The 288,358-nt window shown below is 38.9% G+C and overlaps 3 protein-coding genes and 2 pseudogenes across 15 annotated transcripts; 2 read left to right on the top strand and 3 right to left on the bottom strand.

Annotated features, from left to right (window-relative positions):
- Positions 1-88,383: 88,383 nt before the first annotated feature.
- On the bottom strand, positions 88,384-89,472 carry LOC111756876 (selection and upkeep of intraepithelial T-cells protein 8-like; annotated as a pseudogene).
- A 7,210-nt stretch (positions 89,473-96,682) lies between these two features.
- On the bottom strand, positions 96,683-242,537 carry LOC100713782 (sodium/glucose cotransporter 4). Of its 13 annotated transcripts, none has more exons than XR_010043169.1 (24): positions 242,056-242,532; positions 198,392-198,466; positions 182,679-182,766; positions 181,293-181,439; positions 179,631-179,728; positions 172,571-172,777; positions 170,646-170,717; positions 167,304-167,444; positions 166,912-167,076; positions 166,388-166,493; positions 165,465-165,545; positions 164,962-165,167; positions 164,615-164,750; positions 164,039-164,146; positions 161,646-161,796; positions 159,872-160,040; positions 158,176-158,391; positions 155,710-155,887; positions 137,437-137,635; positions 136,001-136,149; positions 120,754-120,858; positions 119,581-119,694; positions 116,441-116,639; positions 96,683-98,396 (listed from the first exon to the last, which is right to left on the bottom strand). XR_010043169.1 is itself a non-coding variant. In XM_063236436.1 (19 exons), the coding sequence occupies exons 6-19, from the start codon at positions 172,685-172,687 to the stop codon at positions 137,607-137,609; spliced, it is 1,875 nt and encodes a 624-aa protein (XP_063092506.1). In that variant the 5' UTR covers positions 172,688-172,777; positions 179,631-179,728; positions 181,293-181,439; positions 182,679-182,766; positions 198,392-198,466; positions 242,056-242,532; the 3' UTR covers positions 136,721-137,606. The 13 variants fall into 13 exon arrangements, 8 of the variants coding, with proteins under 8 accessions (XP_063092506.1, XP_063092508.1, XP_063092509.1 ...); XR_010043170.1 differs by having other exon boundaries at positions 116,429-116,639; XR_010043171.1 differs by lacking the exons at positions 116,441-116,639; positions 119,581-119,694; positions 120,754-120,858 and having other exon boundaries at positions 125,842-136,149.
- LOC134473066 (ral guanine nucleotide dissociation stimulator-like) lies at positions 145,513-148,001 on the top strand. Its single transcript, XM_063236440.1, has 4 exons — positions 145,513-146,150; positions 146,711-146,758; positions 147,270-147,458; positions 147,868-148,001. Exons 1-4 carry the CDS (start codon positions 146,008-146,010, stop codon positions 147,872-147,874), a joined length of 387 nt encoding a protein of 128 aa, XP_063092510.1. The 5' UTR covers positions 145,513-146,007; the 3' UTR covers positions 147,875-148,001.
- On the top strand, positions 212,160-212,885 carry LOC100735500 (RNA transcription, translation and transport factor protein-like; annotated as a pseudogene).
- A 29,927-nt stretch (positions 242,538-272,464) lies between the features above and the next one.
- On the bottom strand, positions 272,465-273,196 carry LOC134472842 (ral guanine nucleotide dissociation stimulator-like). The gene is made up of 2 exons (XM_063235218.1): positions 273,002-273,196; positions 272,465-272,810 (listed from the first exon to the last, which is right to left on the bottom strand). Exons 1-2 carry the CDS (start codon positions 273,146-273,148, stop codon positions 272,490-272,492), a joined length of 468 nt encoding a protein of 155 aa, XP_063091288.1. The 5' UTR covers positions 273,149-273,196; the 3' UTR covers positions 272,465-272,489.
- Between the last annotated feature and the right edge of the window lie 15,162 nt (positions 273,197-288,358).

The raw sequence follows: 288,358 nt of genomic DNA on the forward strand, positions 1-288,358 counted from the left end.
TGAAAAAGCAAGCTCAGAGTATAAAGTCTAATCAATGCTCAGCAGCTCATTCTGCATGGGGATGGATCATTAATCCAAATACTCTGACCTAGAGCACTGGGCCCAGGAAGTCCTGAAACATTCCTGGGACCACTCACATCTCATACCAGCAACCCCACCAAAAGCCAGCAGAGCTGCCAAGTCGCAGAACTTTACAGTCTAGGATTTGGATGAGTCTCAGAGACCCACTGGTCCAGACTCGTACCCAGGGGAAAAATCCAGGCTTCATTTATGCACTGGATGTTGAGACAGACCTCAGTATCTGGAGGAGCAGCCACAGCCTTAGAGGGACACATCCATGTGACTGGTGCATTGCTTGCCCTTTTTTGTAAAAGTGGAATAAGTTTACCTAATTCAGAGGGCGGATGTTAAGAATAAATTAATTTGCTCGCTAGCTTTTTATTTTGAGATTTGTTAAAAACAACATGTCAAATGAGTGATTATTATCATTCTTAACGTTGTAAATTTCTAATCTTGGAATACATTAATTTCTTTATCCCTAGACTCATCTTGTTTTTGTTCATTTTTATTTTGTAGTAGTGCATGTTTATTGTACGCAGTGATGGGGAGATATTATACACGCATAACACATAATTTTTTCATTCCCTTTCCGTCTCCTCCCTCTTCTTTCCTTGCATGTCCTGGGCTCCTTCCCATTTGCAAAAGATCTATCTCCCTACTTCTATTATCTATCTTTTATTTTTCTCCTTAGTAATATTTTGAGTTTCTTATATAAGAGAAACCACATGGTATTTAAGTGTGTGCATCTGATTTATTTCATTTATTATAGTATTATGGTCTCAAGGTACAACTATTTCACTACAAATGACTCAAGATTAACCATCTTTGTGGCAGAGTAGTTCTCCTTTTGACCTGTAAGATGTTGCGTCTCTGGTTGGAAAACTTTATGACCCCTGGGCCTTGACACAAGGTAGGAAGTTGCTCTGTAACTTCCTTCTTTAGCTATATCCCCTGCTTCTCCTCAACCATCAACTGTCCTCCAAACACAGCAAATAAACCTTTTATGTGGCCTGTCAGCTTGGCTTCTCAGAGTGCCTCTTCTCTTTTCTCTGGGTAGATTTCCCTGTCTTCTAGGGCCTGATCACATGTCCTTCCTTGTAAGAATGCTTCCTTATTTCCTGTTCCAAGCCTTGGTGAAATTAGTTGTTACATCTCCTGGCTTCCGATGGCATTGTCATACCACAGTTCTTGCTACTACAGTCCCGTGGCACATTGTTTGGGTTATAGCTGTTTTTTCTTCTTGAATGAATAAAGAATATTAAATTGTAACTTCCATGAGGGAACTGACTTTCTTATCATGGCTAATCACAATAACAACAATGAGTCATTTGTTCTTTGGCTTGATTTTTAAAAATAGCTTGAGTACCTGGGTTTTTTTGGCAAAATATTCTAGAATCAAAATACTCTGATTGTACTTGATCGTTTCAAAGCCATGAGAATTTGGATGTTATTTTAGTCTTTCTCAGCTTTCTTCCTTATTTGAACAGTAGGGAGTTTAACAAAGTTGATCTCTTGAGGTTCTCAAAAGGACTTTAAGAAGGACCTATCCTTGTAGGATTTGTTGCTCTGAGGCTCAGGACTGTTACTCTCTGTGACTTTTCAGCTGTCTGTACCCTTACCTGTAAGATAGCATGATTTTCCTTTCAGAGTTTCCTAGCTGTGGCACTTGGCCCTGTGGCTTTACCATACTGGGCATGGCCTTCCCTTCCAGGTAGAGGCCTACAGGTTGAGTTCGTAATTTATCTGCATGTGCAGTTCATACTTATCTACATCTACTCATTTCATACCTTGTCTGTTTCTAAGGTCTCTCCTGGCTCTTATCTCTTATGAAGTGATGCTTTCATGATGAGGCAGGTGACTAGAAGAGAGCTGTGATGAAGGACCAAGCTGGAAGATGCTGAGAGCCTGGCCTGACCATGTTCTAGGCTGCAGTCTCAGGATCCCAGCACCCGAGGGAGGCGGAGAGGGCTGGGCTTTGGGCATCTTTGAACACTTCCTCTCTGGTGGTTTTCTGGTTAGCATAGAACATAATAGCTACTCTATTCTATTCTAGAATAGAGTATATATTGAGTGAAGGAAAGTGTAACCACAGAATTGTTCTTCAGTCCAGATAAATGTATATGCAGCCTCAACCCAGCCTGTCCCACTTACTTTCTTAGAGAAACACAGTGAGCACACCTATCCTGCTGAGAAGACTCCCACATTCCAGTTTCTCAGTAGCCACAGCAGTCACCCGGTCACACCTTCAGATTGTGATATGGAAACTTCCTAGAGAAGTGTAGATCTGAGGAGAGGAAGGCTGGGGGAGTTCCCTGCTCAGGGAAACTGAGGTAGGTGGAAGTTCTGAGGTGGCAGTGAGAATTTCAGAGAAGACTTGAGCTCCAGAGCAGAGAAATGTTAAAGAGAACTGGGATATTCCATTGGTCCTGTGCCTGTGTCTGCTGAGGCAAATCCTCAAGGGACTAGCTGTTAACTCCTGTGAGGTCAGGTCGCTGCTGGGGTTTAGGAAGCTGGGGAGACTGAAAGGAGAGAATGGGATGATTACTGACAAGGACAGAATTCCAGACCCAAGGAATGGTGGTAGGCAGAGCTCCTAGGTTTACAAGAAGTAAGAAACATGAGAAGCGATTTGAGAATAAGATTGTCCTTGTGGACCATTCCAGCCCCAGTCTTGGTGTGGGCTTTTAGAAGACAGCACAGGGCCTCACTGTGGCTTAGATGTCAGGACATGGGCACCCTACTCCCCACCCCAGGGTTAACATCAAGCTTTGCAAACATTGACTGTACAATAAACACTGCTTCGACTCAATTTTTCCTCTTTTCTTTTGCCCTTTTACTTTAAGCCTTTCTCTTACAGATGGAGTTCTCCCATCTGGTTATAGAAACTGGATCAGTGGAAAGAGAAATCCTATGATGCTGGAATTTTAGGAACGTTTTCAGGATGCCAAAAAAAATAGCTCTGTGATGAACCAATGGCATCATGATGGCAGATCTGTAAAATACATTCGACTCTGAGTCACAGTCTCACAGGATCACAGAGACCCTAAAGTCATGTAGTCAGTTTCATGGTGGTACAAATGCAGGAACTGAGATCTTAGGAGAGGCTTTACCAGCTGGTAGCGGAGGCAAAACTGAATAGAACCCTGCAACACACAGCCCACTCTGACCAAATGCCAGATCTTGGCCACAGCGCTTTTCTAAGAGCTGTCAGACATTTGTAGCATTACCTTATCAGCAGGAAGAAAAGATGACAGTGGGCAGTCTTTCCTGGCCAAGCATCCATCAGGACCCACATAAATATTTTCCCAGCGTCTGCATGGCCAGCATCTGCTGGCTAGCTTCCATGGGACAGTAAATAATTCAGATGATTGGTTGCTTCCTGACCACTTTCTTGGGTGTGTTTTCTGATGGCTGTGTTTTTTGGAGTGGAGTTTGGGGGAGACCTTGATGAGGGCAGTAAGCCAAGCCCTTACTGGACTCTCTGATGGCAATTTCTGGTCAGGAAGGAAGTACCCATGGGGTCTTGATGTCAGTGCACTTGGGGAAGAAGATTACTTTTACTCAGTCTGAAAGACCTTTTAAGTGGGGCCAGGAATTAGTTTCAGGGATTAGGGTGGAGTGAGGTTAGAGACTCTGGGACCAAAAACTCAGATGAAATCAGCTCAAGTGTGGTAAATTCAGTAAGCTTGACCAAAGGCATGTTGAGGTCTTGGCAGATAAGCTTGTAGGCGAGAAAAGCAGCTGGCATGGCCTCAGGCAATCACAGTTACCAATTTTAGACCTCAGAGTTCAGGAAGGGATGGAGTGTTCAGGTCCTGTCCATTATATTGCTTCATTCAGAGCCTCTGACTGTGTGAAAATGTGAGGGATGTATAAAGCAAAAGTCCAGGCTTTTGAGAGCCTGCTTGGATTTAATCCCCAGCATGAACCTGTCACTCAGGTATTTTACGAAACTTTTTTTTTTAACTAGCCTATAATCTAAGCCTTGTACACTCTCTAGGGGTGGGAGTATTTAAATTCACTTAATCCTCAACTGTTGTGATCATGTTTCTTTTGATTTTGGAAGGAAATCACTGAAATCAGATTCATTAACAAGTTGAACTAGTTGTGTATCCTTGACTCAGTTACTTAGCCTCTCAGAATCGCATTTTCCTCATCTGAGAAACGAAGAAATGGCCCTTGAAAGTCTGACACAAACTAATGTACACGAAATACTAAGTAGAGTTCTTCACAAAAGCTAGCTGCCAAGGGATCATTGATTCCTTTAATCTTAAGTTTGGAGCAAAGGAGGCCTGCATCTAGTCTCAGATCCACCAGTCCGGCCATAGGTAATAGGTGTTTGGGCACTTGCCTCCCACGCTGAGCCACAGGTCAGCCATCAGTCATCTTGGGGAACTAATGCCCACTTTCCCGAGGACTGGTGTCAAGTTCTAGTGAGATGCTCTAAGAGCTCTCAGCTTTCTATAGTTCCCAGGTTTTGGGAAAACTGCCTCATTGTGTAAAAGATTACAAAATTGTGGGAGTTTTTTTGTATGTTTGTTTGACTGCCTTTTGATTTTTCTGTGCTTTTTTGCCCTTAAAAAAAAATTGTGGGCTCACCTTCCCTTTCCTCATGGATGTATGATGCTAAAGCATGATTCTAAGCATTGTCTGGTCCATTCTCTTCTTTCTTCGCTCCTCCCTAATTTGGGCCTCATCCTTTCTCCCCTGGATTCGTATCTGTTGCCCTACAGATCCCTCCTCTGCAGTTTCTCTTGTAACTGGTTTTTCCCACAGCAGGATATATGGAAAATGGGAAACTGACCACCCTGTTCTCTAGCTCCTGTCCCCCTGTTACCCTGTCTCTCAGAACTCTCCATATTTCAGCCACGAGCACCTTTCCACTCTATCTCCCACATTCTTTTCTACAGCCCCTTAATTTACATTTGTATTTTCACATGTGTTCATTCAGAAAAGGCATTCAGGCTATCTACATAATCCTGCCCCTTGTTTGTTTGTTTGTTTCATCTGTGGCTTTTTCTCTAAGCCTCACTTTCCCTGTCTGGGATGTTAAGAGTTGGAATATATGATTTTTCAGGGCCAGCTGTTGCTTGAATAATGGTGTCCCTTCCAAAATTCATATTGGACTTATTCCCCGCTGCTATTCTACTGAAAGGCTTGACAAAAGAGAAAGACAGTGATTAAGTAACAAGGGTGCTGCTGTGCCGTCCTTATGAATGGAATTAGCAACTTTAGAAATGGCTCGAGGCTGAAGGGAGCACTGTCTTCTCCATGTGAGGATGTAGCAACAAGGTGCCATTTCATAAGCAGAGCAATATTGGTGCCATGCTGCTTGACTCCCCAGCTTCAAGAACTGTGAGAAATACACTTCTTTTCTTTATAAATGACTCAGTCCTTGCACAAATGAATGGACTAAGTAGAACTTTCCAGCTCTAAGGCATTTTAACAGCTTCTTTTTTTATTAAAAAAATTTAAAAAAAGGAGATTAAGATAAAAGAGGACATAGCAACATAACAACACAGGTCAGAACAAAACAATTTAAGAAACAGAGTGGTTCACCACAAGATAACCTGACATAACAGTAGTTACTATAGTGTCTTTTTCCTTGAAATATTTGAGTGTAACTTCATATACTATAGCATCAAACATATCAAGACAGTGTAAAACCATTCAAGAGAATGAAAATATTACAACAGGGTATTTAGAACCAACTAACAGAAAATGAATAATGGTTTCTATATTATCTCCTTGTCTATAAAAACTTTGTTTATACTAACACATATGGTAAAATTCAATAAGATACAACATGATAAAACCTGATGGACACAGAAGAACAAAAGCTTGGTGGGACTTCAAAACAAGATGATATTAAATCATCAATAGCTATTATAATGTCTTGTTTTCTTCAAAATAACTGTTCATACCATCACAGACAATAAAATCAAACAACCCAGAATAAATCCATTCCAATTAACGAATGAAAACATTATAAGGCCTCAAAGCAATAAAATGGGGAATCATGATTACCACATACTTTTATGTATTCTTACCATTTCTTACACTAGAGAAACTATTTGGTATTTATACATGTGAGTTTGATTTATTTTGCTTCTGAGTATGGTCTCAAGGTGCGCCCATTTATTTATAAATATCTCAATGTGATCCTTCTTTATAGCTGAGTAGCACTCCATTGTATAAAAATACCACAGCTTTTTTACCCAGTCCTCACTTGATGGGCACTTAGGTTGTTTCCAAGATCTGGCTATTACAAATTGTGCTGCTATATATCACTGTGGTATGATGTTTTTAGTTCTTCTGGGAATATGCCTAGAAGTGGAATAGCTGGAACAAATGGGACTTCCAATCCCAGCTTTTTGAGAAATCTCCAGACTGACCTCCACAATGGTTGCACCAGTCTACACTCCCACCAAAGGTTAGGAGAGTTCCTTTTTTCCCACAGCTCTCCAGCATTTGTTGTTGGTAGTTTTCTTGATCCTGGTTATTCTTTCAGGAGTAAGATGGAATCTCAGTGTGGTTTTAATTTGCATTTCTCTAATGAGTAATGATGCTGAATATTTTTTCATATATTTATTTGCCATTTGTATTTCTTCATCTGAGAATTGTGTATTTATCTCAGATGCCCATTATTGGATTGGATCTTTGAATTTTGGGGGTCAAAATTTTTTTAATTCTTTATTTGTTTTTTTTTAATTTCTTTTTTTAAAGCCAGTCAAATTTAGCAGTGTGTGGGGGGGGGCTCTGTATCTCAACTTTAGTGACACTAATGCTAGTAAGTTCTTATAACCCACTGCCATCGGACTAGCCAATTCTTTATATGTTTTAGGCAGAAGTCCTTTGTCTGAGGGACAGTTCACTAATATTTTTTTCCCAGTTTATGGGTTTTCTTTTCACTATGCTGGAGATTTCTTTTGACATGCAGAAACTTTTTTTTTTCCCCGCGAAACTTTTTAATAAGACGTGATCCCAGTTACTGATTCTGGGAAGTATTTCCCATGCGGTTTGAATCCTGTTCATGAATTTTCTAGGAGTCCCTTCTTATCTCCTTCCCTCCTCTCTTTCTTTCATTCTCTCTCTCTCTTTTACTGCATATATGTATACTCATAAACACAGGGCACTCACATGCACCTTTTATACAACTACATGTTTTCTCGTATATGTGGATGTGAATTTTTATACAAATATCCTGATGTGCATGTAAATAAATACTGCTTCATACACTTAGAGACTCATGCGTTCTAATAAATGCTTTTATATCTGCAAATAATTTACTTTATTCACTACTGAATATTGGGCATCTGGGACTCAGGCTAAGTCCTCAAAACTCATGTGTGGAATGAGTGAATAAATGAACACTCCCCATGACACAAGCATTCTCAGGTGTTGTACCTGTCTACACAGCTAAAGGTATGCACCCCTGAGGTGGGAATGCGTACTGACACACATTAGATGTGTCCAGCACATTCATTCTCAGATGCAGTCCCACATTTCAGATCGCCTTCCTAGAGCTGAGAGCAAAGGCAAGTCCTTTTCTCAATGTCATTCTGAAGGCTCCCTTATTTTCAAGTTTGGCTCTTGAAAACCCAAGAACTTTGTGTAGGTGACAGGGATAATTCTACAGCCTTGTATTGGAACAGTGTTCTGTAAAAATCAAGTCACTGTCAGATGATGTTCTGCTTGCTCCTCTCAATGGGCCGGAGTGTAGCCTCTGAGAAGTCATTTTCCTTTCCATGTTGCAGCCAAAAAAAAAAAAAAAAAAAAAAAAAAAAAAAGATCTGGAGAGCTGAGGCCGTCTGCCTAGGTTAGAAAGCCAGGAAAGAGTCACGCAACCAGAAAACACCCTCCCCCATCCATCCGCCCCACTGTCTGTATTGCTTCTCCCAGTGACTGTTTTAAGAGGATTATTTATTCTTCAGTTGTTTTCTTCACTTAATTTATTTCTTTCTTTATCTTATTTTTTTATCCCCTGTTTCCGCCTGCAAAGAGTAGGGTTTCAGGAAGGAGTGAAGGAGGCCAAGTTCACCATCAGAAGGAAAATCTAACAGTAACTTCTTCTTGTAAACCCCAGCCAAGATTCCTTCCAAATGAAATGAGAACTTACCACACTCTCACCCGTCCACCTTCACAAAGAACTAACTTAACTTGCAAAAGGAAAGCAAAAGTTAATAAAGTTAATATCTACTTCAGAGAACAGAGTAAGGTCCCTCTGGCCATAGAAGTTACAAACTAATTAAAAATTATTCACACTGTTTTATGATCTTTAAGAGTTCTGTCACTTTTTGCTCCTTGGAAGGAACTGGTAACATGCAAGCCCATTCCGGTTGTCTTGACTTTACAATGACTAGTGAGAGTGGGGGTCACTCTGGGTTGGTTCTTTTCCATAAAGGTGGCAGTGTAGAAGGTTGGAGACTCCCTTCTGAGATTTGAGAATTTCATGGCAACTCTCTTATCTGACTCCTGTAGCTCTTGGAAGAGGTAGCTCAGTAGAGTTGCAAGACATTGCCTTTGGACTCAGACTTGAGTGGTTCAAATCCCATCTCTGCCCCATAGTGGTCCTATGACTATAGACAAGTCATTTAACCTCATAGGTCTCAGTTTTCTACCTGATAAAAAGCTGTTGCTATTCCAGCTGTGGCAAGTTATCATTAGAATTAGGAATAGCATACCTAAGGAGCCTGACATACCTAAGCGTACCTTAGCATACCTAAGGAACTCAATCAATGATAGATGTCATCAGAATAGCTGCTTCTACCCTGCCTTAGATTTCTAGCAGGAAGTGTGGAGGGTGATGAGATAGGTACAGGAGAGGGAAAGGAGAGAGCCAGTTTTCCTATATGGGTCTACAAGGATTTGGAAATTCTTTCCCTCTGTCCATCATTGGAAAGATCTAAGGGGCTTTCCAATCTCATGAACTGTGTGTTGGCCAAGGTTTGTCTTCTCCTCCTATCTGTGCCTCTGCACTGGAGCATAGTCAGATACATAGTAGATACTCAAAGATATCGTAGGTGATGGGCCTTTCCCACTGTTGGTCAACCAGGCCCACAGAAATGGTGAAAGCTAAATCAGATGAACTAAAGATGAGGGCTATGCAAGGAACGACATGAGATTTCACATAACTGTTCCACTGAATGAACAAGACACATCAGAGTGTAGTCAAGAAATAACTTCCTGGGGCTGGAGGTTTAGCTCAGCGGCATAAGAGCCCGCCTTGCAAGCAGGCAGTCGTGAGTTCGATCCCCGGTACCGATAAAAAGGAAAAAGACAAAAAAAGAAAAAGAAAAAGAAATAACTTCCATCAATCATTCTTCAGGGTGCAGTCTCTTTTGTTCTCTTTGATAAATCTGGGACTTGTTCCACAATTCTTCTGTTTTCTTTTAGGTGATAAAATTCCCTACTCACTTAAAATCATAAAGCATTTCTGCTCAGTAATTAGTAGGCCTTGTTCAGGATACCATCCTGAATAGTAATACTATTACTATTTATCCTAGTTTCCTCTTGATAAGCAACATCTGACATTATGTAATTTATAAAGGCAAAAATTTATTGCTTATAGATATAGGGGCTAGGAAGTCCAAGATTGAAGGAACAGTTCTGGTGAGGGTCTTCTTTTCACATCCTCCTCTGGCAGGACAAAGACTAAACTCACAGCATCCAGCTGTGGGTCCCTTATGACCTAATTAACACCTACTTGCTGGTTGCACTGCAAATTAAGTTTCCAATATTTGCTTTTTGGGGATGCAGTCAAAGCATATCGTTACTGTTAGCCATAATGGTAACAGTAGACTTTAAATGACATAAAGTCTTTAAATGACTTTATATGACATAAAGACTTTAAATGACATAAATAGTAGACTTTAAATGACAATGACATAATTGCCATTGTTACTTTCTGGTTGCTGAAACAAAATATCTAACATCCAAAGTTAAAAGTTGTATGATTGCTCTTATATGAGAAACTCAAAATATAAACTAAACTTCATTTAATAGCAGCATTTTTTTTGTACCTGCTTGGATCTCCTTTACTTGGAATTGCCATGGGCTGGTCTCCTGCAGTGAGAAAAGGGATCAGCTTTTTTTCTACCCACAGCACCTACTTCCCTTAGATTTGCTAGGCTTTGTGGACTTTGGAAAAAAAAAATTCTCTCCATTGTCAGAGATGGGAAGAGAGAGAAGGAAAGAAGTGCAGGAGATTTTTTTTTTTTTGCTAGAATAGTGCAGATCCAGGGTCCTTCTGAGTCTGGCAGTCATTTAGCCTTAATTGTTCTTTTTTCTTTCTCTCTCTTTCAGAATTGGCTTCAGATTCCTTCCCAGCCTGTCGGCATCTCCCAGCACCACCAGCCTCTTTCTATTGAGTGCTGAGGAATTTCATTCCTGATGGTCCTCTGACAGGATCTAGCACTACTTAAACCATCTCCCTCTCTGTGTGGTCCAGATCTAGTTTGGAGAAAACGCATCTGCATTGTCTGCTTTGATAAACCCTGAGAGCCGGGTTTCCTGGTGCAGCAAACTTCCTTTACTCTCCTTCAGAACAGCTGGCCAGTTGCCCTCTAATCCTTTATGTTTAGCAGTAGGAGTCAGATTCCAGTCCACTGTATCTCTGAAGTATAGGGAAAATTGCAAGCTCTCCAGCAATCCCATTACTTCCACTTTTCCCAAGGTTAAATTAAGGGAAGGACTGGACAGAGGCGCACAATGTACTTACAGCTCTTTCCAGCAAGCTTCTATCTAAGTTTTTGACCTCTCCTACCTCTTTCATATGTCAGAGGTGGGTGGCCAGCAAAGAACCACAAAGGCAGAATCACCTTTTCCAGTCCTTGCTTGGTGGTCTAGCATTGCCGTTGGAGATGTGTTATCCATTATCTTGGGGCCTCACATAAAATCTGGACTAACGTAATTAAAACTTAAGATCTTTTTATGCTGTGTTTCAAAGCAAAACTTTGAGGTATATATTGCTATCTTCATTTAATGGATGAGAAAATAGGTTCAGGGAGGCTAAAAAATACAACTAGCTGGATTTGAAAACTAAATTAATTACATTCCATAACCCAAATTCTTTTCATCCAACAGGAAGACTGAGACTTTAGCTCTGTAGTTGGTGAATCACATAACAGTTAGGGGCCTGTCAGACAGAGAGCGTGAGTATCAACATCAAACTCCGGTGTGACTGTCAGCTACATATTAATCTTAGTGCATATTTTTGTTGACAAACCCTTGCATCATCGAGGACAAGAGCCTTCCTAATGCCCAGTGAATTGCTTTGGAAGCACCTGACCAGCAGTTTCTCTCGTGCTTACCCTCAACATTGGCTCCTTCTCTCAGCTGCTCCCCCAAGCTTTTATGTAATATTTTTTTTTCCTTTTTAAAAGTTCTGCTAGTTCTGGATAGAGATATCAATTAACATGACTTTTATTGTCATCAACAACACATATTCACTTGATTTTAGCATTTATCTTTACCTTGTTCATCTCTGTTTTCGAAACAGTTCTTAGCAAATATTGCTCCTCAGTAGAGGATAGTAGAATTAATTCATTTGCTCAACAAAGTTAATGCAAGGGTGGATTAGGAATTGCAGGAGGAGAAGGAGAAAGGGAATGCAAATCTACAGGCACTGTAATGTCAGGCAACAATGCCTCACACTTCCCAGTTCTCTGGTGATCCTGGATGAATCACCCATTGCCAGCTTCAATTACTCATCTGGTCAGTGAAGACAAGGGTCCCTGTCCTGCCAGCCTCTTGGGGAGTGTAAGATGAACCTCCAAGAAGATTCGAGATGTGGAAGAAATGAAGTATCACATATGTGGGTTTGGTCTGGGAAAACAGTTTGTGACTCAGCCTGGTATTGTTAGACAATAGCAGGGCTGGGAAGACCTAGAAAATCACCCCAGCCCCTGTGTGAGTTGAAAACAGAGGCCTCTACTTTCTGGGATAAATTATCCAACAAAGCAGAGGCGTCAGGGCTGTTACTCTTTGTCTGGCCTCTGTGGCCATCTCATTTCAAGAAACATAAATCCCCAAGACTCCCTAGTCATTTCTAATCTTCATCAGTGTTTACTTTTTAGTTTTGAACCCCATTTCTTTCCTGCCTGCTATTTTACAGGGCTGTGGGTCAGGAGGGCAGAACTTGGCTACAAATCTTAGAGCTCTCCCTACTGGGACTGTAAGACAGAAGGAATGAGCTGCAGTGGCTTGAAGCGTAGATAGATGCCCCAAGAAGCCTCAGCCAGGGCCAGAGAGATTCCTAGGAGCACCTTCCTGAGAAGGTAGGGCCTGGCACTTGCTTCCCTGGTGTGCTTAGATCTGTGAGTTCAGGATCAACGAAGATCAAGACGTAGGACATCAGGATTTGTATTAGACTTATTTCTGTCACATCTAGTGGGGTGACACTGATTAGGCTGCCAAATAGCATTAGGCTTCATTTTGTTCTTAATGAGAGCAATAGCTACTTCATAGAGTGATTTTGAAGATCAACAAAGATAATCTAGACCAATATGGTCAGCACACTGCCTCACTCCTGTGTGGCTTTGCATGATTGGGAAATCACAAATAGTTCATTAATATTCCTTAAAATGCTCTCGATGTGAGCACCTTCAGAGCAGGGACTTCGGCTTATTCATGCCGGGACCCTCAGCACTAGTACAGCATCTGACATGTGATCTGTGGTCAGTGAATATTGGTTGGGGGATGAATGAGACCAAGTTCTTTGCATACAGAAAAGCTTTCACTTTAGCAAGTATTGTCGTAGAGACACACAGATGTTCAGAATTGGGCTGTAGAGCAAAGCGTAGGCTGATGTCTTCATTGCTCCTTTTCCTTTCATTATAATTATCAGTGCATGTTAACTATACACGTTAATGGGGTTCACTGTCCTGCCCTTCTTACCCTCCCCTTTCTCCCCACGCTTGCCAGCACCCTCACGTTTCCCTAATAGCCCTTCTATTATTTTTCAGGTCATTTTTTAAGATTCCAGTTTCTACATCTGGGAGAAAACATGCCATACTTGGATATCTGTGTCTGGCTTATTTCACTAGCATGGTAACTTCTAATTCCATTCATTTTCCTGTAAACAACTTGATTTTGTTTTATTTGTGGCTTATTAATATCCCAGTGTGCATTTATGCCGTATTTCCTTATCCATTCATCTGTTGATAGAAACCTCGGGTGATTCGGTACTTTGGCTATTGTGAATAGTGCCATGATTAACATGCTTTGTGGGTGTCTCTGAAGCATGCTGATTTTAATTCCTTTGGGTGTATACCAAAGAGTGGAATACCTGTGTCATATGTTAAGTTCTATTTTTAGTTTTTTGAGGAGCATCTATGCTATTTTCTGTAATGCTGTACTAATTTGCATTCCTATCAATATTTTATAAAGATTCTTCTCCTCCACAATCTTTTTGGGTTCCAATTTTTAAAAATTTTATTTAAAAAGGAAAAAAAGCAAAATAGAAAAAAAGTGTAGAAATAATACAGAATTTCAAAAAAACACTAAGAAACACTAGTTGATAAATTACATATTGTCATCTTAGAAATAGTTATTCAAGTTACAAAATTAAAACATAAAAAGTGGGCATTCAAACAGTGAGACTGCAAACAGTTCTGTTCAATGATTCAAAAAACCTTAGTAATATGGTTATCTATCTTATACACTTAATCGTACATGCAGTTATATCCTTTAGAGCATTTTCTCTTTCTTTTTTACAATAGCTATTACACAGTTTGAGTTTTATTACTCCTACAGTTATTACTTTTTACACTAGAGACACAATGTGATATTTATAAATATGATTCTTACTTATTTCACTAGTGAGGATAGTCTCAAGTTGCCTCCATTTATCTATGAAGACCTCAAGATCATCCTTTTTATAGCTGAGTAATATTCCATTATATAAAAATATCACATCTTTTTCATCCATTCTGTGATTAATAGGCATTTTGGTTGTTTCCAAGATTTAGCTATTACAAATGGTGCTTCTATGAACATGGGTGCACATATGTCACTGTGACATAAACTTTTTAGTTTTCCTGGGAAAATATCTAGGAGGGCAATAGCTGGATGGAATGGTACTTCCAATCCTAGTCTTCTGACAAATCTCCATAGTGATTTCCATGGTGGCTGCGCCAGTCTACACTCCCACCAACAGTGGAGCAGTGTTCCTTTTTCATCCACAGCCTCGCCAACATTTGCTATCAGTTGATTTCTTTCCTCCACAATCTTGATAGCATTTGTTTGTATATATATATATATATATATATATATATATATATATATATATTTTTTTTTTTTTTTAGTCATAGCCATTTACACTGAAGTGAGATGGAATGGATTGGATTACTTCTTCTGTAATTGAAATACTTGAGTCTTTTGTATAATTGGGAAATCATTGCTGTGACAGCATCTGTGTTTTCCTCTAGTACTTCCAAAGTTCACATTGTAAGCTTGTTTTTACATAAGGTGTGGATAGGGTCATAGATTCTTTTTATGTGCAGATATTTATTTTCCCAGCATCATTTGTTGGAGAGGCTGTCGTTTTTCCAGTGTATGTCCTGAGCACTTTTGTTAAGAATCAGTGGGCTGAAGAGGTATGGGTTTACTTCTGGGCTCTATATTCTATTCTATTGGTCTATATGTTTATTTTTAGGCCAATAACCATACTGTCTTTCTCACTATAGCTCTATAATACCTTTTAAATTCAGGCTTTGTCCTGGTTCCAGCATTGTTCTTTTTGCTCAAAATTACATTGCGTTTTCAGGGACTTCTTAGGTTCTATATGAATTTTAGATTTTTTTTTCTGGGTCTGTGAAGAGTGTCACTGGTATTTTGATGGAACTGCATTGAATCTGTAAATCATTTTTGATAGAATAAACAGTTTAACTATATTGATTCTCCTTATCCTGCAGGATTTTCTAAGTATAGAATCATCATCCCCACCAACAAAGGCTTAAGTGTTATTTTCTCTCCAGACTGTCACTCGCATTTGTTGGTTTTTTAATCCTGGGTCATGGCCATTCTCATTGGAGTAAAGTGGAATCCCATTAATTTTTTTTAATATTTTTTCCTTTTTTTATTGGTACTGGGGATCGAACTCACGACTGCCTGCTTGCAAGGCAGGCACTTTACACCGCTGAGCTAAATCCCCAGCGACACCCCCCCACTGATGTTTTGATTTACATTTCTCTAATGTTCAAAGATGCTGAGCAACTTTTCATTTATTTATTGATCATTTGTATTTTTTTCTTTTATGAAACATCTGTTCATTTTGATTGCCTATTTTTGACTGGTGCTTTTGCTTTTGGTAAAAGGTTTATATCTATGTGTCTGTATGTATGTCAATATGTCTTTATACATATATATATATATATATTTTCTAGGTATTAGTCCTTTGAGAAGTAACTGGTAAAATGTTTTCCCATTCTGTGAGTTGTCTCTTCACTCTATTGGTTGTTTTCTTTGCTGTGTGGAATTGTTTTAGTTTGATATAATCCCAATTGTTTATTATTGGTATTGTTTGCTGTGGAATTGTGATCCCATTTAGGAAGTCTGTGTCTATGCTTATGTCTTCAACAGTTTCACTAATATTTCATCCAGTAGGTTCAGTATTTCTGTTTTTATATATGGGTCTTTCATCTATTTTGATTTGATTTTAGTATAGAGAGTGATATGGATCAATATTTATTCTTCTGCAGGTGGATACTCAGGTTTCTAAGCCCCAGAGTTAAAGAGGCTACCTTTTCTTCAGTATGTATAATTGGCCCCTTGTATAAAGTTAGATAGCTGAAGGTGGTTGGGGTTGTTTCTGCATCCTCCATTCTTTTCCATTGGTCAGTATGTCTAATTTCACGCCACTACAAAGCTGTTTTTACCAATGTGGCTTTGTAGTATGACTTGTATTCTGAGGCTGTGATGCCTCTTGCTCTGCTCTCATTGCCCAGGATTACTTTAGCTATTTTATGTCTCTTCTGGTGCCATAGAAATTTTTCAATATCTTTTCTAGTTCTGTGAAAAAAACCTGATATATTCTGATAAGAACTGTATTAAATCTATTTATAACTTCTGGTAATATAGGAGATTCTGATAATATTCTGCTTATGCAAGAACAAAGGATATCTTTACATTTTCTAATGTTCATTTGAGTTTATTCAGAGAAATATAATTTTTGTTATAGAGATTTTTCACAACTTTGGTTAGATTAATTGCAATGTATTTAATTTAAATTTTTGAAGCTATTTTGAATTGATTTGTTTTCCTAATTTCTTTCTCAGAGGGTTCATCCTTAGTATATACAAATCATATTGATTTTTGTATGTTTATTTTGTATTTTGCTACTTTGATGAATTTATTAGTTCTAAGATTCTTCTGGTGTTTTGTTTTTCTTTTTTACATCCTCTATGTAAAGGATCATATCACCTGGAAATAAGAATGTTTTGACTTCCTCCTTTCCTATTTGAATCCTTTTTATTTTTCTTGCCTAATTATTCTAACTAAAATTTTAGGTACTGTGTTGAGCAGGAATGGTTACAGTGGACATCCTTGCCTTGTTCCTCATGTTAGAGGAAATGTTTTAAACTTTTTCCCGTGTAGTATGATGTTGGCAGTGAGTTTGTCACAAATGTCTTATATCATTTCAAGATAAATTCCATCTATAAGAATTTTGTCATTTTTTAAAATCATGAATGGATGTTGTATTTTGTCAAAGTCTGCATGTATTGATACAATCATTTGGTCTTATCCTTGTTTTTGTTTATATTTTGTATTACATTTATCAATATACACGTGTTGAGCCACCCTTGCATCCTTCAGATGAAATCAACTTCGTTATGATGTGTGATCTTTCTAATGATTTGCTGTATTGCATTTACAAGTATCTTGTTGCATATTCATTAAGGAAAGTGATCTGTAGTTTCTCTCTCTCTCTCTCTCTCTCTCTCTCTCTCTCTCTCTCTCTCTCTCTTTCTCTCTCTCTTCTCTTCTCTTCCTTTCTTTTTATTATTGCATCCTTGTCCACTTTGATATCAGGGTAATACTGTTTTCCAGAAATGAGTTTGATAGTGTTCCTTCCCTTTTGATTTTGTGCAAGCTTGTGGAGTACTGGCAGTAATTCCTCCTTGACATTCTTGTAAAATTCAGTGAGCCCCGAGCTTTTCTTAGGTGCCACAGTTTTTTTTTTTTTTTTAATTATTGCCTCAGTTTCATTGACTTTTATTGGTTTCATTTTTTTGTATTTTCTTAGTTCAATTTGGATAATTCTTATGTGTATATGAATCTATCAATTTCTTCTAGAGGCTTCAACTTATTGGAATACAGGTTATCAAAGTAGTTACTTATAATCCTCTCAATTCTAGTGAAGGCTGTTGTGATTTAACCTTTTCATTTCTATTTACATTAGATCTTTTCTTTCCTTCTTGTGTTAAGTTTGGCTAAGAGTTTTTTCTGTTTTGTTTGTACTTTCAAAGAAGCAACTTTTTTTTTTGTCTGTTTCATTTTTATCAGTACCAGGGATCGAACTCACAATCACCTGCTTGCAAGGCAGGTGCTTATGCCGCTGAGCTAAATCCCTAGCCCCTAAGAACTAACTTTTTATCCATTGATTTTTTGTATTGTTTTCTAAGTCTTAATTTCATTAATTTCTGCTTTTTTGGTGTTACCAGGAATCGAACTCAGGACCTCACACTTGTTAGGCAAATGCTGTGCCACTGAGCCAAATCCCTGACTCTTTGCTCTGATCTTTATATCTGTTTTGAGTTTGGATTATTCTTGTTTTTGAGGTGCATCATTAGGCTATTTATGTGGGATCACTGTGTTTTTCTATAAACTCCCTTCTCAGACTGCTTTCATTGTGTCCCATAGGTTCTGATACGTAGTACTTAGAGTATCATTCAATTCTAGAACATTTAAAATTTTTATTGATTTCTTCTGTGACCTGCTGATTATTCAAGCATGCATTAATTAACATTTATTTATTAAATTTATGTGGCTTTTGACATAAATTTCTAGTTTCATTGTACTATGATATGATAATATGTATGAGATTGTTTTGACTTTTGTGTTTATTTAAGCATTCTGTATGGCCTAATATGCGGTCTATTTTATAAAGAATACTGTGTGCTGTTGAGAAAAATATGGGTGGAAAATGATGTGGATGTCTGTTAAGCCCATTTGTTCAAAGGTAGGGCTTAACTGTTATTTCTTTTTCATTTTTTTTGTCTTGTTTACCTGTATATTTATAGTAGTATGATATTAAAGTCCCCTCTATGATTGTGCTGGTATTTATCTAAATTTTTATGTTCAGTTTTATTTATTTTATTAAATTGGGGTGCCAGTATTTGGGGCATATTTACAGTTATTATCTCTTCCTGTTGAATTGTTATGTTTACTGGTATGTAGTGAACTTCTTTATTTCTCCTATTCAGTTTTGGTTTGAAGTCCATTTTGTCTGAAAATAAAATACTTACTACTGCTTACTCTTGAGTTTCTGTTGCATGGTATATTGTATTATAGCTGATTTTAGTCTGAGTTTATTTATGAATTATGTTTGTTTCTTATATGTAACATACAATTGGATTTTGATTTTTAGTCCAAGCTTACAATCTATGTCTTTTAACTGGGGAGTTAATACCATTTATATTGAGTTATTATTGAAAAGTATTGATTGGTTCCTTTTATTCCATTATGTTTATGTTGCTGATTTATTTATTCTTTCCTTTTGATTAACTATTTACCCTGATTGATGTGTTCAATCCTTTAGGGTCTTTGGTTTTTTGAGTTCATTGTCACTATTTGGGATTTTCTTCAGTACTTTTCATAGTGCTGATTTTTGGTGGTCATAACTTTCTTTGAGTGCTGTTTTTCCTTATGTGCGGCAATAATAACAAATATAAGAGAGTGAAAAAAAAACAAAAGGTAGAACTGATGCAAGAGGCCATGTACTGCATGCCTCCCACTCAGCCTTCCGACCCTTGACCTCCAGCCCTGAGGGCAGGCTACTTCTGCACCTGCGCTCCCACCCAGCTTTCAGGACCCCCCACCTCCTGGACCTAGTACTGCTGTCTATCGTTAGCTGCCACTCCTCCCCCCAGAACGTCGGACTGTAATGGATTAACCTTGTTGGGCTGATGGGAGACTTAGCAACCCCTCATCCAAACAGAAGATCTCAGGAAGATTCTGTCAGTTTGATGAGTTTGTTTCTAAAATAGAGGTCTTCAGTGGATAAACAAGAGCAGTAGCAAAATTCCCTCCAGCTGTAGGGGTATGTTGAGCTTGGCAGGAGTGTGGGCAAGACCTTCCTCCACACAAAGAACATCAGGTGGGTTGAGGGGTGTGCCAATAAGGCCTCCTCCAACTGGAGAAAATTAAAAGGGCTTATGAGACACCCAGTGACACAGTAAGGGCTCAGCCGAGACAAACACTATAAGCAGGGAGATCTGATGGCCTAGAACAACCTGAAGAAATAGTAACTGTGGGGACTAAGGGTTGACTTACATCAATACTCCAAGGCTATTCAGCCTAGGAAGAATACAGACTCACCCAACAGACCCTGAAGGGGAAATTCAGGTGACTGGCCCTCTCTTCATTGTGGTACCCAGTAACTGGACAAACATCAGTAGGACTCTAAAATACACACCAATGACAGTTGAGACTAGTGGGATTGAAGGACCAAATATTAGACCAAAAGGTGAAAATGACCAAAAAATAAAAAAGCAAAATGCAACCTCAAACATCTAGTTCATCAGGAGCAAGTACAGGAGACAGTGCAATAGAGGGCTGTAAAAGTCATACACCAGGAATCTCTGAAAAGATAGCGAGTGAAATCAAGGAACAAATCCAAGAGGCTATAGAGGAAATCAAATTAGAAATAGTTTCTCATGTAAAGACAGAGATGACAACCTTAGTAAAGGAGTTGCTCAGCATAGCTAGAGAAGAAATAGATAAAAAACAGCACAGAAGCATGAGATACTGATTGAAACCTTGAATTAACAATTTAGAAAACAAGCAGAATGCATGAAATGAATTCAAAGAGATATCCAAGAAATAAAAATTTATATTGAAAGCTGGAAAAACCATTTAAAAGAAGCTGAGGATAGAATTTCAGAACTTGAGGACAGGATCACAGTTAGTAATCATGAAAGAATACAACTTTTAAAAATAATAAATCAACATGAAATGACAATTTAGCAGCTTCAAAGTGATGCCAAGAGAAATAAGACTAATAGGCATCAATAATGATGCAGGAGACAACGCAAATGACATCAGTAAGCTATTTACAGAAGTAAAAGCAGAATATTTCCCAAAGGTGGAGAAGGAATCTGATATGCAGACAAGTGAGACATATGTAATGCCAAACAGTCAAAACCAATATAAATCTACACTCAGACATATAATAAGATCCAAGGCATAGAGCATAAAAACAGAATATTAAAAACTTTTAGAGAAAAGACACAACTCACCTATCAAGGAAAGCCCATTAGGATCATGGCAGACTTTTCAGCACAAAACCTCAAGTCGAGATGGGCTTTGAGTGGGGTGTTTCAAGCCCTGAAGGAAAACAATTTTCAACCCATATTGATGTACCCTGAAAATTTTTCTTTGAAATTTAATGATAAAAAAGATACTTCTATGACAAGGAAGAAATTGATGAAAAAACTGAAGAAATTGATGATCACCAAACCAGCTCTAGAAAGATTACTGAAAGATATATTAGATAGAGATAAAAATCACTACAATTCCCAAAACAACAACAGAAAGAAACCACCAGACAGGGAAAGCAACTGAACAAGAGGGAAAAGCAGAAAACCAACAGCAGGAAAATCATATGACAAAGATGAGCCAGTACGTATCAGTTATGTCCATTAATGTAAATGGCCTTAATTCACCTATTAAAACAATAACATAGACAAAATAGATCAATAAACAGAATCTCACAATATGCTGTATACAAGAAACACATCTAACTCATAAAGAAACTCATTGACTAAATGTCAAAGGATGGAAAACAATATTCCATGTCACAGGAACCCATGAAAAGGTAAGGGTAGTTATTCTATTTGCAGACAATGTGAACTTCAAACCAAAAATGATCATACTTGTTAGTGGAAAAATTCAAGAGGAAGAACTAACAATTATAAATATATATGCACCAAATACAGAAGCACCCAACTATATAAGACAAATACTAATGGACATGAAAAACCAAATACACAAGAACATAATTATAACAGGGGACCTTAATACCCCATTGTCATAAAGAGATAGATCAATTAGACAAAAAGTCAGCAAGGAAATAACAGAACTGAATCAAACCTGTGAGCAAATGAACTTAGTAGATGTTTACAGAATGTCCCACTCAATCACATCAGAATATACATTCTTCTCAGCTGCACATGGGGCATTTTAAAAAATAGACCATATATTAGCCCATAAAACATTCTTAAGTAAATGTAAAGGGACTGAAATTATCCCATGCGTATTATCTGACTATAGTGCACTGAAATTGAAATTAATGGCAAAATAAATTACAAAATCAGCATAAATACATGGAAATTAAATAACAGCCTCCTGAACAATCAATGCATTACAGGTGAAATTAAAGGAGAAATTTAACAATACCTACAATTCAATGAAAATTCAGATACAGCATACTGAAACTTGTTGGATGCAATGAAAGTGGTCTTAAGAGGGAGATATATAGCAATAAAGTATCATACCAAGAAAACAGAATGAGGGGCTGGGGATTTAGCTCAGTGGCATAAGCACCTGCCTGGCAAGTGTGAGGTCGTGACTTCCATCCCTGGTACAAACAAAACAAAACAGAATGAGCACAAATAAATAACGTCATGCTACATCTCAAGCTTCTAGAAAAAGAAGAGTAAGTAAAATTGAAAGCTCACAGAAGAGAGGAAGTTATAAAGATCAGAGCAGAAATTAATGCAATGGAGACAAAAAATACAAAGGATTAATGAATCAAAGAGCTGATTTTTTGAGAGAATAAATAAGAAAGAAAAAACTCAAATTCATGTAATAAGAAATGAAAAGAAAGAAATTACTACAGATCCCATGAAAATTCAAAAGATCATGAATTCCTACTTTGAAAATCTTTACTCATATAGGGTGGAAAACACAGAGAAAATGGACAGATTTCTAGAAGCATATGAACTATCAAAGAAGATATAATAATTTTGAATAACCCAGTATCAGCTATTGAAATTGAAAGAGTCATTAAAAACTTACCAACACAAACAAGCCCAGGTCCTGATGGATTCACAGCTGAATTCTACAAGAAATTTAGAGAGGTTTAATGCTAATACTCTTCAACCTCTTCATTGAAATTGAAAGTGAAGTGATCTTCCTTAACTCATTCCTGGAGGCAAGCATTACTGTGAAACCCAGAGAAAGACCTCACCAAAAAGGAGAACTGTAGGCCAATCTCACTAATGAACATTAATGCAAAGATTTTCATTAAATACTGGCAAATAGAATGCAACAAATCATCAAGAAGATTATACATCAAAACCAAGTGGGATTTATCCCAAGAATTCAGGGATGGTTTAACATATGCAAATCAATAAATGCAATACACCACATAAACAGAGTCAAAAACGAAAATCACACGATCATCTCAATAGACACAGAAAAAGCTTCGGATAAAGTTCAACCATCATTTATCAGAAAAACCCTGCAGAAAATATGAATAGATGGTCTATGTCTCAATCTGATAAAAGCCATGTATCACAGTTCATATCATACTAAATAGACACAAACTGAAAGCTTTCACTCTAAAAAAAAAAAAAAAAAAAGACAAGGATGTCCTCTACCACCATTCCTATTCAATATAGTTCTGGAAGTGTTAGCCAGAGTAATCAGACAAGAGAGAGAAATAAAGATAGGAATTCAAGAATTTAAATTTAAATTTTCACTATTTGCAGATGACATTTGCAGAAGACTCCAAAAACTCCATCAAAAGACTACTGGAGTTAATAAACAAACTCAGTAGTGTAGCTGGATACAAAGTCAGCACTCAAAAATTAATAGCATTTCTGTTCACAAACAAAACACTCACTGAGAGAGAAATTATGGAAATATCCCCTTTTGCAATAGCCTCTAAAAAAATGAAATACTTAGGAATCAACCTAACCAAGAATGTAAAAGACCTATATCCTGAAAATTATACCACTCTTAAAGATGAGACTGAAGAGGATATTAGAAAACGGAAGGAAAATGGTTAGGAAGAGCAAACATGGTGAAAATGGCCAAAGTCCCAAAGCTGTTATACATATTTAATGCAATACCAATCAAAATATCATTAACATACCTTAAAGATCTGGAGAAAACATTACTAAAATTCATTTAGAAACAAAAGAAACCTAGAATAGCAAAGGCAACTTTGGGTAACAAAGGAAAGGTAGATGGCATCTCAACTCTTGACTTGAAATTATACTACAAAGCTACAGTAATAAAATCAGCATGGTACTGGGAAAGATATAGACCTAAAGATCAATGGAACAGATTAGAAAATGCAAACACAACTACAAAGACACTTAGACACTTTATATTTGACAAAGGGCCAAACATGTTCACTGGAAAAAAGATAACCTCTTTAATAAGTGATGTTGGAAAAATTGGCTCTCCACATGAGGAAGACTGAAACTAGACCCATGTCTATCACCATGCACTAAACTAAAGTCAAAGTGGATCAAAGATCTAAACATTAAAACAAAAACACTAAATCTACAGGAAGACAAGGTAGGTAGAAATCTTGGAGACATGGGTGTAGGCAAAGAATTGATGAACAAAACTCAAACCACATGGGAAATACTTCAAAGAATGAACAACTGGGATTTCATCTTATTAAAAAGTTTTTGTAATTCAAAAGAAATCACCAACAAAGTGAAACAAAACCCCACAGAATGGCAAAGAATTTTAGCCAGCAGTCCCTCAGACAGAGGACTTATATCCAGAACATACAAAGAACTGAAAAACATCAAACCCCCAAATTCAAAAACCCTCTTCAAAAATGGGCATCTGACATGAACACACAGTTTTTCAATGAAGATGTACAAACGGCAAATAGGTACATAAAGAAATGTTCGCCATCACTGGTCATTCAGGAAATGCAAATTAAAACAGCATTGGATTCTTTCTTCCAGAAAGAATGGCTGCAATCAAGAAATCAACCGATAAAAAATGTTGGCGAGGTTGTGGAGAAAAAGGACTATTTCTCCACTGTTGGTGGAAGTGTAGACTGGTGCAGCCACTGTGGAAATCAGTGTGGAGATTCCTAAAAAAATTAGGATTGGAAGCCCCATTCAATCCAGCTATTCTTCTCCTAGATATTTTTCCAGAAAAATTGAAAAGATCATGTCTCAGTGATATATGTTTATAGCTGTGCATACTGTAGTAGGTAAATTTTGGAAACAACCAAAATGCCCATCAACCACAGAATGGATGAAAAAGACGTGATATTTTTATCCAATGGAATATTACTCAGGTATAAAAAAGGATGATCTTGAGGCTTTTATAGGTAAATGGATTCAATTGGAGACTAGCCTCATCAATGAAATAAATCAGACTCACATTTGTAAATACTGTATTGTCTCTCTAGTATAAAAATAATAAAAAGCTGAAAGAGTAATAAGACCCAAAATGTACAATAGATATTGTGATAATGAAAGGGAAAGAAAGTGCTTTAAAGGATATAACTGTATGTGTGTTTAAGTGTGCAAGATAGATAATCATACTACTAAGTTTTTGTTAGTTCATCAAACAGAATATTTTGTACTGTCATTGTTTGATTGTCCACTTTTTATGCTTTGATTTTGTGACTCGAGAAACTATTTCTAAGATAACAATATGTAATGTATCAAATAGTGATTTCTTAATGTTTTTTGAAATTCTGTATTATTTTTACCCTTTTTCTGTTTTGCTTTTTTTCTCTAAAAAAAGAGAGACCATATACTCACTAATACCTTAAAAATAATAAGATATGATGAAAACTGGATCCAACAGCTGCTAAATAACTCAAAGAAAACTAACGTATAAATAATGAGAGTTAAAGAGAAATAAGATAGTACAAAATGTATTTAAAAATCAATTTATGAAACTTATAGAAGAAAATAATTCAGTAGAATTGTTACACCCTGAATTTATATGTGATACCTTTTCATGGACTCTAATTCTTTAGTAGAATGGTCATTTGTGCTTTGCATCATTGGTTCATTAACCCAGCTTCAGATTTGTGTCTTCTTTAAGATTACCAATGACTTATCAGTTAAGACCTTCATCTGTTTAGTTACAGATTTTTGAATTCACTCACCATCTTATTTCTCTGCTTGTCTGACTGTTACTTCTATTCCTCCATACATCTTAGCCATTTGATATTTACATTCTTCTCAACAGTGCACATGGATCAGCTTTGGGGGGAGTTAGAATTTTTGGAGGCATATTTCTGCCTTGTTTCTCATGCTTCCATAGTTGTTGTTATTATTTTTGTGCAGAGGGTAAAGGATGCATTAGAGTGATAAGAGTCTTCTGCTAGTATGGAGATCTCTTTAGTGTCTGATTCCTAGTTATGTGATCTTGGCTTTGTTTGTGTTTTAGTGTGTCCAAATCACTCAGCTTACTAGGATGAGACCTGGTTGCTGTGCTGTAAGTAGAGAATTTCTTTCTTTTATATATGTATATATATATATATATATATATATATATATATCTTTTTCCTTTTTATCGGTACTGGGGATCCAACTCACAACTGCCTGCTTGCAAGGCAGGCGCTTATGCCACTGAGCTAAATCCCCAGCCCCTTGTAAGTAGAGAATTTCTACTGTTCATAGAAACACCAATAGGTCCAAACATATATCAATCATGTACATTAAAACTTGTTTTAACAATTAAACCCTTTTTAAAATGATCCATAAAGACTGGAATTCTGTTACTGACAGGTGTGCTGGGATGTGGTGGATGACAGAAGAGAAAAGGAATAGAAAAAGGAAGGGTTATATCAGAAACAAGAGAAGGAGAAGCAAGGTAACATGAAATAGAGAATATAAACTTTGTGGATAATTATTTTATAGGTGGAGTAGAGGAGGTAGAGAGGATATTTGAGTGAATATTTTTGGGGGTGGGAGTAGAGATGCAAAGAGAATGATGTGTATTGGAGATTGAAAAAGCTGTGACAAGATTGGAACCTGTTAGTAAACTGATAGTTAGATTGTATTTGAATTTTCTAGATACAGTGTTGGACAAGGTTATCTTGACTTGAAAGGCATTATTTAGATGAAAGCACTGATTAAATCCTATTTCTCCTTTTCACACATTCCACATATATGTTCGATGAAAGAAAGAAAAGAATATAAAGGCCAACCCCAAACCCTAACAGATACAAGAACACAAAACTAATGTGTGCTTACAGTCCTATTTATACTGCGCTCTGAATTCAATCAGCGAGCTTTCCCCCCTTTGTTAACAAATGGACAAGCTTTGGTTTTTAGGGGATACCTGGATGGATTTCCACAGCTTTCCTGTGCTTCTCCTCTACACTCAGAGTCACACTGGAACAAGTACTTTTGCTCTTCTCCCTTTTCGTGAAGCCCCCTCTTGCATGTCTTTGAGTCGGCCCTCTCCTGGGCTTTGCTTAGTTGCCTGCCTGTGAAGGAGTTTTTGGATCTGGACCTTAACTGCTTAATTCCACTTTCACTTTGTAGGTGCGGCTACCCAGAGATTTTTGCCTTTGTTTGTGATCAGACACACCTGTTAAGTCTGAGGGGAGAAGGTGCACTGTTGTTGGGGGAGTACCAGTCTTGCTGATTTCTGTAAGGGTCTTAGTCTCCGCATCCTTCCTTCATGAATTTGCAGCTGCATTTGTTCCTTTTCCATGAAGCCCAGGATAAGTGTTCCGTTGCTCTCCAGCTCCTTGCCTTTTTACTTTTTACAAAGCATTGCTATCCTGCCCAAAAACTCAGTGATGACTTAGGGCTCTCAACGCTTGGCAGATTTTGAGCTGAGATGGGAGGTGGGTTTCCACATGGGCACTGAAGAGACATTGAAGCGCATTGATGGGCACTGAAGGGACAAGGTATCCCATAGGGGCAGTAATCCCTCCAGTGTTTGGAGGAACAGCATGTCAGAGCCTATTTGGAGAGTATGATTATTTTTCTCCTCAAGGCATTAGTATTTGCAGCTGCTGCTTGTGCCTGTAATTTCCTGAGCTGCAACTTTCTCTGCTCAAATTCAGGTCCCTAATCAGGACTGTGCTCTCGTTTTAAGCTTACCATAGCTATTTCAGCCACTACTTGGAGGTTTTTAATGCTCTGATCTGTGAATACACCATTTGGGGTTCCTCTTCCCAGCAGGGAGTGAGGAAATGTTAGGAACCTGTCTCTGTGCCCTACCTGCTGATATATTGCTGGATCCTTCCTCAGGGCTTTATATCCTCCTCCAAGATGGCATTTGTCAGACCTAGAGTGTAAATGATGCCATGATTCAGGGCAGCCCAGATTCCATTTCTAAATCCTTCTGATACTGGATTCTATCTCTTGGCCTCTCTTTGAGGTCGCTTTCCCGTGTTTGGCTTCCTTTGCCTCCCCTGTTTCTGAGTGCTTGCATTTCCCATGCTTCCCTCACATATTCTTCCTTCAATGAAAATCCACGTGCTCACGAAAAGATTCTTCAGATGTTTTATGGAATATTCTGCAGATGTCTGTTAAGTCCACATGTAATTGAATTGTGCAATTTCTTTGTTGATGTTTGTCCCTATGATCTATCTATTGGTAAAAATAAAATGGGAAGGTTGAAGCCACCTACTATTATTACATTGGGATTTATTTTTCCTTTTATGTCCTGTAATGTTTGTTTCATAAAAAGTATTGTGCTGATATTATATAGATATATGTATTTATAAGTATTATATCTTCTTTTTAGATTGTTACATTTTCTTGATAGATTGTTGCCTTTATCACAATGTGGTGATCGTTTTTCTTCTGGTTTTGGCTTGAAGTCCCTTTTGTTGGTTATAAATATAGATTCTCCTGCTTGCTTTCAGATTCATTTATTTCGAATGTCATTTTCCATTCTTTCGCTTTCAGTCTGTATATCTTGTTTGCTGATAAAGTGAATTTCTTACAAGCAGCAAACTGTTGGGTTTTTTTAATAATTCAATCAGGTAGTTTGCATCTTTAATTAGAGAATTAAGACCATTTATAATCAGGGTTATTATTGAAAGGTATGTACCAGTTCCTGTCATTCGTTTTACTGATGGTTATTTTTTTAAAAAGCAGAATGTATTTGTTGAAAGAAAGCTTCTGTCAGAGAGAGACAGAAGGGATCTTGAGTGGGTTGCCAAAGACTCTGTCTTTTCTAGGGATTTTTCTAGAGCAAAACCACAAGGTGAGATGGGTCCAGAATGAAAACTCACAAGGTGGGCATAGGCGGAAAAGAACCAATGAGGTTCACTGCTCAGGTAAAATTGATTAAATCAGGAACAAATGGGGAAGTGAGTCATGTAGCAAGCTTAAAGAGTAGTGGCTTTTCCTGTAGGGGGTTGGGATAGCTACTTCTGGCTTTCTCAGGATGATAGCAACCTACTTAGAATATCAGTTCCTGACAGTTATCCTTAGGAAGTATGTGTACACATTAGATTTATCTTTTAGCTTGAGATCTGGCCCACAGCAGAGGTGTCTGTCTGCCCCACAGTTGCAAAGTATCTGGCCTTTTGCACAGACCCCTTCAAGGATCTAGACCTGTCTGACTGCCTATAATATTTCTGTCTAACTCAGTTATCTGTAACAATCCCTCCTCTGAAATAGTACCCCAAAGTTCTGTGAGAGAGTAATGTGTGATAACCGATCTGGCTTCTTCAGGCTGAAGGGGGTCATAGTTGTTGATCAGCAGTCAGGGATACTCTGCATGGTTCTATCTAATGGCCCTCAAAAGATGTCAGGTGTTTTAATCTTGGGTATAGGCATACAGCTTTAAGTTTGGAGGAGGCAAAGGCAAAGAAACAATTAAGTATGCGTGGGTCAAATAACAGAGTCAACAGGATAATTGTAAGTACAGTTAATAAAGATTTTTGTTAAGAGGAGCTAGTAATAAGGCTTTCTATAAGGAGGATAAGGATAAAGTATCTTCTGTGTTGCTTTAGAGTGTCTAATGCTATCCAATTTTGGAGGATTGTATGTTTTATTAGTTTTATGTTTTAGAGATAGAGATCAGCTGCAGTGTCATTTAAGGTCCACTGAGTACAGTTAGTTAAGGCCTCAATATGTATCACATAACCTTTTCTCTGAATAAAATCTGGAGGATCCCAATGAAAGGAATCTAAAAGGAGTCTAGCAGATGTTATTGGTTTCATCTGTATGATTACTTGGGTTTTGGCACCTTCTAGAAAAGAACAAACCTTAATCAAATCATGTATCATCAAAGTATATGTACAAAGACATCTATAATCAAAGCATGAACATTAGAGCTGACAGATAAGTTTAGAAACTTTTCCTAAGGGATAGAATTGTAACCCATGATACTTAGGTTACCTTGTTAATGGAATCTGACATTTTGTCAGCTAAAGCTTCTAGCTTTAGTTGTAATTATCTCTAAATTTGATAACTTATGAGAACCAGATCAATATATTATTTTAACAAATGAAAACTCTTAAGTTTTATGCATGAACAACAATATGTACTTTTTTTCTCTCTTTTTTTTTTTTTATGGGTACCAGGAATTGTGAACTCAGGACCGTGCACTTGCAAAGCAGGCACTTATGCCGCTGAGCTAAATCCCCAGCCTCTATATACTGTGTTTTAAAAAACCAGTCTTAGCATCATTTTTGTTAGTTGGCACCTTGGATGTATATTACAGCATTTACATGAGATAAAATCTCTCTAGGATGGGAGTTGGGCTTTTAGGCATAACTAAAAGGAAAGAGTGAAGAGAAGGTTTTCTTAGTTACAGTTTAAGTAATTTATATTTTGTTGACTTTATTGAGGTACAATATCTGAAGGAAGACCAGAGTTGAGGAGGGCAAAGAGACATGTGCCAGTGTCCAGCACCTGGCTGGTTTTTAACCTCTTGTCATGATTACTCAAAGTCCTCTGCAGAGGTGACAGGTAGAGATGATGGTCTGGCCAGAAGGAGGAGATGACTGCCGTGATGCCCTGTAGTCCTGCTGGACCACCTGGGGAGACAAATCTGAGCTCTGGGGTCTCTGCCTCAGAGTGCAGTTTTGCTTTCAGGGGCAGCCTTTACAGTCAGGACATGGCTTGGGAGGCTCTTGAGGCGGTCCCTCTTAAGGTGTCCTGTTTGGTTCTTTATCTTTAAAAATGTTTTTTCTGTTTTTAAAATTTTATTGATATATATGTGTGTGTGTGTGTAACATTCATCATAGGGAATTTGTATCTGTGCATGACATATTTATTTTACTTCCTAATTTTTCCATTCCTATCCTCTCCCTTCAACCCTATTTGTCCCCTTATTTACAAAAGTTTTGTTTCTGCTTATTTCTTCTATCTCTTTTTTCTTATTCCCTCTTGCCCTCCCCTTTCCCTTCTCATTTGAACATTTTCTTCCCATTTATCAGTGTCTCTTACACATTTTGGTCCTTATTTCCACATTCAGTTTCTAACACCAGAGAAACAACGTGTGTCCGAATTATTTCACTTGAGAGTATGGTCTCAATATGGTAACTACTTTTATGTCAGGATTATCTTGTGGTGAAATACTATTCTGCTTAAATGGTTATGTTTTGATCTGCGCTGTTTTGCTGTTATGCCCTCTTTTATCTCAATCTCCACTCCATTATTTACTTTTTTATTTTTATCCTTTTAATTAAGGGAAAATAAATAAAAATAGCAGGATATATTATAGTAACCCACTTTGACTTTCCATTATCTTGATTTAAAGCCGTGTATTACTCTCACCATCTTGTTTTTGACTGATGTTCCCCTATTCTGTTTTGCTGGATAGTACCAGGTTTGAAAGTTTAGGCAACAGCTGTGAAGATAGTGAGATTCATTATGACGCCCATTCTCGATGACTTTTATCTACTTTTGAAGACCTACAATGTCTCCAATGTTTTGGTTTTGTTGGTTTTGTTCTTTACTGTTTTGTTCAATTTTATTATAACTGATGATATAGGCAATTCTATTAGAGATAGCGGGAGGCATTATGGTAACCATTGATGATCACCTTGTATTATGTTTTTACATTATCTATTATGTCTACCCTTTTGATTTGACCGACTCTGTTCTGTTATGTCACATTTGGTTTTACTCTCTTCCAGAAAAGTAAGAAGAACTGTGGGAGCAATAAAACCCAAAATGTGTAATAGTCATTGTACAAAAGAGAGGAAAAGAAAGTGCTCTAAATGATATAACTGTGTAAGATATAAAATGATATCACTGAGTTTTATTGGGTCATTGAACAGAACTGTTTGCAGTATCATTGTTGGAATGTCTGCTTTTCAAGCTTTAATTTTGTGACTTGAACAATTATCTCTAAGATGACAATGTGTAATCCATTAACTAGTGATTTCCTACTGTTTATTTTTTCTGTAAATCTGTATAACTTGTACCCTTTCTCTGCTTTTTTTCTCCTTAAATAAAATTAAAAAAAAAGAGAGTATGGTCTCAAGGTGAGTTTATTTACCTAGAAATGTCAAAGGTTGTCCTTCTTTGTGGCAGAGTAGCATTCCATTATATACATTTAAAAAACACCAAATCTTCTTCTTCTTTTTTTTATCGATACCAGGGATCAAACTCACAACTGCCTGCTTGCAAAGCAGGCACTTATGCCGCTGAGCTAAATCCCCAGCCCACACCAAATGTTCTTTATCCATTCACTAGCATTTGTGTTGTTTCCAAGATTGAGCTTTACAAACTTTGCTGCTACAAACAAGGGTGTGTATATAACACTGTAGTGTGTGCGTTTAATCCTTTTGGAATGACACCAAGAAGGGGAAAAGTGGACTAAAATGGAACATCTAGTTATAGTTTTGCAACAGTCTATGCTCTCACCAACAGTGGAGAAGAGTTCCTTCTCCACAGGCCCACCAGCACCTGCATGTGGTGGTTTCTTGATGATAGCTATTCTTTCTGGAGTGAGCAGGAATCTCAGCATTGTTTTACTGCATCTCTGAAGTAAGTGATGATGTTGAACATTTTTTCCTATTTTTATTTGCTGTTTGTATTTCTTAGTATGAGAAATGTCTATTAATTTCAGATGCCCATTTTTGGGCTGGTCTGATATTTTTGAGTTCTTCTTTTTTTTGCACTAGGGATCAGACTCACAACCTTGTACTTGCCAGGCAGGCACTTACACAGCTGAGCTAAACTCCTGGCTTGAGTTCTTTATATATTCTACGTATTTTTTGTTATTGGTACCAGGAATCGAACTCACGACTGCCTGCTTGCAAGGCAGGTGCTTATGCTGCTGAGCTAAATCCCCATACCCCTAGGTATTAATCTTTTGAGGAACAGCTGGAAAATACATTTTTCCACACCACGGGTTGTCTCTTTACTCTGTTGGTAGTTTCTTTTGCTGTGAAAAACCTTTTTTTTCCCCAAAAAGATGAGATCTTAGTTGTTGACTCTTTTGTGATATTTCCTATCAATCAGTGTTTTGTTCAAAAAGTCCTTACCTACATTACTGTCTTCAAGCATTCTACCTATTCTATATTCTAGTATTTCTGTTTTAATATTTAGGTTTTTGGTCCATTTCAATTTTGTTTTAATGCATGGTGAAAGATATGGGACTAGTTTTGATCTTCAGCACGTAGCAAATAAGTTTTTCTGGCATCATTTAATAAAAATGGGTTTTCCCCAGTGATGGTGTTTGGGTCTTTCTCAGAGGTATCTACTTAAGCATGTTCTATGAGTTAGTACGTGGTCTATTTTGGAGAACAACCCATGGGGAACTGAGAAGAATATTTATTCTGATGTTGTTGGGTGGAATACTCTGTAGACATCTAGTAAGTCCATTTGTTGAAAAGTTTGGCTCACTTTTGATATTTCACTGATTTGTTTTTCTAGTCAGTCTATCTATTTGTGACAGTGGGTTATTAAGGTTTCCCCTTGTATTAGTACTTATTTGATTTTTCATGTCCATTAATATGAGTTTTATATAGTTGGGTTTGTGGCACATATATATTATGATTGTCATCTCTTCCTCTTGGATTATTCCATTTACAAAGATGTAGTGACCTTGTTTGTCTCTCTTAATTGGTCTTGGCTTGAAATTTATTTTGTACGCAAGTAGAATAGTTACCACTGCTTTTTTCAGAGTTCCTGTCCTGTGGAGCATTGTTTTTCATCCTTAGACTTTCAGTCTATGGATTTTTTTAATTAAATGTGTTTTTGTATGCAGAATATTTTTGAATGTGTCAGTCTATTTTGATTGGAGAACCAAGAACATTTACATTATGTTTATAACTGACATATATATATATATATATATATATATATATATATATATATATATATAGAGAGAGAGAGAGAGAGAGAGAGAGAGAGAGTCTTTTTGAGATGGGGTTTCTCTATGCAGTTTAGCCTGGCCTTGAATTTACTGTGTAGCTCATGCTGGCCTTGAATTCACAGCTATCCTCCTGCCACAGCCTCCGAACTGCTGGCATTATAGGTGGGCAGCACCATATCTGGCAATAATGGATATATATTGACATACTCTTGCCATGTTATTTTCCGGTTGCTGCTGTTTAATTACTTGCTTTGCCTGATGAATTTGTTCTGTTGGGGTTCATGGAGTTTTAGTCTTTGTCATTTCTTTCTACAATGTCCTTCAGAAACTTTTAAAGTGCTTGTTTGGTAGTCGTGAATTGCTTCCAATATTCTTTGTCATAGAAATACATATTAGAATAGAAATTCCCCATCAGTTTTAAAAGATATTTTTCTGGGGTACGACAATCTGATTTGGAGATTGTTTTCTTTTAGGGCTTGAGCTATTTCATAGCAAGATCTCCTTTTCTTGAGTATTTGTGTTGAGAAGTCTGCTGTGATTTTGATTGGCTTTCTTTTTGAAAATTAATTAATTAATTAGGTCTTTCCTTTATAGATGATTTGTTTCTTTTCTCTAACAGCTTTGAACACTTTATTCTTGTGTTGAGTTTCTGGAAACTTGACTATTACATGCCTTGGTATAGATTTTTAAAAATCATGGTTATTTAAAATTCAACATGCCCCAATTATCTGTATATCACATTCTTTTTCCATGCTTGGGAACTTTTTGCCATTAATCTGGGGAGTAGGTTTTTTTTTTTTATGTCATTTGTGTTATCTCCTGCTTTTTCGTTTACTCTGATCAATTTTATGTTATTTTTCTTTGCATCACCTAGAAGCTTTTGCATTGATTTTTCATGATCCATTGCAATTTTTAAGAACTCTTTCTTTCCATGATCACTAACCACAATTCATCTTCTACATGTTATAGTCTGCCCTCACATGGCTCATTCTGTTGCACATACTTCCAATGAAAATTTTAATCTCTTCAGTATCTGTTTGAATCTGTTGGATTGAATCCATTTCTTTGCTGTGTTGTGTGTTCATGGTTTCCATTATTTTCCTAAGCTCCTTTATTTTATTTTTTATCTGTATCTGCTTTAGATTCGCTAAGCATGCATTTCATTATGGTTGCCATCTCTACAGTTATCTGAGAGCCTCATTCTATGCTTTGTTATTTCTACTGTCATTACTTCAGTAAGTCCAGGGAGGTGGATTTTGAATCATTCCACCACATTGCCCCTTGGGTTTGCCTTTGGTGAGCTGGGAATCTGAGGTTGCATCTAGCTTAAGTGTCTTCTCATTTTCTATTTGTTTTTAGTTTAATAACTGGGTTGATGCTTGTAAATTCTTGTGGTGGGCAACTTTATTGCTTAATTTAGAACCTTTAGGATATGATTACTTCTCAGTGATGCCTTCCATTTGGGTTTTGAGTCTATTGCAAGATACTATCTCTTCAATTTATTGAGCATGAGAAGTTTCTGCCTATTTGACCTAGCCCCTGATTTTTTGGCATTGGGCTATAGTATTTTTTTATGACCCTGCAGGCAATATCAGTCTTGGCATGCCAGAAAGAACAACTGATGAGAACAATTTTCTCACTTTTTCTAAAGTAGTACAATCAGCAATATCCATAGCATCCAACACAGCCTAGAAATTGATAAACTGTGGTAACTATTAATTTGCATCTTTAATCATATGAACTAGACTTGTGGTTGTATCACAAAACCTAAAACAATCCAGAATATTGTATGCAGTAAATATGCTCTCAATATGGCAATTTTACTCTCAGGGAAGAAAATTTAACAGGAGTTAGGGGGAAAAGTCGAGAAATACAAGAAGAGGAAGAGATCAGAAGCAAGGCTGGAGGACAAAAGAGGATTGTGTGAACTGTGGGAAAGAGGTGAAGAAGACAGGCAGGAAACAGAGGAAGAGACACTAGCAGGAGCAAAACAGGGCAACCACAACAAAAACTAGAAAAGTGTTCATGCTGACATAAAAAACAAGAACAAATAATCAAGAGAAAAAGAAAGAACAAAGCTGAAAGAAAAAGATGGGGAAAAGTTGTCCAGTTCTGTGTATATCTCTGCTGTCATTGCTAGACAGAGTGGACAGACAGAGCCAGACCCATGGGGATCAACCCCAGCAAGCTAGCTGTAGATTTGTGGCAGGGTAGTTGATAATCCCAGCAAGGCTGCACCCTTAATTCCACCTAACTTCCAGTTGATTTTTAGCCATGGTGTGGGAATCCCATTTGTTCAAGCCTTCAAACTCTGTATGCCCCTTCTGCCTTGAATGCAGCTCCTTGACTTTCTGCCACCTTGAACTCAGTTCTACCTCACCCTGACACGGAGTCACTAGATGGAGCCAGGCCACAGGTGCTCTGAGTTATGAACTCAGCCTCTCTCCAAGATGGCTACCGCTCGATTGGCCTTTACTGGGGGACATCTGAACCCAAATTACTCACCAGCTACTGCAGCCTGGAGTGCTCACCACCCCACTTCACTGGTGTGTCTCTCCCTGGAGGCTCAGGCACTGTGCATCTGCAGGTTCAAGCTGCCCTTCACATGCAGCAAGCCAGGGATCAGGGAGAAAATGCTGCTTGCCACCTCATTCTCCCTGAGGACTCTCCTTTCATTCTCACTATGGGCTTCAGTTCTTCAGATTCTGGCTGTATCCTGAGGACCAACTTACCTCCTTTTATCCTTCCTCATAAGTTTCAGCATCTGAACAGCGAATCTTACAAAGACTGTTTCTCGGTGTTCATCACTCTTCAGTCTTCCTGGAGGTCCTTAGTTCTTTTTCAAATCTTTCAAATCTCTTTTTATTGAATTATTCTGTTGTGTCATGTATTGTCTTTCTTAATTCATGGAACTGTTCATTTGTACCCTCTGCATTCACTGGTCATTTAAAGAAATCAGTCTTTTGAATACCTTGTCTGGCATTATATTCTCTTTGATATATTTGCATTAAAGAGATTTATGAATTTTTTGAAAATTGTATTGCCTTATTTTTAATATTTCTTACATTTCTATTGAGATAAGTAAATCTGTTAGAATAGAAATCTTTTCTACTTTTACTAAGGATCTTCTTTGTGAGTAGCCTTCTCTTAAAGGCTCAATTCCCAGTTATTCATAGATGAGAAACAGATTACAGATACAATTCCTTGAAATCTGCTATAAATATACAGTGACAATCAGTTAAGAACAACTATACCATCAATCACAATAGAAAAGAAAGGAGAATAATATTGAATACACTAAAAAGTTTGGAAAACTTTAAAAATAAAATTAATGATATTAAAAAAGGGATGGAGAAAGACAAAAAGGTGGAAGACTGCAAAAGAAGAAAAGAGAAAGAGAGGTAAAAGTTTAATTAGAAAACAAAAAGTGAACAAATTAGATAAAATTAAGAAAAAAATTAAAAGAGTAAAATAGTTTTCCTTTTCTTTTTGTGGTACTGTGGATCGAACTCACAACCTCAAGCTTGCCAGGCAGTTGCTTATGCCACTGAGCTAAATCCCCAACTAGTTTTTCCAAGTTGATATATGTAGATTGTTCTGGGTCCTCTAATACTGGTACTTGTCAATTACAGTGAGGCGAATGGGTCACAGCTGAGATCTATTATAATTCCTTCTGGTTTCTACTGAATTGGTTGGCTGAGCTCTACCTGCATTTCTTACTAGGGCAGGTATGCTGCCCTAGATGTGCTGGTTTAGATCTAAAATGTTTCCTAAAAATATCATGTCTGGAGGTGGGAGCAGCTCAGAAGGGAAGTGTCAGCGGGGAGTGACTTGAAGGGTGTATTCTCATTCCCAACTCATTCCATTCCTTCTTTTCTGGCTTCTTGACAGCCAAGTAATGAAGAACATTTCTCTGCCATGTTGTTCTGCTATGCTGTGTCTACCTTGGCCGTCTAATCATGGACTCAACTCATGCAAATTGTGAGCCAAAATAAACCTCTCCTCCTGTAAGTTGCTGTGTGATGTATTGTGTTCAGCAATGAGGAAGTGACAAATAGTGTAGTTGGGGTAGTGTAGTTGTCCACAACATAGCTGTGTCCACTCCAGGGCTTTTTGTATGTGTACTTGGAGCTGCTAACCCTAAAGAGCTTTAATAGGATGGAGGCCAAATAGACATTCAGTTTTAGCAGAAATCTGTTTGTACACATGTGGGGAGCACGATAGATAGCAAAGTTGTTGTATATCCCAAATGTCTCAGAGAGTAGTGGAAGAAAACAGACCATACTGAGCTCTGCAGTGGAGGGGGAGAGCTTCAGGAACCAACTGATCCACTGGTATTGGTTGACCCTATCAGATTCAGCCCCTGCACTAAATCACATGTTACCTGTTTGGGTCTTTACCAGAGAGGGTGGGGCTATTGACTAATGTACTGTTCTCAGCCTGTGCTTTCTGCTGCTTAAACTTCTCAACAGGTTTGTAACTGAACATCTCTCTGCTCAACTGTCTCTCATGTCTGTCTCCTCTGGCCAGTCACTGTGGCATGGTATCCCATGGGATGTTACATATTTTCTGATCCTCAGGGTGTGTTCTCCATCCCTAGAGCAGTCCACAGTGGTTTTCAAGAGAGCTCCTGATGTCATTTCTAGGTAGCACTCTGAGAGATGGTGGTCAGTATAATGATTTTTTTTTCTCCAAATCTGACTTATTGTGAAACATGAATTGCTTTCAAGCCAGATCCTCATATTGGATTTAAGATTGTAAGAATCTTGGGTTATTCTTGTGGCCAGGACTGTGCTGCTGTTAGCACGGGGGTGGCTGTATTCTCTGGCTTGTCTTTGTTTGCAGTGTGAGTTTCCACTACCCAACTGGAGACCTGGGGGGTTGTGTGCTTTTCTGTGTTACCTTTATGCTTCTTCATGCTTTTTAACTTTCCTGCCACCGCATTCTTGATTCTCAGAGCTCTTTCTCCATTTATTTCCTCAGAATGTAGTTTCTCTTTCACTGCTGTATTTTCACAAGAAAATCACTCAAAAAGGTACTTCTATTCCCACGTTTTTCTGAATGTCTTCATTGCTGAGAGTGGGATGCTTAGATTCACAGAGAGAAAGCAATGGGTCTGAGATTACACCAGAGGTAACAAGCAGAGTCAGGGCTTGTAGCAGGCTTTCTGATGCTCCTTTGCAAGTCTATAGACAAGACCATGCTGTTATTGATGTCTTTCAGGCAGAAGAGAGAAACAGAGAATTAAGACAAAGGCAAACATAAGAGGAGGAAAGCTCAGGGAATTCCTGACCAAGTCTAGAGATTAAAAAAAGAGGAGTCAGATAGGCAGACAGACAGACATGGAGACAGAATCTTGGATCTAGAACCTGAAGGCATTAAATCCAAACCAGACCCAGCATTCTAAGAACACTAGCCTCACCCTGGAGCTCAGCAGGGTAACATCAGGAGGAATGAACAAGCCTTGAGTTCCACTAAAAGCCAACATGTGTTGCATATCTCAGTCTGGATAGCAAAACTTTGCTTTCTTGACATCTCTGTGTACTATAAGATTTACTACCCCCAGCATACGTGAAATGTGCCAGGCTAAGTTTTTCACATGTATGAACACAGCCTGCATTTCAAAGGTATGGAAATGAGGTCAATTAATTTGCCTGTGGCCATCCCATCCATCCCACAAGTCATTGGAAGAACCATCAGTACAAAGCCAAAATACCTTGTGAGCTTGTGAGGCTGGAGCCCCACCTCATCCACTGTCTTTTCTACTGTTGTTTGTTTGTTTGCTCATTGTGCTGGGGATTGAATTCAAAGCTTCACATGAAGCTACATCCGCTAGCACTTTTATTTTAATCAGAGACAGAGTCTTTGCAAGTTGTTAAGTGCCTCCTAGACTGCTGGGATTAGAGGTATACACCACTACTGCCATTCTTTAAAATTTTTTTAACATTAATGATGTATTTGTATTAGTGTATGTTTGCAGTATAATGATTTGGGGTCAAGTTGTAAAATATTTGAAGATCAGGCTGATGGTCAACTTTACCTTGAGGCCCTATCCTAGATCAGGTATTCATGGTAGAGAGATGTTGATGCCCTCTACATTGAATGACACACAGGAGGTGCTTAGTAAAATCATCTGATTGGCTGACAAAGGGCTTGATTAAAACTTCTCTGTAGTACCAGGGAATTGACTGCAATTCTTTTCATTGAAGGCACAGTACTGCTTAATGGAGAAAATTCTCTTTCTGCCACCAATTTCTTCCAAGTTGGAACTTCATTGCTTCTAGCTGCAGATGGTGCTCCTGGCTCTGGAATGTGTTGTGCCCAGAATTTCTGTCAATCCCCTGGGCATTTTATGCAATCTGAAAGTTGGGCCATGCCCCAGTTTTCTTACACATGCCTAAGTCATTTTCACTGCTCTGGAGCCTGCTCTGCCTTCCTACCACTAGACATAGCCCAAGTGCTCTGGAGCCAAGTAGAGAAGAATCAAATCTAAAGTCCCAAATTGGGAAGATGTAGGGCTAGGACTGGCCTGGAAGTGGAAGTTTCTCTTAGATCTCAGTCCTAAGAAAAACCACTCACATATGTAGCAATTGAACAGCTTAAATAATGCTAAGGCCTCTTCATGGATATAAACTTTCAGTTTTATTTTGCTACTTATAGTCATTTACAAAATAAATAGCACATTTGATTGGAAGCTGTTAAAGTGGTCTTCACTACTTGCCAAAGACCTGGGAAGCCTCCTGGGCGTACTGCTCTGGGCATACTATGAAGAAGCCTGAATCATCCTCTTTGCATCCTGAACCAACAACATTCTTTCCATGTAGTTTTAGTCACCAAATACCTGCAACTCTGTACTGTGACTTTTTTCCTAATTTGCTTTCCTGCCTGCCTTCATCCCAGAGCCTCTAAGAAGGGTAGCAGATACTATGGCATCTTCCACTGACTGATAATCATTGTGTTTCAGAATGTAAGTATCTTACTAGCCTAAACTATAGAGGAATTTATAACACTAAACCACCTAAAATTTATCAGTAAGGACTATTAAAATATTGCATGATAAGGATATTCGGAAATGAGGAGCACAGTGGGAATCTAGGCTCCATCTGTCACTGAGGTTCAAACATGGCTGCACATATCTAGCTGATTGGTGTGAAGGTAGGAAATGCTAAATGATGCCTGCTAAGCCAATGTTGACCCAAGCTGAGCCCTATGTTGGTGCCAGGAGAACTCAAAAAAGCATGTGCCCTACCCAAGCCACCACCTGCCAGAGGCCTGTGCCGCATTCAGAAAGACCCAAGAGAAGTGTACCCCTCTAGTCCCTGAGTTCTCTACATCACAGGGAAACTAAACTGAAAGTCAATAGGCTGACCTGATCAAAGAAGAGACTGATGCCCAGGAGGAAAGTTTTGCTTCAGGACTGAAGTCAGACCCTTCCACAGAGACGTCATGGTGAGATGTAGCTTTAAGACAAAGGCTTGGAGAGGGAGCAACTTAAATAGGGATCTTCCGGGATGCCCTCAGACAGCCAAGCTCAGACCAGGAACATCAAGGGCCCTGTGGGAGTAATCATATGAGACAGTGGTCCTGGAGTAGCAGGCATATAGTCCGTGATGTGTTTGAGCTCTACATGGCTGCCAGCACCTAGCAGAATCAGTGCTCTGAAATACTACTGATAGGTCAATACAAGGGGTGCTTAGTAGTCATTAATAAAATCAAGATCATCTTCATCTTGCTAAGGCCTGTTCATAAGTGATTCCTAGGGTCTGTCAATATCCAGTTGACATTTGATGCCGCTGGTGTCACCGAATTTACTATCATAGATAAGGCAAGAGTAGTGGCCAGCAATTGGTTTTCTCGCTATGCTCATACCTTGATTGCCTCCGGGGTCATAAACAATACTGTAGCTCACTGCCAAAGAACAGGGCACTGGGTCAAGGGACTTTGCAAACCCCAACACAAGATGCCTACAAAAAAATCCTACCTCCCCAAAAATCATTACAACAGATATTGAGGAGGAAGAAATCATAAGCTACTGCAGATAGGTCTAAAAGGGTCACTGTTTTATCAGTGGAGGCAAAGCAGTTCTATAAGATCTTGGCCTGGTACATTTACAAACATTCTAACTAATCACATAATGACCATAATGAGACATAAGCGATTAGCAAGTCTAGAGAGACTAATAAATAGCTAATGGAGCTAAAGAGAGAGACACAAAGCGTGAGTGACTAGCATAGAAAAGAACGGGATTAAGTTTTCAACACACGAACTTTGGAGACACATCGAAGTCATAGTGATGCTTATTATGTTGAGGAAAAAGAAATCTGCAGAAGGAGAGTGACTTGTGCAGTTTGGAAAAAGCAATTGGTGACAGATCAGATCTGATCTGGACCTGGATACACATTCTTTGACTTCCAACTAGTTATTTCCATTGCTCTGGTTTCCCTCTCCTAAACTGAGGCCTTTCATTTCATTCTTGGCATCTTTATGGGAAGCGTTAGTATGTCGCTTAAGTGGGAATATAAAAGACCATGAAAAAAAGAAATGGATTGTGCAGTGTTTCATACAAAATTCACGATGAGCTGTGAGTTTGAAATATTTACAGCCCAATTTTTTTTTTTTTTTTCCTGTCTGAACCGGGACCTTGGTCACAAAGCAAGACCTCAGTGTAGTACAGACCAACCCTTGATCTTGGCTAACCTGAGACTTCAATAATAAAAAAAGATAAAGCATCCAATGAGAAGAATATAGAAGAAGATAGGCCATGCTTTGCATTGAGCAGAACACAGGGTATTTTCTGTACTGAACCAAGTCTTCTGGTGTCAGAAAAAGACAATGAGCTGTGGAGACCTCCGGTGTAGAGCCTCCTGGTTCCACGAGGAGGCAATTTCCAAGAAGCTGTTTATTTAAGGTGTTTCTGCCACTTTAGATCAGGAGTATCTCATCCGATTGGTAAATTTGGGTGGCTGTTTTGGAATATAGAGCTCAGCGGTATTACACTGTTCTTCCTTCCCCCCTCCCTCCCTCCCTACCTCCCTCCTTCCCTCCTTCCTTCTTTCTGTTTCTCCTCTTCCTTCTCCTCTTCCTTTCTCTTCTTTAAGTAATGAGGGTTGAGCCCAAAGTCTTCACACTGAGCTTTGTCTCCAGCCCTTGTTTATTTTTCATTATGGGGTATGGCCTCACTAAGGCACTGATTTGCTCAGATCGGACTCCAGCTGTGATCTTTCTGCCTCAGCCTCCCAGAGTGCTGGGATTACAGGCAGGCATCACCACATCCAGCTTCTACCTTAATCTTAAGAGCTGTCTGTCCACAGGAAACAAACTTTCCATCATCTCTCCTGGGTTTTGTCCTTTTAGGCAGGAATGACTATGGGGATAGAACTGTTACCTGTTGTACAAGTCTGCCTAAGTGTCAGGATGGCTTAGCCATGCTGTGTCAGGCAGCATAGACTAACTTTTGAACAAACATAACCAGAAAAAAGTTGCAGTACAAGTGAAATTTCAGTAACGTTAATTTTACTGGGTTGAGATCATTCACATTGCTGGCAAATGTGAGATGGATGCTATGTGCTACACCATCACTTGGGACCTGAGTTCCTGCCATTGTGTGTCTCTTGATTTTTTTTTCTCTTCATTTTAAACAGTTTTTCACAGGGATAACTTTGTCTCCCTGAGGATGTTTTGAAATTTCTGGAGACATTTTGGTTGTCACTGCTGTCAGAAGTGAGGATGCTTTTGGTACAGACCAGAGATGCTTCTCCTCCAGCACACAGGACGTCTTCCCAAATGAAGTGTCTGTCCTCTAGCACCAACTGTGTTGAAATTGAAAAATTGTGTTCTGGGAACTTTTGCCGCCATTCAACAAGCCAAGAAAGAAAAAGAGGGGAAATAAAGAATTGTATGTGAGAGAAAATCATGGGTCTTCAGAGGTAATGTGTGTACTTGGTCCATATTCCACTAGCTAGAAACTGAATCAGGGTCTGAGGCTGGGTACTCTAGAGGAAGCAGGTTTGTTGAATATCTAGTTTCTGCCCTAAGACCCATTTGCCTCCAACTCTATCTTGCAAAGAAACCATTTGAATTTCTGTAAATTCTCTTTGGTTTCTCAAATCCTTCAGATTTAATCAGTCATGGACGCAAATTTAAAATATGGCGAACTACTTTAACTTTTTTTCCCTTTGCTGTTGCACAATACAGAGTTAATCATGTTGACCTCACAGGAGCTGGAAAGATTTCTCTACCTTTACCTACATTCCAAAAAGTGACCTCTCCTCTTCCAACCAGAAAAGAAAAAGGAAATTTCATACTGATCATAAACTCAGTTCTCCAGAAAAGGAAAAGGAAGATGTTTGTATCCAGGCTTACCAAAAGCAGGGCTCTGAGGACCCTCCCAATGACTCAGAAATTTCCTCTGAAAATGAAAATAGTTTCAGAAGTGGACTCTTGATTGAGAGGTGGGGCCCTTAACATCAAGTTTTAGTTCTGCCTCTCGGAAGTTTCATGCAGCCTTAGAAACATTCCCTCTCTGGATCTTAGAGTCCTTGCTACAAAGTGGGCAAGGTGACTTATCTTCTAGCTCTAAAAGTCTATGCAAGCTTGTCTGTTGCTTTATTTCCCTCTCTTGGTCCTTCATCTGCTCCAAGGTAACCTCTTCTTCTGGAATTAATATTAACTTAAAGAATGGGATCTTGTGTGTAAAGAAAGGGCACAGAGGAGGTGGTTGGTTTAATGACCATCTCCCATCCTGGGAACCCAGTGGGCAGAGCACAGCCCTCAGGAGGCTGCTACATATATGCAAGCCCCTTTTTTCCTTCCTCAGAAGGAAGTCTGGGCCATGATTGATGTGACCCATTTGGGCAGCGATGCTCTGACCCATTTGGGCAGCGATGCTCTGACCCATTTGGGCAGAAGAATGCTCACTGGCAGGTCTGCTTGTAAAGATTCACATCAACCCCAGCCTGGCTGGGAGCCAGAGTTTCAGGTATCCTTTAGGGGCTTGCTCAAGAGTTTCTAAGCCAAAGTTGAGAGTTTCCCCCCAGGTGAGAAGTGAGAGGTCAATCTGTGGGGATAGAAAGTAATGAAGGTGCTCTGGATGGTTCAGAGAGGGGATCTTTTAGTGTTTCCTGTGGAATCCTTACAGAGATCACTCCTTTCTTCCATTTCTGTGAGAACATCCAGAATTGAACTCAATATATGGCAGGAATCATTAAAATATGATTGAAATGGCATGTCATGTACATGAGTTAAGTATTTAAATTGGCTTTAGTCAAGGATAAACAATCGTGTGCTAAAAAATATGTTCAGAGTGGAAAAATATTTGACATAACTAAGTTGTACCAACACCAAATGCAGAAAGGAGGAACAAGAGAGGAGGAAGAATGGGGAGAGCCTGAGACAAAACTCTGATGACTTCAAGATCTGGCTGACTCGACTCTTCATTCTCCCAGGACAGAAGTCATTAAACATTTGTTGGCTTAGAAAAATATGAAGCTTTCAGCTTCCTGGGTCCATGGCTGCTTCTACCCACTCCCCACGTATGAAGCCTCCTCCTCCCTTCAAGTTCTATGTCAGTCAACAAAACTCCCTTCCCTGGTCCTCTTGACTCTTCTCTCTGAGCTAGAAGTTACCTTACAACTTTTGATAATTGGGGTCAAATTCTTCCTTTGGAAGGAAGCAAACACCATACCTGTAGCTAATCTTCACTGCAGCTCTCAAACTCCCAGCCCCTCAGTCTGCACAAGAAGACAGACCAAGAGAAGGGGGATGAACCATAGTCCTGGGGGAAGTGCAGTGTTCTTACAGAGGACCCTCACCCCCTGGTCTCTCCTCCTGTAATCTAAGTGAGAGAGGAAATTCCCAAAGAGAGACCTTTAGACATTAATAACATGAAGAAGAAGAGGGATAGGAGAGGTTCATGCCTTTCCAGGTCCTGCTGATGTACCGAATCTGCTGGTCCATCGCAGATATGCTGTAGGACTCCAGCACATGTTTCCAAACGATGATAAGTTCTAGGAAGAGCCTGGTCTCTGTTCCCTGGAATTTGAGGACACACCTGAGCCAGAGATTGGCACTTTTGTTGATTAAAAAAAAAAACCACATCAACTTTGTTGATGTATGTATGACTCTATATTACATACATTAAAGTGTATAAGTATTGACAGTTTTGTAAATATTAACATTTGTATGCCCCCTAGAAGCCATCACCATAGTGAGGAGAATGAGTAGAGCCTTCATCTTGAGTTTCTTTTGTAGAAATTTTCCCCTTGTGCTATCTCCTGCAACCTGTCCCATACTCACTTTTCCTAGGCAAGCATTTATCTGCTTTCTGTTATAATAGATTGGTTTGCATTTATAGAATCGTGCACTAAATACTATTTTTGTGTGACTTTTTTCACTCAGCATAAATATTCTCCCATCTAAGTACTAGCCAAGCCTGACCCTGCTTAACTTCTGAAATCGGATGAGATCGGGTGTGTTCAGGGTGGTATAGCTGTAGACCAGCATAAATATCCTAAATATCCTAAGATCCATTTTAGTCATTATTAAGTAAAATGTCAGTTGTATACTTTTTTCATGTATACTTCTTTTCAAGTTGAAAAAGTTCTATTCTATGCCTTGTTTGGTACTTTATTCTCTCCAATTCCTTTTTTTTTTTTTTTTTTTTTTTTTTTTGCAAAATTGGATTTTTAAGGCTGTTAAATTTTGTTAAGTGCCTTACTGGCCTCTATTGAGATGATCATGTAGCTCTTAATTTTTGGCTTGTTAATATGAATTGTATTGATTTCTTTTAAAAAATGATTATAGTAATAAAATAAGTAAGATTTGCTATTTGAACAAATTTGAAGTGTACAGTTCAAAAATGTTAAGTATATTCACATTATTCTGCAGCAGAGCTCCAGAACTTGCATTGAGTTTTGAATATTAAACTCACTCTGTATTCCTTGGAAACACACCACTTGCCTTGATATACTATCTTTTTTACGTACTAGATGTGTTTTGCTAAATTTTAATATGAATTTGATTTGCTAAAATTTTGTTTCATATTTTCCATCTGTCTTTGAAAGATATTAGTTTGTAATTTTCTGGTAATGTTTTTCTAGTTCAGCATCAGGGTAATGCTTAGATTGAATAGTGAGTTGGGAAGGCTTTCTCCCTCAACTTTCAGAAAGAATTTGTGGAGAAAGAGTAACGTTTCTTCCTTGAATATTTGATATAATTCAGCAAAGAAGCTGTGGAGTTTTCTTTGTAGCAGTTGTAATATATATTATATGTAATTATAATTATGTATATTATAAATTATAAATATGCATATTATAGTTTATAAATACATATAATTATATATATTATATATACTTTATTTCCTTGATAGAGGCCCATGCACAGAATATAAAGTCATTTCCTTTTGTGAACTTTGATAGCTTATGTCTTTTTAGGAATTGGCCTGTTTCAGTTACACCATCAAATTCATGGGTACAAAGATGCTCATAATGATTTCCAATGATTTTTAATCTCTGTGGAATTCATGGTTACCTGTTTTATTCTTAATTTTGTAACTTGTGTCTTCCTTTTTTTGTTCCTAATCAATCTTCTTAGGAATCAACTCTTGTTTTTATTGTTTTCTTTTGAATTGTCTTCTGTTGTACTGATTTTTTTTAAATTTTTTTTTTAATTTTTATCGGTACCAGGGATCGAACTCGGGACTGCTTGCTTGCAAGGCAGGTGCTTATGCCGCTGAGCTAAATCCCCAGCCCCTGTATTGATTTTTTTAAAAAAAATTATGATATAAAATAAATAAGATTTATTTGAATGATTTTTCAGTGTACATGTCCAAAATTTTTAAGTGTGTAGGCAAAAAAACTTCAAGGATCATAACACATTTTTGTCACAAAGCAGCATAATCATGGGTGTGTCATATCCATGTTTATTCTTTAGAATATTTATATTGATGATTATTAATTTTAATGAGTTTTATTATATTAAACAATGAGTGCTTAACAGGAATAATCCCAAAAATGAAGTATTGCATTTTTAATATTTATTGAGTTTATAAAAAAGCATCAACATTTTCAACTTAAACTGGTTTTTGGTGTATAAAGTCAAAAAAAGAACAACAGAAATAAACCTCCTATATGAACTATAATGAAAATATTAATAGCAGTCTACAAAATAATCTTTACTTCAATTATCATACCTAAGGCAGTCTTCACACATGATAATAACACATATGTATTGCTTGTACTGACAGCACATGTATTTTGTTTTCCTGGCCTTTTTATAGGACATACTTGACATATGGTTGTTTTTAACAGAAATTTCTTATTATATTATGCAATGTGTAGTTAACAGGAACAGAAAATACCAATTAAATAAAGTAGTGAAAATACCAGTAGCCCTCACCAAAAATATGTTTACTTCAATTATCACACCTAAATAATCCAAAAATAAGATGTTAATAAAATAAAATATCGGATGTATAAGTGTTTAGAATAGAGATTAACATTTTCACATTAGTTGTTTACTTGCTTATGAAACCAAAGAGATAACATCAGAAATACAAGTCTCTGTGAAATGCAGTGAAAATACCAATAATATTGTACAACAAAAATAAAACCTTTGCTTGTTCTGTCACACCCAAGGCAGTCTTCACATATCAAAATTGTATGCCCCACCGCCAGCTATCATTTACACTGATAGCACATATGCTTTGCTTTCCTATTCTTTCTTGTACCGCATAGTTCACGTTTGTTTGATTTTCCTGTTGTTGTAATAGGTCTTTGGGATGCTGCATCTGCTTGTTATCCTGTCAGATTGTCAATGTCCACAATTGTGTGTGTGTAGTTTTTTCTCCGCTGTAAATTATCTCTTATGAGTTTCAGCCCCAATCCTCCAAGAAGATTTCTCTGTGGTATTTGGCATTTGTTTTTTTTTTCTTTGTAAACTATCAAACAATTTATGTCACACATATTTAGAGTGGAGTAAAGCACAACCAGCAGCCAATGCTTCGAATTTCAAGTGACATCATAGTTGCTGCATAACTCGTCAACAGCATGTGCTCCACCTTTGGTTTTGTTGTAGAAAGTTTCCATCTCAGGTTACTGTTTTGGTGAGGTTTCCATCATGGTGCAAGAATGACATCAGTAGTGCCAGTTTCATTTTCTTTACCAAATACAAAGCCAAAGTAAATCTTTCTGCAGTCCAAAGATTTAACTGTATAATTTTTTGTTTTTAAATTGTAGCATTTTATTTGGAATTTCTGCTTTGTTCCTACATACAGTCTCCATGCTGGTCAACTTGCATTGTTAACAAATGTCACATGGATTGGAAACTGGTAAACCAGTTATCAAATGTCATAGTCCAATTAGATTGGAGGACGGAAGCAACAAATCTGTTTACATCATTTGGTTTATTATTATATGAATAAGGATCTAATGGCTCAGTTCCAAAGTTGAAAACATAAGTCTTTGCATCTACAAGAGCATAAACTTTTATGCCATGTTTTGATCCATTGCTTTTCCACAAATCGTTTACATTCCTGGGATTACCATGAAAAAATCCCTGAAAAGTATAGCAAACCTATGAATGTTTTCAGCTCAGCTAGCGAGGTGTCATAATAAATAAATTTTGAATATGGCTATTGGTGCATATAGAACATTTTATTTGCATCTTAGCCTTTATGTATTTCACAGCATCATGCAACATTTTGTCTTTTATAATTTCTAACATTGAAGGGCAGTGTTGGCATTCTGTCCAATATGTTTCATCCCTGTCAAAACCTTAATTATGTTTTTGTATCTAGTTCTAACATTGGATTTTTTCCATTTGTTTGCATGACCATTTTGCAACATTTTAACAGGCTAAATATGTACTCACATTACTCTCTTCTTTGTCATCAGAAACAAGCAGGTCTGCATTCCTTATGTCTATATCAGTTGATTTTTTTCTCCATTTCATTGTCACAAGAACTTTGGCTCACATGGCCAACAATGAAGACATCATCATCATCATCATCATCATTCACCCACACCAGTTTTCTATTAAAAATATATTTTACCATAATAGATTATTTTCATCATCCATGAAAGAGTAATCTGATGATTCACTTTTGAGCTCCTCCAAACTGGCAAATCTGGTTTTTCATGTGTCATTTTCCTGAGTTGATCTACTTCTACCAAAAAAAGTAAAAAGAAAACAAATCCTAGATGGTGTGGGCATATTATACCCTTTGTGATGCTCAGGTAAACATATGAGAAAAGTGTTCCATGTAGCATAATGTCGATGTAAATCCTGGTTTGATACTTTTACCTGTGTGTGCATAATTTGCCATTCATCATAGCAAGTGAGTAAATTCAAATATTGCTTCCTGTATCCCTCAGGGAAAGTACTGAGTTTCACAGATGGCTACTATATTGCAAAAGTAAAAATTTACAGTAGAAAAGTAAGGGATGTGTTTGAGGGACCTTCTGTTATGCTTTGAAAATAACAATTGTATTGATTTCTGCACTGAGATTTGTTTTGTTTCTTCTTATATTGCATTTAACTTACTCTTTTTATTATCTTGCCTTCAAGTTAAATTAGTTAAATTAGTTAACCTTTTCTTCTGCCACATTTAATATATCTTATTTCTATTGAGAATCTTTTTCTTTTCAAACATAGTTTTCATTTCTAGGTTCTGGTTAAGTCTTTTTGATATCTTTTGTTTTTATTTAATATATATATATTCTATACATATATGTATATATATTTTCATTGTAACAATTATCTTGACATCCTAGTCCATTAATTTAAAATATGCTTCAGTTTATGAACTGCTTTGATTGATTATTCTTCTGTGTTTTATTTCTTTGCCAGCTCATAATCTTTGACCAGGTGCCAGAAATTGTGATGGCTACCTTATTGGGTGGTAGCTTTTTTTATTCCTATAAATTTTCTTGAGCTTTGTTTTGAGATGTATTAAATTATTTGGAAATAGTATGATATTTTGGGCCTTACTTTTATGATTTTTTGGCATATCAGAGCAGTCTAAGGGAAATTACTTCCTACTATTGAGCAGAACTTTTGAGTATTCTAATCAGTGCTCATGAATTATGATTCTTTCAACTCTCTGGAGAGATGACACAATATTCCTACCCTTGTGAGTGTCAGACAGTGTCTTCCAGTCTCCGGTTACTTTTCTTCATCCTCCAGGGTCTCCGCGCATATACTTGCCAGTTGGTGTTATGCTGAGTACAAGGTGGAGACGTTCTCCACGCCTTTCTCTGGGTAGCTCGTTTCTCTTCATTACTCTGTCCTGAAATCCAGCTCAGCTGCACTGAGAAGAAGTTGAATTTCTTCTCAATGCAAGAAATCTTCTGGGATCCACTAAGAATTTTTTTCCTACTCAATCACTTGGAAACTCTAAATGCAGCAAGCTGGGAGCACCCAGAGATAAACTTGTTTATTTCTTGTCTTTTAAGAATCATTGTCTTTTGCTGCATGATGTCTGACTTTGTTCATTTGGGGAACATGTGAAAGTCTCCTAGCATTACTTTTTATCCCAGATTATTTGCTCTCTGGCAGCTTGGTAGACTTTTCTAATTCTGAATTGAGAACATCCTGGTGAAGTTTTCCCAAGAAGAAGAAATTGTCCTACTCTGTGCCAACTTCACCAGCCCCCTTCGGCCCTTGAAAAGTGTAGAAAACAAGCTCCATATCTGTCATGGATCCATTACAAGGAGACAACAGAACTCAGAGAAGGTGGAAGTCCTGATGGCTCTGGGCCAGATAAGGTAACATCCAGCCAGGGAAGAAGATGAGAACTCTGGTTGCTGATAAGATTAAGGGAGACGTGACTACTTTGTGGGGTATTAGGTGAAGGGGCTGGCATGGAGATAAACCTCTCCTTCCAAAAACATAGCTACATGTCTAACAGGAAGTCATCAAATTGGCAGAGGCAGAAAGAGAAGCACAGATCAAGCCAGTGTGACAGCATATCCCTCTTTCCACCAGTGACAAGAAGCCTCTTATATAAGGTCACCTCTTATATAAGGTCCCTTCTATTTTCCAAGAGAAAGGAACTAGATCCAGACAAGAGAGAGCAAAGATAAGACCATAGGCCTTTCTCAGTCTTATAACTTGAGCTACAAGTCTAGTAAACTGATGAGAGGAGAGGAAACACTGTCTAAGTTAAGATATAAGATTAGAGTTGAGAACTGGACTAGACTTGAGGTTTAGTAACTGATATTGATATGAAAGCAGTGGGATCGGCCTGGAGATAAGGATGCAACCAAGAAATCAGATGGATCTTCGTTAACTGCTATGGGCAAATTAAAAGTTCAGTTAATGTAGCTCTCTCAATAAACTAGTAATATGCTAACAACAGTTGATAAATAGGTATTCTTGGTGCTAAACTGATTCATGCTTTACCAACTACAAAATATTTGCTAATTTATTTTCCCCATTTTACAGATGAGTGAAACCAAGGCACAGCTGATTCAGCAAAGTACAGGGTATAGAAATTTTATATTGCTCTCCAATCCATAGAAAACTTCATGCTTCTTCATTGTTTTGCTCTTAAATTCATGTTTTTCCAACATGTTTTTCCAGAGGGCTTTTCATTTTCTTAAGGTGTTTGCAGGGAGTCCATCTCCTAATGAGGCAAGAACATCTTTCTACAGAGAAGGAGGTGTAGAGGTAGAGGAATGCTGTAGGGTAATGGTGAATTATGTAGGTGAAATATTAAATCAGGATGCACAGAACCACATCTGAGTGAAAGCCATCAAATAAGCCACTAGTTTATTTGTATTTTGATCATTGTGCATGTAAAATTGGCATCATAGCAGTGCCTATTTCATTGGTTGATGCAAGGAACATAACGTGAATGTAATCACTGTCTCAGGAACACGGTCTACTCTGAGAACTAGCCATTTTTATTATCTATCATTTATCACATTACTACCACTGAAAGAAATTACCACTACTGAAAGAAATAGCCCAAGTGAACCAAAATATATTTGTTTCATTTCTCCTCCACATCTTTACTGCCCGTCTTTAGCACTAGATCTTAGAGCAAAATCACTTTCCAAGTTACAAGAGAAAGAAGACGACTCCTTTTGCTCTTCCTGGAGAGAACCATATATAACATTTAAGCCCTGCTAAGTCTGACTGCTAGTTATTCAGAGGAGAACTCTCAAGTCTTCTGCCACCCTATGAGAGGAGCGGCATGAACCTGCAGGTTTCCTGCAATACCTTCCGTGTGCACCAGGTGGCAGGGGCTGCTTCTGAAATGGAGTGAGGCAATGGCACACCTGTCTCTATGGGTGGCTCTGAGCACTGGCTACCTTGGACGAATGCTCCCAAAGCAAACATGCAGCCTGTTTTCTGAGGTTCTTTTGTCACTGGTTTGGGTGTAGATTCAGGCATACAGGTTTCCAAAAATCTCTGCGGCAACTATGATCCAGCTTGTTGCTGGGACCTGCACTTGGGAGCATTCTGTTATAGAGCATTCTAGAGAGCTGCAGCCACAAAAAAGCATGAAGAGTGCAACTGCAGGTCAGATCATTGTGCTGGGTTCCTGGGCTTCAGGGTGAGGCCTTTTACATCACATTCGAACCCTCAGTAACCCCATGCTTTGTGGATCTGGTTTTTGCCTGAGTCAAGATTTACTCTCAGGTGTGCTGTCCCCACAGGCCATGTGCTCAATTGCCCTCAATTGCAAAGCAGTCTTCCTGGCATCCCACTGTTAGAGTGCTTTCTGCTGCCTGCCAGCTCCTGTGTATATCTGTGCCCTGTCATCTCACAGCCCTTGGGGAAATCAAAGATTCTCTGTCCTCAGTTTCTTCTCTGAGATGTCAAAGAGAACCGGAGCCAAACCAAAGCAAAAGTGATGGGGATGAGTTTTATTCAGGCCTATTGTCACTGGGGAAAAGACACCCCAGTGGAAAACTGGGCTCCATCCCTAATGCCTCAGGGTCAGGGAGATTTATAGCCAAGGAGCAGGGGAGTGGTGAATGGGAATATGCCAAGAGGAAACATCTGGTCTTGAGGGAATTCGGGCTGCACCAATTTAGCAGACTGTCAGGGTGATAAGATAGGAACAGTGGGAGTGGTGAATTCTCATGAGATATGGATGATGATCAGATATGGAGGGTGGCTGCAGTGGGCAGAGGGAGGGGCTCTTGCTAAACTGAGTTGGCAGCATTATTTGCTAAAACTAGATTTTACAAGGAGGTACACATGGGCATAGGAGAGAGTTTCTAAGTTTGACTAAAGTTTAGCCAGGAAAGAATCTTTGTCAGTAAGGAAGGGCTAACAGGCACAGGAGAAAATGCACAGCTTTTTTTGTGCATAATGGTGCAAAAATTAGACCTTATCATTTCTAGGTACCCTCTCTGTCTTTCATACTTAAAGGCTGGACTCAGCCTAACCCCTAACTTTACAGAATGGCAAGGTGGGCCCAGAAAGTGAACTGAGGTCAGCAGGCAGTGAGCGTGAGAGGAGTGGCAGGATGCTGACCCTGTGTGTCACTAGTGCCGTTTGGAATATTCCTGACAGCCTGACTGTCTGCTCTCTTCCTTCTTCATCAACATTTAGCAAGCACCCATTTCATTTTGGGCCCTGTGTGAGGGTTCTATTATAAAACCTTATCCATAGGTACTAAATAAACGTTTGATGGTAGTTTACTTGTTCACAAATTTAGCAATAAAAAAGCTGCTTTTATAAAGCCCTCTTCAGAGAACCCATCAGGATTCCAAGAGAAGCAGGCAGAGAAACGTAACGTCTTACAGGAGCAGCCCAGGCAAAGGCGCACGTACGTGCACATGCGCACACGCACGCATGCGCCTCGTAGTGGATAATTAACACCCAGGAATCCAGGAGAAGGCCCTGTGATGTCAGCAGTGCTGTGTGCACTCTTGGTGGCAGGAAGATGATTTGATCTGAGCTCAGAAGCCTTCTCTTTTGATGCCTTATATGACAGGCTCCTCAGAATTTTGTGTGAGATCTTTTCATTCTTTGGGGCCATGTTCCTTCTTTCACGATCATCTATTTTTTAATGTCTCCTGAATTTCTATGTCCAGAAAAAACAGGTTCTTTGAATTTTGGATCTATATATCTACCTGTCTCCTGAACTACTCTGATCAGAGAGCTCAGATGCTCCTGTCCCGAGCCCAGCTTATTTCTCTTCCTATCTGCTTTTCATCCTTGATCTCAGTTCCTCAGCCAGAAGTCTGGAAGTCAGTTTCAACAGCTTCTTCTCCCCCGCCCCGGCCCCAAGCATGCAATTTATCAGTATGTTTATTGAATCACAGAGTCTTAGGGCTTGAAATGAAACTCTCATAAATTTCTTTCTCTCCAGCTGGCATTTTCCACTAGTACCAAAGTTTAGGTATGATGAAGGCTCATGCAGGTTATCATAATAACCTTTCACCTTGCTGCTCTTTCCAGTTTGGGTCATGCTTGCCATCGAGTCTTCCACTTTAGACTAAGAGATCACTTCTTGAATAAATGAAATGAAAGAAAACAAAGAAAGTCACTTTTCCCTCTGTTCAGACTCCTGCAGGTGGTTTCTGTAGCCCGTCATAGACTGAATCACGTCCCTCTGTACACAAAGGAATGCTGGGTATCAGAATGTGATCTCATGTGGAAATGGAGTTGTCAAAAGGATGGATCCTTAGTCTAGCATAACTGGTATCTGTATAAGAAGAAGGGAATTTAGACACAGACGTGTCCCTTGAGGGAAGATGGCCATAAGAAATTGAATCAGAATGCAGATAAATTGCCACAATCCAAGGATGGACTGGGACTGCTCCTGGAGCTAGAAGAGGCAAGGAAGGATCTTACCCTAGCTTTGGAGAGAGCATATCCTTGCCTATACTTTGACTTTGGACTTTAACCTCTAAAAACTGAGGCAATAAATTTCTGTGTTGTGGCAACGTCTCTGGCAATGCTAATGAATTAATACTACCTCTCGTGATCCAAATACCAACTACCTTCCAAACTTCTTTGTCTTTACATTCCTTGATTTTCCCTTCTGTCCCAGTTCAGCCGTGCTGGATTCTAGGCCCCGATCACCTGTGTTCACATTGGTTTCTCTCTCTGTTCTCCACCTGCTCACCTCTTCTCCATAGCTTCTCGCTTCTGTTCCTCTCAGGTCTTCACCTGTCTCTGCCATTTGACTGTGGCCTCCTTGCGAGCAGGCACTGTGCTTGTCTTCTTTGTCCCCCACGCTTAACATTGCAGCTGACACAGTATAATGCTGAGAGAATGTATCTGGGTTTGGTCACACGCGCTCCCACAGTGTAAGACGTTTGTGGGTGGTAGGACTCCAAACCCTCCTTTTTTGCTCCTCTCTGGGTTTCGAAGAGGGTGCTGCTGACTTGGCAAGCCACCAAGGGCTGATTAGGCACAGGGCACAGATCCTGCCTCCCTATTCCCCCCCAATCTGTTGCCCAGGCTGTCTTGCAGGCTGAGGTAGAGGCACCCTGAGAAAGAGCTTTTGTGTGTTTCTTTGAGGTCACTGTCCCACCTCACATGAAAAGCAAGGAAAGCACTGGCTAACTATTATTTAGTGGTCCCAGCCCCCATGCCTTTAGAATAAACACTCTTTTTTAATTAGGAAGATTTGTCACTAGGGACAGTAATTCCTCGTCCTACCAAAACAAACACAGTTGTAATTAGTTTTATCCAGGAAGAAAATTAACTCTGTTTATCTTAGCATAATTAATCATTGACCTCTTTCTGTCCCGGCAGCTTGGAGGAGGGCAAGGGAGTAGGGGGTTGTGATCTACAGCAAAGGGGCATTCGGGGCCCCATCTATCTCTCCTGTTGGTTACCCAGCTGTCTGCATGAGTTATTTGAAGTAATATTCTTGGCCAAAAGTAGTGGGGCTTCCTCTGTGCTAGACTGAGAGCAGTGCTAAATAAGGCTATGATTTTATGACTTTAGTCTAGAGAATTTGGGGTCCTAACAGATGGACGAGAAGGCGTGCTGCAGACCCTGAGACACAGTTGGCTTCTTTTGTGCCTTTTTCCTTGACCTCTAGGAGTTCTAGTCACAGGGAAAGAACCCACAAAGAGGGCTGTTTCCTGGTAATGGAGGAAAGGCTGGTGTTAAGATGGACACAAGCTTTGGGGGTTATGGACTTGAGTTTCAGTCCTGACCCTGACATCTTGTAGGTGCTGGACTTGGGCAAAATACCTTATCTGTTTGAATCATAGTCACCTGCTAAACCAAACCAAACAAACCAAACCAAACCAAACCAAACCACCAGTAAAAAATAAACTAGCGCAGAGGGTCAGAGTTAGTGATCTATATCTGCAGGAATGAAATAAGGGTGGAAGCAAGGTGTAGGACCTGGCACTAAGTGGTTAGTCAATGAGCATTAGTAAGTTTTGTTACTCTCCCACGAATTGACTAAGGGACCAGAGGTGGAAGCCTGTCCTTTTTATTTCATCAGACTAACAACTCATGGACACCCTACTGTGTGTCAGGCTCTGCAAGAGTTTCTGAAAATAAGGGTTTTAAAAAGGGATTAATTATGACCCTTGTCCTTAGGGAGCATGCACTTATTAGTGAGGGAACGAAGGAGGAGAGAGGGAAAGAAATATTCTTTGTGTTACAACAAATGAACAAATGCCAAGTCAGAGACACTGGTGTGAGATGCCTTATAGAAATGCAAGAAGAGACTAGGAGGAGTCTGATTTCTCTTGCTTGGGACCATTCTGGGGGTGATTAATACCTCCCTTAATCCACATGATAACTATGAATAGGCCCCAGGGAGGGGAGCCTGGGGCGATGTAATGCGGCTCCCAGATGGTGAGCCATTGGACCCCAGTGGATGGCTAGAAGATGGAGCGGCTGAGACAGGAACCAGGTTTGTCTGACACAGAAGCCTGCACTTTGTCAGTTTCACCTCTGGATCTGGCTAAGTTTTAGTGGCTGGTGTTCCACCTCAAGATTTGGAGCCAGAGTCTTTAGAGCAGCACAGGCCCCAGGGCTAACATTGCACCATCCTGAGCCTCACCTCTGGCTCTTTCTAATCAAGATGTCTCGCAGGGAGATAATTTTAAACAGCCACCTAAGCTGATTCTGATGTTCCCACCATCTGTTAGAGTCATAAAAACTGTGGCCTGGGGTTGAGATGGTTACTTGCCTTAGGGTAGGGAAGGGAAAGCTTGCCCTCTGGATAAGGGAAAATGATGGGGTGAAACCAAAGTGGCCCATGTCTTGGGCTGAGGCCTCTGAGAGGGGCCTACTGGGCTCACATTGGACCCTCTGGTTGCCAGGAGCAGAGCACTGAGCCAGATACCTGTTCTGAACACGCGGTGTTGCCTATACTCTGGCCTGGAGCTGCTGCATCAGAGGAGGCCTCTTTCTTTCTTTCTTTCTTTCTTTCTTCCTTTCTTATGGATTTTATGACTTGTGTGAGCACTAGATAACTATATTATATGTATTATTTCATTAAATTTTTACACTGACCTTTGGAATAGGGATATAATTATCTTCAAATTTACAGTGGGTTGAGAGTGATATGATCAGCTCTATTCAAGATAACCTAACTTTTTGATGCAAAGCCAAGTTCACTGAAACTCAGTTCAGTACAGCTATGCTTTGACTATAATCCATTATGTCTCTTTCTCAGGAATGAATGAATGAATAAATGAATAAATGAATGCATACCCTTAGACACCCAGCAGAGTTCTTGGTTCCTGCTGCTTTGGAAAGTGGGCTGGGTTCCTCCTGCACTCTTCCTCCTGCAGCGGTGGTCCCTGCTGCCTCCCTAGCCTGGGACACTGCTTGCCAGGCCTTGGCCTCATTCTCCTCCCTGTGCTTGAGGATGGGGAGCCCAGTGATTTTCAGTACAGGGTCTGGAGTCAGGCACACATGATTTCAGCATTTCTCATGAACTTTTAGACAGCAGCACTCTCTGGGAAGCAGGTAGTGTTTGGTGATGGGGTTCTCCAGAGCCACAGATTTTCTGGGGACACATAGTTAGGCCAAAAGAGAGCCAGAAGCCCTCCAAAGAATTCCTTGTTGCCAGGTCGACAGGGCTACTGCCATATCACTGGGACTCAGGATGGTGTCTGGTCTTGGTGATAAAGGCAGGAGGATCTTGGACAGGATTTCACAATGCGAAGCCTTCCAGTTAGAACATTATGTCCAGGATTTAATCAGTAAGAAATATAAACACGACTCATTTTTCTCATTGCTGCTCAAGCAGCTACCTGGACTGGCTCCCTGGAGCTCTGTTCTCAACATTTACTGAGCATCACTTACTTTGTTAGGGACGTGGGTAGGAAATGGGGCCAGTGCCTGTGCCCTTGGAGGTTGTTCAGCTCTCTGAACCTGGGTGGTAGAACAGAGTGTGTGTTTCTGTGTGCGACTTTGTGTGTCTGGGTCTGCCGAGGGTCTCTGTGTGTCTTTGTGTGTGTGTGTCTGTATGTTTCTGTGCATGTCTGTGTCTCCATCTCTGTGTTTACTTGTGTATGTGTCCTATGCCTGTGTCTTCACCTGTTTGTGGCTGCACGGGTATGTGTGTATCTGCGTGTTCTGTGCATCTCTCTGTGTGTGTCTGCATGTGTGTCTCAATGTGTGTGGTGTGTCTATCATTGTATACTTGGAGGCACAAAGGGAGGGAAGGACAAGTGCCTGGTGCAAAAGATGAATGTATCTCATTGTCAGCCTGACAGGAAGCAGTTTCCCCTGCCAGTCAAGGCTGGTTCTGGTAGTGCGAGGCAAGGAGCAGGACTGTAACTATTTGTTTGGGAATGGGTTTGTACTTCCCTGGAAAAGAATCTAGGAGTTGGATTTTTTTTTTTCTTCAGGACTAGGGATTGAACCCAGGACCTCTGTACTGAGCTACATCCCTATCACTTTCATTTTGAGGTCTGGTTAAGTTGCTAGGTTGTCTAGGCTGGGATTGAAGCTGGATCTTCCTGCCTCAACTTTTCAAGGATTACAAGTGTGAGACACCACACTACGCTAGAAGTTGGAATCTTAATGAGCATTGTTTTGCAGCAAAGTGCTGAGCACCGTGATGTGGACCATCAGACAGACCCCAACTGTGTGTGGGGGGGACGAGTGGTGATGAAGAGGGTATGGAGGTGGCCTGGCTTTGGATCTAAAGCCCCATGATGAATACCTAGTGTTAGGGAGCCCAATCTTTTGTACCATTCTGGGAAAACGATCTGGCAACTGGAGGTGGCCCCTAAATGGATGAACGGGAAAGAAGAGGCTGCCCTGCTGTCCTGGGTGTATGCTGGAGGTCAGTGCCCAAGACCTGGCCTCAGCACGTGATCAGCCCTTGCGTTGGCCCTGGTAGCTACACTGAGCCAGTCATCTTCACAGTGTGGTGAGAGACCTGTTAAAGTCCAAAGCAGAGAAGATTTCACTCTTTTAATGAAACAAGGGCAGAAGCGTGATGTAGAACACGTTTTACCTTAACATGGGCACTGCCTTTCAGACAAGTGGCTGCCAGGTGAGCCAGGGAGTTTCTTACCCAGGAGTGCTCAGCAGAACAATGGCCAGCGGTCAGGGAGGGGTGGGGACGGCAGAGTGATGACACTGTGGGTGGTCTGCGGTCCCAATTGAGCTCCCTGACTGAGGAGTCCCACTGTCGGGGCTTGCCACATGTACAGTTTAATGTCTGTAGGGTTCTCCTGACAGGCAGGCTACATATGCATTGCTGCCCCAGGCAGAGGTGGGGGTGCTCTGGGTTCAGACTTTCCCTGCATTATGCAGCTTATTGGGAAAAGGAGATGGAAAGGATGAGGATACAAGAAAGCAGGAGAAGAAGGAAGGGGAGGGAAGATGGCACCTACCACTGACCTTGCCTTGCTGTACGGCAGGAGCACTTGCATACTTGGTCACATTCCACCCCCACACGCCTTTCTGTGGTGCCTTCTGAATGATGGTCAGAGGTGAACTATCAGCCATCGAAGTCCAGCTGTGGCTGCCTGCCAAGCCTGTTCTATTTGGGGAACCCCACGATCTTCTTCAGGGTGGGCGGAGATCATTTCTTAATCCTCACCTACTTGTGCCTTCAGCCTTCAGTTCATCCTGATTCCTCTAATCTGTGGTGTTAAAAAAAAAAAAAAAAAAAAAGGTGGGGTGTTTGGCTCCCTCTGGTGGTCAGATTAGTCAGAAGCTATCGCTTGTTGGAGGTAAAGCCTTTTAAAAATTAAAAAAAAATCAGTAGATAATAATAAATTTATAGTTACGTGGTATTGTGTGGTACAATGCCATGGGACTAGATACAGTGTAAAAATCTGAGTGAGTATCATATCCATCACCTCATGTATTTATACTTGCTTTGTGGTGAGAACATTGAAAAGCCTAGCCCAGGCATCTCGGAATACACCAACACTTTACTGTGAACGATAGTTGCTATTCCGTGCATTTATGCATTTACACACTAGCAGTTGTTCTTCCTTTCTACCTGCAGTGCCTTTTGGAACGCTAAGAAAATCCTTTCAGTGGAAGAGGTGTGAAGAGTATTCCAGGAAGGGAGCTGGTTTCTGGCGCACAGATGGTCCCCCTTACACCTCTGATAAGTGAGCAGGAGTGGCCTTGGGGGAAGAAGGAACCAGGGAGAAAGAACAATGGCACTCTTGACCATACCTGGGAATCGCAGTGGGGCTCAAAGGCCCTGCTGTGTAATCCTCGGGTTGATTTATATCAGCTGTGCTCATTCTAAGCCACACTTATTAGTCACCTGAGAAGTTTTTTTTTAAACATTAATAACTAGCTCAGGCCCCTAGGGATTTTGACTTAGTAGGTCTGAGATGGGGCTTGTGTATGGTATATTTTAAAAGCTCCCCCGTTGATTAATGTGGGATTCTTGAGGCTGAGGAAGATGTGGGGTATTTTTCTGAACCATTCTAGCTCTTATTGCCTATGATTCAGAGGTTGTTTTTGTGAAATCTCACGACATTTAATGTGTATCCTGCGGTAGCAGATGAAGTTATTTTACCATTAGGACAATGGGCTGATATTTGTCACCAATAAACCTAAAGATGAATCCTGATGTTTGCATCCAGAAGGAGACCCAAACCATAGGCCAAGAGAATTTGATTTATTTTCCCTGTCTCTAGTGTTATTAAGTGTGTATTATTAGAAAGAAAGCTGTACGAGGGAGATGGAAATTAGTGGTGGCAGTTCACCTTCCCGTTGTCATTTGGCCATCGTGTTGTTTCAGTGCTTAAGAGCACATTATACATGCAACAAACCTGGGAAGTCCATTGGGAGAGAAAGTGCAGCCCACTCAGGACATGCACCGAGGTCTCTGGACTTTTTCACATCCAAAGGCATGATTACTTCATTCCCTTCTCTTTTCATTCTCCCATTCTTCTGTCCATGCAATTTAATACTGATGGAGGAAAAGAAAAAGGAAAAAAAAAGTTTAGCCTTTGAATTGGGCAGCTACACTTTGGACACACCACTCACAGCAAGTTACTCCTGTTTGAAATGTCCCAAGACCAGATATTATTCCGGGTGCTTTTCTAATGTCTCTACACTAGGAAAACCATTTGCTCAAAGAGCATTTATGTGAAGGACATGTTAAACTTTAGAATCCTGTCTGTGCTGGCCTCCTGGATTGACCACCTGATCCTATGCTCTTTGTCTTCCTCCGTTTTCTGGCCTGGCCACTGAGTGAACATTCACAGGAAGGCTGCTAACTGGGCCCAGATGAGATTGCTGCCAGATGACATAAGTTCTGAGTTGGATTAACAAGAAACCATGTGGAACAATAACACCAGTAAAAAGCACCACTGTTGATTGAGTGCTACCATATACCAGATGTGATGCTGCATGTACCTGGGGCATAAATACAGGTCACTTTAGTTTTCAATTCATTGCTTACGGCCTATGTCCACATAATTCCTACCTTTCCTGACTTTCCCAAGCACATGGTACAGTATGAAGAGTTCGATAATATTCCCAAATTTATTCAGTCTATTGGACAGAGTTTTATCTTCATGGTTATCACAAGGGAGAGATTGTATTGAGAATTTAGCCCTTCTTGAGTGGCAAAACCTTGGAATGAGTTTCAAAGGGACTGAAGAATCCTGTTATTGAACATCTGAGTGTACTCTGTGGCCTTTTGTTTGCAATAACTAGGAGATGCAACTAAAGTCTTCAAAGAAAAATCAGACATCAATTTCAAAGTGATAAAACTTATGGTTCCCATATAGGAGCAACTGGTAGATACTTCTGGAAAAGAAACAGGTCTTACCTGGCAGTATATCGTGTGTGTGTACATAATTCAAAGCCCATAACAATCATGCGAAGTAGATGAGTTAATCTCATAGCTAGGGTTTCATTAATATCATTATAGTAATATGAATTAATATTTTCTTAGTATTTTAAGAATTGTACTAGGTTGTATATAAATATGTAATACACTATTAATAATTCTTACCATGAGACTATGAAGTAGGTTTTATCATTTGGTTTAACAAACTGGCAAAGCAAGAAAAGTTAAATAACTTGCTCAAATTTCAATAGATTCAATAGCACACCTTACTGATTTCCAGAGAGATTTGCATTGCATAAATTTACATGCCCTTTGCAGCAGGGAGGACAGGACGGAAAGGGAATGAAAAAGGAATTGAGATGTGTTATGTACCAGTCTCCTATAAGGAATGCAAATATGTACTACATATAAGTACTAGGAAACTAAAATTTAAAACTGTACATGACCAATGCCTGCACATGCTAGCATTTCTAAATAGGGTGAGATATGTCCTTCTACAGGATCTGGATCTCAAAAGAGTAGGGAAAACATTTCAGATATGTCCAGGGTGCTCCTGTCAAGGGAGGGAGAGGGTGACAGGTGGACTATTCAGTCCAGGGAGAAAGGTGGGAATCATCAGAGCCACACTGCTGACCACAGATCCTGGCATGAAGAATATGTCAAGAGAAATATTTGTAAAGAAAGAAAGTGCTCTGCCTCCTGGATACTGAGAAAATGTTGATGATAACACACTAGGATTTTTCAGAGAAAGAGAAGTTTCTACAGAGATGGGGGTAGGTGGATGCAGATTTTGATTCAGGATGGGAGGGACTTTCTTCCATGCAGTCTTTGACTCTAGGACAAGATCCATCGGTCTGTGAGGACAGTTTCCTCCCCACTATACAGGAAAACTGCCAGTTCATGTGTGAGCCACCTTTAAAATTTCTGCAGAACTCGTTTTACCTCTAGATGGCACTCAAGTACTTAGGTTTCCAAGGAACACAGATCCTGTTTCTGTGTAGCCTTTGTCTGACTTGCCGCTCAGATTCCCAAGGTCAGGATGTCCTCTTATGGTTAATAAAATATCAGAGGACAAATATGTTCTTCATTATTTATTGTTAATTCATTTGCATTTGAGGCTGCATTCTCAGTCTATCATCCTGTATTCTTGATACTTTAGGCAGATGGCACAGAAGCTCTCCAAGGAGTCTTTCAAAGACAAAGTAACCCCCATCCTTTCTGAATCCTCACACAGAGGGTCAGGCTTTGGAATAGACAAGGTTCTGGCACAGCCTTGCCTTTGGACAAAGTACCACTTCTGCTTCAAGGGACAAATAGAGGAAATTTGTTTTCTTTAACTCTGTGTTTGTTTCTTTTTGGCCTTATTTATTGTATTCTGGCACTCATGTTGCAGGTATTGGTAGAGGCACTGGGTGGGGAAACAGCTATGAATCAGACGAGATTCCTGCCCATGAATTTATGTCATAGTAGACCAAATAGTAAATCAATAATGAAATCACTTCAGATGATGACAAATGCTATGAGAATGATATTTGAGATGCAGTTTATGATGGGATGGTCATGCTAGGTTTTTCTCGGGGGCAGTGAAGTTAGAACTGGAACAATGAGGATAGCAGAATTCTTAAGAAAGCGCAGAAACAAATACAAAATAAAATAAAAATTTCTTATAACAGACTTTGAACAAGCCATGTGTAGAATTTTAAGGTAGCATATTGTCTTACTTTCTTATTGCTGGGATATCATACTCAATATCCACAATTTAAAGTGGTTTTGGTTCATGTTTCATTCCAAGGTCAGCCAGCTCCAAAGAAGAAACACTGTGGCTGGGGGCGTGGTGGAGGAAAAATTGCTCACCTCATGGACGCCAGGAAGTGGAGAGAGAAAGAAGAGAGGAGGAAGGGAAGGAAACATACTCTCCCAGGCCATGCCCCAGTGACCTGTTTCTCCAGATTAGGTCCCTTCTTATAACACCACATTTGCTATAAATTCACCAGTGGACTTCTTATGAACCAATCACCTCCCCACCTTCCTTTTATGAATGCATGAAGTTTGGGGGAAATCCAGATATGAACCATAGCACAAATGCAACTGTTATTTATCTTCATAAAGCTTTCCACATCCTGGTGCTCTTTTTGGGGTTAGGTGCTTCAGAAAAGGACTAGATGCCTGGTTGCTGATGAAGTTTGATTGCCTATAAGTGTCACTCAACTAACAGAAATCAGATTTCACTGTTTTCTTCAGTCTTAAATATATAATTGGCCAAAATGATTATAATGTACTTGGGGAAATTCTGCAATATAAAGGAGAAAGGCCAAAATTGGAAGAGAAAAAGCAGAAACAGATAAAATTAGAGGAATCCAAAATTAAATAGAAAAGAAAAGCAAAAAGTAACCCCCATTTCTCTGCCAATAACTTCAGGAAAAACAAAACACTAATAAAGATTAAAGAATTAGAGCAAATTACTGGAAGATAAAATTTGAATTATCAAATGATTAATAGAAAAATGGAAAGAATTAGTTTCCTCTGCACCAAAAGCAGGCAGGTGGAAGAGAAGACACACCAGAGTCTGACCATGATGGCTCTCTAATCTTAGACTTCCAGCCTTCAAAACTTAGAGAAATAAGTGCCTGTTATTTATGATTAACCCATTGTATGGTATTTTAAATGACAATTTATGACTAAGACAAATGAATAGAGAATTAAAATGTGAGTATACATTTCTCAAAAGAAGACTTAAAAATGGCTGACAGATACATGAAAATATTCTCAGCTTCACTGATTATGAAGAAAATACAGATCAAGACTACCTCATCCCAATCAAAATGACTATCATCAAGAGGAAAAAACAAGAATGAATGCTGCCGAGGATGCTGAGAAAAGAGAACTCTTACAAACTGTGGATGGGAATATAGATTAGTGTAGGCAGTTGGTAAAATAGTTTAGAAGTTCCTAAAAAAAATAAGAACAAACTGCCATATGATTCCCCTAATCTACTCAGGACTGAGCAAAGCAAAGTAAATCATGTCAGAGACACCTGTACTCCTATGTTTATTACAGCGCTATTCACAACAGTCAACATATGAAATCAACTCAAAATGCCCACCCATAGAAGAATGGAAAAAGAATGTGTATATATACACAATGTGATATTATTCACCACTGTAAAATGGCCACCTTTGGATACCTATAGCCAGCACTGGCTGGGAGAAGCAAACAATGACACTTTGGAGAAATTGTAGCCTACACGGGAAGTGCACTGTGCACTTGTCTGGAAGAACCCAGGAAATAGCAAGATGAAGAAGCAAATGGCAGTCTCTGGACTCCAACCCATGCAGAGCAAGTCCAGGAAATGTAAACACAGAAGAGATTTGGAGTTGCACACCTGAAGTTTCTACAATGATGGCAACTGAAGTGAAGAAACAATTTCAGTAGGCTATAAAAGAAATTAGAACAAAAATACTATCTCAGGTAAAAGAAGTGTAGAACATTAGAAAAGAATTAAGGGCTGGGATTTAGTTCAACGGCACAAGCATCTGCCTTGCAAGCACAAGGTCATGAGTTCAATTCCTGGTCCAAAAAGAAAGAAAGAAAGAAAAAGAAAAAAGAAAGGAAGAAAGAAAGAAAGAAAAAATTAAAGAATTACTAAGCATCTGTAAAAAAGAAATAGATTTAAAAAAGAGGAGCATAGGAAAATGAGGGAAATCTTGAATGAAATATAAGAAAGATTTAGAATGTGTGAAACAGATTCAAAGAGATATTCAGGAAATTAAAAGCTGGCAAAACTACTTGCAGCAAACTGAAGATAGACTTTCAGACCTTGAAGACAGGTTTACAGCATGTGAGTGTGAAAGGAAATCTCTTAAACATAACAAGGAACCAGGAAACAATTCAATGCCTGCAAGACGATGCAAAGAAAAATAATTTCAGAATAATAGAAGTCAGTGAAAAAGCAGGAGTCAACATAAATGACATAAAAAGTCTATTTACAGAAGTAATAGCAGAATTCCCAAGTGTGGGATAAGTGAAGCATATAGAACTCCAGCTATCCATAACCAAAATAAATCTACACCCAGACTTATGATAATCAACATCCCAAACATTCAGCACAAGAACAGAATATTAAAAGCTGTTAGAGAAAAGAAACAGATCACCTATACAGGAAAACCAATCAGAATCACAGCAGACTTCTTGATACAATCCATCAAGTCAAGAAGAGGCTGGAGTGAAGTATTTCAAGTCTTGAAAGCAAATAACTTGCAACTCAGATTAATGTACCCTGCAAAACTGTCTTGAAAAATTGAAGGAAAAATAAGATACTCCCATGACAAAGAACTGAAGGAATTCATGACCACCACACCAACTTTCAGAGAATGCTGAAGAGCATTCTGGAGAGAGATAAAAATGACTATAGTTCCAGGAACAGCAACAGTGGGGGATCACTGAGGGGGCAGCACTTGAATGGAGGAGAAAAGTAGGCACCTAATGGCAGGAAAATAGCATGACAGAGATGAGCCAGTGTATGTTGGCCATAACCAATTCACTAATAAAAAGAAACGCAAGGCAGAGTCCATCAGGAGACAGGGTCCATCAATCTGCTTTAAACAAGAAACACATTTAACTTGAAAGACAATCCATAGGCTGTAAGTCAAAAAGGAGAAAACAGTGCTCTATGTGACAGGGAACCAGAAAAAAGAAGGGATAGCTTGCCCATCAATTTCAGAATGGCATCAACAGCAGAATGGATAAGAAATATATGGCCTTTTTATACAATGGAAATCTACTCAGCTACAAAGAAATATAACCGAGAGGCTCTTGTAAGCAAACGGACACAACTTAAGATCATGCTCTTGGGTGAAATGGTTTATCACATGGGTGAACATCATTTTGTCTCCGTAGTGTTAAAATCCACAGTTAGTGGGATCCAAAATGAACAGTGAATATTGTGAAAGTGAAAGGGGAAAATGTCTAAAAAGGGAAGGCAGTGGCCATTGTTAATCCATTGTCATGTTTTGAGATCCTGTATTGTTTTCATTGTTCTGTTTAGTTTGATTTTATTCTGCTTTGCTTTGTTTGATTTTATTATATTTGATGGCATTGGCAGCTATTTCAAAGATAACAAAATATATTATGGTAGCCATTACTGATTTCCTATTATCTTGTTTCAGGGCCCTGTATTGATTTCAATGTTTTGTTTTGACTAATTTTGTTTGATTTTATTATGTCTGATGGAACAGGCAGCTTCTTTGAAGATACCAAGGGGCATTATGGTAGCCATTACTGATTTTCTTTTATCTTGTTTTGAAGTCCTGTATCATATTCATTGTTTCGTCCTGATTGACTGTTCTATTTTGTTTTGCTTGGTTTTATTCTTTAAAATAAAAAATTAAATATTAAAAGAGGAATAAATTCTAATCTTCTGCAGCAAGTAGGAGCCTACTGTTTACAACATCTCATTTATTTTGTACAGAAATAGAAGAGAGAAGCTTGAACTTCCTAAGCACAGTGACATGATAAATAATTTTTAAGGAGGTAGGAATGTTAATCACTCTGATTTAATCAATACACATTGTATACATGTGTCATCACACTACACTCTATACATATGTAGTTATTATTCATCAATTGAAAATGAAATGAAACAAAAAAGCTGAAGCTCTACTATTTAGCTCTGTTAACTTTCTTACTGACATAACATTAGTATGTTTTCATTTTTAGTGTAGCTTAGGTTTATGCCATTTCAAGTCAATAAAAAAAAACTTGCAAAAAACTCAGATGATCTCAAGAAAACATCAGAAAGACAAGCAAATAGAAGTCATCCAAACAGACGGAGAGCCACATAAAACAAAGTGTAAAAGAGATAAGGTTGTTGTAAAAGGGTCTGCCACATTCTAAATATATGGAGGGAGAGTAATCATGAAGATACAATGGATGATAATTCTATAAAATTTTATATACTATAAATGGGATCATACTTTTTTATTTTTTGACTTATTTCTCTCAGCATAATTTTTCTGAAATTCACTCAGGTTGTTTTGTGTACTAAAAGCTCATTTCTTTTTATTACTGAGTAGTATAACATTGGATGCATATATGCCACAGGATGATTGTCCATTTACCTGTTGATGGACATTTTTCTTATTTCCACTGTATGACTATTACAAATAAAACTGATATAAATACTTGTTATGTAAGTCTTTGTTATAAATATCTTTTCTCTAGGTTGGAAACCTATGAGTGGATCAACTGTATGTAAACTATATACCAACACAGATATATTTAATCTTGTCTTCTCTATTTTATTATACGTGGTTGCAATAATAATAAATACATTCATCATGGGATATTGGTGTATATGCTTATTGCAACTTGCTTCTTTTTACTTCCTCTTGCCCTCCCATCTTGCCCATCTTTTATCCTCAGATCTTCTTTCCATTTATACAAAAATGTATCTCCATGTTTCCTACAATTTATTTTTTATCTTGCTTTTATTTTTTATTTTATTTATATTTATTTATATATATTTATTATTTTATTTAATTTATATTTTGGGTTTCTCATATAAGAAAACCACGTGACGTTTAACCTTCCGTGTCTATCATATTTCACTTAGCATTGACGTACATCCATTTTCCTACAAAAGACTCAAATTTATCTTTCTTTATGGCTAAGTGGTGGTCTGCTGTGTATATTTACTACTTTTCTTTATAAATTGCTTCCAAGACTTAGCTATTATGAATTGTGCTGGTATAAACATGAGCGCCTGTATCACTGTAATGTGAATTTAACTACTTATAAAAGATACCCATGAGAGAGATAAATAGATCAAGTGGAAAATCCATTTTTAGGTATCTGAGGACTGTCTATACTGATTTCCATACTGCTTGTACTACTTTACGTTTCTACTATTAGTGTAGAGAGTTTCCTTTCCCCCAAAACATCACCAGCACTTGACTTTTGACTTGTGATGATAACCATTCTTTCTGGAGTAAGGTGGAATCTCAATGTTTTGATTTACATCTCTCTAATGGCAAAAGATGCTAAGTAATTTTCCATATATCCATTGGCCATTTGCACTTCTTAGATGTGTCTACACATTTCAATAGTCTATTTTTTGATCACAGTTGTTACTTTGGGGGAGCTTAAGTATTTTGATTTTTTAATGTATGCATTTTGAGTCCTCCATCTGAAGAGTAGCGGGCAGGTTTTTATTCACATTCTGTAGGTTGTCTCTTCAGTCTGTTGGCTGTTTCTTCTGGTGTGGAGCATCTTCTGACTTGGTGTAGTCCCATTTGTTGATTGTGTTACTTCCTGTGAAATTAGGATTCTGATCAGAAAGTCCTTGCTTAAGTCTTCAAGAGTTTTATCATTGTTTCTTTCAGTAGATTCAGTGTTTCTGTTTTTGTACATGTCTTTGATCTGTTTTGATTTTTGTTTTAGTTCAGGTTAGAGATATGGACCTAGATTCATTTGTCTGCACATGGATTACCAGTTTTTTCAGCATCATTTGTTATATTTTCTCTAGCATACGTTTTTTACCTCTGTGTTAAAAATCAGATGACTGATGGTGCCTGAGATTGTTTCTGCCGTTCCCTCAATTCGTGTGTCTGTTTTACATGAGAGCTGTGCTTTTAAAATTTATTATAGTTTGCAACATAACTTGGAATTCGGGGTTGTGATGTTTTGTTCTGGCTGCCCCAGATTGCTTTTGCCATTCCTGTTCTTTTCTCTTTCCATATAAATTTTAGGATTGTTTTTCCAGTTCTGTGTAGAATGATGCTGGTATTTTGACTGGTGTGTTAGTTTCTTTTCTCTCATTGCTGAGATAAAATACATGACACCCAAATTTAAGGAAAAAAAGGTTCATTTTAGCCCACACTTTGTGGAGTTTTGGGTCTGAAATCAGTTGGCTCCAAGGCAGAGTGGCACACAGTAGAGGGCAACAGTTCATGGTGGTGGAAAACTGTAAAAACAACAAGAGGAAAGAGGGAAGAGCATGAGAGAGGACTCTTTCTGCTCATGTATTGTATGTAGACCACACCCATTTGGGTGCAGCACTCACAACCATTATCCCAGCATTGGACCATGAATCAGTCACAAACTCTAGAAGCCTTTCCCTATGACCCCATGAGGCTTTGCGGGGGATGTCCAGACACAAACTATTATTGTTGCTTTAAATCTCAGATATCATTTTGTGCTTATTTGACCTTCTGGATTTACATGCATTTTTCTATTTTAGCCTTTATTTTAATTTTACTGTGTCTTTTTAGCTACTATGTTTTTACTTTTATAATTTTAATCATTCTATTTTCATATAATTTAAAATGTTGTCTATTATTTCAGTGGTTTCCTGAGAAACTTCAATGTGAGTACTTAACCATCAAGTCTAAATTCAATTAGTACCTTAAATGCCCAGAAAATAAAGAGTTCTTGGACTAATTTAATATATGGGGTTTTAAAGTATGCACCCTGGACTAGTTTAATAATGTTTAAGCTCCATAAATATCTGTTCAGTGGTTTAGAGTGATTTTTAACTAAGTTTGTTAAACCTGATAGAAAATTATTATAATTATTGATTTATTTGGCATTACTTGTAATTGGCATCTATACATTTACAACTTGTTGACCCTTATACATTTTTGTATGCCAAATTTAACTAATGCTAGTGCGTTACCTGACGACCTTTATCTCATTTTATTTTAATAAATTGCATTTTTTAAAAAAAAATTGAAGATATTTTCTTCCAGTATATTAAACATCTTGAGTCACTATTTTGCTTCCCTTGCTCCTATTCTTTTGAGAAGTCAGATTTCCTTCTCATTTCCTTCTGAATGAGGACTGTCTTTTTCTCTGGCTGCCCAAAGGTTTTATTTTCTGTTTGTGTGTATAGGGGGATTACCTTTATTTTGCATAATAAGATCTGTTGGGATCCCTGGTCTTCTACTCAGTATTATATACAAAGTATAATTACTATGCAATAGCTACAGATTACCAATAGATAACACTATTTTAAATTTTTAGCCATTCTCTTTAGCATGTAGTGCTCTTAGTGGAGTCTTCATTTATATTTCTGTGATGACTACATGTACAGTCTAGAATAATGCGTAAGGGAAAGCTTCAGACATGCTTCAGTTGTCTAACTTATCACAAAAGAAATCTAAATCAATGTGTAAATGACTACATGCGACTTCAAGATAGAAAAATGTTAGTCAATTTTTGGTACAGAAACACAGTACTCAACACTCACAATTTAAAAAAAGAGACGTTTATTTTGGCTCACATTTTTAGAGGTTTCAGCTCACGGCTAGCAGGCTCAAATGCAGAAATGGCATGAGGAAGGATCTGTCTTGGAAGAAGCTGTTAATATCATGGTGGCCAGGATGTAGACAGAGGAGGAGTAGCGGGAGGGGCACATACCTCCTTCTACATAACACCCACAGTGGCAAGCCTCTTTTGACCAAGCCCAACCCCTAACAACACGTTGAACCATGGATTCATCAGTGGACTAATACACTGATGAATATATTATCCCCATGATCCTATCACCTTCCCAAAACATTTGGGGGACATCACAGATATATACCAGAACCTGAACAATTAGAAATCAGTCCATAACATCAAAGAAGGGAAAAGTTAGTGTGTAACCAGCATTTCAGAGGAAGCTTTCTGATGGTAAGGTTTGATTTAGATTTTTAGATAGTTAATGCATCAGGTTTATAAATTAAAAAAAAAAAAAAGCCAAGAGAGATGTCTGGTGATTCTAAGGATAATGCTTTGTTAGCTTACTTAAGCAGTCCTGCTTCTCTCCTGACTTCTTGATATTTTAAAAAGTTCATGAATTAAAACTATTAGTATCATTATAATATATATACTGTAACCAGCATTGAATAATAGAACTTTAGAAGTTAGATTTTTCTTCTTTTAGAGGTAAGCTAAGCACATAACCAATATCTGTCTTCTTTGCAGGGCCCTACAAGAGACAAAATATGTAGACATTGGCCTCAGGAATTAGAGTCCATGTTCCTTTCCACAAGAAAGAGGAATGAACCAAAGACACCTCGAAGTGATAAAGCAGGTGGGAAAATTTGTATTATGTCTTGGTACAACCCTTGTCTCTGCTGTTAAAGGACCCTTATCCACATGTACAAGGTGAGATGGTGATTTGAGACAAATAGACCCTCCATCTCCTCAGAGCTAGTTTTGAATGTATTCTTTTTTCCTTTTTATCAAATATATGGTGTCCTCTGATTTTGTACAGTAGAAAGCAAGTGAACCTAAATATGCCTTGAAATGATTCTACCAAAAGCAATTTATATGTTCAGTACAATTTCCCTGAGAACACCAATGACATTCTTCACAGAACTAGAAGAAAATCATAAAATTTATAGGCAGCATGAAAGACTCCAAATAACGAGAGCACTATTGAGCCAAAAGAACAAAGCTGAAGCTCCACACATACCCGAGCTCCAAACATCACAGTCTTGTATGATGGAGTCGTGATAAATAAAACAAAGCGGTATTGGCATAAAAACAAACACAGGCTGACGGAACGGAATGCGGGAATGAACCCAGAAGTGAACCCATGCGTCTACAACCAACTGATTTTCAACACAAGTATGGAAACTATACATGAGTGAAGGGATAACAGCTTCAATAAAGAGTGTTGGAAAAACTAGATATACATATATAAAAAATTGAAATTTGATCCTTATTTCTCACCTTTGACAAAAATCAACTCAAAATGGGTTAAAGATCTAACTGTAAGTTTTAAAACTATAGACTACTAGAAAAAATTAAATAAATCATTTCAAGAGACTGAGATAGGTAATCATTTCCTGGATAAGACCCTGAAAGCACAGAAAATAGAAGCAAAAATTACAAATGGGAAACAGCTTCTTCTAGCAAAAGAAATAATAACAGACTGAAAAATGTTGCCAGACACTAAGATTCATAAGCTCAGGTTCATTTATTTGCTGCTACCCAAATCAAAGGAGGCTATATATTTTGTAAAAAGAAAAAGGATTTATTCAAGATGGAGGGGCCCATTTGCTCCACATCATCATCTCCCTGTTTTAGGTGGGGAATGATTTTTATAGGAACAGAGGCGACGAGACAGAGAGCTAATGCAGAACTTTACAGTTCCTTTATACCTTTCAGTCCTCTTCAGCAACTTGCCCCCATTACTGTGGGAACTAAATGGGGTTCCAGCTTTCTGGGGTCAGCATGCACATATTCTGTTACTTCATGAGGGGTAAGACAAAAGGGGGTTTTGGTTATGTAGTCAGCAGGAGAAAGTTTAGAGAAATTGCTTACCCCTAAAGCAAAAAATCTTTTATAGTTTTATTTTGCATTGATGGTTGCAAAAATACAACATACATAATTGAAGCAAGTAACAGCCACCTAAGAGTTAATATTCAGGCTGCGCCAGAAACTCAAAGCTTAACATCAAAAAACCACCAAGTAATCCAAATAAAAGTAGGGAAATTGTATTAGTTACCACTTTCTAACAAGTGAAATTTAAAATGCCAATGAATATCTAAAAAATTCTCCAACACCATTAGTTTGCTGGGAAATATAAATGAAAAATGAGATTTTATTTTTTTTTATTTTAAAGAGAATAAAACCAAGCAAAATAAAACAGAATAAAGCCAATCAAGACAAACCAGCTTTTTTTCCAATGACACAGCATTGCAAAACAATACAAAATCAACAATGGTTACCATAATGCCTTTTGTTGTCTTCAAAATAGCTGCAGATACCTTCAGACATAGTAAAAATCAAACAGAAGAGAATAGAATCAATAAAAACAGAAAAATGAATGCAATAAAGGACTTCAAAACAAGATAATAGTAAATCTAAAATGGCTACCATAGTATATCTTATTGTCTTTGAAATAGCTGCTCATGCCACTGGGTGTAGTAAAGTCAAACAAAATAAAGCAGAATAAAATCCAACCCAACAAAACAATGAAAATGATACAGGACTTCAAAATAAGATAACAAGGAATTAACAATGGCTACCACCTTCAGAATAAGATCTCCCAGAGATGCCATACCGTGTACCATTATCCTCTGAATAGACAATCACACCACCCACCCTAGATCTGCAGTCAGTGAAACACCAAAAACCACAGCATCAAATTGCATTTCACCTCAATAACTATTGTTGCAGCTTGTGTTTCTCCGGATGAGCTGTTTGCTTACTGGGGTGGGGGGCTGGCCTTTCTTGTTCTCAGCCTAAGCTCTGGAAGGGGTTGGGGTCTGTCCCCCTAGCAGGGGCAGCCTGTGCATGCTACTGGTTGTGCTGGTTCACAGGGAGGGTTTTCTTCTTGTTGACTTATTCTCTTCCTCCACAATCCACAAATGGTGCTGACTCATGGGAAAAGGCTGAGGTCTGGCTGTCCCTCTGGTGGTGGCAGCTCATGCACGGTGCCATGAAATATGATTTTAACTCAGTTATAATTATTATTATTAGAAATGTTAATGAGGATGTAGAGAAAAGGAATTACGCACTGTTGTTAAGAATGCAAGTTATGAGATTATGAACGTTAATCTGTGACTGTTAGTTCTATGATATGTCAGATTGAATAGATTAATAAATGCCTCAAAGATTAGCAAAGCACAACTCTGGGTGTATCTGTGGATGACTGACATGTAGGCTAGCCAATCAAGGGGGAAAGATCCACCCTGGTTCTGGGTGCCATTGACTTGTAGCCTGGATGTGCTAAAAAGGGAAAGAAGAAAAGTAGTTACCCCTATTTTAAATAGCTCCAGTCTTACACGGAGTCTGTCCCTTCATTGCAGTCACTTTTGGGCACTGGTCTTCAGGTCTGCAATATTTCTTCATCATTCCATGCAGGATCACAATAGTGATCCTCCAGTGAACTTCCAGATCTTCAACCTTGGACTGTTGCTGTACCTTTGATCCCTCTTATTCTGTGGTTTCCATTTCCAGAGGTGTTGGGTTCTCTTGCCTTTGTTCTTATTGTGAACGCTCTCACCTCTGATCCTAAAGCACACCTAATACATCTCATCATATAATTATATATATGTTTTCTATTGAGTCTGCTCCTGTACAGAACACTCACAGATTTTGATACCAGGGGTGGTTCTAGAGAAAGAAATTGGAAAGATGAATTTTTCTAATCAATTTAATGGTTCCTGGAGTTGGCTTTTCAATTTGATGAGCTCAAAAGTTGCCATGGTATACATTTCTGATAATGTGTAAAGAACTGATAGTTAATGATGTGAAATGTTTAAAGTAATGCAGAATGTAGATCCATTTGGTTATCCTAATCCACAACTTGTAAGAGTCCACAAATTTAGTGATTCAATATAAAATACTTTTGAACATTTTTATAAAAGTAAAAAAATATAATGATGCTGGCTAGTTGATACCAGCAAAGTAACAAAAGAAAAAAAAAGCTTAAAATTCCCAGCACAAGACATGCATAAATAATGTATCAGCTTCTAAGTGTCCTGAAAGAGAATCTTTTTTTCTGTGGCTTTAGTGCTGAAGTTGCCAATGACCAAGCACAAGCCTTCATAATGTGATTAGCTGAATTACAGCAAAAGTTTAATGGGCTTGGCCTTGAGGGGAACCTGCAGTTAAATTGAGGGTGATGATTAGTAAAGTATGAGATCCCATAAGCTGTGATAGATGTGCTTGCCAGGAACCTGATGAGATTGGACACATTGAACTCCTAAATTCCAATGATGTTATTTTGTCAAAGGAAGAGATTTCCCTGCTACTTAGAGGCAGAATCCTTACCCTACCCCTATGGTGTTGGACTTATACCTCAGTAAATGAATACTATATTGCATATAGAAACCCTAATGGTCTTCTCTGGTGCAGTTATCAAGAAAGAAAATGCTGACACCCCTTAAGACCCACCCTCACCACCCATTTTTGCCCATAGGACTATAACAAGGCTCAAAACTCAAAAGTCTTCTGAAAGATATTCAGTGCATGATTGTTGAAGAGTTACTTTGTACTCCCAAAGATCTTCTCGGGTTTCCTAATTCTTATAAGCAAAGGTCTGGGAAACACATAGGAGAATAGATTCTAAGGGTGTTGGATAATGGTTAAAGAAACATAAACCTGCATCAGACTGAATTTTTTGATATGGATCCATTAAGTAGAGATTCTGGGTTTAATGTCATTTTGTGGTATTAAAAATGATAATAGTTTATTAGTTGACTGAAACATGGGTCAAAAGACGTTCCACTGTGAATGAGCCAGAAATGCTTGATTTTACTTAGTTTCCTGTTGATTAAAGAATTCAAATGATCAGGGAAGAAGGAATGCCAGGTAGATCTGCCAGGTAAACTTAATCTTCCATATTTGGAAATGTCTCTTCACTAATGCTTTAAAAATAGATTTGTGAAGGCAGCCCAGGATACTTGGAGAACTCCATCATCGTTCTGTAATGGAGACCTTAGAATGGTGCCTACAGACCCACAGAAGGGAACTTAAATGTAGTGGGTATAATTGAAAGCAAGTGACAAGGTGGTCGGAACATAACTAAAGTTGTTACTTGGCAATTATCTTTAAAAGAGTTATTCAGATTACCAGATATAGACATGAAAATTGATCTAATCCTATGAATATTAACTGCTTTGTTTTAAGAACTAATAGAATGAGTAATACAGTCGTCTTAGCTGTCTTAAGTGTATATATACAAATTTATATCTTTTTTCTTTTCCCTTCCTTCTCTTTTCCTTTTTTCTATCTGAATTATTTTTCCCCTTTGAGCAGTTTCTTATCCTTTCACAATATTTATTGAAGATTTTGGATTTAATTTACTCTTACAGTTTCTTACACTAGGGAGACAATATGGTATTTACACATGTGAGTCTGACTTATTTCTTATGAGTGTGGTCTCAAGTAGCATCCACTTCCCTATAAAGGCCTCAATATGATCATTCTCTATAACTGAGTAGTACTCTATTGTATAAAAATACCACATCTTTTTTATCCATTCCTCAGTTAATAGGCATATAGGTTGTTTCCAAGATCTGGCTATTAAAAATAGTGTTGCTATAAAAATGGGTGCACACATATAACTGTGGTATGAAGTTTTCAGTTTGTCAGGGAATATGCCCAGAATCAAGATAGCTGTATCAAATGGGACCTCCAATTCCAGCTTTTTGAGGAAACTCCAGACTGATTTCCACAGTGGTTGTACCAGTCTACACTCCCATCAATAGTGCAGAAGAGTTTCTTTTATACACAGCTTCTCCAGCATTTGTTATTGGTTTTTTTTTTTTTTTTTTTTTTTGATCCTGGCTACTATTCCTGGAGTGAGATGGAATCTCAGTGTTGTTTTAATTTGCACTTCTCAAATGACCAGTGATGCTGAACATTTTTTCATATATTTATTTGCATTTGTATTTCTTCAGCTGAGAAGTGTGTATTCATCTCAGGTGTCCATTTTTGACTGGGTCTATGAATTTTGAGCCTGATTTTTTTCTAATTCTTTACACGTTCTAGATGGAAGTCCTTTATCTGAGGGACAGTTGATTGAGACTTTTCCAATTTGTGGATTTTCTTTTCACTCTGCTGGAGATTTCTTTTGGCATGTAAAAACTTTTTAATAAAATGAGATCCCAGCTGTTGATTCTTTGAAATACTTCCCATGTGGTTTGCATTTTGTTCATTAGTCCCTCACTACCCCTGTGTCTTCAAGTTTGCTACATACTTTGTCTTCCAGCATACTTAGTGTGTCTATTTTAATATTTAGATCTTTGGTCCATGTTGATTTTAGTTTAGTGCATGGTGATAGGCATGAGTCTAGTTTTAGTTTTTGGCCTGTGGAAAGCCAGTTTTTCCAGTATCACTTACTAAAGAGGTTATCTTTCTTCCAGTGAACATATTTGGCCCCTGTGTCAAAGATAAAGTGACTAAGTGTGTTGGTAGTTGTGGTTGTATCTTCTGATCTATTTCTTTACATTAAATCTGTATAAAAGTTTTGGGAAACTGGCCATTTTTAAGATGTTTTTTCTTCTTATCCATGAACAAGGAATGTCTTTCCATTTTCTAGAATCCTCTTCAGTTACTTTTTTCAGATTTCTATAATTTTCACTTTTACTTACTTTGTTAATTGTTTACTAAGTATTTCATTTTTGGATGCTTCTCTGAAGGGGTTAATTTCTCTTATTTCTATCTTATTAAGTTTGTTGTTTGTATAGGGATGCTATTGACTTTTGAGTGTTGATTTTGTATCCAGTTACATTACTGAATTTGGTTAATACAGCTAGAAGTCTTTCAATGGAGTTTCGGGGGTCTTCCATTCAGAGTATTAGGTCATCTCCAGATAATGATAACTTAACTTCCTCCATTCCTATCAATAGTCTTCCATATCTCCTTCTTGCATAATTTTTCTGGCTAACTTTTTCAGCTCTATATTGAATAGGAGTGGTGATATTGGACAGCTTTGCCTTGTTCCTGATTTTAGAATGAAAGCTTTCAGTTTTGAACATTTATTGTAATTCTGGCTGTTGGTTTGTCATAGATAGTTTTTATCAGATGAGGTAAAGACCATCTATTCTGATTTTCCATGTTTTTTTTTGTTTGTTATTGTTTTGTTTTGTACTGGAGATCAAACTCATGACATTGCACCTACCAGCCAGGAGTTCATGCCCCTGAGGTAAATCTCTGACTTTCCATAGGGTTCTTATCATGAATCAGTGTTGGACTCAATCACAGCTTTTTCTGTTGAGATAATCATGTGATTCTTATTTTTCACTCTATTGATACAGTGTATTACATTTATAGGTTTGCATATGTTGAACTATCCCTGCCTTCATGGGATGAATCCACTTGGTCATGGTGTATAATCGTCTTGAAGATTTGCTGTATTCTGCTTGATAGTATTTTATTGAGGATTTTCGAATCTATGTTCATTAAAGAATTGGCATGCAGTTCTCTTTTTGGGCTGGATCTTCCCTGGGTTAGCTATTAGGATAATGCTTGCTTCCAGGAGTGATTTAGGGAGAATTGCTTCCTTTTCAATTTCATTGAAGAACTTAAGGCATGTTGGCATTAGAGTGTTCCTTGAGTTTGTTGTAGAATTCAGCTGTCAATCCAACAGGACTTGGACTTTTCTTTGTTGGTAAGGTTCTAATTACATTTTCAGTTTCATTAACTGAAATTGGGTTATTCAGCAGTTCTACAGCTTCTTGATTCAGCTTTGATAATTCATATGTTTCTAGAAATATCTCCATTTTTTTTCAGTTATGCAACCTATGAAAGTACAGGTTTTTGAAGCAGGTATCATTGATCTGTATGTCCACAGGGTGTGTAGTAATTTCAACCTTTTTATTCCTTGAATTGCATAAATTTGAGTTTTATTCCTTCCTTTTAAAAATAAGACTGGCTAGCTGCTTATCAATTTTAATTATTCTTTCAAAGAACCAACTTTTTGATTCATTAATTCTTTGTATTATTTTCTTAGTCTTAATTGTGTTAATTTCTGCTCTGATCTTTATGATTTCCTGCCTTCTTTGGGCTTTGGACTTTATCTTATCTTCTTTTTCTAGATGTTTGATGTATAGCATTAAGTTATTTATTTGTGTTTGTTCTGTTTTCCTGATGTGGGAATTCACTGCAATAAATTTTCCACTGAGGACTGCTTTCGTTACATTCCACAGGTTCTAGTAAATCGTATTTGCATTTTTGTTTCCTTGTAGATATTTTTTAGTATCTTCTTTAATTTTCTCTGTTACCTATCGATTGCTAGCAGTTTATTATTTAATTTCCATGTGTTTCTGGAGTTTTTTCAGTTTCTTTTGTCATTAATTTCCAATTTTATGGCACTATGACCGATAATATGTATGGGATAATTTTGATTGTTTTGCATTCACTTAAGCATGTTCTATGAGATAGTATGCAGTCTATTTTGGAGAATGTTCTATGTGCAGCTGAGAATAATGTATATTCTGATGTTGGTTGAAACACTCTGTACATGTTTACTAAGTCCTTTTGTTCACAAGTTTGATTGAGTTCTGTTATTTCTTTGTTGATTTTTTGTCTAGTTACCTGTCTCTTTGTATCAATGGGGTGTTAAGATCTTGTGTTATAATTGTGTTATTGCTTATTTGATTTTTCATTTTTATTAATATTTGTTTTATATGTGTGCTCTCATATTTGGTGCATATATTTAAGATTGTTATCTCTTCTTCTTATCTTTTTAATTATTCTTGGTTTGAAGTTGACATTGTGTGAAAACAGAATAGGTACCCCTGCTTTTTAAAGTTTTTTTTTTTGTTCCTGTTCCATGAAGTATTGTTTTCCATCCTTTGACTTTTAGTCTATGAATTTCCTTTTGGGTTAGGTTTTTTTTTTTGTATATAGCATATGGTTGGATGTTGCTTCTTGATTTAATCTGCCAGTCTGTTTCTTTTAATTGGTGAATTGAGGCCATTTATATTCATGATTATAACTGATATATTGACTTATTTTTGTCATGTTTCTTTCTCCTGTTGGTTCTTTATCTTTCCCCTTTGATTAATTGTTTGCCTTGCTTAGTGGTTTTTTTTCCTATGTCTGTCTAGTATATCTTTCCGTATTCTTTGTAGGATTGATTTGGTGGTCATGAAGTTATTCAGCTGTTATTTGTTGTGGAAGTATCTTATTTCTCCATTGATTTTGAAGGATAGTTTTTCAGGATACATCAGTCTGGATTGGAAATAATTTTCCTGTAGCATTTGAAATACTTCACTTCGTGATCTTCTTGGTTTGATTGTGTTGAGAAGCCTGCTGTGATGGGCTTTCCTTTATAGGTGATTCGTTTCTTTTCTTTAACAGCTTTCAATATTCTGTTCTTGTGCTGAATTTCTAGGATGCTGATTATTAAATGTCTGGGTATAGATTTATTTTGGTTATGTCTAAGTGGAATTCTATATGCTTTATTTATCTATAGGTCAATTTCTTTTCCTATGTTTGGGAAATTTTCTGCTATTACTTCTGTAAGTAGTCTTTTTATATCATTTGTGTTGTCACCTTTTCATTTACATGAGCAGGCTTATACTGTTTTTCTTTGAATCATCTTACAACTGTTGAATTGTTATTTCTTGATTCCTTGTTATTTCCCCCTTCAGGAGTCCTTTTTATTTTAAAAAGTAAAATTAAAAAAAGGGAAATAAATGATACAGAACTGTTTTTAAAATTAGGAAATTTAACACCAGTTAATAAACTGCATATTGTTATCTTAGAAATAGTTGTTCAGGTTAGAAGATCAAGGCCCAAAAAATGATCAAACAATCAAACAATGGCAGCACAAACTGTTATTTTTGAAGAACTAATGGAGATTAGTTGTATAGTTATCTATCTTACATACATACACTTATATATGTATATGACACATATATAATCTTTTCCTTTCTTCCTTTTCTCCTTTACCTTATCCCCGTTGTTCTTTCCTTTCGAGCACTTTCCTTCCCTTTCATGATTACAATGTCTATTATACATTTCGGATATTACCACTCTTTCTGTTTTTCCACTTTTTATTATTTTTCCACTAGGGAGACAGGACAATATTTATAAATGTGAGTTTTATGTATTTTACTTATGAATATGGTTTCAAGTTGCCTCCATTTACCTCTAAAATATCAAGATTATCCTTTTTATAGCTGAGTAATATTCCACAGTATATAAATACCATGTCTTTTTTATGCATTCTGTGGTTGATGGCATTTGGGTGGTTTCCAGGATTTAGCTGTTAAAAATTGTGCTCTATAACCACAGATGCACAATTTATCACTGTGATGTGATATTTTCCATTTTATGGGAAAATACCCAGAAGGTGAAGAGCTGCATTGAATGAGACTTCCTCTACTATTTTTTTTGAGGAATTGTCACACTGATTTCCACAGTGGTTGCACTAGTCTACACTCCCACTAACAGTGGAGCAGTGTTCCTTTTTCCTCGCAGCCTTGCCAACATTTGTTATTGGTTGATTTCTTGATGGCAGCCATTTTTTCTGGACTGAGATGGAATCTCAGTGTTGTTTTAGCTTGCATATCATGAATGACCAGTGATGTTGAACATGTCTTCATGTGTTTATTTGCCATTTGTATTTCTTCATCTGAGAACTGTGTGTGTTCATTTCAGATGCCTATTTATGGATTTATTTAGGAGGTATCATTGATCTGTATGTCCACAGGGTGTGTAGTAATTTCAACCTTTTTATTCCTTGAATTGCATAAATTTGAGTTTTAGGAGGGCTGATGTTTTTCAATTCTTTATATGTTTTAGATATGTCTTTTCTCTCAGAGACAACTGGCTAAAATTCTTTTCCATTCTGTAGGTTTTCTCTTCACTCTATTGGTGACTTCTTTTAAAGTACAAAAACTCTTTAATAAGAAAAGATTCCAGTTGTTGATTCTTTGAAGTACTTCTCATGTGGTTTGCTTTTTTTCATGAACTCTTTACTACCCCTGTATCTTCAAGCTTCCTACCTACCTGGTCTTCCAGTAGAATTAATGTTTCTGTTTTAATATTTTATCTTTGATACATTTTGACTTTAGTTTAGTTCATATTGCCAGACATGGATCTAGTTTCATTCTTCAGGATGTGGAAAGCCAATTTTTCCTTTACCATTTATTAAAGAGGCTGTCTTTCTTCCAATAAACTTGTTTAGCTTCTTTATCAAAGATAAGGTGACCAAGTGTCTTTGTAGTTGTGTCTGCATCTTCTAATCTATTTCACTGATCCTCAGATCTGTTTTTTTTTTTTTTTTGCAGTACCATACCGATTTTATCACTGTAGCTTTGTAGTATAATTTCAAGCCAGGGATTATGATATCTCCTGCCTTGCCTTTGCTCCCCAGGATTATCTTTGCTATTCTATGTGTTCTTTGTTTCCAAATGAATTCTAGGAATGATTTCTCTAGATTTGTGAGATATGTTAATGATACTTTGACTAGGTTTGCATTAAATATGTATAACAGTTTTGGGAGTATGGACATTTTTACAATGGTGGTTCTTCTTAACCAAGAGCAAGCGATATCTTTCCATTTTCTGATATGTTTTTCAATTTCCCTTTTTAGAGTACTATAGTTTTCATCATATAGATCATTTACATCTTTTGTTAGATTGATTTCTAAGTATTTCATTCAAGTATTATAGAAGGCATTATTTCCATAATTTTTTCTCAGTGAGTTTGTTGTTTGTGTACAGGAATGCTATTGACTTTTGAGCATACAATTTTTGTATCCAGCTGCACTGCTTAGTTTGCTTGTTAACTCTAGGAGTCTGTTGATGGAGTTTTTGGGTCTTCTGTGTAGAATATCATGTCATCTGCAAATAGTGATAATGTAATTTCTTCATTTCCTATTATTATTCCTCTTATTTCTCTCTTATCTAATTGCTCTGGCTAATATTTCCAGAACTATATTAAATAGGAGTGGGTATCCTTGTCTTTTTCTTGATTTCAGAGTGAAAGGTTTCAGTTTTTGTTCTTTTAGTAAAATGTTGGCTGTTGGTTTGTCAAAAATGGCTTTTATCAGATTGAAGTAGATATCATACCAAGTTTATGTTGAGTTTTTTTTTGTTTTTTTTGCTTTTTATCAGTACCAGGGATCGAATTCATGACTGCCTGCCTGCAAGGCAGGTGCTTATGCCGCTTAGCTAAATCCCCAGCCCCTATGTGAGTTTTTTTTATCATAAAAAGTGTTGGACTTTATCAAAAGCCTTTTCTGTGTCTAGTGATGATAATGTGATTTTTGTCTATAACTCTGTTCATGTAGTGTATTACATTTATTAATTTGTGTATTTTAAACCATCCCTGTATTCCTCAGACAAATTCCACTTGGTCATGATGCATAATCTTTTTGATGATTTGCTGCATTCTATTTGCCAGTATATTAATGAGGATTTTTGTGTCAATGTTCATTAGTGAGATTGGCCTATACTTCTCCTTTTTGGTTGGATCTTTCTCTGGTTTTGGTATCAGAGTAATACTTGACCCCAAGAATGAGTTAGGGAGAATTTCTTCCCTTTCAACTTCATTGAAGAGTTTGAGGAGTATTGGCATTAAATATTCTCTAAATTTCTTATAGAATTCAGTTATAAATTCATTAGGACCTGAGTTTTTCTTTGTTGGTATGCCTTTAATCACTTTTTCAGTTTCAGTGGCTGATACTGGCTTATTCAAAATCATTATAGCTTCTTGATTCAGCTTTGATAATTCATACATTTCTAGAAATCTTTCCATTTCCTCTGTGTTTTCAAACTTATGTGAGTTAAGATTCTCAAAGTAGGTATTCATGATCTTCTGAAATTCCCTGGGATCTGTAGTAATTTCACTGGTTTCATTTCTTGATGCATGAATTTGAGTTTTTTCTTTCTTTTTCATGTTAAGGTTGGTTAGAGGTTTATAAATTTGTTTATTCTTTCAAAGAACCAACTCTTCAATTCATTAATTCTGTGTATTATTTTCTTAGTCTAAACTGTGTTAATTTCTGCTCTGATCTTTATGATTTCCTCTCTTCGATGAGCTTTGGGCTTGATTTGCTCTTCTTTTTTTAGAAGTGAGTTGTAGCATTATATTTTCGTGATGCGACAATTCATTGTTACATAGTTCCCTCTGAGGGTCACTTTCTTTGTGTTTCACCTGTTTTGGTATATAGCATCTGCATTTTCATTGAATTGTAGGTATTGTTTAATTTCTTCTTTAATTTCACCTGTAACCCTTGGTTGTTCAACAGGTTGTTATTTAATTTTCATGTGTTTATGTAGGTTTTGCAGTTTATTTTGCCATTAATTTCCAATTTCACTGTGTCATGGTCAGACATTATGCATGGGATAACTTCATTCCCTTAGCATTTACTCAAGAATGTTCTATGGGATAATATATGATCTATTTTAGAGAATGTCCCATGTGCAGCTGAGAAGAATGTGTATTCTGATGTAGTTGGGTGGAACACTCTGTAAATGTCTACTAAGTCAATTTGTCCATAATTTTGATTCAGTTCTGTTATTTGCTGATTTTTTGTCTAGTTGATCTATCTCTTTGTGACAATGGGGTATTAAGTTCCCCCATTACAATTGTATTATTATGTATTTGCTTTTTCATGTCTATTAGTATTTGTCTTATATAGTTGGGTGCTTCTGTACTTGGTGCATAGATATTTATGATTATTAGCTCTTCCTCTGGAATTTTTCACTTAACAAGTATGTAGTGACTTTGTTTATCTCTTTTGATCATTTTTTGTTTGAAGTTCATATGGATTGTTCTGGGTTCCTGTCACATGGAATATTGTTTTCCATCCTTTGACCTTTCATTATAATTTACTTTTGAGTCAGGTGTTTCCTTTATACAGCATATTGTGGGATCCTGTTTCTTGATTCATTCTGTTAACCCGTTTCTTTTAATTGGTAAACTGAGGCCATTTACATTGATGGATATAACTGATATATACTGGCTCAACTTTGTCGTTATTTTCCTGTTGCTGTTTTCCTGCTTTTTCCTTCTTATTTAATTTCTTACCCTGCCTGGTGGTTTCCTTCTGCTACTGTTCTGGGAATTGTAGTATTTTTGTCTCTCTCTACTGTGTCTTTCCATATTCTTTTTTTGGGTTGGTTTGGTGGACATGAATTTCTTCAGTTGTTCTTTGTCATGGAAGAATCTTATTTCTCCATTAATTTTCAAAGAAATTTTGCAGGGTACACAATCTGAGTTGAAACGATTTTTTTCTTTTTTCTTTTTTGTCTTTTTCAGACAAGTTCTCACTATGCATTTCAGGCTGGCCTTTGGCTCACTTTGTAGCCCAGGCTAGTCTGAAACTTGTATTGATCCTCCTGCCTCAGCCTCCCAAGTGCTGGGATTACAGGCATGCACCACTATGCCTTGTGAAAGTTGTTTTCTTTCAAGGCTTGAAATACTTCCATCCAGGCTCATCTACATTTAAGGGTTTGTGCTGGGAAGTGTGTAATGATTATAATGGGCTTTCCTTGATAGGTGAGTTTTCTCTAACAGCTTTTATTATTCTGTTTTAATGCTGAATTTCTGAGACATTAATTATTATATGTCTGGGTTCAGATTTATTTTAGTTGTTACTGTTCTATCACCTCTTGTTCTGTATATAACTCCCTTTCCCATGATGGGGAACTTTTCTGCCATTTTTATTTCTTCATTTGAGAAATGCATATTCACCTCAGATGCTCATTTATGGATTGTGTCTTTGAATTTGCAAGGTCTGATATTTTCAATTATTTATGCATCCTAAATAGAAGTATTTTGTCTGAGGGAATAGTGAAAAAAGTTTCTTCCAATCTGCCAGATTTTTTTCCCACTCTCTTGGTTTCTTTTGATGTGCAGAAGCTTTAAAAAGATGAGATCCTAATTACTGATTCTTTGAATTACTTCTTGTGCAGTTTGGTTTTTGTTCATGAACTCTCTACCTACCCCTATGTCTTTGAGATTTCTATCTACTTTGTCTTTGACTTAAAGTTTATTTTTTAATATTTAGATCCTTCATTCATTTTGACTTCTGTTTAGTGCATGGTGAAAGGCATAGGTCTAGTTTAAGTCTTTTGCGTGTAGAAATCCCATTTTTCCTGCACCATTTATTAAAGAGGCTACTGTCCTTCCAATGAACATGTTTTTTATCTTTGTTAAAGATGAAGTTACTGAGTGTATTTGTAGTTGTGTCTGTAGATATTCTATTCTGTTCCACTGACCATCGGGTCTGCTTTTTGTCAGTACCAAGCTGATTTTGTTACAGTAGCTTTATAGTATAATTTTAGGTTGGGGATGATGTTGCCTCTGCCTTGCTTTTGTTGACCAGGATTGCCTTTGCTATTCTAGATTTTTTCTGGTTCCAGATGAATTTTAGGAATGACTTCTCCCGATCTGTCAGGTATGCTAATGGTATTTGATTGGGATTGCATTAAATCTGTTTAACAGTTTTGGAAGTATGGCCATTTTCACTATGTTGTCTCTTCTTATCAATGATCAGGGAATATATTTCCATTTCTTGAGATCCTCTTCAATTTCCTTTTCCATAGAACTGTAATTTTCAATATATGGATCTACTTCCTTCATTAGATTGATTCCTAAGTATTTAATGTTTTTGGGTGCCATTGTCAAAGGTGTTGTTTCCCTAATTTCACTTTCAGTGACTTTATTTACAAGAATGCTGCTGATTTTTGAGTGCTGACATTGTATTCAGCTACATAGCTACACTGCTGCTGGTTTTACTGGATTCTCTTAACACCAATGGCCATAATACTCCCACTTTGTAGAATTATCAGAAAGTTTTAAGTGCCAGTACTAGTGTTGAACACTACAAGAAGTAAGGAGGTTTTCCTCTTATTATGTAATATTCACAAAACCTCACAGTATGATCATATTCATTTGTAAGCTAAGAAGACTATAGTTAAGAAAGATCAATCACTTCCTTAAAGTTATTGAGGATTCTGTTAAACTTACACATAAGATTTTGATAGTTTATGAGACAGGAATTAAAAGAATTTATATGTACATTAATGTACATATTTAATTGTGAATGGTCATTGCTCTTGTTGTAAAATTTTTCTTTCAAAGCCCTCCTCTTAGTACCTGACAATATTTGTTGCAACCAACACCAATAGCAATTGTAAAGAGTCATATCCAAAGAGTGGCAATGTAAGTTCTTTAACATTATATAATTTATTTTCTCCTTAGGTCTCCAAATTGCCAACCAAATTCTGATGAACTGAACATTCACTTGCTAGGACGATGCTTGTTTTTTTCTCTTCATCTGTTACAGGGCTGCAAATGCAACACACAACAGTACCACTGGACCAGTTTCTGAGGAGGAATCATCTTCATGTGCAGAAATCTAGCTCCATCCTGTGAGAAAGCTTTTGATGAATGTAGGACTAACTCTCCCTTGCTGTCTCTTCATTCCATCTGGGGCGTGGACACCACCCTTCTGAATCACTCTCTACAATGAGTCCATTAATTTGAGGAGTTGAAACATGGTTCTGTGTCTTCAAGCCAAGAGCTTCATAATGAGAAAGACAAATGAAGACAGTTATTGGGTAACAGCTATATTAGTAAAACGAGAAGAGTCCCGAAACTTAAGTTGGGTTCTGAAACTTAAGTTTTGTGAATCGAATCAAAATTTCATTTACAAGTTAGACTAACTGGTCACTCTGCAATGTTTATTGATGGCATTATTTATTGGATTTTTCAGTATGAATTTTTCTCCAATATTTTAAAAAATATAAATATGAAAAAAATATTGAAATCATGGCCGAATATTTCAGCTTATTGGGTCATAGATCATTAGCATAAATGTTGCATGAAAACATTACATACCATTCTTAGGTTCCTGCTGGCCATATCACTGAAACCACTGTCTGTAAATGAACACTGCTATGGTCCATCATCAGAAATGCTGATATTATGTATTCTGAGGATTTCTTTGCCCTCCGTAAAGGCCTCTTTCACAAATTCCATACAACTGATATATTCAGAGGCAGCTTCTCCATTTACTTCAGTGTTGCCTCTGTGTAAGTGAGTATGTTGGGAATGGCAGTGCCTGAACCAGTGCACCCCTATGTGCTCTGAACTCTGTGGTGGAAACCACTGGCAACTGACATCAGTTGACCATCTATTTGAGTCACCAAAGGCCCTCTGGGAGTAGCCACCACCAGCTTCTCTGTGGACGAAGACAGAAAACCAAAGTTAGTCTGAAGCCAGTAACACACCATTTCCTGAATGATGAAAAACATACCAAATTCTGCCCATCCGTCCTAGCAGATTTAAATGTACTACTCTGATTAGAGTTTCTTCATTTTAAATCAATATCTCATTTTTTTGAAAGATCAATGCTATTTTATTCTTCTTTGAAAGATATATTTACTTGGGGAATCTGGAAAGACATTGTAGTGGGATGCATCAGTCACCAGTCAGTCTCCCCACTTAAACAACGATCAGATTCTGGGTGAGAATACAGCTCCCCAATGAAGGAAGCCAGCCTTTCAACAGCAGCTTACCCTTCCCTTGAGGAGAATGCACGAGTGTGAGATATTAGCCACTGAGGGCTTTAGAGAAACTGAAAACTTCAAAGTGATGTATAAGAGAGCCGGCCAGCAGGAATTTGAGAAGTTGAAAACAAAAGCATCACTCAGATTAGCGACCTGAATAAGAACTGAGAAAACTACAGCCCAGGATTGCGTCAGCTAGCAGCATCTGGCTGGAGGGAGATCCTTTGATAAAAAGAGGGCAGACTCAACTCAGAAAGAATTACACTCCAACTCCTCCCTACTACACCTGGAATTCTGTGTTTATCAGATCCTGTGTGCAGCCACCAGCAGGCACCTCAGTGAGCCCCAACACCCCTGCTGGGGACTGCTGAAGATAGTGAGCCCTGGGGCCTCACCAAATTAGCAGATTAGAGAGGACTGTGACTGAAAAAGGACTGTAGTGGGAAGACACCACACTAGGTAGAAAATTGGCACAGGGAAAACACAGAGATAGCTGAGAGATTTGCTCTATAGGGAAAAGAATTGGGAAGGAGAGATTCCTGGAGGAAATCCATGGAGAACCTGGTGCTGGGCCAATTGCACTTTACCTCCTCCCATTCTCTCTGCCCAACTGATGAAGTGTTTGGACCTTCAGGACAGAGATCAAGAATAAAATCTTGTAGTTAGCCATGCCCAGAACACTACCTGCACAGTGGCACAGAGATTCATCTGGTTGTAGAAGATTCCTTGTTCACAGGTAGATTATTACCATTGTAATGATAGCTGGGGCAGCTAGGATACTACAGTTTAACTCAGACAATAACAAATGTTGGGGTGGGGAGTTAGCTTTTCCTTTTTTGGTGGGAATTTAAACTAGAACAACTACTATGGAAATCAGTACAGCAATTCCTTAATAAACGAAAGCTAGAAATTCCATTTGCTCTAGCTAGTCCACTTTTAAGTATCTTCCCCAAAGAGTTAAAGACATGTATACTAATGTTTATAGCAGCAAAATTCATAATAGCTAAATCTTGGAAGCTGCCTTATGTCTATCAACAGGTGAATGGACAAAGAAAGTGTGGTATTTATTGACAGTGAAATAGTACTCTACCATAAAGAAGAATGATCTTGAGTCATTTACAGGAAAATGGTCATACCTTGAGATCATAATGTTGAGTGAAATAAATTGGACTCACCAGTTTAAAGATCACATAATTTATGTGAGAAACTCAACATTCAATTTTTAAAAACAAAATAAAATGTAGATGATAGGAAACAGAGAGATGGCTATTTGGCCAGTGGGAAAGGATTTAGCAAAGGGGAAAATAATAAATAAATGTACTAAATTATCAAAATTGTACTAATAGCATCTGTCTGATTTTAGAGTTCACTGAAGGCTTGAAAATTCAGAGGATGGGTTGGATAGTAAATAGTAGTTAATTATAGTCAAATTTAGTTTTTTGAGCAATATCAACTTTTCATTTTTCATCTTCAATCTTGGTTGGCACATAGTTTGTGGAACTCTTAGGAAATGGGGCCAAAAAGGATATTATCCTCCACATATTGAGTATCTGACTTTTGATTATTGCTGCCTTTGATCCCAGTACTGCAAAGAGGTGACTGGTCATTGTAGTACTTTCCTCCACAGTTGCAAGCTATCTCCTCCCTAGTTTAAGTGACATCTAACAGATTTAAAAGGATTTTATGTTTACTTTTTTTGGGATCCAGACAGCCATGGGACATTCAAAGCTGACTTTATATGGATTAGGATATACCATAAGAAAGGAACAGACTCATTAAAGATCCAAGGAAATATTGTTTGTACTTTAGAAACAAAAAATAATTAAGATATGTCATGCATGTATATCAATCCCCCATGATAGATGCAATCATTATGTAGAGCAAACATGCACTAATAAACATTTTTAAGTTTATACTTCAGGGTGATATTATCACAGAGATAGCCTACAAAAAGCCAACAGCCAAAAAAACTAGCAAAAATATTTTAAAACAAAGTTTAAGTACTGGGAAAGAGGAAACACGATTTTTAGAGTTACCATATTATTACCCTTAAATAGTTAGTTTCCAACAAATAAATCACAGTACATACCAAAGATAGGAAAGTAGTGCCGTTTGGTGGGAAATATAAGTCAGCAGTATCTCCAACAAAGATCTGATATCTGACCTACCAGACAAAGACTTTAAAACCATTATCCTAGTTCATTCAAAAAAGAAAGGCAGAGTTTCAAAAGATTAGAAAACAACATATAAACAAAATGGGAATATAAATAGAAAACCTTAAAATAGAAATTCTGGAACTGAAATGAAAAATTTATTAATGAGTTTTAAAAGTATATTTGAGTGAGTAGATGAAAGAATCAGAAAACTTCATAACAAAATGATAGAAATGGTCAAGTCTGAGAAATAGAAAGAATAAATACTGAGGAAAAGTGACAGTGTTTAAGGGAACTGTGGAACACCAGCTAGTGGACCAACAAATACACTGTGGGATTTCCAGAAAAAAAATACAAGGTGAAAGGGGAAGAAAAAATATTTTAAACAACTGTGGCTGAAAACTTCCAAAATTTAATGATGGCTATGTATACAAACATCCCAGAAGCTTAAATAAAATCTTCACTGAGACATGCTATAGCCAAACTTTCATATCCAATGCAAAACAAGATTTTTAGAACAACAAAGGTAGTTATTATATCCTCTATCTCCTCAGTGAAATCATCAGGAGATTTCTCAGTAGAAACTTTGGAAACCAGAGTCAACAGTGATGCACTGAAAGTGCAGAGAAAAACAATGCTGAAAACAATGATTGTAGATCCAGCAAAAACTGCTCTGAAATTTAGAACACAAGGGAGCAATTGAAAATGAGGGAGCGATTAAGAGTTCTCAGTTAGGGAGTCTCAGCTTACTCAACAAGTTTTGCACAGCAAAAGAAATCACCAATAGAGTGAAAAGACAAAAATTGTGTCAGCTGATCTTAAGAAAAAGGACTAGTATCTAGAACATATAAAAAACTGAACAAAATCAGACATTCCAAATTCAAAGACCCAATCCAAACACGGACATCTGAGATGAACAGATAATTCTCAGAAGTACAAATGGCAAATAAATATAGGAAAAAATGTTCTACCTCACTGGCCATTCAAGAAATGCAAATTAAAACAATGCTAAAATTCCATCTCACTCCAGAGAGAATGATTATTATCAAAGAAACAACTAATAAAAAATGCTGGCAGGACAATGTGGGAAAATGGAACCCTTCTCCAAGCATAGGGTGTCACAAACACTGTGGAAATCAGGGTAGAGATTCCTGAGAAAATCAGAATTAGTGGTCCCATTTGACACATGTATTCCCTTTCTGGGTATCTTCCTAGAAGAATGAAAAGCATCACACCATAGAGACATATTCGTATCAATGTTTAGAGTGATACAGTGTGTAATAGCTAAGTTTTGGGAGCCACTCAAAGGCCCATCAAACAATGAATGAATGAAAAGATGTAGGTTTTTTTTAATATATAATAGAGTATTACTCAGCCATAAGGAAAGATAAAATTGAGACATTTATAGGTGAATGAATGAACCTCAAGACCATAATCATAAGTGAAACAAATCACACCCATACATGTCTCTGGTGTTAAAAACTGAAAATCTAAATAAGAATATAAATGCACAATAGATACTATGAAATAGGAAGAAACTGCTCAAAAGGAAAAGGTAAATTGGAAGGGGGAGGACAAAAGGAAGAAAGAAGGGAAAGAAGAAATGAGAAAAGAAGGATAAAATGAAAACTGAGCTTTGTGATGTTTGAAAAGAAGGTATGGGAATGGGAATTCAAAAAGAGGAATCAAGATATATTATGTACAGATACAAATTCCCTGGAATGAATATGTTCATTTTGTACTTCCCAGAAGAGAAAAGCTGGTTTAAATGAGACTACTAATTCTGAATTGTACCAATAAACTTAAATTTTTAAAAAAAGAACTCCCAGTTACCAAAAGTCGGATGAGTTCATCAATACTAAATCTGTCCTGAAAATCATGTTCAAAGGACACTAGACAATAACATGAAGCCACATTAAAAAATAAAGCTCTCTATAAAAAGAATTACAATCACAATTCTAAAATCTAGTATTACAAAAAAATAATGAACACACAAAAATCTTTAAAATCAACACACAAAAATCCATAGCATTTTTATACACCAATAGTAAATTTGTGAGAAACAAATAATAAAACCAATTCTTTTCAGAGACATACCAAAAATACCTAGCAGTAAATTTAACTAAAAAAGTGAAAATCCTCTGTAATGGAAACTAAAAAACATTGAAGAAATAAAATGAAGAAAACACAGAAACAATGGAAAGAACTTCATATTCATAGACTGAAAGAATTAAAACTGTTTAAAGGTGCATAATACTCTAAGTCTCTACAGTTCAACGCAATATCCTTCAAAAATACATTGGTATTCTTCATAGAATTAGAGAAAAAAATTCTGAAATTCATATGGAAGTGTTTCAGTTTCCCAATAGCCAATAAATATCAAGAGTGTGTGTGAGCACAAAGAATAACAATATCTACTTTCAAGATATACTACAAAGCTGCAGTAAACAGAGTAGCAAGGTATTGGCATAAAAACAGACAGAGAAGCCAATGGAACATAACAGAGAACACAGGAATAAACCCACAGATCTGCAACCAACTGATTTTCAACAAAGATTCCAAATATTGGAGGGAGACAGTTCCTTCAGTAAATGGTGCTGGGAAAATTGCATGTCCATATGTAAAATTTGACTCTTGTCTCTCACAATGCACAAAAATAAATTTAAAATGGAATAAGGAATTAAAGTAAAATCTGAAAATATGAAGCTACTAATAAAAACCTCGGCGAAACACATCAATGCATTGCTATAGCGTTCTGGTTGATACATCGTGTCAACTTGAGAAGTTTAGAAGTTTAAGAGACTTAGCAGGGAGCCAGGATCTTTATTTTATAAATATCCTCTTTTAGTGAAAGAGGAGGGCACAGAGATTTTGTGAGTGCTGCATCTGCGCTGGGGGCAGGGGTGGCCTGCATACAATATATGGGAGGAAAAGAGGCATTCTCTCCCTTTTTTTCTCTGGCTGTTTTGCTGGCAGCTCCCTTGCAGTGTGCCCCTGTGCCATGCTATCTTACCTTGGAGCTGACCGGTGGACTGAAACCACCATAGTGAGACAAACAAACCTCTTCTTCCTTCTTTTTGGGTGTCTGGTATTTTGTTCCAGCAATGAGAGGAAAGTAACCAAGACATACAGGTAATAATTTTCTAGAAAGAACCCCAAATGCATAGGAAATGAAAGCAGAACTTGACAGATGGGATTGCATCACACTAAAAGGCTTCTGTACAGTATGTAAAACAGGGGCAAAAAGACAAACAGAAGAATAAAAAGTATTTTCTGACTTCTTCTGACAGAGAGTTAATGACCAGAATATATAAGGAATTAAAAAAAGCTTAACAAAAATCAAAGTAAACCCAATTAAAAATAATCAAATTACCTAAGTAGATATTTCTCAAAAGAAGATATACAAATGGCCAATAAACATACACAAATGTTTGATAATATTAACCATAAGGAAAATTGAAATAAAAATGACAATGAAATATGATTTCACAATATGGCTTTGTTATTTTTAAAGAAGTCAATGATGATAAAGTTGTGGAGAAAACAGAACTCTTACATATTGCTACTTTGAAAATAAATTCACACAGCTGTTATGGTTAATAGTCTGAATGTTCATCAAAAAAGACTAAAAGTAAACTTACCACATAATCTAGCTTTCCCATTACTTAGTATAAATTCAAAGGAAATAAAATCAGCATACAGAAGTTATACCTGCACACCGTGTTTATCATGACACTATTAACAATAGATAATAAATAGAATCAGTCTAGCGGCCTATAGAAAAAAGGACAGACAATGAAAATGTGTTATTTGTCTACAGCAGAATATTATTAATCCATAAAGATGAAATAGAACTAAATCATACTATGCTTAGGGAAATTAGCCAGACACAGTAAAACAAATACTACATGTAGTCCTTCATGTATGAGAAAAAAACCTGTGTATTTGAATACACAGTGATTATTATGGGTTGGGAAGTATGTAAGGTAAATGGAGGAAGGGCAGGCCTTCTCAGTGCATTATGTATGTGTTGAAATACCATACTAAGCCTTATTAATGCGTGAAATAAAGCATTTAAAAAGAGAATAATATATATTTCAAACCATTATCCTAAAAGCAGGATCATTGTAACACTGATTACTTCACATTTTCCAATGTAGTTCAAAAGTCTAATATATTTAATAAACTACTGATATTTTGGGGCACACAACATATACTGATGAGATATTGTAATGTCAGCAGCTGAGCAGGGGGAGGAAAAAGCAAAGAAGAAGCAGTTTTTTAAAAAAATATATTACTGATGTTAAGTTGGTATAAAATCAGAACAGTGTTATAACTTTAAAATGTTAATTGTAATTCCTTTAGTAACCACAAGTAAAATGTCTGTGCAATATGCAAAAAGGTAAGTGAGAAAGGAATTCAAATATTTTACCACAAAATTCAACTAAAAACAAGACAGGGGTAAAAATCCTGTAGGTTGTATAGAGAATTTTTAAAATGACAGAAGCAAATTTCTCCTTATCAGCACTTTACATTAACGAGATTAAACACCAATCAAAGACAAAGACTGGAGGAACTGATTTAAAAAAACCACACCTGACTATGTGCTGCCTATAAGAAACTCAGTTATAGCACAAAAACAAATAAATTGAAAGTATAAGGAAGGAAAATATATTTCACGAAAATAGTAACTAATAGAGAGCAGTAGTGGTTATAAATATCCAACAAAATAGACTTAAAAATTTAAAAATTTTTCAAGGAACAAAGTTCTTTACATATCTTAAGAAGATTCAACACAGTAAGAATATATAATGATATATAATCTCTTACTACTGACAGATTATCCAAATATATAAAACAAAACTGACAGAATTGAGGCACATAATGGTGGTGGAAACTTCGAAACCTTATTCTCAGTAGTGGCTAGAACAACTGGTCAGAAGATAGTTAAGGAAATGGAGATTTACATGACCTGAAAAACTAAGTCTTTCAGACATTGTACTCAATGATAACACTATACACATTCTCCTCAAGTACACATTGGCCATTTCCAAGGATAGATTGTATCTTAGTACATTTATAAAGAAAGCATGCAAATTGTCTTCCTTGATAACAATACAATGAGTTTAGAAATCAATAAAAGTAAAACTGAAAAATTCAGGAATTTTTGGAAATTAAACAACACACTTAAACAACCAGTGGAACAAGAAAAAAACCACTAAATTTAAAAAATACTAAAGATGAATGAAAATGAAATCACTATATATCAAAATATTTGGACAGAGAGAAACTAGTGGTAAAGGGAAGTTTTGTAGATATAAATGGTTGTGTTAAAAGGAAAGAAATCTGTACACAAGATAGTTAAGATAGTTATACAGCATTTCTTTTTTCATTTTTTACTTATTCTTTATTTTAAAGAGGATAAAACTAAGTAAAATAAGTGATTACCATTTGAATAAATGAATAAAATCAATCAAAACAAGCCTTTGTAAGTTGTACTTACTTAAAAAGAATACGAATTCAGCAATAGTTAACAGTATGCCTCTAGCTGTCCTCAAAATAGCTTCAGATACCCAAAGACTTAGTGAAAATCAAACAAAACACAACAGAATGGAACCAACAAAAGCAAAACAATGAATTCAATAAAGGACTTAAAAGCAAGATAATAATAAATCCCATATGGTTACCACAATATATCTTGCTATCTTTGAAACAGCTGCTCTTTCCCTTGGGCATAATAAAATCAAACAAAACAGGGCTGGGGATTTAGCTCAATGGCATAAGTGCCTGCCTGGCAAGCACAAGGTTGAATTTGATTGCTGGTATGGGGGGGGGGGTTCGAACAGAACAAAACCCAACCAAACAAAACAATGAAAATGATACAGGACTTCAAAACAAGACAATAGGGAACTGACAATGGCTGCCACCCTCAGAAGGAGACCCTCCCACAGCAGATGCCACACTGCTTACAGCCATCCTGTGAATAGATGATCAGATCACTGGCCCTACACCTGCCAGGGCAGTGAAACACTGACAAACCACAAGCATCAAAGTGCATTTCACCGCAATAGCATCACAGCCTTTGTTTCTCTAGGTCAGCTGGTTGCTTACAGGAGTGGGAAGGTGATTGGCTCTTCTTTATTGCAGGTGCACCGGAGGGGCCTGCGGCCTGGCCGTTTCCACTCTGGTGGAAGCCCTCACATGGTGCTGGTTTGCAGGGAGAGCTTGCTTCTTGGTAAGGCCTTGTTCTGTCCCTCCCTCCAACCACATTCCACAAATGCGCTGACTCATGGAGAAAGGCTTGAGTCTGGTTGTCCCCACTGTGGTAACAGCCTGTACATGGTGCTGGTTCACAGAGAGGGCTTACTTCTTGGTGAGGCCGTGTTCTCTCCACCCCCTCAGTGTGCAAATGGCACTGACTCATGACGAAAGGCTTGGGTTTGGCGGTCCCCACTTCAACGGTGGCGCATGCGTGGCACTGGTTCACAGGAGGGCTTGCTTCTTCACCTGGTTTCTCTTAATCGAAAAGGAAGTTTTGTGTTAATATTGTTTAGACAAGATACCATGCCTGTATCTTATACTATGAGTAACTAATATTAAGAGAACATGCAATGTATTAAGTATAGTAACTCTCTTACTAATCTGTTTTGAAACTGTTTTATTTTTATTTTTAAATTTTTTTCTCTCTTAAAGTAAAAATCCCCAGAAATATCAACAGTTATCAGCATGACTTGGTAACTAGACAAAATACTAAAATAAGAATTGCTGGATAAAATTAAGGAAGTGATAAATGAATCAGCCAAAGCCCATATTCATGGATTAGATAATTTAACACATTAAGATGAATACAGAACATAAAATGATCCATTGATTTAAAACAATCCCCACCAAAATTCCATTGATTCTTTTTGCAGAAATAAAAGTCCATTCTACTTTCATATAAAATCTCAAAAAATACAAAAAATAGTACACTAAAAAAAGATACATTTGAAAGATTTGCCCTTCATGATTTGAAAACTTACTACAAGGTTATAGCAAAAGAATATTTTATTGGCACAAAATATGTAGACAGTGGCATAGAAAGTCCAGAATTAAACCCTAACATACATGTTCAAATAATTTTTGACAAGGATGTCAATGAGGGGCAAGGCTGGCTATTGACTATCAACAAATGTTTCTTGGAAAACTATATATCCACATAAGAAGGAGGAGGAGGAGGAGGAGGAGGAAGAAATGGAGAAAGAGGAGGAAGAAAAAGGAAGAAGCAGAAGCAGAAGTTGTGAGACTTTATGTAACACTATAAACAGAAAATCACAAAATGGACCAAAACCTAAGGGTCCGACTCACAACTATAAAATTCTTAGGAACACTGCTATGGTTTGTGTCTGATGTTCCCCTAAAGCCTCAAGTACTCACAGGACTTTTTCACAGGCTGAATCTAGAGTGTGATTCATCCCTAGCACAATTGTGAGATCAAGGGTGCTGGAATTAAGCGTGGATGGTTGCTGGATCCATCCACTCTTTGGACTGACACCACCCTAACCCCAGTGGCTGGATGTAATGAAAGGGACAAAGAGAGGTTTGTCTCTCTAACCTCGCGTAGCTTTTGCTTTTGCTGCAAAACTGTTGCCCTTCTACCATGAGCAGCCCTGCCCGGGAGCCAGTCAATTATGAACTGAAACTTCTGGAAACTGTGAAATGAACAAACCTTTCCCCTTCGGTATTTTGTCTCAGAAATGACAAAATCCTAACTAACACAAGCATATAAAGGTTAAAATTTGCATTGAATTTGGCAATGGTTTCTTTCATATGATATCAAAGGCACATACAACAAAAGATAATATAGGCAAATTGGACTTTTCTTAAAATTTTCATATATGAAAACACATAACCAATGAAATAATAAAGCAGCCCATAGAATGGAAAAATAAATGTATAAATCATGTGCCTGATAAGGTATTGATATTTAGAATATAAGGAGGATTCCTAAAACTCAACAACAAAAAACAATTCTAGTTAAAAATAGGCTAAGGTCAAGAACAAACATTTCTCCAAAAAAATATACAAATGTCCAATGGCACACACCCACAGAGTTTTAAAGTTGCTAATCATTATTAAAATACATCTTGACACAGCGCTCCTAGCACTAAGCACCGAGCACAGAGCACCCGCACCAAACTTTCCCTGGAGCCGGCGCGCTTCTCAAACCAGGGAGACAATATGATGCTTGCACAGGAGTCTGATTTATTTCACTTAGCTTCAAGTGTTGTTCCAAGCTTCCCCTGGGCATGTTGGAAATTGTCTCTTATGTCCTGGACTCCTGGCACTTCTCTGGTAGTGTAGCTCCCTCCTTGGGCAGTGAAGCCCCCAGATTAAGAGAAGGTTGCCGTTCCGGGAGAACATGGCGGACAGACAACAGCAACTACTGAAGGCTCTCTGAAAGGCTCGGCTCAGAGGCCAGAAATGAAGCGGACTAAGGAGATACGAACCAGTAGAGATATGCTCTGCTGACTCAGGAACGAACTGGGCTGAGAGAATCCAACTTAGGATACAGTCCTGGCGCTAAAATAGGAACAGAAAAGACTCGGTGTAGAGGCTCGACCCCGCGCCATTGGAAACCGCGATTTGGGTTTCCCGCCGCCCGGCGGCTGGCTGCCTCCACAGCGGCTCGGCAAGGAGAGACGCACCAAGCTCTGGGAACGGGAGTCTGCGAACGGAGTCGGAAACAGGACGGACAAGGAGGCGTACACGAAATCTGACTGGTGGCGAGGTGAGCGAGAAACTGCCCCCCTACCACAGTTTGACTCCAGCAGAGGTTTTTCTGGGCTCAGGCAGTCCTGTAAGAGCAGGGCGCGGTGGCAACTCCAGCCACACATTCCCCTCTCGGACGGGATTGGTGAAAAGTGCCTGGCCTGGGTGACGCTGCTGGCGGACTCCCTAGGCTGGCCTAACCCAGATCCCAGAGCCTGACGGTGGCCCGGAGGAGCGACTGACCCCCGCGTAGGCTGCCTCCTCTGCAACTCCCTGGTGCGCAGCGGTGGGCGGGAACAATCAGCCAGCGCAATTTGATCAGGCTGTGGCTGACAGGCAGGGAAGCCGGGCCTCCCATGTAAGCTTGCATTTTATAAGGAACAGAAAATATGGGGAAGGGAAGCAACAAAAAAGGCTCCTCGGCCCCCAATCCTGAGAATCAGGCAATAGTGGACACCGCACCAATATACATTAAGCGCCATATAGAGAGCCTCATAGACCAATTCAGGAATGAAGTTATCAATGACCTGAAGCTAGAAGTATGCAGAATAGTTAGAGAAATGCTAAGCACCACCCAGGAAAAAGCAGATGGTGGAATGGAAGAACAGAAAAAGAGGGGAGAATTGCTTGATGGAGAAAACAGAGAAAGCATTGAGTATGTGAAGCAGGTTCAAAGGGACTATCAAGAAATCAAGAAGTCTATCCAAGACTGGCATAACAGCTTGAAAGAAACTAAGGACAGACTATCTGAACTGGAGGGCAGACTTGAAACATGGGAGAATGAAATGAAAAACTTCTTAAAAATAACAAAGAAACAAACAGCAATAATACAAAGACAAGAAGATGATAAGAGGAGCCATAACTTAAGGATTAAGAACATAAAAGAAGAAGTAGGGACACAAACAAGTGAACTACAAAAGCTACTCACAGAAATAATCCAGGAGAATTTTCCTAATTTAGCAAAAGGTAAAGATACTCAGATGTATGAGGCATACAGGACCCCAGCTACCTACAACCCTAACAGAGAAACACCCAGGCATATAATAATAAAAATTCCAGAAATTCAATACAAGAACAGAATATTAAAAGCTGTAAGAGACAAGAAACAGATCACTTACAAGGGAACACCCATCAGAATTACAGCAGATTTCTCTTCACAAACCATCAAATCACGAAGAGCATGGGGAGAAATAATTCAAGCTTTGAAAGATAATAATCTCCAGCCAAGATTGAGATATCCTGCACAACTGTCCCTGGAAATTGATGGAAAAACGAGGTGCTTCCAGGATAAAGAGGAACTGGAGGAATTTGCAACCACCAATTCAACCCTACAGAAAGTATTGCAGGATATTCTAAAAAAAGAAAAATACAAAGAACCCAGAAATAGTGGCGGGGAGGCCACAACGAATGGAGCAGAGAACAAAATGAAGAAGACAAACTGACAGCTACTGACAGAAAAAGAGCTCAACAGAAATGAGACAGAGAAGATTGGATGATAGGAACAGCTTTTTTTGGAGAAAATGACATCTTAATAGGTAATGCTGATTTAGTACCATCTTGTTTTGAAGTCTCATCTAGCTTTTGTTCTTCTGTCTCCAATGGTCTAAACAGGTTGTATCTTATTGGATTTTGTTATGTACGATAGTATAAGCAAAAACCTTTTAAAGACAAGGAGATTATACAGAGACCATTGTTCATTTTCTGTTAGTCGATTCTAAATACTCTATAATGCTGTCATTCTCTTAAATGGTTTTACATTGTTTTGATATACTTAACGCTACAGTATATGAAGTTGTACTCAAGGACTTCAGGGAGGGAGTCAATATGGTAACTATTTTTGGGACAGGATTATCTGGTGGTGAAACACTATTCTGCTTAAATGGTTATGTTTTGATCTGCCCTGTTTTGCTGTTATGCCCTCTTTTTTCTCAATCTCGACTCCATTATTTACTTTTTTATTTTTATCCATTTAATTAAAGGGAAAAATATAGCAGGATATAATATAGTAACCCACTTTGACTCTCTATTATCTCGATTTGAAGCCCTGTATTACTCTCACCATCTTGTTTTTGACTGAGGTTCCTCTATTCTGTTTTGCTTGATAGTATCAGGTTCGAAAGTTTAGGCATCAGCTGAGAAGATAATGAGATTCATTATAACGCCCATTCTCGTTGACTTTTATCTACTTTTGAAGACCTACAATATCTCCAATGTTTTGGTTTTGTCGGTTTTATTCTTTACGGTTTTGTTCAATTGTATTACAACTAATGATATAGGCAATTCTATTAGAAATAGCGGGAGGCATTATGGTAACCATTGTTGATCACCTTGTATTATGTTTTTATATTATCTATTATGTCCACCCTTTTGACTTGACCGATTCTGTTCTGTTATGTCACATTTGGTTTTACTCTCTTCCAAAAAAGCAATAAGAACCGTGGGAGCAATGAAACCCAAAATGTGTAATAGTCACTGTACAAAAGAGAGGAAAAGAAAGTGCTCTAAACTATATAACTGCATGTATATTTAAATGTATAAGATAGAAAATGATATCACAGAGTTATATTGGATCATTGAACAGAACTGTTTGCAGTATCATTGTTGGAATGTCCACTCTACAAGCTTTAATTTTGTGACTTGAACAATTATTTCTAAGATGGCAATATATAATCCATTAACTAGTGATTTCCTACTGCGCATTTTTTTATTCTGTAAATCTGTATAACTTGTACCCCTTCACTGTTTTTTTTTCTTTCTTTTCTTTTCTCCTTAAATAAAAATTAAAAAAAATACATCTCAAAACTACAGTGACATATCATTTTATACCTGTTATTTTACTCCTATTTGGATGGTGAATACACACAAAATAAAATAACTGTGGGAAGTGTGTGGGGAAACTGAAACTCTTGTATGATGTTAGTGAGAATGTGAAAAGGGGTGGCTGCTATGGAAAACAATATAGTGACTCCTTTGAACGCTTAAAATATTACCTTGTAATCCAGAAATTCCTCTGGTGGATCTATAGCCAATTAACTGATAGGAGGGGCTCAATGAGATATTTGTACATTCGTTCATAGCAACATCATCCACAGTAGCTAAAACATGGAAACAACCCTACATTCATTAATGAATGAATGAACCAGCAAAATACTATTTGCATATAATGCATATTATTTAACCCCTTAAAAAGAAGAAAATTTTATTAAATGCAACAACATAGATGACCATGAAGAATATATTAAGTGAAATCAGTTACAGAAGAATGACATAGGAAATACAGGAAATGAGCAGTCAAATGCACACAACAAGGAAATAGAGTCTTGATTACCAGAGCCTAAACGGAAGGAGGAAGGGGGACTTGCTTTGCCACATGGGCAAAGCATAATGCCATAGCACTTCCAGGTAGTGCACAATAACCAACCATTCCCAGTAGTATTCATGTCATATGCCTGCTATCATCACTGCCATTCATTTCACTGTTTTTACTTTAAAAATGAAAAAGGAATAAAAACAATGACACAGAATTTCAAAACAAAATAACAGAGATTAACACTAGCTAATATATTGTGTATTGTTATCTTCAAAATAGTTGTTCAGATTACAAGATACAGGCATGAAAAAATGATCAAACAATTGAACAATGAATCGTTTCACTTTTAGGAAATCTACAATTGTGGAATACATTGTTTTTATTTTTTTTTTTTAACAAACTGTTATCTATTAGATCAATTAAGAAAAAATGAAGTTTTTGCTTTACTTGATTTTCCGAGTACTTATTGTCTCTGCAATAATCTGATCTGTGTCCTTTCCCCTCTCTAATGCACTTGTAATGCTTTTGCAGGATGAGTCAAATGAAATCTCTTACGCTTATTTCGTACAAACTATCTTTATTTCTCCTTCACATTTGATAGACAGTTTTATAGAATTCTGTTACTCTGGTTCTTTTCTCTCAATACTTAAATTGATTCTCTCTTCTTGCTTGTATGGGCCCTAAAAATTTGGATATACAGCAATTTTGTATCTATGCATCCATATAGATGAGCTGAGTTGCTTCCCTCTGGCTTCCAGAATTTTAAATTCAGAGCTGAAGATGCAGCTCTGTGCAGGTCACTTCCTAGCATGCTGGACGTCTTGGGATCAGCCCACAGTGCCATACACGAAAAAGTGTCATCACTTGTAGATTGCAGTTAGGTAGAGTTCTGTTTTGTTCTGTTCTTGTTTGTTCTGTTTTGTTTTCCTTTGGGAATTTATCCTGCTTAGTGTTTGTAGATCCTATGTGTGATGTTTGACGTTAATTTAGGGAAATTCATAGTTTTTATTGCCTTGAATGTTTCTTTCTTCTTCTTCTGATACACACATTGCTATTTTCTCAGGTTTTTGACTGTCTTTTCACAATTTTTTGGTCTTTCTTCTCTTTGCTTTAGTTTCAGATTTTTCTGTTGGTTAAAGGACCGAGGCTCAGGTATTTTTTCCTGAGCTAAGTCTATCTAGTCTACTAATGAAACTGTCAAACATTTCATTTTGGCCACAATATTTTCCATCTATAACATTTCTTCTTTATTCTTTCTTAGAATTTCTGTCTTCTTACTTATCTGCTTTTACATATTGTGTATTTTATTAGATCCTTTAGCATATTAATTGTTAGTTTATTCTTCATCCATAAGTCCAACACCTGAGTCTGCTATGTCTCTTCAAACTATGGTTTCTGTGTTTTAGCAAGGGTTGAAAGGTTTTGAAAGCCAAACATGACTCCTGGGTAAAGGGAAATCTGAAAAGGAAGTGATGTGGTGATAAAATGTGTGGGGGAGAGAAGCATCCTGTGATTCTCTCATTAAGTTTTAGTATTTTAGGAAGCCTGTGCGCTTGGGTAGTGAAACTCATGAGTACTTCTTGTTTTCCATCTTTTGGGTGGGGACTGATTTGTAGCGAGGGGAAGAAAGATCTTTTCTTTCCCCAGGTGAGTTAACTTAAATGGGTTAAGAGAAAATTCTAATAGATTAGTTCTGGTAAAATTTTTCCCCTTGAAGTCAGGGCTTATTTTAAAAGGTATGTATCAAAATGGTTATTTTTCTTTCCCCTTACTGGAAGTACATAGAAATTTTTTCTCAAATTATGAATTTTAACATACAGATAGAAATTATGGAAGTATATAATAAGACAGCCCCTTTTGCTATGCTGGATTTCTCTGGAGATTTTAATGCAGGTTGGTGCACACTGAACTTGCAATAATTCAGTAACACAACAGTAAAAAGTAAAGTAGTCAGAAAGTAAAATACAGGGAAGACTTTAGAACTTGTTTTATGAGACTTGGATAATCTTAATACTAAAACTACACAAATAGAATTGAAAGAAAATAAGAATTCAGACTGGTAGCCCACATGAAGATAGATGGGAAAAGTACAAGCTAAATATTAACTAATTAAATCCAGCACAATATAGAATGATGCTATAGTATGAATAAGTGAATTTGGTCATATTCCACACTTGAAATCAATACATGTAAATATTACTAACATAAGAACTGATTATCAGTTCAGTCGATAAAGAAAAAATTCAATAAATTCAATATTATTTCATGATGAAGTCTCACCATAAACTAGAAACGGAATCATTCTTAACCTAATAGTGACAATAAGAGAAAAAAATTACTGTACATATTTTTAATTTAATTTTATTGGTACAATTTAAATATATACAAAGTGTATATTCATTACAGGGAATTTGTATCTCTACATGATCTATCTTGATTCTTCTTTTATTTTGAACTGGGACAAATTGAAAACTTATTTCCTATGTTGGAGTTCCAGCCTCTAGAAATAAATTTCTATTCTTTAGAAATTACCTGTGGGATTTTGTTGTAGTAGCAGAAAATAGTCTAAGACAACAGAAAAGTTTAGCTCTCAAGAAAGTATTCTAAAATTTATATGTGAATGTAAGACTACACTAGCAAGAACAAATCTAGAAAATAAGAAACATTCAGAGGAATCATAGAACTCAACTCAATTTCAAGACTTATTGTAAAGCTATGATAATCAAAATAATATGGAATTGGCAAAAGATAGACAGATATGTAAATGGACCAGAATGAGTAGACAGAAAATGACCTCCATAAGTCAAGGACTTACCTTTGTGCATTAAAAAAATCCAAGGTAAAAAGAATTGCCTTTTGAAAATGTAATACTGGAAAAACTTAACATTCATATACAAAAAGGAGAAGAATACAAACTTTGTGATATAAAAAGTATCAGAATGAATAATTAACTGTAAATGTATATCTGTAAAAATTTAAGAAGGAAGTATAAAAGAAAACATGCACAAATAGTGGTTAGGTAAAAAGGTCTTAGACATGACACTTAAAGAACTACCCATAATTTTTTTAAAATAGTAAGTTGGACTTTAATAAAATTAAAATCCTGTTATATGGAAGAGACCATGAAAAGAAAGAACAAACTCAAATTTCTAGAAAATGTTTAAGTATTAAAATTCCAAAAAAGGATTTTCAAAACTCCTTAATTCAAGAATAAAAAAAAATAGAAGAAAAAAATAGAAAGAAAAAAGAAAGTCAAAAAATACTTGAATAGAATCCTCATTAAAGAGGATATGTGGGTGCCAAATAAGCATGTGAAAGATATCCAAAATCATTGTGCAAATTAAGACCTGTGTTCATATGAAAAAACTGGGGCATAAGTCAGCAGATTAGAGAATTTAAACAAAGTAGGCAGATTCTTGGAAAAATGCAAACTACCAAAACTGACTCAAGAAGAACCACAAAGTCTGAGTAGATCTACATTAATAGACATTGCGTTTATAGTCAGAAACTTGTCCTGAAGAATGCACTGGAAGTTTTCATTAAACATCTAAAGAAGGATTAAAATCAGTGTTTTACACAATCTCCCCAGAATAGGAAAGAGAGGAACCATTTCTTAGTGTATTCCATGAGAACAGTAGTACCCTTATGCCATTAGGACAGGAGTGTCATGACAAACAAAAGAAACACGGATCAATATCTCTTATGAACACAGATGTTTTTTGGATGTTATTTGTCGCCATCAAAACTCATGTTGACATTTGACTCTTATACATCAATATGGAAAGGTGGTGGGAATTTGAAGAAATGATTTGCCATGAGAACTCTATGCTGAAGAACAGATTAATGTCTCTCCATTCATGATGTTTTCTAAATCCTTCAATACGAGATTTAAAGAAGTGTTACATCTCATGGAAATATATTATTTACCACAAGACTGAGTTCTTCAGGGTAATGCAAGGTTACTCTTAAAATTTGGCTCTCTTCTGGCCACTTTTGAACACATTCCTACCATGTGATGCCATTTGCCAAGAGGCCCTGACCATAGCTGAACAGATATCAGTTGCACACTTTTAGACTTCCAGAACCGTGAGTTAAGTGAATATTTTTTCTTCTTCTTTTTTGTTTCTTATATATTTTTTTTGTCATTTTGTTTTGCTTTTTTTCTTAATAGGGCACTCAGGCTCCAATATTTTGTTACAGCAGCACAAAATAGACTAAAAGAGAGACAGGAAAAGTCTCAAAATGCTAGCAAGCAGATTTAATAACAAATAAAGATCTAGTGAGTATTTAGGTTTCAAATAAGTAACAAAGATTGTAAAACTATTAGACCTACATTACAAAAAACATATTTAGGCAGAGGAGGAGCTGGGCAGATCTGGGGTGCCCTCACTGGCCTCTCTGCGTGTCTGGAGGACTCTGGATTTCTGCGCCCAGACTGCTGGAGTTCCCTCAGGCTTCCAGGTGCAGTGAAGGAGAGAGGTGGGTTTAAGGCTTCCACATCAGCCTCCCCATTCCCGGCTTCATCTGGAGACCTGCTGAGCTCCCGATAGGTGGGCTGGCCCACACTACCAGCCTAGCCCAGCCTGTTTAACTGCCGCGCCTGGCCACAGGTCTGCAGAGGAGGAGCTGGGCGGATCTGGGGTGCCCTCACTGGCCTCTCTGCGTGTCTGGAGGACTCTGGATTTCTGCGCCCAGACTGCTGGAGTTCCCTCAGGCTTCCAGGTGCAGTGAAGGAGAGAGGTGGGTTTAAGGCTTCCACATCAGCCTCCCCATTCCCGGCTTAATTTGGAGACCTGCTGAGCTCCCAATAGGTGGGCTGGCCCACACTACCAGCCTAGCCCAGCCTGTTTAGCTGCCGCCTGGCCACAGGTCTGCAGAGGAGTAGCTGGGCAGATCTGGGGTGCCCTCACTGGCCTCTCTGCGTGTCTGGAGGACTGTGGATATCTCTGCAACCAGGGAGGGTCCACAGGTTCCTGAAGCACTGCGGCCTGTGGTGAGTACCCTAACCCGGCTGCGATTGAAGAACTGTGGAGCTTCCAAGGGGCAGGTGGGTGCACAGTGTCCCTGAGGCCCAGCTTGTCTGGAACTGCGGAGTTCTGAGCAGGCAGAGGAGGGCCACTGGTTCTGTAGGCCTAATGGCTTGGAGTAGCGCAGCGCCAGAGTCCCAGTAGCTCCAAACATAGAAGGGGATTTTCAACAGATCCTGAGGAAGCTTTCAAGTAACACTTGAAACACAGAAATATAGGAAAATGACAAAACGAAAGACCAAATTACAACCTCAAACCTCCAGCCCATCTCAAGAAACCCTAGGAGCGATGTATATAGAAGAAAATATATCCCATCCACCTCATATATCGGACACAATAGCCACTGAAATTGACAAGCAACTCCAGGAAGCTTTAAAGAAATTCAAACTCGAAATAATCTCCCAGATAAAAGAAGAAATGATAAAAGAAATGAAAGAGATTCTAAATATATCTAAAGAAAACACAGATAAAAAATTGGAGGAACTAAACAAAAAGATAGAATCCCTAGATGAGCAATATAAGAAACAAACAGAATACATAATGCAGATGCACAGAGATATACAGGAAATAAAAAACTCCACTGAAAGTTGTAAAAACCGCCTTAATGAAAGTGAAGATAGAATTTCAGACCTTGAAGACAGGATTGCAGCTAGTGAACAGGAAAGGAAAGATCTTTTGAAAATAACAAGGAACCAGGAAACAACAATTCAACAACTGCAAGACGATGCAAAGAAGAATAACATAAGAATGATAGGGATTAATGAAAGAGAGGGAGACAACATGAAGGATGTCAGGAGGATATTTAGAGAAGTAATAGCTGAAAATTTCCCAAGCATGAGATCAGAAACTGACATCAGGATCAGTGAAGCATATAGAACTCCAAACAGTCATAACCAAAATAAAACTACACCCAGACATATAATAGTCACCATCCCAGAAATCCAACACAAGAATAGATTATTAAAAGCTGTCAGAGAGAAAAGACAAATCACTTATAAAGGAAAACCTATCAGAATCACAGCAGACTTCTCAGCACAAACGATAAAGTCAAGAAGAGCATGGAGTGAAGTATTCCAGATCCTAAAGCAAAATGATTTCCAACCAAGACTGATATATCCTGCAAAACTATCATTCAAAATAGATGGTGCAATACGATACTTCCATGACAAAGAACAGCTGAAGAACTTCATGAACACCAAACCAACCCTGCAAAAAATATTGAAAGACAGTTTAGATACACAAAGGAAAAAACCACTAAGCAAAGCAAATAATTAAACAGAACTGAAAGATAAAGATGCAACAGCAGAGAGATAACATTCCTACAATTAACCAGCATTTAACAGTAATAACCATTAATGTAAATGGTCTCAATGCACCAATCAAAAGAAACAGACTAGCAGAATGGATCAAGAAACAAAATCCAACCATATGCTGTTTACAGGAAACCCATCTAACCCAGAAAGATACTCACAGACTGAAAGTCAAAGGATGGAAAACAATTCTCCATGCAGCAGGAATCCAAAAAAAGGCAGGAGTAGCCATTCTGTTTGCAGACAACGTGAACTTTAAACCAACAATGACCATAAAGGACAAAGAAGGTCACTACATACTCCTAAGGGGAAAACTCCAAGAGGAAGAGATAACTATCTTAAATATATACGCACCAAACTCCAGAGCACCCAGTTATATAAAACAATTATTAACAGAAATGAAAACTCAAATTATCAGTAACACAATTGTAACAGGAGACCTTAATACACCACTGACACCAAGGGACAGATCAACCAGACAGAAAATGAGCAAAGAAATAACAGAACTGAATCACACCTGTGAACAAATGGGTTTGATAGACATATACAGAATGTTCCACCCAACAACATCAGAATACACATTCTTCTCAGCAGTACATGGATCATTTTCTAAAATAGACCATATATTAGCTCACAGAACATATTTAAGCAAATGCAAAAGAGTTGAAATCATCCCTTGCATATTATCGGATCATAGCGCTCTGAAATTAGAAATTAATGACAAAGGATACTGCAAAAACTCCGCAAACACATGGAAACTAAATAACACACTCTTGAGTAACCAGTGGGTCACAGAAGAAATTAAAGAAGAAATTAAACAATACCTAAAAGAAAATGAAAATGCAGATACAACTTACCGGAATCTGTGGGATGCAATGAAAGCCGTTCTGAGAGGAAAATTTATTGCACTGAGTTCCCACATCAGGAAAACAGAACGAATACAAGTAAATAACTTGATGCTACACCTCAAACAGCTAGAAAAAGAAGAGCAAGTCAAGCCCAAAGCCAAAAGAAGAGAGGAAATTATAAGAATCAGAGCAGAAATCAATGCAATAGAGACTAAGAAAACAATCCAAAGAATCAACGAATCAAAGAGTTGGTTCTTTGAAAGAATAAATAAAATCGATAAGCCCCTAGCCAACCTTATTAAAAAAAGGAAAGAAAAAGCTCAAATTCATGCAATAAGAAATGAAAAAGGAGAAATCACTACAGACCCAATGGAAATACAGAGGATCATCAACACCTATTTCGAAAACCTCTACTCTCAAAAGTTTGATAACACAGAAGAAATAGACAGATTCTTAGAAGCATATGAAGTACCAAAGCTAGATCAAGAGGATATAAAACTGTTGAATAACCCAATCTCTGCTAATGAAATTGAGAATGTAATTGGGTCCTTGCCCACCAAGAAGAGCCCAGGCCCAGATGGATTCACTGCAGAATTCTACAAGAAATATAAAGAAGACCTAATGCCGACACTCCTCAAACTATTCAATGAAATTGAAAGGGAAGCAATCCTTCCTAAGTCATTCCTGGAAGCAAATATTACTCTAGTACCAAAACCTGAGAAAGACCCAACTATAAAAGAGAACTATAGACCGATCTCCCTAATGAACACAGATGCAAAAATCCTCAATAAAATATTGGCAAATAGGATCCAGCAAATCATCAAGAAGATTATACACCAAGACCAGGTGGGATTCATCCCAGGAATGCAAGGATGGTTCAACATACGCAAATCAATAAATGTAATCCACCATATCAATAAAGCCAAAAATAAGAATCATATGATCATCTCTATAGATGCAGAAAAAGCCTTCGATAAGGTCCAACACTTATTCATGATAAGAACTTTACAGAAAATTGGAATAAATGGTCTTTACCTCAATATAATAAAGGCCATTTATGACAAACCAACAGCCAGCATCATACTAAATGGCCAAAAATTGAAAGCCTTTACTTTAAAATCGGGTACAACACAAGGATGTCCTTTATCACCACTCCTATTTAATATAGTACTGGAAGTACTAGCCAGAGCAATTAGGCAAGAAAGAGAAATAAAAGGGGTAAAGATAGGAAAAGAAGAAGTTAAATTATCATTGTTTGCAGATGACATGATACTCTACATAGAAGACCCCCTAAACTCCATTGAAATACTCTTAGATACAATAAATAAATTCAGTAATGTGGCTGGATACAAAATCAATACTCAGAAATCAATAGCATTCCTATACACGAACAACAAAATTACAGAGAGGGAAATAAGAGAAACTGGACTATTCACATTAGCAAGCAAAAAAATGAAATATTTAGGAATTACTCTTACGAAAGAAGTGAAAGACTTATACAGTGAAAATTATAATACACTGAAAAAGGAAATTGAAGATGATCTCAGAAAATGGAAAGACATCCCTTGCTCATGGATAGGAAGAACAAACATTGTGAAAATGGCCATTCTCCCAAAACTGTTATACAGATTCAATGCAATCCCAATAGAAATACCATCAACATACCTTATAGATCTAGAGAAATCACTCCTAAATTTCATCTGGAACCAGAAGAGACCTAGAATCGCAAAGGCAATTCTAAGCAGCAAAGACAAAGCAGGAGGCATCACAATCCCTGACTTGAAGTTATACTACAAAGCAACAGTAGTAAAATCAACATGGTATTGGAATCAAAACAGAGCTGAAGATCAGTGGAATAGATTAGAAGATACAACCACAACTACGAACACACTCAACCACCTTATTTTTGATAAAGGAGCCAAGCAGGTTCACTGGAAGAACGACAGTCTCTTTAATAAATGGTGCTGGAAAAACTGGCTCTCCATTTGCCGAAAACTAAAGCTAGACCCATGTCTATCACCATGTACTAAATTAAAATCTAAATGGGTCAAAGATCTGAATATTAAAACAGAAACACTAAATCTATTGGAAGACAAAATAGGTAGAAACCTTGGAGACATAGGAGTAGGTAAAGAATTCATGAACAGGACTCAAACCGCACGGGAAATACTTCCCAGAATCAATAACTGGGATCACTTCTTATTAAAAAGTTTCTGCATGTCAAAAGAAATCTCCAGCATAGTGAAAAGAAAACCCACAAACTGGGAAAAGATTTTAGTGAACTCTCTCTCAGACAAGGGCCTCTTGTCTAAAACATATAAAGAATTAAAGAAACTCAGACCTCCGAAATTCAAAGATCCAATCCAAAAATGGGCATCTGAGATGAATATGCAATTCTCAGATGAAGAAATGCAAATGGCAAATAAATACATGAAAAAATGCTCATCATCATTGGTCATTAGAGAAATGCAAATTAAAACCACACTGAGATACCATCTCACTCCTGAAAGAATGGCCAGGATCAAGAAAACCGACAACAAATGCTGGAGAGGCTGTGGGGAAAAAGGAACTCTCCTGCACTGCTGGTGGGAGTGTAGACTGGTACAGCCTTTGTGGAGATCTGTCTGGAGATTTCTCAAAAAGTTGGGACTGGAAATCCCATTTATTCCAGCTATTCCACTTCTAGGCATATTCCCAGAAGAACTGAAAGCATCATACCACAGTGATATATGTGCACCTATGTTTATAGCAGCACAATTTGTAATCGCCAGATCTTGGAAACAACCCAAGTGCCCATCAACTGAGGAATGGATAAAAAAGTTGTGGTATTTCTATACAATGGAGTATTATTCAGCTATAAAGAAGGATCACATTGAGATATTTATCAATAAATGGGCACAGCTTGAGACCATACTCATAAGTGAAATAAATCAATCTCGCATGTGTGAATACCGAATAGTTTCCCTAACGTAAGTAATGATTCAAATATATAAAAATATGTGGTAACCATGATTCCCCATTAGGTGGCCTTGAAGCCTTATAAAGTTTTCACTCATTAATTAGAAAGGCTTTATTCTGGGCTTCTTGATATGAAAATATTTGAAGCTAGAGTATATGAAGTTTTACCCAAATATTTCAAGGAAAAAGACACTATGGTAACTACTATTAAGTCAGGTTATAAGGTGGTGAAGTACTAGGTTATTGAAACAGTCATGCTGTGACCTCTATTGTTATATTGTTATGTCCTGTTTTATCTCAATCTCCCCCTTATTGTTTCAAAAAAAATTATTTAGTCATTTCTTATGTTTGTCTTAATTAAAGAAAAAATTCAAAAAAATTAGGATATATAAATAGTAACTCTTTTCGATTTCCTATTAACTTGTTTTGAAGTCCTGTAGTACTCCCACGATCTTGTTTTGACTGATTAGACTCTGTTCCATTCTATATGATAGTATCAAGTTTGAAGACATAGGCAACTACTTTGAAGACAATAAGATTCACTAAGATACCCATTCTGGTTTGACTATTGTCTTCTTTGGAAGTCCTGTAATGTTTACAACGCCTAAGTTTTATTGGTCTTGTTCTCTACTGTTTTGTCCAACTTTATAATATCTAATAAGATAGACAATTCTTTTTAAGGAAACAAGGGACAACGTTGATAACCATTGTTGATAAACTTGTACTCTGTTCTACACCATGTGCTACGTCTATCCTTGGTATTGACTGACAGCTTTGTTTTGCCATATTTGACTGTATTCTTCCCCCCCCCAAAGAAAGTAATAAGCACTAAGGAGTAATAAAATCCAAGATGTGTAAATTTTGTTGTAAAAAAGAGAGGGAAAAAAAAAAGAAAAGGAGCTCTAACGGATATAACAGCAAGTGTGTTTGGGGGTGTTAAATAGCTGACTTTATCAATGTTTTTGGAACATTGAACACAGCTGTTTGCAGTCTCCCTGTTTGAATGTCCACCTTGTGTTCTTTGATACTGTGATTTGAGGAACTATTTTCAAGAAAATAGTGTGTAATCTACTAGCAGGTAATTTCTTACTGTTATGGTTTTTTGTTTTGTTTTGTTTTGTTTTGTTTTGTTTTGTAGTTCTGTATTGCGTGTACCCTTACGCCGCTTTGGTTTGTTTTGTGTTTTTCTCTTTTTCCTCTTAAATAAAAAAAAAACATATTTAAACTAATACGGTATTCAAGTTGGGCATGAAGCCTTGTGCATACAATCTCAGCTCCCTGGAAGGCTGAGGCAGAAGGGTAAGAAGTTTGAACTCAGCTTGGGCAATCTAGTTACTTCTCCAGACCCTGCCTCAAAATTGAAGCAAAACAATTAAAGGGGCAGGAGATGGAGCTCAAAGAAAAAGCCTTAGGTTTAGTCCTTAGTAATTAAATATAATTCATTATTCATATGAAATTCAAGTTTAACTGAATATTCTAAATTTTACCTGATAACAACCACATCGTCAAGATAGATAGATGCACAGGGTCAATTCATCACCTAACAACACCACAACAATACCATTATGTTCAAACAACGAGTATTTTAATAAAAGTACAAAAAACCTGCACCTGGATAGTATTAGTAACTTTATTTATAAAAGACATTAATCAAATGACTCAGGCACCAATGGAGTGAATAAGCAAACTGTGATTTTGATTTTCTATACAATGCAATATACATAGGATTAAAAAGGAAATTTATACACAACATAAAAGAAGAACAAGAGAATTATACTGAGTTAAAAGAGTCCAATAAAAATTATTCTTTCAATATGATTTCATGTATATAAAATGCTAGAAAATGCAAATAATCTTTAAACGCAAATAAGTGGTTGCTGGGCATAGGAGAAAGGAGAAGAAAGAGCACTTGCAAAAATATATGAAGATTCATTGGGGAGGCATTAGAACCTTTGTTAAGGACTGCTGTGATAATTTCATGGTTGTATGCATACATAAAAAACAAATTATTCCTCTTAAATATAATACAGTCAACTGTATAACAATAAATCTATTTTAGAAATGCTACTGTTAAAAATACAATTTTAAAATATTGGTAACAACATTTTAATTAATATTTATATTGACTACCTGTGTCATCAGGACTTAAGGTGTGGATAACTTAAGACACCTGCCATGGTGACCATCAAGATTAAAACACTGATACCACTGTAATTTTCCTCTGACTTCTCTGCTATTCTGTGTGAAAATGTTACTAAGACATTATGAAGTCAAAGTCAAAGGAATCGTTAAATTGAGGGTTAAGAAGAAGTAAAAAACCTTGCACTCAACTTTTATATAAAACCTGATCACTCACTTGCACTCTGGAATCCATAGAAACATTCCTTCAGGCCTTCAAATGGTGGCCTCCCTGCCGGCAGGTGTTCAGCAGTGCTCACACAGCAGTGGACAGTAGCACCTCCCTGCGGTCAAGGAGGAGACACTCTGCTCCCCGGAACCTCCACCTGCTGCCTGTCAGTGGAGCTTCTTCTCTTGCTGATTCTAAACCAGCCTCTCTGCACAAACAAAACAGCAATTTTACACACTATGAATCTTATTTACTCAAGTATATTTGCAGCTTATAACATCCAAGAAGTCTCTGTTGCTGCCATGTTCCGTGGCCTGCAATGATATGGGAAATAAATAAATGACAAATCACCACGCAGGCGTTTGTCAGGGTAGTTATTTATCATATATTTATTTCCCCCGTCTTTCTTAGACATCATGGTGACTGTGGGAAAGACTTGGGGAATTTGTTTTCTAACTGAGAGCTCTATGTCCTGAAAATTTCCCCTGTCAATATCACTAAGAGTTTTCTCCTTTTTTTTTCACAGAAATATTAGTTCTCTTTTTTCACAGACTTACTGAATATCATCTTTTCTATATACCTAATTCAGTTCTGCTTTCTTCTTGAAAGTTAAACTGCATTTATTTTCAACAAGAGATAAGAAAAATCATTTGGAAAATAATTTCCAAGTATTTAAATTAACAAAATAATGAATTTTTAAAAAATAAGTACCTGTCAAGGTTTAGGCAGTGTTGTATTCAGGGGTTGGAAGGAGAAAAATTGCATACAGGAAACATAATTTATATTATTATTTGTAATAGTCACAAACGGAGTCAAACAGAAAGTGCAAGAAAACTTGCCACATCTCTAAGGACCTAAGAAATCCAGCTAAGGACCTTGTCGCATGGCAATAACGTTGGTGAGTTCAGCTGAAGACCTAGAGCCCCGAAAATGACTCATGCAAGTCTGTTTCACAGATCTGCACTGGGAAGGAAAAGGCCAGCAGTGGAAGCTTAGAACGTCTATGGCAGTGGGGTGAAGGATCCGTGCCAGTAGGTGGAGCGTTCTGCAGTGGAGCCAAGAAGTGATGTTCACAGTAAGGACCAGGGCTCTCCCAAAAACTATGGCAGCCACCCTCAGTGACGATGGGGTTGGGAGCTCCTCTGACCATGAGAACAGCTGAGTACATATCAGGAAGCCAGCGTGACAGACTGCTCCTAAGATTAAGCATCACACATCTTCCCCTCTGGGGCCAGGAAGCAATGTTCAAAGTAAGGCCCAGAGCTCCACCAACATGAACTGCAGTCATTGTCAGGGACAAGTCCTCTGATGATAGTAGCCAAAGTCATATCAGGGGAGCCAGCATGACAAGCTTCTCCAGGAGAACTGATGGTCCTAAACAACAAAAGGAACACTTAGGAAACCCATGGTGCTCCTCTTTCTCTTCAGGTCTCGTTTTTGTGCTGGCAACAGTCCTCAAGTGGGCCATCCACTCTTAGCACCTTCCTCATTCAGTTCAGCTGCTGTTTAAGTTGACCACTATTTACCAATCCTTACAGGCAGCCTCTGCTAAAAAATTATGTGTCCCTAGAAAATTTCTAATGATAGAATTCTCAAAATGGACTTAAACCATGAGTAACAGAGAATACAGTTCTGAAGTGGAAGGTAAAATTTATCAGCTGAGAATCATGGACAAGCTCCTGACTCATGATATGCCACAGCAAGCTGTACTTAGCAAGATGTGGCTGGACTGTGTCAGGCTCGACTGGGGCATGGCTTTCCCAGCACCCAACCTGTTTATTGGCACCCAGATTGTTCCCAGCAAACCCACAACCTACCACCAGTGCTACCATCAAATATCCAGGACAGAATGCTGTAAAGAAGAGATAAGGTAGAGCACACAATCTTTCCAAGTGCCAGCACATCTGAGAACATCCATACATTGGCGACAGAAACTCTGAGAAGTTTCACCACTGATGCACGAGAGGCTCTAAGAATTTCACCACTGATATTTTCTCAGACATCCTCATATGACATCCCTGTCCAGACACCCTTCAACAATAGCTAAACTTGTATCCTTACCTACCCTCCAAACCCTCCTCTTTTCTTTGTTCCCCCAAAAATGGTCTTTCTGTGCTCTGTCTACCTGTACCAAAATGTATTAAATCTTGTGCCTTACTCCCTTCAAAGAGCCTGTTTCTGGGTTACATTGCTTGTTACAGTCTGTGTTCATTTTGGCCATTCATTGTATTCTATAGAGAGAAGCCAGGTGCTGCTACAGTATTCTAGGTGTTTAGGGAATCAAGATAGGAAACATGTATATAACTGTTTCAGAGTCACCATTGTTAGTCTTAACCTGTTTTTCTCATGAGCCAGTTCAGACTACAAAGCCAAATGTCTCTCTGCAAAGCTACGGGAGTTCACCCTGAGTTTTTTCTTAGAAAATCCTGACACTAGAGGATCAGTGTATTTTTTTTTTTCTTTTGTAAGTCACTTCTTAGCAGAACAGTAGAAGATATTTGGGACAGTTCTTTATTTGCAGTAAGAAAAGAGAGTTACTTGCTCTAAGGTCTCACGTTCCTACCCACTCTCCAGGTAGGATTATTAAATCCAACTGACAGGGTTCTGGCATCTGGCACGATTGAATTAGTGGGCTAATTTATGCTTGGACTAGAGTAGTTCATTTCACAGAGATCCAAAGTTGCTATTCTTCTCTTTTTCAAAAAATGTATTATTTTAAAGAGAATATTTAAAAAAGCAAACAGAACAGAGCAAATTAGAACAGAACAATGCAATCAACACAGCACTTCACAACAAGACAACCGGACATCAACAGCAGCTACCACAATGTCTCTTTTCTTTGAAATAGTTGAGCATACCACCACTTACATTAACACCAAACATAACAAAATAGTATAAAACCATTTCAGAGAGTGAAAGCATTACAAGACTTCAAAGCCAAATAACAGAAAATCAACAATGGCTATGTAACATCTTATTTTCCACAAAAAAATTGTCTACACCATCACATATAATAAACTGAAATAAAACACAACAAGATAGAAGCAAACAGAACAATAGCATGGTAGGACTTCAAAACAAGATGGTTTTCAGGCAATTCTGGCCTTGACAGATAGCAAGAAAATAATTGTAATGAATACATATCTCACTTTGACTTGCTTTTAAACATCCATTGGAAAAGTGCCACCATTGGGAAAAAATGGTTCAGCAAAGTCCTCCAAACACAGTTCTTCCAACTTCTAGTGAACACATACTGATTGCAACTAGAAAAGCAGAAAAGGGGAGATGTCAGGAGTGGCTGGGCTAGTGATAGTTTATACATGTGGAGCTGAGAGCACAAAGCACACAAAGAATGCCCTGAAGACATGGAGTCTACCAGGCAAAAAGGTATTTCAGTCCCAAGAACATGGGGCATGAGAGGCAAGCTAGTTAAGCAAAGGGGTGCCACAGGAGAAATACATGCATAAACGCATTGCAATGGTTGAGCAGTTCCTTGCCTCCTATCCAGAGAGAGGGCTACAACTGACCTCAGCTTTCTATATATTATCTCTTATCTTTATTTCTCCATCCTTTCACCATCTTTCCCCCCAGAACTTTGAGAGCTGTGCAGAATGTGACATTGGCATCATTTTAGACTGACAAATCATATTCATAAAAGCCAAGGAAAGGGTAGCAGAGAAATGTGGAGAGGTTAAGCAGGTTCATCAGGTCACCCTGCAAAATGGGAAGCTAGGATGCAGTTGCAGTACAGGGTCCTAAATTCCACAATTACTACTCTACCAGAATCTGAATTATCTCAGACAGCAAGTTCCTGGAGTCACAACTGGTGCACAGCAACCATTTAAAAGTCTTTGAGTCACATGGCCACATTCACTCATTTTGGTGCTGAGCACAGGAGTGTAAGGAAAATGGAGAACAGGAGACAATGCCTAGCAGGGATCTGGCCTAGATCCCCAATCTCCCACATAAGTCTACTGTGCAGGCTTAAATAAATGAGATAAGTCGTATGGTTTTAGGGCTCCAGGAGGATCACAGCCCTCTGCCATGTATCAGACTCTGCTGGCTAAGACAAGGAATGTCTCTGGGCAGGCATATTTAATTTGTACCTAATGAAGGAGTTAGAGTGAAAACCCAGGAAACTGAACAGACCTTGGGAGTGGTTCAAGGACTTTGCCAAGTAACAAATTATGTTTCAATGTAGAGAACTATCTTATGAGAAGCTCCCCATGTTGCATTTCAGTACAGGAGTGAAATGCCTGCAGCTACAGTCTTTAGTTAATTGGAGTTGGAGCCAGGTGTCCTCAGCTGTGACCTTATCTTACCCTTTGAAGCATCCCTTTGATCTCAGATTGGGCAGGCCATGTGGCAGCTCTTCAAGTGTGTTCAATTTTCAGGTTCAACAGCTCACAACAAAATGCCAATTCACCCTGGTGCCATGAAACAAAAGGACTTAACACATATCTACAGTGTTTTACCCAAAGGTAGAATACACATTTTTCTCAGAAGCACATGAAACGTTCTGGTATAAACATCTTTGACCATAAAACACAGTGAAATAACACAAATAAACTGAAAAAACACTCTGCATGTTAATGGATCACACTTGAGTAAAATCAGAAATTAACAACACAGTTAACTACAGATATGATGCAATACACGAAGATTAAATGATACACTCTTTTTTTTTTAATTTTTATTTAAGGAGAAAAGAAAAGAAAGAAAAAAAACAGTGAAGGGGTACAAGTTATACAGATTTACAGAATAAAAAAATGCGCAGTAGGAAATCACTAGTTAATGGATTACATATTGCCATCTTAGAAATAATTGTTCAAGTCACAAAATTAAAGCTTGTAGAGTGGACATTCCACCAATGATACTGCAAACAGTTCTGTTCAATGATCCAATAAAACTCTGTGATATCGTTTTCTATCTTATACTTTTAAATATACATGCAGTTATATAGTTTAGAGCACTTTCTTTTCCTCTCTTTTGTACAGTGACTATTACACATTTTGGGTTTCATTGCTCCCACAGTTCTTGTTGCTTTTTTGGAAGAGAGTAAAACCAAATGTGACATAACAGAACAGAATCGGTCAAGTCAAAAGGGTGGACATAATAGATTATATAAAAACATAATACAAGGTGATCAACCATGGTTACCCTAATGCCTCCCGCTATTTCTAATAGAATTGCCTATATCATTAGTTGTAATACAATTGAACAAAACCGTAAAGAATAAAACCGACAAAACCAAAACATTGGAGACATTGTAGGTCTTCAAAAGTAGATAAAAGTCAACGAGAATGGGCGTTATAATGAATCTCATTATCTTCTCAGCTGATGCCTAAACTTTCGAACCTGATACTATCCAGCAAAACAGAATATAGGAACCTCAGTCAAAAACAAGATGGTGAGAGTAATACAGGGCTTCAAATCGAGATAATAGAAAGTCAAAGTGGGTTACTATATTATATCCTGCTATATTTTTCCCTGTAATTAAATGGATAAAAATAAAAAAGTAAATAATGGAGTGGAGATTGAGAAAAAAAGAGGGCATAACAGTGAAACAGGGCAGATCAAAACATAACCATTTAAGCAGAATAGTGTTTCACCACCAGATAATCCTGACCCAAAAATAGTTACCATATTGACTCCCTCCCTGAAGTCCTTGAGTACAACTTCATATACTGTAGCATTAAGTATATCAAAACAATGTAAATCCATTTAAGAGAATGACAGCATTATAGAGTATTTAGAATCGACTAACAGAAAATGAACAATGGTCTCTGTATAATCTCCTTGTCTTTAACAGGTTTTTTCTTATACTATCGTACATAGTAAAATCCAATAAGATACAACCTGTTTAGACCATTGGAGACAGAAGAACAAAAGCTAGATGAGACTTCATAACAAGATGGTACTAAATCAGCATTACCTATTAAGATGTCATTTTCTCCAAAAAAAGCTGTTCCTATCATCCAATCTTCTCTGTCTCATTTCTGTTGAGCTCTTTTTCTGTCAGTAGCTGTCAGTTTGTCTTCTTCGTTTTGTTCTCTGCTCTATTCGTTGTGGCCTCCCCGCCCCTATTTCTGGGTTCTTTGTATTTTTCTTTTTTTAGAATATCCTGCAATACTTTCTGTAGGGTTGAATTGGTGGTTGCAAATTCCCCCAGTTCCTCTTTATCTTGGAAGCACCTCGTTTTTCCATCAATTTCCAGGGACAGTTGTGCAGGATATCTCAATCTTGGCTGTAGATTATTATCTTTCAAAGCTTGAATTATTTCTCCCCATGCTCTTCGTGATTTGATGGTTTGTGAAGAGAAATCTGCTGTAATTTTGATGGGTCTTCCCTTGTAAGTGATCTGTTTCTTGTCTCTTACAGCTTTTAATATTCTGTTCTTGTATTGAATTTCTGGAATTTTTATTATTATATGCCTGGGTGTTTCTCTGTTAGGGTTGTAGGTAGCTGGGGTCCTGTATGCCTCATACATTTGAGTATCTTTACCTTTTGCTAAATTAGGAAAATTCTCCTGGATTATTTCTGTGAGTAGCTTTTGTAGTTCACTTGTTTGTGTCCCTACTTCTTCTTTTATGTTCTTAATCCTTAAGTTATGGCTCCTCTTATCATCTTCTTGTCTTTGTATTATTGCTGTGTGTTTCTTTGTTATTTTTAAGAAGTTTTTCATTTCATTCTCCCATGTTTCAAGTCTGCCCTCCAATTCAGATAGTCTGTCCTTAGTTTCTTTCAAGCTGTTATGCCAGTCTTGGGTAGAGTTCTTGATTTCTTGATAGTCCCTTTGCACCTGCTTCACATACTCAATGCTTTCTCTGTTTTCTCCGTCAAGCAATTCTCCCCTCTTTTTCTGTTCTTCCACTCCACCATCTGCTTTTTCCTGGGTGGTGCTTAGCATTTCTCTAACTATTCTGCATACTTCTAGCTTCAGGTCATTGATAACTTCATTCCTGAATTGGTCTATGAGGCTCTCTAAATGGCGCTTAATGTATATTGGTACAGTGTCCACTATTGCCTGATTCTCAGGATTGGGGGTCGAGGAGCCTTTTTTGTTGCTTCCCTTCCCCATATTTTCTGTTCCTTATAAAATGTAATCTTACACAGGAGGCCCGGCTTCCCTGCCTGTCAGCTACAGCTTGATCGAATTGCGCTGGCTAGTTGTTCCAGCTCACTGCTGCGCCCCAGGGAGTTGCGGAGGAGACAGCCTACGCGGAAGTCGGTCGCTCCTCCGGGCCACCGTCAGGCTCTGGGATCTGGGCTAGGCCAGCCTAGGGAGTCCGCGAGCAGCGTCCCTCCTGCCAGGCACCTTTCACCAATCCCGTCCGAGAGGGAAATGCGCTGCTGCAGTTGCCACCGCGCCCTGCTCTTACAGGACTGCCCGCGCCCAGAAAATCCTCCGCTGGAGTCAGACTGCGGTAAGGGAGTCAGTTCCTCGCTCACCTCGCCACCAGTCAGCCTTCCTTCCTGTCCGTCGCGTTTCCGACTCCGTTCCCAGAGCTCGGCGGTTGCTTCTCTCCTTGCTGAGCCGCTGTGGAGGTAGCCGGCCGCCGCGCGGCGGGAAATCCAAACCGCGGTTTCCAATGACGCGGAGTCGAGCCTCCACACCGAGATTTTTCTGTTCCTATTTTAGCGCCAGGACTGTATTCCAAGTTGGATTCTCTCAGCCCAGTTCGTTCCTGAGTCAGCAGAGCATATCTCTACTGGTTCGTATCTCCTTAGTCCACATCATTCCTGGCCTCTGAGCCGAGCCTTTAGAGAGCGTTCAGTAGTTGCTGTTGTCTGTCCGCCATGTTCTCCAGCCTCCTCAATACACTCTTGAACAATTAAGTAGTCCAAGAAAATGTCAAGGAAAAAACTTGAAAACTCCCACAATTAAATGACAATGGGAACACAACATTCCAAGCTTAAGGGACACAACCAATACCACTGAAAAAGAGAATTTCATAACTCTTAATGTTCACACTGAATAAATAGATAATCCCAAATAGATAACATACAATTGAAGGCCCTAAATGCAAGCACGCTCCAAATTCAACACTAGTAAAAGAAGGAAATTACAAATCTTAAAATGAATATCAATAAAAATGAGATTAAAAAGGATTTTACCAGGAATTCATGTAAGAACCTAATGTAATCTCAATATCAAATATTGTAATCCAAGTATTGTAATCCTTTTCCCAGGCTTCCTCTCAATCTAAAAAGTTATATTTGTAATCCTATTCAGACACTGGCATCCTGGCAAGTTAGTTCAATCAACCACTTCCAATGCAACCCACAGCTAGAGTGATGACAGCAACACATATGCAAAGATAAGGGCTGTCAAGGGGTCCTAAATCCAACTCAAGTGAGGATTTGGAAAGGCCTTGATTCAAGGCCTCTCCCAGAACTTATTATCTTATGAGGAATGGTAGATTAAAAAAACACCTTTGCAATATGCAAGATGATAGGCACAAGAAACACAGCTGACTGAAAAAGAAGAGCATAGACTAAAGTCAAAGATGGAAAACAGTATTCCATGCAACAGGAACCCAAAATAGGCAGGGGTATCTATTCTGTTTGCATACAAAGTGAACTCCAAACCTAAAATTATTAAAAGAGATAAAGAAGGCCACTACATACTTGTAAGTAGAAAACTACACAAAAAGTGCTTTTATAAATAAATATGCACCAAACAGGAGGCCCCAACTATATAAGACAAACACTAGTGGACAGGTAAAACCAAACACACAGGAAAACAATTATAATAGGAGACCTTAACACCCCACTGTCACAAGGAGATAGATCAACCAGACAAAACTCAGCCAAGAAACAACAGAACAGAATCACACCTGTGAATGGATGGACTTAGTGGATTTTAAGTAGTGTTCCACCCAACCACATCAGAATGTACATTCTTCTCAGCTGCACATGGGACAGTCTCCAAAAAGATTATATTTTAACTCATAAAACATTTCTAAGTAAATGCAAAGGGAATGAAATTATTCCATGCATAGAATCTGATCATAGTGCACTAAAGTGGGAAATTAATGACGAAATCTGCAAAAGCTGCATAAATACAAGCTGAAATATTGCATTGTTTCACTTATATGAGGAACCCAAAAAATAAAAAGCAAAATAAACACAGAAAACTGGAAGTAGGCAGGTAAACTACTCTGAAATGGGACGGGGTTGAAGACATAAAGAAAGGGGAAGAAGGGTCATAAAGGCACATTAAGATGTGTTGCTCACATGCAGCACTCTACATAAGAAATGCAAACATTATGTACTGCGAGCATGTACTAACAAAATAGAAACTTGTAAATGAAAAATAAAACAGGGAAATCTCTGAGGCACTCTGTCATATATACAAAGCTGCCATTCCTCAAAATACAGATGACCCTGCAGGAGGCTTCTCTTACCCTCCAATAATGACTTCACAGCAGTCCTGTGGGCTTGCAAACCGGTTTTTACTTAGTGATCATGCTTTTTTTATACATAAAGAGAAAGCTCACGTCTTCCTGTTGATGACAAATGTGTAAATAATCAGTGTTAGGGAAAACTAAGACCCACAACAAGAGATTAGAGCAGGTGAAAATGCTTTGTTCTAGATTTTCCCCTAATGGAATGGGTTGTGACTCACCCATTCTTTTTTTTGTCTTTTTTTTTTTTTTTCATTTTTATCGGTACCAGGGATCGAACTCACGACCGCCTGCTTGCAAGGCAGGTGCTTATGCCGCTGAGCTAAACCCCTAGCCCCGACTCACCCATTCTTAATGAAAGCAGAGGGGATATTATTGTTTTGTTGTTTGTGGTACCAGAACTGAAGTACAGGACTTCACACTGAGCCATATCCCTGGCTTCGTTTATTATTATTGTTTTGGAATAGGGTCTCCGTAAGCTGCCCAAACTGGGTCAAATTTGTGGTTCTCCTGCTTTATCTTCCCGTATTATTAGTATTGCTGATATAACATGAGATATCACGCTCAGCTTGACAGGGTATTTTTAAAACGAAAAAGCATGTGGATAGTATTAATGTAGACAGCTCTTTCCTTACCAAATTTTGGCACATTATATTCTTAGACGTTTTCTAGGAAGTCAGGGGAAATTTCCATTGTTATCACTTGATTTTCAATATAATTGCAGGATAATAGAGACCACTAGAAAGCATCTCGGAGCAGGATTGAAAGTCAATCAATTTACTTTCTATGTTTACTTGTGAGTCTGTCCCAGGCCTAAGCCCCTTGTCTGGAGGAGGGCTGTGGATTCACAGGAAGCGAACCTCTGTGAGTCCCTTGTCCCAGCTGAGGCTCCAATCCCAAATAACTAGATAGAGACTGTAGTTTCCAGCATCTCACCCCTGCCCTGCCATGAATGATAACCTGGAGTTAAGATAGTTCTCCTCATTAGCATAATTTACTACTTGGAGAAGTCTTTGAACTGACTCTGATGGTCCTGCTCAGCTGCCCAAACTCTCCTCAGTATTTCCTTCCTTTGTCTGAAATCCAAATAAATATGGAGCACCTAAATAAGTTCTTTGTCTCAATCCCCAGAGAATCTCAAATTCTGCTGGAAGGTTTTAATCGCAGAACCCTAAACTACACCACCAGTCTCTTTTTAATTAAACCTTCATCATCCTTTTCTTTGGGAGGTTGTGGGCCTGATCTTCAGTAGTAGACCAACTTGCATTGTTCTTCTCCATAACATTTCCTCAAAGTAGAGCATGTGTTTAAATGCTGACACTATTAATTTGAGATGTATGAAGCTAACAGTATGCCAAGAAAGGATCTATAAGGAAATGCCACTTCATACTTTACGGGGTAAAGCATAATCTCTTTGAAAGCAAATGTTTTGAACAAAGAACCTCATTTCATTAGAATTATACTATATTTTAAATAACCCAACTATAGAAATCACTTACTCAAATAGTTTTAACTGATCTACAAAAAGATAGAAGAAAAACTATATTTAATGAAAACCCATAGCAAGAGTTTCTGGTTTGCATGAGAGACATAAGTACAAGTTAACAGGATTTAGTCTCAAGTGTAAGACAATGTCGTCCTTGACAACTGATATAGGAAGTAAATAAAAGTCATTTCATCTAGAGAAAACAATGTATACAATGCCTTACTATAGCATTCTGGTGATACCCTGTGTCAACTTGAGAAGTTTAAAAGTATGAGACTTAGCAGGGAGCCAGGACCTTATTTTGTAAATATTCTCTTTTGGTGCAAGAGGAGGGCACAGAGATTTTGTGAGTGCTGCATCTGTGCTGGGGGCAGGGGTGGCCTGCATACAATATATGGGAGGAAAAGAAGCTCATCTCCCCCTCTTTTGCTCTGGCTGCTTTTGCAGGCAGCTCCCTTGAAGTGTGCCCTGTGCAATGCTATCTTACCTTGGAGCCAGCTGATTATGGACCGAAACCACCATAGTGAGACAAATAAACCAATTCTTCCTTCTTTTTTGGGTGTCTGGTATTTTGTTCCAGCAATGAAACGAAAGTAACCAAGACATACAGGCAGTAATTTTCTAGAAAGAACCCCAAATGCTTAGGAAAATAAAGCAAAAATTGACAGATGGGATTGCATCACACTAAAAAGCTTCTGTACAGTATGTAAAATAGGGGCAAAAAGATAAAGCGCAGAAGAAAACATATTTTCTGATTTCTTCTGACAGAGAATTAATGCCCCATGCTTATAAGGAATTAAAGAAACGTAACAAAAATCAAAATAAACCCAATTAAAAATGATCAAATTACCTAAGTAGATATTTCTGAAAAGAAGATATACAAACGGTCAATAAACATACACAATTGCGTGATACGATTAGCCAGAAGGAAAACTGAAATAAAAATGAAAACTAAATATGATTTCACAATAGCTAGAATGGTTTTTGTTATTTTTAAAAAGTCAATGATGATAAAGTTGTGGAGAAAACAGAAGTCTTACACATTGTTACTTTGAAAATAATTCACACAGCTATTATGGTGCACAGGCTGAAGGACCTTCAAAACGACTAACAGTAAACTTACCATATAATCTAGCTTTCCCATTACTTAGTATAAATTCTAGGAAAATAAAATCAGCATACAAAAGTTATACCTGCACACCAGTGTTTATCATGACACTATTAACAATAGATAGTATATAGAATCAGTCTAGAGGCCTTATGGATAAATTGACAGATAATGAAATGTGGTATTTATCTAGAGTAGAGTATTATTAACCCATTAAGATGCAATAGAACTAAATCATAGTGTGTTGAGGGAAATCAGCCAGATTCAGGAAACAACTACCACACTTAGTCCTTCGTAGATGAGAACTAAACTGTTTATTTGAATACACAGTGATTATTATGGGTTGGGAAGTATGTAAAAGTAATAACGGGAGGGAGGATTTTCTCAGGGAATTATGTATGTGTTGAAATACCAGACTCAGCCTTCCTAATGTGTGAAGTCAAGCATTTAAAAATATTATTCTAAAAGTGGTGTCATTGTAATATTTATAACTTCACGTTTTCCAATGTAGTTCAAAAGTCTAATATATTTAATAGAACTACTGATATTTTGGGGCACACAACATATATTGATGAGATATTGTAATGTCAGCAGCTGAGCAGGGGGAGGAAAAAGCAAAGAAGAAGCAGTTTTTTAAAAAAATATATTACTGATGTTAAGTTGGTATAAATTCAGAATTGTGTTTTAACTTTAAAATGTTAATTGTAATTCCCATAGTAACCACAGGCAAAATATCTATGCCTAGATACACAAAGGTAAGTGAGAAAGGCATTCCAATATTTTATTTTATTTTTTAATTTTATTTTAAAGAGAAGAAAACTAAACAAAATGAAACAGAACTATGCAGATCAGAAGAAAGCTGTGTAAGTAACAGATTGTGAAGCAGGTCCCTGGCTATCATACTGTCTCTTGTTTTCTTCCAAATAGTTCTCCATATCTTCACACACAGCAAATGCATACAAAACAAAATACTATTAAACTGATCAGAACTGAATGAATAAAGCATTGTAGGCCCTCAAAACCAGACAATAGGGGCTGGGAATTTAGCTCAGTGGTATAAGCACCTGCTTTGCACGTACTCAGTCGTGATTTTGATTCCCGGTACAAGAAAACAAAAACAAACACACACACACACACACACACACACACAAAAAAAAAACAAAAACAAAAAACAAAACAAAAAAACAGACAATTCGGAAATCAATATTGGCCGCCATAATGTCTCGCGTTCTCTTCAACATAACAGTCCTTCCTTCATGTGTGTTGAAATTAAGCAATACCAAGCAGACTAAAATCACTCTGAACAAAGAATAATAGTATTGCTGGATTTCACAGCATGATGCTAGGGAATCAGCACTGGATACCGCAGTGTCTCTTTTTCTTCAAAATAGCTGTTCATTTCATCATGCACTATATAATTGATTCTCATAAACTGTTTAGGAAAAGTTCTGCAGGTATAAGTCTCTACATGTTTATCTATCTTTTTGGATTAGAGGGAAACAAAAAACAAAACAAATTCCTAGAAAATCAAAAAACAAAAAAGACAAATAAATAACAAAGCAAAGAGCCCAAAACGCTGACATTACAGGCCTTCCAAACAAGGTGGTATGTGCATATCTAGAGCTCTTATGCTACATAATGATCTTCCAAAGTTTACTCAGATCATACAGCAATGTGCACAATGTTTCCAATCCTCTGAATGTTAACTTTTTGTTCCAAAAACTTACAGAATTTGTGGAACTATCATTTTTGCTACCCTATGTGTGTTTATATAATTTTAGATAGTTTTCTTTTCCCTTCCTTGTTCTTTTTGATCATTTTCCCTAAGATACTACTTTTTCCCTTTTAAGCAGATACTTTTTCCTTCACTGTATTTGTTGAGTATTCTGTACCTTATGTACACTTACCATTTCTTACTCTGGGGAGACTATATGATGTTTACACATGTGAGTTTGATTTATTTCACTTATGAGTATGGTCTCAAGTTGCATCCATTTACTTATAAATATCTCAATGTGAACATTCTTTATAGTTGAGTACTATTCCATTGTATAAAAATAACACATCTTTTTTTTTTTTTTGCCATTCCTCAATTGATGGGCATTTATGTTGTTTCCAAGATATCACAAATTGTGCTTCTATAAACATGGGTGCACACACATCACTGTGATATGATGCTTTCAGTTCGTCTGGGAATATGCCCAAAGTGGAATAGCTTGTCAAATGGGACCTCCAATCTCAGGTTTTTGAGAAATCTTCAGACTGACCTCCACAGTGGTTGCACCAGTATGCACTCCGACCAACAGTGCAGGAGAGTTCCTTTTTCCCCACAACCTCTCCAGCATTTGTTGTTGGTAGTTTTCTTTATCCTGGCCATTCTTTCTAAGGTGAGATGGATTCTCAGTATTGTTTTAATGTGTATTTCTGCAACGACCAGTGATGCTGAACATTTTTAATGTATTTATTTGCCATTTCTATTTCTTTATTTGAAAACAATGTATTCATCACAGATGCCCATTTTTTGATAAGGTCTTTGAATTAGCGGAACTTGATTTTTAAAAATTCTTAATGTGTTCTAGACAGAAGACCTTTATCTGAGGGACAGTTCACTAAGATTGTATCCCAATTTGTGGGTTTTAACTATGTTGGAAATTTCTCTTGACATGCAAAAACTCTTTAATGGGACGTGAACCGAGTTACTGAACCTGTGAACTATTTCACACACAGTTTGATTCTTGTTCAAGATTCTACCTACCTATCTACCCCTATGTCTTTGAGATTTTTACCTACTTGGTATTTCAACAGATTTAGTGTTTCTGTTTTAATATTTAGATCTTTGATGCTTTTATACTTTAGCTCAGTACCTGGTGATAGTCATGGGTTTAGTTTTAGTTTTCTGCATATGGTGACGAATTTTTCCAGCACCATTTATTAAAGACACTGTCTTTCTTTCAGTGAATGTGTTTGGCACCTTTACCAAAGATAAGGTGGCTGAGTGTGTTTGTAGTTGTAGTTGTATCTTCTAATCTATTCCACTGACCTTCAGGGCTGTTTTTATCCCAGTACCATTCTGAATTTATTACAGTAGCTTTGTAGCAGAGCTTCAAATCAGGGATTGTGATGCCTCCCGCCTTGCCTTTGCTGCTTAGAATTTCCTTTGCTATTCTAGGTCTCTTCTGGTTCCAGGTGAATTTTAGGAGAGACTTCTCTAGATCTGTGAGGTATGCTAGTGTTATTTTGATTGGAATTGCATTAAATCTGTCTAACAATTTTGGGAGAATGGCCATTTTCACAATTTTTGTTCTTCCTATCCACGACTAATGGATGTCTTTCCATTTTCTGAGGTCCTTTTGATATAATTATTTTCTCTGAATAGGTCGTTTGCTTCTTTTGGTAGATTAATTCCTAAGTATTTCATTTTTCTGATGTTATTATGTAGGGTGTAGCTTCTGTTGTTTCTCTCTCTGTGATTTTGTTCTTAATTTCTAGTTTCATGGCACTATGATCTGATAACATGCATAGGAATGCTATTTGACTTTTGAGTGCTGACTTTGTATCTAGATACATTACTGAATTTATTTATTATACCTAGGAGTCTTTCAATGGAGTATGAGGGTTTTCTATGTAGACTATCACATCACCTACAAATAATGATAATTTAAATTCTTCTTTTCCTCTCCTTAATTTTATTTCTCTGTAATGTCTAATTGCTCTGGCTAATGTTTCCAAAACTATATTCAATAGGAGTGGTGATAATGGACATCCTTGTCTTGTTTCGGGTTTTAGGGTAAAGGCATTCAGTTTTTGGCAATTTAATATGATATAATTTAATATAATAATTTAATATGATGTTGGTTTTTCATAGATGGCTTTTATCATATTGAGGTAAATACCACTTATTCCAATTTTTTTGTAAGGCTCTCAATATGAACAAGTGTTGGACCTCATTAAAAGCTTTTTCTGCATCTATAGAAATGATCATGTGATTCTTATTTTTGGCTCTATTGAGATGTTGGATTGTATATATTGATTTGCATATGTTGAACCATCCCTGTACTCCTGAGATGAATCCCACGTGGTCATGGTGTATAATCTTCTTGATGATTCGCTGCGTTCTGTTTGCCAATATTTTATTGAGAATTGTTGCATCTACGTTCATTGGGGAGATTGGCCTGTAGTTCTCCTTTTTTGGTTTTGGTTCTTAGGTTTTGGTATTAATGTTTGTTTCCAAGAATGAGTTCAGGAGAATTGCTTCCCTTTCAATTTCATTGAAGAGTGTAAAGAGTGTTGGCATTAAATCTTCTTTGAATTTCTTGTAAAATTCTGCAGTGAATCTGTCTGGACCAGTGCTTTCCTCTATTGATAAGGATTTAATTACATTTTCAATTTTGTTAATTGGAATTGGGATATTTAGCAGTTTTATGTCTTCTTGATCCAGCTTTGGTTGCTTATATGTTTCTAGAAATCTGTCTGTTGTAGTCAGGAGTTGTACAGAGAGAACAATTAGGTTCAGGACACGGAGTTTATAATATTTTTATAATGGTCACCGGGAGTAACACAGGAAAATGCAGGAAATCTATACACCTCACCAAAGACATAGATTATTTAGTCAAGAGCCTAAACCCTACAGCACATGTCCCACATGAGTCCAGATAAAAACCCAGACCTCAGTACAATGCCTCTCACAAGTCCAACTGGAGGCCCAAAGCCCACAAGAAGGACTCACGCCAGTCTCTTTTATGGATCCGTGTGGGGAAGACACAACGGTCAGCGGTGGAAGCTAGAAAGTCTATGCCAGCAGGATGAAGGAGCTGTGGTGGTGGGATGAGGGTTCTACGCTGGAATCGAGAAGTCACACTGACAACAAAGACCGGAGCTATCCTGAAAGGCACCACAGCCATCTTCAGCGACACGGAGGCATCAGCTCCTCCTCCGACAAGCTCAATGGGGTACATATCAGGAAGCAGCGTGACGAGGTCATCCTGGAGACCAAGCAGCACATGTCTTCCCCTCCAGAACCAGGAAGCAATGCTCCATGTGAGGACCAAACCTTCTCCAGGAGATCCAACAGCACAGACAGAAACTCATAGGTGAACCCACAATGCCACCTGAAAGCCTCAACCTTCCCCACCTCCCTTCTTCTCCACCTATTTATCCTGGCAACTTTCTTCAGGTGGAGCATCTTCGCTCAATGCCATGCTGATGTAATCCAGCTGGCCTTGATTTGACCACAAGTTCTTAATCCATAACACTGTCCATTTCTTCTGTATTATCAATGGTATGAGATTAGATGTTTCTGAAATAGCTATTGATGATCTTCTCTATCTCTATTCTCATAATTTCAACCTTTTCATTGTTTATTGCATGAATTTGAGTTTTCCTTTCCTTTTTTTGGTAAGGTTGGCTAGGGGCTTATCAATTTTATTTATTCTTTCAAAGAACCACCTGCCAGATTTATTGATTCTTTGTATTGTTTTCTGAGTCTCTATTGCATTGGTTTCTTCTCTGAGCTTTATAATTTCCTCCCTTGTTTTGTCTTTGGGCTAGGCTTCCTCATCTTTCTCTAGATGTTTGAGGTGTATCATCAGGTTGTTTATTTGTATTTGTTCTGTTTTCCTGATGTGGGAACTCAGTGCAATAGATTTTCCTCTGAGGATTGCTTCCATTGAATCTCACAGATTCTCGTAATTGTATTTGTATTTTTGTTTGCTTGTAGATATTAATTTTTCTATAATTTCCTCGATAACCCACTGATTGCTCAGGAGTGTGTCATTTATTTTCCATGTGTTTGTGTGGTTATTAATTTCTAGTTTCATGGCACTATGATCTGAAAATATGCATGGGAAAATTTCAACTCTTTTGCATTTACTTAAGCATGTTCTGTGGCCTATTATATGTATTTATCTTTTATATATTTTATAGAATGTTCCATGTATTGCTGAGAAGAATGTATATTTTGATATTGTTGGGTGGAACACTCATTTGTTCACAGCTGTGATTCAGTTGTGTTATTTCTTTGCTGATTTTCTGACTACTTGATCTGTCACTTTGTGTCAATGGTATGTTAAGGTCTCCTGTTTTAATTGTGTTATTACTTATTTAATTTTTCATTTCTGTTAATACTAGTTTTGTATAGCTGGGAACTCCCAAATTTGGTACATATATTTAAGACTATCATCTCTTCCTCTTGAGGTTTTCCCCTAACAGTATGCAGTGACATTTTTTTCTCTCTTTGGATCATTCTGGGTTTGAAGTTCATACTGTCTGCAAACAAAATAGCTACCCCTGCTTGTTTGGGGGGATTCTGTTACATAAAATATAGCTTTCTATCCTTTGACTTTCAGTCTCTGAGTTTCCCTTTGGTTTAGATGGGTTTTTTGGTAGACAGCATATGTTTGGATGTTGTTTCTTGATTAATTCTTCCAGTCTGTTTCTTTTAATTGGTGACTTGAGGCCATTTACATTAATGATTATAACTGATATGTATTGGTTTATTTTTTATGTTATCTTACTGCTGTTGATTCTTTGCCTTTTTACTCTGTTTAATTGTTTGCTTGCTTAGTGGTTTTTCCCCTATGTCTATCTAGAGTGTCTTTCACTGTTTTTGGGTATCATAAGTGAGAGAATAGTAACTAGACAAGCATACAAAGACAAAAATTTGAATCGAATTTGGCAATAATTTCTTTCATATAATACCAAAGGCATGTATAACAAAAGGTAATATGGTCAAATTGGACTTTTCTTAAAATTTTCATATATGAAAACACATAACCAATGAAATAATAAGGCAACCCATAGAATGGAAAAATAAACATATAAATCGTGTGTCTGATAAGGTATTGATATTTAGAATATAAGGAGGATTCCTAAAACTCAACAAAAAACAATTCTATTTAAAAATAGGCTAAAGTCAAGAATAAACATTTCTCCAAACAAAATATACAAATGTCCAATGGCACACATACCCACAGAGTTTTAAAGTTGCTAATCATTATTAAAATACAACTCAAAACTATAAGACTTACCATTTTATACCTGTCATTTAACTTCTATTTGGATGGTGAATACACAGAAAATAAAACAACTGTGGGAAGTGTGTGGAGAAACTGAAAGTCTTGTATGATGTTACTGAGAATGTAAATAGGGTGGCTGCTATGGAAAATGATACAGTGACTCCTTTAAAAATTTAAAATATTAACTTATAATCCAGAAATTCCTCTCATGGATCTATAGTCAATTAACTGATTGGAGGGGCTCAATGAGATATGTGTACACTCATTCATAGCAACATCATTGACAGTTACAAAAACATGGAAACAACCCTACGTTCATTAATGAATGAAGGAATGAATAAGCAAAATCTACATATAATATATATTATATATCTACATATAATATAGTATTACTTAACACTTAAAAAGCAGAAAATTTTATCAAATGCAACAACATAGATGAACAGGAAGAATACTATATTAAGTGAAATCAGTCAGATACAGAATGACATATGAAATACAGGAAATTAGCATAGTCAAATATACACAACAAGGAAATAGAGTGGTGATTACCAGAGCCTAAAAGGAAGGAGGAAGGGGGACTTGCTTTGCCACATGGGCAAAAAATAGCGCCATAGCACTTCCAGGTACTGCACAATAACCAGCCATTCCCAGCAGTATTCATTTCGTGTCTCTGCTATCATCACTGCCATGCATTTCACCTTTATACATTAAAAATTAAAAAGAATAAAAATAATGACACAGAATTTCAAAACAAAATTTCAAAATAGAGAACACTGCCTAATATATTGTGTATTGTTATCTTCAAAATAGTTGTTCAGATTACAAGATATAGGCATAAAAAATGATCAAACAATTGAACAATGAATCATTTCACTTTTAGGTAATCTGCCATTGTGGAATGCATTATTTTTATTTTTTTGAACAAACTGTTAACTATTAGATCAACTAGGAAAAATGAAATTTTGTTTTACTTGATTTTCTGCGTACTTATTTGTCTCTCCAATGATCTGATCTGTGTCCTTTCCCCTCTCTAATGCACTTCTAATGATTTTGAGGATGAGTCTAATGAAATTATTACCCTTTTTTTGTATAAACTATCCTTATTTCTCCTTAACATCTAATGGACAGTTTTTTTACCTGATAACTCTACCACAATGTCAAACATGTATAAGTTAATGCACAGGGTAAATTCATCACCTAACAGCACCAAAACAATACCACCATGTTCAGACGAGGAATATCTTAATAAAAGTACAAAAAACTGGCACCTGGATAGTCATAGTAACTTTATTTATAAAAGAAAATAATCAGAATGCCTCAGGCACCAATGAAGTGAATAAGCAAGTTGTGAGTTTCTATAAAATATAATGTACATAGTAATAACAAAGAAATTTATACATATGTATGAAGATCAAAGATTTATACTGAGTTAAAAGAGTCAGGTAAAAATTATACTTTCAATATGATTTCATGGTGTAAAATGCTAGAAAATGCAAATAATCTTTATGAAAGCAAATAAGTGGTTGCTGGGCATAGGAGAAAGGAGAAGAAAGAGCACTTGCAAAAATACATGAAAATTCTTTGGGGAGGCATTGGTACCTATGTTAGGGACTGATGTGATAATTTCAAGGGTGTATGCATACATAAAAAATTATTCTTCTTAAATATAATACAGTCAACTATTTATCAATAAATTATTTTAGAAATGCTACTTTTAAACATACAATTTTAAAATATTGGTAACAACATTTTAATTAATATTTATACTGACTACGTCATCAGGACTTCAAGTGTGGATAACTTGAGACATCAGCCATGGTGACAATCAAGATTAAAACACTGTTACTACTGTAATTTTCCTCTGACTTTTCTACTATTCTGTGTGAAAATGTTACCAAGACATTATGGAGTCAAAGCCAAAGGAATCCTTAAATTGAGGGTTAAGAAGAAGGAAACAGCTGTGCACTCAACTGTTATATACAGACCTGATCACTCACTTGCCCTCTGGAATCCATAGAAACATTCCTTCAGGCCTTTCAAATGGTGGCCTCACTGCTGGCAGGTGTTCAGCAGTGCTCACACAGCAGTGGACAGTAGCACCTCCTGCGGTCAAGAAGGAGACACTCTGCTCCCCGGAACCTCCACCTGCTGCCTGTCAGTGGAGCGTCTTCTCTTGCTGATTCTCTGCACAAAGAAAACAGCAATTTTACACACTATGAATCTCATTTACTCAAGTATATTTGCAGCTTATAACATCCAAGAAGTCTCTGTTGCTGCTATGTTCCGTGGCCTGCAATGATATGGGAAATAAATAAATGACAAATCACCATGCAGGCTTCTGTCAGTGTAGTTATTTATCATATATTTATTTTCCCCCTGTCTTTCTTTGACATCATGATGATTGTGGGAAAGACTTGGGGAATTTGTTTTCTAACTGAGAACTATATGTCCTGAAAATTAGCCCTGTCAATATCATTAAGAGTTTTCTCCTTTTTTTCACAAAAATCTTTAGTTTTCTTTTTTTCACAGACTTACTGAATATCATCTTTTCTGTATCCCTAATTCAGTTCTGCTTTCTTCTTGAAAGTTAAACTACATTCATTTTCAACAAGAGATAAGAACAAGCATTTGGAAAATAATTTCCAAGTATTTAAATTAGCTAAACAATGAAATTTTAAAAAATGAGAACCTGTCAAGGCTTAGGCAGTGTTGTACTCAGAGGTTGGAAGGAGAAAAATTACTAACAGGAAACATAATTTACAGTATTATTTGTAATGGTCACTCAAGGAGTCAAATAAAAAGAAAGTGCAAGAAAACTTTCCACACTTTTAAGGACCTAAAAATCCAGCTGACGACCTGGTCCCACGGCAGTAACCTGCGTGAATTCAGCTGAAGACCTAGAGCCCCGAAAATGACTCATGCAAGTCTGTTTCACAGATCTGCACTGGGAAGGAAAAGGCCAGCAGTGAAGCTTAGAAAGTCTATGGCAGCGGGGTGAAGGATCCCTGCCAGTAGGTGGAGCGTTCTGCAGTGGAGCCAAGAAGTGATGTTCACAATAAGGACCAGGGCTCTCCCAAAAACTATGGCAGCCACCCTCAGTGAGGATGGGGTCGGGAGCTCCTCTGACCATGAGAACAGCTGAGTACATATCAGGAAGCCAGCGTGACAGACTGCTCCTAAGATTAAGCAGCACACATCTTCCCCTCTGGGGCCAGGAAGCAATGTTCAAAGTAAGGCCCAGAGCTCCACCAACATGAACTGCAGTCATTGTCAGGGACAATTCCAGACCTCCTCTGATGATGGTAGCCAAATGCATATCAGGGGAGCCAGCATGACAAGCTTCTCCAGCAGGACTTATGGTTCTAAACAACAACAGCAACACTTAGGAAAACCCTTGGTGCTCCTCTTTCTCTTCAGGTCTCGTTTTTGTGCTGTCAACAGTCCTCAAGTGGGCCATCCACTCTTAGCACCTTCCTGATTCAGTTCAGCTGCGGTTTAAGCTGACCACCAATCCTTACAGGCAACCTCTGCTAAAAAGTTATGTGTTCCTAGACAATATCTAATGCTAGGATTCTAAAAATGGACATAAACTATGAGTAACCGAGAATACAGTTCTGAAATGGAAGGTAAAATTTATCAGCTGAGAATTACTGGGACATGTACAAGCCCCTGACTCATGATATCTCATGTCAAGCTGTACTTGGCAAGATGTGGCTAGACTGTATCACACTGGACGGGGACATGGCTTTTCCAGCACCCAAACTGTTTTTGAGCACCTAGGTTGTTCCCAGCAAAACCACAAACTAGCACCACTGCTGCCATCAGATCTCCAGGACAGAATACTGGAAAGAAGAGATAAGGTACAGCACACAATCTTTCCAGTGCCAGCACATCTGATAACATCCATACACTGGCGCCAGAAACTCTGAGAAGGTTCACCACTGATGCTCGAGAGGCTCTAAGAATCTGACCACTGATCTTTTCTTAGACCTCCTCATATGACATCATGTCCAGACCCCCTTAAACAATGGCTAAACTTGTGTCCTTACCTACCCTCCAAACCCTCCTCTTTTCTTTGTTCCCCCGAAGATGGTCTTTCTGTGCTCTGTCTACCTTTAACAAGATATATTAAATCTTGTGCCTTACTCCCTTCAAAGAGCCTGTCTCTGAGTGACATTGTTACAGTCTGCGTTCATTTTGGCCATTCATTGTATTCTATAGAAAGAAGCCGGGTGCTGCTACAGTATTCTAGGTGTTTGAGGAATCAAAGATAAGAGACATGTATGTAACTCTGTTTCATAATAAACATATTAGTCTTAACCTGTATTTCTCATGAGCCAGTTCAGACTACAAAGCCAAATATCTCTCTGCAAAGCTATGTGAGGTCACTCTGATTTGTTTCTTAGAAAATCCTGACACTTGAGGATCAGTGCATTTTTTTATCCTTTTGTAAGTCACTTCTTAGCAGAACAGTAAAAGATATTTGGGACAGTTCTTTATTTGCAGTAAGAAAAGAGAGTTACTTGCTCTAAGGTCTCACGTTCCTACCCACTCTCCAGGTAGGATTATTAAATCCAACTGACAGGGTTCTGGCATCTGGCAGGATTGAATTAGTGGGCCAACTTATGCTTGGGCTAGAGTAGTTCATTTCACAGAGATCCAAAGTTGCTATTCTTCTCTTTTTCAAAAAATGTATTATTTTAAAGAGAATATTAAAAAAGCAAACAGAACAAAGCAAATTAGAACAGAACAATGCAATCAACACAGCACTTCACAACAAGACAACCGGACATCAACAATAGCTACCATAATGTCTCTTTTTTTGGAAATAGTTGAGCATACCTGTACTCACATTAATATCAAACATAAAAAATAATATAAAACTATTTGAGAGAGTGAAAGCACAGAACTTCAAAGCCAAATAACAGAAAATCAACAATGGCTATATAACATCTTATTTTTCGCAAAAAAAAATTGTCTATACCATCACATATAATAAAATGAAATAAAACACAACAGAATAGAAGCAATCAAAACAGAGGAAAAAAACACAATAGGACTTCAAAACAAGATGATAGTAAATCATCAATGGCTATCATAATGTCTGTTTTCTTCAGATTAGCTGTTTAATCCATCACACATAATAAAAATAAAAAACAGAATAAAACCAATCAAACAAATGGATTAAAACACTATAAGACATCAAAGCAATATAATAGGAAACCATGATTCCATAATATATCCCATTACATTCAAAATTGCTGGCCCTACCATCTGACAGGGTAAAATCTAACAAAGCAAGACAGAACAAACCATGTTGAAATTATATTGAAGGTCTTCTTGCCTGCAGATGTGCAGATCTTCCAAAGCATGGAATAGGGCCTGGATCTTTGTTTCAGATTCATAAATCTACCATTAACAAAATTTGTGTGGTGACATCCCACTAAAGACAGCAAATTAGGTAAAAAAAAAAATCTTCTCATGTGCAAGAGGTGATTGGCTAAAAATGTTGTACTACATCACGATGAAAACTTAAGTGTATTACAAAGTGTCATCATGATTGTCATACTAAAATATTATTTATGGATTTTGATTTTTAAATTTCTGTGTAAAATATGTGACTGTTATTTGTTAACATTCTATAACAATTTAAATACTAGGACATCCATGGTTGATAGAAAATAGTAGTTCTATTTTGTATGATATTAACCTCACTGCACCTATGACAATGTTATGTGATGATCTTCTCTTATGCATGTTCAACAACTGAGGGTTGAAGGCCAAAGCATTAGAACGATACATGGGCTAGGAGGATAGCCAATATTTTGGCTTTAGCCCTTGAAGGTCAATGACGACACAGGGTACAAGACAATCTCTGCTGGGACATCTTATAGCTCAATAGACTCTGGTCTTCTGACCAAGGACTATGAGGCACCACAGAGGAGAGGATCAGTGGTGTATACTGTGTCTATGGAGACACACCAGGAGAGAAAAATGTCCTAAGCTGTCATAGAAACAACTTGGTCAAGCAACGGCCATGATTCATCCAGAAAACTGACATTTATACAAGTACTCAGAGGTGCTGTACATGGTTTTCAGGCAATTCTGGCCTTGACAGATAGCAAGAAATAATTTTAATGAATACATATCTCACTTTGACTTGCTTTTAAACATCCATTGGAAAAGTGTCACCATAAGGAAAAAACAGTTCAGCAGAGTCCTCCAAACACAGTTCCTCCAACTTCTAATGAACACCTACTGATTGCAACTACAAAAGCAGAAAAGGGGAGATGTCAGGAGTGGCTGGGCTAGTGATAGTTCATACATGTGGAGCTGAGAGCACAAAGCACCCAAAGAATGCCCTGAAGACATGGAGTCTACCAAGCAAAAAGGTATTTCAGTCCCAAGAACATGGGGCATAAGAGGCAAGCTAGTTAAGCAAAGGTGTACCACAGGAGAAATACATGCATAAAAGCATTGCAGTGGTTGAGCAGTTCCTTGCCTCCTATCCACAGAGAGGGCTACACCTGACTTTAGCTTTCTATATATTAACTCTCATCTTTATTTCTCCACCCTTTCACATCTTTCCCCCCTAGAACTTTGAGATCTGTGCAGAATGTGATATTGGCATCATTTTTTACAGACAAATCATAATCATAAAAGCAGAGAAAAGGGGAAGAAATGTGGAGAGGTTAAGCAGGTTACTCAGGTCACCCTGCAAAATGGGAAGCTAGGATGCAGTTGCAGTACAGGGTCCTAAATTCCACAATTACTACTCTACCAGAATCTGAATGATCTCAGAGAGCAAGTTCCTGGAGTCGAATCTGGTGCACAGCAACCATTTAAAAGTCTTTGAGTCACATGGTCACATTCACTCATTTTGGTGCTGAGCACAGGAGTGTAAGGAAAATGGAGAACAGGAGACAATGCCTAGCAGGGATCTGGCCTAGATCCCCAATCTCCCACATAAGTCTACTGTGCAGGCTTAAATAAATGAGATAAGTCGTATGGTTTTAGGGCTCCAGGAGGATCACAGCCCTATGCCATGTATCAGACTCTGCTGGCTAAGACAAGGAATGTCTCTGGGCAGGCATATTAAATTAGTACCTAATGAAGGAGTTAGAGTGAAAACCCAGGAAACTGAACAGACCTTGGGAGTGGTTCAAGGACTTTGCCAAGTAACAAATTACATTTAAATTAAGAGAACTATCTTATGAGAAGATCCCCATGTTGCATTTCAGTACAGGAGTGAAATGCCTGCAGCTGCAGTCTTTAGTTAATTGGAGGTGGAGCCAGGTGTCCTCAGGTGTGACCTTTTCTTGTCCTTTGAGGAAACTCTTTGATCTCAGACTGGGCAGGCCATGCCACATCCCTGCATCTGTGTTCAATTTTCAATTTAAATGGCTCCCAACAAAATGCCAACTCACCCTGGTGTCATCAAACAAAGGGATTTAACACATATCTACAATGTTTTACCCAAAGATAGAATACACATTTTTCTCAGAAGCACATGGAACTTTCTGGCATAAACATCTTAGGCCATAAAACATAGTGAAATCAACATAAACAAACTGAAAAACCACCCTGCATGTTAATGGATCATACTAGAATAAAACCAGAAATTAACAACAAAGTTAATCACAGAAATGATGCAAATATGTGATGATTAAATGATGCACTCATGAACAATCAAGTAGTCCCAGAAAATGTCAAGGAAAAACTTTTTAAAGTCCTACAATCAAATGACAATGGGAGCTCAATATTCCAAGCCTAAGGGACACAATGAAAACCACTGAAAGAGGGAATTTCATAACTGTTAAGGCTCACACTGGATAAATAGGTAATCCCAAATAGATAATATACATATATTTGTAATCCTTTTGAGACATTATTGCAATCCTGGCAAGTTATTCAATCTACCACTTCCAATGCAACTCACAGCAACAGTGATAACACCACAGATATGCAAAGATAAGGGCAGCCAAGGAGTCCTAAGTCCAATTCAAGTGAGGATGTGCAAAGGCCTTGATGCAAGGCCTTTCCCAGAATTTATTATCTTGTGAAGAAGGGTTAGGTAAAAAAACATCTTTGCAATATGCAAGGTGATAAGCAGAAAGACCAGTCTGTATAACTTAATGGGGATAGCATATGAATGAATTCAGGAGGCTGTTTCTTCAGTTTCTGATAAGTAATCTTTTGCACCCATAACTTCTTCCTTTGAGGCTCACACCCAGTTGACATTCCTGGAACTGAGTGGCTCTGCCATCCTGCTGTGCTCAGATCTTTTACAGAGAGCACTATTTTAGAAAACAGGACACTGAAGGACAGACTTCAAAGATTACTTATAAGTTCAGCTGTCCTTATTTGCACTGCTGAAAGGCAACTGAAGAGTGAAGGCAATACCATAGCCGGCTCTGTACATAGCAGTATATGGAAATAAGACTTGATTTAACTAATATTGTTGTGATTGTTCGGTACGCAAGGTGGTGAATCCATGTAGTCTTCTACAAGAACCAGTGTCAAACTTTTTCCAGGTGTTTTTTTTTTTTTTGTCTTTTTTCCTTTTTTATCTGTACTGGGGATCGAACTCATGACTGTCTGCTTACAAGGCAGGCGCTTATTCCATGGAGCTAAATCCCCAGCCCCTCCAAGTTTTTTTTTTTTTAATTGTAAAGAAAGTACACTGCCAAATTCACTACTATACCTAGGATTACCTGATATGCTAATCGATATGCTAATCTTAATCCTTATACTAACCAATTAATATAATCTTAAACTTAAATTTAAAGGTAAAGTTTGACCTTGTCCCTCTAGCATAAAGCTAACCCTGATCATTATTCTAAACTTAACCTTAAACCTAAACATTGAAGCAGACTCAAAACACTAATTCTAACAAAACCCCAACTGTAATGTTAACTCTAAGCATATCTCAAAAGAAAAAGCTAACCATTAACTCTAACCTTACAATTAACCCTGAATCTAACTCTAAATCCTTACCCTAAATCATAAATACAATCTAATCCTCATCCTAACCTTGATCCTCATCATAATCCTTATGCTCACTTTAATCCTTAGACCTGCCACACTCATGCAAAACCTAAACCCCAAACATATTTGAAAACCCCAAAATTTGCTCCTAATCCCAAAACTTAACACTAACCCCAATCTCAAAACCAACACTGACTGAAATTACACACAAATTCCAAGGACAGGCTCAAACCTAACACTTACCCTAACCTGAAGCCCAACCGAAAATAGACTCTAACTCTAATACTCTAACCTAACCTTAACCCTAACTACTAACAACAATGGTAACCTAAACCTGAATCCTGAACACTATGATGATGCTCTTAAAGCCTAACACTAACCCTAACCTTAATCATCATTCTAACTCTTGAACTAACTCTAAACCCAACACTCACTCTTACCCTATCACCAAAACTCACCTGAATCCTTAAAATAACCCTGCCACTTACATCCTCAGCACCTGTCCCTAAAAATCCTAACATTACATTTCCTCATACTCCAATAAAATTTTCTTCACAATGTGCTTGGTGATTAAAAAATATAAGACATGGCCACTAACAAAAACACTAGCAGTAAAATTAGCAGGGAACAAAACCTAATATATCTAGCCCTATGAATCACACATGACACAGGATCCTAACTCTGAACTATACATAATAGATGTCAACCTAACCAGGTGCTAGTTTCCTACACCAACCTGATGTGATAGGTGTTCAACCCTACTTCAAGGACATGCCTTGATCCTCACTCTGCACCTTACCAGAGACCTAAACATCACAATGGCCTTTAGCTGAAACCTTCACCAGAAAAGAATTCTAATCAGTGGCCTGAGCACCACAGCCCCTTCTTCACTACAAAGAAGGAGGGCCTCGTTCTTTAAGAGCTGTCTCTACCCAAGAGAAGCTAGGGTCTACACAAGGATAATAGTGCAGGATGTGTTGAGTTTGAGTGTTTCCAGTTTGGCAACTAGCAGGTTGGGAAGGGTCATCCATCTTTTGTAGGGGACATGGGAGAAGCAGGTAGGGGAGGGGAACACTAGGAAGTGACCTCACTTCTTTGACAATGCGCCTAACAGAACCTAGAACTCTCAAGGCTGGATGCCTACAGTTACTGGTAGAGAGACTCAACAACCAGGAGGATGTTTTCTTGCTGTTTCCCAAAACGCGAAGGCTCAGGCCACAAGAGTTGGTGGAAACAAGGTCTTATTCGAAGGCTGAAAGGCTCAGGCAGTCGTCAGCCCCAGAGCCTGGAGCACCCCGACCCCAGAACCCCCAACATGACACAGGAGAGCCCCCAACAGGTCAGAGTCAGCTGGGTGAGCCCAGAACCCTGCCTGCCTCCTTGGTGTGTGGGGCAGTGTGCGTGAGTGGGTGTGAAACCAGGGGACGCCTTTGGCAGCTGATCCACATGGGGGCTGAGCTCTTTAGAGCTGGCTAGTGTTTCCAAGCCTGAACACTCCATTCTCACTGTCACCTCAGGACTCAAAGAAGTCCAGCCCAAAGCTGGAGGATGCTGGCAAGGTGGGGAGCATGGAGCCAGACATGCTGAAGAAGCTGGTGAACAACTTGGTGCCCGCCCATCTGCGCGGGGACACCTTCTTCGTGCCTGCCTTCCTGGCCATCTACAGGAGATTCGCCACCCCGCAGCAGGTGCTAGATCTGCTGTTCCTCAGGTGTGCTCCACCTCCAAGTCATGGGGCCCTGGACCATTGGGAAGCTCTTGGGGATGAACCCCCTGAAACGTTTTGCACCCTAATATTCCCTGAGGATAATGCTTTACTCAGAGGACTCCTGTTCACATGGTTTATTCAACCAAATAGGTGGGGCCCCAGAACAGTAAACCTAGGTCCGGCTCTGGGTAAGAGATGGGGTCCTGGATCTGTAAGGTATCCCCAATCCGCCCCTTGAAGGAACTGTCTAGATGGAACTTGATTTTCCTAGGTTCCTGCCTAGAGGAACACAGAGCGGGGACCTTTAAGCGGGTCTCAGCACCCAGGTGCAGTCTTGAGATGTGGGCACAACTGGCTGGATCACCCACAGCACAGATGTCTACACAGCACCTACTGTGTACGGGTAGCTTTCCTGAGGTTTCTCTGTCATTCAGGGAGCAGCGCAGAGGGACCTCTCAGGTTTCCCAGCCTCTTTTGCCATCACACAGTCTCATACTCCCCTAGACCTCCTGGGAGGCCAGGACAGTGAGTGTTCAAAGGTCACACTCTGCTGTCTCTCCTAGGTACCCCTCCTTCCTCCCGGACTCTGAGGAGGACGAGCAGAACAAGAGGTGAGAGGCCATTGGGCTAAGAGGGATGGAAGAATCCTGTCCCCAAAGTGGGTTGCAGAGGAACTGGGCTGTGGGCGAGCTGAGAAAAACCAGGGTCCCTCAGTGTTCATTGATTCCCACTAGAGGGCTTGGATCTGAGGCTGAGCCTCCAGGTGCTGCAAAACAGACATCTGTGCTTAGGGTTCTGTGCATGAAGGAGGCCCTCAGGGTTGGTCTGGGGACAGAGTAGGTCTTTGTGAGGATGCATCTGTGTGCACAGCAGGTCCCTGTGAGGATACACCTTCATGCAGTCCATTCTCAACCCAGAGAAACCTCGGCATGCAGGATGGAGGCTGCCTAGGAGTTGTGGGACACAGAAGACTCACATGTGGTCCCTACACCTCTTCCCTCTATGCCCAGCTTCTGGCTGGCAGGGTGGGCTATGGCGAACAGTGCTCCCATCAGGCTCCATGACAGGGGCCTAGGACAGGGGAGAGGCCAGGCTCTTGACACTCCTGCCCACCTGCCCTAGGGCTCTGAGTTCCATCCTGGAGACCTGGCTTCTCCAGTACCCAGGAGACTTTTGCCAGTGCCCAGACATGGCCAGCCTCAAGCAGCTCATGGACTATGCCCTACTGAACCTTCCAGATTCAGACATCATCCTGCAAGTGGGCAGACTTAGGCCTAATTTAGAGTTTGCTAAGAGGGATCCCTTCCAGAGGTGAGTAGGAGGCTGGGGTTAGTGACTGTGGGTGGTGAGAGTGCAGCAAAGTCATGCTGGTTCCATCAGGAGGAGTTTCCAGAGGCTGCTACTGGCCAGGGGCAAAGGAAGAGGATGGGACCACCGATGGGGCTGGACAAGGGTTGGGACGGGGTCTTGCTTTGGGTCAGTGCCTGGGGCTTCTCTGGCAGGAAGTGGGCTGCTGTACCTTGGGAAAGGCACAAACAAGGGTGGTCTCCCAGGAATTTTCTGTCCTGTCGCTCTCCTGCCACTTCTAGGGCCACAACTGTTTCCACAGAGGCGCCCATTGGAAGGGACCAGGAGTGGAGCTATGGGGGATGGTGTGAGCAGAGCTGGACAGGCAGAAACTGGCCAGCCTGACTTGACTCTCCCTCTCTCTCCCCTCTAGTGGCTGATCTCAACCAGGGATCAGGACAATTGCAGGACAATTTAGACCACCTCACCTTGCAGGACTTCAATGGCAAGTCTCCCTCCCTCCCCTGGAAATGTTGCCTTTTGTTTTTTTTCCTGGTTTCATTTATCTGTAGTTATTTTCTGTTAAACATTAATAAAATTTTATTGTAACATAAAATAGAACTGTCCCTCTATTTTAAGTGAACATCTAGTGGAGCTAAGTCCTCACACTATGCTGTGCTCCCAGAGGCTCTCTCCAGCAGCAGCCAGGAACCCCTGGCAGAGCCCCTGGTCCTGTGGGGAGGACTCTACATACCTGCTGGAGGAAGGGACTGAGGAAGTGCCCAGGTGATGGGGACTCTTGAGTGCTGACCGGCAGGGCCCTGTCCACCTGGCACAAGACTGGCTTTGCACTGGGAAGGCAGCACCCTGCATCCCTGCAGAGCCCCTCTCTCTTGAGGGCCGTTTTCCTGGCCTGTGACATAGTCAGCAGTGCCCTTCCTTGCCTGGATGATAACACAGCAAAGGTCCTGGCATGTGGAGCTCCTTAAGCCCTGTGGCCCAGCTGGGCCCACTCCCAGTGTGCAGTGCACACAGGCAAACTGGAGGAGGAAAGAAAGCACATGTTCAGGAGGGATTTGGTTCTACAGAAGAGGTGCAGAGCCTCAGCTGTGCTCTTAGATGACCACAGAGCCCTTCCACATGTGGAAGCTGGCTTGTAGCTGGAAGAGGGCATCTGTGGAACTTCATTGAGAAGTCTGCAGTGAGGGTCCAGGAGGAAACCCACCGAAGTGTTTTATTGGACACCCTGCCACGACCATGGCAGGGCTCACCACTAAAACTTTGCCCAGTTACCTGTGGACCTGGGAAAGATCCCACCTCACTGAGACAGTGGGGACCCAGGAAGGTGCAGCAGCAGGACACAGGACAGGTGTGATCACACCATTCCCTGGGTGCATTGAGCCACTTCTCTCCCTGTGCAGCAGCACCCTGTGTTTCCCAGCCCGGCCAGGGGACCTCTGAGTCACAGGCACAGAAGCAGTGCAGGAAATGAGACACTGTTTCCAAGGACAATCTAGAAGAACACTGGGCTTCACCAGCTCCTAGTACACCTAAAACTCCCGACCTCCAGCAGGGCAGTGCCTACGTGGCACCTCTTACTGGCCTATTACAGTAGCAAATGCCTGTGGACTCCTGTTGCTGTGGTCGCTTTTGCTAAGAGCTCTGTCCTTTCCCTGTGCCTCCTGGACCATGATGGGTGACTGAAATAGAAGGAATTCCTCCTGTTTCTTCTGATTGTGTTTTCCTTTCTCTCCACCCTCAGGTCAGTGTACCCTCATCTGCATCACTTACAGGTTTAGTCCATCTTGGAAAGTCTGGAGACCTGACCCCACTCTTTCCTGCTCTCTGTGCTGTGGTTGCATCCTCTGCCCACTCACCTCCATTTGAATCCAGCTCAGGGCCAGCTGCCACTACCTCTGAGGGAGTCTGACTGTTTGCAAGATGCATTTGCAGGCAGGAAGCCAGGAGCTGTGTGGGAGAAGGGATCCAGCACCTCTAGGCACAGCCTCTTCTGCAAGCATGGCCTCATCCTCAGCTCAGTGTGGGGCCTGAGATGTTCCTTCTGGTCCTTGTCACTGTCCCATGAGAGGCTTTCCCAGTGGCTTTTTCTCAGCTACATGTCTTGCTTTGTACTGTTTTGCTGTTGTTTTTCTGGGGTGTTGGTTGTTTGTTGGTTTAGAATTCATTTTGTTTAACTCTGTTCAAAAATAGAATAAATGTCAAAATTTAATGTGCACTTCTTTTTCATGAATTAGTCTCCAATTATACCAGGTAATTCTTCATCTCTTTCTCCTTTTTCCTTAAGTAGGTGTATTTCTTCCTTCAGTTTCAGTCTTCACTGCAATGCTTTGCAATCATTTCCTTAGTTTCTTGCTTTACTTTGTTGGCTGAGCTCTATTGGAGCTATCGTTGACTTTCATGTTACTCCCTAAGCTGGGAAAGCATAGCATTTGAATCCAGCAGCAAAGCGTGCTGCTCACATGAGCAATGCAGTGGGGTGGGGCTGCATGGGGTCAGAGGTCTGAGTTTGAGGACCAGTTGGGCTCCAATGTGACAGCATCTGAGCAAATCCTTTCACCTCGGGGTTCTTTTCTTCATTAGTAGAGGATTTAATATCTTTGAATGGTTTGGAAAACCAAATGAGAAAACGGATGTGGAAATGCTCTTTCATAAGATAAATGTGAGGGTTTCTTAAAATTACCCATGATATTAGTCTTCCTACACTTCTCCTAGGCAAATTCATGTTTCCTGAGGCAGCTTCCTGTTTTGTGACTTATTCCTTTAAGAAAGAAACAGTTTAGTAAAGAGTGAGCTCATAATCTGGGGTCAAATGATTCCTTTGAGTTATTTTCACGTTCCTTGGTTGGAAACGGTGGATATGGACAAGTGTGGCCAATAAGAGGGAAGAGTGCTCAGTGGTGCCTGCAGTCCCTGTGGCCCAGTGGGGTGAGGCTGCATGGGGTCAGAGGTCTGAGTGTGGGCGATGGGGAAGCATAGGGCTCATCAGCCTGCTCCCCAGGGAGACCTCATCAGAGCGGCTCTGCAATGAACCAAGAGGAATGGAGGGAACGCACTAGCATAGGCGGCTCTGGGGTTCTCTTCATCAGATACATGTGACTTTAAAACATATGCGCAGCCCACACTGAGTGATGGTCCAAAGCTTTCATATTCTATTAGGAGAAAATGAACAAAAGGCTTATAGGAATCCCCCCCACCCCTGCGTGCGCCTTTAACTGAGCAAGCCCACTGAGCTCAAGGAATGGAGAACCATTTCCATCTGGGTCTGCCAGAGGGCCCGGGCTGTAGTGACACCCTAGACATTTGACACTCAGATTTTTCTTCTCCACCTTCCAGTGACTCCTGAGCAGGTCTAGGTCTGCCCTGCCAGCCACAGTGCAAAACACAAAAGGACACTGAACAATTTATTCATTCAACAAACATTTATTGGTATATATTATTTTGGGAAACATAGTCAAGTTGGACATAGTAGTTGGTGCCTGTTCCTTGGAGTACACCATCTAGGGGGAGAAAACACAACTGCTGGTATGACCAGTACCTTGTAGAAGCTGTTCCATGGGGCTATGCAAACAAGAGTGGGACCCTAACCCAGTTTGGGACACTGGACAGCTTCCTGGCTGGGCACCTTCCTGTCCAATACTTAGATGGGTTTCAATGTATTCCATGGTGGCAGAGGTTTGGGTGGCAAAAGGAGTGGCAAAGCACCCCATGCTGTGGCTCTGAAGCTGTCCTTGTTGACCCTGCAGGGTTGACCTTCAAGGCTTTGAGTCCTCTTCCTTTCCACAGTTATGGCTCTCAACTGGACTGTTAGATTCCTCATGGAGACTTGACACAGGTTTGGGTTTGAAGGTAGGAAGAAGCAACGTTTAAATAGTGCCCATCAGAGTGCCTTGTCCAAGAGCTGCCTGCTCTAAATGCCACCTGCCATCACCCTGCAGTGCCACCCTTGACCCTCATTCTTTTTGGTCTAACAGCTCTGACAGAGCCACCGATGGAAATGTAAGTCTGTCCTTGGTAGATTCATGCTATAGATTACCTGGGGCTGAAAATTAGAGAAAGAGAGGTTAGGGGAGGTGGAGGAGAAAGGTGCACTTGGAGTTTCACAAATTTTTTTCCTGTTATCTTTCTTGTATCCTCCATTTTTCTAACCTCAAGTCACATGTACAGTAAAGATTCCTGAATAAACTCAGGAAGAGGGTTGAAGCTCTTTACGAGGTAAGAACGTAAGGCAGTGTAGTGGTATAGGATCCCGAGTTGGGAGGCCCAGAATGAGCGCTGCTCTGTGGCCTTGCGCAGACCCAGAATTCTCTCTGGGCCTTGTATTCTCCACTTGTGGAACATGTCAGATTAACGCTCCATGGATCTCTGCCATGCTCAGCCTCCATGGTCTCCAGTTCAGGGCAGGGTAGGAAGAGAGCCTGTCTCTGCACCCGACTGGGCTTGCGCTGTGTTTAGCTGGTTTTGGCTGAAGCTGAGTCTGTGGAGTCATGCAAAATAGCCCCAGAGAAAGATGTTGATGGCCAGCAGGAGGATGGCATTGATGTTGCAGATGCTTCTCCAGAGTGGTTCTTCCTTGATGCTGGTCAGCTTCTGTTCCAGAGATGCCTTTTCTGCTGGGCTCAGGACCTGTGCTGGGGTTCCAGAGAGCCCACAGAGCCAACCCCACAGCAGCTTTCCCCAGGACCTGCGGGAGACTGGGGATACAGAGCCAGAAACAAGAGGAGCAGGAGGGGAGAGGTGAGGAGAGAGTGAGGAAAGGGAAGAGGTGAGAGAGCGGGAAGGAAATGGTGAAAAAACCAAGGGGGGAGTGTGAAGGGCCTTTTGCACAAACCACAGGTCCAGCTGAGCTCTGGCCTTGGCCGCAGCATAGTAATGGTTACCACACAGGAGCACGTCATTGTGGCATGGAGCGGGACAGGGTGTTGGGGAGAGAGGGTAGTCTAATTCACCACAATTCAGAGATTAAGTCCAGAATGACAATGGAGGGGAGGGGCATTGTCTCTTTCAGGAGGCAGGGGACCTTCAAGCCACACAGACCAGACCTTTGCCCTGCTGTGGGGCTGGGCACTGTGCCAGAGGTCAGAAACGTGGCTCCAGGGCCAGCTCTGACCTCAGCAGACTGTGTGCCCATCTGTAAGTCTCACCAGTCCTCTGAGCAACATGTTCTTTCTCCCTCAAATGCTTCAGTGACATATGCCTGTTCTCAGGGCTGTTCCGAGCACTAAAGGAGAGTGGAGATTTGATAGCATTTTACCAGCTTTCAGTGCAGGAGCAGAGAGGTAGGCACTGGTAAATGTAGTGTCACAGAGAGGAAAGCTCCCCAGTGTGCAGAGCGCCACAGCAAGGCTACAGGCAGCACTGCTCCTAACACTAAGTTTAAAAGAAGCAGTAAAGGAAGCAAGTCTTTTTAAGGACTTTAAAGTTAGACAGTGTATTAAGCATAAAATTAATGGAAAGTGCCTTCCATGGAGATGGAAAGCAATGGCCAAGAGTGAGGATTTGATCTGAATAGCACTGAAATATGGAACTTGGTGAGTTCAGTGCAGCCTCACAATTTCAGACACGCAGGAAGCCTGGGTACCCTCAGGCTGAACTTCGTCCTCTGCGAGGACTGTCCAGCACCAAGGTCAAGAATGGCTCACAAAAGAGGGGAGAGCTAATTCAGGTGACTTGGCTGCAAAGCTCCCCTGAGATCTCTATCAAGTGATGTCTGCGCTGAGAATTATCATTTTAAAGCCAATCCAAACCTCCTCCCTAGATTCTCACAGTGGTCCTCTGAGGTGCAATGAGCCCACATCACCAAGTAGGTATAAATCAGTGTGCAACAACTCAATAAATGTGCACCTATCTAGGACCGAGGAGATATATATAAAGATATATCTTTCAGATCTATTTATTGTCCTTTAAATTTTTTAAGACTCGAAATTAGACTGCATGACCTATATAACCTGCAGGCCTCTAGAGGAGTGGATGTGGGTCTTCCAGGTTCTTGATGCTCACTTCGTTCCAGGGCAGGAAGGACTTCTCCCACAGCAGGTAGGCTTGCCCTCTGCACTGGGGATTGTGATAGAAGGGGACATGGAGCGTAGATTTCTTTCTTGAGGCTTTATCTTTGACTCAGTGCTAAAGGGTCGGCCTCCCCCCGGAGCGTATTCATGCTTGGGTTGCAAGAAAAGAAACTTTCCAGAACTGTTCCAGCCTCAAAAGTCAACCCTACCCAGGAGGGTAGCTGATGATGACTCTGTCACATTCTGCTGCTCACAACTGGGTCACCCGCAGAGACCCCTCCCAAGAACAACCCTTTAAAACCCTTTCCCCAAGCCAAACAGTGGCTGTCGTGGTCCACAAGGCAGCCCACTCCCACCCAATAAAGCTTCTTTCTTGTGGCAGGATGTCTGGTCAGGCTTGGCGTGGGTTCTGGTCCTCCAGGTGCCTCCTTTTCCTTCCCTGGGTGCATCTACCCACAGGGAGCATTCATCCTTCCCTGCTCCTCTAGGAATGGCTCTGGCCTGCAGTGCGGGTAGCAGAGAAGAGGGCTGGTGCTCTGAGTCTTTGTGAGTCAGTCTAGCTCTGGCTTCCAGGGGGGCAGTACAAGTTGTTACCTCTTCTTTGTCTCCAGGAGACATGTTGAAGTCATTCTTCCCTCTCCGGTTAGCTGCTTTTCCTGTACTAAGTTCAGGCTCACAGGCTTCTTTTCCCATTCCACAAGCTTTAGACGCGGCCAGAACTGGGTCTTTGCAGTGATGGCAGGAAGTAGTTTTGAGCCCCCTCTACACACACACACCTGGCGCATGCGCCATGAAGCTTGTCAAAGAGACAAGGGCTACATTTTGCAGAGGAAAATAGGCCTTAACTACTTGGTGCCCTGTTAAGACTGGGAGCGGGGGTGAGCCAGTCATGGGTGTGCTTTCGGAAGTCAGTCCAAGTGTGTTTTGATCAGACAAATTTGTAAGAATTCACACTTGCTATCTACAGCTTTTTATAGTGGACTACGGACTTAACTGTTGCAGCGTGAGCAAGAAGCTTTGAGCTTTAGGTCCTGATGAGGTTTTGCAGTTAGGGACATCATTAATGCTACGCTTATCGCTGTCTAGAGTAAGGGCCTCCAAGAATAGTGGTAACCCCTTGGGCCTTGGGGACAGCACAGGTCCCAGAAACTAGCAAAAGCACAAGGACAGAGTGGCAGAGTGTTGCCAACCATGCAAGTCCAGCAAAGATGCTTCCATAACTCTGTCTGTCCACCTAACCCACTGGAATTATGGGAAGTTTGGTGCTCCAAAGACTGGGAGAGAGAATAGACAGCTCACCCAGTCTGATGGGAGAAAGTAGCTGTCCAGAGAACCCCAACTCCAACCAGGCACTGGGACACTATCTAACTGAAGCAGGAAAGAAATGTAGAATTTAAATTTCCTTGAATTTCTAATTTATAAGGCCAAGATAAATTGATTTTGGACTTAAACCTGTAAACTGTATGTTACTTTTTGGATTTAAAAATTTTCCTTGGGAACACTATAATTGAAAAATCTCTATTATGCTCTCCTATCTTTAGAATGCCTTAATATTGTTATTTAATCTCCCTACAGGAAGATTACAACTGAGTAGTGTCCAAAAGACATCCAACAGTATAGTAATTTAGTTAATGTGCTATCTTAAGGCATTTCAGAATCTTTGGGAGACTGTTTATACGGCCATCAGCATTTCAAGGAGACACTCAGAGAAGTGGGGGTTGCACTGGGCAACTTCAGGAGGGCACACTTGGCTGTGCTCTTCCCATGAGGGCAGCTATGCTCCTTGAGATGACAGGCAGGAATGTTAAGCCCAATGAGAAAGAAACAAGTCAGTAGGGGTGGGGACAAGGGTGTTTCTGTATCATGTTGACATTTTCTTCTGTGTGAAGGGAACTCCACAGGCACACGGACTGTCTCAGCCCCACCCATCCTCACGGGAGGCTGGCTGTGTTCTTGTCCGATCTGTGGGTGACTAGATGGGCACCTCTGTCTAACATTAGTTGATATGCAATGAACCTTCCCACTGACATGTTATTGGTAGTGAGGGCAATATTTTGGCTCCTGTCTGCCATACTCAGCTGTCTTAATTTGCAAACATTTCAATAGTCATGTGGAAAAATATTTGGGGGGCTGTCTCAGAGACCTCCATCTCCAATGACCCCTGAGAGGGACTGTGGGACACCCAGGACATGGTGACCACCCCTACTGCTCCTCTGTGGCACACTCTCCCCAGAAACCCCTCAGCCTACCTCCGGGCTGCTCTGGGCCCTGGCTGCAGTTCCCTGGGGCGACTCTTCCTGAGAGGCTTTCCTGGACCAGTCTCTCAGACCTCCCTGGCACACTCTCCCTCTCGCTCTGGCTTTCACAGGCCTCCTTCTCCAGCTCAGAGGTGGGGCAGTTTCGTGTCCACCAGGTCAAGCGAGTGAGCTAGAGAGAGAGAGAAAATACCATTTGGAACCAGTGCATTTGGAGAAAGTCCTGCTGTGGAGGAAGGCCCGATGCAGGGGAGGCTTCAGAGCCACAGCAAAGTGTACGAAGAATCAGGCTGGGGTCAGAGGCCAGGAGGCATATTCAGGTAAAGTGAGAAAGATTGCATGAGGAAATGGGTGGGAGGAGCAGTCTTAAGGGATCCTAGGGAGGTAAAATCTGCAGCACGAGGTGATTGATTGAATGAGCTGGGGGTTGGGGGGGGCCTCTCTGGATGCTCTTGAGTTCCAGCCATGGATGACCAGAGGATAGCAGGGTCCCTCCCAGGGACAGAAGGCTCAGCATAGAAGAAGATTCTGGTGCTTATCAAAAAGGCTGAGAGAAGAGAAAGGGAACATCTACACACATAACTACAAGGTGACGATGAGGGGGTGTATCAGCTTAAAGTGGAGACATCCAGTGAAGAGAAACAAATCTGTGTCCCTCAGGTTGCCCTTTCCTCTCTTTATGTCTGCCCTGCAGACAAAGCACACAAATTCTCCAGCTGATGTGAGTGGCACTAGAGTCAGCCGTGAGCCCTGGGCCCTGAAACATCTCTCTTCCCCAGAGGCCAGGAGTGGGCTCTTCCCCTGGCTAGGCCTTTGTAACAATCATCTCCGCCCCGTCCCAACTTCCAACTTGCAATTGTGTCCAGAGGGGCCAGGGCCAGGCATGCCTCTCTGTGAGAGCCTGGGCAGCTTCTTTACTTGTGCACATCTCTCCATAAACCCTGCTTTCTTCTCACACTGTGAGTCAGTAGCATCACACAGACCTTGACTTCATGTCACTAAGAGACAGATGGATGTGGAGTTTGAATCTTGGGAGAGGGATTTGGGCTGGAGATAGACAACTGAGTGTTGCTTTATACAGAAAGTTGTTGAATTGGCAGCCCCAGGCATTGAGAGCCAGAAGGGTTATATGCAGATACGGGCTCCTAAGAAAAAATGATGTTTAAGGGGGCAGAAAAAAAAGCCTTCGAAGTCAGAAGAGTGATCAGAAGTGTAGGAAAAGGCAAACAGGAGGAAAATGCATCTTAGAAGTACTAGAAGCGAGGTCTTCCGGTACAACAGGCAGTGGGGAAGGCAGAGGAAGAGACATGACCACTGATTTTTTACCAACCCAAAGTTGTAAGTGACCTCAATGAGGACAATTTCATGGCCTTCTGGGGACAACACCAGAGCACGGTGGGTTGCAAAGTAGACAAGTGGTGGGAATGGAGACCGCTCTTCACCAAGGTTACAATTGATGGGAGAAGGAGGTGGCAGTCACCAGAGGACAGGATCAAGGAGAAACCTCAGTGTGAAGCATGACAAGGCAGACGTGGAGACCTTGAGGTCTCAGCAGCAGGAGATCACGTTTGAAGGCAGTGCCTGCAGGCGTGCAAACCTCAAGGTTTGGAAATTCACGTACTGAAGTCTTAGTCCCTAGTACCCCAGGACACAACCGCAGTCAGAGATAGAAACCGTATAAACATAATTAAGATAAATGGGGGGATATGGATGGACGCTAATCCATCATCACTGGTGTCCTTAAAAAAGAGTTTAGGTCTCAGGCAGACACAGCAAAGATCATGTGAAGACACAAAAGGGACTCCTGGACACACCGGGCCTCCTGACGCTTTGGGCTCAGGTTTTCAGCCTCCAGAGTTCCGAGATGCTTAAGCCACAGTTTATGGTCTTCACTTATGGAAGCCCTAGGAAACTAACTCAAACTCTGGGTTGGGGGAAGGAACTTCCTAAGACTGGTTTCAACATTCTATGGGTACATCTGTCAGCTCAAGGCAGGCAAGATGGAACTCTTGATTCAGCACTCTGTTTCTCTTCTGTGTACTTGCTTCTTGACCATTAAATAAACCTCTACTTTTCCCTTTCATGGGCCCCAGGTGAAGACCACCTCTCTCCTGAGTTTGGCCCCTCCCCTTGAGCCTGGGACCCCTGCACCTTCCCTGTGCATATTAATGTTGGGTGCTGGAGTCTGTTCCTCCCTGCCCCAGGACAATTGCTGACAGGAACCATCTGTCTTTGTAAGCCTATCACAGTGCCTGGTACACAGTGTGTACCTCTGAGTAATTTTTAAATTGAATGAGTGTCTTTTCACTTGAAAATTCACATTCCAAACAGCCCCAGCTCCCAAGGATGTCTATGTGGCAGCAGGAGACACCATTGTTCATGAGGGTAAAGGCCAGTGGTGGATTTGCAGACCCTGAGCGCGTAGGGTGGATGGGTGCTCATCATGAGAGCACCACTTGCCTTTTCCTCAGGGATGGGTGTCGTACAGAGGCTGATGATGACAATGACGATCACAGTGAGCCCACAGAGAAGCAGGGCAAAGTACAGATAGTGGAAGTCCTTCAGCACGGCTGGCCTCCGGTCCACCTCACCACAAGCTGGGGCTGGGTAAGAGAACTCGAGGATCATGCGCAGAAGGCCCACTCCCAGGCCAAACATGAGGCCCCAAAAGGCTCCCTACGGAGAGAGGGTGACATGGGTAGGGGTGAGATTGGAGGGAGGGGACACCAGGAAGCTAAAACCTGCTCTCCCCAAAGCTCCCTCCACTGATTGATTACAGTGTTGGCCAAGTCCTTCTTGGTGAGTTTCCTGGCAATATTGAGGCTTTGTCTTAACTGAAAACACCAACAAAGCAGGGCGTTAAAAAGGCTATCAGCTTCAGAGGTGGCCTAGAATTTGAATCTGGCTCCTTTCTAAATGGCTCTGAGCCAATGGCTTGGCCTTACTAGGTCGGAAATATCTTGCGTGCAAGGAAAAAGAAGTTCATTAGTACTACGTGATAGTTGTATCATATTCAAATAGAATGGACTATTTTTGTGATAAGAATACCTGGATCCCCTTCAAAGCTGTTTGTTATGTTAAGTCAGAATTTGGATTTATCATAACAAAGAAAATCTCTGGCACTTCACATTTATTATAGTTGCATTGTCTTTACACTACCCTTCCCTAATAGGTATAGATGACCTGTATTTTGAAAATGAGCTATTAATTCTGACTTCAACAGTCTAAAATGAGCAGAACCATGCAGGAGAAACTGGGCCCTGCAAACAGGAGACACCTCACATACTCAGATTAGATTCTGCAAACATGACACGTCACCTACCCAGGCTGTCCAGGGGGAATCTCTAAGATCCCCTCCGCAATGACCTTGACATCGGTCTTGCGAATTTTCACATCAGTCCAGAGACTACTTTGATGTCCCAAGGTACAGCCAGCAGATTGGGGCTGTCTTCCCTAGTCTATCCTGAGAAACAAGAAAGCCTCTGGTCTTCTAGCTTTCTCCAAGGCTTCTGTCAGTTTCAGGGCAGTTGTGTGAATGGTGCATGTGGGGCCAACCCCTGTGAGAGTTCACACTTGGTTATCAGCATCCTCCTTCTGTTTTTTGGTTGTTGTTGTTGCTGTTGTGTTTGGTGTGGGTATCGAACAACATTCTCATTCTATTATTTGATTTATATATAGACCACTACAGAGTCAGAGACCTCTGGTCTGTCCTGCACTTTCACATGAATGCTCCTCTTGTGTGGAACAATCTCCTCCTCCCATTAGCCCTGCAGGTCTCAGCTCAGATGCCATTTCCTCCAGGAAGCCTTCCCTGACCTCACTCCAGGAAACTCATAAGTTAGAATTTGTGCATTTCAATCTCTCAGTAGCCCTTTTGCTTTATCGTTATTGGTTACTTAATCATCTCTCGATTCTGAGGGCCCAGCCATGACAGACCTATGTGAATGTTGTAAACCACTGTACCCCCCGAGTGGCCATAATCCCATTGCTCAGTGTTTTCTGTGTGAGTGAATGAATCCAGGCCTGACTCTAGGGTCAGGAGGATGGAATCCTAGAGCGGGCTGTGGATTTGCTCCCACAGATGGAGACCAGGTGAGGGACAGAGCAGGACTCCAGAACCTTAGCTGGGGGCAAGAGATGGAAAGGCTTCACTCACAGGCTCTGTGACTCTCCTGCAGAAGATGGCCAGCAGGAAGAGAGCAGTGACGGGCGGTGCCAGGTAGCTAGTGACAGACTGGATGTAGTCGAAGAGCTGCCCGCTGCTGGAGCTCTGGATGATGGGGATCCAGAGGATGCTGACGACCACCAGGAACACCACAAACACCCTGCAGGAGAGCACAGGTGCCAGGGGGTTGTGGCGTGGCACACGGCACAGGGTGTCCTGAAGGTGATGCGTGGGAACCAGAAGGGACAAGAGAGGCCTCTGGGTCACAAGCAAGAAAGTCATAATCCCAAATACTATGGTGCAGGCGCAGAAGTTCCGACTGTCAACACTCCAGAAATCAGAATTTCTGAATGTGAGACAGTCAGAATTCTACAGACTTAGACTTGTTATGTGCATACCGGACTCTTGGCGATCATGCCGTCCACCCTAACCCACAGCTTCACTGCACCCGACCTAGGGAAAGGCCTTCAGCCTTGCTTGGGGATATATTTCCTCCTCTGACCTCCAGGCTGTTGAAGGACACAGCCCCTTTATGGTCCCAGTCCTGGGACTTCTCCCTTCCCCAGGCTCCTTCAGCTCAGACCTTTCCTACCTTCCCGCTCGATCCACTTAAACTGATCCTTACTCGGGCTTAAATCACCAAAGGGCTCTGGAGGTGTGAATTTGGAGATGCACAATTTGTTTTGAAACATTTTTTTTTTCTTGGACGTGCTGGATGCAATAATACATGTTGCCAGGAGATGGCGACCGAATCCCATTGATTGCTGATACACGTGCCTAAATCTATGCACACTTGTCCTCACTTCTTTTCCCCTATTTTTCCTCTCTCAGGCTCCAAGAAAGCAGCAATTACCCACGTGTCTCAACTTCCTCTTGTCCTACTCTAAGATCTCAGGGACTCGCTGCTCGTGGCTAGGGCTGGGCTGCAGAGATGAACAGGCAGCAGAAGGCACCAGATGATAGGAATGGCAAATGCAGAGGCAGGGAGACTCCAAGAGCAAACTGACTGAGCTCAGTTCCTACCCGTCAAAACAAGAGTGCATAGCCTTAGTTAGAGGCCTGAGTAGGGAGCCTTAAACTATGAGGCAGAGATCCTACAAAGACCTTCGTAGCTCTACACAGACTCTAAATTCCCAGCCTATGGAGAACAAGACAAATTAACTGCTCAGTTATGATTTTAAAAGAGTAACTAATACCTACAAGGTACAATTCAAGTTCTGTCATGCAACATTCAAGGCTCTGCATCATCTGGAGACAACTTTGCTGTGACCATCTCCCTTGAGGCAGGTGCCGTGCTAATGCTGTGTAACATGCCCATTTCTGTCCTGCTCATCAGGATATGAACCTCCCCCGGTTCTCCTGGTTCCTAGCACAAGGATGTGGCCCGAGGTGTGTATCTGGAATGAGCCTGAGTGATTGGATTAAACACCGCCATTATCCTGGGGTGGCAGGAAGAGTTGACCCAAAAGGCCCCAGGGTGAGTTTCTTTCCTCTGACTCACATTCTCCACCTCTCACTTCTCAAGTGCTCTGTCATCTCTCAATCACCCCACTGATGCAGTGCAAGGCAGAGTGCAAAGCCGGGCAAGAGTGCCTTCTCCCTGTTATTCTGCAGGGGAGGAGTGTTCTGGAGGCAGAGCGCGGCTGAGGTCATGCAGTGCCCTGGGTGCTGCTTCAGGCCCAACCCCAGCCCCTCTCCCGGGGCAACCCAGGGCGGGCAGAGGGGAGCCCCCGCCCCCGGGAGATGCAAGGCCTGGCGCACACACCTGCCCACCACCATCAGCTCCTGCTCTGTGGCCCTCCTGCGGAAACGCTGCCACACGTCGATGGCGAACAGGGTGCTGCTGCTGTTGAAGATGGAGGTGAGGGAGCTCATGAGGGCCGCCATGATCACTGCGATCATCAGGCCCCGCAGACCTGGCAAGAGACGACGTGTGTTATGGTTGATACGTTGTGCCAACTTGAGAAGTTTAGAAGGGTCTTTATTTTGTAAACATCCTCATCGTGTGCAAGAGGAGGACAAGGAAATTCTGTGACTCACAGTGCTACACCTGCCCTGGGTGGGGTGCCCTGCGTAGAATATGAGGAAGGAACACAGTCTTTGTCTTCCTCCTGTCTTCTCTTACTGCTTTGCTGTCTAGTGCCACCCTGAAGTGCTGCCCCTGTGCCTTGCCACCCTGCCTTGGAGCCAGCTGGTTACAGACTCTTAAAATCCACCAACTGTGAGCTAAATAAACTTTTCCTTCCCCAATTTTGGGTGTCAGGTATTTTGTCCCCGCAATGAGAGCAAAGTAAGCAACACAAGATATGAGAGACAGCAGGTCTTAAAGACCAGCTCCGCCTGGGCGGGGCTGCTGCTGCAGAGCCAGGACTTTGGGCTGGGCTGGTGGGGAAACGGTTCCTTTCTAGTACAGACAAGGAATCAGGAGCCTGGAAAGCTCCTGGCCAGTTTCTGGCCGTGTTTTGCCTCTCCCTTGCCTTGTGGCCTTGGACAGCTCACAGCCCTGCCAGGGCCTCAGTGTCCTCATCTGCACCATGAGTGTAGGATACTGAGTGATCTGTGAGGGTTCCTGCAGTTTTGAAAACGAAGTCTGTCTTCACAGCAAGTGACCATCAGCGGAGTCTTGGAGCTGAGGAGGGAGGCTGTGGCTAGTGCCTTTTAAAAATTTTTCTTCTTTTGTATTCTCTTTCTCCGCCCCACCCCCACCCCAATCTATCTCTCTCATACTGGGAATGAAACTCAGGACCTTGTGCTTGCTAGACAAGCGTGGTGCCACTGAGTTATATCCCTGGCCCTTGTGTCTCTTTCTCATTTTTCAGGGTTTTGTTCCACCGCTTTGCAATGTCCGGCTAAAGTCCTACAAGGAAGCAGAAGCTTGGGGCTGTTTCCTGGCTGTACAAATAACCCGCTACATGGATGATCTTTGGATGCATTTCATGCATGTTCTGGGCCTGCTTTTCACCTGGACAGATGCCTTCCTGCCCCGGTCCCGCTTCAGCCTCTTTACCACAAAGTCCATGTATCTAACCACATCCTGAGTGTCACGCTGGAAGCCTCACAGCTATCTTGGACTCAGGTTCTAGACACAAGTGCTCACCTTCCTATGGCCTTCTGCCTCCCTCTCGGTTACTAAAGCCTCCCGGCTCCCAGCAGAACCCTGGACCCTAGGCCCCTTCCTTGGCTCTCCTCTCTCCCCATCCTTCTTCGGTCTCACTTCAGAGACTGGTCTGTCTAGCTTGGCCTCCCACCATCTCCACTGTGTCCTTGATTTACTTCTCATTTTACCATAAGGAGGGAATGGGCCCACTCATCTGTTGCCTTTCATCTCCTCAATCTTAATAGTGTTGTAAACCTGCCTTCTAAGTTGGAGGCCCGGGAGCCTGCTTTGACTCGTCTGCCCCCTGAAATACAGTAAACCCAATCCTGCTAACAGCTTCACACACATCTTTAAATACCCTGTCTCCATCTCTAAGGTCAATCCCTTGGTGAAACCACCAGTGCCATGCCCCTGGCCACCTGCAGACATCTCCCTGATGTACCCCTGTCCTGCCAGAGCCTGTACCCTTGCTGAGTCCTCCATCAGAGTGGTTCTTCTGAAGCACAAATCCACCGTCTTGCTCTGGCCTCCACCCTCAGTGCCCTCTACTGTCCCCAGAGAGAAGAATCCATTGCAGAACAAGGCTGGGCCGTGGCACCCTCTCAGGAAGGTCATCTTCATTGCTCCTTGCCACTGCGTTTACACTGGGTTCCTCTCATTCGGCTGTCACTCCTGGGTGTTGGCACTCACAATGCCTCCTGCTTAGAACATGTTCTATGCCCTCTGGCTCTGTGTGAAATGCTCTTTGTGCCTCTGCTCTGCTTTTTTCCTGTGCTGTGCCCTTACTTCCAAGTTACCTTTCACTGTAAGGTACCTTACTGAGCACAGGTACCTTAGACACTGTGTGAAGTCTGAGGGCTTGGACCTGCCTCTTCCCTCCACATCTTCAACACCAGGCAAAAACAGACACCTTACAAAGGCTTGGGAAAGTGTGATTGTGTGTGTGTGTGTAACATGCAGGGTACAGAAACTCTTCCCTCTTCCCTTCCATCCGTAGCACAATTCCTCATCAGAGGGGTCCAGGTGGGAGTAGACAGTGGAGTGTGCAAGATGGGACTCACCTATGGGCATGAGAGCCATGACCAGCTTGGGATAGGCGATGTTGGAACATCCCACGCGGGCCCCACACACTCTTTGGCAGACATCAGGATCCACACAGCCCACCTCATCTGCAGAAGACAGCGCAGTAGTTGGAGTTATGATCCTGTCCCTCTCAGGATGGCCCAATATTTGCTTTCTGGCACTACAGGAAAATTTTCACCGGAAATTCTGACCTTGTCTAAAAGGTCAATGGGCAAGTAGTTTGGCTCTTTGGTGAATTTCTTGTCTGTGATGCATACTGCTCTGCAACATGGGATAGATTCCTTTGAGTTTTATGACATACATTGATAAAAGTAAATATTCTTGGAAGGGGTCAAGAATGCCTTGCTTTTTTTTAAGAGGAAGGAAGATTTTGAAATAACATTGAATTTACTCTGTTGAAATACTTATTTAATGGCTTTTAAGTTCTAAATGCTTGGAATGAGATCTTCATAGAAAAAGCTTGCTTCCCTGGTCCACCCTGCCCAGGAACACCTTCTCTGGAAACCCCTCCCAAGTCCTGACTCCCCAGGCCCAGAGAGAAGGCTCACTCTCACCTGGGTACAGGGCCCTGCTGATCATGCCAGGCATGACGATGAAGAACATGGGGAGGATTTTCAGGTAGCCCCCCAGCACTGAGCCTCCTTTGGCATGGGACAGATTCTTGGCAGACAGAGACCTCTGCACAATGACCTGGAATGGCAGAAGCAATGGAGTGATGTTGATCCAGGTCCAGGGAAGGAGCTCAGCTCAGCCACTGGTGAGCCCTGACCTTGGTCTCTGACTGTCCCCCTACTCCAGTCTCAAAATTAAGCTCACTTTTTATGCATCCAAATGCCTACTTTGTCTGCAGGAAGCCACCCCACTTCCTGGTGGGCCAGGCCATGTCTGTTGGTCACCGTACCTGATCTGTGCACCAACACCAGGTAGCCAGTACTGTGAGCCCAAAAATGATCCCTGGCCAGGGAATGTCCCCGCTCACGGGGTCACGAAGCATGTGGAAGGCATCTGGCCGTGGGAGGTGACAAGTGGTGTTGGGGACTGTGACATTAGGAAGGGCCTGGCTGTAGAGCTGCTGCAGGCCTGGGTACCAGCCTACCTTCTGAAAGCCTGTGGGAAGAGATGCAGTGAGAGAACATCCCTGGGACCCACCCAGCCTTTGTGCCCAGCCCCACGTGGGCTCTAGGTTGGAGCCCACTTGAAGATTGGGGATAGGAAGGGAGATGGGGTTCAGGCTCAAGACTTTTGGTTTGAAGTAGGGAGAATTCTGCCTTTTGGAAGCCCTGACTTGGAGACAGGGCGTGACTCTATGATCAGGAAAGTTCCAGGTAAGCCATTGAGGTGCCAAAAATAAATCAGAGGAAGAATTTAAAGCTGATGGTGAGTGAATTTAGGTCTCTTCCTTACCTAGAAACATGAGGACCAGGGCTCCCCCTACCATGATCACTGTCTGCAGAGCATCTGTGTAGATCACGGCCGTGAGGCCCCCTGGTGATCCAAAGAGAGGGCACATCAATCAGCACCAACATCGGTCCTGCTCTGGGTGCCCACCTGTGTCTGGTTACACTGAGCAGGCCAGCAAAGACACAGTGGCTTCTTAGCAGTGGCTCTGGTCACCTGCATTTCTCTATATCTAGCACTTCCAAGCACCCCACTCAGAAGGACAGAGCCTGGCCACACTTCAGTGTGTTCATGTGGCTCTTCCTGTCTCTGGCAGTATCTTGCCACAGCCATCATGCCATGGCTTTTGGTTTCTGTCATCAGTGACCCAAATCCTGTCCTTTGCTTATGCTGTTAGCTCAACCAGGGATGCTTGATTCTTTCTCCTCCCAACTGGTGTCTATCCAAATGCCCCCAGCTTTCAAGGCTAACATAGTCCTAAGTAAGTCTGTTTGTCCCAGGCTGGTGACCCAAGGTGCCCGTCCTGTGTGACACCTTTTGGAGGAAACAGTGTGGGCCTGTCTGCATTTGCTGGGGCAGCTCACCATAACTCTGGCCCAGACAACAGCTTCCTAATCTCTCCGTGGGGCAGGTGGTCTTTTCTAGTGCCTCTTCACATCTCTCCTGGTCTCAGTCTGGTATGGATTCCCCATTTCTGCCCCTTTCCTCTCCCTTTTCCTGTACCACTGTGTCCCACAGTTTGTTCCCTGGTTTTTTGATTTCCTGTATCATTGCCTTGGCCCCAGTTGACTGTCTTTCTCTTCTCTATCTCTCTCTCAGGACAGATCTTCTCTGTCCCACTCAGGTTGTCCATCTTTCAATCTTTCTCTCTGTCTACCAGTCAGAAGCTTCCCTCTCTAGCTTTTTCTGATGTTCAGGTTCGGCCCTACCTGTGATGGTGTAGATAGCTGTCACCACGAGCAGGATCCCTGTGGAGAGGTAGAGGTTCCAGCCCAAAGCCATCTGGATGAAGAGGGCTCCAGAGAAGATGTCAGTCTGCAAGCAGACCGGACCCATTAAGCTCTTTTAACTAACACTGAATGAATAGTTGCTGATGAAGAACCAACTAATATAAAGATAAATGAGCATGAACTCTAGATTGTGATCTTTGTTTTTTTAAGAAGAGCTGTCATGCACTTAAAACATTTATCGTTCTTCTCTGATTGTCCCAGTGCCAAAGGAGCACACAATGAAAGTGAGTGGATGTAGCCTCCTCTTCTTTTATCCTTCCTTCTCTCTCCAGCCATCCATCTACCCCTCTTCCTCCCTTCCACCTTTCCTTTCTCATCCTTTCCTCCCTCCCTTCCATCTTCCCATTCACCCATCCATCCAAACTGTGAATGTGAGCTGCCTGTCAGCCTCAAGCCCGTGGCAATACACAGAGACAAGCAGGCCCCCTTGGAGTGATACCCACCGATATCTTGGTGAAGATGTAGAGGATGAGAGACAGGACAGACATATACACCTGGATCCTTTCACCCCCAAATCGCTTCTTGAGGTACTGTGGCGTAGTGACCACACCAGCTGCAATGTACACAGGGACAAAGATCCAACCAAGGGCCACAAGCAGGAAGGTTGCCTGAGAAAATAAGAAGAAGGTAATGAGATTTCAGACAACGTCAGAGAGAAGCCTCCTACAGCTAATGAGTACTGTGCGAGATCCTTCAGTAGGAAAGGGAGGGACCCAGGACCCACCCACTCTTGTTTTCCTCATCTGTGTGATGAGTTACCATTCACCAGGAAGCCTCCCAAATTCCTCTAAGGATTATCTCAACACTAAGGTTGGGGAGGGGGTGAGCTCTGAACCTCATTGTCCTGGAGCAGCCATGAGAGTTTCCTTACGTTCCACTCAAAGCCACCCACAGCGAGGCCCCCAGCAGCCCCTGTGCCAGCCAGGCCGATGAACAAGCCACTGCCCACATTGCTGGACATCAGAGATGCTCCAATCTGCAAGGCACAAGTAGGATCAAAGGTCAGAGGTCAAGGTTAATCTCAATTGATCTGGGGTCAGGACCACTAGCATGGGAGACGGCATGGAGTTGACATTTATTTGACACTGCACCGAGCACTTTATATGCCCTAATGCATTTAACCTCCACAAATGGCCAGAAGGAGGAGCCTTCCAAATTTATACAGGAAAGAACTGATGTTAGGACAAATGAAGCCACAGACTCCAGTCCACCGAGTGAAGAAGTGGCAAAGTGAGCACAGAAGGGAACCCAGGGACAGCAGGGGGCATCAACCTCAGACCCTCCAGGCAGAAGAAGAAGGAGGAGGTGGGCAGGCAGCTTTCATAGGGCAGATTCCATGGCAAGGCTGGGCAGAGGAGGGACCCAGAGGCTGAGCACATGTCAGGCCGGCCTCTGAGTTGCCTATTCTTCTTCAGAGGGGAGGCCAAGTCATGTAAGGTTAAAGAAGGGAAGATAATGGTAATTATGGTGACAAGGATCACAGCAGACAGCACTTACACTGTATTGCCAAGCACTGGACATACAAGCTCAGTTAATCCTCATAACAACCCGATAAAGGCAGGTACTGTCATTGCTGTGTTAGGTGCTGAGAAGCCACAGGTCATTGGAGGTGACCCTTGGAGAGAATCCTCTTTTCTTCTTACTCCCTAGCCATGGGATGAGGGGGAAGGTGGAAAGAAATATTCCTTTTTTCACAAGTTAATCATCTTAGGTATTTGTAGCCGTAGCAGAAAACTATCACAGTTTTCCACATATTACTTCTGAGCAAACCGAGGCCTTGATAAGAAACTTTTCCACGTGACCAAGTGAAGATTAAAGTCTTGGCTGTCTGGCTCCCATAACCACTGTGCAAAGCCCCTGCTAAGAAGTTACTCCATGTTAGTGCTTATTATTAGATGGAATCCAGCACTGAGAGGGAGGAGGGGGCAGAGGTGGGGCTCTGAGGCTGGGGAGGCCTTGGGGCAGGCCTGGGTGCTCAGCTTTGTACCGTGTGTCTCCTCGGTAGAATCATTTCCTCTCACACAGCCTCACCTTCAGCATCTAAGAACCTGGGTGCATTCTTTCCCAGTGTGCATTCTTCCAGGGTGTAGGGAGGGGCTGGCTGTAAGAAGTCTGAAGGCTGAGGCTTTCAGACGGGAAGTGGCAGGGCATGCAAAGGTGTGGAAGCGAGGGACCCTACCTTGCTGAGTCCCTTGTGCTGCTCACACACACACAAGTGCACACACACACATGCACACACACACATGCACACACACATATGTGCACACGCACGCACACACATTCACACATATACACTCACATGCACTCCCTTGCTTGCATCTGCACACTCACATACACATGTTCACACATGCACATGTACTCACACAGGAAAACCCACATGTATACACATACACTCATGTATACTTGCTCTCACATATGCACTTATACACCTAACTTGCATTCACACACATTCCATATAGGTACATATGCTTACACATGTGCACACTCACATACATACATTCGCATGCACATACCTACATATACTTACACATATTCTCTTACACACACATGCAGACATTTGCATGCATTTATACTCTCACTCTCTGGTGGCCCGACGGTGATGGTAGGGATGGACTGGAGCCTTGGTCCAGAAGAGAGAGTGCATGGTCCCTGCTGCGGGAGAGAAGGTTCTCCTAGGAAGGAGGCATGCCCATCTCACCCTCCCCGGGACGCCCCACTCCTAATCCAGGAGATGTGGAAGGTAAGAAGAAGAGGAGCACGCAGGCCTCTCTGAGCAGGGATGGCTGCTATTCTTCTGCTGACAGCCTTGCTGGGCCACTCTGCAGGGGCACAGCGTCAGCACAGGCAAGAAAGACCCCTGGGCACGCTGCTGCAGTAGTGCTGAACCGAGCATGGAGTTAATTATTTCAGGCATCTGGGGTTGGAACTGCACCCAACCTGGCTCAGGTTAGATTAAGCTTCAGGTGTCGGAGGCACAGTTCACAACTGGTCCCCCAAGGGTGGCAGCAGCACACTGCACTTACTGTGTGGGGCTCATGGGTCCCTGGGAGCCCTGCTGAGACAGCTCCTGCTGGAAGCCTGGCTTTCTTCAGGCCCACTTGGGCCGACACTCTGCCCTCTGCAGGCTGGAGCTTGGGCAGCAGGGCCTAGGCTTTCTTCTGAGCCAGACAGAAGAGCCTGTCCTGATGAGCTTCTTACTTGGTGTCTACGTGGGTTCCAGGACTGCCCTTTGGGAGCCCCTGGCTAAGCAGAGCTGTTTCCATGGGTTTAGTTCTCTAGAGTATGTGCTGGAGGGAGTGTGTGAGAGCGGGGTCGTGACTATGAGTGTGTGAGCATGAGAGTAAGAAGCACGAGGTTGACTGTGACTGTAAGAGGACATGCGAGAATGAGTGTGAGAAAATGTGTAAGACTGCATGGGAGTGTGTGTGAGGGTGCGATTGTGTGAGTGTGTGAGTAGGAAACTGTGTGAGTGTGCAAGTGTGTGTGTATGTGGGCCTGTAGGAATGTGTATGGGTGCCTGAGTGTGTATGAGTGAATGTGAGGCTGGCAGGCCTGGGTGTGCACACAGCCTGAGTGTGCACACAGCTTCATTTCCCACCAGAATTGATGAGTCCACTACTAGTTTTCCAAACAGGGCTCATCTCCTTCCATCCTATTGAGTTTCAAGGACCAGTAGAAATGTGGGGTGGTCTGATGGGCTAGAACAGGGGGAACACTTGAGGGATTAGTTTCATGTGGAGTCAGGGACTGTGCTCCTCAATCTCCTCACTTGACTATTTATTCAATGGCTCCTTCCCAAGGAGCTTACCCCGCAAAAATGCAGCCTACTGCCCAGTGCAGGGGCAACCTTGAAGCTCTCAAGAGACCCTGAGGGTTTTGTCTAGCCCAGCTTTAATCATGTTGCTCATGAGTCCGTCTGTCCACTCAGCTCTGAGCTACTCTAGGGTAGGGACACTCTAGCTTTATTTCTGTGGGTCTAGAAAAAGCCTAGGACCCACACTCAGAAGGTTCTAGTGGGGCTTGTCAAACTGTGTTATTAAGGCCACTTGGAGTGTGGGGTAGATTAGGGTGACAGAGGAGTCTAAAATTGGGAACCCCAATGGGAGGCTGGTACCTTGGCTCAGGCAAGAGAAGATGACAGGGGGATGTGGGTTGGGGGATGTGTGAGGGCACTCACCGGCCACCAACTCATGGACCTGCCTGCCAGGAAATAACCACCAATGGTCCCTCGGTTTGCACGGATTGATGCCTGGAAAGGAAATGGTAAACATAAACACTTCTCAAGGTTTTCTCCAGTCTCTGCCCTCACCCCAGATTTTCTGTCCCTGGGTGCAGGCACTATGGGAACACAGAGACTAACAACCCAGGCAGGACAGAGCAGCCTGACTACTTCACCATTTTTAAATTATAGGTCCTCGGGAGTGGGAGAGTTACTTCATCTTTGCGATTCTCAGCAGTCCCTGAGGGCTGAGGTGAAGAGCAAAGGAGGTAAGGATGGCCAGAGTCTTTGTGAATGTCGAGTGCTATGCAAGGGTACCAGCTGGCTGCTAGCATGTCCTTATCCTTTCCTCCGCTGTACTGGCTCTCAGAGGCTCCTGTGGTATGTGGGCTTCAGGTGCATAGTGGCTCCCTCTCCTGAGCTGGCCTTTCTCCTCCTCCTGGCTGGGTTCCTACACTGCAAACAGTGGCTGTTCTGACCAGTTTGATTTGGAGGATGGCTCTATGGGTTCTAGGCAGGATTGGTGGAGCTGCTTAGGATCTTCACTTAGCCTGGTTTCTTATCAGGCACACTACTGAGCTCTCTCCAGGACCCTGGAAATAGCAGTAGGTGGTCAGTACTTGGCTTCTTAGGTTTGTGCTCTCAAAAATGAAAGATTTGAGGAACACAAGAGATTTCTCAGTACATGGATCAGGGCTGGCCCTGATCAGCGAAAGGGGAACTCTCAGAAGCTTTACTGGTAGGGAGGGCAATAGGTCCCTGCCTGGCTCTGAGATAGGAGAAATCCTTGAGTTCCAGGAAAGTAAAGGAGAAAGTAATTAGGGAGTGCTAACTCTTGTAGGGCCTGATGTTTGTTAAGCTTGTGCTTGAACTTTCCTGGCTTACCTGTGATGCCCTTGGAGGCCAGGGAAATTCATTTCGCAGAGGAGAAATTCCCTGGGGCAGGGAGTAACTGGTCCAATTCACAGCACAGTTGGTCTTTTTTGACCCAGGCTGCCTCTGGGGAGCTACTGAGCACCTGTCTGCCCAATTCTGCCTTCAGGAATGTTGGAAGATAGGCACTATGACTTCCTCTTAGGGAGGGAGGATGGGGTGGAGGCTCAGAGAGGGTTCCTGACCTGCCCAAGGCTCAGGAATCACGGTCCAGTCTGCCCTGCAGCAGTCTGAAGGTGCTGGCAGGTCAGGAGAGCACAGGTGATGATAACAGCCCTTATTGTCTGCCACCTCCATGCCAGGCTCCAGGTGCGTGTTCACACATTTCCTGCCCTTCCTGAGGCTTCAGCCTATTCTTCATGTCCGTAAGAGAAAACTGAGACTCAGAGAGGAGACTTTGACAGTTGGACTTGGGACCTGAGCTCAGCTTCCTGGGCCCTGCCCACAGCTCCCTGGTTCCTGTGATCAGTGGAGAGCTGTGGGACCTTGGAATGTGTCTGGCACCCTTCCTTCCCTAAGAATGCAGACTCTTAGCTCCTTGATCGTGACCCAAAGAAGACTGGTCAAGGTTGTTTTTTTTTTTTTCTCAAGTTGCAGATCTTGAGCTGAGGAAAAAGGCAGGAATGGGTTCAGGGTGGCCAATGATGGCTGAGGCCAAAGGCAGCAGCAGACGCACACACACAGGGAGGCAGGGCTGGAGTCTCTGGGCCTGATCTGCCTCTGGTTTGCTTTGTGACCTCAGACAAGCCACAGCCTTCTTTGGCCCTCAGCCTGCTCATCTATGGAAAGAAGCAGGGGCGTAGTGGGGAGATTTCTGAAGGGTTTTTTCCCCTCTCTCAGATCCTTTAGTTACATGGTCTGCTCTTGCTTTCCCATCTTTGCCTTTGGCTAGAGATGAGAGGTGCTTCTGCTTTCCCGGCTCTGCAGCCCTGGCCTCAGGCCCCACTCACCCAGATCCCCACAGCCATGACGAAGACAAAGTAGATGACCACAGCCACGATGTCATAGGTGTGCAGGCTACTTTCAGAGCTCAGGGCTGCGTGCAGAACCGCCTCTGTCTTCATCATGTTCACTGAAGCTTCAGGACTCCTTGCTCATCTATTGGTGTCGGTTCCTAGCAGGCTGGACTTTGAGGTTCTCCTGGCTTCATTCCTTTCCTTTAATGATTAAACAGCCCCAAGCACCTTGAGCCTTTGAGGGAGCTCAGAGCTCAGAGCTCTGCTAACTCACGGTAATGTCCTGCCCATTTTCTCCTCACCACCACCCAACCAGTGACAGGATTCTCTCACACACACAAGCGTACTCACACACATGTTCATATACACACCATGCACGCACACACTTAACAGGTCTCCTTCCTCCCTCAGAAGTACTGGGGCAAGAGGAAAAAAGAAAGAGGAAGGCAGAAGAATGCTGGAATCCAAGAGTTGTGAAGGATTTCAGATATCATAGTGTTCAAACTCCTGCTGTATGCAAGTGAAACTGAGATCCAGGGAAGTACAGGTAAAGCTGGGCTGGAGTTCAGGTTTCTTAATCATCTGTTCAATGCAATTTTTCTTTGCTCAGTGAGAAGGAGACAAAGGAAGAGAGGGGAAGAGGGCACCAGCACCTTTGCTGAGCAGCCACCACCATGTACACTCCCACCATCCCGACCCTCCAGGTGCCACGTTCCCTTCTTACAGTGGAGAAACGTAAGGCCCAGAAAGACACAGATGTATATTCCAAGGAAGAGGCAGGGCTGTATATCACAAGGCAAGGCCACAGTTCACCTCTTCTGATGCCTGGTCCACACTTCCTCTCCTATTCTGTGACAGATGAAGTGGGTGGATTTAGGAGGCCTTCAGGGAAAGGGCAGAGTTCCATGGGCCAAGGGAAGATCTTCTTCTGTGAGAGAAGAAGCTCTCTGTAGGCAGCTTGACTTCTACTCCCAGCTGCATCCCACAACAAAATGCAGATGGCCTTGGACAACCTGCTGAATATCTTTAAGCCCAGGCTCCTCATCAACATCTCCTTGATTCACAGCACCAGTGAGGTTATGGGGGCCTCTGAGATCTTTGAAAACCCTGAGTTACTGCACGCTCTTGAGGTTAACACAGAGAAAGTAACACTAACACCATCTAGCCGAGGAGCGCAGCCACCTGGCACAAGGCAAGCTTCTTCACATGGTCCTTCTGACACTGCTGCCTTTGGAAGGATTCAGTTGTCTGATGGTCACTCTGCAAGCACCTCTACCCACGTAGGCCAAGGCCTGTGCTAGAGGAATGAAGGGGTCCCACTGACCCTGTACCTCCATCAACAGCATACTGTGAGAAGTCCACTGCAGGAGCAGATAATTTTCTCTTCTCTTATTAGATTAAGGGAAGTGAATGGTGTGGTCCTGTACCTCCTCTTCCCTCTTCTCTTAGCCCTGAACATAAGCTCAGGACATGCCATGCCCCAGGAAGTAGGGCACTCATCTGAAAGGAAGTTCAGGATAGTCCCCAGCTGGAACAGGACTCAGAAAGATGTTCCACTCATTAGCATTGGATGCAGATGCCAAAGGACAGTGAAGTAGTCTGCAAAGATAGCATCCCTCACACATATTTAAAGGAGAATAAGAGTTCATCAGATAAATGATAGGGGCAGAGGCAGCAGGGCCAGTGTTAGTCACATCAGAAGATGTGGGTGATCAAGAGCCTGAGATGGTCAGTTTTACAGTCCCTGAGGGTGAAATGTATGGCAGCTCCTTTGATGTCACTCATGGAGAAGAGAAAGACTGCCCTGAGCTCAGGCCACTAAAAATGCCACAACTAGGGGTCCCAGGATTATTCTTTCAGAGTGGGGTGGAGGAGTGCACCCGGGAGAGTCCTGCACTTCTTCCTCAGGAAGGACTCTGGGTGCTAAGGGTTCTACTGTCTACATGTCCTGTTTCCCAACTGCTCTCTCTCACATACCTGAGGCTGAGACCCAAGCCCTGCACCTTTGGCTTAATCCTAAACCAGCTGATTTGGGCACATGGCAGACACTCTTGCAGTGCATCTAAAATTCCTGTGTCAGCTCACCAGAGGACTTAGCAACTCAGTGCTGCGTGTCAGAGGGAGCACAAAGGCTTTGAAACAGCCATGGTGGATATTTTAAAGCCCAGACCTCTGACCCTTCAGTGAGCCCATAGGACCCTACACATGACTTGTTTACTTTTACTTGTCCAGAGCCTTGTTATGTGAACCCCAATTTACAATTTAGAAAATAAATTAACCAGAAGAGACAGACAGGCAAGATCACAGCTGATGGGCTGATGGTGTAGGGTGTCATTAAAACTAAGGAGAGTAGAAAAATAAGCCAAAGATGGCCTAATTGGGACAAACAGACTTTAACATAGGACAGATCAACTCAGCCTAGGGCATTCTTGAATAGAAGCCAAGATTTCGTACACAGAGTCACCAAGGAAACATGGCTATAATCAGTATACATTTTCTGTTTGGAAAGCACAGATTATGTAATTCAGGCATGAAGGGTCTCATTCAAGATAGCTGAGCACGTTAGGCAGTTGCTGATATTCAAAACCTAGGCATCACTTGGCCAGATCTCAATCACCTCAGAGAACTAACAGGGTTGTCATTTTTGCTTAACTGACCGTTTTCCAGGCACTGAGACAGGAACACATGTGTAATAATTCACAACTATGTGGGCAAGACACACAGTCACATAGGACAATTACATCCAGCACGAAGTCAATCAACACACACGCTCCTTTTCCTTTTTAGCTGAAGAGTTCAGAGGAAGGGGCAGCAAAGTCCTGGTGAGGTTACTGGGAATGCTTCATAAAGAGAGGAGTGGTTTTTTAAATATTTAGAAAAATATCGGGCAGACAGACAGAAGCTTTCTTTCCCCCTCAAAATATAGTTTTCTTTCCCCCAATAAATGTTCTCTGCTCTTAAAAAAAGAAAATTACAGAAGTATACTAAACTTATAAAGTCCCCTTCAAGTCACCATATATAATACGTCAACTAAGAAAAACAAAGGTGAAAGATTCACATTTTCTGATTGCAAAATTTAACACCAAGCTGCAGTGATCAATACTCTGTAGCCTTAAAAATCAAAGGAATAGAATACAGAACCCAGAAATGAACCCTTACATATATGGGAAGTGGTTTTTGACAAGTGTTGAGATGGTTCAGGGGGGAAAGGACAATCTTTCCAGAAAATGTTGCGAGGAAAACTGTAGATACACTCAGAAAAGAAAGAAGTTACACCTGTCTTCCCAACTGTATACAAAAAATAGTTCAAAATGGATAGAAGACCTAAGCGGAAGAATAAAACTCAGAAGAAAACACAGATGAAAATCTTCATGGTACTAGATTTAGCAATGAAGACACCAAAAACACAGCCACAAAGGAAAGAAAAAGATAAATTGGACTTCATCAAAATTAAAGCCCTCTGTGCATCAGAGAACACTGTCAATGGGAAGGAAAGCTAATCTAGAGAATATATTTGCAAATCATGTATCTAATAGGGGATTACAATCTAGAGTATATAAAGATTTCTGATAAACAACTCAAGCAAAAAAAAAAGTTATTGTAAAATGAGAAAAGGACTTGAATAGACGAGTTTCCCAAGCAGTTGCATGAATAGCCAGCGAGCACATGACTTCACTAATTAGGGGAGTAAGAATTGAAACCACAAATGGAATACCATGTGACACCCAATGGATTGATTATTTTTTAACTAAAATATTCCTGTAGCTAGGGAGTGTGGAGATTGCAACACTTATGCAACACTGGTAGGAATATAAAATGGTGAAGTCCTTATAGAAAACAATATGGAAGTTCCTCAAAAAAATTAAAAACAGGGTTACTTTGACTAACTGATCCACTGGTGGGTATATGGGTATATACTCCCACAAAAGTGAAAGCACAGTCTTAAAGAGATATTTGTACTCTCATATTTACAGTAGCACTATTTATAATAGCCAAAAATTGGAAGAAATTTAAGTGTTTATTAATGAATGAATAAACAAAATGTATACTTACAAAGGAATATTATTCAGCTTTAAAAAGGGAAATGATTCTAATATATGCTATGACATGAGTGGATCTGAAGAGTTTCTGCTAACTATGGTCACAAAATGACAAATACTGTATGACTCTACTTACATGAGTTACCTGGAGTAATCAGAGTCATACAGACAGAAAGAAAATAGTGGTTGCCAAGGGCGAGGGAAGAAGAATTAATACGTTTAATAGTTTCAGTTCGGGAAGATAAAGAGAGTTACGGAGGCAGATGATTGTGATTGTTGCACAATATAATTAATATTTTAATTCCATGGAACTGTATTGGTAAAAACAGTAAATGTTATGTTATATAAATTTTACTACAATAAAATATGTAGGAAAATTATGCAAAATTACAGCTAAATGAGAGGAGGATCTGTAAAGCAAATACTAAGAACTGGATGCAAAATATTCCCTTGAAAATGTATTTGTCGTTTTCTCAATAAGAAGTGGAAGGATGTGGAGCTACCTGCTCCAGGAAATTTGGCGGGAACTGTGGAGAGTTTCCCACCATGGACCAGAGTCCGACTCCGTCTTGAGACCCAGAAAGAGCCTATGGCTGACCGAGGGGAAGAGAAGAGGGAGAAACATTGACAATGACCTCTTCACCAAAGCAGACGGCTCTGAGGCTGCCAGCTCCTGCTGGGCACAGCCCCTGCAGAAAGACGTCTTGGCTTTGAGTGCAGATTGAAGTGTTGGGTCATCTAAGGCACTTGACTTTATCATTTCTGAATCATAGCTGAATTGAAGCTGTGTTTTCAGACTCAGTGTGAGAGTAGAATTTCTATGTCATAAGGTTATTTAGAGAACTCCCTGAATTTGAGGGATAAAGGAAGTACAGTCCATTGAACAAACTGTTTAAGAAAATTGCTTTAAGGGTCCCTCCTTGAGCCTGGTTCATTCCATGAACAGGTCTCTGTACATGCACAACCAGATCTCTCTTTCTGGCATCTGCAGCCTAGATCTCCCTTAGGCTTTTTTCTTCACCCTCATTGAAAATTCTTAAAAGTGGAGCTCCTACAAGCCTGCTGTCCTCAAGGTCGCTACCCAAAATGTCAGCTCACATCTCCCCGCTTCCCACCCTCGCCGTGCAGTTTGTTCTGCTCTCTCCCCTTTGCCCATTCTCTGGCACCCAGAGAACAAATGCCTCTCTATCTCAAGCTCTCCAGCTGTCTCTGTCAGCTGGTCCACAGGACCAGTGTCCTGTAGGCACCTTCTTCCTTTGCAGGCTTCTCCCATGGAGGCTCACTTCTCCCAGGCAACCTAGAGCTTGGGTCAGGACACTTCCTGTGCTTTATTCCCACTAAACTCCGTAAAGCGATGCTCCCAGAGGCTCCATGCACACCTTCCCCATCGAGTCTTTGTGTGTGTTGCTTCCTCTACCATCCTCCATGCTCAGAGGCTCTCCCCAGTTCCCAACCCAAAACATTCTCAACTTCAGACTGCTCCCCACTTATCTGTGAATAAGATTTGGGGTTTCTGTTTTAGATATAAGCCCTGCACACTGCTTTCTGCTTATCTGTTGGTACTCACATCCCCAGTGATTGGGACAAGGTCAGGGAATGGAGGTGAGATCCCTGGGCAGCATGGGGTATGGATGTGGATGAAGTGCCTGGTGCAACCATTGAGGCAGACATGGCACAGAGTGAGGGAGGAGGTGGCGGGGATCGGTTCTGGCTGGTTTTACTGTGACACAAGCATGCTGACATACGTGTCTTCCTCTTTGGGGTGCTCCTTGCTCCTTTGGTAGTGTTTCCCTTACTCAATGCTTAGCGCTATACCTGCCCATTCCCTGCATGGAGCCGTGAGCAAGAAGTAGCCTTGTTTGGCCCCACCACAAGGGACTAATGTTGCCACCAGGATAGGTCATCTGGGCACCTTTTGCCCAGGGATGGAAGCATCAATGCTGTGTACAAGGCAATCATCTGATGGTGACTGTTCAAAGTGGTCCTCAGCCCTGGTATCCTCCATCACACTACAGAATCGACTTTCATATGGAAGAGAAGTCACTTTTCTGCTGCTGCCTAGGCGTTCCTCTGACTGCTGGCTCCAAGCAAAATGCTGGGCAGGCTCTGTGTACCTACTGCTGGCCTCATCCTGACTATTTACAAGTCTTTCCTGAAAAACCACACTCAGTAGAGCTGGCAACTTCCTTCTCCAGAACAATGAAGGCCAAGGAGACTGATGTTTACAACTATATAGGCGGAAGCATAGATATGATCTCAGCTGACACATGAACAATGCAACTTGGCCTCATTATTCCCATTTTTAGGTGAGGATGATTTATTGGCTAGTCTCTGTGGCTTGCTTGGGTTTTTAATTTGGATTTTTGTCTGACTGTGAAAGTTACTCTACCCCACTTCCTGGTGGCGGGAGAGGAATCAGCTCTATGTTGATCCTTGTGGAATCTCTAATCAGAGGCAAAGGGGCTGGACTGGGGACAGGAGCACCCTGAGCATGGGCTCCCCTTCCAGATTTAGAGATTTTTGTCTCTCTCCTTACTGATACCCTAGTCCTCATCCTTCCTTTCCTGCCTGGACCATGCTCTGCTCCAGCCTGCAGATCTCAGGATCTAGAGATTCTGCTGATGTTGTATATACTTGTGTTTGATTCAATTCAAACTCAAATGCATTACCCTGTGATTCTCCTCAGCCACTTGCAGAGCATAGTTAATGACAGAGAAAGAAGCAAGGCCAAATCCTGCAGGGGAAAACACACCATCTATGATGGCCAAGATGGGCACCCACTGTCTTCCTCTTGGTGATCTTCCCCAGTCACCAGGAGGCCAAGCATTTGGAGTGCTCCTGTGTCCAGATGGCACCTGGGAGATGAGTTAGATGTTTAATTCCCAGAGAAAAGCAGTATTATATAGAAGAAAAATCAGCAACATGATGTCAGAGAACCAGGGATTGTGAAAGGAGGACAAAAAAATGGAACAGAGTTATATAATCTAGTCACTAAAAACTCATTTGCCTCTTACCTGCCCAGCACAGCCTCAAGCCTCCTGGAGTACGGTTTCTCAGCCTCTGGGTCCTGGGCTGCAGAGATGTGGCGTCACTGTGGCCTGGCCTCTAGCAGCTGCTGAGACAGTTCGGGCAAGGTTGTGGGTGAGCACTGGCCCTGCCCTGGGGAGGTGGCAGGGCACGCCCTGAAATCTCACTCCGGTTCACTTGGTTTCAGAGGGACGGCAGTGAAGAAGAGCCTTCTCTGGGCTCAGAGTTCCCCAAGCTCCCAGGGATAAGTAGAAAGGGAGACACAGCTTAAAGCGAAAAGGGCTTCAGCTTTGCTTCACACAGCTGGGCAAACAGGTTTCTCAGGGATGTGTGCCCAGACTTTCTGCTACAAGGTGAACCAGCATGGCAAGTGTGCTTAATGATGCCACACTGTATACTTGAAGTTTCTAAGAAATTAGATTCTAAATATTCTTACCACACACACAGATGGTAACTAGAAATAATAGATGTGTAGATCAATTTGATTGAGGCCATCATTTTTAAATGCATGGTGCTTGTATCAAGTTATTACAACTTAAATATAAATTATTTTTATTTGTTTATTATACTTTAGTAAAGCTGGGAAGGTAAAATGAATCCTGTTACACACAAAAAGAGAAGGAGGTGCTAGATGTTTGTAGAAACATGGGAGTTTAGGAAGTTTGGAGATTAGAAAAGGGGGAAAGACTGAACTTTGCCCACTGGCACCTATGTGACCTTGGGTAAGTCTCTATGTCATTGTGAGCTCTGTTTCTTCATCTATGAAGTGGGATGTCTGAAGTTGTTTATAGTAACTTCAGAGCTCTAAGGCAGCATAGATTAAATTATGCAGAAAACTCCTTCTAGTATCCAGGTCCCAAGACTCATGCAGGAAGTGGGGAACCAGCTGGAAGAGGAGCAAAGGTTCAATTTCATGAACTTTAAAGTTGTGCACCCCTGAATTCACAACCTCCACATTCACCTGGTGTGTAAAGTGGAAAATGGTTTCCTCTAAAGGTCGGAGAGCCTGGCTTCTCTGTATTTGGTACAGCATGATCTACATGATAGGGCCATCTTGAGACATCAGTTGCATCTACCCCTTCATAGCAGCTCCTACTGCATTTTCTCCTTGTTGTCATGTGTGGGAGACATGCTACATATGTCCACATGATCCTGAGCCATGCTCACACTGCAGTAGCAAAGCCATGTGATCAGGACAAATTCCAATGTCCAGAAAGGCCTCAAATAGGTTTGGCAGGTGATTAGATCTGAGTGTATATGGTAGTATTTCTTCACCAGTACTTCAGAAAATAGTTTTCTTCAGAAAATGGTTTCCTCTAAAGGTTCTGAAGAGCCCTCTAAAGAGCACTTGGTCCTTGCTAGGAAAGAAATAAATAACATGTGAGTTCCTTACACAAGGAGTTTGCCAAGGGGATTCAGAGGAACCCAAGATTTTGACTGGAGAATGACCTTGAAATGTGGAGCTCATGGATGCTGATTCAATCTGATTCAATTCTTAAAGAGTTCTGGAAGGAATGTTACAGCACACTTCCCTGTGTGTAGTTAATTGTGAAATCCTGAGCCAATATCTAAGGACACTGGATCTGCTCAAAATTATAGAGGAGAGAGACTTTGAAGGCTTTGTAGGGGAGCCTGAGCCTTCAACTGACCTGTGGTTGAAGACATTGTCATTATTTCAGAGTTGGTAGGCTTGCAGGTAGACACTGGTGGTTGTGAGGAACTAATGGAGGAATAGTCAGAATTATCTGCAGAGGAACTTCAGAAACAGCAACAGAGAATGAATGCCAAGGAGCTTTCTGAAGAGGAAGGGGAATATCAACAGTCAGTGCCACAATGCTCTTTAGAAATAAAGAAAATCCTGAAAACATGGACAGAGCTATAAACATTTATAGAGAAGATCCACCCAGACAGAGAAAAAGCCAATCATTGCACTAACTTGTTTAGTGACAATTCCATGTCATACTATAGAACAGTGTTAAAGGAAAGACAGAAACAAACAATCTTAAACCAGTTTTTAGTTTTGAAAATGTTGAGATCTAGTGAAGCAGAAGAAGGTCCTAGTAGGCTACAGACTCTCCCAAGAAGAGAAAGAACAGCAGAGAGCCAGATTTCAGGTGTTCTTATGGAAGGTAACTCTCCTTCCGAACAGTAACCACCTTCCATTTCATCCTCCCTTCCTACAGCCAAAAATGTCAACTTGAACAGTGAGTACATTATGCAATTGTTGTTTCTGGTAGGCTAGGCATATTTTATAACTTTTTTGTGAATATACTAGGACAATTATTGGTGTTTCTGATAAACTATGTACATCATACAACCAATTTTATTGTGAAAAAGTGAGTTAAGGTGTACTTTGGGTGGTACAAAATGCATTATGGGTATGTCCATCATTTCTTATGCAAAAATTAACCTTGACTTACAACCAACTTGAGTTACAATCAGCTTTCATGAATAAATTAAGTTTATAAGTCAGGGGCCCACTATATAAGGTCCTAAATTGATTTCATTAATAAAGTAGTTTAGATGTGAAAGATTTTTTCGTGTAAGTCTGAACATGGACAAAGCAAGACTTGTGCAGTAGCTTGTAAGTTTTTTATTTAAAGAGAAAAAAGAAATCAAAATAGAAAAAAGGATAGAAATAATATAGAATTTCAAAAAATTAATGCTAAGAAATCACTTGTTGATAAATTACATACTGTCATCTTAGAAAGAACTGTTCATTAGGGCCAAGGATTTAGCTCAGTGGTATAAGTGCCTGTCTGGCAAATGCAAGGTTGTGAGTTCAATCCATGGTTCAAAAAGAAAAAAAGAAGAAAAATAGTTGTTCAAGTCACAAAATTAAAGCATAGAAATTGAACATTCAAACAACGAGAGTACAAACCATTCTGTTCAATGATCCAACAAAAACTTAGTAATATGTTTATTTTACACACTAACAACGTAAATCTACACCCAGACATATAATAATTAAAATTTCAGGCATACAACATAAGAACAGAATACTAAAAGCTGTTAAGAGTAAAGACACAACTCACCTATCAAGGAAAATCCATTAGATTCATGGCAGACTTTTCAGCCCAAACTCTCAAGTTAAGATGAACTTGGAGTGAAGTATTCCAAACCCTGAAAGAAAACAACTTTCAACCCAGATTGATATACCGAGAAAAACCTTCTTTCCAATTCAAAGGAGAAACAAGATACTTCCATGACAAAGAACACCTGAAGAAATTTATGTCCACCAAACCAACCCTAGAAAGAGTATTGAAAGTCATATTAGATAGAGATAAAAATTACTCAGCTTATAATTTTTAAAAGAACTTTGCTCCTTTAATCTTACTGCTCTACTGGCATACATATTCTTGTTTAACATGGTTATCTAAACTACAGTCATTGTTTCTAAATTCCAGTGAATAATTCCTGAAAGCTCCACGTAAAATTTTCACTAATACCTTGTTGGTCAAGATTGAGTTACGTGGCAGTATCTAGCCGTATAGGATTAGGATGATGGTATTATGATTTAGATCTAAAATCTTCCCCCAAACATCTCATATTTTGAGGTTGGGACTTTTTGAAAGAGGTGGGCATCATGTGGTAGGGTGTATTCTCAACCCAGCTCTTTCTCTCTGCACATCCTGGCAGTGAGGCCACAAACAACTTGCTCCCACAATGTGGGTCTGCCATGCTGTTTCAACCTTAGAGCCAGAAGACCATGGACTAAATTCACTGAAACTGTAATCCAAAATAAACTTCTCCTTAAAATGTGGGTTTTGGGTGTTTTTCTCAATGACAGCAAAGTACCTAAGACAGATGGAAAATGATCTGTGTCTTGTCAATAAGCTCTAGTCTTTGAATTCATATAAAAAGAGGAAAGTATATGGAGGCATACTAGGAGTTCCAGCCATAGGCCATTTTGAACAGTGAACATTCTCTCACTGCCTTTACCCACAAACCCTGTCATTTTCCTACTTTCCACTGGAAGGAAAGGGGGTATCAGAAGGGGGTATGAGGCTATGAGAAGTCAACAAGTTTCCCAGGCCTCAAGGTGAGTGTATGGCAGGACCAAGACCAACACTCAGGACCCCCAGCTACACGGTCAGTGTGCATTTTCCTTCAGTGTACTGTACCTGAGTTCCTTGGAGATGGGAGACGAGGGCTCCTTCTTCATCATCCCCTCAATATGCATTCAGTATACATTCATTGTGTGTGCAAGAAGGACTCAGGAAGAAAGGAGACTTAATATCTCAGGGCTCTCACGGACTGACTGGGGAAGTGACCGATTCTTAAACAGCCTCTATAAACATAAGGCAGTAAAAAGTGAGACTTCTAAACAACATGGGTGGCTTTCTGAGCCCAGAGGACAGCCTTTCAGGATATGCAGGATTAGTTTTGGACAGGATATGAGGCTGAAGAATTTGAACTGAGTTCAATTTTTATATTTGATGCAGTATTATAGCATTATTAATATTATAGATGTTAGAATCCGAAAGCTTTATCTATCTTTACATGGAAGATGAGTCATGATTCTTTTTATTTTATTTATTTTTTACTTATTTAAAGAAAGAAAAAAACAAAATAGAAGAAAAGGTAAGATAATACAGAATTCAAAAAAAATTAACACTAAGAACTCTCTAGTTGATATGTTACATATTGTCATATTAGAAATGGTTGTTCAAGATGCAAAACCAAAGCAGAAAAAGTAGATAGACACACAAACATTGATGGTGTAAACCATTCTGTTTAATGATCCAACAAAAATTTAGTCATATGTTCATTTATCTTACACACTTATACATACAGAGATATCTTTTAGAGCACTTTCCTTCCCTTTCATTTTTGCAATATCAATTATATATTTTGGATCTTATTACTCTCTGTTTTTATTATTTTTTTATATTAGCGAGACAATGTGATGCTTACTAGTGTGAGTCTTGCTTATTTCACTTATGAGGATAGTCGCAAGTTGCCTCAAGATCATCCATTTTTATTGCTGAGTAATATTTGATTGTATAAAAATACCACATCTTTTTCATCCAGTCTGTGGTTAATGGGCATTTTGGTTGTTTCCAAGATTTAGCTATTACAAATTGTGCTGCTATGAAAATGGGTGCACATATATCACTGTGACATGATCTTTACCATTTTTCATGTGCCACCAAGACCAGCTACATGTTGCATCTTATTGTCAGCTTTTAAATTTGTTTTAATCTAAAATAGTTCCTTAACCTTTGTCTTTTTCACATACCTGTTTCATAAGCACAGGTTGCTTTATTATAGAATTTCTTTCAAAATGGTTTATCTGATGTCCTATCATTATTATATTTAGTATTTGATGTCTTTTCATGATTAGAATTTGTTCTGATTTTTGGCAAGCTATTTGCCATTTGATGTGTCTTTTCTGGCATTTGTTTTTTTTCAGAAAAGTTATAATGGCAGTTGTCAATTACATTATCATTATTTTTACATCTCACTACCTTGGGGAAGTTTTGATTCTTCTTTATTCACATGTAAGTTTCACATCATAAAAAGCACTTATGTAAATGTACATTTCAATTATTTTCATGCATTTACAGATGTGTACAGCAATAACTATCACACAATTTTATAGCATTTTATCACCCAAAAAGTCATATTGCACTTGTTTGAAGTTAATTTCACTCTCAGCCCTAAGTAACAACAAACCTACTTGCTTTTATGGATTTTACCTTTTCTACACATTTACACAAATAGAGTCCATACACGTATAGATTTTACCTTTTCTACATGTTTATGCAAGTAAAATCGGATAATACAACTGGCTTCTTGCAATTAGAAAAATGTGAGGCTTATTCATGTGTAATTTTTACTAATAGTTTGTTCTTTTTATAACTAGAAGGTTGATTATTTCATAAACTTTTATTTTATAACACTTGTAGATTCACAAGAAAAATATGTTTTATACCTAGTGAAAAAATGGGCCTGTTTTCCTTAGATACAAACATTAATGTAAATAGTCAACAATAGTTGGTAAAAATACAGAAAAATATAAATATTTATATAAGGTAATAGATATTTTCTATAATATAATATAGATATTGTATTATTATTAAGGAAGTTGTTAATTAACAACTCAACCTAGATAGGAACAAGTTAAACATATGAAGTTTACAACCTAATAACTACAGTTAATTACGCTCTATTATTGAAAAATGTAGGCAGTAGATAATTTTTCTCACTACAAAAGTGATAATTAGTGAACTACTGCATTTGTTGATTAGCAAAATTTAACCATTTTCCAAAACATCATGTTGTACATGATAAATATGCCCAGTTTAGCTGTCAATTAAAACCAATTAATTTTATTTAGATGCTAAACAAAACTAGGCATATATGCAATTATTTTATAAATATGTTTAGTAATACATTTGTGACTAGATACTCATTTAGTATATTGCTTATTCTTTAAACTATAATTAAAATTTTTCTGTATCTATATATTTCATATGCCTAAATATAAGATATTTTAATACATCATTTATTGCATTGATGCATTAATAAGTACCAAAGAAATAAAATAATATTTTATCCCTTTTAATTTAGAAAGACTAGATTATTTTATGACCAGGTTAGTAGGTTCTGACTTTTTCTGTCATTGATTTATTGTTAATTCTATATTTGAACTTCATCATAAATCATATTTAAAAGCTTTTTAAAATTATGGTAATTTGTTTTAAAATAACCATTTGTTATTGTTTTTATGTTTGTGGACATTTTGTGGAAATTTGTCTTTGCCTCTTTAATTGGTCTTACTTCTGCTTTCCTCAGATCCAGAGTAACATGACTGATACTTTTTATACCTGATGTGTTTTTGGATTTCTTAAAATGATTATTCAGTAACATAAGTGTTTAATCCTTTACAAAACCACAAGGAGTATGAATTTGTTTAAAATCCTCCAAATTGTAATTCAGTCAGAAACGATTTGAGCATTTTTGTCTACCAAACTTAGAACTAAAACAAATAATAATAAAAAGAGTTTTTATTTCTGGTTTAATTATACAGTAAGCACAATATGAAAATATAAGCATCTTCTGAAATTGTATACTTTTCAACTTAAAAGAAATACACATGTTTACATAAAAACTAATGAAATATCTAATAAAGTATTTTTCCAGGCTTCTAAATTCACAAAACATTTTTGTTTATAAATGATCTGGACATGGCAGAGGAGTGCTGATTGATTTGCATGGTGCTCTTTAAGGCTTATTATTTCATTCCTTCATTAGATTCAGAAACTACAAGTTACCTTGTCTGAGAGCTATAATGGCAATATCAAAATATTAAACTTAATCTAGTTATAGTATCTGTACTACATCAGATGTTTTATTGTAATGCAAATTCTTCTATTGACCAGAACAAGCAAACAACTACTTGTCTTTTCAGAAATATTCCTATTTTGTACTTCACATATCCTTGCTCATTGATCTAAAACTAGTTAACCTTCTTTGTCTGAAAAAGGAAAGCCCCACAATTGCTTACTTTTTTTTATTTTAGAGAAAGCGAAACAAAATAAGATAAAACAAAGCAAATAAGCACAGAACTATGCAAGCAACATAGGACTTTACAACAAGATAACAAGACATCAACAGTGGCTACCATAATGTCTTTCATTTTCTTCAAAATAGTTGTCCATACCTTCACACACAATAATATCAAAGCAAAATTGTATAAAACCAATCAAAAGAATGAAAGCATCACAGTACTTCAAAACCAGATAACAGGAAATGAACAACGGTTACTATAATGTCTCATTTTCTTCAAAACCATTGTCCATGCTATCACACATAACAAAAGCAAATAAAACACAGCAGAATAAAATCAATAAAAACAAAAGAATGAAAGCATTATAGGACCTTAAAACAAGATGATAGGAAACCAGCAAAGACTACCTAAAGTCTCACTTTCTTCAACATAGGTGTTCATACCATCACACATAATAAAATCAAAACAAAGTGGAATAAAACCAATTAAACAAATTAATAAAGACAATATAGGACTTATGATAGGAAACCAACCATGATTACCATAATATATCCTATTATGTTCAAAATAGCTGCCTATACCTTTAGACACAGTAAAATCTAACAAAACAAGATAGAATAAAACCAAACCTAACAAAATTGTGAAAACAATACAAGAGTTCAAGACAAGACCACAAGAAATTAACAGTGATTACCAGCTTTCCTTCATAGACGTTTTCTCCCTCATCACTTTTATTATATATATCTATTGTGCTTTTTGGATTCCACTAACTCCTGTTTTTTATGGTAGTGCTCACCCACGTGAGTTCAAATTGTTTTGCCCATGAACATGATCTCCAGTTGCATCTATTTACCTACAAGAGCCTCAAGATTATTCTACTTTATAGCTGGGTAGCTTTCCATTGTATGAAAATACTATATCTTTCTTATTTATTCTGTGATTAATGGGCAAGTTACTCTTGCTTTTTTTCCTGTTCTCCTGTCATACAGAACAATTGTTTTCTCTCTTTTGATTTTCAGTCTCTTAATTTCCTTTCCAGTTAGATGTGTTTCTTGTATACAGCATATTGATGGATATTGTTTCTTTATCCACTCTCCCTGAGTTTCTTTTTATTGCTGACCTGAGGCGATCTAAATCAGTGGTTACAAGCAACAGTTATTGGTTTATCTCTGCCATACTATCCTCCTCCTGTTGGCCTTCCACTTTGTCCCTTCATTCAATTGCTTGTCCTGTTTGGTGGTCTTCTTTTGCTGCTGTTCCTGGAGCCATGGTCATCTTTATCTCTCTCTAGAATACCCTTTAGCACTCTCTGTAGGGTTGGTTTGGTGGTCGTGAACTCCTTTAGTTGTTCTTTGTCATGAAAGTATCTTATTTTTACATCAATTTTGAAAGATAATTTTCAGGGTACATCAATCTGGGTTGAAAGTTGTTTGGTTTCAGGATTTGAAATAGTTCAGTCCCAACTCTTCTTGATTTGATGGTTTATGTTGACAAGTCTGCTATGATTCTTATCCTTTCCTTTGTAGATGATCCGTTTCTTTTCTCTAATAGCTTTTAATATTCTGTTCTTGTACTAAATTTCTGGGATCTTGATTATTATATGTCTGGGTGTAGATTTACACTGGTTATGGCTAATTGGGGTTCTATGTTTATCCATATACTAGATCCTTTTCCCATGTTTGGGAAGTTTTCTGCTATTACTTCTGTAAATAGCCTTTTTATTTCACTTGTATTGACCCTTGCATCTTCACTTACCTATCACTCTTAAATTATGTTTCTTTGTGTTGTCTTGCAGCCACTGAATTGTTATCCTGGTTCCTTGTTATTTTTAAAAGATCTTTCCTTTCATGATCACTAGCTGCAATCCTGTCTTTAAGGTTTGAAAGTTTATCTTCAGTCTCTTTCCATTGGTTTTGCCAGCTTTTGATTGACTTTTTAATTTCCTGGATCTCTCTTTGGATCTGTTTCATGCATTGCAATTCCTTTCTACATTGGTCATTCAAGATTTCCATCATTTTCCTATGCTCCTCTTTTTTTTGTCTTTTTTTTTTTTTTGTCTTTTTGAGACAGTGTCTCTCTATACAGTTCCGGCTGGCCTTGAGTGCACTTTGTAGCCTCAGCTGGTCTTAAACTCACAATAATCCTCCTGCCTCAACCTCTCGAGTGCTGGAATTACAGGAGTAAGCTACCATGCCCAGCACTCGTCTTTTTTTTTTTTTTTTAAATCTATGTCTTCTTTAGATATGGTGAGCAATTCTTTCATTATGTTTGTGATTTCTTCTTTTACCTGAGATAGTATTTCTGATTTGATTACTTTTACAGTCTCATGAAATTGTTTCTCTACTTCGGTTGTTATCCTATTGGAGATTTCAGGTGTATGATTTCCATTTTCTTCCATGACTGTATCTCCCAGACTTGTATGAGCCGGAGATCTGAGATTGCCTTTTTCTCCTTTGTCTTGAAATTCTCCTGAGTTTTTCCCAACAAGCTGGTTGTGAGGCCTCAAGCACCTCCCACTTTGGCAGCCCCTCCATTGTGTAGAGGAATGGAATAGGCACCTGGGTTCCTCTGACCCTATGTTTGCTGGGAGTTACAGGTTGTACATTTGACTGGGAAAAAAATGGAATTCAGAGCAACAGTAGATAAGAATAGCCTTACAATTCAAAGAGCCAGTGTGGCATTCTTCCACATCCTCCTGTCTGGTTACCTAATCCTTGATTTATGTAGAGTACTTCCAGGAGGCTTGGAAAAGGCCCACATGTCACAGAAAGAGCTATCCTCTCCCTCCCCCACAACTGGCAACATAATTCAAGAGATAACATGACCTAGGGGTGGTCTCTGATTTTAAATTGTGAATCACCTATAGGATGGGGTGAACTATCTCATCATTTGAGCTGAAGTTGACATGGAAAGAGATACTTTCTCCCCTGTGATATAACTGTCAGGCAATGTTAACTGTGATTTCCCTGTTTTCCATGTTAATGTTGCCTTTCAAATCTTCAACCTTACCTCCAAGAATTTTAAAAGGCATAAGCATATGGTGTTAATTTTGTTTAAATATTTTTTGTCTACCACATGCATTAGGTTACTCAAAGTAGAAATTTTCTATTATAAAAATAGAATAAATATATGTCACTTTGTCTCATTCAATATAAACTGAAATAAAAATAATATTGATAATATTATAAATCCTTGAAGACAAAAGTATACTTTTCCAATAGGAGTGATTTAAAAATAGATGTATTACCAGTGTTTTAAAATAAAACCCAAAATATATTTAGATGTATTTAAATCAGTGTCAGTCAAGATGCATTTATGCATAAAAATCCAATTAATATGTACCAATAATGTATTCTAAGAAAAATTGTTTACTTTATCACAAGAAGTAAAAACACGTATACAAGGTCACATATAAATGTATAAAAATATTTACATTTCTGAATTCTAGGCCAAGATTATTGTGCACAGAAAAATTTCTTCCAGCATAATTTTCTGATACTATTAATCAGAAATTATTTGATTTCCAAATATCACTTTAAAAATCAAATTATTTTTCACCAACCACATAACCCTTTGGTTTATTTTTAAAATCTTAATAACAGTCTCCTTCATACACACACACACACACACACACACACACACACACACACACACACTGTTTATCTGTCTCAAGAATAAGAAAACTAGACCAGTATTGTTGTGACAAATCACATATATGGCTCCAAATAAAGTTTGCACCAAGAGAATATTTATTGTATAGCCATCAGATTAACATCTGCCTGTTATACAATAACTTAACCCATGTGTCCAGATAATTGTTAGTGTCAAGTATTTGAAAGTGTCACTAAATGATGTCACCCAGACAGCAGAGTAGGACAGCCAGTTATCCATGAATAAAAATGGCACTGGGAGAGAATCAGGAATAGGGTTAACCTTCAGGACATCAATGGTGCAAAATCTCCAAGATGACTGAATGAGTAGAAAGTGTTTGAATGAACTGTATTGGTTTTACCACACCCACGTAAGTAGGGAAATGGGCAGCTGAGGTCTCTGAAACATTAAATAGCAGTAGCTATCGTTATCAGCTATGTGGCAAGTACCACCATAGTTCCCAGGGACCATGACTCCAGCTGTAGAGGAAAGCAGAAGCCATCACTGCCACCATGAACACTCTACAACTTTTGCTGCCAAGGATCCTATACTTTTTCACCTTTGCGGACTCCCGCTAGATGACTGATGTTTGTAGAACTCCACTTTCCCAACCAACTCTCCTATTGGATTGTTGTAGTTCGCTAAGTAGATTAATCATAGGGCACTGTAAAACTATGAAATACCCTAATTAATCGCCTGTGTTCCAGATATACTCATTTTTATCTCACTGTAGGAGAGCAGTCCAATGTTCCCTTAGTAGTCCAAATCAGTGACCCAGAAAACAACATAATGCTCTTCTTAGCCTGTTGAGCTGGAGCCCTGAAAAACCCAAAGTGAATGGGTAGAAATCTGAACTTCCAGTCCAATGGAATCATTATTGTGCCTTCTGGTGGAAGTGGTCTTTCTCTGCTCTCAGGATCTCCAGGTTAGCAAAGCATAAAGGCATGGGAACAAGAAACATTTTTAAAGTGTGTCTCTAGGACACTCACACACAGTAAGCACCATTGGTATTTCCACCTCTTGGTTAGTATTGGGAAAGTACCATATGTTGGAGGATTGTGCACTGGTTCAGGGCACCTACAACCTCTGAAAGAGCTCTGAAACATAGATCACTTAGTTGGAAGTACAACTGAGTGTTCCAAAGGCCATCCCATGATTCTGTCGAACAGCTAGTTCAGGATGGTAGAGAGCATACAATCAGTAAATTCTATAAATATGAGCCCACTACTGCACTTCTTTAACTATGAAGTGATTTTCTTCATCAGAATCAATGCTGTATAGAATATCAAATCAGTGGACAATTCATTTTGTAAGTGCATAAATAGTAGCTTGGGTAGAAGCATTGAATAGAAGAAATGCAACTGAAATTGAAAGGCAATTTATCCAGAGAAATTGACTTTCAGTAAAGATAAAATACTACCCCTTTCACAATGGAATACTTTCATTGTAATCAGTCTGCTATCAGATGGCTGATCACTCTGGAAGCAAGTTTCATATTGGTGGCTCAGCATTGGTCTCTGGTACTGGCAAATTGTGTACTTAGTAGTGGATTTAGCCAGGCCCACAAAATTTTTCTATAAGTTTTACACTAGTAGATTGTACATATTCCAATTATTTTAACTCATTTAAAACTTTTGATGTTAATATAAATGCGTAAGGAAGCATAGATTTGCTTAAATTCTTTTGCAGGGTGGACGAGCAAGAAGAAATGCACTAATAGAAGTAAGGAAATGAACATGGCACCATGAGGAAGCACTGTCAATGGCTTTGGAGAAAGAACACTTACAATTGATTATTAACCTCTAATTAGAGTGTGTGGGTGATAGTTTGTGCAGTCATTTTTCTGTATTTCTTGTGTTACTTGGAATTGTTATTTTTCATTTATTGTCCTAGAGGAACCCAATTTCCTTAGAAAAGATTTGAATTTCCTTCATTATCACTTTGGGAGATTCCAGTTTCATCATCTGGAAAAGAACCTGAGAATCTGTACTTGTATGCCCATATGTATTTGGCTATCGGGTTGTAATCTGCATCTCCGCTACAAAGATAAGGAAACAAACTCAAAGATTAAATAATTTCTTTTGACCACATGATAGAATTCAGACAACTGATGATCATATTATAAACCCTCTACACTCTCTCTTATTTTAAAACCTTGGATTTATTCTCGAGTTTGCTTGTTAATACTGTACACAGAGAACAATCCTTTCTACATTTTGTGCCAGTAGTTTTTGCAAATGTAGATTTATAACCTGTTAGTAGGTTGTGTTTTTTTAGGTGCTGGATTAGCTCATTAAAATGAACGATGATTTTTTTCCCTTGCTAAATAAAGTGTGAGATCGTTATTTCAAAGAAACTACTGTGCACATACTACACATTCAAAGTAAGAAAATGTGTGGTGAATGGTGTATTCAGACATTTATCTTACTGATTTTTGAGGTACAAAAGATACAAAGGCATATATGACATGGAGAAAAATACGTGGTTTGTTGAAAAACAAGGAAGGAATTCACAGAAGTGACCCTGTCTGAGGAAGTGAGTCCTGTGTAAAAAGCACAGAACTGAGAGTGACGTGGATCTTGGATCTGAATCCAGATTCTATTTTTTCCATTATGACTTTGGATGTGATTTATAGCAAACAGAAAATGCTATGCATTTGTTGTTTGTTGCTATGCTTAGCTTATAGAAAGCATGGAATAGTTATAAACAGGTTTACCATAAACTTCTGTATGTATCACATTGCATATTTGTCAAATACTAGAATCTATAGGATAAAAAAGACTAATAAAGTTAATTATATGATTATCTCAGAGCAGGGGGAACACACGATGAAAAGATAAATAGAATGGGAGCATTGCATTTCATCAGAAAGCAACGTTTGTTTGTTGTTAAAGTCCTTCTCATAAAGATTTATTCAATTGAAATATAAAATACTTTAAAAATAAAGTATATTTGTGCCACACTAATACTGACTAACACTGACATCTTATTCACACATTAAAATAAGCAATACTAAAGAATCTTGTCTTTTTTGTCATTAAACACATATACTATGACATTTACTTCTTTATTGTTTTTAAGTGTAAAGCTCAGTGATAATGTATTTAAAGTATATTACAGTTGTTTGCAAACATCACCACCAACCAGCTCAATAACTTTTCATTTTGCAAATCTGAATCATTTTCCCATGAAGCAATAATTCCCCATTTCTTCCTTCTGCCATTCTGGGCAACCACCATTCTGGTTTACGTCTCTAAGAGTTTGTAAGAAATTTACTACTGAATTTCACATACATGGAAGTATACAATATTTGCTTTTGTGTAACTGGCTTATTGCCTTTAGCACAACATCTTCAAGTTTCATTCATGTTTGTAGCATATATCAGAATTTCCTGCCTTTTAAAGGCTGATAATGTTTACTGTATTCATATACTGCATTTTGTTTGTTTAATATGTTGATGGATGTGCAGGTTGTTTTCACTTATTAGCTACTAGGAATATTATGGTCATCAGCATGGGTATACAAATATCTTTTTGAAATTTTGCTTTCATTTCTCAGAATTTTTATATTACCACTTTTTTCCATATTTTATTGTGATATGCCATGATGAGGTTCATATATATATGGGAGGGTGTGTGTGTGTGTGTGTGTGTGTGTGTGTGTGTTTCCTGAAGTTCATTCTATTTCATGGTGCTCTGGTTTTATAGTTTTCATCAAATATGGAAATATTTCTCCAATATTTTATTTTTGAAATTCTTCCTCTCATTCTGGGATTCAAATTATATATTAAATTAATTGATCACTTTTTTTAAGTCATTTAATTTCTGTTTCACCTTTTTTTCTTTGCGCTTAGTTTTAGGAAGATTTTATTCCTGTTTCTTCAGGTTGGCTAACTTTACCTTCGATAGTAGCTACATCTACAGCTTCCTCATCCACTCAAATGAGCATTTGAGATGCACTTTTTAGTTCTTTTGTGCATGTTTCATTTCTTTCTATGCTTGTCTCCATAAATTATTTATGCTAATTTTCGCATCTCTGTGATTTCTGCATCTCATTCTGGTTATTGATTTTTCTCCTGGTTTTCTTCCTTGCCACAGGTAACACTTTTTATTAGATACTGAAAGTTGAGTTATTATGTTGTTGGATATCTGAATTTATGTCAGAATATTGACAAAATATAGATGATTAGGCTTAATTTTGATTGTCTGCTGTTACCTGAAGTTGATTTTATTGCAACAGCATCTTGTTTTCAAGCTTTGATATGTCGTTTATGTAACCTTGAAATAATAGATCAAGCCCAGTCTTATGGTATGCCTTTCTAAGGGCACCACTGAATTTTTTGTGAAATCACCAAGAATTCTACACTCTGACTGGTTCATGTTTGAGTATTTCTCTGCTTTGTATGAGTTCTGTCAAGTTTTGGTCATATGACTCATTGGCAATTCTTTGCCCAGTTTTGCAGTGTCATTATATCCAAGCACAATTTAGTAGTAAAATTTTCAAGGATCTTTGTTTGAATATTTCTGGAATTCTTTTTCTTAATAACTCCCTTGTTTCAAGGATTTAGCCTTGAATTTTCCTGCGCCTTTATCTCTCTGAATCTACTAGGTCTTCTCAATTCAGTTCGATTGAGATTTAGTCCTATTCTTTATTTGATTGGCCATAATAAACAATTTGTCTCCAGGCACAAAGCTGAGGAAATCAGAGCTCACCTCGCTGATTTTCTTATGTCCATTCTCTAAAAATCCAAAAAGAAAAAAATGTGTCCCATGCATATTTTCTAATTTTCTATTGATGATATGTCCTTTGCTACTTCACCATAATTGCAAGGATATCTAATATTTGGGTTTCTCATATTAAACTACTAGTAGGTAGAAAGTTGTCTATATCTTGGGTAACTTACGCTTATCTTCTGGAGGGTGTACAGATGATAAACAGAATATATTTGTTTTTAGTATTAGATTAATCTCATCTGATTTAGATTGACCCTGCTTATCTCCAGAGTGGTTTACACTTGCTCAGGATTAGAGAATCTATTAACTTTGCCAGGGATGTAGCTCAGTGGCACAGTGTTCACCTGGCAAGCGTTCACCTGGTCCTGAGTTCAATTCTCAGTGCCAAAAAAAAGAATATATTAAGAAACTGACTTTCTAAAATTGTAAGTTTACTTGTTGTTTCAGAACAATGTTATTACTTGCATTTCTTAGTGATGTATTTTATTGTTTTAACCTGACTTCAGTGGAAACTAGGGATGGGGGAGTTTGAAGATGAACTCTGGCTGCATAGCTAGAACACTTAAGCGTCCGATTCAATATAAGAACTCTACTACGAGCAGATTTGGAGTTTTCTGGAACTGAAGTTTTTCACATACAGACTGATGGTTCTTTGAGACCTAGGGACAGTGCATATCTTATGTCTAACCAGTGGTTGATAGATCAAAGCACTGGCTTCTAAGAACTCTAAATTCTTCTTGTATATTCTCTTTTTGCTGTTACTATATTTTTCCTTTGTATTAAAGTTGTTTTGTCACTAAACCTTAATCTTACTGGTCATTTCAACAACTGAGCACTTAAAATTACTTAGTGTATAATTTACATACTTGGAAATTCAGTTAAAACAATGGAACTTCTCTTGATACTCCATCAATTACTTAAAAAATCAATTTTATGATCATTTTACTGATACACTATTAAATACATTCTTAGTACTGTTTTACCTTCCTTCTCTAGAAATCTCTCCTCCACATCTAAAGCCATAATTGGGGTTGAGAGAAACCATAGTCAGGGCTTCTTTACTCTTCCTTTGACATGCCAACTTGAAGGTCAAATGTATAACCAAGAGTCTTTAATTTTCCTACTAGATCCTACTATCTTACTAGGAGAAATTTACTAGTAAAATTGGAGGCAACTTCTCTTCCCAAGCAGGTTGCTGTTATTCATTGCAAAGAACACCAAAGAGACATGTGTGATGTCTCCTCTGGAAATTTTAATTCTTCTGATAGATAAGAAAAGCAGCCTTATAGCCCCTCAAAACCCAAGCCTTATTGTCAGTTCCTGAAAACCATTTAATTGGTCTTTCCTTAAGGGACACAGCAGAAGGTTGTAAAAATCCTTCACAGTTCTTTCCATTTATGAAGCATGGGAAATGGTTGCTCAGATTTTCACAGGACTTGGACTAGCAGGGACCATATAATCTGTTGTCAAAGCTTGCCTACTATGTATTTACAATAATCCTGAAAATCTCAGACCATTTCCTTTGTTAAAAGACAGCTACTCCTGTGAATCTTTGGAACATCTGAGGCTTCTCTTCAAAAGGCAAGACTCTAGTACTATTCTGGGTGCAGATAAGTAATCAGCTTAGCACTGTATTGAGGCTCTTGTTTTTATGGGCAACCTTGCTAACGCTACTGTTCTCAGGCTTTTGATAATTTATCTGCTTTTTTCATCATGCTATCTACTCCAAAAAATTAAAAATAAAACTTAATGTCTCCAATTGCCAGATCTGTCATAATTCACCTTCTTAGACAGATTGGGAAATATTCTGACATGCTCCACATCAAGTTTGGACTCTGCATCCTCAACCCACTAGTAGAGTTGACCTATTCAAGGCTTCAGATGGTGATTCAGACAGTAACCCATGACTCCCCTGACAAATTCACCAAGCTTTCTCCCATTAAACAAGCATTTCAACACTTCTCCACATATAGACACTAATTCCTTTCTTATTGTCTTCTGACGGTTTTTTCTCGACCTTGCTGGTGAGCTGCAGCATCCCAGGATCCCAAAGTTGTTGGAGAAAGCACAATCCCCCATAAACAGGATCCATAACCCCTTTCAGTTAGAAGTAGCTATATGAGGACAGAGGCTGCCATGCCCTCAGCAACCTATAAAGAATTATGGTAGTGGGGCTGGGGATTTAGCTCAGTGGCATAAGCACCTGCCTTGCAAGCAGGTGGTCGTGAGTTCTGTCCCCGGTACCGGAAAAAAAAAAAAAAAAGAAAGAAAAAAAAAGAATTATGGGAGTTAATATCTCTCAGGGGGAAAGTGAAACAGGAGATTAGGGCATGGCAAACCTGCTGAACAAGTAGGTATGACCAGTGAATCAGGCAGCTCCAGGGCGTATACTCAGAAAAGCAGTCCTCAGAGCCCAGCACATGAGATCAGTCAGCAAGTGCTACCTTCAGTTCTTCTCAAGAGAGACCAAGTAGGTTTTTGACAGAACAGCCTAGATCTGACATCAACATGAAGAGTGAGAGATACAAAATATGGCTGCCATTAAGCTCTTGGCCACAGTAAGCTTCCTTAATGGCTCACTCTTACTCAGTAGAGCATATTTCTTTTCTTACTGCTAATTGACCCACGCTGACTCAACAGACCACATTTCTTTTTCTGTCTTTAATACTTTTAACAAATGTAAAACCTTGCTGTCTTTTTGCTTGTCTTTACCAATCCTTTGTTCAGGATAGCAAGACCTTAGAAAGCATCTTAGCATCTTTGGAAGGAGCATCCCAGAATCCAATAACAGTACAATCTAGGGCATTTTCAAAAACGTATACAACTGTTGCAAACTGGAGATACATACCTTTCCATGATCACAGAATCTTGCATTTGCATTTCCTTGGCCAAATCTTGGTGTCAGATGACAAATGTAATATGGCTAGTGAGATAGGATAGAAGAAAAAAAAGTAAGCATAAAAAAGAGAAAGGAAAATCGTAATTTTAAAAATGAAAGCTGTGATTTCAGGACATAAACCCAGTTTATTCATGATTATTTTTTTTTCTTTCTCCCAGAACAAAGTAAGCCTGGGAAATTCCCTTTCACTCAAAAGTGAATTTAATCATTCCCTTTTAACTTGCAAACGGTCTTTTACCTATGAGTAAACTAATTTTTCATCTACAAATTAGGATTTTCAATATGAGTGGACCATTATTTTACTGCAAGTGGGTCATTCCACAAAACCAAGGCCACAGACTGACCTTATCACCTGTAAATTAGAACACACCCAAAACACACAAAGATTATCTAATAGCCATCCCGCAGCTCACCCACCAGACGAAGACCAAGTCTTCCACGACTTCCATCCTCCAAAATATATAAATAATCATATATGGTGGTGCACACCTGTAATCCCAGAACTCAAGAAGCTAAGGCAGGAGGATCATTGTGAGTTCAAGGTCAGTTTAGGATACATAGTGAGTTCAAGGACAGGCCTGACCTACGTAGTGAGACCTTGTTTCAAAACAAAAAAAAAATATTTAAATATTCTCAGCTCCAAACAGTGGGGCTCATTTCCCTGAGTCCTTATACTCCACTCTTGAATACATATTAAAATCCCTTCCGAATAAACCTTTGCCATCTGTTTTACTGACATGACCTGAAAACTTCATTTTCTACAATGGGAGTCAGTGAGCATATAAACTTACTCTACAAAAAAGTAGGTTAGATTCTTTATCTCAGCTTTAGGAATACCACACAGCCAGCCTGGGGACTCCTAGTCTGACCTGGTCATGGCAATACAATAAGGCCTTAGACATTTCAGAGGAAATGTTATCTGTTATGAGCTGAGCTATACTGACTGACATAAATGTTTTTCTAAAATGACAAAACAAGGGAGATTGTAAGGATTACCTGAAATCTTTAAATGAGCTGTGGTGTAACTAGGAAAGGCAGACTAGGTAAACTCATTATACAATGAATGTGCATTGGGTGATATATATTGCTTTGATAAGCCAACCTGATATTCCTTCCAGGACAGAAACACCTGTTCCCCATATTGCTGGGAGCACTTATAGTTACATTTTCCCAGCTGACTACCTTCATGGGAATTTTCCTCAGGCAGGCCAAGCCACTTCATCAAAATTCGTGCATCCTTTTCAGATACAAGGAAATTTTATCCCAGTGATCATTTCTTGGGGTTGTATAAAGTCCTGGCACTCCTGTCTCAGGCAGGACAACTCTTAAGGGGGCATCCTAACTTCTTGTAACTCCATTGTGTTATCATCCAGCTGGTGGGTTTCTCTCTCAACCCAGAAAAATATTACAAGGTAGATAATCAAGATAGAAATGAGCAAAAGCATTTATTGGAGAGCAAAAGCAGAAGGTTGCCAGTACTATGAGGGTATCCAAGAAAGTTGCCAAGGGGATATTTTGGCTAAGTGTTTTTCTATATAAAAATGACATCTTAAACCACTCTGGGCCAAGTTTAGCAGGAAATTTTGACTAGAAGTGAGCTTATACAAACTTGGGGTATGTAGCAAACATACTTTTGCAAACATCATTAATCATAACTTTTCTAAAATGAGCAACACAAACAGAACAAAGGTACTCATCAGGGGATATGAATAAATGGTTGGTAGTTCTAGCTGTGTATCATCTTGTCATTACCACATTCCTGCACAGGTAGATTTCGCTAGTTTAATGCAGGACCCTAGTTCATCAGGCCACCGAAGCGCTGACCTTGGCCATTTTTCCCCATCTGCGGCCTAGCTTTTTGTTAGCTCCCAGCCCCAGGATTCATCTTATCCTGTACTTCACTGGATCATCCTAACTCTGTCTGGGTTTGGCTTTTCCTAGCTGGTGTCCTATCTGCTGAACTCCTTCTCCTAAGAGTATTTCCCCTGCCCTCATAGGCCAGCATCAGTCTGGAAACTTTTTCACCTTCACACAGGATCCTGCTCATTCTCAACTTTTTCTAATACACACCATGTTTTACTGGAACTGACTGTTTAAATCACTGGCGAGTTCCTCTTTTGAGGGAATCAATACCTAAGCCTTAAGGCAAATGAAACCTAGGCCAAAGCAGCATGTGCAGAGGGCTCTAGGTTCATCTTCTCCGATATTTTTGCTTCACATTGCAGTTTAAAATTCATCCAGCTAAATCTTATTTTTCTTACTTGACCATCGGTATTTAATTCTAAGTATATGTGCACAATTTTTGCATACAATTCTACATTTTAGATTAAGCTTTTCAAACACTTCATCTCAGACAAGTTTTATTATGTGATTCTCAGGAAGGAAAACTCCTAATTGTTTAACAAGTAGTTATTATTTGTGTAATTAGGTAAATTAAAAATGATCTAAAGAAATTGAGCAATATTCACAATTATGACTCAGAAGTTTCAGTATGTCAATTGTCTTCAATAAAAATTCTAGCAGGTTTATATATCTGAAAACCACTAAGCAATATTAACCTTTATATGGATGAAAAGAATAGTGAAGCCCTTTCCTCTGTGTGCCCAGCACGGGCAGGGAGAGCAAGAAGACCTGCATCTGCCTGCCAGGCTCTGCCACTGGAAGCCCTTTATTCCACGCACCCAGCATGCGCAGAGAGAGCCAGAAGATCTGCTTCTGCCTGCCCAGTACCACTACCAGGAGGCTCTTTCTTCTGTGTGCCCAGTGCAGGCTGCGGGAGACTGATAGATCCATTTCTGTCTGCTATGTGCTGCCGCCAAAAGGCAGCCTGAAGGCAGCCAACAGATCCACCTTCACCTTCAGGGAGCTGCCACTGGAAGGCTCCTTCTTGCAGGCAGCTAGTAGAAGCAGGGATATACAGCCAGGTAAGCCCTGTGCACACATAGGCCACCATTGGAAGCCCTTGGTTCCCTCAGGCAGCCACTAGAAGAATCAGACAAACACACCCCTGTGTGTCTGCCACCATTTTGGGAGTTCCAGTGTAGAAACACAGGCTGAGAGAAATAGACCCACATCCATGCACCCCTGATCATCAGGGAAGCGCCACAGTAGCTGCAGAGCTCTGGAGAAGCCTGCTTCATGCCCTGCTACCTCCCTGTAAATCTGGAATTAGAGAAACCCAGGTGCCTGTCTCATCTCCCTACACTGTCTAGGGGCAGCCAACGTGGGAAGTGCTGAGGGCTCCACAACCAGCTTGTTGGGAGGAACCCAGGAGAATGTCAAAACGAAGGAGCAAAAGGCAAACTCAGACCTCTAGCCCACACACAGTAAGTCTGGGAGAGACAATCATGGAAGAAAATGGAAGTCACACACCTGAAATCTCTGAGAGGATACCAACTGAAGAAAGGAAACAACTTCACGAGATTGTAAAAGCAGTCAAATCAGAAATAATGTCTCAGGTAAAAGAAGAAATCACAAACATACTGAAAGAATTGTTCAGCAGGTCTAAACAAGACATAGACCAAAAAAGAGGAGCATAGGAAAATGATGGAAACCTTGAATGAATGTAGAAACGAATTACAATGCATGCAACAGATTCAAAGAGAGATCCAGGAAATTAAGAAGTCAATTGAAAGCTGGCAAAACTGCTTGAAAGAGACTAAAGACAGACTTTCAAACCTTGAAGATAGGATTGCAGCTAGTGATCATGAAAAGAAAGATCTCTTAAAAATAACACAGAATAAGGAAATAACAACTCAATGGCTGCAAGATGATGCAAGGAAGCATAATTTATGTGTGATAGGCATCGGTGAAGTAGCAGGAGTCAACATAAATGAAATTAAAAGGATATTCACAGGAGTAATAGAAGAAAACTTCCCAAACATGGGAAATGAATCTGGCATTCAGGTAAGTGAGGTATATAGGACTCCAACTAGCCATAACCAAAGTCAATCTACACCCAGACATCTAATAATCAAGATTCCAGAAATTCAGCACAAGAACAGAACATTAAAAGCTGTTAGAGAAAAGAGACAGATCCCCTGTAAAGGAAAGCCAATTAGAATCACAGCAGACTTCTCAACACAAACCAACAAGTCAAGAAGAGTATGGAGTGAAGTGTTTCAAACCCTAAAAGAAAACAACTTCGAAGCCAGATTGATCTACCCAGAAAAACTACCTTTCAAAACTGATGGAAAAATAAGATACTTGCATGATAAAGAACAACTGAAGGAATTCATGATTACCAAACCAACCCTACATAGAGTTCTAAAGAATATTCTAGAGAGAGATAAAGATGACCATGGTTCCAAGAACAGCAGCAGAGGAGGATTGCCAAACAATACAGGCAATTGAATGAAGGGGAAAAGTGGAGGACCAGCAACAGGAAGACAGCATGGCAGAGACAAGCCAATGCATGCTGACTGTAACCATTAATGTAGATGGACTCAATTCAAAATTAAAAAAAAACACAGCAAGAGTGGATCAAGAAACAAGATCCAACACCAGGCTGTATACAAGAAACAGATTAACTTAAACAGATTAATTTAAACACATTTGAGGAAATTCATAGACTGAAAGTCAAAGGAGAGAAAATAATGTTCCATGCAACAGGAAACCAGAAAACAGCAGGGGTAATTTGCCCATCAATCACAGAATGGGTAAGAAAGATGTGGTATTTTCATACAGTGGAAAGCTATCCATTGGAAAGTAGAATAATCTCAATGTTTTTATAGGTAAGTGGATGTAACTGGAGGTCATGTTCATGGGTGAAACAATTTGAACTCATGCAATGTGAACACTAGCATAAAAAACAGAAGGCGTTAGTGGGATTCAAAAATACAATAGATACTATAAAACTGATAAAGGAGGAAACACCTAAAAGGAGAAGGTGGTGACCAATGTTAATTTCTTATTGTCTTGTCTTGAACTCTTGTAATGTTTTCACAATTTTGTTAGGTTTCATTCTGTTCTGTCTTTTTTTTTTAAATTTTTTTTTTTTTTTTTTTTTTTGTCTTTTTCCTTTTTACCGGTACCAGGGATCGAACTCATGACCGCCTGCTTGCAAGGCAGGTGCTTATGCCGCTGAGCTAAATCCCCAGCCCCAATTCTGTTCTGTCTTGTTTTGTTAGATTTTACTTTGATGGTATCCACAAGCTATTTTGAATATAATGGGGTGTATTATGGTAATCATAGTTGGTTTTCTATTATCTTGTTTTGAAGTCCTATAATGCTTTCATTCTTTTAATTGGTTTTATTGTTTTGTTGGATTTTATTATGTATGATGGCATGAACAGCTGTTTTGAAGAAAATGAGACACTAGAGTAAACATTGTTCATTTCCTGTTATCTGGTTTTGACGTCCTGTAATGCTTTCATTCTTTTGTTCTGATTGGTTTTAGTCTGTTTTTCTATTATTTGATTTCACTGTGCATGAGGGTATGGACAGCTATCTTGAAGAAAATGGTAGTCATTGTTTTTAAGTCCCATAATGCTTTCATTTATTGGTTTTATACTATTTTGTTTTGTTAGACTGTATTGTGTATGATGGTCTGGACAACTATTTTGAAGAAAATAAGAGACATTATGGTAGCAACTGTTAATTTCCTGTTGTCTTGTTATGAAAGTCCTGTGTTGCTTGCATTGTTCTGTTCTGATTTGCTTTCTTCTGTTTTGTTTTATTCTTCTTAAAATAAAATAAAAAAATTATAAAAAGAAATGAAAACGGTGGTTTCCTATGAGGCATGGAGACCAAATGCAATAGCACAAGGGAATCTTTCTGGAAAGATGGAAACATTCTATTGTCATTATTAAGGTGACGATTACAGGACATATACAATTATAACATCAAACCACTTCCAATGAATGCATTTCACCTAAATGGGAATTTCACTTAAACAAAAAAATTGGGGGGTGAGGCTGGGAATTTAGCTCAGTAGCACAAGCACATCCTGGCAAGTGTGAGGTTATAAGTTTGATCCCCACAACCAAAAAAATTATATTTTTGTTTATCAAAAGCAAACTAAAAAGGGCCAGGGAGAGGGCCAAGGATTTAGCTCAGAGTTATAAACATCTGACTGGCAAATGCAAGAAAATGAGTTTGATTTCCAGTACTGGGAGAAAAAAAGCAGGCAGGGGTGAGGAGGGGGAAGACAAGGATAAAGTTCAGCAGTGCAGCACCCGCGTGCAGCCGTGCCTGCACTCAATTCTTGATAACCGCAAAAAAAAAAAAATAAAGCGCAAACTAAATGAACTTTTTAATGAACAAAAAGAGGGGGAGGAGGCAAAATAAAACTATAAAATGGGAGAGGGTAAAGATGGCAGACAGATAACAACAGGTTACAAAGGTTCCCAGAGATAGTCAACTTAGAATTCAAACTAACACAGGGTGGGGAGTCCAGAACAGAGGGAGATGAATCCTCTCATCCAAGAAGAAACTAAGGTGAGAAGAACCAATCAAAACAGTCCTAGTGCTACTGTTGGAACAGCTTAAGGCTCAGTGCTCCCGCTGCAGCACCCGAACTTGCGCAGCCACAACTTACTGAGTTGCCCAAAACCCAACTATGTTGACTCACTGGAAACGCAGCCACACTGAGGTTGGGGGTCAGCAAGGACCAGCTGAGCTGGCAGGGAACCCGCATCAACCTGCGGTGAGTGACGGGAATAAAACCATTCCACAGAAAAAGGGCTCAAACAGACAACATTCTGGGACCGGGCAGGACTGGCAAGGAAAAGGGGCAGCAGTGACTTCAGTCAGTTGCTCCCTTCCCAAACGGGATTGGTAGGGTGAGCTTGGCCTGGGTCATGCCCCTGGCTGAGACCCAATAAGCCATCCCAAACCAGTTCCCTACACTTGGCAGCGCACACTAACGCAGTGAAGGCCTCACCAGGTTGACTGTCCTGGAGGTGAGGCAGCGCACAATAATACAGTGAAAGCCTCAGTAGGTTGACTGACCTGAAGGGGAGGGGCAAGCATACATGTGCCTGTTTGCACCTCAATAGCACACTGCTGTGGGCAGGATCACGGAGCCAGCAGGCTTCAGAATTCTAACCAACAAAGAAAGAAACTAGGGCCTACTGGAAGAAACAAAAAATATGGGAAGAGAAAGCAACAAGAAAAAGTCCCCAGGCTCCAACCATGAGAACATCGATCAAGGAAAGGTAAATACAAAGGAGACTGAGGACAGCAAACATGCAATATCAGGCACATCATCAGTGGACATAAAGAGGTATCTCTGGAGCCTCTTAGATGAGTTCAAAAGTAAAATATTTAACCAAGTAAAGCAAGATATAAATAGATTAATAAAAGAAATGCTAAGCACCTCTCAAGAAGACACCTCTCACCACAGACAGAAGAATGGAAAAACACGAACAAACGAGAGAACCATTTGATGAAGAATATAAAGAAAGAATAGACTTCTGGGAGAACATGGCGGATAGAAAACAGCAGCTATGGTGGCTCTCTGACATACCCCGCTTAGAATCCAGGAATGGTGCCATGCGAGGAGTCCTAATCAAGGGGAGATATACCCTGCAGACCCAGGAACGAACTAAGCTGAGAGAAACCAACTGGAAATGCAATCGCAGTGCTATAACAGGAACAGATAAAATCTCAGCATGAAAGCTGGAACCTGAGCCACTGAAAGCCAAGATTTGAATTTCCTGCTGCTGCTGCTGCGTACAAATTGGCATGGCAGGGAGAGAGACGCGCAAAAGCTCTTTGAGAGTGGGAATCCACAAACGGAGTTGAGAGCGGACTGGCAGGGAGCGCTGTACTGACCTGCGGTGAGTGAGCAGAACGGGGACCCTTCCATAGAGTAGAAAGCTCCCGCAAAAGACATGCTGGGACTGGGCAGACTAGCCAGAACAGGATGCTGCAGTGTCTTTAGTCGCATATTCCCCTCTCAAGAGGAATTGGTGCGGGGCACTTGGTCTGGGTGACGCCACTGACTAAGACCCAGTAGGCTAACCCAAACCAGGTCCCAGCACCTGCTGGTGCACCCTAGCAATGAAGCCTTCAGTAGGTTGACCTGGAGAGGGCGCCCAGCAGAGGCTGTCCAGGTCTGTGTCTCCCTAGTGCACTGCAGTAGGTGGGAACACCTAGTTGGCGGATTCAAACAAACTGTAACTGACAAAGAAAAAGACTGGGCCTCCTATATATGCTTGTATGGAAGGAACAAAAAGTATGAGAAGAGGGAGCAACAAGAATAGTCCTCAGTCCCCAATCCTGAGAACACCGATAGGAAAGGTAAATGCAAAGGAGGACAGAAAATATGCAATATCAACACGGCACCAATAGACATAAAGCGATATCTTCGGAGCCTCATAGAAGAGTTCAAAAGTGAAGTATTTAATGAAGTAAAGCAAGATATGAGCAGAATAGTTAGAGAAATGCTAAGCACCACCCAAAAAAAAAAAAAAAGATGATGGAATGGAAGAACAGGAAAAAAGGGGAGAATTGTTTGATGGAGAAAATAGAGAAAACATAGAATACGTGAAGCAGGTTCAAAGAGATTACCAGGAAACTAAAAACTCTATTGAAAGCTGGCATAACAGCTTGAAAGAAACTAGGGATAGATTATCTGAATTGGAGGGCAGATTTGTAATGTCAGAGCATGAAATAAAAACTTCTTAAAAATAACAAGAAAACAGGGGCTGGGATTTAGTTCAGTGGCATAAGTGCCTGCCTTGCAAGCAGGCAGTCATGGGTTCGATCCCCGGTACTGATAAAAAGGAAAAAGACAAAAAATAAATAAATGGGGCTGGGGATTTAGCTCAGCAGCATAAGCGCCTGCCTTACAAGCAGACAGTCATGGGTTCAATCCCTGGTACCGATAAAAACGAAAAAGACAAATAAATAAATAAATAAATAAATAACAAGAAAACAAACAGCAATAATACAAAGGCTACAAGATGATAAGAGGATCTATAACTTAAGAATTAAGAACATAAAAGAAGAAGTAGGGACACAAACAAATGGACTACAAAAGCTATTCACAGAAATAATACAAGAGAATTTCCCTAATTTAGCAAAAGGTAAAGATACTCAGATGTATGAGGCATACAGGACCCCAACCACCTACAACCCAAACAGAGCTACACCCAGGCATATGCTACACCCAGGCAATAATCAAAATTCCAGAAATCCAATATAAAACAGAATATTAAAAGCCGTCAGAGATAAGAAACAGATCACTTACAAGGGAACACCCATCAGAATTACAGCAGACTTCTCGGCACAAACCATCAAACCACGAAGAGCGTGGGGGGAAATAATTCAAGCTTTGAAAGATAATAACCTCCAGCCAAGATTGATATATCCTGCACAACTGTCCCCAGAAATTGATGGAAAAACAAGGTGCTTCCAGGATAAAGAGGAACTAGGAGAATTTGCAACCACCAATTCAATTCTATAGAGAATACTGCAGGATATTCTAAAAAAGGAAAATACCAAGATTCCAGAAATAGTGGCAGAGAGGCCACAATGAATGGAGCAGAAAGAGAAATGAAGAAGACAAACTGACAATAAACAACAGAAAAAGAGCTCAACAGAAATGAGCAGAGAAGATTGGATGGTAGGAACAGCTATTTTGGAGAAAATAAGACATCATAATAGCTGACTTAATATCATCTTGCTTTGAAGTTCCATCAAGCTTTCATTCTTCTGTCTCCATCGTTCTTAACAGGTTGTATCTTATTGGATTTTATTATATGTGATAATATAAGCAAAAACTTTTATAGACAAGGAGATTATAACAGAAACCATTGTTCATTTTCTGTTAGCTGGTTCTAAATACCCTGTAATATTGTCATTCTCTTGAATAGTTTTACATTGTCTTGATATGTTTGATGCGACAGTATATGACGTTATACTCAAAGATTTCAAGGAAAGAGACACTGTGGTAATTACTTTTATGTCGCGATATCTGGTGGTGAAACACTATTTTGCTTAAATGGTTATGTTTTGACCTGCGCTGTTTTGTTATTATGTCCTCTTTTATCTCAATCTCCTTTTTTTATTATTTACTTTTTTATTTTTATCTTTTTAATTAAGGGAAAAATAAAAAATAGCAAGATATAGTAACCCACTTTGATTTCCTATTAAAAAACCTGAAACCCTGTATTGCTCTCACCATATGGTTCTGACTGGTTTTCCCCTATTCTGCCTTGCTTGATAGTACCAAGTTCGAAAGTATAGGCAACAACTGTGAAGACAATAAGATTCATTATGACGCCCATTCTGGTTGACTATTATCTTCTTTTAAAGTCCTGTAATGTCTCTAATGTTTTGGTTTTATTCTTTATTGTTTTGTTCAATTTTATTATAACTGATGATATAGGCAATTCTTTTTAAGATGGCAAGAGGCAGAATGGTATCCATTGTTGATCACCTAGTATTTTGTTTTTACATTATCTATTATGTCCATCCTTTTGATTTGACTGACTCTGTTCTATCACGTCACATTTGGTTTTGCTCTCTTCAACAAAAAGTAATAAGAACTGTGGGAGTAATAAAACCCAAAATGTGAAATTGTCATTGTACAAAAGAAAGGAAAAGAAAGTGCTCTAAAAGATATAACTTCATGTATATTTAAGTGTATAAGATAGATGACCACATTACTGAGTTTTGTTGGATCACTGAACAAAACTGTTTGCAGTCTCACTGTTTGAAAGTCCACTTTATAAGCTTTAATTTTGTAACTTGAACAACTATTGCTAAGATAACAATATGTAATCTATTAACTAGTGATTTCCTACTGTTTATTTTTACTGAAATTCTGTATAAGTTATACCCTTTTTCTGTTGTTTTTCTTTTTCTCCTTAAATAAAATTTTAAAAAAATATATAAAGAAAATATAGAGTACATGAAGCAGACTCAAAGAGATTACCAGGAAATTAAAAGCTCCATTGAAAGCTGGCAACACTGCTTGAAAGAAACTAAGGACAGATTATACAAACTGGTTTGCAATGTGGGATTATGAAACAAAAAACTTTCTAAAAATAACCAGAAAACAAGCAGTAACAATACAAAGGCTAGAACACAACAAGAGGATCTATAACTTGAGAATAAAAAATGTGAATGAAGAAGCAGGGGTACAAACAAAGGAACTACAAAGGCTATTCATAGAAATAATTAAGGAAAACTTCTCAAACATAGGAAAAGAAAATAATATTCAGATGTATGAGGCATACAGAACTCCAGCCACCTACAACCAAAACAGAGCTATACCCAGGCATATAATAATCAAGATCCCAGAAATTCAATGTAAGAACAGAATATTAAAAGCTGTTAAATACAAGAAACAGATTACCTATAAAGGAAGGTCCATCAGAATAATAACTTCTCAACACAAACCATCAAGTCAAGAAGAGCCTGGAGTGAAATATTACAAGCCCTGAAAGAAAATAACCTCCAGCCCAGATTGATACACCCTGAAAAACTGTCTCTAGAAAGTAATGAAGAAACAAGATCCTTCCAAGACAAGGAGGATTTGAGGAAATTCGCAATCACCAATCCAACTCTACAGAGAATACTGCAGGGCATTATAGAGAGAAAGAAAAAAGTACCAAGATTCCAGGAACAGTGGTAGAGAGGCCTCAAAGAATGGAGCAGAAAGCAGAATGAAGCCAAGCAGACAATGGCAAAAAAAAGAGGCAGAGAAGGTTGGTTATAATCTCTAATATAGATGGCCTTGACACACTAAATTTAAAGAAAAGAGAATCACACGTAGAGTTGATCAGGAGGTAGGGTCCACTGAGATGCTCTTTATAGGAAATATAATTAATATGAAAAAAGGTACATAGGGCCAGCGATTTAGCTCAGCGGCATAAGCACTTGCCTGGCAAGCACGAGGTCCTGAGTTCAATCCCCGGCAAAAAAAAAAAAAAAAAAAGGGTACATGGACAGAAAATCAAATATGAGAAAACAATGCTTTATGTGACAGGGAACCAGAGTAATAGGGGCAACTAGACAGTATTTGTGGATAGGTGGGAAAAACAGGTTTTAATAGGTAAAGGAATACAATTAGTGATGAAGTCCAGGAGGGAGAAAGTTCAGAAGCACTTAAGTAAATAGCAGGTTGCCCCCCAATCTAAAACCGAGGGTCTTGGTAAAACCCAAAAATGCACAATATTCCCTGGGAGAGTGAAAGGGGAGGGATAGTCTTAAAAAAGACGGCAGAAGATCAACATCTTAATAGTGTATCAAGAATTAAAACCCATATTACTCACATCACTCTGCTTAGATAGATTTTATTCTGTCCCAGTTTGTCTACTTGCATTAGTATTAAGGACACAGACAGCTATCCCAAAAACATCAGGATATAGCACAGTAATCATCTTTCATTTCCTATTAACTTAATCTGGAGCCCTGTATGACTTATACTGTTTTATCATGACTGATCTTAGTAAAATCTGGTTTGTTTGGTATCGACAAATTTTATTCAAAACTGATACTATTGATAGTATAAAGTCTGAGAGTATAGGCAACTACACTGAAGATGATGAAATGAACAAATACTATGAAGAAAAAGAGACACTAAAGTACCCAGTGCTGATCCTGGAGTGTCATAATGTGAAACCCAGCAATAGTATTACTCTTTGTTAAGAGTGATTTTAGCCTGCAAGAGTTTGTTCAATCTCAACATAAATGAAGATATGGACAACTGTATATATGTTTAAGTGTATAGGATTGATAATCATATTACTAAGTTTTTGCTGAATAGTTGACCAGAACTGGTTGCAGTTTCGCTGTTTGAATCCCCACTTTATATGCTCCACTTTTGTATCTTGAATAACTATTTGTAAGAGGAAAATATGTAATCATTAACTAGTGATTTCTTACTGTTTATTTTTTTCTTTCAAAGTATGTACTATTTCTACCTGTTTTCTGTTTTGTTTAGTCTTTCTTTAAATAAAATTTTTGTTAAAAAACTATAAAATGGCAAGGATTTAATTCCCCTATAATTCTTTACATTCTTTATTCTCTACCAAAATCTTTTAACATGCCCAGCAGTTACTCAGCACTGCCTGTAACTCCTTAACAAAAAGTAAACATACAAATAATGAGAAAGCAGAATAGAAAAACAAAAGCTAACAGAATCTCTCACCAAAAGATCTGGATATCTGGATGCAACAAACAGTACAATTTTTCCACTAAAGAAAAATGTTACCAGATGTAAACCTAATCTATACAACAAATGAAAAGTGCCAGGAATACTAAATATAACTTTTCTTGATTTTTTTATTATTTAAAAGATATTTAACCTCACAACAAAATAGCAATAAATTATGATGTTACAACATACATAGAAGTAAAATATATCACAAGAGTAAAACTAAATTTAGGAGGAAATAAAAGTATGCATCCTGATCAGTCCTTAGAATATATATGAAATGGTACTATATAATTCTCAATAGACTGTATTAAGTAAACTACATATACTGGAATTGTTACATCAAAAGGAAACAAAATAAGAATAGCCAAATAAGATATCCAGATTTCATACTAGAACAACATAGTTAAGCTAAAACTACATTTCTAAAAATTCTTTCCCTACATAGTTTCAGGATAGTAATGGCCACTCAAAATTTATGCAAAATTTGGCAGGCAGACAAGAAAAAGCTAGAATTATTGCCCTCAAAAAAGTCCAGGTACAGGCTCACCCTAGCTTCTCCTCTCCCAGGGGCGGCCTGGGGAATGCGAGGGAGAAGCAGGGACCATGTTCCAACACAAGCTGATGACTCTCAACTATCACAACCCTGCTGGCTTCAACTGCAAAGATAAAACAGAATTTAGAAATTTTATTGTTTGACTTAAAGAACAGAAATTTAGACACTCCCACATTTAAGACAGACATAATTTAAGAAATATCCCCAGCAGTGACTGGCCTAAGTTTTTTGAAAAGTATCTCAGAAACATTGACTGTCCTTTCAAGATTCAGGATCCACAAGAAGCAATTGACTGGCTGCTTGGCTTAGCTGTTAGACTTGAATATAGAGATAATGTTGAAAAATACAAGGACTTATCACCTGACAATGCAAAAAATACTGAAATGCAACTTAAAATGCAGAACCACTGATCAATTTGGCTATACACAATCAGTTTTAAGGTTGGCATAATGGCTTTGGCTAACTTCCTTCAGGTAATTACCATGGTAATTGGATGGTAATGCTTAAGGCAGTTCACATTTTGGTTCAGGAGGCCTAACACAGTATGCAGTTGGTAAAACAAATCAAAATAGAGTTTCCTTGTTGCTTCAAACAAACAAATTCTTGGTTTTGACACAGTAGATGCAGTTCATAATAAAGCTGCTCAAATTCTGCGATTGCTGCATATAGAAGAAATCAGAGAGCTACAGACAAAAATTAATGAAGCCATAGTAGCTGTGCAGGCAATTACTGCTAATCCAGAGACAGACTACAGACTGGGGAAAGTTGGAAGATGAACACTTTAGACTTCAGCCTCTTACCTATATGTATAGTTGGGAACTATACACTTCTGGCATGTATTTGGCAATCAAATCTCACTTTGGAGGGTGGACTCTAAGAACACTGACTATGTTCTAGAAATTTACCACCACAGTTACTTTTTTTCTTTAATAAAGTTTAAGAAAGTGAAAAAAAATCCTGGTACAAAGCCAGGCATAGTGGCACATAGTTGTAATCTCAGCTCGGGAGGCTGAAGCAGGACAAGATCACTGCAAATTCAACGCCAGTGTTGGCTACATAGAGAATTTAAGACCAGTCGAACTGAGTAGCCAGAGCTTGTCTCAAAAAACAAACAAACAAACAAACAAACAAAAAATCTAGGTCCACACCAAGTACTACTGCATCTCACATACACTGTCACTATCTCCTGGCTCACTCCACTGCATAAGGGCAGAAGACTAACCAAGAATTCTTGCAAATTCATGGCAATTTTGCTCATACACGAAGACATAAAAACTCCCAACCCAGTTTTGCAAATCAAATCAAGCATTCAATGGAAAAGCTGGCTTGTAAAATTGTAACAGTATACTTATCCACCTTATTCATTGGATCAGCACTAACATCAAAATCACCATGGAAGGCAGACATTTTTGAATCAATTTAGGAGATCACAAAGCAACTAAAGACACTCACAGTAGAAGACTTTTAGAACTTCAGAAAGTGACAAGAAAAACAGGTTAAGCCTGTTGGATGTGAGGGGGAATATTCTGAGAAGGATTAATGGCAACGCGTCTTTTTTTATAACAAATTTTTAAAACATAAACTTGCATTTTTCAATACTACTTCATATTCTTAAAATGGTGAAACAATGAATGTTATTTTATCACAATAAAAAGCCCAATATATAGTTTTAGGCTTGTAAATTTTTAAAACCGGTAAAACGAATGCAGACAGATGACAGAAATCAAAATAATGGAAGCTAGACACAATATAGGCATGAACCTATAGTCCAGCTAATGAGGACGCTAAAGTATAAGGAACACTGAAGAAGCTTAGGTTAGCTGGGGCAACACAGAAAGAAGCCACTTATTAAGAGTAAAAGAAGTAGTCAAAAACATTGGATTATTCTGGATGATCTCAGATACTGACTAGAAGGAAAGGCAGCTGGATTTGCTTATTTCATTTTCTTTTTTCTTTGTTCTTGCTCTTGGCTTTCACAATACCAATGTATTTTTCAGAATTGAGGAAGCTACAAATCCAACATCAAGGTGTCAGCAGAGGGCCTTTCTTCAGAGGCTTCTTTCATTGGTGTAGAAATGGTCATTTTCTCCCTGTGTCTTTATATACTCTTCTTTTTGTGTCTACCTACTAATCTCTGTTCCCTTTATTTTATATATATATATATATATTATATATATATATGATTTTTTTAACCTGAGTGTTAATTACATGTGTTCATTTTGTACCAGTTCATCAAATTATACTCAGGATTTGTGTTCTTTGTTCTCTGAATAGTATACACTCAAAGTTTTGGGTTTTTGTTTACTTGGTTAATGACAGATAAACTGTGGTTTTTCTGAGGTAAGAATCTGGAACATGCACACAGGCTGATTTTCAAAAATAAGTTACCAATCCAGTAAATAAGTACACTCCAACATCTATGTGATAGTGTACTTCTATTGCATATTACCTATCTTTGGCTCATACAGTACAATTTTTCTAAAATGGTCAAAACAGTGGTTCTATTTTAAAATATTCTCCAAAAGAAAGTCAATTTCTAATAACTGGAGAAAATGAAGGTATCTAGGAAAGTAACAGGTATATATAGAAAGACTATCAAGAATCTAAATATCTGTTTAAATCCTTGCTTTTCATTAATTTGGGTATATAACAAGAAGTGAAATTGCCAGATCATATGGCAATCCCATGTTTAATTTTTTGAAGACATGATAAATTTCTTCCATATACATAGTTCACCCAAAAAATGTATACACTTCAGGAAAAGAAAACTTGTTCACCATGGTTGCAAGAGCTCTCCAGGTTGGAAGGTAGGGAGACCCACAGAGGAGAAGATGAAGAAAATAGACACAGAAAGCTGGGGTCAAGTGGAGCCCTTCCCCAAATGGAACAAGAAGACTGCTCAACCACCGCAATGCATTTATTTATACATTTGTCATATGATGCCCCTTTGCTTAACTTGCTCCTTAAGGGGACAGGTACACCTGTTCATCTCCAGCACTCTACGCCCTCAGGGCGTTCTTTAGTGCTCTATGTCCTTGAGGCATTTTTTAGGCACTCTGCTTTCAGTTCCACACTTGTGAACATTTGTGAATGATCACTAGCTCAGCAACATTTGTATAAATATTTTACTACTAAATTTATTGAGTCATCATGAGATTAATATAAGTTACTTTTGGCCTCTACATTTATAAGAGGTGTTCAAAGTCATGACCAATAGCTTCTAGATATTTATTAGTATGACGAACTGCTGCTTGGGTACCCTGGGTCACTGAGATTGCTGCACATGAATTTTCAATTTCTTCTTTAAGAGCCAACAGTATTGTGCATTTTCTGCAATATACAACATACTCTAGGGTTCCCCATATAAAAGTAACACCATTTGTTGAAAAATCATGTACTTATTTCCTTTGCTAAAGGGTATATACACTTTTCAGACTCTGTATTTTTTTGGCAGACTCTGTCTTTCAACTTCATTAAGTATGAGCCAAGCATGATGGCACACTCATGTAACCTACGCACCCTAGGAAAGTCAGGAGGATCACAAGTTCTACCTAGTCAGGGTAACTTAAGAAATTGGCAGGACTTTTCTTCAAAATAACAAAAACATTTAAAAGGGCTAAAAATGTAGCTTAGTGCAAAAGCCCTGCGGCTTGATCTCTAGCACAGAAAGAATTATGTGTTACTTCTAGAAGCTTTTCCTTTTTAAAAAAATGCAGAAAATGTCATACATATAATTTATATATATAATTATATATATGTATATATAATATATAATATATACATAAAATTTGTCTGGTCTTCATGACTCTTGTCCACCTTGTTCAAAACATTTATCCTCCATATCAAAGTATTCCCAAAGTATAGCTGCTTTTATTATGAGTAGTATTAATATTTGATTTTTTTCCCCCCTTTGGAGGTGCCAAGGACCCAAGCTAGGGCCTCACACATGGAAGGGAAGCACCTGGTATATGAGCCACATATACCTCCAGCTCATTTTAATAGTTGCAAATAAAAGTATTATGGGTTTGAGGGGGTTATTTTGATTTAGTCATCATTGTTGCTCTTGTTGTTGGGTGCTGAAGACTGATCCCTAGGTTTCTGCACTGAGTTACCTCATTCCTTTCTCACACTGTGTTTCCCAGGCTAGCACTTAATCCTCCTTCCTCAGCCACCTAGTGTTGGGCTTACAAGCATGCATACCAGCTAAAAGCATTTTGCATTTTTTAAAAATCTTATTAGGTATTCTGACTTCCAAACTGTAAAGGCTATCAAAATGATCAAGTCAGTGTTCCTTTTATCAAAACAAGGAATGCTTCCCACCATTATTGGAAAATCAAACACTGAACAATACTCTCACAGCCTATCCAACAATAAATATTTCATAGTTTTAGAATTTGAAAAGTTATTTCATGAAGAAAAATAGAAGAGACAGATGATTCAAACAAGGATTAAATTTTTATGTAAGAGGAGTTGTACCTTCTTAACAGGGATACATTCTGAGAAATAAGCTATTGTACAACACCAACGAATGTACTTAAACCTAGATGGCATGTGTCAATGTGCCCTGGATGCAATTAACACATCCTATCATTACAAGATGTCTGAAGTTATTGACAATGTTTACAAGGCATACTATTGTAAACATTGCTGTAAAAGTAGAAGCTGTTCTAAAATAGTAAAAAGTATAGTACAGCAAATACATAAACTCATAACATTGTTGTCTATTATATTATCAAGTATTATGTACCACACATAATTGTATGTGCTATCTTTTTATACTACTAGTAACACAGTAGGTTTATTTACACCAGCATCAACACAAACAAGGAGTATAGTTTGCACTATAATGTTACAACAGCCACAGCATCACTGGTAAACAGTAATTTTCCAGTGCTACTATTAGTTTATATCAGCACCATTATATCTGCAGTCAATTATTGACCGAAACATCATAATTTGGTACATACTAGTATATAAATGTTATACAGATATTTTTAAAAAGATATCCTAACAACAATTATTATGTTTAATGAGTATATAAACCAAAACATTTATTGATTAAATTTTATTAATATTCTCCAAAAAATAAAATTTTAAATTTTTACACATTGTACATTGGACATCTTTTGATAACAAAGATCTAGATAAATTCATTTTAAGAGCTCACATTCTTCTTTCTATCCACAAGAGGGAGCACACATTTAACATATCAGAAATTTATTACATACTTAAATTTTCACACAAGACTTGAATAGTAACTTAAAAACTAGTAACAAATCTACTAAAAGTGTTTATTGAGTGTCTATCATGTACCACACAAATGCTAGGGTCTAGAAATACAGGTTTCATAGCACTTCAGGTAATCACACTTGTAGAATCACACAGGAAACATAATAAAACACAAAACATATATACTTTTTTATAATACTACTATAAATTATCATGCTATCATCTCTAAGTATTCAGCCCAACCGACAATACAAATAAGATGTAAAGAATAAAAAAATAAGTAATTTACAGTCTAACAATGTAAAGGACAAATAACATGTCATAGGCAATTTATTACATAAAGAATCATGGTAGACTGTATTTTCTTTTCTCAAAGTGGACTACAATGATCTAAACCACTTTTTTTTTAGTTTAACCAAAATACTAGCAGATTAACAATTGGCCATGGAAATTTGGGGGTGTAGTTAATGACAACATTTCAGGAGAAGTTTATTTTTTTATTAATAATGACATTAAACATTTAATTTAACCTTTTTATTTAAAGCATAAAACTTTTTATTTTAAAGAGACTAAAACCAAACAAAACAAACTGAATAAAGCTAATCAGAACAGAATAATGAAAGGGATGTAAGACTTCAAAACAAGATAACAGGAAATCAACAATGGCTACCATGTCTCTTGTTTTCTTCAAAACAGCGGTCCAGGGCTGGAGATTTAGCTCAGTGGTGTAAGCGCCTGCCTGGCAAGCACAAGGCTATGAGTTCGATCCCCAGTACCACAAAAAAGAAAAAAAAAGAAGCTGTCCATACCATTGGACAAAATAAAATCAAACAAAATACAATCAAAACAAAACAATGAAAACATTACAGCACTTCAAAAACAGATTAGATGAAATTAACAATAGCTACCATAATACATCCCATTATCTTCAAAACAGCTGCCCATGCCATCAGACACAGTAAAATCAAAGAGAACAAGACAGAATAAAACCAAAGCTAACAAAACTATAAAAACAATACAGGAATTCAAAACAAAATGATAGGAAATTAACAGTGATTACTACCTTCCCTTTTTACATGTCTGCTCCCTAAAAATTTCATAAAATCTATTGTACATTTTGGATTCCATTAACTCTTTCAATTTTTTACACCAGAAGATAACACAATGTTCACCCATGAGTCCGAATCATTTCACCCATAAGCATGGTTTCAAGTTGCATCCATTACCTATAAGAGCCTCAAGATTATTCTCTGTAGATGAGTAGCTTTCCATTGTATGAAAATACCACATCTTTCTTATCCATTCTAAGACTGATTGGCAAATTACCCCTGCTGTTTTCTGGTTTCCTGTTGCATGGAACATTATTTTCTCTCCTTTGACTTTCAGTCTATGAATTTCCTCAAATGTGTTTAAATTAATCTGTTTAAGTTAATCTGTTTCTTGTATACAGCCTATTGTTGGATCTTGTTTCTTGATCCACTCTTGCTGGGTTTTTTTTAGTTTTGAATTGAGTCCATCTACGTTAATGGTTACAGTCAGCATGCATTGGCTTGTCTCTGCCATGCTATATCCTCTTGTTGGCCCTCCATGATTCCCTTTGTTCAGCGGTCTGCCCTGTTTGGCGAACCCTTCTGCTGCTGTTCCTGGAACCGTGATCATCTTTATCTCTCTCTAGAATGTCCCTCAGTATTTTTTGTAGGGCTGGTTTGGTGGTCATGAATTCCTTCCGTTGTTCTTTATCATGGAAGTATCTTATTTTTCCATCAATTTTGAAAGATAGTTTTGTAAGCTACATCAATCTGGATTGTAAGCTGTTTTCTTTCAGGATTTGAAATGCTTCACTCCAAGCTCCTCTTGACTTGATGGTTTGTGTTAGAAGTCTGCCTTGGTTGTGATGGGTTTTCCTATATAAGTGACCTGTTTCTTTTCTCTAACAGCTTTTAATATTCTGTTCCTGAGATGAATTTCTGGGAACTTGATTAATATATGTCTGAGTGTCAATTTATTTTGGTTATGGCAAACTGGAGTTAATATGTGCCTCACTTATCTGTATGCCAGATCCTTTCCCCATGTTTGGGAAGTTTTCTGCTTTTGCTTCTGCAAATAGCTTTTTCACTTCATTTGTTTTGACCCCTGCTTCATGCAGCTACACTGAGGCTTTCCTGATAGCCATGGGTGGGTGGTGCCAGGGCTGCGGCTTTTCCCAGCCTGCATGGCTACATCAGGACTTCCCCTGGTTGCAAATACACAGGGGCATGCTTGTGTGATTCTCCCAGCCCACACTGACTGCCTGCAGGAAACAAGCATCTCCAATGGTGGCATGAGGGCACACAGACATATCTGGCTATTTCTTCCTTCCCACTCTGGTCATCTGAGGGAAGTAAGCTTCCCAATGGCAGCGTAGGTACATGGGCAGGTCTAGCTGTTTCTCCGTGCCTGTGCTGATTACCTGAGGGAAGCAAGCATCCAGACCAGTGGCAGGTGCACAAAGGTGGATCTGACTGCTTCTCCCTAGCTGAGCTGGCTCCCTGCAGGGGGCAAACCTGGTAGCAATAAGCATATAGGGATATGTCTGGCTGTTTCTCCTGGGTCTCTTTAAAATGTACTAGTGAGCTGTAAAATCACTGGCAACACTGAAAACTCTCAATCACATCTCATAATGACATTTGAATACAGCTATTTTCATGAGCTAAACAAGGATTTTTTTTTACTTCAAAAAGGCCATAATGAAGTAAATAGTTAACCTCAAGAGAGTTCTTCCAATTAGCTGAGTACAGTATCAAGGGAAGGCATATTGGCAGGAAACAAGATGTAGTTTTATAAAAAGTCAAGTTGTTATCAAAGTTCAACTGTTTTCAAATACAAATCTAGCCATTTAACTAGCCCAGTAACTTTAGAGATATTATTAAGCTCTCCGAACCTCAGTTTCTTACTCATACAAAGGTAATAATCATAATAATAACAGGCATAAGGCTGTTGAGCGACTAATAATAATATAAGTAAAGTGCCAATCATAATAATAGCTCAAATATTAACTCCATTTTACACAAGAAAAGACAAAAGGCCACATGACATGCTCAGGCTTACAAAACACAAAAATAAAAAATTTTATTTCTAGTAATACACCTTATTTTGAAGCCTATTTGTTTTGATATTGATTTATTACACCAAGCCAGGCATAGTGGCAAATGAATATAATCCCAGCACTCTGGAGGATGGGGCAGAACTGAAAATTCAAGCCTAACCTGGGCGACTTAAGACCTTGTTGCCAAAATTTTAAACATTTAGAAGGGCTAGAGTGAAGAAGCTCATTGTGTGTTGTTTCAATCACAAGTATAGCAAAACAGGGGCTGAGGGTTTAGCTCAGCAGCATAAGCGCCTGCCTTGCAAGCAGGCAGTCGTGAGTTCAATCCCTGGTACCGATAAAAAAGAAAAAGACAAACAAACAAACAAACAAAAACAAGTATAGCAAAACAAAACAAGTAACAATTTTATTATGATTAGGATCTACATGGTATCTTTTTCCTTTCATTTCCAAACTAACTGAGTCTTAGTATTTCATGTTTCTATTTTTTTGGTAACAAGGATCGAACTTATGACCTTGCACTTACCAGGTAGGTTGCTTAGTCTACTGAGCTAAATCTCTGGCCCTCATGTTTCTCTTATAAACAGTGAAGATTAGTCCTTCATTTTCATCTCTACTTTTCTATTATTTAGCCTACTTATATCAAATGTAATCATTGACATAGCTGAGTTTAGGTCTATCATTTTGCTTTTGTTTTAAACCTGACCAAATGGAGTTTTTTCTATTATTTCTTCTTATCTGCATTCCTTAGGCTTAAGCATGGCTTTAGTAAGCCATTTTAAGTCTTCCACTGTTTTTTTAACCTATATTTCTATTTATAAGCAGTTGTTTAGGATTACAAAAAGTATCTACAACTTACCTGTCTACGTTGTGCTAATATTACCACATCCCACAGAATGTAAGAACCTTATATAAACTGAAGTTACAAAAGAACTTCATTTACTTCTTCTCTTTTTGCTATTATTGTCATATATATTTTATTTCCATAAATATAGTTTTATATTTATCCACATAAATCCCATTCCCAGTGCTCATTTCTTCCACAGATCCATGTTTCCATCTAGTATCATTTGTCTACAACCTAAAGACCTTCCTTCTGCATTTTGATTAAATGTAAATCTGTAAGCAACAAATTATCTCAGATGTAACAGTGCAAAAATGTCTTTACGTTCCCTTTTATTTTTGAATATATTCACTTTTGAATTTTGAATATAAAATTCTAGTTAAGCCATTGTTTCTTTCAATAACTAACAAATATTTTGTTTTCTGGAGTCTAATTTCTAATGAAAACTTAGCTATCATGGTGGCTACTGACTGTTCCCTTCACAAAATGTTCCCTTTCACTGGGTTTTAGCAGTTTGACTATGATGTGTGTAAGTGTGATTTTCTTGGTACTAAACCTATTTGGTGTTCATTAAGCTTCTTGAATCTGTAAATTTATTACTAAAAACAACTAACTACAAATTTACTTAAAAACTTTGCACTCCAACAGGGAATCTTTGAGGATATTTTCTTAACAGAATAAATGCTGGAAGAATTTAAAAACAGAGGGGAAAATACAGAAAAATTAAAAGAAATCTCTTACTTGCTACTATCAGGTTGTCTCAAAATTTCAGGAAAAAAAAAATCACATATAAATGTTACCTTATAAATAAATCCTTCCTAAAAAGGAAAGTGTGTGATCATTAGAAGTCACAATGAATTCACTATGAATAAATTCTGCCAAGACTTTTTTGATAAACAACTTGGCTAGCCTGTCAGGAAAAAAAATATATTTCAAAAACTTAAGATTTCAGCAAAGCAATGGAAAAAATTGTTTTGCAATTTTCACCTAATTTTAATTTAATTTGCTTCAGAACAATAAGCACTGACAGTGTGACCTTTGCTAAGGAGTAAACTAGGTACTGGCAATACAGAGGTAAACATGATACAGTCTGAAATCTCAGGGTACCGAAAAAATATTAACAAACTGATGCTCATTTACATACACAAATGACACAAAACTAAAGTAACTACATTTTAATGACAAAATCAGGATTCAAAAAACCAAGTCATATCTTTTCCTTATTTCAAAGAAGTAACTTGCTCCTAATTTGAGCTCAATTAACTAGTTAATATTCAATAAGAACATACCGTGCCTAGAAGCATGTTAGGCATGAGGAGTACCAAAACTTTAAAAAGACAGTTTCTCACTGTAAGGACTCACAAGTGTTAGTAACTAAAGCAAAACAATATTCACAAAGTAATGTGACAGCTATAATGATAGAGACATATATGTAAAAATGAGGCAAATAGGAAGGGAAGACTTCACAAAAGATACAGTCTATATAGACCAAGAGGCTGGCAAATGGGAGAACTGATAAAAGCAAGGAGACACAAAATGACATAAATTCAAGAAAACTACAAGTATCAAAATATTACTACAGCACAAGGTATTGGGAAAAGTGTAGGCTATATAATGCCAAATCACAAAGGTTTTTGTTAGCCATGTCAATAAACTCAAACTCTGTCTAAATAAAACAGTTGAATATGGACTCAAGGAAACAGGAATGAGATTGGTGCATGAGTAATCAAGAACATGTAACAGTTAGTTAAAAGCAAAGAAAGAACAAATATCCAGAAATCATGAGACAGAATAGAGTAAAAAGGAAAAGGGCAGTAACACTTAAAAGAACCATGAGGAAAAGTGAGAAATATGGTTTCACCCAGACTAGAACAGGATCACTGGATAGTATTTTTACACTAGGAATAGACTGCAAAGCTTTTAAACTGGAAACAAGCTGAGAAGAGGGACTTTGGATAAAGAGATGCAGAAGCCAAAGGAAACAGAAAAACTAAAGAAGGAAATTCTTAGAGATGATTGAAGGGCAGGCAGAGGATGAAAGCAAAATAAAGTTCACTGAACCAAAGAGGTTCAAATGATTAAATTTATTTTTTTTCAAATGATTACATTTAAAATGAGGATATTATGCTGCTATGATTTGAATATGGTCTGTTCCTTCCAAAAGTCATCCCCATTATGAGGTTATGGCGTTTCATCCTGTTTACGAGGTCATTAATGTGAAAATCTAAATCCAACTATAGTGTTTATTTTTTTTTTTGTCTTTTTTCATTTTTATCGGTACCGGGGATCGAACTCACGACCGCCTGCTAGCAAGGCAGGTACTTATGCCGCTGAGCTAAATCCCCAGCCCCCAACTCTGGTGTTTAGATCTGAAGTTTTTCAATAAAGTTCATCAGGAGGGAGGCTCTATGATTAAATAAGAGGGGTTTTATAAGAATAGACAGGAGGAAAAAAAAATAAAATAAAATAAAAAAAAAAAAAAGAATAGACAGGAGGGCCGGAGTTTAGTTAAGCGGCACAGGTGCTTGCCTGGCAGGTACAAGGTCATGAGTTTGATCTCCAGTACAAAAAAAGAAAAGAAAGAGACCAAAAGACACACACAAATGAACATCTCAGGAGTCTATCAATACGAAAGACATTGTCAGATGAGGTCCCTCCATATTGGGCCTCCAGGGCCAGAGCCAAAATACGTTATTTTTCTTTAAAACCTACCAAATCTGTGGTACTGTGTTGCAAGCAACAGAAAGGGGACTGATCTCATGTCTTACTTTCAGGAGATTTTAAATCATTATCAAGAGATTTAAATCATTATCGTTATCAGTTAAATCATCATTTGTGTCAAAACTGTAATCATACTAATAGTAATACAATGTGCAAAACTGGGGGAAAGTTCATCCTACTATACTTGAAACTCTGGGAATACTGTTTTCACTCCCAAGGTCCAGCTTTTAGGTGCACAATGACATATAAGTATACCAGTCTTAGAACTGTGACCAATATGAGTCAGGTAGTAAGAACCATTGACTCAAATGACAAATAAGTAATCGGCCTCCTTTGAGAAACTGCTCCTAGCCTGTCTAAACCCTGACAGAGTTAGTATTGTTGGTACTAATACCAACAAGCCTACTAAATACAAAAGAATAATCAAAATATAGTGACTATTTAAATTTTAATTATTACAGTAAAAGACAGATTATCATTAATCCCCTTCAAAATATTCCCTCTCACTTTAAACATACTTATCCCACCATTCCTGCCACTTTAAAAAAGCAGTTCTGGAAGGCCTGTTTCATGTCTTCACAATGTGTGATCAAAAACAGTTAAAAGCTGGGAATGGCATGGTCAAGCACCCCTGTAACTCCAGCACCCAGGAGACTGAGGTAGGAGGATCACTGTGAATTCAAGGCAAGCCTGAACAGCACAGTGACACCTCATTTCAACAAAGACCAAAAAAAAAAGGCCAGTAAATAAATAAATAAACAGTTCAGCATTGCTGCCAAGTATCATATAATAGGAAGGCAAACTTATAAAAAACATAACGGAATGTCCTTATATATCTTTTTCAGGGATCTGACACCATGAGATTTCTGGTTCTTCCCTATAGGCGACATGATCATAAAAGGAATTTAAGGCATCAAGGCAGTCATAATAGCGCAACTAAAGATATTTACAAAAGAACATTTCTAGAATTGCTTCAAAAAGTGGCAAGAATAACTGTGTTTGAAGCAAAACAGTATTTTGATGGGAATTAATTACAATATGTCTTTTATTGTATAGTGTTTTTAACTCAATCTTTCAACATTATTTTTCTATCATACCTCACATAGTTTACAGTCTCTTTGCAGTTTAAAATATACATACATATACACACAGAGAAAAAGGAACCACATGATAGCAATGGTGGATAAAACTGGAAAAATTAGGGCTCAAATAGTAAATGCTAATGATACTTCAGTTGCCTTCACGTGATAGAAAAGAACTTCTGTTTAGATCTAGAGTAAAAGAGTAAGTTACAAAATGGTAAACTTCAATTAACTTTATTAGCTGCTTTATAAACTAGTGATCTCCCAACCACAAAAAATGTTCAAGTCAAAGCTGGATACAAGAAAAGATGAGATGGGACTTTAGCCTGTGACTTTTCCCACAACATAAGCATGGCTCTACCAGACACTAAACATCAAATAATATTCGTTCCTTTAACATACCCAATATTATTAGTTTAAAGAGTTATTATATGAGTGTGTCCATCTTATACATCGGAACTAGGTTATACATTCCTCTTTCGCTACTCTATACTTATTGTAAGAATTTTAAGAACACTGACTTTAACTTATGAGAAGAGATACATCAGGGTGCCCCCACTCACATTCATGGGTGCATTCACATTTTGTATTCACATTTTCAACCAATGATTGAAAATATTCCAAAAAAGTTGCATCTTTACTAAACATGTATAGAATGTACCCATAACTGGTATAACTACTACTTAAATTGCATTTGTATTATATTAAGTATTATAAATACAATACAGATGATTTAGGCCTACAGGAAGATAGATTTATATGAAAATACTATACAACTTTTTATAAGGGAATTGAGCATTCTTAGATTTTGGTATCCACTGGGAACTGGAACAAATTCCAAGCAAATATGAAGATATGACTGTATAGAATGACTCAGAGCTGACAATCAGTTTTTGTCAAATGAGTGAAAAAAGTGTAGCCTAACATGTAATTTTCATATTTTTCCCAAACTCATATAATAATACATGTGAAGTCATTCAAATACTTACTGAACAACTAAGAACTGAACAACATTAGTAGCATACATACTGATTTAAAGTGGTAAGAATCAAAGACATTCTTTTTTTATTTAAGGACTGTCACTAGTACCACCCAATCTGCAATATACCCATCTCTTTTATCCTAACACAATGCCAACCTACGAGAGGTATTTCAGTAAACACTTTGTGGGCCAAGCTCAGAACACCCTAACTGGAACTGCTATAGCAAGTGGTAACAGCTAACAGCCATAACTCTATAATTTCGTACCATTGTTGGGCAACAAATGGCAACAGCAAGATGTTCCTGGCCAGACAAGGTGAAGGAGCTCAGTAATAACGCATATGGAAATGAATCCTAGGGTCAGTTACGTATGGCTCCAGTGACATTCATCAAAAGATAACTATATTCAAACTAACTTCAGAATCTGAACTCTAGAAATTCCAAAGTTCTACTAGACACACACACTACACACACACATACACTGCATGGGTTAAAAAAGAAAAGAAACAAAAATCCTTCTAAAAGACACACCAAGAATGCAAGTGAGTGTTTTTTGGCATACTAATATTTTTATCTCCAAGATCGTAGATAGGATTTACGATCTAAGAATTTTTCATCATGAGCATACACTTCCATTTTGTGAACATATACAATTTACATTTTAACTTTATCTATTCTCCAAACATATATAAGTATGCAGACCAATAACTTATGTAGTACTTCCGTTCTTTTTTTTCTTTTTCTTTTTTTTTTTCCAGTACCGGGGATCGAACTCACGACCGCCTGCTTACAAGGCAGGTGCTTATGCTGCTGAGCTAAATCCCCAGCCCCAGTACTCCCGTTCTTAAAGCAAATGAACTGAGCATTCTCAGTGTAATAACATACTATATTATTATTATTATATCACAACATTATAATAGTCTGTTCTATTAGGATAAGATAGAATAAAAATGAAGTCATGCTAAAATCATATCATTATCAATAAATAAAGATATAAAATGTTCCTTTTTCTTTTTGTTTAATGTAACATATTAATATGTCTTTGCTTATACCTTTGCTGGTTTCTGCTTTTGTTAAATTAGTTAAAAAGAAAAATGATGGGAGTACCGCTTTCTTAAAATAATACTCAGCTTCACTTATGTTTATTTTAGTACAAAAGTTAATTCTTTACAAGTTACCATTTGCTATCTTGTTTAGAAAAACAGATTGCTTTCCAGAAATCTTTGTTCCAGGACTATAGCTAAGGATTTTGGCAATTTAATTAGCAAACTAAAATGTTCAGGGTGGAGGGCAACAACTCAGTACTAGAGGATCTGCTTACACAAGGTCCTGAATTTAACCTAAAGGAAAACTAAAGGCAGGAGGGAAAAAAGGGAAAAGGGGAAAAAAGTTCCAGTGACAGCAAATATGACAAAACAGAAACACATACCCCAGAAATAGGGAGAAATCTGAAATTTTCAAAATCAGGATGTATGATCTTCTTGTCCATTCTGTCCTGATCATTACTGAGAAATTGATCAAGATAAGGTAAACTCTTTCTGAGGACAGTTACACTGAGTGAGCAAAGAGACTAAGGCGTGTGAACCAGGATATGAAGGATGTAAAATCTCAAATCTTTTGAGACCAGCTGTCCCAATATTCAATGTTCATCCATGCCTGTGGATGGTAGGAAACATGGACAATTCATCAAATACTTTGACTACAGCTCACTGTTGAGCAGTTTTTTAAATTAATATACATGACAGCCAGACCTCAAATGGTCCAGAAAATCAAAAGCATAACACATATTAGTTTCTAAAACCAGAATGGTATGGCCAGAGCTAAAGAAAAGTGTCAACAGCAATGAGGGATCAATGACAGCTCCAAAAATGTTTAAGGCCCAGTACATTCATTCTGCTAGGAGCAGGCAGGGCCCCCCATGCATTGGTTTCTCTTATCACATGACACAGGGGAAAACTTTTGGCATGAGTCACAAACCGGAATGTAATGGTATTCTGTGTGCCAGAAACAGTCTTTTACTTTGTGTGCAGCTCATGGTGGTTAATGTTCTGTCACATCTGATGCAATGATGAACACAGACAGCAATGGCAAGGTAAGCTCATCCAATGTTTGATATTCTAGTGGGCTTCATCAAACAATAGACCCTATTGTAGATATCTACATGAGTGATCCAGATGATCCAGCATCAGCTATGTTTTGTTCTCCTATAGTTCAGAAGTTTAAAGAGAGTTCTTTAATCTGCCAATCTTGAGTTTCCAAGTGGCAACCCAAAGAGCTTATCATTGATGACAGACAAGGGTCAAGGAGAATATACCCAAAACTGACAGAAAAACAAGGGGAAAATCCTTAGCATTAAAACGTATTTATACTACCACAACTAGTTACTGATAAATGTAAAATGACACAAAATACAGTAAGAAAGTCATCAAATGTTGAAGTACTAAGACTTCTCAGTAGCTACCACTTTAAGATAAGCTGTCAACAAACCCCTGCTTGCTTGTTTGCTTGCTTATTTGATTATTTTCCTCTGACTCCACTATTAACTTCATCAGAAAACCCAGGAACATCAGAAAAGCTTTATTGTTCTTTTTCCATTCCAAAAAGCTACAAAAACAGCATTTAAAAAAAAAACCTGGATTCAGTTTTGTTTCTTTATTTATGTATTTTTTGTTAGTACATATTTGCCATACATCATGATCACATTCATCACAGTGAGTTTGTACCTATACGTAATATATCTTAATTCTTTTTTCACCATTCCTCTCCCCTCATCTTTAACCCCTGTTGATTTACTGTATAAAGGACAACACAATAAACTGCAGCGCTTTTTAAATTTTCCTGCCTGGCATGGTGGCACACGCCTGTAATCCCAGTACTCAGGAAGCTGAGGCAAAAAAGAGAATCACTGTGAGTTCAAAGCCAGCCTGGCTAAAAAGCAAGTTCAAGGCCAGCCTGAAGGGCACTGTGAAACCTGAATCAAAAAGACAAAAAAAAAAAAAAATTTATTTTAATAAAAAATAATAAATTTTCCCACTACTGTAATTATTACAAGAAAGAAAACATGTTGCACCATTAGAAGAGTATAGATGACCCAAAGAGAAACAAACCACATCTATTTTACAATCCTTTAGAAATCTCATTTTCTATTTAAAATTCATGTAAATTTTATGTATGCTTCATAATAATTATTTTAAGAAACTATGTACTTTTTTCAATTATGCTAATAAAAATCAGTGTTGCGAGAAGACATTCACATCTGTATGGTAAGTCTGTTTGTGAGATCAGGTCTTGCTGTATTATCCAGCCTCGTCTCGAATTTCTGGGCTCAAGTAAGCCTCATGTCTCAGCTTTCCAAGTAGCCAGGGCTACAGGTTTGTATCACCATCCCTGGTTTACTGTGTAACTTTGAGTACTGCCTATCATTCCCATTTGAGATACATAATTAGAAAAGATCAAAGACCCTATTTTGCAGCCAAACACACCTGAGTGCTTATCGTAGCCTTATTACTATACCTATCTGTAGAAATATAACAAGTTTCACCAAGAACACTGCCCAAACCTTAACAGCCTTGAGTTCTGCTTCAAGAATAAAGCAATCACATCTATTACCAGTTGGTCTGCAGAGCTGATGCAGAGGCTGAATATACCCAGAAGCTGAACAGGCACAGTGAGCTTTCAACTCAGCTGCACCATCAATGAATCAAGCCTAGGTTTCAGGGAAACTTTCTGTGAAGTGAAAACCCTAAACTGAGTCAAACGCTTTGCTTCTGACAGTGAAATAGGGAACAAAGTTTCTTCCAAAGAAGGCTGTAACATAAAAAATTATGCACTCATCTCTTAGACAAACAAAAGTTCTAATATGTTTCCTTTCGGTCCACAGAAATTGCAAACTTCTTTCATTCAAAAGTATAGGTATTACACATATTTGTAACAGTTGTCTTACCCAGGACCATCTCAGTTGCTACACTGGGGAGAATCTGAGGTTGAGGTTTTAAAAAAACCTCATCTATTCAAAAGACTTAGCAATAACCAAAAGAAAATTCAGGCAACTATCTTTGAACCTGGTTCCTGGAATTCTGTCTATAACTACCTTCCCACTATCACCTCATTACCAGGCAATAAAGAAGAAAATCATTTAATAATTTGGTCAACATGTTTCTACCAATTCCCACAGGCTTCCCCAAATTCTATTAATCATGCTATGAGACTCTTATCTTTCCTCCAAAAGTCCATGTCTCAGCGTTTGATCCTTGGTGCCAAACCCCTTAAAAACCAAGAAGGATGTGAGATTTACCTTATTTGAAAGCTAACAATTTAGTCTGCCTGTGTCACAGGTGCTGGCAGAAGACACTGACTCCCAGGTTAGAAACAATGATTCACAGCAATTACCAGTATTCTAAATATCAGCATTTTCTTGTATTACTTCTACAACCTGATTTCCCAAAGGATGCCACAAAGTGGGTCAACAGACACTTGTACATGCAGTGAACTGCACTGCAGAAAAGGAACTCAAGAGTGTGGAGAATCCAAATCTTACAGTGGAAAGGATGCCTACCCTTCACTCCAGACACAGATAACTATCTCAAGAAAGATATACAGAAATCATAAAGAACTGAATACTATATCCCACCCAATGCAGGGGCACTGTGTAAATTAAATATCAAGCACCTCACACAGTATCTACCACATAAAAATCAACCCAAGAAAGAAATTAATGTTATTATTCCTCCCCCACTGAACTTGAAATATGACTGCTTAATCGTGTCTCCACCTCACTTTAACCAGATGTCAAAGAATACACCTAAAATTGGCTTCAAAAAACAAGCTTAACCACTATTTTCTTCTAGAGAAAAACAGGTCAGAGAATCAGCAGGGCACAAAATAAAAAGCTTTCTTCTCACTAATACTCTTCTATTATAGCTAAGCATTAAAGTATCCTGGGAATCAGGATGAACTGCAAAGAAAAAAGAAAAAAATTTTAAAAGTGACTCAAACCTAAGTCTAAAGCTATTAAGTAAGATACACATCACCTGGAAACTTTCCCCCCTTCCTTTACCACGTGATAATATCTCATTCTTCCAATACCAACAATTCCTCTATAACCACAAATAAATATAAAAGAGGGTATAATTATTCTACTCTTTTATAATAAATAAATATAAAAGAGGGACTGCTTTTTGAAATTATCTGTCAGAATGACTTTAAACTGAATGACTAGTGATTAACATGGTGAACAATTTTGATTTGAAATTTACATTTCTGCCTTATAAAACAGTTTGAAGCTAGCATGTTGGTACATCCCTGTAATCCCAGCACTCAGGAGGCTGAGGCAGGAGGTTGTGACAAGTTCAAGGCCAGCCCAGCCTGAACTGTACGGCAAAACCCTGTCTCAAAAAGAGGGGGAAAAAAACAGTTTCAGGTCTGGGGATACAGTTCAACGGGTGAGTGTTTCCATCTCACATGCATAATGCTGTAGATTAAAAATCCAGCAATACACACACACACACACACACACACACACACACACAAAAGGAAAAAGTTAAACCATTATCAAGAGAGAATGACACACAATCTAGTAACTGTATTCAAATTTTACAAGGTTCTTGGCCTCAAGCCTGTTGTCTTGCCATATTACGTAACTGAGCCTCTCTAGAATAGCTAAACCAGAAAGGTGTTTAGGACTTTTCTACATACAGGTAATGCTGAAGCTATAATCCTCAATTCTAGAGTAAGAGACTGGAGTTTTTATTCTTTCAGTGACAGATTTTATTATTCAAAATCATGTTGACAAATAGAAAATGTATAAAAATAGATAAAAATTTATAATTCTACCCTGTTTGTACCAAAACAACCTAGACAAACAGCCTATACTGAAGAGTACTGAGTTCCTCTGATAGCTGCAGGAACACAGAGTGAAGACCAGGCAGTTGTTCACATGAAGAGCTGGCAGAGCAGGAAAACCATGTAAACTGATGACTATCTAACATGACTCAAAAGAGAAACACGCACAAGATACAGAGAAAGAAACTATTCAATGTAACTGGGCACAGGGTATGAATATTATAAGCTAATGGGAGATAGTAGGCTTTGAAAGATGAATAGAAATTTTCCAAAGACACAAAAAGTAAAAGTCCAAAGACATGGACTCATGAAACAGCCTAACTATCAAGGATACACTAAAATATTCCATTTTCCTAAGTCACAAAAATGGAATTGTATTTAAGATCACAAAAATCAAAAAATAACAGGAATGAATGGAATTCCAAAAATTATCTATATCAGTGGTTCTCAAGCACAATCATTAAAATTAGCAATATCAATATAACCTGGGAATTTGGTAAAATCCAAATCTGCAGATCTGATCCCAGATCCTCTGAATCAGAAACTTTGGGATTTGAAGTCCAGCAATCTATAGTTTAACAAGCCCCCAGTTACCCTGATGCAAGGTAAAGTTTGAGAATTATCAACTTAAATCAAGATTTTTCAACACTATCAAAATTTAGGACCAGATAATTCTTCAAGTAGGGGTACATCTTGTGCATTTTACAATGTTTAGTAGCATCCTTAGCCTCAAGGCACTAAATACCAACAGCACTTTCCAGCTGTAACAGCCAAAAATGTCTCTAGACATTGCATAATATCCCTTGGGGACAAAACTCACCACTGATCTAGATCAGCAAACCTTCCTATATAAAAACACATGGCAAATGGGGCTGGGGATTCAGCAGCACAAGCACCTGTCTGGCAAGAGCAAGATCCCAAGTTCAATTCTTGGTAAAATAAAATAAAATTTTAAAAAACACATGGCAGCCAGGCATGGTGGCACACTCCTATAATCTCAGCACTAGGAAGGCTGAGACAGGAGGATTGCTGCAAGTTCAAGACCAGCCTGGGCTACAAAGTGAGCTCAAGGCCAGCCTGAACTGTATAGCAAGACCCTGTCTCAAAAAGACAAATAAATAAATATGCATGGCAAAGATCTTGGAAACAACCTAAATGCCCATCAACTAAGGAATGGCTAAGAAAGATGTGGTATTTTTTATACAATGGAGTACTACTACTCAGCCATAAAGGAGGATAAACTGGAGACTTTTCAAATTGAGATCATACTCATTAATGAAATAAATAAGATACACATCATGTAAACATCATATTGTCTCACTAATATGAGAAGCTAAAATTAATATATGTATATGTGTATGTATATATGTATATAAAAAATATTAAGACAGTTATACTACTGATTTCTCTGAATTCAATAAAGAGAAATATTTGTGCTGGTATTGTTTGGACAACTGTAAGGAAATATCTTGTGCTCTGGGTGAATGATTTGAGGATGACAATGTGCAATCAATGTGTATACCATTATTGCCCCTGATTGACGTACTTTGAAATTTTGTTTCAGTTTCTTATCCTTCTCCTCCTCCTCCTTTTTTGCTTCTTTGCTTGAAATCAAATGCATGGGGGGGGGGGACACATGGCAAATATTTTAGGCTTTGCAGGCATGCCATTAACTACTCAATTAGGGATAAAAGTGATCGGAGACAACACATAAATAAACATGAGTGACTGTGCTCCAACATGATTTTACACCAAACAGGTGATGGTATGACCATCAGACTACAGTAATTTGTACACTCTTACCCTAAGTCAATTACCTGAATTAAAATTAAGTTAATGTTCTTAACCCCAGTACTAACATGTAAGTAGCTAAACTATATTTGATCTGCTCTAGTCCCTTTTAATCTAGACAAAACTCAGGCAAATCTGTTTTCTACAGTTTCAGTAGCTGAAGCAAATAAAGCCTGAAGTCTTACTCAGAGAACCATAGTCAAAACAAACCACTAAAGCTATAGCTAGTATACCTAAAGTGCAGTGTCCTAACAACTACCCCCTACAAATCCTTCAAATGTTTTAACTTTGAATTCACTAAAATCTAGGGGGAAAAAGTTCTGTGGGGGAGCAGGGGAGCTTTTATAATAAAGACTCAAGATATTAAATATTTCAGGTTTATAAGCAATAAAAAATCTGTTCTCAATTGCCTACCTTCCTCACAGAAACAAGAACGCTAACACAGGCAATAGGTAAAAAACTGTATGTAACTATATTCCAATAAATTTTTATTTACTAAAACATGTAGAAAATTTGCAAAACACAGTCTGCTAATCCCTGATGTACAAAGACCATAAAAACAGTCAAGCAAACAATAGGCATCAACCCAACCTAGCTCAGCAAACAGACTGTTGTGTTTGTTTCAAGGATTTCAACTATCTATGAACAAAGCAATAGGGCACTAAGTGGTAGCCTAGGAATGATCAAAATACCAGCTTTCTCTTTCTTTCTTTCTTTCTTTCTTTCCCTCCTTTCTTCTTTCTTTCCTTCCCTCCCTCCCTCCTTCCTTCCTTCCTTCCCTTCCCTTCCCTTCCCTTCCCTTCCCCTTCCTTCCTTCCTTCCTTCCTTCCTTCCTTCCTTCCTTCCTTCCTTCCTGTATGTCTACTGCATGCCAGGAACAATCTAACTACCTAACCATTCATTTATTAGAAAGAGTGTAACTGTTTACCAGGGATGTGTCTCAAATTTATGGACTCAAGTGATCAATACTCCTACTCCAGCCTCCCAAGTAGCTGGAACAACAGACACACACCACATCCTTCTTATTAATTTATTTTATACATAAGCTTCTTCACCTGGAGAAATTTATGAATGGCAGGTCCACTGTCCTTCAGAATACAAAGCTACTTGAAAAATTAGCTATGAAATACTTGCGCTAAAGTGTTCCTCGTCAAAATCTTGTTCCAAACCAACCCATAAGTTTGAACAACTCATTTCCAATTTCTACAATGGAAAAATAACAAGCTTAAATAGATGATGTCAGAAGTTCTCTTGGAAAAAAAAGACATATTTTAAAATATCAAAAATGAAAACAACATCTAGAATTTGCTGAACACTTTCTATATCAGACACCAGTTCTAATCACTTTCCACGTGTTGACTCATTTTTTCTATAAAGAAACTGAGGCATACAGGTTTAAGATTAGTCAAAAATCACATAAGTGATCTGAGCAACTACTTTGAAGATAAAAATACACAATAATAATAATATTATTAATCTATTGTTTTGAAATTCTGTATCATCAAGGTTTTTTTTATTTTAAAATTTAAAACAAAAATCACATAAGTGGCAGAACTGTGATATAAATTCCAGTAGTCTAAAACCAGTCATACCCTTAATCACTATTAAATAAACTAATAATTAATAAACTATTAAACTTCATTCTACATGCCAGAACCTTATTTTCCCAACAAACTACAATCCTAATATTTAAATAACAGGACTAGTTCCTCTAATAAAGAAAATGAAAAACAAAGAAAAAAAAGGAGTAAATAACAACGATTCAATAATTCAAACATAGGACAACATATTCAATCTCCTAACCAAGGTAAGCTCTCACAATGAAATACGTTCCATGAATTCTTAGTGTGATTCCTAATCCACATCGTCACAGACAATGGCACTGACACCATTTCTGTGTTCTCACTCTAGCATCCTCTTTCTAGAAGATAACTCTTTGTATCAAAGTAATAAAGAACAATTCAAAACTTTCATTTAGAAGGAGAAAATGTCACAAAAGGACAAAAACTACTTAAAAGTGATTTACCAATAAAGCCATGGAAAACTGTTTCACAAGAGCTCAGAAGCATATGAAATCTTAAAAGTCCATAGTAACAATACAGTATCAGGAAATTCATATTGCAATATAAACACCAAAAGTATTACTAGCTAGAAAGACCAAAAAGAAAAACAAAGGCACAACTGTATGGTAAGAATAAATAAATAAATAAATAAAATAACATCAACATCAATGCCAAGGCTGGGGGTGTAACTCAGTGGTATTATCACTTGCCTAATATGTACAAGGCCAGAAGTTCAATGTCCAGCACTGCAAAAATTAAAAAATATATATATATATATATATGAAAAACTCAACAACAAATTAAGCAACTGATCTATGACAACTGAAATTAAATTCAGAAAAAATACTTTTTAATTAAGTAGGTAATGTTTTGTTTCTAAGAAAGTCTGAAATAAAGTATTACCAGTGAACACTTGAGTACAGCTAGGATCTCCTTCTGTATTATTAGCAATAGAGAAACAAAAGCAATTAAACATAAGAGACCAATCTGTGAGACTAAACAATTAACATCACCTTTTTTGTTCCCAAAGAAAATTTTTACAAAATTTTCTTAGAGAAAAAGGAAATTAACATGACAACAATCAAAAGACGAAAGGGATCCAGTATCTTGAATCTATACAGAACTCAAAACAGATCATGTCCACCAAAATAAATGACCCACTCAAAAACTGGACAACTAAAATGAATACACATTTTTCAGAAGTGTAAAAATAGCCAAAAGATACCTGAAAAAAATGCTCAACATCTTTGGCCATCAGCAAAATGCAAATTAAAACACTAACATCCAATCTTACACCAGGAAAAAATGGTTATCATCAAAAAAAAAAAAAACACCCACTGGTGAGGCTGGTTTTGGAGCACTTCTACATTGTTGGTGGAAATGTAAACTAATTCAGCCATTCTGAAAATTACACTGGAGATTCCTCAACTAAAAACTCCATTCAATCTAGCTATTCCCCTTCTTGGTATTTTCCCAAAAGAATTAAAGACATCATACTACAGTGATACACGCATACCTATGCTTATAATACCACATTTCTTAACCTAAATCTTAGAAGTGCCCTATAGATCAACAAATGAAGGGTTAAAGAAAATTTAGTATTTAAACATGATGGAGTATTACTGTGCCATAAAGATAAATTAGTCAGTAGAAAAATATATGTACTTTAAGACTACAATGTTAAGTGAAATAAATCAAACAAGCTTCAACATCATATAACTTCTCTTATATGAGAAATTCAAAGTAAAATAATTTACCACAAACTACAAACTAGGATTGTAGTTTGTTGGGAAAATAAGGTTCTGGCATATAGAATGAAGTTTAATAGTTTATTAATAGGCAACCAGAAACAGGGAGATACATCTTTTGTAAATGGAAAAGGGGATTCAGATGGAGAAAGTGACAGCAAGGGGAAAGAAAGGGAATAAAAAGAATTAATATATGTTAAGTACATGCACCTACCCGTTAAGATGAATGTAAAATTAAATGCAGCAAACACATACTGATAATGAAATTCTTTTTAAAGGTTAAAGGAGTGTGGATGGAAACTCTTTTTGGAGGGGATTATTTTGTTTTAGTTTTTTTTTTTTTTTTTTTTTTTTTGGTCCACCCAAACAAAGTATGAGGTAATTAATATTACCAAGATTATTTGACAGAAACTGCAGTTGTTTTGGATACCTATTTTTATATCTGTAAGCAAACCAAATAGATCTTGAAAGTATGTTTGATCAACTATTTTTTGTGAAGAGGAAAGAGGCTGTTAAAAAATTCTACAATTACTGGGCCAGGGATTTAGCTCAGGGGTTCAAGCTCTTGCCTGTTAAGTGTGAGATGATTTCAATCTCTGGTACCAAAAAAAAAAAAAAAAGAATTCTACAATTACTAAAAGAACAAAATTTGGAATGCATCTCTTGTCACATTGACACTGTCTCTACTCAAAATTTTGGTGGTGCAGCCACTATAGAAAAGTGGGGCTGGGGATATGTCTCAACCATACAATACCCACCTAGCAAGCACAAGGTCCTGAGTTCAATTCCCAGTACCAAAAAAAAAAAAAGAAAGAGAAAAATGTAGGACAGTTCCTCAAAAATCTACAAGTAAGATCACTGTGTGATCCAGCAATTTTACTTCTGGCTATACTCCCAAAGCGGGCTGGGGATTTAGCTCGGCGGCATAAGCGCCTGCCTTGTAAGCAGGCAGTCGTGAGTTCAATCCCTGGTACCGATAAAAATGAAAAAGACAAAAAAAAAAAAAAAATGCTATACTCCCAAAGAAATGCAAAGCAAGGACTCAAACATATTGGTACAACAATGTTTACAACAGCATCATTCACAATAACCAAAAGATGTAAACAGCCTAGATGTTAATCAAAGATGAATCAATACACAAAATCTGATATATACAAACAAAAGGACAGTATTTGGCTATAAAAAAAAATAAAATAAAATTCTGACACATTACAACATGAATGGTGACCTTACACTAAGTGAAGTAAGTCATCACAAAAGCAGAAATACTGCATGATTCTACTTATACGAGACACCTAGAACAATTAAAATCATAAAGACAAAAACTGGTGGTTGCCATGGGTCACGGAAAAGGAGGATTAGGAGTCATTGTTTAACAAATACAGCCACAGTTTCATAAGATAGAATGCAGTGATGGTTGCACAGTAGTATGAAGGTAATCAATGCCACTGAACTGTACCTTTAAATGGCAAATGTTTAAGTCTGTGTATTCTACCATAAATAAGTTTTTTAAATGAGGACAATTTGGAACAGAATAGTTTTGTAGTCCCTACAAAGCAAGTTCATCTACCTACAATCCCAATTCTATCTCATTAAGTATGAGCTACAATCTTCAATCCACTCATGACTTTTCCACTGATTTCAACGGAAGTCGTATTTGTTGAGGTAAAATAGATATAAACTCAAAAGAATTCAAAATCCTTTCTTAAAAGCTTTTCCATACTTAAACATTATATTACTAGGGTCTATTATGTAGCAATGAACAAAATCTGACATTTACCTTTAAATCTCATCAAAGTCTAAAATTATGTCCTTTTACAAAGACACACTGAGTTCTCAAAACTGTCACTGATTCCCACAATCATATAAGAAAATATAATTTTAGTAAACAAATATATAAATAAATAACAAATATAATGTTATATCCACATCAGTGTGAGGAAATTATTTGTCCAGTTGTAGAAGAAACCAGTGCCATCCAAGAATGTTCATGACAAAGCTTGTGGTATTATCTTTAAAATAAATTTCTCATTTCCCTTAAACTAGATAAATGCTTAGTTAATCCTAAAAATCAGAGAATATGAAAAAATAATAATCGATTTTAAACTAAGACTATGAAAATAAACTGATCTGGTACCTTCATTTGTAAGACAATTACAGGTTTGGAGCTGGGGATTTAGCTCAGCGGCGTAAGTGCCTGCCTTGCAAGCAGGCAGTCATGAGTTCAATCCCTGGTACCAATAAAAACGAAAAAAGACAATTACAGGTTCCTAAACAACAAGGTTAATGTGCTTAAAATATGTACAGTTTTCTAAATAACTTTTATTCATCAATACTTTCTTACCTAGTTAACAATATAAAATCAACTCTCACCAATTAGTAAGCAACTATTTAGAGCAAATGCCATTAGTTTTTATTTTCCATTTATAAGCAATTGTGGACAACATTGTCACTGGCCTAAAAGACCACCCTAATGTCATTCAAGTAAAAGAAAAATTTTATTAGAATTTATACATGTAGTCAAGCATACTGGCACACACCTATGTTCCCAACACTCTGAGATAATAAGATAGAAAAAGCACAAGTTCTAGCACAGCCCAGTCAATTTAGCAGTTTAGCAAGACTCTCTCAAAATAAAAAATTGCCAGGTATGGTAGCACACACCTATAATACCAGAATTTTGGAGACTGAAGCAAGAGGATTACTGTGAGTTCAAGGTGACTTTGGGTTAGGGTGAGCTGAAAGCCAGCCTGAACTGCACAGCAAGACCGTTGTCAAAAAAAAAAAGACCAAAAATTAAGTAAATAAATAAACAAACAAACAATGATAAACTTAATAAAGAAAAATAAAAGTCAGGGATTTAGCTCAGCAGTTCAAGCACTTGCTTGGTAAGCACAAGGTCATGAGTTTGATCACAGTAACAATTTTAAAAAGTATTAAAAAGTAAAACAGAAAAGTAAAAACTAATAAAAAAATTAAAAGGACTGGCGATGTAGTGCTCAATCCTGGGTTCAATCTGGGTTCAATCTTCAGTAAACTTAATTAAAATGTATATTGAAATGATTCAAATAATTACTTTGGTTTCCAAATAAAAATTCCTGGTGCTTATCAGGAAAACATTAACCCTACCTCTGAATGAAGAATACTAAATATTCTGTTTTAATGACTGTCACAAATAATAAGTTAGAAAGCAGCTACAAGTTATTAAGGAAAAAAGTTTGGTGAAATTAAAACAAAGTTACAACATTAATTTTAACTAAATCAACTAATGAGGTTAACTCTACTTACAGCTGTTGTCCAAAAGTCTTGCCCATCAGAATATAATTTTAATAACAGGATAAAACTACACCTAGAAATACAAAGTCTTAGCCAGGAGTGGGAGTGCATTCCTATAATCCCAGAACGCAAGAGGCTGAGGCAAGGATATCCTTGCACGTTCGAGACCAGCCTAGGATACAAAGTGAACCCAAGGCCAGCCTGAACCACATAGCAAGACCCTGTCTCAAAAGGACAGAAAAAAAAAAAAAAAAAGGAAATACAAAGTCTTTTTTTTACAAGATGTATTCTACATTAGATAAAAGATTGCACTGGAGAATGGGGGTAGGGCCTAATACAATGTATGAAAATACCATGCCTAAGACCCACTACTTCATAAAACAGACTCTTAAACATTAAGTTTCAGTAACAACTTAAATCTAGTGTAATAAAATTGGTACTGACCGTATATATTGGGGGCAGGGAACCAGGTCTCCCAACACAGTGAACTCACGATGGAACCCAGGATGGCCATGAACCGAAGGATATCCTCCAGCCTCAACCTCCAGAGTGCTGGAATTACAGGTGTGTGCCACCATGCCTGACTTAAGAAATTATACTTTAACATACATTTTATAAAAATAAAAAAGATGCTTAAAGATTTAGACAGGCAAAGATCTTAAGTCATTCCTAAATGTACAACTTGGGAGTCAACTTTTAAGAACCCTCCTATGTTCAACAAACTAAAATATAGATAAACAGACATTCCAAGTGTATCAGATCCATCAGATATCACAGAGTTAACAAAAAGAGCAAATTCTGCAAGTGACCATCAAGTTGTAAAAACAAGAAGAAAAACTCAGTAAACAAATATACTACCTACAGTACTGTTAGACCATGTGCAATAATGACAAGATTCAAGAAAGGGAAGTCTCCCTATACTTGACAGTGGACTCTAAATTAATGCTAAAATGCTTAAAAATACCTCACTAAAATATGTTCTACATCAAAAGGCAAAGGTAATGTTAGCAGGATATCACTTCTAACTCCAACTCTTCCTGGTACATACAGCTCTAATTTCAAAGGGCCTCCCTAAAATACTTACATGCCATTGTAACAACTGAGTTCATAAGGGAATAACTTTTACTTATCCTTTAAAATATTCCTAGAGGAAGGCCACCAGTCAACCCATTCAAGTCTGTAGGGTAGGGAAATCTGCAAATATGAATTGGATAGTATGTGAGTTCACTATAGAGCTCCACTGGAATATACAGTATCTGCCTCTTTCTGATCTTCTTACCCTCCAAAGATTCCAGTAAGGCAAAGCGTCAAATGCTTACTCTTCCTTGAAAAGAACCACCATGCCCGGGGTACCCACCATCTCTTCCTCATCATTCTTTTTACTTTCCTCTTAACACAATATACATACCACATCCATAACAACACATCCATACTCCATACACCAGGTCTCCTCAGAGAACAATTCAAAACACACCATACTTAAATGGCCCCACACTTACTATTCCCAAATTGTACACATTCCCCATATAATAGAGAAAACACATTCACACAAGTAATCCAAAAATCTTAACGCTCTCTATTAAAAATTCTCATTCAACTTGTAACACATCTATATAACCAACGTAACACATGAATTACATGCTCATAAATCACACACACGGACATGTATCAATGCCTAAACTACACATCATTGTAGTATTCAAACAAACGCTTGGAAGAGGCCACCCTTCTGACATAGGAACTCACGAGGTTAGAGGTGGGAGGGGTACAAGGCCAGAAAATTCACCTGAAAATCCGCCAGGATGATCTCGCGGTCCATGTTGGACGCCATGGCGGCGGCCGAGTTCCGAGGCGCCGGGAGCTAAACGTGCACCTGGGCGGGAGACGGCGCCTCCTGCGGCCGTTGTCGCCGTGGCGGCCGCCGCCGCCGCCGCCGGGTGCCGAGGAGCTTGCGGGGAAGCCGGCGGACTGGCGGGCGGACGACCCGGCGGGCGGGACAGCGCGAGAGGCGCTAGGCATTCATGCACTCGGTAACCTTCAGGCGCCCGCGAGCCCACGCCGCGGCCGCCCGGACAGGAAGGCTGATGTACAGGCAGGTCGGGTCTCAACTGCCGCCAGCCAAGCCGAGGGCAGGTTGCGACAGCGCGCCCCCAGCTCCTTTCAGCGGCAGCGAGAGCGGCAGGGGCGGGGAAAGCCGGTGAACGAGCAGACGGGCGAACCCCGCGGCCGCCTCCGCCTCCTCCGCTTCCTCCCTAGCTGCTGCCTCCGCCCCTGGTTGGCCAGCGCCAGGGCTGTCGCACATTTTGCCTGTCATCGAGGTCGCAAAGCTGCGCTTTCCGGCTGCCACGTGATTGCCCTCCTGTCAAGGGCTGGGCGCGCGACTACCGCCGGCGGATTCCTGTGCGCGCGGCTGGGACGCCGACCTGTAACCGCAGGAGTTTGAGGTCTCGCAACAGGTTATTCCGGTTCGTGTGGAAACAGAGGCTGCCTCCCCTAGCGGGAGGCTGGATCCCTTCCTACCTTTCACGTGGCTCTCAAACCTGCTCCACGCACTCGTACACTCTTACCCTTCTCAAACAGTGCTCCGCAAATGTAAGTTTCACCGAAATACAACTCTATACGTAGTCTCAACATTTACGCTTACACATTATCACACCTAATCCCAAAGCTCTTTCATCTGAATCGTCCTCAGACTCAGTAACAGGTACCAGACTCCCTCAGTCCACAAGAGAAACAAAGATGAAAATCTGAACCTCAAAGCGGGTAACCCAGCTAGTTAGGGGGGCGGAGGCAGGAGGATACCAAATTGGAGCCCAGTCTGGGCAATTTGGTAAAACTGTCTCAACACTTTAAAAAAAAAAAAAAAAAGTGGTAGAGGAAAAGCTGGGGTTGTTGCTCAGCGTTCAGTTAAATGCTTGCCTGACAGGATGGCTCACACCTGTGTAATCCCAGTATTCTGGGAGACTGAAGCAGGAGGATCAGAAATTCAGTTCCCGCCTGGAGAACTTACCAATACTCTCAAAATTTTAAAAAAAATAGTAACAGTGAAGAGGACTGGAGATAACAGTCAAGTGGAAAATCCCTGGGTTCAGTCCATATCACTATAAATAAGTCAATAATAAATGAACAAGTGGAGAAACTTTATATCTTATAATTGGGGAAAACGAGTTTATTTTAAAAACCTTTATGAATTAATATACTTGTCAGTTACTGAAAGTTTCAACTTAGGGTCAGAAATTGACAGCCTCTACCAAAAACTGTCAAAAAATTGCAAACAATAAGAATCTTTTGTAATTACTGTACATGATAGAGGAAGAGTAACATCAAAATATGTTGAACCCTGACTTAAGAAAATATTGGTCTGAGACCGGTGGTGGAGGGGGGTGGATAATACTTCAGCGACACAGCGCCTGCCTGGCAATCGTGAGATCCTGAGTTCAATTCCTGATACCAAAGAAAAAGAAAACCAGTCTGGACTGTAATAAGGCATTTACATTCTTTCCTGTAAAGTAAGATTGCTGATTTCATTCATGAGAGCTAAAAGAGGAACTAATGAAATCACCGCAGAGAATTGAGGCCTAAGAAAATCTTAATAAAATATTCAGTTGCGCTATGTAAGAAGTAGGCTAGATTTACTCAGTAATAGAGCACTTGCCAAGCACTTATGCAGCCCTTGGTGAAATCTCCAGCACACATACATATACACAAAACATGTATATACATTTATTCTGTGTGTCTTAAACAAAAATGGCCTATAATGTTTATGTGATAATGGTTCTTATTACTTTTTTTTGGAAGAGAATAAAACCAAATGTGACAAAACAAAGCAGAGTCAATCAAAACAAAGGATGGACATAGTATGTGATGTAAAAACAGAATACAAGGTAATCAACAATGGTTACCATAATGCCCCTTGCTACCTTAAAAAGAATTGCCTATATCATCAGGTATAATAAAATTGAACAAAACAGTATAGAACAAAACCAATAAAATCTAAACATTGGAGATATTACTGAACTTCAAAAGAAGATAACAGTCAAACCAGAATGGGAATCATAGTGAATCTTATTGCCTTCAAAGTAATTGCCTATACCCTCAAAATTGGTAGTATCAAACAGAAAAGAATAGAGTAAAATTAGTCAAAACCAGACGATGAGAGCAATATGGAGCTTCAAATCGAGTTAATAGGAAATCAAAAAAGTTACTATAATATATCCTACTATTTTTTAAAAATTTTTTTCCTTAATTAAAAAAATAATAATAGGGGCTGGAGATTTAGCTCAGCGGCATAAGAGCCTGTCTTGCAAGCAGGCAGTTGTGAGTTTGATTCCCGATACCGATAAAAAGGAAAAAGACAAATAATAATAATAATAATAATAAAACAAATTTTAAAAAGGTGGGGAGATTGAGATAAAAGAGGTCAGAACAGATACTGGTCAGAACAGAACAATTTAAGCAACATAGTGTTTCGCCACAAGATAACCTGACTTAATAGTAGTGAAATAAATCAAGCTCACATGTATGAATATCGAATAGTTTCCCTAGTGTAAGAAACGATACAAATACATAAAAGTATGTGGTAATCATGATTCCTCATTATGTGGTTTTGAAGGCTTATAAAGTTTTCACTCATTAATTGGAATGGTTCTATTCTGGGCTGTTTGATATTACTGTATGTGATGATATGAACAGCTATTTTGAAGAAAACAAGACACCATAATAACTAGTGCTGATTTAATATCATCTTGTTTTGAAGTCCCATCAAATTGTTGTTCTTCTGTCTTCATTGCTTTTATCACGTGGTATCTTATTGGATTTTATTATATGTGATAGTATAAACAAAATTTTTATAGGCAAAGAGATAATATAGAAACCATTGTTCATTTTCCGTTAGCTGGCTCTAAATACCCTGTAATACTTCCATCATCGTGAATGGTTTCACAATGTCTTGATATGTTTGATGCTATAGCATACGAAGTTATACTCAAATATTTCAAGGAAAGAGACACTATGGTAACTCCTTCCTCCCTCTTAGCCCAAGCCCTCTCACCTCTTGTTCTGCTGGTCCTCCTCAGAGTCCGGGAGGAAGGAGTGGTACCTAGAAGAGCAGAAGGGTGTGACCTTTGAGCACTCACTGTCCTGGCGTCCCAGGAGGTCTAGAGGACCATGTGACTGTGGGATGGCAAATGAGGCAGGGAAGCCTGAGAGGTCCCTCTGCGCTGCTCCCTGAGGGACAGAGAAGCCTCAGGAAAGGTAGGTGCTGTATACACCTGTGTGTAGTGAGTGCGCCACATCTCAAGAAGCAACCAGAGGGCCAGGTTTCCCCTATGGTTCCCCCCTCTGGATTTCCATAGGTAGAAACTGAGGAAAAAGAGGATCCAGCTAGACAGTTCCTTCAAGAGGCAGACTGGGGAAACCCTACAGCCCCGGGGCCCCACCCCCTACCCAGAGCCAGATCAAGGCCAGGTACTGGGAGCCTCAGCCTATTTGGTCCTGAATATATCATGTGAGCAGGAATCCTCTGAACAAACCATTTTCCTCAAGGAATACCAGGGGTGAGAACAGTTCAGGACATCTCCAAGAGCCCTCAAAGGGTCCCGGGGCCCCCTGACTTGGAGGTGGGGCACACCTGAGCAACAGCAGATCCAGCACCTGCCGCGGGGGGGCGAGCGTCCTGTAGATGGCCAGGAAGGCAGGCACGAAGAAGGGGTCCCCGCGCTGATGGGCAAGCACCAGGTTGTCCACCAGCTTCTTCAGCATGTCTGGCTCCAGGCTTCCCACCTTGCCAGCATCCTGCAGCTTTGGGCTGGACTTCTTGGGCCATGAGGTGAGAGCGAGAAGGGAGAGTTTAACCTTGGTAACACTAGCCAGCTCTCAAGAGCTCAGCACCCAAGCAGATCAGCTGCTAAGGGCATCCACTGGTTTCTCACACACCCCCTCACGCACACTCCCCCACACACCACCCAGGCAGGCAGGGCTCTGGGCTCTCCAGGCTGACTCTAACCTGTTGTGGGCTGTCCTGTGTCACCATGGGGGTTCTGGGCACGGTGTGCTCCAGGCTCTGGGGCTAATGACTACGTGAGCCTTTCAGCTTTCAAATAAGACCCTCTTTCCACCAACTCTTGCAGCCCGAGCCTAGGACTTTTGGAAACAGCAAGAAAACTTCCTGCTGACTGTTGAGTCCCTCTACCAGTAACTGTAGCCAACCAGCCTCGAGGGTTCTAGATTCTATTAGGCGCCATTTCAAGGAAGGGAGGCCACTTCCTGGGGTTCCCCTCTCCTACCTGCTTCTCCCATGTCCCCTCCAACTGCTAGATGACCCTTCCCAATCTGCTAGTTGCAAAAGCAGCAACATCAAAACAAACACATCCTGCACTATTATCCTTGTGTAGACCCCAGTTTCTCTTGGGCAGAGAAAACTCATGAAGAACCAGAATCTTCTTCTTCGTATTAAAGTTGAGGGGTTCAGGCCGCAGAATTCATTTTGGGTGAAGCATAGGGTGAAAGTTTCTGCTGAGGGCCAGTGTGATGTCTGGGGCTCTGGTTAGGTGTAGAGTGATCACGAGGGCATGTCCTTGAAGTAGGATTGAATGGTTATCACATCAGGTTGGTTTAGGAAACTAGCTCCTGGTTAGGTTGACATCTTTTATGTTAAGTTCAGGGTTAGAGTCCTGTGTCATGTGTGAGTCTTAGGGCTAGATGTATTAGAATTTGTTCCGTTCTAATTTTAGTGCTGGTGTTTTGGTTAGTGGCCATGTCATATATTATTTTCGTCACTAAACACATGGTGAAGAAAATTTTATTGGACTGTGAGCAAATGTAATGTTAGGATTTTTAGGGACAGATGCTGAGGATATAAGTGGCAGGGTTATTTTGAGGATTCAGGTGAGTTTTGGTAATAGGATAAGAGTGAGTGTTGCGTGTAGAGTTACTTCAAGAGTTAGAATGATGATTAAGGTTAGGGTTAGTGTTAGGCTTTAAGAGCATCATCATAGTGTTCGGGATTCAAGTTTAGGTTACCATTGTTGTTTTTGGTTAGGGTTGATGTTAGGTTTGAGCATTAGGGTTAGAGTCTATTTTAGGTTGGGCTTCAGGTGTTAGGTTTGAGGTTGTCCTTCGGATTTGTTTGTGACTTGGGCCAATGTTGGTGTTGAGATTGGGGTTAGTATTAAGTTTTGGTATTAGGATTTTGTGCTAAGGTTTGCAGATATGTTTGGGGTTTAGGTTTTGCATGAGTGTGAGTGGCAGGTCTAAGGATTAAAGTGAGCATAAGGCTTATGACAAGGATGAAGGATAGGAAGAAGATTATATTGTAGTTAGGGTTTAGGGTAAGGATTTAGAGTTAGATCCAGGGTTAATTTTATGGTTAAAGTGAATGGTTAGCTTTTTCTCTGGAGATATGCTTAGAGTTAATAGAGTTGGGATTTTTGTTGGAGTTAGTGTTTGGGGTCCACTTCAAGGTCTAGGTTTAAAGTTAAAGGTTAGAATAATGACCAAGGTTAGCTTTAGGGACAAGGTCAAACTTTAGCTTTAGATTTAAGTTTAAGATTAGATTTATTGGATAGTATAAGGGTTAAGATTAGCATATCAGGTAATCCTAACTGTAGTATGAATTTATCAGCATCCTTTCTTTTCACTTTAAAAAAAAACTTGGAAAAAGTTTGACATTGGATCTCGTAGACTACGTTGATGCCCCTCCTTGTGCATCAAACAATCACAACAGTATTAGTTAATCAAGTCTTATTTCTTTATACTGCGATGTACAGAGCTCGCTATGGTATTTTCTTCTCTTTTCAATTGATTTCAGCAGTGCAAATAAGGATAGCTAAACTGATATATAATCTTTGAAGTCTGTCTGACAGTGTCCTGCTTTCTCACATAGTGCTCTCTGTAAAAGATCTGAGCACAGCAGGATGGCAGAGCCACTCAGTTCCAGGAATGTCAACTGGGTGTGAGCCTCAAAGTAAGAAGTTATGGGTGCAAAAGATTACTTATCAGAAACTGAAGAAACAGCTCCTGAATGCATTCATATGCTATCCCCATTAAGTTATAGAGACTGGTCTTTCTGCTTATCACCTTGCATTGTTTTTTTACCTACCCCTTCTTCACAAGATAATAAATTCTGGAAGAGGCCTTGCATCAAGGCCTTTGCACATCCTCACTTGAATTGGACTTAGGACTCCTTGGCTGCCCTTATCTTTGCATAACTGTTGGTATTATCACTGTTGTTGTGAGTTGCATTGGAAGTGGTAGATTGAATAACTTGCCAGGATTGCAATAATGTCTCAAAAGGATTACAAATATATGTATATTATCTATTTGGGATTACCTATTTATCCAGTGTGAGCCTTAACAGTTATGAAATTCCCTCTTCAGGTGGTTTTCATTGTGTCCCTTAGGCTTGGAATATTGAGCTCCCATTGTCATTTGATTGTAGGACTTTAAAAAGTTTTTCCTTGACATTTTCTGGGACTACTTGATTGTTCATGAGTGCATCATTTAATCATCACATATTTGCATCACTTCTGTGGTTAACTTTGTTGTTAATTTCTGGTTTTATTCTAGTATGATCCATTAACATGCAGGGTGGTTTTTCAGTTTGTTTATGTTGATTTCACTATGTTTTATGGCCTAAGATGTTTATGCCAGAAAGTTCCATGTGCTTCTGAGAAAAATGTGTATTCTATCTTTGGGTAAAACATTGTAGATATGTGTTAAATCCCTTTGTTTGATGACACCAGGGTGAGTTGGCATTTTGTTGGGAGCCATTGAAACTGAAAATTGAACACAGATGCAGGGATGTGGCATGGCCCGCCCAGTCTGAGATCAAAGAGTTTCCTCAAAGGACAAGAAAAGGTCACACCTGAGGACACCTGGCTCCACCTCCAATTAACTAAAGACTGCAGCTGCAGGCATTTCACTCCTGTACTGAAATGCAACATGGGGAGCTTCTCATAAGATAGTTCTCTTAATTTAAACGTAATTTGTTACTTGGCAAAGTCCTTGAACCACTCCCAAGGTCTGTTCAGTTTCCTGGATTGTCACTCTAACTCCTTCATTAGGTACTAATTTAGTATGCCTGCCCAGAGACATTCCTTGTCTTAGCCAGCAGAGTCTCAAACACTGCAGAGGGCTGTGATCCTCCTGGAGCCCTAAAACCACACCACTTATCTCAATTACTTAAGCCTGCACAGTAGATTCATTTGGGAGTTTGGAGATCTAGGCCAGATCCCTGCTAGGCATTGTCTCCTGTTCTCCATTTTTCTTACACCCCTGTACTCAGCACCAAAATGAGTGAATGTGGCCATGTGACTCAAAGACTTTATAAATGGTTGCTGTGCACCAGATTCCACTCTAGGACCTTTATGCCTGAGATAATTCAGATTCTCGGGGAGCAGTAATTATAGTATTTAGGATCCTGTACTGCAACTGCATCCTAGCTTCCCATTTTGCAGGGTGACCTGAGTAACCTGCTTAACCTCTCCACATTTCTTCCCCTTTTCTCTGCTTTTATGATTATGATTTGTCTGTAAAAAATGATGCCAATATCACATTCTGCACAGATCTCAAAGTTCTAGGGGGGAAAGATGTGAAAGGATGTAGAAATAAAGATGAGAGTTAATATATAGAAAGCTAAAGTCAGGTGTAGCCCTCTCTGTGGATAGGAGGCAAGGAACTGCTCAACCACTGCAATGCTTTTATGCATGTATTTCTCCTGTGGTACACCTTTGCTTCACTAGCTTGCCTCTCATGCCCCATGTTCTTGGGACTGAAATACCTTTTTGCTTGGTAGACTCCATGTCTTCAGGGCATTCTTTGGGTGCTTTGTGCTCTCAGCTCCACATGTATGAACTATCACTAGCCCAGCCACTCCTGACATCTCCCCTTTTCTGCTTTTGTAGTTGCAATCAGTAGGTGTTCATTAGAAGTTGGAGGAACTGTGTTTGGAGGACTCTGCTGAACTGTTTTTTCCTTATGGTGACACTTTTCCAATGGATGTTTAAAAGCAAGTCAAAGTGAGATATGTATTCATTAAAATTATTTTCTTGCTATCTGTCAAGGCCAGAATTGCCTGAAAACCATGTACAGCACCTCTGAGTACTTGTATAAGTGTCAGTTTTCTGGATGAATCATGGCCTTTGCTTGACCAAGTTGTTTCTATGACAGCTTAGCACATTTTTCTCTCCTGGTGTGTCTCCATAGACACAGTATACACCACTGATCCTCTCCTCTGTGGTGCCTCATAGTCCTTGGTCAGAAGACCAGAGTCTATTGAGCTATAAGATGTCCCAGCAGAGATTATCTTGTACCCTGTGTCGTCATTGACCTTCAAGGGCTAAAGCCAAAATATTGGCTATCCTCTTAGCCCATGTATCGTTCTAATGCTTTGGCCTTCAACCCTCAGTTGTTGAACATGCATAAGAGAAGATCATCACATAACGTTGTCATAGGTGCAGTGAGGTTAATATCATACAAAATAGAACTACTATTTTCTTTTTTTTTTTTTTTTTTTTTTTTTGTCTTTTTTGTTTTTACCGGTACCGGGGATCGAACTCGCGACTGTCTGCTTGCAAGGCAGGCGCTTATACCGCTGAGCTAAATCCCCAGCCCCTGAACTACTATTTTCTATCAACCATGGATGTCCTAGTATTTAAATTGTTACAGAATATTAACAAGTAACAGTCACATATTTTATACAGAAATTTAAAAATCAAAAGCCATAAATAATATTGTAGCATGACAATCATGATGACACTTTGTAATACACTTAAGTTTTCATCGTGATGTAGTACAACATTTTTAGCCAATCAACTCTTGCACATGAGAAGATTTTTTTTTACCTAATTTGCTGTCTTTAGTGGGATGTCACCACACAAATTTTGTTAATGGTAGATTTATGAATCTGAAACAAAAATCCAGGCCCTATTCCATGCTTTGGAAGATCTGCACATCTGCAGGCAAGAAGACCTTCAATATAATTTCAACATGGTTTGTTCTGTCTTGCTTTGTTAGATTTTACCCTGTCAGATGGTAGGGCCAGCAATTTTTAATGTAATGGGATATATAATGGAATCATGGTTTCCTATTATATTGCTTTGATGTCTTATAGTGTTTTAATCCATTTGTTTGATTGGTTTTATTCTGTTTTTTTATTTTTATTATGTGTGATGGATTAAACAGCTAATCTGAAGAAAACAGACATTATGATAGCCATTGATGATTTACTATCATCTTGTTTTGAAGTCCTATTGTGTTTTGTTCTTCTGTTTTGATTGCTTCTATTCTGTTGTGTTTTATTTCATTTTATTATATGTGATGGTGTAGACAATTTTTTTGCGAAAAATAAGATGTTATATAGCCATTGTTGATTTTCTGTTATTTGGCTTTGAAGTTCTGTGCTTTCACTCTCTCAAATGGTTTTATATTATTTTTTATGTTTGATATTAATGTGAGTACAGGTATGCTCAACTATTTCCAAAAAAAGAGACATTATGGTAGCTATTGTTGATGTCCGGTTGTCTTGTTGTGAAGTGCTGTGTTGATTGCATTGTTCTGTTCTAATTTGCTTTGTTCTGTTTGCTTTTTTAATATTCTCTTTAAAATAATACATTTTTTGAAAAAGAGAAGAATAGCAACTTTGGATCTCTGTGAAATGAACTACTCTAGCCCAAGCATAAGTTGGCCCACTAATTCAATCCTGCCAGATGCCAGAACCCTGTCAGTTGGATTTAATAATCCTACCTGGAGAGTGGGTAGGAACGTGAGACCTTAGAGCAAGTAACTCTCTTTTCTTACTGCAAATAAAGAACTGTCCCAAATATCTTTTACTGTTCTGCTAAGAAGTGACTTACAAAAGGATAAAAAAATGCACTGATCCTCAAGTGTCAGGATTTTCTAAGAAACAAATCAGAGTGACCTCACATAGCTTTGCAGAGAGATATTTGGCTTTGTAGTCTGAACTGGCTCATGAGAAATACAGGTTAAGACTAATATGTTTATTATGAAACAGAGTTACATACATGTCTCTTATCTTTGATTCCTCAAACACCTAGAATACTGTAGCAGCACCCGGCTTCTTTCTATAGAATACAATGAATGGCCAAAATGAACGCAGACTGTAACAATGTCACTCAGAGACAGGCTCTTTGAAGGGAGTAAGGCACAAGATTTAATATATCTTGTTAAAGGTAGACAGAGCACAGAAAGACCATCTTCGGGGGAACAAAGAAAAGAGGAGGGTTTGGAGGGTAGGTAAGGACACAAGTTTAGCCATTGTTTAAGGGGGTCTGGACATGATGTCATATGAGGAGGTCTAAGAAAAGATCAGTGGTCAGATTCTTAGAGCCTCTCGAGCATCAGTGGTGAACCTTCTCAGAGTTTCTGGCGCCAGTGTATGGATGTTATCAGATGTGCTGGCACTGGAAAGATTGTGTGCTGTACCTTATCTCTTCTTTCCAGTATTCTGTCCTGGAGATCTGATGGCAGCAGTGGTGCTAGTTTGTGGTTTTGCTGGGAACAACCTAGGTGCTCAAAAACAGTTTGGGTGCTGGAAAAGCCATGTCCCCGTCCAGTGTGATACAGTCTAGCCACATCTTGCCAAGTACAGCTTGACATGAGATATCATGAGTCAGGGGCTTGTACATGTCCCAGTAATTCTCAGCTGATAAATTTTACCTTCCATTTCAGAACTGTATTCTCGGTTACTCATAGTTTATGTCCATTTTTAGAATCCTATCATTAGATATTGTCTAGGAACAGATAACTTTTTAGCAGAGGTTGCCTGTAAGGATTGGTGGTCAGCTTAAACCGCAGCTGAACTGAATCAGGAAGGTGCTAAGAGTGGATGGCCCACTTGAGGACTGTTGACAGCACAAAAACGAGACCTGAAGAGAAAGAGGAGCACCAAGGGTTTTCCTAAGTGTTGCTGTTGTTGTTTAGAACCATAAGTCCTGCTGGAGAAGCTTGTCATGCTGGCTCCCCTGATATGCATTTGGCTACCATCATCAGAGGAGGTCTGGAATTGTCCCTGACAATGACTGCAGTTCATGTTGGTGGAGCTCTGGGCCTTACTTTGAACATTGCTTCCTGGCCCCAGAGGGGAAGATGTGTGCTGCTTAATCTTAGGAGCAGTCTGTCACGCTGGCTTCCTGATATGTACTCAGCTGTTCTCATGGTCAGAGGAGCTCCCGACCCCATCCTCACTGAGGGTGGCTGCCATAGTTTTTGGGAGAGCCCTGGTCCTTATTGTGAACATCACTTCTTGGCTCCACTGCAGAACGCTCCACCTACTGGCAGGGATCCTTCACCCCGCTGCCATAGACTTTCTAAGCTTCACTGCTGGCCTTTTCCTTCCCAGTGCAGATCTGTGAAACAGACTTGCATGAGTCATTTTCGGGGCTCTAGGTCTTCAGCTGAATTCACGCAGGTTACTGCCGTGGGACCAGGTCGTCAGCTGGATTTTTAGGTCCTTAAAAGTGTGGAAAGTTTTCTTGCACTTTCTTTTTATTTGACTCCTTGAGTGACCATTACAAATAATACTGTAAATTATGTTTCCTGTTAGTAATTTTTCTCCTTCCAACCTCTGAGTACAACACTGCCTAAGCCTTGACAGGTTCTCATTTTTTAAAATTTCATTGTTTAGCTAATTTAAATACTTGGAAATTATTTTCCAAATGCTTGTTCTTATCTCTTGTTGAAAATGAATGTAGTTTAACTTTCAAGAAGAAAGCAGAACTGAATTAGGGATACAGAAAAGATGATATTCAGTAAGTCTGTGAAAAAAAGAAAACTAAAGATTTTTGTGAAAAAAAGGAGAAAACTCTTAATGATATTGACAGGGCTAATTTTCAGGACATATAGTTCTCAGTTAGAAAACAAATTCCCCAAGTCTTTCCCACAATCATCATGATGTCAAAGAAAGACAGGGGGAAAATAAATATATGATAAATAACTACACTGACAGAAGCCTGCATGGTGATTTGTCATTTATTTATTTCCCATATCATTGCAGGCCACGGAACATAGCAGCAACAGAGACTTCTTGGATGTTATAAGCTGCAAATATACTTGAGTAAATGAGATTCATAGTGTGTAAAATTGCTGTTTTCTTTGTGCAGAGAATCAGCAAGAGAAGACGCTCCACTGACAGGCAGCAGGTGGAGGTTCCGGGGAGCAGAGTGTCTCCTTCTTGACCGCAGGAGGTGCTACTGTCCACTGCTGTGTGAGCACTGCTGAACACCTGCCAGCAGTGAGGCCACCATTTGAAAGGCCTGAAGGAATGTTTCTATGGATTCCAGAGGGCAAGTGAGTGATCAGGTCTGTATATAACAGTTGAGTGCACAGCTGTTTCCTTCTTCTTAACCCTCAATTTAAGGATTCCTTTGGCTTTGACTCCATAATGTCTTGGTAACATTTTCACACAGAATAGTAGAAAAGTCAGAGGAAAATTACAGTAGTAACAGTGTTTTAATCTTGATTGTCACCATGGCTGATGTCTCAAGTTATCCACACTTGAAGTCCTGATGACGTAGTCAGTATAAATATTAATTAAAATGTTGTTACCAATATTTTAAAATTGTATGTTTAAAAGTAGCATTTCTAAAATAATTTATTGATAAATAGTTGACTGTATTATATTTAAGAAGAATAATTTTTTATGTATGCATACACCCTTGAAATTATCACATCAGTCCCTAACATAGGTACCAATGCCTCCCCAAAGAATTTTCATGTATTTTTGCAAGTGCTCTTTCTTCTCCTTTCTCCTATGCCCAGCAACCACTTATTTGCTTTCATAAAGATTATTTGCATTTTCTAGCATTTTACACCATGAAATCATATTGAAAGTATAATTTTTACCTGACTCTTTTAACTCAGTATAAATCTTTGATCTTCATACATATGTATAAATTTCTTTGTTATTACTATGTACATTATATTTTATAGAAACTCACAACTTGCTTATTCACTTCATTGGTGCCTGAGGCATTCTGATTATTTTCTTTTATAAATAAAGTTACTATGACTATCCAGGTGCCAGTTTTTTGTACTTTTATTAAGATATTCCTCGTCTGAACATGGTGGTATTGTTTTGGTGCTGTTAGGTGATGAATTTACCCTGTGCATTAACTTATACATGTTTGACATTGTGGTAGAGTTATCAGGTAAAAAAACTGTCCATTAGATGTTAAGGAGAAATAAGGATAGTTTATACAAAAAAAGGGTAATAATTTCATTAGACTCATCCTCAAAATCATTAGAAGTGCATTAGAGAGGGGAAAGGACACAGATCAGATCATTGGAGAGACAAATAAGTACGCAGAAAATCAAGTAAAACAAAATTTCATTTTTCCTAGTTGATCTAATAGTTAACAGTTTGTTCAAAAAAATAAAAATAATGCATTCCACAATGGCAGATTACCTAAAAGTGAAATGATTCATTGTTCAATTGTTTGATCATTTTTTATGCCTATATCTTGTAATCTGAACAACTATTTTGAAGATAACAATACACAATATATTAGGCAGTGTTCTCTATTTTGAAATTTTGTTTTGAAATTCTGTGTCATTATTTTTATTCTTTTTAATTTTTAATGTATAAAGGTGAAATGCATGGCAGTGATGATAGCAGAGACACGAAATGAATACTGCTGGGAATGGCTGGTTATTGTGCAGTACCTGGAAGTGCTATGGCGCTATTTTTTGCCCATGTGGCAAAGCAAGTCCCCCTTCCTCCTTCCTTTTAGGCTCTGGTAATCACCACTCTATTTCCTTGTTGTGTATATTTGACTATGCTAATTTCCTGTATTTCATATGTCATTCTGTATCTGACTGATTTCACTTAATATAGTATTCTTCCTGTTCATCTATGTTGTTGCATTTGATAAAATTTTCTGCTTTTTAAGTGTTAAGTAATACTATATTATATGTAGATATATAATATATATTATATGTAGATTTTGCTTATTCATTCCTTCATTCATTAATGAACGTAGGGTTGTTTCCATGTTTTTGTAACTGTCAATGATGTTGCTATGAATGAGTGTACACATATCTCATTGAGCCCCTCCAATCAGTTAATTGACTATAGATCCATGAGAGGAATTTCTGGATTATAAGTTAATATTTTAAATTTTTAAAGGAGTCACTGTATCATTTTCCATAGCAGCCACCCTATTTACATTCTCAGTAACATCATACAAGACTTTCAGTTTCTCCACACACTTCCCACAGTTGTTTTATTTTCTGTGTATTCACCATCCAAATAGAAGTTAAATGACAGGTATAAAATGGTAAGTCTTATAGTTTTGAGTTGTATTTTAATAATGATTAGCAACTTTAAAACTCTGTGGGTATGTGTGCCATTGGACATTTGTATATTTTGTTTGGAGAAATGTTTATTCTTGACTTTAGCCTATTTTTAAATAGAATTGTTTTTTGTTGAGTTTTAGGAATCCTCCTTATATTCTAAATATCAATACCTTATCAGACACACGATTTATATGTTTATTTTTCCATTCTATGGGTTGCCTTATTATTTCATTGGTTATGTGTTTTCATATATGAAAATTTTAAGAAAAGTCCAATTTGACCATATTACCTTTTGTTATACATGCCTTTGGTATTATATGAAAGAATTATTGCCAAATTCGATTCAAATTTTTGTCTTTGTATGCTTGTCTAGTTACTATTCTCTCACTTATGATACCCAAAAACAGTGAAAGACACTCTAGATAGACATAGGGGAAAAACCACTAAGCAAGCAAACAATTAAACAGAGTAAAAAGGCAAAGAATCAACAGCAGTAAGATAACATAAAAAATAAACCAATACATATCAGTTATAATCATTAATGTAAATGGCCTCAAGTCACCAATTAAAAGAAACAGACTGGAAGAATTAATCAAGAAACAACATCCAAACATATGCTGTCTACCAAAAAACCCATCTAAACCAAAGGGAAACTCAGAGACTGAAAGTCAAAGGATAGAAAGCTATATTTTATGTAACAGAATCCCCCCAAACAAGCAGGGGTAGCTATTTTGTTTGCAGACAGTATGAACTTCAAACCCAGAATGATCAAAAGAGAGAAAAAAATGTCACTGCATACTGTTAGGGGAAAACCTCAAGAGGAAGAGATGATAGTCTTAAATATATGTACCAAATTTGGGAGTTCCCAGCTATACAAAACTAGTATTAACAGAAATGAAAAATTAAATAAGTAATAACACAATTAAAACAATTAAAACATACCATTGACACAAAGGGACAGATCAAGTAGTCAGAAAATCATCAAAGAAATAACACAACTGAATCACAACTGTGAACAAATGAGTGTTCCACCCAACAACATCAAAATATACATTCTTCTCAGCAATACATGGAACATTCTATAAAATATATAAAAGATAAATACATATAATAGGCCACAGAACATGCTTAAGTAAATGCAAAAGAATTGAAATTTTCCCATGCATATTTTCAGATCATAGTGCCATGAAGCTAGAAATTAATAACCACACAAACACATGGAAAATAAATGACACACTCCTGAGCAATCAGTGGGTTATCGAGGAAATTACAGAAAAATTAATATCTACAAGCAAACAAAAATACAAATACAATTACGAGAATCTGTGAGATTCAATGGAAGCAATCCTCAGAGGAAAATCTATTGCACTGAGTTCCCACATCAGGAAAACAGAACAAATACAAATAAACAACCTGATGATACACCTCAAACATCTAGAGAAAGAGGAGGAAGCCTAGCCCAAAGACAAAACAAGGGAGGAAATTATAAAGCTCAGAGCAGAAACCAATGCAATAGAGACTCAGAAAACAATACAAAGAATCAATAAATCTGGCAGGTGGTTCTTTGAAAGAATAAATAAAATTGATAAGCCCCTAGCCAACCTTACCAAAAAAAGGAAAGGAAAACTCAAATTCATGCAATAAACAATGAAAAGGTTGAAATTATGGGAATAGAGATAGAGAAGATCATCAATAGCTATTTCAGAAACATCTAATCTCATACCATTGATAACACAGAAGAAATGGACAGTGTTATGGATTAAGAACTGGTGGTCAAATTAACACCAGCTGGATTACATCAGCATGGCATTGAGCGAAGATGCTCCACCTGAAGAAAGTTGCCAGGATAAATAGGTGGAGAAGAAGGGAGGTGGGGAAGGTTGAGGCTTTCAGGTGGCATTGTGGGTTCTCCTACGAGTTGCTGTCTGTGCTGTTGGATCTCCTGGAGAAGGTTTGGTCCTCACATGGAGCATTGCTTCCTGGTTCTGGAGGGGAAGACATGTGCTGCTTGGTCTCCAGCACGCTCCAGCACCTCGTCACGCTGCTTCCTGACATGTACCCCATTGAGCTTGTCGGAGGAGGAGCTGATGCCTCCGTGTCGCTGAAGATGGCTGTGGTGCCTTTCAGGATAGCTCCGGTCTTTGTTGTCAGTGTGACTTCTCGATTCCAGCATAGAACCCTCATCCCATCACCACAGCTCCTTCATCCTGCTGGCATAGACTTTCTGGCTTCCACCGCTGACCCTTGTGTCTTCCCCACAAGGATCCATAAAAGAGACTGGCATGAGTCCTTCTTGTGGGCTTTGGGCCTCCAGTTGGACTTGTGAGAGGCATTGTACTGAGGTCTGGGTTTTTATCTGGACTCATGTGGGACATGTGCTGTGGGGTTTAGGCTCTTGACTAAATAATCTATGTCTTTGGTGAGGTGTATAGATTTCCTGCATTTTCCTGTGTTAACTCCCGGTGACCATTATAAAAATATTATAAACTCCGTGTCCTGAACCTAATTGTTCTCTCTGTACAACTCCTGACTACAACAGACAGATTTCTAGAAACATATGAGCAACCAAAGCTGGATCAAGAAGACATAAAACTGCTAAATATCCCAATTCCAATTAACAAAATTGAAAATGTAATTAAATCCTTATCAATAGAGGAAAGCACTGGTCCAGACAGATTCACTGCAGAATTTTATAAGAAATTCAAAGAAGATTTAATGCCAACACTCTTCACACTCTTCAATGAAATCGAAAGGGAAGCAATTCTCCCTAACTCATTCTTGGAAGCAAACATTAATACCAAAACCTAAGAACCAAAACCAAAAAAGGAGAACTACAGGCCAATCTCCCCAATGAACGTAGACGCAAAAATTCTCAATAAAATATTGGCAAACAGAACGCAGCAAATCATCAAGAAGATTATACACCATGACCACGTGGGATTCATCTCAGGAATACAGGGATGTTTCAACATATTCATATCAATATATACAATCCAAAAATAAGAATCACATGATCATTTCTATAGATGCAGAAAAAGCTTTTAATGAGGTCTAACACTTGTTCATATTGAGAGCCTTACAGAAAAATTGGAATAAGTGGTATTTACCTCAACATGATAAAAGCCATCTATGAAAAACCAACATCATATTAAATTATTACATTAAATTATATCATATTAAATTGCCAAAAACTGAATGCCTTTACCCTAAAATCCGGAACAAGACAAGGATGTCCATTATCACCACTCCTATTGAATATAGTTTTGGAAATATTAGCCAGAGCAATTAGACATTACAGAGAAATAAAATTAAGGAGAGGAAAAGAAGAATTTAAATTATCATTATTTGTAGGTGATGTGATAGTCTACATAGAAAACCCTCATACTCCATTGAAAGACTCCTAGGTATAATAAATAAATTCAGTAATGTATCTAGATACAAAGTCAGCACTCAAAAATCAAATAACATTCCTCTGCATGTTATCAGATCATAGTGCCATGAAACTAGAAATTAAGAACAAAATCACAGAGAGAGAAATAACAGAAGCCACACCCTACATAATAACATCAGAAAAATAAATACTTAGGAATTAATCTAACAAAAGAAGCAAACAACCTATTCAGAGAAAATAATTATATCCTGAAAAATCAAAAGGACCTCAGAATATGGAAAGACATCCTTTAGTCATGGATAAGAAGAACAAAAATTGTGAAAATGGCCATTCTCCCAAAATTGTTAGACAGATTTAATGCAATTTCAATTCAATTTAATGCAATTCCAATTTCAAAAAGAACAAGGAAGGGAAAAGAAAACTATCTAAAATTATATAAACACACATAGGGTAGCAAAAATGATAGTTCCACAAATTCTGTAAGTTTTTGGAACAAAAAGTTAACATTCAGAGGATTGGAAACATTGTGCACATTGCTGTATGATCTGAGTAAACTTTGGAAGATCATTATGTAGCATAACAACTCTAGATATGCACATACCACCTTGTTTGGAAGGCCTATAATGTCAGCGTTTTGGGCTCTTTGCTTTGTTATTTATTTGTCTTTTTTGTTTTTGATTTTCTAGAAATTTGTTTTGTTTTTTGTTTCCCTCTAATACAAAAAGATAGATAAACATGTAGAGACTTATACCTGGCAGAACTTTTCCTAAACAGTTTATGAGAATCAATTATATAGTGCATGATGAAATGAACAGCTATTTTGAAGAAAAAGAGACACTGCGGTATCCAGTGCTGATTCTCTAGCATCATGCTGTGAAATCCAGCAATACTATTATTCTTTGTTCAGAGTGATTTTAGTCTACTTGGTATTGCTTAATTTCAACACACATGAAGGAAGGACTTTTATGTTGAAGAGAACGTGAGACATTATGGCGGCCATTATTGATTTCCCTATTGTCTGTTTTTTTGTTTTGTTTTTTGTTTTTGTTTTTTTTTGTGTGTGTGTGTGTTTTTGTTTTTGTTTTCTTGTACCTGGAATCAAAATCACGACTGAGTACTTGCAAAGCAGGTGCTTATGCCACTGAGCTAAATTCCCAGCCCCTATTGTCTGGTTTTGAGGGCCTACAATGCTTTATTCATTCAGTTCTGATCAGTTTAATAGTATTTTGTTTTGTATGCATTTGCTGTGTGTGAAGATATGGAGAACTATTTGGAAGAAAACAAGAGACAGTATGATAGCCAGGGACCTGCTTCACAATCTGTTACTTACACAGCTTTCTTCTGATCTGCATAGTTCTGTTTCATTTTGTTTAGTTTTCTTCTCTTTAAAATAAAATTAAAAAATAAAATAAAATATTGGAAAGCCTTTCTCTCTTACCTTTGTGTATCTAGGCATAGATATTTTGCCTGTGGTTACTATGGGAATTACAATTACCATTTTAAAGTTAAAACACCATTCTGATTTTATACCAACTTAACATCAGTAATATATTTTTTAAAAACTGCTTCTTCTTTGCTTTTTCCTCCCCCTGCTCAGCTGCTGACATTACAATATCTCATCAATATATGTTGTATGCCCCAAAATATCAATAGTTCCATTAAATATATTAGACTTTTGAACTACATTGGAAAACGTGAAGTTATAAATATTACAATGACACCACTTTTAGAATAATATTTTTAAATGCTTGACTTCACACATTAGGAAGGCTTAGTATGGTATTTCAACACATACATAATTCCCTGAGAAAATCCTCCCTCCCGTTATTACTTTTACATACTTCCCAACCCATAATAATCACTGTGTATTCAAATAAACAGTTTAGTTCTCATCTACGAAGGACTACATGAGGTAGTAATTTTCCTCAATCTGGCTGATTTCCCTCAACACACTATGATTTAGTTCTATTGCATCTTAATGGATTAATAATACTCTACTTTAGATAAATACCACATTTTCATTATCTGTCCATTTATCCATAAGGCCGCTAGACTGATTCTATATACTATCTATTGTTAATAGTGTCATGATAAACACTGGTGTGCAGGTATAACTTTTGTACGCTGATTTTATTTCCCTAGAATTTATACTAAGTAATGGGAAAGCTAGATTATATGGTAAGTTTACTGTTAGTCTTTTTGAAGGTCCTTCAGCCTGTGCACCATAATAGCTGTGTGAATTATTTTCAAAGTAACAATGTGTAAGAGTTCTGTTTTCACCACAACTTTATCATCATTGACTTTTTAAAAATAACAAAAACCATTCTACTTATTGTGAAATCATATTTAGCTTTAAATTTTATTTCAGTTTTCCTTCTGGCTAATGGTATCACGCAATTGTGTATGTTTATTGACCGTTTGTATATCTTCTTTTCAGAAATATCTACTTAGGTAATTTGATCATTTTTAATTGGGTTTATTTTGATTTTTGTTACGTTTCTTTAATTCCTTATAAGCATGGGGCATTAATTCTCTGTCAGAAGAAATCAGAAAATATGTTTTCTTCTGCGCTTTATCTTTTTGCCCCTATTTAACATACTGTACAGAAGCTTTTTAGTGTGATGCAATCCCATCTGTCAATTTTTGCTTTATTTTCCTAAGCATTTGGGGTTCTTTCTAGAAAATTATTGCCTGTATGTCTTGGTTACTTTCGTTTCATTGCTGGAACAAAATACCAGACACCCAAAAAGAAGGAAGAAGTGGTTTATTTGTCTCACTATGGTGGTTTCCGTCCATAATCAGCTGGCTCCAGGGTAAGATAGCATTGCACAGGGCACACTTCAAGGGAGCTGCCTGCAAAAGCATCCAGAGCAAAAGAGGGGGAGATGAGCCTCTTTTCCTCCCATATATTGTATGCAGGCCACCCCTGCCCCCCAGCACAGATGCAGCACTCACAAAATCTCTGTGCCCTCCTCTTGCATCAAAAGAGAATATTTACAAAATAAGGTCCTGGCTCCCTGCTAAGTCTCATACTTTTAAACTTCTCAAGTTGACCCAGGGTATCACCAGAATGCTATAGTAAGGCATTGTATACATTGTTTTCTCTACATGAAATGACTTTTATTTACTTCCTATATCAGTTGTCAAGGACGACATTGTCTTACACTTGAGACTAAATCCTGTTAACTTGTACTTATGTCTCTCATGCAAACCAGAAACTCTTGCTATGGGTTTTCATTAAATATAGTTTTTCTTCTATCTTTTTGTAGATCAGTTAAAACTATTTGAGTAAGTGATTTCTATAGTTGGGTTATTTAAAAGATAGTATAATTCTAATGAAATGAGGTTCTTTGTTCAAAACATTTGCTTTCAAAGAGATTATGCTTTACCCTGTAAAGTATGAAGTGGCATTTCCTTATAGATCCTTTCTTGGCCTACTGTTAGCTTCATACATCTCAAATTAATAGTGTCAGCATTTAAACACATGCTCTAATTTGAGGAAATGTTATGGAGAAGAACAATGCAAGTTGGTCTACTATTGAAGATCAGACCCACAACCTCCCAAAGAAAAGGACGATGAAGGTTTAATTAAAAGAGACCGGTGGTATAGTTTAGGGTTCTGGGATTAAAACCTTCCAGCAGAATTTGAGATTCTCTGGGGATTGAGACAAAGAACTTATTTAGGTGCTCCATATTTATTTGGATTTCAGACAAAGAAAGGAAATACTGAGGAAAGTTCGGGCAGCTGAGCAGGACCATCAGAGTCAGTTCAAAGACTTCTCCAAATAGTAAATTATGCTAATAAAGAGAACTATCTTAACTCCAGGTTAGCATTCATGGCAGGGCGGGGTGAGATGCTGGAAACTACAGTCTCTATCTAGTTATTTGGGATTGGAGCCTCAGCTGGGACAAGTGACTCACAGAGGTTCGCTTCCTGTGAATCCACCGCCCACCTCCAGACAAGGGGCTTAGGCCTGGGACAGACTCACAAGTAAACATAGAAAGTACATTGATTGATTTTCAATCCTGCTCAGAGATGCTTTCTAGTGGTCTCTATTATCCTGCAATTATATTGCAAATCAAGTGATGACAATGGAAATTTCCCCTGACTTCCTAGAAAACGTCTAAGAATATAATGTGCCAAAATTTGGTAAGGAAAGAGCTGTCTACATTAATACTATCCACATGCTTTTTCGTTTTAAAAATACCCTGTCAAGATGAACGTGATATCTCATGTTATATCAGGAATACTAATAATATGAGAAGATAAAGCAGGAGAACCACAAATTTGACCCAGTTTGGGCAGCTTACGGAGACCCTATTCCAAAACAATAATAGTAAACGAAGCCAGGGATATGGCTCAGTGTGAAGTCCTGTACTTCAGTTCTGGTACCACAAACAACAAAACAATAATATCCCCTCTGCTTTCATTAAGAATGGGTGAGTCACAACCCATTCCATTAGGGGAAAATCTAGAACAAAGCATTTTCACCTGCTCTAATCTCTTGTTGTGGGTCTTAGTTTTCCCTAACACTGATTATTTACACATTTGTCATCAACAGGAAGACGTGAGCTTTCTCTTTAGGTATTAAAAAAAGCATGATCACTAAGTAAAAACTGGTTTGCAAGCCCACAGGACTGCTGTGAAGTCATTATTGGAGGGTAAGAGAAGCCTCCTGCAGGGTCATCTGTATTTTGAGGAATGGCAGCTTCGTATATATGACAGAGTGCCTCAGAGATTTCCCTGTTTTATTTTTCATTTACAAGTTTCTATTTTATTAGTACATGCTTGCACTACATAATGTTTGCATTTCTTATGTAGAGTGCTGCATGTGAGCAACACATCTTAATGTGGTTTTATCACCTTTCTTCCCCTTTCTTTATGTCTTCAACCCCGTCCCATTTCAGAGTAGTTTACCTGCCTACTTCCAGTTTTCTGTGTTTATTTTGCTTTTTATTTTTTGGGTTCCTCATATAAGTGAAACAATGCAATATTTCAGCTTGTATTTATGCAGCTTTTGCAGATTTCGTCATTGATTTTGCATTTTAGTGCACTATGATCAGATATTATGCATGGAATAATTTCATTCCCTTTGAATTTACTTAGAAATGTTTTATGAGTTAAAATATAATCTTTTTGGAGACTGTCCCATGTGCAGCTGAGAATATTCTGATGTGGTTGGGTGGAACACTACTTAAAATCCACCAAGTCCATTCATTCACAGGTGTGATTCTGTTCTGTTGTTTCTTGGCTGAGTTTTGTCTGGTTGATCTATCTCCTTGTGACAGTGGGGTGTTAAGGTCTCCTATTATAATTGTTTTCCTGTGTGTTTGGTTTTACATGTCCACTAGTGTTTGCCTTATGTACTTGGGTCCTCCTGTTTGGTGCATATTTATTTATAAAAGCTCTTTTTGTGTAGTTTTCTACTCACAGGTATGTCATGGCCTTCTTTATCTCTTTTAATAATTTTAGGTTTGGAGTTCACTTTGTATGCAAACACAATAGATACCCCTGCCTATTTTGGGTTCCTGTTGCATGGAATACTGTTTTCCATCCTTTGACTTTAGTCTATGATCTTCTTTTTCGGTCAGATGTGTTTCTTGTGCACATAGAATTGGGGGAGCCTGTTTCTTAATCTATTCTGTGAACCTGCTTCTTTTAACATTGAATTGAGCCCGTTTACATTTATGGATATCATTGATATGTATTGGCTTGACTTTGCCATGTGATGTTCCTGTTGTTGGTTTCCCACTTTCCTACCTTGTTTAATTTCTTGTCCAGCCTGGTGGTTTGTTTCTGTTGTTGTTCTGGAGATTGTGGTCATTTTTATCTCTTTCAATATGTTTTTCAATACTCTTTATACTGTTTCCTTGGTAGATATGATTTTCTTCAGTAGTTTTTTGTTATGGAAGTATCTTGTTTCTCTATTAAATTTGAAATATAGTTTTTTCTGGGTATATCAGTTTGGGTTGACTGTTGTTTTCTTTTGGGGCTAGAAATGCTTCACTCCAAGTTCATCTTAACCTGATGGTTTGTGCTGAGAAGTCTGCTTTAATTCGAATACCCTTTCCTTGATAGGTGAGTTGTGTCATTTCTCTAAAAGTTTTTAGTAACTGTTTTTATGCTCTATGTCTAGGATCTTAATCATTATACACCTGGGGATAGATGTATGTTGGTTCAGCATGCCTCAATACGGCAGTCCAGATGCCCAGATGTAGGGTCCAACCCTAGCCCAGAAACCTGGAGCACCAACTTCCTTAACAGTCACGTAGTCTGCGATTATGAATCAGAGGACCAGCACAGGAGAATTTTCAATTATATTAACATGATAATAAATGCTAGCCTGCAGAAAGAAATGGGTAGGGCTATTATCAAGATTTATGTAATATAACAAACACAAACAGATAACTTTCCCTCCATTCAAACCAAGTACTGAGGACTGAACCCAGTCCCTTACATTGAGCTACATCTTAATCGCTTTTTCATATGTTCAGTGAGCGTCTTGCCAAACAGCGAGGTGGCCCAAACTGGACACCTCCTAAACCATATTAAGTGCTATGGCCTTGTTTTGAAGACTAAACAGTAGAGTTTGGTGTTCTGTGAAATAAAATTTGTAGAATGATACTGGTGTGGTCTGAGCCTGCTGCCCAGTTAGTTGGACTCCAGGCCCACAGAACAAATCAAAGTCACTCACCCATGATAAAGCTCTATATTTCTAGCCAGCACTAAATGGTATATATGATTTTCCATGAAATCAGAAGAAAAAGACAGCCAAGTCTCCAACAACTCACACCGGCACATGGACATCTCCTCTGCTTTAACAACAGTAAGAAAAATAACTGATGACCAATCCACCTTGCTTTCTCTTTCTGATGTCTTTAGCCAATTTCCGTGTAGGAAACTTTCTGATATCCTTGACTCAAAGGACCACTGGGTCTACATTACAGAATGAAATGCTATTCAGATTTACAATTAAAAACCAAAGCCCATCAATTCATTTAAGAAAATCTAAGGGAACTTTATCCCCTGAAAGTAGATTTTGTCTAAATTAGTAGATAATTCAGTCAACACTTGGTGTGTGTAGGGCTTCCTCACCTGAATTAACTGTTATTTTCCTGCCATGCTGGACAGTGAATCAGGACTGTACACAGTGAAAGTGGTCTGTCACATAGCTACAGTGCCAGCACCATTGACTGACTTCTCAAAGTAAACCACAATAGTCTTTAAGAAGATCAGACTCTCAGGTGTGGGCAGACTACAACTTTTTCCTTCTGTGATTCCCAGAATTCCCCCATAAACCTCTATAGTATCTTCAGCCATTCATTGGAATGTTCGATGAAAAGGTCAACAGTGTTCTTGTCCTCAAACTGGGTATCTTACACATATGATTTCTCCTGATGAGTTGTTTATCCATAAAGCAAACTTCAGTGGAGAAGGAACACCTGAAAGTGCATGTAGCAGTTAAGGTGGGCTGTGAATGTGATTGGCTTTGACATTCATGCTGGATACTGGTAGAGCACAATTCTGGGTATATCATGGAGGTATAATCGTGGGATCCTTTAACTCCTCCTCCCTGGCAGTGTTTTCTTGTATTACTTGTTCACTACCATGAACTAATAAGGTTTTGTGTTCCATTTTGCCTGTGGTCATAATGTTCCTCTCTGGAACCAACTGACCACGGACTGAATCTCCTTAACATGACCACATTGAATCCCCCTCCCTTATGTTGGAAGGATGAAGCACTGTGTCTCAGCCATAGGCAAACCTAAGGGAGTGTGTCAAGTTACCTGTGGGCAATTAGGTTTCCCCCATCCACTGTCACTGTCTTCAATGTAAAATAAAGTTTTTCTTTTGCTTTGTTTTGTTTTGTTTTGTTTTTACCAGGAATTAAACTCGGGACCTTGCACTTACCAGGCAGGTATTTTGCTGATAAGCTAAATTCCTGGCCCTAGTTGACATGTTTGATTAGTGACTTGAGATGTCTGGAGAAATAAATTCTCATCTTGAGATTTTTACCCAACAACTGGTGATTCTGACATCCTGACTTGCCTTCTCTACCAGGTTTATTCAATTGATGATGTCTAGAGTTGGTCATCTACTAACCCACCCAATAATCCTTCTCCCCTTAGGGATTATTGGAAACATCATTTAAAATTAAATAGAACAATTTCAGTTTTCTAGTGTCCTTGAGTGCTCTTAGCATTTCTTAAAAGTGTACACTTCACTCAAGTCATTTGCCATGAGCAATAATAAAATTAAGGAGCTGCTTTAGACTGTGAATGGATGGTATTCAAAAACAAATACTGCTCTTAAAAATACCACAAAGACATATTTTTTAAAGTGATTTGCAGTTCATCTTGGAGAACAGAAGCACTCAATTTAACACATGAGACTTACAGCTCTGCCTCTGGGTGTGAGAGTTCACATCCATCAGAGGAGTGGGAGCTGCTGGGGACAGGCCAGAGCAGGGTCAGTTTGCCTTTAACCTAGAATGAGTGTCTCTCTAGACTTCAGGCCATTAGTAAGAAGACAGTAATTTCTCCTCCTCTCCAGGAAGAAAATGGGGAAAACTTTAAAGATTATATATAAATATAAATTATAGAGACTTAAGAAATACACCTACTTAAGGAAAAAGGAGAAAGAGATGAAGAATTACCTGGTATAATTTGAGACTAATTCATGAAAACAAGTTTACACTGAATTTTGATACTTAACTCCATTTTTGAGTAGAGATACACAAAATGAATTCTAAACCAACAAACAACCAACACCCCAGAACAACAACAGCAAACAGTACAAAGCAAGACATGCAGCTGAGAAGAGGCTACAGTAACAAAGACAAGAAGGCACATCTCAGGCCCCACACTGAGCTCAGGATGAGCCCGTGCTTGCAGAAGAGGCTGTGCCTAGAGGTGCTGGATCCCCTCTCCCACACAGCTTCTGGCTTCCTGCCTGCAAATGCATCTTGCAGAAAGTCAGACTCCCTCAGAGGTAGTGGCAGCTGGCCCTGAGCTGGATTCAAATGGAGGCGAGTGGGCAGAGGATGCAACCACAGCACAGAGAGCAGGAAAGAGTGCAGTTAGGTCTCCTGACTTTCCATGATGGACTAAACATGTAAGTGATGCAGATGAGCATGCACTGACCCAAGTGTGGAGAGCAAGCAAAACACAATCAAAAGAAACAGGAGAAATTCCTTCCATTTCAGTCACCCATCAAGGTTCAGGAGGCACAGGGAAAGGACAGGGCTCTTAGCAAAAGCGACCTCAGCAACAGCAGTCCACAGGCAGCTGCTCCCGTAACACCCCAGTAAGAGCTTCCACGTAGGCACTGCCCTGCTAGAGGTCGGGAGTTTTAGGTGTACTAGGAGCTGGTGAAGCCCAGTGTTCTTCTAGATTGTTCTTGGAAACAGTGTCTCATTTCCTGCACCACTTCTGTGCCTGTGACTCAGAGGTCCCCTGGCCGGGCTGGGAAACACAGGGTGCTGCTGCACAGGGAGACAATTGGCTCAATGCACCCAGGGAATGGTGTGATCACACCTGTCCTGTGTCCTGCTGCTGCTCCTCCCTAGGTCCCCCTGTCTCAGAGAGGTGGGATCTTGCCCAGGTCTTCAGGTAACTGGGCAAAGTTTTAGTGGTGAGCCTCAGCATTGTGTTGCCAGGGTGTCGCGTAAGTGGTCACATCGGTGGGTTTACTCCTGGACCCTCCCTGCACACCTCTCAACGAAGTTCCACAGACCCCCTCTGCCAGCTACAAGCCTGCTTCCACATGTGGAGGGGCTCCATGGTCAACTCAGAACACAGCCGAGGCTCTGCACCTCTTCTGTACAATCAAATCCCTTCTAAACATGTGCTTTCTTTCCTCCTCCAGTTTGCCTGTGTGTACTGCACACTGGGAGTGGGCCCAGCTGGGCCTCAGGGCGTTAAGGAGCTCAACATGCCAGGCCTTTGCTGTGTCATCATTCAGGCAAGGGAGAGTACTGCTGTGTATGTCACAGGCCAGGAAAATGACACTCAAGGAGAGGGCCTCTGCAAGAATGCAGTATGCTGCTTGCCCAGTGCAGAGCCAGTCCTGTGCCAGGTGGACAGGGCCCTGCCGGTCAGCACTCAAGAGTCCCCATCACCTGGGGACTTCCTCAGTCCCTTCCTTCAGCAGGTGTGGTGAGTCCTCCCCACAGACCAGGGGCTGTGCCAGGGGTTCTGGGCTGCTGCTGGAGAGAGCCTCTGGGAGCACGGCACAGTGTGAGGACTTAGCTCCACTAGATGTGCATTTAAATAGAGGGACAGTCCTATTATAAATAGAGGGACAGTCCATAAAATTTTATTAATGTTTAACAGAAAATAACTACATGTTGGGAGCCGGCCATGTTATTCATGAGAGCATATTCATAAGATGGCACCCGCCTACCGCCTCGCTGCTCCCCCGCCCATCGTGTGCCCAAGATGGCACACACATCCTGCTTCCTGGTTCTTGCTCGCCTTACTGTCCCCGCCATATATGGTAATGATTGATTGCTTCCTTGTTGCCGCCCAATCGCCTGTCCCCACGTGTAATCCCATGATTGGATAACATTAGCTATATAAGCCCAAGTATAGGAAGTGCCCGATGCACAACACGGAAGAAGCCGTCGAGGACGGACATGTATTGAGGTTGCTGCCCAGTCAATAAAGGCACAACACGGAAGAAGCCGTCACGGACGGACGTGTATTGAGGTTGTTGCCCAGTCAATAAAGGTGCTTGCAGAGGCTAAGTGTTCGTGTGCTATATTCCGCGGGATGGAAGCGGCGCCGGACAACTACAGATAAATGAAACCAGGAAAAAAAAAAAAAGGCAACATTTCCAAGGGAGGGAGGCAGACGTGCAATTGAAGTCCTGCAAGGTGAGGTTGTCTAAATTGTCCTGCAGTCCGATGATCAGCCACTGGAGGGGAGAGAGAGGGAGAGTCAGGTCAGGCTGGCCAGTTTCTGCCTGTCCAGCTCTGTTCACCCATCCACCCAGAGCTCCACTCCTGCTCCTTTCAATGGTTGCTGCTGTGGAAACAGTTGTGGCCCTAGAGGTGGCAGGAGAGCAACAGGAAAGAAAATTCCTGGGAGACCGCGCTTCTTGGTGCCTTTCCCAAGGCACAGCAGCCCACTTCCTGCCAGAGAAGGCCCAGGCACTGACCCCACAGCAAGACCCCGTCCCAACCCTTGTCCAGCCCCATCGGTGGTCCCATCCTCTTCCTTTGCTCCTGGCCAGCAGCAGCCTCTGGAAATTCCTCCTGGTGGCACCACCATGACTTTTGCTGCACTCCCACCACCACCCACAGTCACTAACCCCAGCCTCCTACTCACCTCTGGAAAGGGATCCCTCTTAGTGGACTCTAAATTGGGTCTAAAGTCTGCACACTTGCAGGATGATGTCTGAGTCTGGAAGGTTCAGGAGTGCATAGTCCACGAGCTGCTTGAGGTTGTCCATGTCTGGGTGCTGGCAAAAGTCTTCTGGGTACTGGAGAAGCCAGGTCTCCAGGATGGACCTCAGAGCACTAGGAGTAGGAGGGCAGGAGAGTCAGGGGACTGGTCTCTCTCCTGCCCTAGGCCCCTGTCATGGAGCCTGATGGGAGCACTGCTCGCCAGAGCCCACCCTGCCAGCCAGAAGCTGGGCATAGAGGGCAGAGGTGTAGAGAACATGTGTGAGTCTTCTGTGCCCCACACCTCCTGGGCAGCCTCCATCCTGCATGCCGAGGGTTCTCTGGGTTGAGAATGGGCTGCATGAAGGTGTATCCTCACAGGGACCTGCTCTGCACACAGATGCATCCTCATGAAGACCTGCTCTGTGCCCAGACCAAACACGGGGGCCTCCTTCATGCACAAAACCCTAAGCATAACTGTCTGTTTTTCTCCACCTGGAGGCCCAGCCTCAGATCCAAGCCCTCTGATGGGAATCAGTGAACATTGAGGGACCCCGGTTTTTCTCAGCCCGCCCACACCCCAGTTCCTCTGCACCCCACTTTGGAGACAGGATTCTTCCATCCCTCTTAGGCCAATGGCCTCTCACCTCTTGTTCTGCTGGTCCTGCTCAGAGCCTGGGAGGAAGAAGTTGTACCTAGAAGAGCCAGGAGGGTGTGACCTTTGAGCACTCATTGTCCTGGCCTCCCAGGAGGTCTAGGGGAGCATAAGACTGTGTGATGGCAAAAGAGGCTGGGAAGCCAGAGAGGTCCCTCTGTGCTGCTCCCCGAACGACAGAGAAGCCTCAGGAAAGGTGCCCATACACAGTAGGTGCTGTGTAGACATCTGTGCTGTGGGTGAGCCTAGCCAGTTGTGCCCACATATCAAGAGGGCACCTGGGTCCTGGGACTCCCTTAAAGGTCCCCGCTCTGTGTTCCTCTAGGCAGGAACAAAGGAAAATGGAAGTTCCATCTAAACAGTTCCTTCAAGGGGTGGATTGGGGAAACCCTACAGCTCCAGGACCCCATCTCCTACCCAGAGCCCGACCTAGGTTTACTGTTCTGGGGTCCTGCCTATTTGGTCTTGGATGCGCCTTATGAACAGGAGTCCTCTGAGTAAAGCATTTTTCTCAGGAATATTAGGGTGCAAAACGTTTCAGGGGGTTCATCCCCAAGAGCTCCCAAGGTTCCCCGGGCCCCCTGACTTGGAGGTGGGGCACACCTGAGGAACAGCAGATCCAGCACCTGCCGCGTGGTGGCGAACCTCCTGTAGATGGCCAGGAAGGCAGGCACGAAGAAGGGGTCCCCGCGCTGATGGGCAAGCACCAGGTTGAACACCAGCTTCTTCAGCATGTCTGGCTCCATGCTCCCCACCTTGCCAGCATCCTCCAGCTTTGGGCTGGACTTCCTTGGGTCCTGAGGTGGCAGTGCGAAGGGAGAGTTCAAGCTTGGATACCCTAGCAGCTCTAAAGAGCTCAGCCCCCAGGCTATCAGCTGCCAAACGCGTCCCCTGGTTTCACACTCACTCTCGCATGCTGCCCCACACACCACAGGGGCAGGCAGGGTTCTGGGCTCTCCCGGCTGACTCTGACCTGTTGGGGGCTCACCTGTGTCATCTTGGGGGTTCTTGGGTCAGTGTGCTCCAGGCTCTGGGCCTGACGACTGCCTGAGCCTCTCAGCCTTTGAATAACACCCTCTCTCCACCAACTCTTGTGGCCTGAGCCTTCGCGTTTTGGGAAACAGCAAGAAAACATCCTCCTGGTTGTTGAGTCTCTCTACCAGTAAATGTAGCCAACCAGCCTTGAGAGTTCTAGGTTCTGTTAGGCAAGCGTTGTCAAGGAAGTGAGGTCACTTCCTCATGTTCCCCTCCCCTACCTGCCTCTCCCATGTCCCCTCAAATGCTGGATGACCCTTCCCAACCTGCTAGGGTTTGAGTCTATTTTAGATCCGGCTTCAGGTTAGGGCAAGATTTAGGGTTGAGGTTGTCCTTGGGATTTGTGTATAATTTCAATCAGTGTTGGTGTTGAGATTGGGGTTAGTGTTAAGTGTTGGGATTAGGAGTAAATTTTGGGGTAAGAGATTGCAAATGTGTTTGAGGTTTAGGTTTAGCATGAGTGTGAGTGGTAGGTCTAGGGATTAAAGGGAGCATAAGGGTTATGATGAGGACTAAGGTTAGGATGAGGTTTAGATTGTATTTCGGATTTAGGGTAAGGATTTAGAGTTAGATTCAGGGTTAATTGTAAGGTGAGTTTAATAATTAGTTTAGTGGTTTTCTTTCCCCATATGCTTAGAGTTAATATTACAGTTGGGTTTGTTAGAGTTAGTGTTAGTTTAGGTTTCAGGTTAAGTTAAGAATAATGATGAGGTTTAGCTTTATGCTTTAGGGACAAGGTCAAACTTTAGCTTTAGATTTAAGTTTAGGATTAGATTTATTGGTCAGTATAAGTGTCAAGATTAGCATATCAGGTAATTCTAGCTATCATAGTGAATTTGACAGTGTCCTGTCTTTCCAATTAAAAAATAACTTGGAAAAAGTTTGACATTGGATCTTGTAGAAGTCTACATGGATGCACCACCTTGAGCACCGAACAATCACAACATTAGTTAAATCAAGTCTTATTTCCACATACAGCTATGTACAGAGCTGGCAATGGTATTGCCTTCGTTCTTCAATTGCCTTTCAGCAGTGCAAATAAGGACAGCTGAACTGATGTGTAATCTTTGAAGTCTGTCTCACAGTGTCCTGCTCTCTCACATAGTGCTCTCTATAAAAGATCTGAGCTCTACAGGATGGCAGAGCCACTCAGTTCCAGGAATGTCAATTGGGTGCTAGCCTCAAAGTAAGAGACTATGGGTCCCGGGGGTATAAATGTTTATGTATCAGAAACTGAACCACCAGCCTCCTTAATTCATTCATATGCTATCCCCATTAAGTTATTCAGACTGATCTTTCTGCCTATCATCTTGCATATTGCAAAGGTGTTTTTTTAATCTACCATTCCTCATAAGATAATACATTCTGGGAGAGGCCTTGAATCAAGGCCTTTCCAAATCCTCACTTGAGTTGGATTTAGGACCCTTTGACTGCCCTTATCTTTGCATATGTGTTGGTGTCATCACTCTTGCTGTGGTTTGCATTGGAAGTGGTTGATTGAACTAACTTGCCAGGATGCCAGTGTCTGAATAGGATTACAAACATAACTTTTTAGATTGAGAGGAAGCCTGGGAAAAGGATTACAATACTTGGATTACAATATTTGATATTGGGATTACATTAGGTTCTTACATGATTTACTGGTAAAATCCTTATTTAATCTCATTTTTATTGATATTCATTTTAAGATTTCTAATTTCCTTCTTTTACTAGTGTTGAATTAGGAGGGTGCTTGTGTTCAGGGCCTTAAATTGTATGTTATCTATTTGGTTTATCTGTTTATTCAGTGTGAACCTTAACAGTTATGAAATTCTCTTTTTCAGTGGTATTCCTTGTGTCCCTTAAGCTTGGAATGTTGTGTTCCCATTGTCATTTGATTGTGGGAATTTTCAAGTTTTTTCCTTGACATTTTCTTGGACTACTTGATTATTCAAGAGTGCATCATTTAATCTTCATATATTGCTTCATATTTGTGGTTAACTGTGTTGTTAAATTCTGCTTTTATACAAGTGTGATCCATTAACATGCAGGGTGTTTTTTTCAGTTTATTTGTGTTGATTTCACTGTGTTTTATGGTCAAAGATGTTTATACCAGAAACTTTCATGCACTTCTGAGAAAAATGTGTATTATACCTTTTGGTAAAACACTGTAGATATGTGTTAAGTCCTTGTGTTTCACGGCACCAGGGTGAGTTGGCATTTTGTTGGGAGCTATTGAAACTGAAAACTGAACACACCTGCAGGGCTGCCACATGGCCTGCTCAATCTGAGATTTAGAAAGGATTTAGAAAAGATCATGAATGGAGAGACATTAATCTGTTCTTCAGCATAGAGATCGCATGGCAAATCATTTCTTTAAATTCCCACCACCTTTCCATATTGATGTATAAGAATCAAATTTCAACATGAGTTTTGATGGCGACAAATCACATCCAAAAAACATCTGTGTTCATAAGAGATATTGATCCGTGTTTGTTTTCTTTGTCATGACACTCCTGTCCTAATAGCATAAGAGTACTACTGTTCTCATGGAATACACTAAGAAATGGTTCCTCTCTTTCCTATTCTGGGGAGATTGTGTAAAACACTGATTTTAATCCTTCTTTACATGTTTAATGAAAATTTCCAGTGCATTCTTCAGGACAAGTTTCTGACTATTAACGCAGTTTCTATTAATGTAGATCTACTCAGACTTTGTGGTTCCTCTTGAGTGAGTTTTGGTAGTTTGCATTTTTCCAAGAATCTGCCTACTTTGTTTAAATTCTCTAATCTGCTGACTTATGCCCCAGTTTTTTCATATGAACACAGGCCTTAATTTGCACAATGATTTTGGATATCTTTCACATGCTTATTTGGCACCCACATATCCTCTTTAATGAGGATTCTATTCAAGTATTTTTTGACTTTCTTTTTTCTTTCTATTTTTTTCTTGTATTTTTTTTTTATTCTTGAATTAAGGAGTTTTGAAAATCCTTTTTTGGAATTTTAATACATAAAGATTTTCTAGAAATTTGAGTTTTTTATTTCTTTTCATGGTCTCTTCAATATAACAGGTTTTTAATTTTATTAAAGTCCAACTTACTATTTTTTTAAAAAATTATGGGTAGTTCTTTAAGTGTCATGTCTAAGACCTTTTTACCTAACCACTATTTGTGCATGTTTTCTTTTATACTTCTTTGTTAAATTTTTACAGATATACATTTACAGTTAATTATTCATTTTGATACTTTTTATATCACCAAGTTTGTATTCTTCTCCTTTTTGTATATGAATGTTAAATTTTTCCAGTATTACATTTTCAAAAGGCAATTCTTTTTACCTTGGATGTTTTTAATACACAAAGGTAAGCCATCGACTTACGGAGGTCAGTTTCTGTGTACTCATTCTGGTCCATTTACATATCTGTCTACCTTTTGCCAATTCCATATTATTTTGATTCTCATACCTTTACAATAAGTCTTGAAACTGAGTTGAGTTCTATGAATCCTCTGAATGTTTCTGATTTTCTAAATTTGTTCTTGTTAGTGTAGTCTTGCATTCACATATAAATTTTAGAATACTTTCTTGAGAGCTAAACTTTTCTTTGTCTTAGACTATTTTGTGCTACTATAACAAAATCCCACATTTCTGACTGTATCCCATTATTAAGCAACACACTATTTCATCATATTTGAGTCCTCACTAGTCTTTTTTTAAAATACTAGCTGTGCATAATTAATCAAATTTCTGCAGGTTCCTTGTTCACCAGTACAATTTCTATGACAGAGATCAGGTTTTAGTTACTCTCTGTGTGTGGTAGTGAATGCCAGTAATCCCAGCACTCTGGGAAGCTGAGGCAAGAGGATCTCAGTTCTGAACCCGTCCTGGGAAATTTAGCAACTTAGCAAGATCTTGCCTCAAAAATAGGTAGATAGATAGATAGATGAGTAAATGACTGAGTATATAGCTCAGAGTGAAGGCCCTCTGTTCAATCCCTTATACAAAAATAGATAAATAGATAGATGATAGATAGATAGACGTATAGATAGATGGATGCATGGATAGAGAGATAAATGTATCCTCAGCAGGTTTGTTATTTGCAAAAGGTTAAATGTCAGTCCAGTACTCCTCTTCAGGACCTTCAGCTCACTTGCGTTGTTCCAAAGTCTTTGTGATGAATGTTGGTCTTTTAAGTGCCATATGATTGTATGGCATGTTTTTAAATTTGTCTGTTAGCCCTAGACCTAGCCTCCCTTCAGGACTTGACAAATATTTTGACAAGATACTTGTATATATTTGAGGCTCTTACAGTCTTCATTTTTACCTCTCTAACCTTTTATAATTCAGAAGAAACCTTTCTCCATTTTAAGAAATCAGTTCTTGCCTCTGTGCACAGAAGTGGTTTTTTTAGCCAGGCTAATTCAAATTGTCAAGTGTCTCTACATTGAGTGTCATTATGTAGAGCTTTATTTCTTGTCTTTTCAAAGGCATTGTGCTCCAGTAGACACGTTAGATGTTAAGTACTATGAGGTAGGAAGATGTCCTCCACTTTTAATATGTTTGTGGGTTGGATTTATGTCATGCAGTCCCAAGCAGCTTCATAAGTGAAGAAATGTAATGATTCCAGAACTGGCTTTGTGTCTAAGGCCTCACAAAATTTAAGTTTTGTTATTCTACCCTTAGAACCATCAAAAGGCTGTACTGGTATCTCTGTGTCCCCAAAATAACACTTGTTCAGTAATGACCCTTGCTCAGAATTTTCACATGCTTTAAGGGAAAAGGGAAGGGGAGAGCCTGTGTTGAATTTAGACATTCTCTCCTCTGAAATTTTAGTATCTCTAACCTTCATTGTTTCTGTACCTTTATAATATACCTAAAAGTATAATTTATTTTTAAGAATTTTCTAAGTTTCAGCAGAAGCATTGGTCTGCCATGAATTATTCCATGTAGTCCCCAAATAATTTTTTATTTGAGCCTCTATATATTTGTTTTCCACTGCTGCTATATATATGATAATAAATTTATCAGCCCAGATTGGTAACCTTATGTTTCTGTAGATTTACAGTCTGGCACAGGCCTCACTGCGCCAAAATTAGCATTGTCAGTAGGGTTGTGATCTTCTTATCCCTTTTTCCATTTATGAAGGCAGTAGCTCTGCATCTCCCTTACTCATGGTCCAGTCATCCTTGGGCTGAAAATTTCTCTGCTTTTAAAGAGCCCATGTATTAGGGGCTGGGGATTTAGCTCAGCGGCATAAGCACCTGCTTGCCTTGCAAGTGTGTGGTCGTGAGTTCGATTCCCGGTACCGATTAAAAAAAAAAAAAGAGAGAGAGAGAGCCCATATATTTATATTGGCCCACTCAGATAATGCAAGGTTATCTAGTCACTGCAAGATTTCATCCTTCGACCTGGCCGGGAGAACATGGCGGACAGATAACAGCAACTACCGGAGGCTCTCTGAAAGACTCGGCTCAGAAGCCAGGAATGGTGCGGACTAAGGAGACATAAGTCGGTGGAGATATGCTCTGCTGACTCAGGAACGAACTGGGCTGAGAGAATCCAACTTGGAATGCAGTCCTGGTGCTAAAACAGGAACAGAAAAGACTTGGTGTGGAGGCTGGAACCGCGCCATTGTAAGCCGCGATTTGGGTTTCCCGCCGCGCGGCGGCTGGCTGCCTCTACAGTGGCTCGGCAAGGAGAGAGACGCGCGGAAGCTCTGAGAACGGCAATCTGCGAACGGCAGCGAGGTGTGCACTGACTTGTGGTGAGGTGAGTGAGAGAAACTGATACTCTACCACAGTTTGACTCCAGCGGAGGACTTTCTGGGCCCAAGCAGTCTTGCGGGAGCAGGGCGCAGTGGGACTCCAGCCACACATCCCCCTCTCGGGCGGGATTGGTGAAAAGTGCCTGGCCTGCATGACGCTGCCGGCGGACCTGGTAGGCTGTCCCAACACAGATCCCAGAGCCTGACGGTGGCCGGGAGGGGAGACGCGTAGGCTGCCTGGTCCGTAACTCCCTGGTGCGCAGCAGTGAGCGGGAACACCTAATTGGCGCAATTCGATCAGGCTGTGGCTGACTGGGAGAGAAGCTGGGCCTCTTATATAAGCTTGCATATATAAGGAACAGAGAAGAAGAGGCAGCATGGGAAGAGGCAGCAACAAGAAAGGCTCCTCGGCCCCCAATTCTGAGAAACAGGCAATAGCAGACACCACACCAATACACATAAGGCACCATATAGAGAGCCTCATAGACCAATTCAGGAATGAAGTTATCAATGACCTGAAGCTAGAAGTATGCAGAATAGTTAGAGAAATGCTAAGTACCACCCAAGAAAAAACAGGTGGTGGAATGGAAGAACAGAAAAAAAGGGGAGAATTGTTTGATGGAGAAAACAGAGAAAGCATAGAATACGTGAAGCAGGTTCAAAGGGACTACCAAGATACTAAGAAGTCTATAGAAGACTGGCATAACAGCTTGAAAGAAACTAAGGACAGACTATCTGAACTGGAGGGCAGACTTGTAATATGGGAGAATGAAATGAAAAACTTCTTAAAAATAACAAAGAAACAAACAGCAATAATACAAAGACAAGAAGATGATAAGAGGAGCCATAACTTAAGGATTAAGAACATAAAAGAAGAAGTAGGGACACAAACAAGTGAACTACAAAAGCTACTCACAGAAATAATCCAGGAGAATTTTCCTAATTTAGCAAAAGGTAAAGATACTCGGATGTATGAGGCATACAGGACCCCAGCTACCTACAACCCAAACAGAGCTACACCCAGGCATATAATAATAAAAATTCCAGAAATTCAATACAAGAACAGAATATTAAAAGCTGTAAGAGACAAGAAACAGACCACCTACAAGGGAACACCCATCAGAATTACAGCAGATTTCTCTGCACAAACCATCAAATCATGAAGAGCGTGGGGGGAAATAATTCAAGCATTGAAAGATAATAATCTCCAGCCAAGATTGAGATATCCTGCACAACTGTCCCTGGAAATTGATGGAAAAACAAGGTGCTTCCAGGATAAAGAGGAACTGGGGGAATTTGCAACCACCAATTCAACTCTACAGAGAGCATTGCAGGATATTCTAAAAAAAGAAAAATACAAAGAATCCAGAAATAATGGCAGAGAGGCCACAACGAATGGAGCAGAGAACAAAATGAAGAAGACAAACTGACAGCTACGGACAGAAAAAGAGCTTAACAGAAATGGGGCAGAGAAGATTGGATGATAGGAACAGCTATTTTGGAGAAAATGACATCTTAATAGGTAATACAGATTTAGTATCATCTTGTTTTGAAGTCTCATCTAGCTTTTGTCCTTCTGTCTCCAATGGTCTAAATAGGTTGTATCTTACTGGATTTTATTATGTACGATAGTATAAGCAAAAACCTTTTAAAGACAAGGAGATTATACAGAAACCATTGTTCATTTTGTTAGTCGATTCTAAATACTCTGTAATGCTGTCATTCTCTTGAATGGTTTTACATTGTTTTGATATACTTAATGCTACAGTATACGAAGTTGTACTCAAGGATTTCAAAGAAAGAAACAATATGGTAACTACTTTTAGGTTAGGATTATCTGGTGGTGAAACACTATTCTGCTTAAATGGTTATGTTTTGATCTGCGCTGTTTCGTTGTTATGCCCTCTTTTATCTCAATCTCCACTCCATTATCTACTTTTTTATCTTTATCCTTTTAATTAAACGGAAAAAAATAGCAGGATATATTATAGTAACCCACTTTGACTTTTCATTACCTTGATTTAAAGCCCTGTATTACTCTCACCATCTGGTTTTTAACTGATGTTCCCCTATTCTGTTTTGCTGGATAGTATCAGGTTCGAAATTTAGGCATCAGCTGTGAAGATAATGAGATTCATTATGACGCCCATTCTTGTTGACTTTTGTCTACTTTTGAAGACCTACAATGTCTCCAATGTTTTGGTTTTGTCGGTTTTGTTCTTTACTGTTTTGTTCAATTGTATTATAACTAATGATATAGGCAATTCTATTAGAGATAGCAGGAGGCATTATGGTAACCATTGTTGATCACCTTGTATTATGTTTTTACATTATCTATTATGTCCACCCTTTTGACTTGACCGATTCTGTTCTGTTATGTCACATTTGGTTTTACTCTCTTCCAAAAAAGTAATAAGAACCGTGGGAGCAATGAAACCCAAAATGTGTAATAGTCATGGTACAAAAGAGAAGAAAAGAAAGTGCTCCAAACTATATAACTGCATGTATATTTAAGTGTATAAGATAGAAAATGATATCACAGAGTTTTATTGGATCAATGAACAGAACTGTTTGCAGTATCATTGATGGAATGTCCACTTTACAAGCTCTAATTTTGTGACTTGAACAATTATTTCTAAGATGACAATATGTAATCCATTAACTAGTGATTTCCTACTGTTCATTTTTTTTCTGTAAATCTGTATAACTTGAAAAAAAAAAAAGATTTCATCCTTCGTTTTGAGCAGTTTAAATTAGCACACTTAATTATAACTTTTCTTTGTTTCTGTCTACCATTTTTGCTGTTTCTTAAATTTTTAGTTTTATCTTCAGTTTTAAAAAAGGTTTAATTATTACCTCTTACACTTATTTGTTTCTGTCTTTCCAGGGATTTCAGACTACTGATTCGACTTGTTCTCTGTATACCTTATGTCACTTGTTGGTTTTGCTTTCTATCACTGTGGTCCAATACCTGAAGTAATCACTTAAAAAGAGGAAGGCATATTTTTGTTCACAGGTTGTAGAACTTTCAACTCATGGTTTCTTGGCCCTTGATCTTGGGCCTGTGGTGAGCCAGCACTCAGTGAAAGGGAGCATGTGGTCAAATGAGCTGATCACCTAATACTGGTGGGAAACAAAGACAGAACAAAAGGATGATACCCTACTATCCCACGTGAGGGCTCACACCCAGAGACCTTAGTAATATGGTCATCTATCTTACGCACCTAAACACACTTGCAGTTGTGTCCTTTAAAGCACTTTCTTTTTCTCTCTTTTTTACAATAACATTTACACATTTTGGTTTTATTACTTCCAAAGTTCTTATTACTTTTTTTTGGAAGAGAATAAAACCAAATGTGACAAAACAAAGCAATCAGTCGAAACAAAGGATGGACATAGTACATGATGTAAAAACAGAATACAAGATAATCAACAATGGTTACCATAATGCCTCTTGCTACCTTAAAAAGAATTGCCTGTATCATTAGGTATAATAAAATTGAACAAAACAGTACAAAACAAAACCAATAAAACCTAAACATTAAAGATATTACTGCATTTCAAAAGAAGATAATAGTCAAACCAGAATGGGCATCATAGTGAATCTAATTGCGTTCAAAGTAGTTGCCTATACCCTCAAAATTGATAATATCAAACAGAACAGAATAGAGTAAAATTAGTCAAAACAAGATGGTGAGAGCAATAGTGGGCTTCAAATCGAGTTAATAGGAAATCAAAAAAGTACTATAATATATCCTGCTAATTTTTTAAAAATTTTTCCCTTAATTAAAAATAATAATAATAAAATAAATAAAGTTTTAAAAAAGGGAGAGATTGAGATAAAAGAAGACATAACAACATAACAATATAGGTCAGAACAGAACAATTTAGTGTTTTACAAGATAACCTGACTTAATAGAAGTTGCCATAGTGTCTCTTTCCTTGAAATATTTGAGTATAACTTCATGTCCTATCGCATCAAACATATCAAGACAGTGTGAAACCATTCAAGAGAATGAAAATATTACAAGGTATTTAGAGCCAGCTAACAGAAAATGAACAATGGTTTCTATATTCTCTCTTTGCCTATAAAAAAATTTTGTTTGTACTATCACATATAATAAAATCCAATAAGATACAACATGATAAAAGTAATGGAAACAGAAGAAGAATAGTTTGATGGGACTTCAAAACAAGATATTAAATCAGCACTATTTTGATGTCTTGTTTTCTTCAAAATAGCTGTTCATATCATCACAGACAATAATATCAAACAGCCCAGAATAAAACCATTCCAATTAATGAGAGAAAACTTTATAAGGCTTCAAAACCATAAAATGGGGAATCATGATTACCACATACTTTTATGTATTTGTATCATTTCTTGTACTAGGGAAACTATTTGGTATTTATTCAAGTGAGTTTGATTTATTTCACTTATGAGTATGGTCTCAACCTGCACCCATTTATTTATAAATATCTCAGTGTGAGCCTCCTTTATAGCTGAGAAGTGGAGCAAAGCTTTTTATAATTCATCACTAAGTATGGTGCTAGCTAGAGACATTTTTGGATTATCTTTGTCAAATTCTAGAAGATCTTTGTGTTTGTTACTAAGAGTTTTTTATTATTTTACTATACATGTAGAGTATTGCTGTATTACATATATTGAAATGATCATCTGTCTCTTTTCAAAAAGAAGTGAATTGCTTGATTTTTAAATGTTAGCCCATGCTTGCATCCTAGTAATAAAATCCCTTGAAATTAAATATGGTGTTGACTTAAATAGACTAACAGTTTGCCTCAGATTCTTTAAATGTATATTTATGATAATGATTTGTCTGCAGATTTCTTCTTGCAATATTCTGCTTGGGTTTGGTTGACCTCATAAAAATGAATTGAGCAATATTTCAGCTGTTTTGAAGGGGGTCTGTATGAGATTACTTATTCCTTAGATTTCGAACAAGTCCATCCTTATAGGTTAGTTTTTAGTAATGAATTTAATTTCTATAATATCTGCTATTTAGATTTTTAATCTTACATCATTTTGTTCAGTTGAATTTTACTGTTTTGTTAATATCAAACTGAATGACAGAGTTTTAAAAGATCTTTATATTCCTTTAAACAGCTATATAATATTAAATATGCACGTTTAAAATTCTGATCATGGTAACTTAAATTTTGCCTCCTTTATCCCATATTTTAGCTAAGAGTTTGTTAGTTTTATCTATCTTCTCTGAAAACTACCACATATTTTTATTTACTTAGGGTAAGTCTTTTTCTATTAAATTAACTTGCGCTGATAAATTTGCATTGTTTTTCTCTAGGCTTTTAAAATAGCCTTTTATTGTAATCCATACATTTTACAATATAATTTTCCCTATAAGTACTGTTAAACTTAGGTATATCTCGTAGTTCTATGTTATATATTTATTACAACTTACTTTTAAATATTTTCTGATTTCCATTGTGGTGTCTTCATTACCTTCTTGGTAACTTAGAAATATATTACTTAATTTCTATCTAATTGAGTATTCTCTTATCTTTTGTTTATTTACAGCTAGCTTTTTTCAGCTGGTTTTTTCAGCTAATTGAAAGGTCTTTGCAAATAGTTCAAATTATTTGAGATTTATTAACATGTTCTTAACACCCAGAAAATAATGTTGAATAATTCTGTTGTACATATTTATAATTAATAGATTTTCTGTCATTATATGGTACAGCATTTGTATAAATCCTAGTATATAACATTTATTAATTATATTATTTAGATCTTATCTCTACTTATAGAAAACACTGTTCAAATTTTAGTGTATTATTTAAACCTTTCCCTTCATCTGTGAAATATTCTAGATTGCCATAGCCAAGCACAATGTGTATCCACTTGAGATAATAAAAACTAGTAAAGCCATTCCATTCAAAAGCCTTAGAAATTCATATTGAGATATTTATTCATTTAATGCATTTCAGTGATTAATATACTTAAATTAATCAGCAGCACATCTAACTTCAAATCATTTTTATAACTGTAGAAGACATCTGAAATATCAAGTGTCATTCTACTCCCAACCCCATTTATCTTCCTAGGCAACCACGAATGTAATTTCTATAGATGTTTGTTCAAACATGGCATAAAAATGTAACATATCCGTGGTCTTTGTGAGTAGATTTTTATATATATAGCATGGTGTTTTAAAGGCTTGTCCATGTTGTGTCACTTCATCCTATTATAGAAGGCAGAGTGGAGTTGAAGTTTCTTCAAAGATCATTGTCAGAGAATTGCCATTATTTGACCTGTCTGGAGGTTACCTAGAAGAACCCACATACTGTTATCTTTTTTTGATGAGTCAGAACTTCCCCAGTACAAAATGTTTGTTGTCTCCAACAAATGGAGACATTTGTTGAAAATAATTATAGACAGTGGTTTGTATAGGTGCTTTGAAAAGCTCCTTCATTTATTCCTGGGATTTTAGAAGACCATACATAGATACAGAACTGTGCATATATCCCAGGGTTTTGTGCATGAAGATCCTGCACTTTCCTTTCGGGCCAACGTAAGGCCCTGCACAATGCAGTAACAGGAAGCTGAGAAGCAGGAGGGTGGTCAGCACGAGGAGGGGGGACAGAATGGGGGGGGTCAGCACCATGGGGGGACTGCATCAGGGGGCGGGTTAGCACTGGGGGGGGTCAGCTCAGGATTGGGGACAGTAACAGGAGGGGGTCAGATTGAGTATTGGAAGTGTATTCTACCATATACACAGACTATTTAGGAAGCACTGGGGGGCTCAACAATTCTAAGGGTTTATGGGAATATGTGTCCAGTTATTACCTGACCACTTGGAAAACAGAAAAGAATACAGACTTTGCAGAATTAACCCTAAAATCACTATACAGAGAACTATAAACAACAACAATAGAGATTTTAAAAAGTTATTGATAGAAACTGTCTCTTTGGCTCCATAGAAGCTAGATATTGGACTCACTACAGACTGTAAGTCGTATATCAAATATATTTCAAGGGCTAACGGAAACCATGGCCAAAGAAGTAAAGTATGAGTCATGTCTCAGGTGTGTTAGTACATGTACCAACTACCCACAAAGAATGTAATCATTATGTACTGCAAACGTACTAATAAAAATAAAAATTCAAAAAACTGTCTTCAGCAATTACAAATGTGAATTAAAAATAGAAATTATAAACGAGAAGAAAATAGAAATTCTAGAATTGAAAATTGTAAATCCAGAAGTTAAAGTTTTCTGAAATGAAAAGCACCAGAAGTAGAAAATTAGAAGATCCATTAGCACATTTGAACAGTCAGAAAATAAAATCAGTGAACCAGAGACAAATAATTGAGATAAGCCAGTATGAGGAATAGAAAGAAAAAATAATAATACACATAAAGAACAGATACTTAGGAATTTGTGGACTGCCACTAAGATGCCAACATACCTATAGTAACAGTTCAAGAAAGAGAGAAGCAAAATAAAGACAGAATGTTCAGAGCAATACCAGTCACAAACTTCCCAAATTTGAAAAACTCGGTTGATCATGCAACTCCACAAACTTTAAGTAGGAAAAACCCAAAACCCATACCCAGGAAAATACTGGAAATCATAAGTCAAAAGCCAGTGATAAAAAGAAATCTTTAAAACAAGGGACTTATCATTTATTCTGGTTCTTATGTCCTCATTAAGATTTAAGACTAAGGGCCAGGAGTTTAGCTCAGTGGCATAAGCGCCTGCCTGACAAGCATGAGGTCATGAGTTCCAACCCCAGTTCCAAAAAAAAAAGAGAGATTTCAGACTGATTTCTCTCTAGAAGCTATGAAATCCAGAAGACACTGGGATAACACATTCAAAGTATCAAAAAAAAATAACCATCATTAACCACAAATAACCAGTAAAACTGTCTTTCAAAAATGGAAGAGAAGTTAACATTCTCAGATAGACAAAATCAGAAAATCCACCAGTTGGATATCTACACTGTAAGAAAGTGAAGGGACTCCAAAGAGTAATTCATTTATGAGATATGATCCAAATATTTAATTTTTTTAAAAACATGATTACAGTAAAAGACACATTGCCATTAATCTCCCTCAAAATACACCCCTTTCTTTGAACTCACATACCCATTGTTTTTGCCATTTTCTGTAGCGTTCCTAGAAATCCTTTTACATCTTTAGTTTTGCTGTTGTGCTTGCCTCAGAGTTTGGGAGAATAAATTTTAAAATGATTAAACTGTAGATTGTCTACAAGAAATAAACTTTAGAGTCACAAGCACAGATAAATTGAAAGTAAAATGAAACAAAAAGACACACTAGTAAAACAACATAAGAAATCTAGAGTGGATAAACAACTATCAACAAAAGATACTTCAAGACACACTTTCATTACTATAGACAAGGACATGATGACAGAAGGGTCATACTAAGAGCAATATATAACTATTATGTATATTTATGTACTTAGAGTTTGCCCCCAAATAAGGAGCAAAAGAGAGGTAAAAGTAGACAATTAAACATAATTGGAGACTTTAATACACTATGTTCAACAATGGATAAAACAAGATTAACAACAACAAAAATACCTGAAATAGCAGGTTGCCCCCCCCCCCAATCTAAAAACCAAGGGAGGTAGTGAGACCCAAAAATGCACAGTACTCCCTGGGGGAGCTATCGTCTTTAAAAAAGAAGGCAGAGGATATTGTTAATAGTATACCAGGATTTAAAACTCACATTACTTACACTTCTCTGCTTAGATAGATTTATTCTGTCCCAGTTTGTCTACTTGCACTAGATCTGACGGCACAGCTTTCCCAAAAATAACAGGGTATAGTGCAGTAATCACCCTTAATTTCCTATTAACTTAATCTGAGGCCCTGTATAACTTATTCTGTTTTACCATGACTGATCTTAGTTAAATCTGGTTTGTTTGATTGCCGTTTGGTATCGACATATTTTATTCAAAACTATTATGATTGATAGTATCAAGTCTGAGAGTATAGGCAACTACACTGAAGAAGACAAGATTCACTACAATATGCATTCTGGTTTGATTATTACCTGTTTTTGAAGCTTTACGCTACCTCCAAAATTTTTTTATTAATATTGTTATGTACTGCTATATTCAATTATACTATATGTCTGATGATATAGGCAATTCCATTGAAGATAACAAGAGACAGCACAGTAACCATTGTAGAACTCCTTGAACAGTGGTTTTATATGACTTTCATTTCATGTGTTTATAGGAATATGTTTTGTTTTGTCTTGCTTTGTTTTGTTTCTCCCTCTAATGTAGAAAAGATAGAAATATATGTTGAGACTCATGCATAAGTAGAACCTATAAACAGTTTACGAGAACTGATCTTACAACTCTTGCTGCAATGAAAAACTACTTTGAAGAAAAAGAGACATTACAGTACCTAGTGCTGATTCTGCAGTGTCATGATGTGAAATCCAGCGACACTGTTATTCTTTGTTCAGAGTAATTTTAGTCTGCTTTAGTTTGTTTAATCTTACCATAAATGAAGGTTTGGATAACTGCATGTATGTTTAAGTGTATAGGATT

The sequence above is a fragment of the Cavia porcellus genome, unplaced genomic scaffold (assembly GCF_034190915.1).
Source record: "Cavia porcellus strain 051 isolate PalLab524CR breed Dunkin Hartley unplaced genomic scaffold, mCavPor4.1 scaffold_25, whole genome shotgun sequence".
Classification (NCBI taxonomy): Eukaryota; Metazoa; Chordata; class Mammalia; order Rodentia; family Caviidae; genus Cavia; species Cavia porcellus.

Excerpts from the sequence above, each read along its gene's own strand:
- LOC100713782 (XM_063236432.1), bottom strand. The coding sequence starts at position 172,687 with ATGATGAAGACAGAGGCGGTTCTGCACGCAGCCCTGAGCTCTGAAAGT. Across the intron at positions 166,494-166,911 it reads ACATCTTCACCAAGATATCG|ACTGACATCTTCTCTGGAGC; the intron begins GTGGGTATCACT and ends GTCTGCTTGCAG. Across the intron at positions 165,546-166,387 it reads AGCTATCTACACCATCACAG|GGGGCCTCACGGCCGTGATC; the intron begins GTAGGGCCGAAC and ends TTGGATCACCAG.
- LOC134472842 (XM_063235218.1), bottom strand. The coding sequence starts at position 273,148 with ATGTTTTCTTGCTGTTTCCCAAAACGCGAAGGCTCAGGCCACAAGAGT. Across the intron at positions 272,811-273,001 it reads GAACCCCCAAGATGACACAG|GACCCAAGGAAGTCCAGCCC; the intron begins GTGAGCCCCCAA and ends CTGCCACCTCAG.
- LOC134473066 (XM_063236440.1), top strand. The coding sequence starts at position 146,008 with ATGGAGCCAGACATGCTGAAGAAGCTGGTGAACAACTTGGTGCCCGCC. Across the intron at positions 146,151-146,710 it reads CTAGATCTGCTGTTCCTCAG|GTACCCCTCCTTCCTCCCGG; the intron begins GTGTGCTCCACC and ends TGTCTCTCCTAG. Across the intron at positions 146,759-147,269 it reads GAGGACGAGCAGAACAAGAG|GGCTCTGAGTTCCATCCTGG; the intron begins GTGAGAGGCCAT and ends CACCTGCCCTAG.